The sequence below is a fragment of the Haliotis rufescens genome, unplaced genomic scaffold (assembly GCF_023055435.1).
Source record: "Haliotis rufescens isolate VD_foot unplaced genomic scaffold, xgHalRufe1.0.p SCAF_73, whole genome shotgun sequence".
Lineage (NCBI taxonomy): Eukaryota > Metazoa > Mollusca > Gastropoda > Lepetellida > Haliotidae > Haliotis > Haliotis rufescens.
Genome location: NW_025964365.1, coordinates 1,559,080 through 1,847,437, shown reverse-complemented (window position 1 = coordinate 1,847,437; position 288,358 = coordinate 1,559,080). Strand labels below are relative to the sequence as shown.

General features: G+C 41.3%; 15 protein-coding genes, 1 long non-coding RNA gene and 11 other non-coding genes across 32 annotated transcripts; 17 read left to right on the top strand and 10 right to left on the bottom strand.

Annotated features, from left to right (window-relative positions):
* The first annotated feature begins 8,821 nt into the window (after window positions 1-8,821).
* LOC124140966 (transmembrane protein 179B-like) lies at window positions 8,822-24,153 on the top strand. The gene is made up of 6 exons (XM_048388570.1): window positions 8,822-8,853; window positions 9,676-9,899; window positions 13,429-13,622; window positions 16,502-16,648; window positions 21,003-21,093; window positions 22,323-24,153. Exons 2-6 carry the CDS (start codon window positions 9,795-9,797, stop codon window positions 22,461-22,463), a joined length of 678 nt encoding a protein of 225 aa, XP_048244527.1. The 5' UTR covers window positions 8,822-8,853; window positions 9,676-9,794; the 3' UTR covers window positions 22,464-24,153.
* Window positions 24,154-30,852: 6,699 nt separating this feature from the next.
* On the top strand, window positions 30,853-84,784 carry LOC124140967. 3 transcript variants are annotated; one of them, XM_046508815.2, is made up of 7 exons: window positions 30,853-30,906; window positions 65,656-66,828; window positions 68,223-68,472; window positions 69,122-69,363; window positions 72,741-72,933; window positions 78,205-81,264; window positions 82,153-84,784. In XM_046508815.2, the coding sequence occupies exons 2-7, from the start codon at window positions 66,128-66,130 to the stop codon at window positions 82,252-82,254; spliced, it is 4,548 nt and encodes a 1,515-aa protein (XP_046364771.2). In that variant the 5' UTR covers window positions 30,853-30,906; window positions 65,656-66,127; the 3' UTR covers window positions 82,255-84,784. The 3 variants fall into 3 exon arrangements, with proteins under 3 accessions (XP_046364771.2, XP_046364769.2, XP_046364770.2); XM_046508813.2 differs by lacking the exon at window positions 30,853-30,906 and adding an exon at window positions 31,041-31,223; XM_046508814.2 differs by lacking the exon at window positions 30,853-30,906 and adding an exon at window positions 56,619-56,703.
* An 8,521-nt stretch (window positions 84,785-93,305) lies between these two features.
* Window positions 93,306-103,595, bottom strand: LOC124140968 (BTB/POZ domain-containing protein 9-like). The gene is made up of 11 exons (XM_046508816.2): window positions 103,539-103,595; window positions 102,103-102,346; window positions 100,876-101,011; window positions 99,457-99,687; window positions 97,850-98,114; window positions 97,237-97,456; window positions 96,808-96,927; window positions 95,989-96,098; window positions 94,982-95,171; window positions 94,013-94,120; window positions 93,306-93,722 (listed from the first exon to the last, which is right to left on the bottom strand). Exons 2-11 carry the CDS (start codon window positions 102,285-102,287, stop codon window positions 93,332-93,334), a joined length of 1,956 nt encoding a protein of 651 aa, XP_046364772.1. The 5' UTR covers window positions 102,288-102,346; window positions 103,539-103,595; the 3' UTR covers window positions 93,306-93,331.
* Window positions 103,596-104,664: 1,069 nt separating this feature from the next.
* LOC124141002 lies at window positions 104,665-106,266 on the bottom strand. Its single transcript, XM_046508853.2, has 3 exons — window positions 106,134-106,266; window positions 105,560-105,657; window positions 104,665-105,349 (listed from the first exon to the last, which is right to left on the bottom strand). The coding sequence occupies exons 1-3, from the start codon at window positions 106,180-106,182 to the stop codon at window positions 104,909-104,911; spliced, it is 588 nt and encodes a 195-aa protein (XP_046364809.2). The 5' UTR covers window positions 106,183-106,266; the 3' UTR covers window positions 104,665-104,908.
* A 1,084-nt stretch (window positions 106,267-107,350) lies between these two features.
* LOC124141003 lies at window positions 107,351-108,945 on the bottom strand. Its single transcript, XM_046508854.2, has 3 exons — window positions 108,826-108,945; window positions 108,252-108,349; window positions 107,351-108,041 (listed from the first exon to the last, which is right to left on the bottom strand). The coding sequence occupies exons 1-3, from the start codon at window positions 108,872-108,874 to the stop codon at window positions 107,601-107,603; spliced, it is 588 nt and encodes a 195-aa protein (XP_046364810.2). The 5' UTR covers window positions 108,875-108,945; the 3' UTR covers window positions 107,351-107,600.
* A 1,108-nt stretch (window positions 108,946-110,053) lies between these two features.
* LOC124141004 lies at window positions 110,054-111,582 on the bottom strand. The gene is made up of 3 exons (XM_046508855.2): window positions 111,532-111,582; window positions 110,958-111,055; window positions 110,054-110,747 (listed from the first exon to the last, which is right to left on the bottom strand). The coding sequence occupies exons 1-3, from the start codon at window positions 111,578-111,580 to the stop codon at window positions 110,307-110,309; spliced, it is 588 nt and encodes a 195-aa protein (XP_046364811.2). The 5' UTR covers window positions 111,581-111,582; the 3' UTR covers window positions 110,054-110,306.
* A 1,169-nt stretch (window positions 111,583-112,751) lies between these two features.
* Window positions 112,752-114,356, bottom strand: LOC124141007. The gene is made up of 3 exons (XM_046508857.2): window positions 114,224-114,356; window positions 113,647-113,744; window positions 112,752-113,436 (listed from the first exon to the last, which is right to left on the bottom strand). Exons 1-3 carry the CDS (start codon window positions 114,270-114,272, stop codon window positions 112,996-112,998), a joined length of 588 nt encoding a protein of 195 aa, XP_046364813.2. The 5' UTR covers window positions 114,273-114,356; the 3' UTR covers window positions 112,752-112,995.
* Window positions 114,357-115,424: 1,068 nt separating this feature from the next.
* Window positions 115,425-117,032, bottom strand: LOC124141006. The gene is made up of 3 exons (XM_046508856.2): window positions 116,900-117,032; window positions 116,343-116,440; window positions 115,425-116,132 (listed from the first exon to the last, which is right to left on the bottom strand). The coding sequence occupies exons 1-3, from the start codon at window positions 116,946-116,948 to the stop codon at window positions 115,692-115,694; spliced, it is 588 nt and encodes a 195-aa protein (XP_046364812.2). The 5' UTR covers window positions 116,949-117,032; the 3' UTR covers window positions 115,425-115,691.
* Window positions 117,033-117,616: 584 nt separating this feature from the next.
* Window positions 117,617-130,330, top strand: LOC124140969 (adipocyte plasma membrane-associated protein-like). The gene is made up of 9 exons (XM_046508817.2): window positions 117,617-117,734; window positions 119,133-119,231; window positions 120,513-120,628; window positions 121,632-121,724; window positions 122,459-122,575; window positions 124,200-124,371; window positions 127,025-127,159; window positions 127,967-128,159; window positions 128,790-130,330. The coding sequence occupies exons 1-9, from the start codon at window positions 117,634-117,636 to the stop codon at window positions 129,003-129,005; spliced, it is 1,242 nt and encodes a 413-aa protein (XP_046364773.2). The 5' UTR covers window positions 117,617-117,633; the 3' UTR covers window positions 129,006-130,330.
* Window positions 130,331-145,682: 15,352 nt separating this feature from the next.
* On the bottom strand, window positions 145,683-199,985 carry LOC124140970 (serine/threonine-protein kinase MRCK alpha-like). 3 transcript variants are annotated; one of them, XM_046508819.2, is made up of 42 exons: window positions 199,365-199,985; window positions 190,205-190,296; window positions 185,433-185,516; window positions 181,502-181,597; window positions 179,469-179,768; window positions 177,838-177,981; window positions 177,109-177,274; window positions 175,994-176,076; window positions 174,799-174,878; window positions 174,428-174,567; window positions 172,968-173,102; window positions 172,482-172,597; window positions 172,210-172,316; window positions 171,348-171,483; window positions 170,720-170,892; window positions 169,856-170,147; window positions 168,855-168,979; window positions 167,950-168,055; window positions 167,303-167,457; window positions 166,738-166,838; window positions 165,380-165,444; window positions 164,770-165,091; window positions 164,045-164,119; window positions 163,777-163,841; window positions 163,162-163,298; window positions 162,253-162,334; window positions 161,620-161,766; window positions 161,085-161,157; window positions 160,601-160,663; window positions 160,069-160,155; window positions 159,158-159,481; window positions 156,192-156,299; window positions 155,849-155,929; window positions 154,980-155,077; window positions 154,385-154,472; window positions 153,727-153,835; window positions 153,076-153,177; window positions 151,152-151,257; window positions 150,727-150,868; window positions 149,753-149,853; window positions 147,988-148,072; window positions 145,683-146,452 (listed from the first exon to the last, which is right to left on the bottom strand). In XM_046508819.2, the coding sequence occupies exons 1-41, from the start codon at window positions 199,540-199,542 to the stop codon at window positions 147,992-147,994; spliced, it is 5,265 nt and encodes a 1,754-aa protein (XP_046364775.1). In that variant the 5' UTR covers window positions 199,543-199,985; the 3' UTR covers window positions 145,683-146,452; window positions 147,988-147,991. The 3 variants fall into 3 exon arrangements, with proteins under 3 accessions (XP_046364775.1, XP_046364774.1, XP_046364776.1); XM_046508818.2 differs by lacking the exon at window positions 147,988-148,072; XM_046508820.2 differs by lacking the exons at window positions 147,988-148,072; window positions 153,076-153,177.
* A 3,340-nt stretch (window positions 199,986-203,325) lies between these two features.
* Window positions 203,326-208,077, top strand: LOC124140973 (F-box only protein 48-like). Its single transcript, XM_046508824.2, has 3 exons — window positions 203,326-203,477; window positions 204,467-204,706; window positions 206,008-208,077. The coding sequence occupies exons 1-3, from the start codon at window positions 203,475-203,477 to the stop codon at window positions 206,167-206,169; spliced, it is 405 nt and encodes a 134-aa protein (XP_046364780.2). The 5' UTR covers window positions 203,326-203,474; the 3' UTR covers window positions 206,170-208,077.
* Window positions 208,073-219,776, bottom strand: LOC124140972 (acidic fibroblast growth factor intracellular-binding protein-like). Its single transcript, XM_048388540.1, has 10 exons — window positions 219,611-219,776; window positions 217,513-217,711; window positions 216,589-216,715; window positions 215,245-215,345; window positions 214,552-214,685; window positions 214,140-214,248; window positions 213,405-213,474; window positions 210,538-210,624; window positions 210,100-210,197; window positions 208,073-209,642 (listed from the first exon to the last, which is right to left on the bottom strand). The coding sequence occupies exons 1-10, from the start codon at window positions 219,696-219,698 to the stop codon at window positions 209,561-209,563; spliced, it is 1,095 nt and encodes a 364-aa protein (XP_048244497.1). The 5' UTR covers window positions 219,699-219,776; the 3' UTR covers window positions 208,073-209,560.
* A 237-nt stretch (window positions 219,777-220,013) lies between these two features.
* Window positions 220,014-232,556, top strand: LOC124129237 (eukaryotic initiation factor 4A-III). The gene is made up of 11 exons (XM_046492758.2): window positions 220,014-220,162; window positions 220,440-220,512; window positions 220,822-220,951; window positions 221,329-221,461; window positions 221,934-222,014; window positions 227,905-228,046; window positions 228,924-229,062; window positions 229,279-229,394; window positions 230,203-230,310; window positions 231,320-231,447; window positions 232,049-232,556. The coding sequence occupies exons 1-11, from the start codon at window positions 220,030-220,032 to the stop codon at window positions 232,063-232,065; spliced, it is 1,200 nt and encodes a 399-aa protein (XP_046348714.1). The 5' UTR covers window positions 220,014-220,029; the 3' UTR covers window positions 232,066-232,556.
* Window positions 222,186-222,251, top strand: LOC124141009. Its single transcript, XR_006861982.2, has one exon. It is a non-coding gene; the product is annotated as a small nucleolar RNA U54 (small nucleolar RNA).
* LOC124129238 lies at window positions 223,054-227,106 on the top strand. Its single transcript, XR_006860354.2, has 2 exons — window positions 223,054-224,804; window positions 226,002-227,106. It is a non-coding gene; the product is annotated as an uncharacterized LOC124129238 (long non-coding RNA).
* LOC124129248 lies at window positions 223,308-223,375 on the top strand. Its single transcript, XR_006860419.1, has one exon. It is a non-coding gene; the product is annotated as a small nucleolar RNA U54 (small nucleolar RNA).
* On the top strand, window positions 223,813-223,878 carry LOC124129683. The gene has a single exon (XR_006860415.1). It is a non-coding gene; the product is annotated as a small nucleolar RNA U54 (small nucleolar RNA).
* Window positions 224,211-224,278, top strand: LOC124129680. Its single transcript, XR_006860412.1, has one exon. It is a non-coding gene; the product is annotated as a small nucleolar RNA U54 (small nucleolar RNA).
* Window positions 224,716-224,781, top strand: LOC124129686. The gene has a single exon (XR_006860418.1). It is a non-coding gene; the product is annotated as a small nucleolar RNA U54 (small nucleolar RNA).
* Window positions 224,942-225,009, top strand: LOC124129690. Its single transcript, XR_006860422.1, has one exon. It is a non-coding gene; the product is annotated as a small nucleolar RNA U54 (small nucleolar RNA).
* Window positions 225,585-225,652, top strand: LOC124129685. Its single transcript, XR_006860417.1, has one exon. It is a non-coding gene; the product is annotated as a small nucleolar RNA U54 (small nucleolar RNA).
* Window positions 225,913-225,978, top strand: LOC124129684. The gene has a single exon (XR_006860416.1). It is a non-coding gene; the product is annotated as a small nucleolar RNA U54 (small nucleolar RNA).
* LOC124129681 lies at window positions 226,313-226,380 on the top strand. The gene has a single exon (XR_006860413.1). It is a non-coding gene; the product is annotated as a small nucleolar RNA U54 (small nucleolar RNA).
* Window positions 226,638-226,703, top strand: LOC124129688. The gene has a single exon (XR_006860420.1). It is a non-coding gene; the product is annotated as a small nucleolar RNA U54 (small nucleolar RNA).
* LOC124129689 lies at window positions 227,035-227,102 on the top strand. The gene has a single exon (XR_006860421.1). It is a non-coding gene; the product is annotated as a small nucleolar RNA U54 (small nucleolar RNA).
* Window positions 232,557-248,311: 15,755 nt separating the features above from the next.
* Window positions 248,312-256,511, bottom strand: LOC124140975 (transmembrane protein 179B-like). Of its 2 annotated transcripts, none has more exons than XM_046508826.2 (6): window positions 256,374-256,511; window positions 255,611-255,774; window positions 254,555-254,695; window positions 253,538-253,604; window positions 251,598-251,643; window positions 248,312-249,067 (listed from the first exon to the last, which is right to left on the bottom strand). In XM_046508826.2, exons 1-6 carry the CDS (start codon window positions 256,473-256,475, stop codon window positions 248,922-248,924), a joined length of 666 nt encoding a protein of 221 aa, XP_046364782.2. In that variant the 5' UTR covers window positions 256,476-256,511; the 3' UTR covers window positions 248,312-248,921. The 2 variants fall into 2 exon arrangements, with proteins under 2 accessions (XP_046364782.2, XP_048244532.1); XM_048388575.1 differs by lacking the exon at window positions 251,598-251,643 and adding an exon at window positions 249,478-249,568.
* Window positions 256,512-260,303: 3,792 nt separating this feature from the next.
* LOC124140976 (transmembrane protein 179B-like) lies at window positions 260,304-280,740 on the bottom strand. The gene is made up of 5 exons (XM_048388564.1): window positions 280,598-280,740; window positions 275,200-275,369; window positions 274,827-274,967; window positions 270,693-270,771; window positions 260,304-262,291 (listed from the first exon to the last, which is right to left on the bottom strand). The coding sequence occupies exons 1-5, from the start codon at window positions 280,694-280,696 to the stop codon at window positions 262,136-262,138; spliced, it is 645 nt and encodes a 214-aa protein (XP_048244521.1). The 5' UTR covers window positions 280,697-280,740; the 3' UTR covers window positions 260,304-262,135.
* Window positions 280,741-288,358: the final 7,618 nt, after the last annotated feature.

Below are 288,358 nucleotides of genomic sequence, written 5' to 3'. Positions count from 1 at the left end.
AATGCCGTAAAAGTGAAAGAACAATATTTTACGAGGGCGATACTTGCCTGTAAATGTTTTGTGGTTTGAATTTCAACATGAAATGAGAATTCGAGCTTTTCATCTTCAAATCTGAGTTGTTAAACATAAATCCTAAAACGACTTTAAGCTTTTGAGCTCTTCGCCTTTCTAAAAGAGCTACATAGCAGGAAATGTTCTCTATGAGAGGAGAAACAGATGACCTGACAATGCATTGGTCTTATTATCCTACATTTCAACAACAGGAAATAACGGTGGTTTGAGCTTTTCGTTCCTCATACAGAATACGACAACGATTTTGAACTATTCAGCTTTTCTTCTTCGAAAAAACAGTTCAGGTGCTAGATTATGAGAGGATTGTTCAACTTTCGAGCTTTATATGTTTTTGTCTGATAGTAAGATGGAAAGTTGAATTGTCTACAGGACGCCGACCAATATGCTACAGGATCGCACCATTGACATGATCTCAGTGTACACCATGCGATGTCTGATTGTAGCATATCTCATGAATGTTCTCCAGTCTACTTTTCCACTGTAGTTAGGTTGACATATTTGTTCTCGAAGGAAATATTGACTTTGACAGCGAACGTTGTTTGTTTTGTCTTATTTAAACTCGTCACGATATGGCTGAAATATTGCCGATGTGACGTTAAATTTCACTCACTCACTCACTCTTATTTAAACATTCCTACTTCCTGCTTGACCGAGACTGATGTTTCACCTAGGTAAGATTGTCCACACAACCAAACCCCAAGGTGTAGTTTACGAAATTGACTGCAGCTGTGGACAATCTTACGTAGGTGAAACATCCCGCCCCATCAACACCAGAATCAAAGAGCACAAAACATCAACCATCAAATCTGACAGTAAATCAGCCATCTCGGACCATGTCAGCAACTGTCCTAATCACAACATCAACTGGGACAACGTCCATCTTCCTGAGGCAAGAGAGTTAACTGACTATGAAAGTTCAGTTTCCACCCTTGCCGAACTGGCTGGTATTATGGAGTTACATTTTGGCTGGACTAACGAGTCTTTGCTTAGTCCAATCAAAATCGCGCAACGAAATCGAAATCCGGTAAGTAAACTTTCGTGCAGATTTCGGTCGATTGCACGATTTGTAAAGCATGTGCACCGCCAACTCGTTGTCAACAGAAATTTTACAAGTCTTTTCATGTTTTTGATCAAGGTGCTCATGTGATTTGATGTACTTCGTGACGAAAGACCCATTTTATCACAATATAGATCTTGATTATTGATCAGATCGTCTTGACTTGGCGCCGCCATTTTGTTTGAAACAAATGTAAGTAATACGAGAGGTGGAATCTGATTGGTCAGTAGGAGAGGCTTAGAAGGGACATGACTCGTAATAACCACTGGTGGCGCTACGATCGAGCCGAGAAATTCCAGCCTAGTTCGACAAGGATGGAAACTGGACTTTTAAAGTCTGTTAACTCCCTTGCCTCGGGAAGATGGACAACGTCCAAATCCTCTCCAACAATCCCAATGATTTGACTTAAAGAAAACTATCAGGAGCAGTCCACATTTGTCACAGTCCTCATGCATGCAATTGTTGTTACTGTTAATCATCTACTGTTAATGTCCCTCATTCAGTCTTGCTTGACAACGGTATAAGGAGCTATACCGAAATGTCGCTTTTTACAGTATTAAAGAAGTTGTTATCCATAAATTCTGTCTACTTGAAAATAAGATTTTTCAAAATTACAAACGTTATCAAAACGTTACTAGTCCGAAAACAGTCGCCGAAATACTGCAAACTTAAGGTCCAAAACACAACCATGATACCTCATTAAATACATCACCATCGAATAACCATTTCTTGTTTGTTTCATTTTAGCAACCATCCAACATGGGTGTATGCTTTTTCTGCCCGGCAGTTTACATGTACTGTTCATATTGGCGTTAAGCACAACCCACTCACCCACTCTCTAACGTTTCAAAGGCTATGGTGACATGGATTGTGGTTCCATTTGATCGTATCCGCTGAAATGGTCTGTATTAGCCGAACTACAATCGTTACTCTGCCAGCACCAATCACCTGACTTTAAATCTAATTGGTATTCTGCGCCTTCACGTTGTAACATTCTCTATTCTATCAATCTTATTTTAGGCATACTTTGGTGGACAATGTATTATTTCTGGAGACATCATTTGGACCTGGGTCGTGTGGAAAGGTACACCTCAACATACCGAGTCAACTGCAGCTTTACAGAGTACTTCAGTGTGGCCTTTGGCCTGTACAGTCTCAGCATGACCGTCTACATTGGATGCCTGATCACGAGGAGGGCTCCACGGACTGGGTGAGTTGTATTAAACTGGATAAAGTTTTACCTATTATCATGGGTGAAATTAACGAAGAATGAAACCTCGTTAACCCGAACTGTGTATCTCAATGTATCATTGAAGGCGAATTAACTTTGTTTTTGTTTGCTTCCCGATTAACTTACATTCCGAGCACACATAACCCCTTTCCTTGTGATGCTAAAGGCTGCATCTTTGATTATTGCAGATAGCTATTCTGGTTTTTTCTGCAACTCAAAGATTAAGCTCGCCTGTAAACCTATTACCTAAGCTCTCCATTTTACAAATGTAGATGATGCCTCTGCTATTTTTATTGCTTACAGCAGGAAATGTTATACCATGCCTCGGCTCAGTCGAACAGCTATTTTCAATTTGTTTTGATTCTTTTACAATGTCATATTAAGACGTGTCGGTAAGATAGATTCGGTAGCTATAATGTCTCTTGTTATTGTAAGATCATAAATGTAAATGTCTCTTGTTATTACAAGGCCATTTATTGTTAGTCTCACACATGTAAATGATTTCTCTCGTTATTGTAAAGGTCATAAATGTAAATGCTGCCTCTTGTTATTGTAAAGCTCACGGGTGTAAATGCTGCCTCTTGATATTGTAAAGCTCACTGGTGTAAATGCTGCCTCTTGATATTGTAAACCTCACTGGTGTAAATGCTGTCTCATGATATTGTAAAGCTCACGGGTGTAAATGCTGCCTCTTGATATTGTAAAGCTCACGGGTGTAAATGCTGCCTCTTGATATTGTAAAGCTCACTGGTGTAAATGCTGCCTCTTGATATTGTAAAGCTCACGGGAGTAAATACTGCCTCTTGTTATTGTAAAGCTCACGGGTGTAAATGCTGTCTCTTGATATTGTAAAGCTCACGGGTGTAAATGCTGCCTCTTGTTATTGACAACTGTAATCGATGCCCACTGGTGTTATGTTCACTGCCAAGCCATGTTTTCCTCTTTCCTCGCCAATGTTTACACTGTAACTCAATAGGAGGAAGACTGCTCCAATATAACCTAAATAAAGTCTTCCCGTTTCGATGGGCGGTCGGGTAGCCTAGTGGTTAAAGCGTTCGCTCGTCACGCCGAAGACCCGGGTTCGATTCCCGACATGGGTACAATGTTGTAAGCCCATCTCTGGTGTCCCCCCGCGGTAATATTACTGGAATATTGCTAAAAGCGGCGTAAAACCATACTCACTCACTCACTACTGTTTCGACTCCTGGTGTTATTTCAGATGCAGGATGTGGATGTTCACCCTGATTGATGCTGTGATCGCCTTTTGTGACACTCATCTCCTGCTGTGTGATCAGTGTCGGCTTCCTGGTGTTCTGTGATCGCCGGTACATATATTCTTAGGTGCGGTAATACATGTTTGCTTGCTTGCTTGCTTGCTTGTTGTTTGACGCCACACTCTGCAATATTGCAGCTATACGACGGCGGTCTGTAAGTTATCGAGTCAGACCATCCAGTTATTGTCATCATGAGCATCGATCTACGCAATTGGGATACGATGACATGCATAGTCAGCGAGCCTGACCACCCCATCCCGTCAGTCACCTCTTGTGAGTTGAGGTGAAATTGGGTTTAACGTCGCGTCCAAGTTTATTGCATTTATATAGCGACGTGCATGCACGTGTGTGTCTGTGGCTGCTTGTACTAGTCCGGACTGATGCCGATTTATAGTGCTAGCTCACTGAGATACCATGCCGCAGTTTAACATGAATACCTCACTCAGACACAGTCGACTCCGAGCCGACCAGTCCTTGTTTTAGCCCCTTAATGTCGAGCGCCAGACAGGGTAACAACAAGTACCATCTTTTAACGTCTTTTGGTATGACGCGGCCGGGGATCGAACCCCGGACCTTCCGCTCTCCGGGCGGACGCTCTACCACAAGACCACGGAGGCGGCGTCACCTCTTGTGACAAGCATGGGTTGCTGAAGACCATTTCTAACTCAGATCTTCACGGGTGGCAGGGTATGTTTAGTGCCGTGTTTACAGGAAACACATCATCACATCCTTTTCGGACGTTTTGGTCGTGTCACTGAAACAGCTATCCAGAAAAATTCTGCTCATACACTTACTGGTCCGTACTGTATTTCATGCCATGATCGGAATATATTTTCTTTTTGCTTACATATCTTGTAGAAAAATATAAACCACTAGGAATATCAGTATTTACCAGTGGGGTTTTATTTTAAAATGTTCATTTACATGTATTTTGAATTTTGATTCCTCCACATTTTTGTTTGCACGACAATGTTTTGTTTCTTTTGGTGACAAATATGAAAACCCCTAGGTCAGACGTACTTAATAGACTTGAAAGGGTGTTAAATTCAGAACTGACTTTTACTTTATGTGAGTTTATTTAAGTATGAACCTTCATACAGCACACGGGGGCACGGGTGGCCCAGTCGTCTAAGGCGCCGCGATTCGCTGTGCAGAGTTGCGTCCCTTGGGCACGCCAGAAACCTATGATTGTGGGTTCGAATCCCGGTTCGCCCCGATTATGTTTCTAGGTTTGTCAGCACCATACCCGTCCTCGTGGGTTTCACAGAAGTGGTAAACGTCTGAGACCTGCATCACCTTGGGCTTTCCTCCCACATTTAGCTGACACGCCGCGATATAACTGGAATACTGTTAAAAGCGGCGTTAAACCCAACTCACTCACTCATACAGCACACCACTACGTTCATACAACTCGCACATAGTTAAAGTCAATTCTTATATCTTTCTAAATCACTATTTATACCTTGAATCATGTAAACATACTTTCATGTAGTACATGTTTACTGTGACGGCCACACATTAACCAGGTGCATCGCGCAATAAAAAAGTTCCTGTAAAGGACAGAGGTGACGTGAGCGTATTTATGCTCAAATATGTTCCAGTTTGGTTAGAACAAAACGATTCAAATAATATTATCATGAGATGAGAAAGGTCTGTTAATAACCACCTCAGGAAATCAATCACAGAGACAGTGCGTCGTCATAATCTACATCAAAGTACAGGACGTCAAAATGGCCGACACGATCAATGTTGGTAATAAACCTGTGGCGATTAAGTGGAAGTGGAAGGTGATCATATAGACGTGTCATATAGATACTGAGGTAAATTAAAATATTGCTGTAAACTGTCACTATCAGTCTAGGAACGGATTGATTCGATAGTGGAGATGTGCATTTATTTTATTTTTTGTTCATTGGAGTGGGTCGTGGTGAGGATATTCGTACACGGGCATGCACTCTAAGCCTCTGACTTTCCACAATATTCACGATTAAGAGGTCCAAATGATCAGGATCAACGCCTTTGTATTCATTCGTACCAGGAAATTCCCATGCGTTTCCATGCGAATGTGGAAATAGTCTGTCAGTGCTTTCGTCATTTCAAGAATACAGCCGCTTGATTAACGTATGAACGTCAAAATGTGTCGTTTAGGAACGTAGTTTAGCGGTCACGTGAACGGCATTTCGTACAGTGGAAAAGCGGTATAACGTGTAAACTTCACATTTACATGTTTAAACATGGATAACTGGCTTGTTCCTGAAGTTATACACCATCCACTTAACCCATTCGAGAGTTATATCACGGAACGTGCCTGTAAGATTTGGGTCTATGCTTAAGATGGATGACAAATGTCTCATTAAAACTTCAGACGATACATTGTAAACATAAAGTCTATAACATCAGCCGAAGACGCTGATATTTATTTTGAATTTATCAGAAATCATGTATCCTTTCAGTTGTATTGATGAAGAGAATCAGCGATGGTCCTGGAACTTGTCTGTATCGAGCTACCAGGAATATCTGACGGTTGCCCAGGTTTGTATTTACAGAGCTATCCGTCAATTTCAACATTGCTATCGACCCAGCTTACGAGCAAGGTAAAGCCTGCTTCAGTGATTGCCTTAGCAAAATCAGGCGTCCTTGAATATTTGAAATGGTTAAGTTGTTGTTTAACGACGCACTCAGAAATAGTCAAGCTATATGACGGCGGTCTGTAAAACATCGAGTCTCGGCCAGACATGATTGACATCATGAGCATCTATCTACGCAATTGGGATACGATGACATGCATCACGCAAGTCATTGAGCCTGACCACCCGATCCCGTTAGTTGCCTCTTACGACAAGCATGGGTTGCAGAAGACCTATTCTGCACCATAGCTTCGTTTCGGAAGTGACGTCATTACAACTATCGATCCTTTCTCTAGCTTAAGACAGGATGTCTTTCGTTCATGATGGTAACCTGATTTTTAGTGTCACACCTTTCATATCGGGCCATATAAAGCTTTTGTTGCAAATGGGTCCAGGGTATTTATCAATATACATGTAGAAGATATAACACACTGGATAATCGAGGAAACTTATAAGGTATTTTCAAGAACTGTAAAATGAACGTATAATATACTTGTCATATGTGTTTCACAATGTGTTTCAAGACATCCTCCTGGGCATCTTTCTTCATCTGGACGCTCCAGGTTGTCCTGGGGATCCTCCACAGTGACAGAAACCTACAGCCCGCAATCCCGAACGTCGGGTAACAGACCAGATTTGAAATTCCGAAAACTCTGGACTGGAAAGCCTGGACGCCGTGTTTCTTCATCCAATGATCATAACGTCATCTGAAAAATAGACTGCCTTCAGTGAATTTTATCTGTAGGGTTCACATTTCATACAGTTTTATTCACTTACTGTCTTAAAATTTCAATGAGTAAAACACAGGTTAACCTACTCGAAACTCGGAATTTCGGATTATCTGCCTGTCGGGATTGACTGATGTTCACCCTTTAATCACAGGGGGAAGATAATCCGTAATTCCTCGTAGCTTTTTGCTTATTCTCTAATCATTTCATACTGGTCAGCCTTTTCAAAGGGTACAATGCAGGGTATTTGTGTACCTACACCAAAATATTCGTCTGGCCTGTAATGGTCTACCTAGTTAAGGGACACGTCTAAGGAACCGAAGTTCACTGCCAAGGTGCGCCCCTGAGCCGTGCCAGAGTTAAATGATCTTGTGTTCGACCCCCGGATTCCTCCTGATTCCCCTTGACTGGTGCCGCCGGTGGGGCAGGGAACGCGCATCTTTTCGCGAACACCTGGTATCAACACAATTTTTATTTTTAAAGTGATTCAATGATTCAATTCCAAATATTGAAGATATAATGGTACAATTGTACTTTTGGAAGAGATTTCTTATGATTTTGATCAGACTACATGTATACACCAGTAGTCCAGTAGGGGGGATACCTACAGGAATACACCAGTACTCCAGTAGAGGGGAAATCTTCATGTATACACCAGTAGTCCAGCAGAGGGGAAACCTACATGTATACACCAGTCGTCAAGTATTAGGTCAGACTACATGTATACACCAGTCGTCAAGTTTTAGGTCAGACTACATGTATACACCAGTAGTCCAGTAGGGGGTCAGACTACATGTATACACCAGTCGTCCAGTAGGGGGTGAGACTACATGTATACACCATGTCGTCCAGTAGGGGGTCAGACTACATGTGTACACCAGTCGTCAAGTATTAGGTCAGATTACATGTATACACCAGTCGTCCAGTAGGGGGTCAGACTACATGTATACACCAGTCGTCAAGTATTAGGTCAGACTACATGTATACACCAGTCGTCCAGTAGGGGGTCAGACTACATGTATACACCAGTCGTCAAGTATAAGGTCTGACTACACGTATACACCAGTCGTCAAGTATTAGGTCAGACTACATGTATACACCAGTCGTCCAGTAGGGGGTCAGACTACATGTATACACCAGTCGTCAAGTATAAGGTCTGACTACATGTATACACCAGTCGTCAAGTATTAGGTCAGACTACATGTATACACCAGTAGTCCAGTAGAAGGTCAGACTACATGTATACACCAGTCGTCCAGTAGAGGGGAAACCTACATGTATACACCAGTAGTCCAGTAGGGGGTCAGACTACATGTATACACCAGTCGTCAAGTATTAGGTCAGACTACATGTGTACACCTGTCGTCAAGTATTAGGTCAGACTACATGTATACACCAGTCGTCCAGTAGGGGGTCAGACTACATGTATACACCAGTCGTCCAGTAGGGGGTCAGACTACATGTATACACCAGTCGTCCAGTAGGGGGTCAGACTACATGTATACACCAGTAGTCAAGTAGAGGGTCAGACTACATGTATACACCAGCAGTCTAGTATAAGGTCTGACTACATGTATACACCAGTAGTCCAGTAGAGGGTCAGACTACATTTATAAACCTACTTGCTGTTTGTGTAACTCGATATGGTTTTTACCGAAATTGTGGTAACACCTCGCAGGAGGGCTTACAATCATTGTAAACCCTTGATAGAACAAAAACTACGAACAGCTTACGAGACGCACGTGCAGATTTCGTGCCATTGCGAGACGCACGTGCAGATTTCGCACCGTTGCGAAACCCACGTGCTGAGGTCGCCGGTTTCATTGACCCGAGTTCACGACTGCAGGCGATTGCTCCGATACAGGTTATACATTTGAGAGTTTTTATTAGTTATTTAATTAAAAACGTTGTCTATGTGATTAGTCAGTTTATAAGTTGGAGAAACCATTTCTCCTCGGGATTACCAACGATTGTAAACCCTGACATTCGGTGACACACCTCGGGGGGCTACACCAGTAGTCTAATGAAGGGGATATCTACATGTATACACCAGTAGTCCAGTACAGGGGAAACATACATGTATACACCAGTAGTCCAGTAGAAGGTCTGACTACATGTATACACCAGTAGTCCAGTAGAGGGTCAGACTACATGTATACACCAGTAGTCCAGTAGAGGGTCACACTACATGTATACACCAGTAGTCCAGTAGAAGGTCTGACTACATGTATACACCAGTAGTCCAGTAGAGGGTCAGACTACATGTATACACCAGTAGTCCAGTAGAGGGTCAGACTACATGTATACACCAGTAGTCCAGTAGAAGGTCTGACTACATGTATACACCAGTTGTTCAGTAGAAGGTCTGACTACATGTATACACCAGTTGTCCAGTAGAAGGTCAGACTACATGTATACACCAGTAGTCCAGTAGAGGGTCACACTACATGTATACACCAGTAGTCCAGAAGAGGGTCAGACTACATGTATACACCTGTAGTCCAGTAGAAGGTCAGACTACATGTATACACCTGTAGTCCAGTAGAGGGTCAGACTACATGTATACACCAGTAGTCCAGAAGAGGGTCAGACTACATGTATACACCAGTAGTCCAGTAGAAGGTCAGACTACATGTATACACCAGTAATCCAGTGGTTGACAGCTTACATGTATGCACAATTGCAGTCATCTGGTATCAGCTGAGTTCAATTCAGAAATCCACCGGGCAGTAAGTCGTCCTTGACCTTGAGAGCTGCTAACTGCACCACTGCACACGGAAGAGCTCCGCCAGTCCACAACACAAGATGCCGTGTATAATAATGGACGTCCAGCTTCTCCTACAGACTTTCCTATACGCTGCTAACATTGTGCTGGGGTTTGCTGTCGCCATACCCCTCGGGATTACCACGGTAGGTATTGATATCCGTGTGCTCCTCTGTAACCTGCATTAGTATATTCCCATGTGTTACAACACTGCCATTGCGACAGCGCCATAGTATGTGTGATACATTCCGTGATTCTAAACAACTTACCTGCAACTTTCAATATCATGTTGTTAAATGAGTAACACGCGTAAATGTCCTTTTAATATACGGGTAGATGATTAAAATCCCCCTTTTTATTTCGAAAAAAATCTTTATTTCTGTATAAATTACCACCAAAGACAATAAATAGATCTTAGTTGTGCACCCCCCCTTTTCAAAAAAGCTGTATCCGCCTCTGCAAGCGTAGTGTCAGGCAGGCTGAACACAAAGCATACCACTTTTAGCCTCCCTCGAGGCGGATGTCTAACTGCTGTGTCCTGTCAAGACACTTGTCTCGTGAGTCTGGGTCTTCCCGGGCCTCATTCCCAAAGTCATGCTTCAGTGATCATAAGGTGATTCTGTAACTTTGATGACAGACACATGATCCGGACACGGGTCAGAGCTGCTGGCCACGATAACAGTAGTGCAGATGTTTTTCATGTGATTTGTATTAACTACACTGTGATTATTTAGAATTATTCAACTTATTTGACCCAGGAAATCTATAAATCTATAAACTCTCTGCTACAACCCAAATCTCATAAGATCAGATCAACCTTTCACCCGACCATGCAATCAAAGCGTCGCTTACCAGATCATGAAAGTGACAATCGGAATGTGTCATAATCATAATCATGCAACCTCGAAAACGTTAACACGGGTATTCCGAACGACATTTACGGCACGTACGATTGATTCGGTCACAATTATTGTTTATCTCTCGCTTCCGTGGGATAAACATTTGAACGGAGGAGGCGTTGCACAGTACGTGGGAAGCACTGCCATACAACCTCAACCATATATAAGACATTCCGGAATATTCGTTTGTTCATTTTTCAAAATTTTAATCGAGAGCTGTGTCAACATATTTTTCAAGCGTAGTCTGAAATGAGAGTCGCCAGGTTGAAACGAGGGTCGTAAAGCTCGAGAAAGCTGCTTTCTAATTGGTTGATGTCCACTACTTGTTAGACATTTCAGTGGTCGGTCAAAGTTCGCGAATGTCGTTCTGACGTGACCCGTAATGGGATGTCCTCAGATCTTTGTTGAGCGGCAGCGAGAACTTAGATCTGATTTTAATGAGATTGCTACAACCCATACCCCTTCAAAGTGAAGACTTATGCAACTCTGCGTGCCGAGCTAAACACCAGGAAGATGTCTATGGATTAACTGCACAGAGAATATTTTCAATCGGTATATTTGAATAATGTCGTAATCATGTGCAAGAAAATGTGTTATACAAACACACCTGGAGCCATATTATGTTTCTATTTTTTTCTCTTTCTCCCTGACCTATATTATTAATACATATTTGCCGGGACCGCCTCCGTGGTCTTGTGGGAGAGCGTCTGCCCGGTTGGTTGGTTGGTTGGTTGGTTGGTTGTTGTTTAACGCCGCACTCAGCAATATTCCAGCTATATGACGGCGGTCTGTAAATAATCGAGTCTGGACCAGACAATTCAGTGATTAATTTCATGAGCATCGATCCACGCAATTGGAATCGATGACATGCATCAACCATGTCAGCGAGCCTGACCACCAGATCCCGTTAGTCGCCTTTTACGACAAGCAGAGTCACCTTTTACGGCAAGCATGGGTTGCTGAAGACCTATTCTACCCCGGAATCTTCACGGGTCTAGGAAATGGTTATGAAATGGATGAAGCAGTCTCTTGCGGCCCCAATGCCATACAGTGTCTGTGTTAGTTGAGGCACTACAATTAGCTGCACAGAGTTGCCTCCCCATAAGCGTGCCAGAGACCTCTGTTCTTGGGTTCCAATCTTAGATTATGTTTCTAGATCTGCCAGCACCATACCCGTGACCAAATTTCACCAAAGCGATTGACTTCTTGGGTCTCCATAGCTTTATTCCACATCAAGCTGAGACGGCGTTATATAACTGAAATTGTCTAGTAATATTTAAAAGGTTGTACAAGCAAACGCCGTTGTATCGAAATTGAAGAGACCTACGTAAATCATTCGCGTTATCCAAGGCTCGACACAAGCGAAAATGATGAATAAAGAAGGAATACGCAGGGATCAAGCTTTAACTTCGAGACAACCGAAAGTGCAACACATGAAAGTTCGACACAACGGGGTTTGACTGTATTTCCGATGTCATCAGTGGAAACTACCGTCATCATCAACTTGTCATCATCAACTTGTCATCGTTTGTGTATGGCGGCGGTGTTGGTTGGACTTGACGGACCCTTGATCCATCAGGGTCAGCCTATGGAATTCAAAACGTCAACGTCTCCGTCTCGATTATCCGCCGAAACAGACTCCAATGGGCACAATAGGCAAAAAGTACACGAATGGATAACTGAAAACCAGTGATGTCCCAAGGTGTTGACGAGAAGGTCCAGCATGTCCTGCTCTATCGGTAGTACCAGTCACCCACGCAATATCAATGCGAAGTTTAATGTCTCGACTGACACATGCTTATTTCCATTGAAGTGAGCACTCTATCTGAACGCGTCCCTTGAACCGTTGATTACAGTGGGTATTTCCAGGAGTATTCGTTACATTTGGTTGTTTGTTGTTTAACGCTACACTCAGCAATATTCCAACTATTTGACGGCGGCCTGTAAGTAATCAGAGTCTTGACCAGACAATCCAGTGATTGAGATCATCAGCATCGATTTACGCTATTGTTATAACATGACACGCATCAACCAAGTCCGCTAGCTTAACCACCCGATCCCGTTAGTCGCCTCTCACGACAAGAAAGTTGCCTCTCACGACAAGAAAGTTGCCTTTTACGGCAAGCATGGGTTGCTGAAGACCTATTCTAAGGCGACAGTTCGATTCCATGCATCATAGTTGCTTTTAAAATTTAAAATTCAAGTTAAACACACCTCTTGAAAAAAGCTACATAAAATAGCGATTTGTATCAATCGTATCTTGTATTATTGTTTAGGTAAATCACATTACTTTCCAGTCTTTACAAATTAGGTTATATTTTTTTATATTGAATTGCAGAAACCAAAACGTTGATCTATTGACATATTTTGCGACTGTTCCGTGGCAAGATGTATATAATTCTCCGTTCAACTGCTTTCTTTGCATCATCATATGGTTCTGCCCAAATGAAGAAACTAAAGTCCGTGTACCCTTTCAGCAGATATCAGTGGTGTTGTAAATGAAAATATTTAAACTACCGGGCAAAAGTACACACCCATAAATGATAATGGCTTAAAATGAAACAAACAAGAAATGGTTATACGAGGGAGATGTGTTTGTCACGGGTATATTACATGCATCATATCAATCTCACGACAGGTGACGTGCACGGGACGTCTCAAGGAACATCGAGGTTGCTACACAGTACATTGTAATTAACAGAGAGAAGTGTGAATGTGTAAAGACATTTACTTGTTTTGTCTGGCAGTTTATTTATCAAGTTATTTATGTTTTCAGGGAGATTTTGATGGAGGCTGTATTCTCTATGCGGGCATGGATTGGACTAGAAAGCCTAGGCCTTCGATCTTGCTATCACATGGTATCAACTGCAAGTTTGGAATCTCCGTCAGTGTTTTTTTTTGTATAGTCTATGGCCTTGGTATGCTCAGCTATCACGTGTACGTCCTGACAAGGAAAGATCCACGTATTGGGTAAGTGAGGTTTATGACGATTGTCTCTTACATATTTCAACGTGGAACTTCAACCTGATGTTATTTTGAACTTTTGCTGTTTAAACATCTCCTCAGAAATGATATTTTTTGGTAAACTGAAAGTCAAGGCTCCGCTTGGTATCAAACATTCTACCATAACACCGAAGAATGCTTGAAAATATCAGACCGCCTCCGTGGTCTAATGGTAGAGCGTCCGCCCGAAGAGCGGGGGTCGATAACAAAAGACGTTAAAGATGGTACTTGTTGTGACCCGGTCTGGCGCTCGGCATTATGGGTCTAAAAGAAGGACCGGCCCGCTCGGAGTTAGTATACTGTGTCTGAGTGGAGTATGCATGTTAAACTGTGGCATGGTATCTCAGTGAGCTTGCACTATAAATCGGCATCAGTCCGGACTAGTACAAGCACACACACACACAGACACACACACAGACACACACACACACACACACACACACACACACACACACACACACACACACACACACACACACACACACACACACACACACACACACACAGTGATTGCCGATAGCCCATTAGATATGTATACGTTCGATATCCGAACACTATCAGATGTTTCACTTACCGGTACTCTCCTCAAGCTCTTGGTCACAACAGCTTACGGAACTTAGAGTATCACGTACAATTAAGTAGAACAAAAATTAGCAGTCTCTCACGTCGCGCAAGTACGGCTCGTCCTCAGCTCAAAACCGAAGACATTCAGACATACTTCAGACTGGTCCCGATGGTTGCGCGAGCAGGCGCATTTCCACCAGTAAATCCTCAGGGCAACCCCTGGCTCATGCAAATAGTACATACAACCCAGTGAACAACAAGTAAGTCAAGTTCAGCCAGATCGACGTTTTGGGTGGAGAGACAGTAATTCTGAATATGTATTACTGTTAGGGAGTTGGGAAAGAAAGCCAAATCCTTTTATTTATTTATTTTAGAAATAAATAACATATTTTGTCAGTTACCATTTCTACAACCAGTCACCCCTACAATGGAGATGTAATGTTGATTTCCAAGAAATGACTTGGTTGAGTCCAATCATTGCAACATGTTGCGATGAAACTCTACATCTATAGTGGGTTACTGTTTATTCAATTGTCATTATGCTTTCCAAATGAGTACTGAACTAAAACCTTCATGTTGTCATGGTAGAATAAAGATACACCTACTGTTTCGAAATTTGAGGTAGTCTAAATGTAGATTAGAGACCCCTTAACAGTTTTATTCCAAATTATAAAAGAGGTATCTAATCTACAGTTTGACTACCAATTTCAAAACTCGGTAAGCAGGTTTACCTTCTAATTGGGACTACCGTCCTTTGTGACTGATGTCATTATGGTCGTTATTTCAGGTCGAAAATGCTTTCAAGTCTAAGATGTGAGTGATACACTATGGCTGCAGTTTAAGGTAAAACATATGGGGTATAATCTTTTTTCTGTTTTTCGTCAGGTCAGAGTTGTGGAGGATACTCCTGTGGCTATTATTTCAGGTCAAAGCTGTGGGACCTACTCAAATGGATGTTGTTTCAGGTCAGAGATTTGAGTGATACACCTATAGCTGTTTCAGGTCAAATATGTGTGCCCAACTCCTATTGCTGTTTTTTTCAGGTCAGACATGTTGTTAATATTCCTATGGCTGCTGTTCCAGATCAAAGATATGAGTCATACACCTATGGCTGCGGTTCATGTAGAAAATGTGGACCCTACTCCTATGGCTGTTGTTTCAGGTCAAAGATGTGGAACCTACTCCTATGGCTCTTGTTTCAGGTCAAAGATGTGGACCCTACTCCTATGGCTGTTGTTTCAGGTCAAAGATGTGGACCCTACTCCTATGGCTGTTGTTTCAGGTCAAAGATGTGGAACCTACTCCTATGGCTCTTATTTCAGGTCAAAGATGTGGAACCTACTCCTATGGCTCTTGTTTCAGGTCAAAGATGTGGACCCTACTCCTATGGCTGTTGTTTCAGGTCAAAGATGTGGAACCTACTCCTATGGCTCTTTTTTCAGGTCAAAGATGTGGAACCTACTCCTATGGCTCTTATTTCAGGTCAAAGATGTGGAACCTACTCCTATGGCTCTTGTTTCAGGTCAAAGATGTGGACCCTACTCCTATGGCTGTTGTTTCAGGTCAAAGATGTGGACCCTACTCCTATGGCTCTTATTTCAGGTCAAAGATGTGGAACCTACTCCTATGGCTGTTGTTTCAGGTCAAAGATGTGGAACCTACTCCTATGGCTGTTGTTTCAGGTCAAAGATGTGGACCCTACTCCTATGGCTCTTGTTTCAGGTCAAAGATGTGGACCCTACTCCTATGGCTGTTGTTTCAGGTCAAAGATGTGGAACCTACTCCTATGGCTGTTGTTTCAGGTCAAAGATGTGGAACCTACTCCTATGGCTCTTGTTTCAGGTCAAAGATGTGGACCCTACTCCTATGGCTGTTGTTTCAGGTCAAAGATGTGGACCCTACTCCTATGGCTCTTGTTTCAGGTCAAAGATGTGGACCCTACTCCTATGGCTCTTATTTCAGGTCAAAGATGTGGAACCTACTCCTATGGCTGTTGTTTCAGGTCCAAGATGTGGAACCTACTCCTATGGCTCTTGTTTCAGGTCAAAGATGTGGACCCTACTCCTATGGCTGTTGTTTCAGGTCAAAGATGTGGACCCTACTCCTATGGCTGTTGTTTCAGGTCAAAGATGTGGAACCTACTCCTATGGCTCTTATTTCAGATCAAAGATGTGGAACCTATTCCTATGGCTCTTATTTCAGGTCAAAGATGTGGAACCTACTCCTATGGCTCTTGTTTCAGGTCAAAGATGTGGACCCTACTCCTATGGCTGTTGTTTCAGGTCAAAGATGTGGGTGATACCGTTCATCCTGCTGAATTCAGTCATCACTTTTGTGACGTTCATCGCCTCTTGTATGATCAGTGTTGGGTTAAAGATGTTCTGTGATGCTTTTCTCAAGGGTAGAAACTTTGGCCGAAATATTAACAGGTAAGCAATGAAATAAAGAGTGTTTTGAACAAATTGTTCATCCTCAACAATAAGCATCAACCAGAAAACAACAGTACACTGATCCCGACAACACCAGTCATCCACCTAACAACAGTTCACCCATCCCGACAACACCAGTTATCCACCTAACAACAGTTCACTCATCTCGACAACACCAGTCATCCACCTAACAACAGTACACTCATCCCGACAACACCAATCATCCACCTCACAACAGTACACTCATCCCGACAACAGCAGCCATCCACCTAACAACAGTACACTCATCCCGACAACAGCAGTCATCCACCTAACAACAGTTCACTCATCCCGACAACACCAATCATCCACCTCACAACAGTACACTCATCCCGACAACAGCAGTCATCCACCTAACAACAGTTCACTCATCCCGACAACAGCAGCCATCCACCTAACAACAGTACACTCATCCCGACAACAGCAGTCATCCACCTAACAACAGTTCACTCATCCCGACAACAGCAGCCATCCACCTAACAACAGTACACTCATCCCGACAACAGCAGTCATCCACCTAACAACAGTACACTCATCCCCACAACACCAGTCATCCACCTAACAACAGTTCACTCATCCCGACAACAACAATCATCCACCTCACAACAGTACACTCATCCCGACAACAGCAGCCATCCACCTAACAACAGTACACTCATCCCGACAACAGCAGCCATCCACCAAACAACAGTACACTCATCCCGACAACAGCAGTCATCCACCTAACAACAGTTCACTCATCCCGACAACAGCAGCCATCCACCTAAAAACAGTACACTCATCCCGACAACAGCAGTCATCCACCTAACAACAGTACACTCATCCCGACAACAGCAGTCATCCACCTAACAACAGTGCACTCATCCCGACAACAGCAGCCATCCACCTAAGAACAGTACACTCATCCCGACAACAGCAGTCATCCACCTAACAACAGTACACTCATCCCGACAACACCAGTCATCCACCTAACAACAGTACACTCATCCCGACAACAGCAGCCATCCACCTAACAACAGATCACCCATCTCGACAACACCAGTCATCCACCTAACAACAGTACACTCATCCCGACAACAGCAGTCATCCACCTAAGAACAGTTTACTCATCCTGACAACACCAATCATCCACCTAACAACAGTACACTCATCCCGACAACAGCAGCCATCCACCTAACAACAGTACACTCATCCCGACAACAGCAGTCATCCCGACAACAGTACACTCATCCCGACAACAGCAGTCATCCCGACAACAGTACACTCATCCCGACACGGCAGCCATCCACCTTACAACAGTACACTCATCCCGACAACAGCAGTCATCCACCTAACAACAGTACACTCATCCCGACAACAGCAGCCATCCACCTAACAACAGTTCACCCATCTCGACAACACCAGTCATCCACCTAACAGTACACTCATCCCGACAACAGCAGTCATCCACCTAACAACAGTACACTCATCCCGACAACAGCAGTCATCCACCTTACAATAGTACACTCATCCCGACAACAGCAGTCATCCACCTAAGAACAGTACACTCATCCCGACAACAGCAGTAATCCACCAAACAACAGTATACTTATCCCGGCAACACCAGTCATCCACCGAACAACAGTACACTCATCCCGACAACAGCAGTCATCCACCTAACAATAGTACACTCATCCCGACAACACCAGTCATCCACCTAACAACAGTTCACTCATCCCGACAACAACAATCATCCACCTCACAACAGTACACTCATCCCGACAACAGCAGCCATCCACCTAACAACAGTACACTCATCCCGACAACAGCAGCCATCCACCTAACAACAGTACACTCATCCCGACAACAGCAGTCATCCACCTAACAACAGTTCACTCATCCCGACAACAGCAGCCATCCACCTAACAACAGTACACTCATCCCGACAACAGCAGTCATCCACCTAACAACAGTACACTCATCCCGACAACAGCAGTCATCCACCTAACAACAGTGCACTCATCCCGACAACAGCAGCCATCCACCTAAGAACAGTACACTCATCCCGACAACAGCAGTCATCCACCTAACAACAGTACACTCATCCCGACAACACCAGTCATCCACCTAACAACAGTACACTCATCCCGACAACAGCAGCCATCCACCTAACAACAGTTCACCCATCTCCACAACACCAGTCATCCACCTAACAACAGTACACTCATCCCGACAACAGCAGTCATCCACCTAAGAACAGTTTACTCATCCTGACAACACCAATCATCCACCTAACAACAGTACACTCATCCCGACAACAGCAGCCATCCACCTAACAACAGTACACTCATCCCGACAACAGCAGTCATCCCGACAACAGTACACTCATCCCGACAACAGCAGTCATCCCGACAACAGTACACTCATCCCGACACGGCAGCCATCCACCTTACAACAGTACACTCATCCCGACAACAGCAGTCATCCACCTAACAACAGTACACTCATCCCGACAACAGCAGCCATCCACCTAACAACAGTTCACCCATCTCGACAACACCAGTCATCCACCTAACAGTACACTCATCCCGACAACAGCAGTCATCCACCTAACAACAGTACACTCATCCCGACAACAGCAGTCATCCACCTTACAATAGTACACTCATCCCGACAACAGCAGTCATCCACCTAAGAACAGTACACTCATCCCGACAACAGCAGTCATCCACCAAACAACAGTATACTTATCCCGGCAACACCAGTCATCCACCGAACAACAGTACACTCATCCCGACAACAGCAGTCATCCACCTAACAATAGTACACTCATCCCGACAACAGCAGTCATCCATCTAACAACAGTACACTCATCCCGACAACAGCAGTTGTCCACCTAACAACAGTTCACCCATCCCGACAACACCAGCCATCCACGTAACAACAGTACACTCATCCCGACAACAGCAGTCATCCATCTAACAACAGTACACTCATCCCGACAACACCAGTCATCCACGTAACAACAGTACACTCATCCCGACAACACCAGTCATCCATCTAACAACAGTACACTCATCCCGACAACAGCAGCCATCCACCAAACAACAGTTTACTTATCCCGACAACAGCAGCCACCCACCAAACAACAGTACACTCATCCCGACAACAGCAGTCATCCACCTAACAACAGTTCACTCATCCCGACAACAGCAGCCATCCACCTAACAACAGTTCACTCATCCAGACAACAGCAGCCATCCACCAAACAACAGCTCACTCATCCCGACAACAGCAGCCATCCACCTAACAACAGTTCACTCATCCCGACAACAGCAGCCATCCACCTAACAACAGTTCACTCATCCCGACAACAGCAGTCATCCACCTAACAATAGTTCACTCATCCCAACAACAGCAGCCATCCACCAAACAACAGTACACTCATCCCGACAACAGCAGCCATCCACCAAACAACAGTTTACTTATCCCGACAACAGCAGCCATCCACCAAACAACAGTACACTCATCCCGACAACAGCAGTCATCCCGACAACAGTACACTCGTCCCGACAACAGCAGTCATCCACCTAACAACAGTTCACTCATCCCGACAACAGCAGCCATCCACCAAACAACAGTACACTCATCCCGACAACAGCAGTCATCAACCAAACAACAGTTCACTCATCCCGACAACAGCAGCCATCCACCAAACAACAGTTTACTCATCCCGACAACACCAGTCATCCATCTAACAACAGTTCACTCATCCCGACAACAGCAGCCATCAACCAAACAACAGTTCACTCATCCCGACAACAGCAGCCATCAACCAAACAACAGTTCACTCATCCCGACAACAGCAGCCATCCACCAAACAACAGTACATTCATCCCGACAACAGCAGCCTTCCACCGAACAACAGTATACTGATGCAAAACGCATCACTCAACAATAAAACACATCACACAGTAGCAATGAACATCACATGACAATGGCAAATCGCTCCACTCAACAATAATACACATTACTCAACAATAATAGACATCAGCCAGCAACGATACACAACCTGTACAATTAATACACTTTTTTATAAAAACTTTCCATATTTATAAGAAATCTCTGAGTCTTTAAGCTGTTGAGTAAAACATTGAGTGAAGCATTGAGTAAACCTTTGAGAGAAGCATTGAGAAAAAACGATCATTTCATGTGACACAAGTCATATTCTGGCCTCCTCCTTCTACCTGCCCTGATGACAGATGTTATACGTTTATACATCCATAACAATACAAATAACTCTTTCATAAATCATTTTCATAATGTATTATTCTAGTTGTACCGACGCACAGAAATGGGGCTGGTTTGTACATGACACAGACTACAAGATTCAGGATAACTTCTACACTTACCTGACAGTGACACAGGTAGGCTTGCTCAGTAACATTAAACCGTGACATGACTCGAGGAGCATCATATGGTTACACAGATGACTTCACATGTGTTTGTGGCGGGTGACACCTGTGGGGCAGGATACGCTCATCTTTTCGTGAACAAACGGTGTCATCACTATTTGATAGTGATTCATAAACACATGGTCAGGATGTCGTCGGAATCGTACAATGGGCCTTTCTTAAAATTAAGGCAATGTTTTTGTCGCTTTTTTTCTCTGTGGTTGACAATAACCTCTATATCAGTTATTCAAATATGGCCAAAATATCAAGAACAGATTCCTACCAATTGGATCGAGACTTTAAAATCCTTATGGATTTAGTATAACAGACTTTAATCAAAATCACCCAACTTATGTATTCTTAATCCTAATTAATAGGCTTTCTGTCTTATTGGCTTCCTAGACCGCCTCCGTGGTCTAGTGGTAGAGCGTCTGCCCGGAATGTGGAAGGTCCGGGGTTCGATCCCCGGCCGCGTCATATCAAAAGACGTTAAAAGATGGTACTTGTTGTTACCCTGTCTGGCGCTCGGCATTAAGGGGCTAAAACAAGGACTGGTCGGCTCGGAGTCAGTATACTGTGTCTGAGTGGGGTTAAACTGCGGCATGGTATCTCAGTGAGCTAGCACTATAAATCGGCATCATTCCGGACTAGTACAAGCAGCCACACAAACACACACACGTACATGCACGTCGCTATATAAGTGCAATAATCTTGGACGCGACGTTAAACCCCATTTCACCTCACCTCACCTATATATATCTTGTACCATGTTCATTATTCCGCCTTGCTTGACAACGTTATACAGATCGATACCGAAACGTCGCCTTTACATTAAATAGACAAGTTGTTATCAACTACTAGGAATGGTTGTGTTGCTTTATTTACTACCGCTGTTGGTACTGGTCTTCATAGCTGGGCGAAAACTAAGATGAAGCTAAGTTTCTCCTTGTGGATCGGTTGATTTATTGGGAAGCAAAATATTGATCATTGGATCTGTAGTCATCTTGATCTAATATCTGTAAATCGTGGGTTTGTCTGGTCCAGGCGCCATTGTATTTGCAGGCGGGTATGGGATGAAGATTGACAGTTGCTTTGTGCATTGAACTGGTTGAGGACTGATATTGTGTGTGGTGGCGCCACCCCACCCTTTCCGTTCCAGGGCGGTAACCTGACAGTGTACTGGTACTGTTTTCTTGTTTCAGATTGCAACATGGGCCACCTTCCTGGTGTGGGTACTTCAAGTAGTGCTAGGAATCATCAGATTTGCAAGGAACCGACGCCTGGCCAGGGCGCAAGAGAACACGGACCTTGGGAACTTTGCATCGGCCTCCCCTTCAGCGTGATAATGTTTCACGTCAGTTTCTGTTTTCGTGGGTGCCTTAACGACTACGACAAACTGTGTATACCTTTCTTTGCACGATTGTTGAGGGGTTTTCAAAGGTGAAAAGTATGGCGACCTTGACCTCGACCTCAACCCAGCAGGGAATGACATCCTCATCCGTTTTACGAATATCTGGTAACGTCATTGTATTAGATTATTATTTTTAATGCGTTCGTTTCTTCGTTTTGTTTGCCTGACATAACAACATAATGTCCATGAAGTCACTTGTGTTTCTAATACCGGTTCTACACCCGCCTAAATCCCAGTGACATTAAATAAGATATTTTAGTCCGATACGATACCTCTGTGCGTGTACTACTGACACGCGGACTTTGTTTGTCCAATGTAGCCAATCAGATGTTACCTTTCTAAGCGATTCGGCTTCACTTTTTTACCTCCTTGATTCGGAAATTGCAATTTATAAAACTTATGAATTAACGTATTTAATGTCATGGGGCGGCTTTGTTTCTGTTTGCTCTGGGAACTGCCAACTGTATTCGTTTTCGAGGTACAAAAATCAGATATGATTGTATGAATGCTTCGTTCACTCTTACGGAGAATTTAAAAGCCTCGACACTGGCAATATCATTAAAATCAGATCTTAGTTCTCGCTATGCTAAACAAAGCTTTGTTTAGCGGTAGCGAAAACTAAGATCTGATTTTAATGAGATTGTGACACTGGCTGATTCGAAAGTTCATCTGACACAACCTCTACCCTCCGACCTTGATACAGTGTCGGTATCGTATCGGAGGTGTATATTCCTTATTCATTTCGCACATTGTACATTGAGATAGTCAGATCCACAATGGACATTAAAGAGCTTCTAATATTCAGGGAATGGAATATATACAATGAAAGGTTTTTCATGGTTTCAGAATGACATGACAGCAATATGTTAAATTTATGCAATGTAGGATGGACATGATATTTTCCCGGAATATATTTGTTTCTAAGATTGTTATATGTTTTACAAATAAACAGAAAATGGTATTCGTTTTCGATAAGACCAGTGTTACATAAATTTAGGTTACAAACTCTTTGGTCGCTTGGGACATTGTTATATCTGCCCACGTCAATACGGAGTGCATGAGAACTATGATGGTGGGAAAGCACTGTACGACATTTATCAATATTGCTATTTAGAAGATACGGTTCAACACAAAAATCTAATTTAAATAAAGAACAGGTATGCATTTTAGAACTACTAGCAATATCTGAATGCCATTCTTGTTCATGAATATATTTTAATCGTGATACAAATTCCAATACAAATAGTTTTGGATAAGAAACTGATCGGTTTTCCCAAATTTAGAAAAGATATTTTTAACCACGGATACTCAATTAATCTTGCCATTTACAGCTTCTTTAAACAACAGATGATAGCTCTTTCTTGGGTAACGACTATTAGGCATAGGTATAACCTTAACCGTATCGGAGGTACAGATATGATGTTAATGTGATGAAGTTTTTACACGCTTCCAGCGATGATCAGACCTCGTGGTAAATGGGTACTCCAAATGTCTGATCAGTGTATTGTAAATATATTTGAATTACCGTATTCGACGTAATAAGCGGCGATATTTGCTATTATATTGGCTAGTGAACAATCCCAATTAGCACCCCTTCCGATTGATCAATGTACAAAAGACTTATTTATTCGCGTAAAATACGCACTCGTGTGTTTATATGCACCCTTAATTACGGGAAAATAAACTCTGGAAAAATATATCTGTCGTATATAAACATTTCAGGCTGTCAGCATAAACCACGAACTTTATCTTTCAACTCTGTTTTTTTTTCAACAAAATAATATTCTAATAAGAGCCCCCTATTTCTAATTTGAGAGTGCCTTGGGCCCTTATTACGTCGAATACGGTGAAACAGTTGTGTTCACATCTACCATTTTGATGTATATTTTTTTAATGTTTAGTTTGTAATATATTGTCTTGTACCACCGTTGGTGTGGTTGCGAGAAATAAAATGAACCTGAATCCAAGAATTATCTTTGGAAAGACCTACGTATCGCCGGTCGTAGGGCTTTGAGTTTCGGTATCAGAATGGGGTTACTGGCTTGTATCAATTCGTATTACAGTCACAAGGAGACTCTAGTGAGTGAGTGAGAATGGTTAAACGCCGCTTTAAACAATATACTTGTTATAGCACGAGATGTAGGTTCGCCCCGATTATTTTTCTAGGTTTGTCAGCACCATACCCGTGTTCGTGGGTTTCACCGAAGTGGTAAACGTCTGAGACCTGCATCCCTTCGGGCCTTCCTCACAAGTTAAGCTGACACGCCGCGATATAACTGGAATACTGTTAAAAGCGGCGTAAAACTGAGCTCACTCACTCACTCGTTGTCGTTGGTGGCCTATAATCCCAAAGGCACATTATTGTTTTTTTCTAAATCATTACATCCACGTCTTAGTCTGATATAATCCTTTATCATATAATGGGTAGGTTTCTCGGCAGGATAAAGCCAACGGATAAAAACGATATCCGTTGGGGTCATATGTGGATAGAGATGCAAATATCAAAGGTCAAGTGGGACTACTTTCACTGTTTATAAACAAACATGGCGTCGCCCTCATCATTCGGCGATCGAGTCAGAATTAACCATCGGGAATCTGGATAAACTACAGGGATAATTGCTATCATTATCAAAAGAACAGTCTAATATACTGAAAATCAGTCTCTAACTGTGACGTAGCTAAGGCATTTTATGAGTTTGGGCTACTTTAGAGATATAAATTTCGAAACAATTTTGCGAGGGCACGAGGCCTAGCCAGGCGGGATCAGTAGCCATATCTGTGCTTGTAGACCTCTGCGGCTTGAAACCTTCTCCACAAATTACAATAGTTGGATTTGTCCGAAATGTGTTTGAATTGTTACCTTGTTTCGTTTTGTCGCTGTGTGTACATCTGACTACACTTCTTAACGTTATGACAGGACAGACCGACTGTCAACAACGACTGACCGTGGCCGTGACGTCTCATAGACTAGGGTTAGAGTAGCTTCCCTTTGACAAAGGGCAGTTACTCTAGCGGACAGACAGATGGATTGCCGCGAAAGGCAATTAAAAACAATTGTTGTTTTGCGTATATGTTGCTTCGCCACTGTATAAGAAACAGATTTCAGTTGGAACTATATTGGCTAGTGTCACTGTCCGACTGACACATCACTTACCCTGTGACGTAATAAATATTAATGCGCGCATTCCCGAAAAACTCGCAATGTTTCGGTTATGTATGTGAGAGAGGGAAAGCGATTTTGAAGCACAGAATTAAAGAATGACATTATATGATAAAGAGGTTATCACGCTTGTGTGTTAGGGGATGGTAAATATCCTGTATTAGGAATAAACACTATGTATTTAGCGAGCCTTGGCGACAATGTTTATTCCTAATGCAGGATATTTACCATCCCCAAACACACTCGCTTGATAACCTCTATGTATGCAAGGAAATGCACGTGTAATAGAGGTTATCATATGACATTATATACATGGACTGGAGAACTGTTTGTAGATTGTCGTTAAAATACAACAACAATGTCATTTACTTCGCGGATTGACGTTTACGGTAGGGCTGGGTGGGGTAGCTCGGGTACTCGGGTCGGGTGGGTCCTGAGTAGGAGCCGGGTACCTACAGGACTACCCGGACCCGTGGTTAGTCACATGATATGTTGTTCAATGCCAAAAACTCACTATAGCTCAGTGGTTACACTACAAGTCCCTAATGTTCGCATTTCTTTCTGACGATTCACACATTCCTTTTTACTTGTATATGTTTGCGTAAAGATTAATTTTCAGCCAACTTCTGTGTACGCATGATCTGATCGTTTGATATATGTATCTGAATCATTTTGGCCAGGGCTGCGGTAAAACAATTCCCAATCAGACATTTTGTTCCCAATTCTTAAGACCTGGTACCCGGGTAGGGTCGGGTAATAGGGAATCGTGTGCCGGGTAGTAAATTTGGACTCGTCCCAGCCCTAGTTGACGGTGCACGTGATTTCAGTGTATCGGAGGAACGTTCAGGGAAACTGTTCAGTGACTGTTTGTTATCCCCCGCCCAACAAAGTTGGCGGGGGATATAGAAACGGGCTCCGTCCGTCCGTCCGTCCGTCCGTCCGTCACGTTTCGTTTCCGGAGCATAACTTAGAAACCGTTCAATATTTTTTCATGAAACTTTGCAGGTCTGTCAAGTACATGCTGAACTGGTGCCTTTTGCTATTTAGAAATTTTAGAATTTTTTATTTTTTCTGTTTCCATGGCAACAAGATGGACTTAGGTTCTGTGAGAGTAGGGTCCGTTTCCGGAACATAACTCATAAACCGTTCAATATTTTTTCATCAAACTTTGCAGGTCTGTCAGGTACATGCTGAACTGGTGCCTTTTGCTATTTAGAAATTTTAGAATTTTTTATTTTTTCTGTTTCCATGGCAACAAGATGGACTTAGGTTCTGTGAGGGTAGGGTTCGTTTCCGGAGCATAACTCATAAACCGTTCAATATATTGTCATGAAACTTCCACCTCGGTTAAAAAAGATTAGGATTTGTTCAGATATAATTATGTCATAAATTCTGCAACAGGGGCTGGGGATATAGCCACGTTAGTGGCAAACTCTTGTTATATTTGTTTTCGGAAAATGAACTGTCGCAAACGCATTCAGCTTCACGAATGTTTGTTGATTAATCATTAAATGAGGCTAACATCAACCATTGTGGTGGCTAGGCGTTAGAACACATAGTTACACTGACGATGATCATCACAGCCGGAATGACATCGTTGGTAATAGTTAAACCTTCAGTCATATTGGGACTGATTTTGAACAGGAAATGCCACTATATTCGTGTAGTGTTCTGCCTACAATTGTTTCGTATGTACATACACGATTGTGGGATAATAGAAGGTGATTAGAAAACTTTAGATTTTATTTTTCATTCCACTGCGAAACAGTACATACTGTTACATATATATCCCCACCTCACGCGCGGTACCTTTTGACCACGTCATGTTTACATATTGTCTTACTCTTATACCCTGACACTTAGTGACACAAGTTCGACACAGTGCTGATAGAACCTGGGATTCGAAGCATGACCAGCAGATCCTGACATGACTAAGGGACACAACTCAACGCGTTGGACCACTGGGGCACGCGTTATGAATAAGTCTATGTCCTCTGTACAAATATATTTTACATACGCTTCAATCAGTTTTCCCGCAGTGATAACGCCTGTGGCTTGAGGTTATCATCCATATTCAGTGAAATACACAGATTCCTCTTTTCAGAGTGAGTAAATGAGTGAGTGATCGTGAAGATCGAGGCTAGCATTAATTGCTTAATAAACAACTCATTTTGTCCGGGTACGATGACACACTACATCACCCAGCCAGAGAGTAGCTTTCCCGTGTCGGACACCACAGAAAGACTACCCCAAGGTGAAGCAGTGACCAAAATCAAGTGTACACATAACTGAGTTAGATACTAAATGAGTGACCGAGGTAAGGGGATGGGGCCGGCCTCAGTGTGGCAGACAATTTGAGGTGAGGTGAAATGGGGTTTAACGTCGCGTCCAAGATTATTGCACTTATATAGCGACGTGCATGCACGTGTGTGTGTGACTGCTTGTGCGAGTCCGGACTGATGCCGATTTATAGTGCTAGCTCACTGAGATACCATGCCGCAGTTTAACATGAATACCCCACTCAGACACAATATACTGACTGCGAACCGACCAGTCCTTGTTTTAGCAAGGTTTTAGCCCCTTAATGCCTAGCGCCAGACATGGTAACAACAAGTACCATCTTTTAAAGTCTTTTGGTATGACGCGGCCGGGGATCGAACCCCGGACCTTCCGCTCTCCGGGCGGACGCTCTACCACTAGACCACGGAGGCGGTCGCAGACAGTTTGAAGCTTCATAGAACCATTACATATCATGCAGCAACAATGTGGCGTCGTGCACGATCACATAATCATTTATTCAGTAAACCACGGTTATAACGAACACAAAGGGGCCACTTATATCAGTTCGTTATAACCGTAGTTCGTTATAAGCATATGCACAGCATATATACATAAGTGGCCGGGACAAAAAATAAGTTCGAAATGTCACGACTCATTCAAGAATACGTATAGGAGAAACCACACCGATGAGAAGTGTTTTCTCTGACTTATTCACTGTCGAAACAACATGTATTAATATTTGTTTCATACAGTAAACTACGTTTATAACGAACACGCTTATAACGAACTGACCGATATAACGAACTTATGTTTTAGTCCCGGCCATTTGTTGCATATATGCTGTATATATGCTTATAACGAACTACGGTTATCACGAACCAAAATTAGTGGTCCCTTTGAGTTCGTTGTAACCGTAGTTTACTGTATTATGTATGAACGTGAGTTACAATAGTCTAAACAAGCGCTCGTAAAATATATATGGCCAGGAAATATACCCTGATGGTTCCTTCTAATGAGTGAGTGGGTGAGTGAGTGAGTTTGGTTTAACGCCGCTTTTAACAGTATTCCAGTTATATCACGGCGTGTCAGCTTAATGTGGGAGGAAAGCCCGAAGTGAGGTCTAAGACGTTTACCACTTCGGTGAAACCCACGAGCATGGGTATGGTGCTGACAAACCTAGAAACATAATCGGGGCGAACCGGGATTCGAACCCACAATCATATGTTTCTGGCGTACCCAAGGGACGCAACTCTGCACAGTGAATCGCGGCGCCCTAGACGACTGGGCCACCCGTGCCCCCTCCTTCTAATGAACATAACCACAACCCGTCATTACAACAACAATAAACTTCTGTCATTACAACAACCGACCCGTGAAGATCCGGGGTAGAATCAGTCTCATGAAATCAGATCTTAGTTTTCGCCTGCTAAACAGAGTTTAGCATTAAAATCAGATCTTAGTTCTCGCTCTCGAACTAAGATATGATTTAATAAGACTAATTTTAATGAGATTGGGGTAGAATAGGTCTTCAGCAAGCCATGCTTGCCGTAAAAGGCGACTATGCTTGTCGTAAGACATTGCTCATGATGTCAATCACTGGATTGCCTGGTCCAGGCTCGATTATTTACGGACCGCCGTCATATTGCTGACTGCGGGGTTAAACAACAAACAAACAATACAAACATTACAACTACCATTCTCCGGCGCTGTTTATTTGTGAGCATGCAGTGCTTGGACAGATGGCCGCCGGTAAAGATCGATTCCAGTTGGGATCTGGCTGTCTTAGTGTGTATTCACACACCGACTAGATGGGTCGGTACTCACACATTCGATCACTGGTTTGCCTGTCCAGGGACATTTATCACAGGCACCAAACACTCACCCTAACCCTAACACGATACATCTGAACATGAGGCTTCAAACCCAAATATAATTTGATATACCCTTTTTCCCGAGTCTGTCTCCAAGACCCTAGAAAATAAATTAAAACATTAATCCAACTGAAGTCTAGAATGTGGCAAGTCTAGATAGCCTGAAATTAAACATTGTTGTGGAATCAATTTGGATTCTATTTATTTTGTAGATATATATTTTGAATAAGACAACTTTATATCTGGGATTTAATGAATGTCTACCTATATCCATTGAAGCTGACATGACTATCATCACGTAGCCTAGTGGTTAAAGCGTTCGCTCTTCACAGAAAGTCCCGGTTCAATTCTCTACATGGTCAAGATTTGTGAAGTCCAAGGTATTGCATCAATATTGATAAGGACGGAGTAAAACATACATACTGATTGTGATCCTATCTTAAAGATCAACTGGTAGTATCTTATCAAGCACACCTTGTATTTCATTGCCTAGTCAAAGTCAAACTTGCCAGAATACGTAAACGGTTATTAAATATTAGTTTTAACTTATGAGACTTTCACGAGTCTAGTTTGCATACCACACAATCTAATGGGTTAGATAATCGGCGATTCTGTGTGATCAAAGAGGAATGATATTGAGTGTTTGTGTGAGGGCCATTAACGATTTATTGATTAAATACCCCATGCCTCCTGACAATTTGACTGAGTGTACCCACGTGCTGCGGAATACAAATACCCCCGAACAGGTAGCGACAGATACCACCCGGTATAACGCCCGACCAGTTCGCCATATCAACCAACTTAATGCTACCGCTGTCAAACCAGTATTCCCGATATAACGCTTTCGGAAATTGGGTACCATTACAAAGTTATGTTTTCATGAGTGAGCAAATCCTTATATATGTTTGAGTTATGGCTTAATATCATTCCAAGTCCTTTTTTCTGATTTGTACTTGTGGTCGCGTTATATCGAAGTACGTAGATCGATCACTATTATATATACAAGTGATCGGTGGAGTCGTGTATTCCAGACTCAGGCGACATAGCGGGGAGATACAGTAAATGTAAGTATAAACACTTTTGACATGTCCATTCTTTGCGGGTGTCGTTTTACAAGCCTTAATTACAAACCGTCCCACAAGCATGTTACGTTAAAAGTCTAAAGCCGGGAGTTTAATTTCCACCTCGCAGTTGAAGTCACGTTCGTTGAACGCTGTGCATGTCGATATCATGTGACGAAGTGGGTACGGTGTAGAATATATCGCTTGTGTCAACATAAAGTTGGGAGAGGGGCCAGCCTTACCCCATACAGGTAATAGCTTCGCCCCCAGACATCTGGCTGAAATTACCGTTACTACACAGAGTGTGTAAACCTCCTCAGGTAAGTGGCGAAATTATACTATTTTGTATAGTTTTGACATTTCAAGGATCAAGAATGTCTGGGGTGTTTTTTTATTTCATATGATAAATAAGATGTTTTTGATATCGATAAGTGAAGTTTAGAATCTACAGTATCAGTTAAGACAGCTGACAATTTCAACTTTTTATTCCGGCTTGATAACGGTACTGTAACCGGTACCGCAATGAATTAATAAGAAGATGAAATCTGTGTCAACGCTGTCTTCATCTTAGAACTTGGGTTGAATTAATCGCCGTGAAATAGTTGTAACATTGCTGGCTACCACGTATATACACTGCTGGGCAAAGACACTATACACCCAATGTAGGATGGTGGCTAAACATGACACAAACAAGAAATGGTTATTCGATGTCAATGTATTTGATACGGGTATAACAGCTGTGTTATGGCCCCAAAGTTTGCAGTGTTTTCAGTCTAGTAATGTTTTCATAACGTTTGTAATTTTTTGGTCAAATCTAATTTTCAAGTGAATAGTTTCTTTTGTCCGCTAGTTTACATTCACTTTGTAATCAAAATGTCAATATATGTTCAATCTACCAACCTAACAACAGTACTGTGATATATCTACCAATGTATCTCTCTACAGGACATACCAACATATCTACCTTCTTTGTCAAAAGCCAATCTACCTATCTATTCATAACCCATTCAAAGCAATTAATTATATCACTTATCTGTTTACCATCCCGAGATTCGTGATTTCAAAGATTTCATTCACATGCTTACAAATGGCCCGTTGTATATCCACCGCCCCAAGACACTTTAGACCTGACGATTTGACCTGGCCCTTGCCCTGGAGGCGTCTAGAGTCAACTCACTGGGAGAAGCTATAGTGACTGGGGCTGTACCCGATCCAATGGTTATTCACTGGGTTAATCATCCCCGGCACGGCTATCTGCATGCTACGGGTCACCTGCAGCCCTTTCCTCAGCAAATCTCCAAGGGCGTCGGTTTATTCCACACTATAACTGATCCATTTCCTGGTAGGTGATGTAGAAAATCGTCTATCTCACGCCAGCCTGACATTCCCCTGTTTGTCATATACCCTGGACATGCGATTGTTGAGGCCATGTGAATTACACCGTGTACTGAAACACTAAGTCTACATTATTGCAGGTTTGTAACGGGCCCCTTATATATGACGACGCTAGTACATTTCGCGTCATGTTCTGTTGTCAATAAGCTATTATTCGTCTTACATTAAACATCAAACTTATACAAGTAAATTGATAAAAGGTGAGGTGGGGTGAAATGGAGTTTAACGCCACCTTCAAGATTATGGCACTTATGTGTGTCTGCTTGTACTTGTCCAGGCTAAGGGCGGTCGGGTAGCCTAGTGGTTAAAGCGTTCGCTCGTCACGCCGAAGACCCGGGTTCGATTCCCGACATGGGTACAATGTGTGAAGCCCATTTCTGGTGTCCCCCGCCGTGATATTGCTGGAATATTGCTAAAAGCGGCGTAAAAACAAACTCACTCACTCACTCACTCGTCCAGGCTAATGCCGGTTTTATAGCTCTAGGTCCCTTGGATGCCAGCCGCAGTGTAACATTGATACCCAATTCAGTATACTAAATCCGAGCCGACCAATCCTTGTTTTAGCCCCTTAATGCCGAGCGCTAGGCAGAGTAACAAAAAGTACCATCTGGCGCGGCCGGGGATCGAACCCCCGACCTACCGCTCTCCGGGCGGACGCTCTATCTACTACACCACGGAGACGGTCAACTCATAAATCACTCTGGATCTGGTTGCTGCAATAACACTTTCTAGAAAACGACATTTAATTAGTTTGAGCAAGTTGGCCTCCAATACTAACACATGGATTGGCGAGGAAACTACGGAGACTTGAACCCAAATACCATTTGTTTGGATAGTACGCAGCCATTCCGAGTCTGCATTGGTTTAGTTACTATGTCCTAGAACCATTAGTCACGTCGGTCGAACCCCACACGTTTAGACAATGGTGTGCCTGCTCCAGATATAGATGCGAAGTTGTTACAATATCTTGAAAAATACCCAAACACACAAAGACACTCATATTAAAGTATTTACATAACACTTTTCATTAAATTAACTTTAAAACAGGAGAAGCGTATATAGCCTTGTTCAGGGCTCTATATTTCCCGCCATTAGCAGGTGCTAAAACCGATTGATTAAATGCTTGTTTAGGATTCCCTGAAATAGTAAAAGAGCCTTGTACCATGAATTGTAAAGATCAACTAAACGGAACTCGTGGAAATCCGGGGTAGAATAGGTCTTCAGCAACCCATGCTTGTCGTAAAAGGTGACTGTGCTTGTCGTAAGAGGCGACTAACGGGATCGGATGGTTGATGCATGTCATCGTATCTGAATTACGTGGGTCGATGATCATGATGTCAATCACTGGATTGTCTGGTCCAGACTCGATTATTCACAGACCGTCATAAAGCTGGAATACTGCTGAGTGCGGCGTTAAACAACAAACAAACAAACAAACAAACAAGCGACGGAAATTTGGGCACGTGCATCCTGATCATCATCACATTTCTCGTGCAAGGGCGCCTCACACAGTACAAATACACACTGCAAAGAGCTCTGGTATATTTTCAAATAATTTCCACAAACGGCTTCACAAAATCTTCCATGATATTAAAATGATATAAAAACAAATTATTTGGAAATAGTTTCAATAACAAAAAACACTGGGGACTGCAGATTCGTAAAAAAAGAATCCACAATTCACATCTGTATTTACACCTACTAGTTCTCCTGTCCATTGTACGATATTCAAGTGAAGGATATTATTGTAACGAGGAAACTCCAGACCTAACTTCACATTCGGGTCTCGTACTTTCTATTTTCGAGTGGTTTCTCCATTACAAAATCTCCTTCATTTAAATATCGTACAATGGACAGGAAAACTATAAGTAAATACTGAGCTGAATTATATATTAACAGTTTTTCAAATCTAACACATGTTGGAAGTTCCAAGTTTTCACAAGTACCAACTGCACTCCAGAGCACTATTCAGCGCAATGTTGAAATCCAGACATGGGTTAATTTTGACATCACTTCCACACAGCCAGACGCAAGCAGTGGTGATATATCACCAGAATACCCGCCCATAACACAATACCGCGCCATTCCCGAGCCCCACAATACCCGGAACGCGAGCCATTCACCCAGTCACAATAATACTTACTGAACTTGGGGAAACTTGATACAGTATACAAACTGCCTACTTTACATGCGCGCCAATTACAATATACCTGTCATACTGCCTCTCCGCGATAGACTGATTTGTTGTGGTCTATATAGCAGGCGTGTTGATACCATCTTGCTGGGTTAGATGGGCTAGGGGTTGTTTGTATTAACTCTGTGGTTTATGGTTTCATATAGACGCTTATACTTATACGGATTTGATATATTACGTTATATACCCGGCCTGACGAGATAAGAGACAAATATATTAGAACATCACCTTCAATACCGACGATTCGGTAACACCGTTCGGATAAACAGAGGTCCTGATTAACGAGATTAACAGATATGTTAATTTCTAGATTAATTTAAACGACGAAACCAGCAATGTGATTATTTAAAGAAGTCGATCCCACATGTAATCGCCCTGAATATAAAGTGTCCGGTACAACGAAGATATGTTGCGTATTGATTTGCTCAATATTTGGACAATATGTACAGTTGGATATGTCTTACCGATAAAACAAAGCTTTATCATATCATTTTTTGTCATGTTTATTATATATTCATGTCATCGTCGTGATCATAATCAACAACACCGGTTGTCGTCGATTCATGATTACTTCTTCTGGAACTTGCCAACCATGTATCAAACACAAGTTTTTTTTATCAAAAACCAATGTGTCATTACGAGGCTTGTTGGCATGCATCTGACGTAGAGAGCGGATTAGATTTATTCCACAGGTTCTAGCAGTCCATGGTATGAACCTCTTGCTATTATGTCTTTAACGACAGTGATGGTGGCACCGCCTTGTCCCTTGTCTTGCCGTCGTGTCTTTAACGACAGTGATGGTGGCACCGCCTTGTCTTGCCGTCATGTCCTTAACGACAGTGATGGTGACACCGCCTTGTCTTGGCGTCATGTCTTTAACGACAGTGATGGTGACACCGCCTTGTCTTGCCGTCATGTCTTTAACGACAGTGATGGTGGCACCGCCTTGTCTTGCCGTCATGTCCTTAACGACAGTGATGGTGACACCGCCTTGTCTTGGCGTCATGTCTTTAACGACAGTGATGGTGGCACCGCCTTGTCTTGCCGTCATGTCTTTAACGACAGTGATGGTGACTACGCCTTGTCTTGCCGTCATGTCTTTAACGACAGTGATGGTGGCACCGCCTTGTCTTGCCGTCATGTCTTTAACGACAGTGATGGTGACACCGGCTTGTCTTGCCGTCATGTCTTTAACGACAATGATGGTGACTACGCCTTGTCTTGCCGTCATGTCTTTAACGACAGTGATGGTGGCACCGCCTTGTCTTGGCGTCATGTCTTTAACGACAGTGATGGTGACTACGCCTTGTCTTGCCGTCATGTCTTTAACGACAGTGATGGTGACACCGGCTTGTCTTGCCGTCATGTCTTTAACGACAGTGATGGTGGCACCGCCTTGTCATGGCGTCATGTCTTTAACGACAGTGATGGTGACACCGCCTTGTCTTGCCGTCTTGTCTTTAACGACAGTGATGGTGACACCGCCTTGTCTTGCCGTCATGTCTTTAACGACAGTGATGGTGGCACCGCCTTGTCTTGGCGTCATGTCTTTAACGACAGTGATGGTGGCACCGCCTTGTCTTGCCGTCATGTCTTTAACGACAATGATGGTGGCACCGCCTTGTCTTGCCGTCATGTCTTTAACGACAGTGATGGTGGCACCGCCTTGTCCCTTGTCTTGCCGTCATGCCTTTAACGACAATGATGGTGACACCGCCTTGTCTAGCCATTATGTCTTTAACGACAGTGATGGTGACACCGCCTTGTCTAGCCATTATGTCTTTAACGACAGTGATGGAGGCACCGCCTTGTCTTGCCGTCATGTCTTTAACGACAGTGATGGTGACTACGCCTTGTCTTGCCGTCATGTCTTTAACGACAGTGATGGTGGCACCGCCTTGTCTTGCCGTCATGTCTTTAACGACAGTGATGGTGACACCGGCTTGTCTTGCCGTCATGTCTTTAACGACAATGATGGTGACTACGCCTTGTCTTGCCGTCATGTCTTTAACGACAGTGATGGTGGCACCGCCTTGTCTTGGTGTCATGTCTTTAACGACAGTGATGGTGACTACGCCTTGTCTTGCCGTCATGTCTTTAACGACAGTGATGGTGACACCGGCTTGTCTTGCCGTCATGTCTTTAACGACAGTGATGGTGGCACCGCCTTGTCATGGCGTCATGTCTTTAACGACAGTGATGGTGACACCGCCTTGTCTTGCCGTCATGTCTTTAACGACAGTGATGGTGACACCGCCTTGTCTTGCCGTCATGTCTTTAACGACAGTGATGGTGGCACCGCCTTGTCTTGGCGTCATGTCTTTAACGACAGTGATGGTGGCACCGCCTTGTCTTGCCGTCATGTCTTTAACGACAATGATGGTGGCACCGCCTTGTCTTGCCGTCATGTCTTTAACGACAGTGATGGTGGCACCGCCTTGTCCCTTGTCTTGCCGTCATGCCTTTAACGACAATGATGGTGACACCGCCTTGTCTAGCCATTATGTCTTTAACGACAGTGATGGTGACACCGCCTTGTCTAGCCATTATGTCTTTAACGACAGTGATGGAGGCACCGCCTTGTCTTGCCGTCATGTCTTTAACGACAGAGATGCTGGCACCGCCTTGTCCTGCCGCCATGTCTTTAACGACAGTGATGGTGACACCCCTTGTCTTGGCGTCATGTGATTAACGACAGTGATGTGACACAATCTCAAAAGTTGCGAACGTAGACACCAATTATAAAGGGAAAGTCCCATGAATCAAGGAATTAAGCTTTTCCTTCCGTTTGTCGTGTGGGATAGGGGTGTACAAAGTTAAGAAAAATCAAATGTTATGACATAATTGAACTTGATTATTTTCTCAGATTGCAAAATTCAAACAAATCCATATGGTATTAGTTTCTACTTGTCCACAGTATGTGAATATAAAGAAAGCCCTTTCCTGATTGTATTTAAGGTTATGCTTAACATTTGAGACAGGGATTTGGTGGTACCTCTGATGGACTCAGCAATATGTCTCTATTTGTACAGATTTTATGAAGTCTTTAAAATGCATTCAGAAGTGATACACATAAGGAAGAGAATTTATGGATGTCAACTATATTATGAGGAACACAAAGAAGTAAGCATATACTCCGACACGTTGTGTTCCTCATAATAAAGAACCTGACATTCTCTTCCTTAGATTTTATGGAGTTTTGAAATCCAGTATAAAAGAGGAATGTACATGTCTTCAGGTATTAAAATCAAGCCCAAAGTTGATAACACTGGTGCGGGGTTGTGGCAGATACGATCATGGATATGAACACTGAAGTACTCGGCTAACGCCTGGACTCTCCCTCTCTATGAACATCACAGCCTGCGATCAAAGCGAACTAGACACACGATCCAACAGGGCAAGGTGATTGTTGTGGTACCAGATACTCCACCTTTCATCTACCTGTAAATCTGGGTTAATCGCTTAATTACAGGTAACACTAGGAACACAGGCTATAACAAACTAAACATCACTAGTGACAGCTCTAATTACCATGGCCATTGTTGCACTTTATCAGTATATATCTGTTGTTGCTCGTTCTGAGAATGGTAAAGTCTCACAACGTTAAATAACTTTCAGGTAATGAATATACAATTGACAGGTTTAGAATTAACGCCTGGAAGTTGTCATCATGCAATGTGTTGGTATTGTAATATACAGAACGAGGGGTTGTTCCTTGTTGTGGTACTTCGCGATAATGATTGCCTGTATATATCTACGTGTAGACCATATCGGGATGGCGTGTCTTACCCATAATTACCGTGTCCTTTTCGCCATACAGCTGTCATCAGAACAATAACCCAGACTTGACATCGGTCTTTTACATCTGATAGACTTACTTAACCTCTGCTGAAACAGTAGCTGGTCTATTGGTAGCCTAGTGGCTAAGGTGTTTGCTCGCCACACCGAAGACCGAGTTCGATTCCCCGTATGAATACAGTTTGTGAGTCTTGGTATCCCAGTTGTCATATTCCTGTAATGTTGACAACTGAGGCCTAAGACCTCATTTACCGCATTAACAACAGCCATAGATGTCGAAAACTCGAAGTATTTCATCTCAGTAAGTGTCTATAAAGTAATACGCAAGTAAGCACGAAAATGTGCAGCATTAAAGACCCGAGACTGACGAACCAATCCAATAACCAGTTCAGTAAAGGTCAAGGACATAGTGTAGTTGACCCAGAAACAAATCTACGACTACAGGCCAACAAAACCAGATTTACTAACACACTATCTGTAGCTTCTTAATGGCTTCGACGAGTCTATTGCAACGTTTTGTTGGAGACAGTTGTGGGATAACTGCCCGTAAATGTTGTATGCAAACATTGCATTCGTTCACAAGTTTACAACAAATATATATACTGGATTAACACGTGTTACAGTATTGTCAGAAGATGGACCTGGTATCGTAGTGCACCAAACACAAAGCGATTCAGTTAGCATGTGTCCATACTGAACGTCAGTCAACAATAGTTCAACTTTGTACTTGGACATAATAGGTCTTATACATAAGCGTGAATTTAATTACGTTTGACGTCTCGTTACTGAACAATTGATAATCACTTACATGTAAATTCTTGGGAAACGGGTGGCCGAGTCGTCTGAAGCCCCGCAATTCGCTGTGCAGATTTGCATCCCTTGGACACACCAGAAACCTATGATTGTGGGTTCGAACCGATTATGTTTCTAGGTTTATAAGCACCATACATGTGCTCGTGGAAAAAGACCTGAATCACTTCAGGCTTTCCTCTCACATTAAGCTCACACGCGTTGATATAACTTGAATACTGTTCAAAGCGGCGTTAAACCCAACTCACTCACATATAAAATCTTCAGACCCCAAGTCAAACGAGAATAAATAACCCATCTCTGACTGACTGTATGTTACACGAAATCACGGCTTTTTTATCGTATACGGTAATCACATTTAATATCCACAAAAGGCCTTTTTATACGGCCAAAGGGATATTACACAGCAATACGTCAAGACATGAAATATCTTTATTTGTTTTCATAATTCGATTGCCATCAGTGGGCATCTCCAGATAACACGGATATAACGAAATAAGGATCAGTTAAAATCCCTGATTGGCGTTAAAAAGTGTATGGTTGTGTGAATAGCGAAATGTAGATATAACGAATTGATGTTTAGGAGTTTATTATATCCGCAATTGACTAGAGTGTGATTACTCGTTTGAAGTTCATAACAAATTCAAACGAATTTCGCGTCGCTAAGGCAACTGTTGTAACTGGGATAAGACTTGTGGTATCACCATCCACCATCCACCATCCACCATCCACGGTGGCAAAGACGACGCTGAACTGCATAGTTGTGTCGTCTCCAATTGAAAACACTCCAGGAACATTATTCTCTCTCACAGTCACATGCGTCTCCCATATCTCTGTTACCTCTAATCACGTGAAACCCCTTCTCTCTCACAGTCACATGCGTCTCCCATATCTGTGTTACCTCTTATCACGTGAAACCCCTTCTCTCTCACAGTCACATGCGTCTCCCATATCTATGTTACCTCTTATCATGTGAAACCCCTTCTCTCTCACATCACATGCGTCTGCCTTATCTCTGTTACCTCTAATCATGTGAAACCCCTTCTCTCTCACATCACATGCGTCTCCCATATCTCTGTTACCTCTAATCATGTGAAACCCCTTCTCTCTCACAGGCACATGCGTCTCCCATATCTCTGTTACCTCTAATCATGTGAAACCCCTTCTCTCTCATAGTCACATGCGTCTCCCATATCTCTGTTACCTCTAATCATGTGAAACCCCTTCTCTCTCACATCACATGCGTCTCCCATATCTATGCTACCTCTAATCATGTGAAACCCCTTCTCTCTCACAGGCACATGCGTCTCCCATATCTCTGTTACCTCTAATCATGTGAAACCCCTTCTCTCTCACATCACATGCGTCTCCCATATCTATGCTACCTCTAATCATGTGAAACCCCTTCTCTCTCACAGGCACATGCGCCTCCCATATCTATGTTACCTCTTATCATGTGAAACCCCTTCTCTCTCACATCACATGCGTCTCCCATATCTATGCTACCTCTAATCATGTGAAACCCCTTCTCTCTCACATCACATGCGTCTCCCATATCTATGCTACCTCTAATCATGTGAAACCCCTTCTCTCTCACATCACATGCGTCTCCCATATCTCTGTTACCTCTAATCATGTGAAACCCCTTCTCTCTCACAGGCACATGCGTCTCCCATATCTATGTTACCTCTAATCATGTGAAACCCCTTCTCTCTCACAGGCACATGCGTCTCCCAGATTTCAGTTACCTCTAATCACGATAAACCCCTTCTCTCACACAGTCACATGCGTCTCCCAGAATTCAGTTACCTCTAATCACGATAAACCCCTTCTCTCACACAGTCACATGCGTCTCCCAGAATTCAGTTACCTCTAATCACGATGGACCCCTTCTCTCACACAGTCACATAGTGTCCCAGAATTCAGTAACCCCTAATCACGATAGACCCCTTCGCTCACACAGTCACATGCGTCTCCCAGAATTCAGTTACCTCTAATCACGATAAACCCCTTCTCTCTCACAGGCACATGCGTCTCCCATATCTCTGTTACCTCTAATCACGTGAAACCCCTTCTCTCTCACATCACATGCGTCTGCCATATCTATGCTACCTCTAATCATGTGAAACCCCTTCTCTCTCACATCACATGCGTCTCCCATATCTATGTTACCTCTAATCATGTGAAACCCCTTCTCTCTCACAGGCACATGCGTCTCCCATATCTATGCTACCTCTAATCATGTGAAACCCCTTCTCTCTCACATCACATGCGTCTCCCATATCTATGTTACCTCTAATCATGTGAAACCCCTCCTCTCTCACAGGCACATGCGTCTCCCATATCTATGCTACCTCTAATCATGTGAAACCCCTTCTCTCTCACATCACATGCGTCTCCCATATCTATGTTACCTCTAATCATGTGAAACCCCTTCTCTCTCACATCACATGCGTCTCCCATATCTATGCTACCTCTAATCACGTGAAACCCCTTCTCTCTCACAGGCACATGCGTCTCCCATATCTATGCTACCTCTAATCACGTGAAACCCCTTCTCTCTCACATCACATGCGTCTGCCTTATCTCTGTTACCTCTTATCATGTGAAACCCCTTCTCTCTCACATCACGTGCGTCTCCCATATCTATGCTACCTCTAATCATGTGAAACCCCTTCTCTCTCACATCACATGCGTCTCCCATATCTATGTTACCTCTTATCATGTGAAACCCCTTCTCTCTCACAGGCACATGCGTCTCCCATATCTATGCTACCTCTAATCACGTGAAACCCCTTCTCTCTCACAGTCACGTGCGTCTCCCATATCTATGTTACCTCTAATCACGTGAAACCCCTTCTCTCTCACAGGCACATGCGTCTCCCATATCTATGCTACCTCTAATCATGTGAAACCCCTTCTCTCTCACATCACATGCGTCTCCCATATCTATGTTACCTCTAATCATGTGAAACCCCTTCTCTCTCACATCACATGCGTCTCCCATATCTATGCTACCTCTAATCACGTGAAACCCCTTCTCTCTCACAGGCACATGCGTCTCCCATATCTATGCTACCTCTAATCACGTGAAACCCCTTCTCTCTCACATCACATGCGTCTCCCATATCTATGCTACCTCTAATCATGTGAAACCCCTTCTCTCTCACATCACATGCGTCTCCCATATCTATGCTACCTCTAATCACGTGAAACCCCTTCTCTCTCACATCACGTGCGTCTCCCATATCTATGCTACCTCTAATCATGTGAAACCCCTTCTCTCTCACATCACATGCGTCTCCCATATCTATGTTACCTCTTATCATGTGAAACCCCTTCTCTCTCACAGGCACATGCGTCTCCCATATCTATGCTACCTCTAATCACGTGAAACCCCTTCTCTCTCACAGTCACGTGCGTCTCCCATATCTATGTTACCTCTAATCACGTGAAACCCCTTCTCTCTCACAGTCACATGCGTCTCCCATATCTATGCTACCTCTTATCATGTGAAACCCCTTCTCTCTCACAGTCACATGCGTCTCCCATATCTATGCTACCTCTTATCATGTGAAACCCCTTCTCTCTCACAGTCACATGCGTCTCCCATATCTCTGTTACCTCTTATCACGATAAACCCCTTCTCTCTCACATCACATGCGTCTGCCTTATCTCTGTTACCTCTAATCACGTGAAACCCCTTCTCTCTCACAGGCACATGCGTCTCCCATATCTATGTTACCTCTAATCATGTGAAACCCCTTCTCTCTCACATCACATGCGTCTGCCTTATCTCTGTTACCTCTAATCACGTGAAACCCCTTCTCTCTCACAGGCACATGCGTCTCCCATATCTATGTTACCTCTTATCATGTGAAACCCCTTCTCTCTCACAGTCACATGCGTCTCCCATATCTATGTTACCTCTAATCATGTGAAACCCCTTCTCTCTCACAGTCACATGCGTCTCCCATATCTATGTTACCTCTTATCATGTGAAACCCCTTCTCTCTCACAGGCACATGCGTCTCCCATATCTATGTTACCTCTTATCATGTGAAACCCCTTCTCTCTCACATCACATGCGTCTGCCTTATCTCTGTTACCTCTAATCACGTGAAACCCCTTCTCTCTCACATCACATGCGTCTGCCTTATCTCTGTTACCTCTAATCACGTGAAACCCCTTCTCTCTCACAGTCACGTGCATCTCCCATATCTATGCTACCTCTAATCATGTGAAACCCCTTCTCTCTCACATCACATGCGTCTCCCATATCTCTGTTACCTCTAATCATGTGAAACCCCTTCTCTCTCACAGGCACATGCGTCTGCCATATCTACGTTACCTCTAATCATGTGAACCCCTTCTCTCACACAGTTACATGCGTCTCCCAGAATTCAGTTACCTCTAATCACGATAAACCCCTTCTCTCACACAGTCACATCCGTCTCCTAGAATTCAGTTACCTCTAATCACGATAGACCCCTTCGCTCACACAGTCACGTGCGTCTCCCAGAATTCAGTTACCTCTAATCACGATGGACCCCTTCTCTCACACAGTCACATAGTGTCCCAGAATTCAGTTACCCCTAATCACGATAGACCCCTTCGCTCACACAGTCACATGCGTCTCCCAGAATTCAGTTACCTCTAATCACGATAAACCCCTTCTCTCACACAGTCACGTGCGTCTCCCAGAATTCAGTTACCTCTAATCTCGATAAACCCCTTCGCTCACACAGTCACATGCGTCTCCCAGAATTCAGTTACCTCTAATCACGATAAACCCCTTCTCTCACACAGTCACATGCGTCTCCCAGAATTCAGTTACCTCTTATCACGATAAACCCCTTCGCTCACAGAGTCACATGCGTCTCCCAGAATTCAGTTACCTCTAATCACGATAAACCCCTTCTCTCTCATAATCGCATGCTTCTCCCAGAATTCAGTTACCTCTAATCACGATAAACCCATTCTCTCTCATAATCGCATGCCTTCTCCCAGAATTCAGTTACCTCTAATCACGATAAACCCATTCTCTCTCATAATCGCATGCGTCTCCTAGAATTCAGTTACCTCAAATCACGATAAACCCCTTCTCTCTCATAATCGCATGCGTCTCCTAGAATTCAGTTACCTCTAATCATGTGAGACCCCTTCGCTCACGCAGTCAAGTGCGTCTCCCAGAATTCAGTTACCTCTAATCACGATAAACCCCTTCGCTCACACAGTCACATGCGTCTCACAGAATTCAGTTACCTCAAATCACGATAAACCCCCTCTCACAGTCACATGCGTCTCCCAGAATATAGTTACCTCAAATCACGATAAACCCCTTCGCTCACACAGTCACATGCGTCTCACAGAATTCAGTTACCTCAAATCACGATAAACCCCTTCGCTCACACAGTCACATGCGTCTCCCAGAATTTAGTTACCTCTAATCACGATAAACCCCTTCTCTCACACAGTCACATGCGTCTCCCAGAATTCAGTTACGTCTCATATTTCTTTCCGCCCGATTTTATTTCGCAATGTCGATTAAAAAAATTACGTTTGATTTCACAGAACAGATCTAATCCCGTTTTCTCAGACATTGTTTCACAGACAATCAATGGACTACATTAATAACAATAGTTACCAGTATTAACTCCAGCCGTGTTCTCGGAAATGTGTAAAAGATATACCTGTGGATAAAGAGTGCCGCCATCACTGTGACATTAACGCGCAGAGTACTAAACGCTGTTTGGTTCCGTGTAGAATGGGTTAATGAAGCGTTGACAATACTCGATGCCAAGAGAATGACTTAAAAGAGCAATAAAAAACAATACATAGGCCATAGAATAGCGATGCAGTTTTTAGAAGAAGGATTGTATAGTTTTTATGATGATTGTGTTTTATTCTGAGAAGATTATTGCGTTAAAATGGCCGTAAATAACATAAATTGTGACGAGGTGTATTGATGGTTTAGTTTTATGTGTTTGATTGATCTCAACGTGGAAGTGATATGGTGCTCTAGGCTTGAGTTGCTGACAGATTATCTCGGGGTTTGTTTTGTTCACAGGCATTCGGATCCTCTCGGCTTTTTCCGTTACCTCCATATGTCTAGGGCAACAATGGAGGAGTGATACTGCATGATTTCACTGCCTCCCTATCCATCCCACTCATAACGGTTTTTTAACATGACTGCCTTTATGAGAAAAGTGTTTTCATGGTTACATGTATACAGTTTTATATCAAACAGTCTTTATATAAGGATCAAGACTGTGTGATGTTGGGTAGGCTACCGGGAAACTATTTTAACCCCGAATATCAAACCTCGGGTTTTTGTATGTGTACATTACTTTAAGTTTCACGTACCTGTGTACCGTTCCCTCCGGAGGGGTTAACGAATATTCCACTTGCTTTTAAGTCCTTCCCATATAGCATGGTTTCTGGTTTTACGTGCGTTGCGTAACCTTTGTTATATGCAGGAGCATATTTTTATCTCATCTCTTTTCTAAATTCTGTTCTAAACTGTAATTTAATTCCAGATTTTTCATTTGTTTCCAAGAATTAAAAACATGCATGATTAGTTAACTAAACTAAACTAAACATCTGCAAATTTGTAATTAGTTTGACTAAACGGACCTATCCACCTAGTTCATGATTATTTAACTAAACAGGCATATACTGCAAGTTCGTGATTATCTTAACCAAACTGATCTTTCCTGCTAATTCATGATTATTTGAATTAAATTAACCTATCCTGCCAAGATCGTCATTATGTAAACTAAACAGACCTATCCTATTTAATTTAAACTGACCCTTCCTACTAATTCATGTTTAATGAAACTAAACTAGTCTATGCTGCTACTTCGTGATTATATTAACTGAACTGACCTGGCTAGTCATTATAATATTGACTAAACTGCTTGCTTGCCTGTATGGCTCAACGAACATTCACTGTGTAGGCTAGATGTGGAAACTATCATGGATCTGCGGTATTGGTTGGTTTCTTTGATCATGTGCAGAGTACGGCTCCACTTTTATGGTAAACGTTTGACCGCTCCAGGATATTATCTCAATGTGTAGTGAGGACATTGGTAAGCAAACACACTAACATTGACCCAGCCTTTAGAATGGGTAGGTCAACATTTCACCTTGTAGTGCCACTATCTGCCCTAGGTCAACTCAATACACCCTTATTCCATCAGTCTACCCCTAAACAATAACCAGCACCCTTATACCACCACCCCGTAGTCTACCTCTACACACCCCATCCCACTAGCTCCCTTATACCACCACCCCATAGTCCACCTCTACACACCCCACCAGCACCCTTATACCACCACCCCATAGTCTACCTCTACACACCCCACCCAACTAGCTCCCTTATACCACCACCCCATAGTCCACCTCTACACACCCCATCCCACCAGCTCCCTTATACCACCACCCTATAGTCTACCTCTACACACGCAAACCAGCCTTATACCACCACCCCATAGTCCACCTCTACACACCCCATCCCACCAGCTCCCTTATACCACCACCCCATAGTCCACCTCTACACACCCCACCAGCCTTATACCACCACCCCATAGTCCACCTCTACACACCCCATCCCACCAGCTCCCTTATACCACCACCCTATAGTCTACCTCTACACACCCCACCAGCTCCCTTATACCACCCCATAGTCCACCTCTACACACCCCACCAGCTCCCTTATACCACCACCCCATAGTCCACCTCTACACACCCCACCAGCTCCCTTATACCACCCCATAGTCCACCTCTACACACCCCACCAGCTCCCTTATACCACCACCCTATAGTCTACCTCTACACACCCTACCAGCTTCCTTATACCACCCCATAGTCCCCCTCTACACATCCCACCAGCTCCCTTATACCACCCCACAGTCCACCTCTACACACCCCACCAGCTCCCTTATACCACCCCATAGTCCACCTCTACACACCCCACCAGCTCCCTTATACCACCACCCTATAGTCTACCTCTACACACCCTACCAGCTTCCTTATACCACCCCATAGTCCCCCTCTACACATCCCACCAGCTCCCTTATACCACCCCATAGTCCACCTCTACACACCCCACCAGCTCCCTTATACCACCACCCTATAGTCTACCTCTACACACCCTACCAGCTTCCTTATACCACCCCATAGTCCCCCTCTACACATCCCACCAGCTCCCTTATACCACCCCATAGTCCACCTCTACACACCCCACCAGCTCCCTTATACCACCACCCTATAGTCTACCTCTACACACCCTACCAGCTTCCTTATACCACCCCATAGTCCCCCTCTACACATCCCACCAGCTCCCTTATACCACCCCATAGTCCACCTCTACACATCCCACCAGCTTCCTTATACCACCCCATAGTCCCCCTCTACACATCCCACCAGCTCCCTTATACCACCCCACAGTCCACCTCTTCACACCCCACCAGCTCCCTTATACCACCCCATAGTCCACCTCTACACACCCCATCCCACCAGCTCCCTTATACCACCACCCCATAGTCCACCTCTACACACCCCACCAGCTCCCTAATACCACCACCCTATAGTCTACCTCTACACACCCCATCCCACCAGCTCCCTTATACCACCACCCCATAGTCCACCTCTACACACCGCATCCCACCAGCACCCTTATACCACCACCCCATAGTCTACCTCTACACACCCAACCAGCTTCCTTATACCACCACCCTATAGTCTACCTCTACACACGCCACCAGCCTTATACCACCACCCCATAGTCCACCTCTACACACCCCATCCCACCAGCTCCCTTATACCACCACCCTATAGTCTACCTCTACACATCCCACCAGCTCCCTTATACCACCACCCTATAGTCTACCTCTACACACGCCACCAGCCTTATACCACCACCCCATAGTCCACCTCTACACACCCCATCCCACCAGCTCCCTTATACCACCACCCTATAGTCTACCTCTACACATCCCACCAGCTCCCTTATACCACCCCATAGTCCACCTCTACACATCCCATCCCACCAGCTCCCTTATACCACCACCCTATAGTCTACCTCTACACATCCCACCAGCTCCCTTATACCACCCCATAGTCCACCTCTACACACCCCATCCCACCAGCTCCCTTATACCACCACCCTATAGTCTACCTCTACACACCCCACCAGCTCCCTTATACCACCCCACAGTCCACCTCTTCACACCCCACCAGCTCCCTTATACCACCCCACAGTCCACCTCTTCACACCCCACCAGCTCCCTTATACCACCCCATAGTCCCCCTCTACACATCCCACCAGCTCCCTTATACCACCACCCCATAGTCCACCTCTACACACCCCACCAGCTCCCTTATACCACCACCCTATAGTCTACCTCTACACACCCCACCCAACTAGCTCCCTTATACCACCACCCCATAGTCCACCTCTACACACCCCATCCCACCAGCTCCCTAATACCACCACCCTATAGTCTACCTCTACACACCCCATCCCACCAGCTCCCTTATACCACCACCCCATAGTCCACCTCTACACACCCCACCAGCTCCCTTATACCACCCCATAGTCCACCTCTACACACCCCACCCAACTAGCTCCCTTATACCACCACCCCATAGTCTACCTCTACACACCCCACCCAACTAGCTCCCTTATACCACCACCCCATAGTCCACCTCTACACACCCCATCCCACTAGCTCCCTTATACCACCACCCCATAGTCCACCTCTACACACCCCACCCAACTAGCTCCATTATACCACCACCCCATAGTCCACCTCTACACACCCCATCCCACTAGCTCCCTTATACCACCCCATAGTCCACCTCTACACACCCCATCCCACCAGCTCCCTTATACCACCACCCTATAGTCTACCTCTACACACGCCACCAGCTCCCTTATACCACCACCCCATAGTCCCCCTCTACACACCCCATCCCACCAGCTCCCTTATACCACCACCCTATAGTCTACCTCTACACACGCAAACCAGCCTTATACCACCACCCCATAGTCCACCTCTACACACCCCATCCCACCAGCTCCCTTATACCACCACCCCATAGTCCACCTCTACACACCCCACCAGCCTTATACCACCACCCCATAGTCCACCTCTACACACCCCATCCCACCAGCTCCCTTATACCACCACCCTATAGTCTACCTCTACACACCCCACCAGCTCCCTTATACCACCCCATAGTCCACCTCTACACACCCCACCAGCTCCCTTATACCACCACCCCATAGTCCCCCTCTACACACCCCACCAGCTCCCTTATACCACCACCCCATAGTCCACCTCTACACACCCCACCAGCTCCCTTATACCACCACCCCATAGTCCACCTCTACACACCCCACCAGCTCCCTTATACCACCCCATAGTCCACCTCTACACACCCCATCCCACCAGCTCCCTTATACCACCCCATAGTCCACCTCTACACACCCCACCAGCTCCCTTATACCACCACCCCATAGTCCACCTCTACACACCCCACCAGCTCCCTTATACCACCACCCCATAGTCCACCTCTACACACCCCACCAGCTCCCTTATACCACCCCATAGTCCACCTCTACACACCCCATCCCACCAGCTCCCTTATACCACCACCCTATAGTCTACCTCTACACACCCCACCAGCTCCCTTATACCACCCCATAGTCCACCTCTACACACCCCACCAGCTCCCTTATACCACCACCCCATAGTCCCCCTCTACACACCCCACCAGCTCCCTTATACCACCACCCCATAGTCCACCTCTACACACCCCACCAGCTCCCTTATACCACCACCCTATAGTCTACCTCTACACACCCTACCAGCTTCCTTATACCACCCCATAGTCCCCCTCTACACATCCCACCAGCTCCCTTATACCACCCCATAGTCCACCTCTACACACCCCACCAGCTCCCTTATACCACCACCCTATAGTCTACCTCTACACACCCTACCAGCTTCCTTATACCACCCCATAGTCCCCCTCTACACATCCCACCAGCTCCCTTATACCACCCCATAGTCCACCTCTACACACCCCACCAGCTCCCTTATACCACCACCCTATAGTCTACCTCTACACACCCTACCAGCTTCCTTATACCACCCCATAGTCCCCCTCTACACATCCCACCAGCTCCCTTATACCACCCCACAGTCCACCTCTTCACACCCCACCAGCTCCCTTATACCACCCCATAGTCCACCTCTACACACCCCATCCCACCAGCTCCCTTATACCACCACCCCATAGTCCACCTCTACACACCCCACCAGCTCCCTAATACCACCACCCTATAGTCTACCTCTACACACCCCACCCCACCAGCTCCCTTATACCACCCCATAGTCCACCTCTACACATCCCACCAGCTTCCTTATACCACCCCATAGTCCCCCTCTACACATCCCACCAGCTCCCTTATACCACCCCACAGTCCACCTCTTCACACCCCACCAGCTCCCTTATACCACCCCATAGTCCACCTCTACACACCCCATCCCACCAGCTCCCTTATACCACCACCCCATAGTCCACCTCTACACACCCCACCAGCTCCCTAATACCACCACCCTATAGTCTACCTCTACACACCCCATCCCACCAGCTCCCTTATACCACCACCCCATAGTCCACCTCTACACACCCCATCCCACCAGCACCCTTATACCACCACCCCATAGTCTACCTCTACACACCCAACCAGCTTCCTTATACCACCACCCTATAGTCTACCTCTACACACGCCACCAGCCTTATACCACCACCCCATAGTCCACCTCTACACACCCCATCCCACCAGCTCCCTTATACCACCACCCTATAGTCTACCTCTACACATCCCACCAGCTCCCTTATACCACCACCCTATAGTCTACCTCTACACACGCCACCAGCCTTATACCACCACCCCATAGTCCACCTCTACACACCCCATCCCACCAGCTCCCTTATACCACCACCCTATAGTCTACCTCTACACATCCCACCAGCTCCCTTATACCACCCCATAGTCCACCTCTACACATCCCATCCCACCAGCTCCCTTATACCACCACCCTATAGTCTACCTCTACACATCCCACCAGCTCCCTTATACCACCCCATAGTCCACCTCTACACACCCCATCCCACCAGCTCCCTTATACCACCACCCTATAGTCTACCTCTACACACCCCACCAGCCTTATACCACCACCCCATAGTCCACCTCTACACGCCCCACCAGCTCCCTTATACCACCCCACAGTCCACCTCTACACACCCCACCAGCTCCCTTATACCACCCCATAGTCTACCTCTACACACCCCACCAGCTCCCTTATACCACCACCCCATAGTCCACCTCTACACACCCCACCAGCTCCCTTATACCACCACCCCATAGTCTACCTCTACACACCCCACCAGCTCCCTTATACCACCACCCTATGGTCTACCTCTACACACCCCACCAGCTCCCTTATACCACCACCCCACAGTCCACCTCTACACACCCCACCAGCTCCCTTATACCACCACCCTATGGTCTACCTCTACACACCCCACCAGCTCCCTTATACCACCACCCCACAGTCCACCTCTACACACCCCACCAGCTCCCTTATACCACCACCCTATGGTCTACCTCTACACACCCCACCAGCTCCCTTATACCACCACCCCATAGTCTACCTCTACACACCCCACCCAACTAGCTCCCTTATACCACCACCCTATAGTCCACCTCTACACACCCCATCCCACCAGCTCCCTTATACCACCACCCCATAGTCTACCTCTACACACCCCACCCAACTAGCTCCCTTATACCACCACCCCATAGTCCACCTCTACACACCCCATCCCACTAGCTCCCTTATACCACCACCCCATAGTCCACCTCTACACACCCCATCCCACTAGCTCCCTTATACCACCACCCTATAGTCTACCTCTACACACGCCACCAGCTCCCTTATACCACCACCCCATAGTCCCCCTCTACACACCCCATCCCACCAGCTCCCTTATACCACCACCCTATAGTCTACCTCTACACACGCAAACCAGCCTTATACCACCACCCTATAGTCTACCTCTACACACCCCATCCCACCAGCTCCCTTATACCACCACCCTATAGTCTACCTCTACACACGCAAACCAGCCTTATACCACCACCCCATAGTCCACCTCTACACACCCCATCCCACCAGCTCCCTTATACCACCACCCCATAGTCCACCTCTACACACCCCACCAGCCTTATACCACCACCCCATAGTCCACCTCTACACACCCCATCCCACCAGCTCCCTTATACCACCACCCTATAGTCTACCTCTACACACCCCACCAGCTCCCTTATACCACCCCATAGTCCACCTCTACACACCCCACCAGCTCCCTTATACCACCACCCCATAGTCCACCTCTACACACCCCACCAGCTCCCTTATACCACCACCCTATAGTCTACCTCTACACACCCCACCAGCTCCCTTATACCACCACCCCATAGTCCACCTCTACACACCCCACCAGCTCCCTTATACCACCACCCCATAGTCCCCCTCTACACACCCCACCAGCTCCCTTATACCACCACCCCATAGTCCACCTCTACACACCCCACCAGCTCCCTTATACCACCACCCCATAGTCCACCTCTACACACCCCACCAGCTCCCTTATACCACCCCATAGTCCACCTCTACACACCCCATCCCACCAGCTCCCTTATACCACCCCATAGTCCACCTCTACACACCCCACCAGCTCCCTTATACCACCACCCCATAGTCCACCTCTACACACCCCACCAGCTCCCTTATACCACCACCCCATAGTCCACCTCTACACACCCCATCCCACCAGCTCCCTTATACCACCACCCTATAGTCTACCTCTACACACCCCACCAGCTCCCTTATACCACCCCATAGTCCACCTCTACACACCCCACCAGCTCCCTTATACCACCACCCCATAGTCCCCCTCTACACACCCCACCAGCTCCCTTATACCACCACCCCATAGTCCACCTCTACACACCCCACCAGCTCCCTAATACCACCCCATAGTCCACCTCTACACACCCCACCAGCTCCCTTATACCACCACCCCATAGTCCACCTCTACACACCCCACCAGCTCCCTAATACCACCCCATAGTCCACCTCTACACACCCCACCAGCTCCCTTATACCACCACCCCATAGTCCACCTCTACACACCCCACCAGCTCCCTAATACCACCCCATAGTCCACCTCTACACACCCCACCAGCTCCCTTATACCACCACCCCATAGTCCACCTCTACACACCCCACCAGCTCCCTTATACCACCCCATAGTCCACCTCTACACACCCCACCAGCTCCCTTATACCACCACCCCATAGTCCCCCTCTACACACCCCACCAGCTCCCTTATACCACCACCCCATAGTCCCCCTCTACACACCCCACCAGCTCCCTTATACCACCACCCCATAGTCCCCCTCTACACACCCCATCCCACCAGCTCCCTTATACCACCACCCCATAGTCCACCTCTACACACCCCATCCCACCAGCTCCCTTATACCACCCCATAGTCCACCTCTACACACCCCATCCCACCAGCTCCCTTATACCACCACCCCATAGTCCACCTCTACACACCCCACCAGCCTTATACCACCACCCCATAGTCCACCTCTACACACCCCATCCCACCAGCTCCCTTATACCACCACCCTATAGTCTACCTCTACACATCCCACCAGCCTTATACCACCACCCCATAGTCCACCTCTACACACCCCATCCCACTAGCTCCCTTATACCACCACCCTATAGTCTACCTCTACACACGCCACCAGCCTTATACCACCACCCCATAGTCCACCTCTACACACCCCATCCCACTAGCTCCCTTATACCACCACCCTATAGTCCACCTCTACACACCCCATCCCACCAGCTCCCTTATACCACCCCATAGTCCCCCTCTACACATCCCACCAGCTCCCTTATACCACCCCATAGTCCACCTCTACACATCCCACCAGCTCCCTTATACCACCCCATAGTCCCCCTCTACACATCCCACCAGCTCCCTTATACCACCCCATAGTCCACCTCTACACATCCCACCAGCTCCCTTATACCACCCCATAGTCCCCCTCTACACATCCCACCAGCTCCCTTATACCACCACCCTATAGTCTACCTCTACACACCCCACCAGCTCCCTTATACCACCCCATAGTCCCCCTCTACACATCCCACCAGCTCCCTTATACCACCACCCTATAGTCTACCTCTACACACCCCACCAGCTCCCTTATACCACCACCCTATAGTCCACCTCTACACACCCCATCCCACCAGCTCCCTTATACCACCACCCTATAGTCTACCTCTACACACCCCACCAGCTCCCTTATACCACCCCATAGTCCCCCTCTACACATCCCACCAGCTCCCTTATACCACCACCCTATAGTCTACCTCTACACACGCCACCAGCTCCCTTATACCACCACCCTATAGTCTACCTCTACACACGCCACCAGCCTTATACCACCACCCCATAGTCCACCTCTACACACCCCATCCCACTAGCTCCCTTATACCACCACCCTATAGTCCACCTCTACACACCCCATCCCACCAGCTCCCTTATACCACCCCATAGTCCCCCTCTACACATCCCACCAGCTCCCTTATACCACCCCATAGTCTACCTCTACACACCCCACCAGCTCCCTTATACCACCCCATAGTCTACCTCTACACACCCCACCAGCTCCCTTATACCACCCCGCAGTCCACCTCTACACATCCCACCAGCTCCCTTATACCACCACCCTATAGTCTACCTCTACACATCCCACCAGCTCCCTTATACCACCACCCTATAGTCTACCTCTACACATCCCACCAGCCTTATACCACCACCCCATAGTCCACCTCTACACACCCCATCCCACTAGCTCCCTTATACCACCACCCTATAGTCTACCTCTACACACGCCACCAGCCTTATACCACCACCCCATAGTCCACCTCTACACACCCCATCCCACTAGCTCCCTTATACCACCACCCTATAGTCCACCTCTACACACCCCATCCCACCAGCTCCCTTATACCACGCCATAGTCTACCTCTACACACCCCACCAGCTCCCTTATACCACCACCCCATAGTCCACCTCTACACACCCCACCAGCTCCCTTATACCACCACCTCATAGTCCACCTCTACACACCCCACCAACTCCTTTATACCACCACCCCATAGTCCACCTCTACACACCCCACCAGCTCCCTTATACCACCACCCCATAGTCCACCTCTACACACCCCACCAGCTCCCTTATACCACCACCCCATAGTCCACCTCTACACACCCCACCAGCTCCCTTATACCACCACCCTATAGTCTACCTCTACACACCCCACGAGCTCCCTTATACCACCACCCTATAGTCCACCTCTACACACCCCACCAGCTCCCTTTTACCATCACCCCATAGTCCACCTCAACACACCCCACCAGCTCCCTTTTACCATCACCCTATAGTTTACCTCTACACACCCCACCAGCTCCCTTATACCATCCCATAGTCCACCTCAACACACCCCACCAGCTCCCTTATACCATCACCCTATAGTTTACCTCTACACGCCCCACCCCACCAGCTCCCTTATACCACCACCCCATAGTCCACCTCTACACACCCCACCAGCTCCCTTATACCATCACCCTATGGTTTACCTCTACACACCCCACCCCACCAGCTCCCTTATACCACCACCCCATAGTCCACCTCTACACACCCCACCAGCTCCCTAATACCACCACCCTATAGTCTACCTCTACACACCCTACCAGCTTCCTAAAAATATATCAGTGCCCCTACGCCACTATCCGCTATTATACAAATACCATTAAAGTCAACACAAATCAATGGCAGCTTGTCACCTTCAAACCAGGTAAAGCTTATGTTGCCGCTCAGCTTTTTGACCGAGGCAAACCCTATTCAGAGAAATACAGCGGTGCATAATTTGAAATAAAATTTAAGAATTAGAAAAAAGGACCAACATTTTTTAAAAGTGTTAATATATAACCATTCACATTCATACGTTGAATATATGTTCTAAATATTACAGGTTCCTGACAAACTTGAATGTCGTCCACCCGAGTTGGTTTGTTCATGCTCTATACTTCTAATCAGTCTAGAATGTGAATTATATTTTTTCCCGTGAAGATTATTCTGCTCATTCAAGTATTCAAGTGTGACTGTTACGTTTGAAGTGAGATACTGTTTCAGTGTGAGACCCCGCTGTACACTCCAACCTTTTACAACATAGCTGGCTACCGACACCCATAAGAGCACCTGCATCAAGTCTAGCCCCCTGTATTTTCCTGGGGCCTGCTATCTATTGATCTATCTATATCTATAGACCTACCGATCAGTCGACTCTCTCAAGCAGTGGTTGCCGGCTGACGACCGACGGAGTACCTTTTCGGAAAATTTCGCTCCCGTCAACAAGTTACATTTCAAATCAGGTAACTTTCAACAGTGATGTTAGTACAAATTGTTGTAGCAGACAACTTAATACCTTTGTGATACTAGGAGTGCAGAAATGAAAACCCGGTCCAAAGGAGTTTTAAACCTATGTAGCTTGGCGTATATTGGTCCTTGACAATATTTATTCATTTCAACCAATATCCTTTAGTCTGGATTGATATTATACTATCCTAGTCGAAGTTGAGTATTATTTACGTCTTTCTGTATCTACCAGTAAAACCTTCTACCTGAGAAAATACAGACATTATCAATACTCAGTTTCACATGTCACTGCCTTTGTCATGGTGTCAGTTGAAGAAACTATTATTTAGACTGGCACTGCTGAAGAAACTATTATTTATACTTACACTGCTGAAGAAACTATTATTTATACTTACACTGCTGAAGAAACTATTATTTAGACTGGCACTGCTGAAGAAAGTGATATTTATACCGACACTGTTGAAGAAATGGTCATTTATACTGACACTGTTGAAGAAACTGTTATTTATACTGACACTGTTAAAGAAACTATTATTTAGACTGACACTGCTGAAGAAACTGTTATTTATACTAACACTGTTGAAGAAATCGTTATTTAGACTGACACTGTTTAAACAACTGGATTTATACTGACACTGTCGAAGAAACTATTATTAATACTGACACTGTTGAAGCAACTGTTATTAATACTGACCCTGTTTAAGAAATTGTTATTTAGACTGACACTGTTGAAGCAACTGTTATTTATACTGACACTGTTGAAGAAACTATTATTTATACTGACACTATTGAAGCAACTGCTTTTTATACTGACACTGTTGAAGCAACTGGTATTTATACTGACACTGTTCACGAAAGTGGAAACGTTGTAACTCAGATGTCGTTAAAGTGGGATTAGTGGGGCTTGGATCTTCTAGTCAGGATGTGGGGAGTAGGGCGTCTGGTGGGGGGTTGGGGTAGGGACCTATGATGGACATGAAGGGTCTACGGACGAAGTTAATATCAATTGGCTTACGTGGTTTGTTCTTATGTATACTACCGGTTGTGTGTGTCGAGGTGTTAATCATATGTACGTATCCCAGTATTGGTGGCAGCCTTTATTAGCTGGAGAATTTATTCAGGATTTAGGTTCGTTATTGGACGTGTTTGTAGATTGGAGATTGTTGTGTATCCGAACACGGAGGGAAGAATAAAGCATAGAACTAAACCTTTAGCTAATCTTTAAAACGAATCTCACCTCGTGAACCCAAGTGGTATGTTGTTTTTAACATCAGAGCAAAGACAAATTACTACTGGTATAAATGCATGCAGTGGATTAAAATTCATGAATATTTCATAAGTAGGGTATTACAATACCTGGCTCCGTCTACCTCCAGTCGGTATACTATTGTGTAATGATGGCAGTTTGATGGCAGCATGTGGAGTCACTCGCAGCGGGATCATTAAAGGGATTATATTATTTGTAATGGTTCATAGATTTATTGGTAGCAATGTCACGGTTGAATTACGTGAATTGACATATTATAAACGTGTTTTGTGCGTGATCAGATGTAAATCCTACACCAGGGTGGTCCGTTATCATATGTTCATGAACAACTCCCTGTCGGGTGTGGGTGCAGTACATGACTCGGTGGGCATTGGCGTGTCGGGTGACTCAAAAGAGATTGCGTTGTCACAATGGCTCATCACTGTGGACAGTACAAGGTGACCACTTGAAAAGGCAAACTAGTCACTTACTTCGAGCGACCATTACATAATTAGATTAAGATTGGGCTTTCTGAAATATAATACAGGCACTATACAATTTCTTCTTCGGTTTGTTTTGCGAGACACTTTTATCAAGATGTAGTGCTACTGTTGTGAGAATTTCAGTGTGACGTGTTTAGACCACGTGTTACTGTCAGTCTTCCAACCTTATATTATGACTTGATGGCTATCATCAAAATGGGTCGTCAGACAGTTGAACTAATTGAAAACTTAGGCGTACGCAGAATGTGTGTGCACAAGAGATGTTATGAAAGGTTTTTCGCCGTCTTGTGTTTTATTGGTTAAGGAACCCACCGATTCTTAAGAAATCAGGATTGTGAAAATAAGAAAACAAACAATGACGCTAAAAATTATTATTATTTATTATTCTGTTTCAAGCACTGTTTAAATAGCTTAAGACAATATTCATAAACCCACTAGTTATCAAATAATGTCTCATAAGAAAACATTGTACTGCAAACAAGCCGGTCTTACATTTAGACACTGCCAATGTAGCTGATGAATGCACATGGCTGACAGGTAAATTTGAACGTGGAAACACACTTCAAAATAATTCAAGAAAACACAATTCAATACCGTCTTTAGTCTAGAACTCAATATTTTGAAATATTGACTTGAATGCATAGCACAACATGATTATCTTCATAAGCCCACCTTAACAATTAGGCCACATACCCTGAATGTGTATATGGTAATAATTTGTAATTAATGAATGGGCGATGGATATATTAAAAACAACGATTTGTTTAAAATTGGTTTGCCACTTGCGATATATTTACTGATATCATGATTTATTTGTATTTAGCAGGCAGTAAACACGAGAAGAACTATTGAGGGAACATCTCAAAAATACTGTCTACATTTTTTTAGCAGATTGATGAATTTCTTATCACTGACCTGGCTGACCGATTTCACCGTTTGAGCCTTCTTTCAAGAAATATACAACTGCCTGTTTGTTCTAAGCCTTGTTTATTGCAGGGTGTTCTAGATAACAAGGCCGGCTGATTGAGTGCCAATTGAACCACACTTACAGCAGTGACAGGGAGCTTTCTACAGACATTTGCCATAGAACAGTCCTCTTAAACACTCCAGTATGATTAGAAATTATGACTGCGGGTGTCGCCAGTTGCCGGGTGGCCTCACAGCGCTTAGGTCACTCTATCATCAAAGTGGGTATATTTTCAACTACGGGAATACGTATCGGGTTAATTCATCACACACAAAATACGTCCTCGAATGAATTTTTGTTATATGCACACACTATGATTATAGTGTTATATCTAATTACTGGATTTTTAAAAACACAGTGATAGTGTTTAGTTAACTATTATATACGTGACACACTATAAGACATAATTAAGTGATATAAAGTGTTATACGAAAATACCAGCTAAGTCTTGTGTTTGTTTAATTTGTTCGACTGCTGTTAACACCGCAATATTCCAGCTATATCATAGCGGCTTGTAAATATTCGATTATGGACCAGACAAACCAGTGATTGGTATTGGGATTATAGCCCTTCGCCGTCAAGGCACGATGACAGGCTATCAGTCACTGAGCCTGGCTACACGATCCATTAGTCGCCGCGTATGACAAGCATAGATTCCTGGAACCCGTATCTACCAAGGTACCCCCGCCCCCCTACCTTTTCACATTGAAGTAATCGCACCTTGGAATCCCCTAGTATCAGCCAAGTGTGACGACAAGAGAGTATATGCAAAGTACCGTGACGTAACCTTAACAATTCCTCCATGCGGATTACGAATGATAAATTCTCAACAAGACGGTTCGAATACCTTAATACCTTCACGAGGGCTTGATTCCATTATATACACCTATACACTGTCGTCAAACTACATATAAGTGTGCATGTTACCCGCACAGTATTTCGGCCCAAGTACATGTCCCTACACGGTTGTTTTAATACAACACACTCCACAGTTGGTATTGATACCGACAAGTAATTTCACCGGCAATATGAAAAGTAATAAGACCATTCATAAAGATAACGAAAGTCCACCTCGTCGGAGTAACTGTACAAGGCCGAGGACATCAGCGTCACGTACATGTCACACCTTTATTAACGCCAAGCCTGGGTCCGCGTGGGGTACCCACAAATTGTAGACAGTCCCTAAACCCATACCTTAATAATTGTCCATTATTGCTCGGTATTCATACAATACTCTCCAAAACGGCCATGTCCCTTTATCGCTGGAAAATGACCAAGTTTTGGACATTGCCTACAACGGTAGGAATCCCTCCTTGAAAGCAAGCACTGAACCGTCACTACGTTAATTGTGTAGGAAACCCGGCGCAATATATTCTTCTTGTGCTGTTCAGCTTGTTTCGGTCCAATGTCTAAGATTTCATTCCGCGTGTTATTACTGAGACTTATTTATTTGATGTCTGGAGTGTTTTCTTGCACCCATTGTCGTGTAAGTCTAGCTTATGAGATTTCTGTCGACCTGTAGGCTTTTGAAGAAAAACGACATGTTTACCGTTAGATGTTTCATGATGCGTGAAAGGCAAGCCGGCTTCCTGTAACGTATTGTCAACTTAACATGCTAAGACTGATATGAACATGTGCAATATACATTGTGAAATTGAAACTCATATTTCTCCTATTCTGTTCAGACAACTCCTGGTTGCCATGCTGATTAAACTACAGAAATATCAGCGTTGATATGACATTTGCCTGTACATGCTAATAATGATGATGCTAGAATGGCGTCGGTCCCATCAATCAGTTTTGATGTAGTAAACCATATATGTTCAGAAGTGAGTGTGTGAGTTTGGGTTAACGCCGCTTTTAACAGTATTCAAGTTATATCACGGCGTGTCAGCTTAATGTGGGAGGAAAGCCCGAAGTGATGCAGGTCTCAGACGTTTACCACTTCGGTGAAACCCACGAGCACGGGTATGGTACTGACAAATCTAGAAACATATTCGGGGCGAACCGGGTTTCAAACCCACAATCATAGGTTTCTGGCGTGCCAAAATGACGCAACTCTGCACAGCGAATCGCGGCGCCTCAGACGACTGGGCCACCCGTGCCCCCATAAATGTTCAGAAAGAAATGTATATCAACGTCTTGTCAGGCTCTAAATTGAGTTATTTTTTCTATAACCACAGAAGATATCATATATGTTTTCTGATAATGCAGTTACTTATACAGGTAAAATGCAACTGTTTACATTTAGTGAAATTTAGAAGTTGTAGAATCAAGGAAGACAAGGCTTATGGATTTGGAGTTCTTGAATTATTTTAATCGGAGGTTTTGGTACAGGTACCAGTAAAGTAGCATCTTTATCTAGCAAGTGGTACAATTTGACAATCATGTCTTCATTATGCTGAAAAGGCAGAATGATATTACTAATTTTTTTACTTTACTTACTTAAAGGTAACATATTTTATAACAGTACAGGGGGCACGGGTGGCCCAGTCGTCTGAGGCGCCGCGATTCGCTGTGCAGAGTTGCGTCCCCTGGGCACGCCAGAAACCTATGATTGTGGGTTCGAAACCCGTTTCGCCCCGATTATGTTTCTAGGTTTGACAGCACCATACCCGTGCTCGTGGGTTTCACCGAAGTGGTAAACGTCCGAGACCTGCATCACTTCGGGTTTTCCTCCCACATTAAGCTCGATATAACTGGAATACTGTTAAAAGCGGCGTTAAACCCAGCTCACTCAATATAACAGTACATGATAATACACTAACAGCTGAGCATATCTTGTTCCAACGAATTCATGTATTCTTCAACAGGATCGGTCGAATCCGTTATTCCGATCTTACAGGGAATATACAACTCTTTATTTGATTAACACTTAATTATTTTCTGATCTAAGTCGAAACAGATGTAGCAGAGTAATGAGTGAATGTGGGATGACACGGAAGAGGCACGACTAAACGAAACGAGCCTTTGTATTCTGTCACGTTCAGTCAAAACGTTCGCAGAACAAAGCATTTAAAACGACGTCAAACGAATAGTTTCAACAACACTTTCAATATAATCCCCCTTAACCGCAATGGTTTTGGCCCATTTATCCTGCAAGCTATTTATGCCAGAATTCCATCAATCACCCTTCAGTTGAGGCCTTCAGACTTTCAGCATCTTCAAACCGGGTACCACGATGGCAGGCTCTCAGATTCCGGACCAGATTAATCATTAGGGGCCAAGTATGGGCTGTAGGGTGAGTGGTTGAGTTGTTCGAAGCCACAATTGCGATGCCAGCTTGACCAACCCTCGACTTGTTCACTGGTGCATTGTCACGGAACAGAAATACTCCAGCTGTCAACAGTCCTCTCCCTCTAACTTTGGTTGCTTGCCTCAATTTTTGTCTTCAAATGAGCAAGATAGACACCTACGATTGTTGTTGGAGGCAGGTAGTCAACACTACACACGTCTTTTCCATCCCCCAACAAACAGTTGCCCAAACCTTGCCTGCTGATGGCCGAGTGTGGAACTTCTTTGGCAGTGGGATGTATGGTACTTACTGATGGGTCTCAGGGTTCCTGGTGTTGAATCTATGCCTCATCAGCCGTGCAAATGGCGGGTCCTGGCTGGTTCTTCTTTATACAGTTCAAGGAGCACGCGAGTTGACTCCATCTGTGGATCTTGCACACTGTGGTCGAGGTTCCCATCTGGCAGACACCTTACACACACCCACATGCTCGTGAAGTATTGTTGGGAGATTGGACACGTTTTGTTCATTTCATCTTGATACAATGATCCTGCATAATGAAGACCTCTACCCTAGCAATCATTTCATCGGTGATGAATTCAAGACCTTAGATCACTTTAAGACTTTCTCGTCCTTTCTTGAATTCAGAAGATCATTTTGCAATTGTTGAATAATTGGGGTCTCCGTCACAATAAACACCAATCATACCTGCTCAGGAACTTGATGATTACTATGTAATCTTATCTTATCATGTTCATGGTTTCAGATGAGTGGGGGCAGTCGGGTAGCCTAGTGGTTAAAGCGTTCGCTCGTCACGCCGAAGACCCGGGTTCGATTCCTGACATGGGTACAATGTGTGGAGCCCATTTCTGGTGTCCCCCGCCGTGATATTGCTTGAATATTGCTAAAAGCGGCGTAAAACCATACTCACTCATTCAGATGAGTAGGTCAGCTGTTACAGATATTATATAGATATATCAGCAAGAAGAAACTAGATTAGCTGGAAACAACAAGCCTTCCGATCAATCCAAACTATTGTTGATGTCGCACGTTTTCGAATCATGTTCTCTCGAATCACTGTTACTGAATTACAATCATCCGACATTTGGCAGTACACATATTCTCACATCGTCGCACGCTCACAGCGCTATTGAAGATCAATACCAAGAGAAATGCAAACCATAAATAATAACGATAATACCATGGTTTTCACTGGAGGCAATTCACCGAATACCTCATCGGAATCGATCAGAGCCATGCGTTGTATTACATTCACCACGGAATTCCCTCCATATTGGAACCAAATCCTTCTGACAAATACTGAGATCAGTTAGTTTTAGTATAGGTTGGAGTAAGTAACTAAAATGGTTTTATCGATGTCTTATGTGGAATGAATATGTGTGATATTTCTATCTGAATAGCATGCTTATTCGTTACAGGTAATTGTAAAGAAGGCTTAGGCCTCCGAACAAGTATACCTATGCTGTGAAATATATCCATCGCTCGGGCAGTATACCATTTGCCTGAATAGTGCATTTTTTTCTAAAACCGCGTTCTTAAATGTGATTGGATGTTGTATTATGGATACAACCAGTCATAATAACTTAACGTGTTTATCGACTCTGCTTTTAACAGATATTTCTTATGAATATGGAAAGGGTCTTCATATATTACAGTCAAGTGAGTTAAAATTTTAAGTCACATCGGCAATATGTCAGCCCTATCGTGACTATATTACAGTCAAACCCCGTTAATCCAAGCGGTACAGGTGGAAGATAAATTGTCCTGTTTAGGTATCATGTCACAAAGCGATACTTCTTATATCGTGTATAGAGGCCAGGTTCGCGTCCTGATTGCGGGGTTTCCAGACTAACAGGGGCCCCGGACTAGTAGGGTTTCACTATATAGGCTGAAAAGAGATCCCATGTAGCACCATCTCGCTATTAAGACCATATGATTCTCCACAAAATGCACGCATCTTCTCAAGCATTTTTCAAAGCATTTAAACAAACTGGGAGCATCTCATACATTGTTTGACTTCAAACATCCCTTTAAAGTTACGGTAACACTGGGTTAAGTCGAACACCATTCATCCAATATAAGGGTGGTCGGGTAGCCTAGTGGTTAAAGCGTTCGCTCGTCACGCCGAAGACCCGGGTTCGATTCCCGACATGGGTACAATGTGTGAAGCCCATTTCTGGTGTCCCCCGCCGTGATATTGCTGGAATATTGCAAAAAGCGGCGTAAAACCATACTCACTCACTCATCCAATATAATGGTTTAGAATGATCCCCAGGGTTGCACGGATTGCCCATTCGTCGGCATTCAAGAAAACTCTGATACAGATCAAAGCAGCGTTGAACCCAGCTCACTCACTCAATCACTCACTCGTATGTTCCTTTGACATCGAGTTACCGGAGTTTATGTGTCACATTTTAATTGAATCACTGTTGTTATAAAACACATTTGAACATATATTTGCTTATAATTCATTGTCAACAAATGTGATGATTTGGGCAAAATGCCAAACGTCGCGATGACATTGGAGCGAGTTTGCACAATCAGACCACTTAACAACGTTCTTCAGGTGGAGTATTTGTCATCGAAGGGAGATAATACAGCCTTGTAATTGCCTGCCTACCGCTAATCGCTGCCGAATCTACTGACTGGGCTTGTTCTATCACCCCTCTTGAAGACAAGTGTCTGTCTACTGCCGTTGACATAGACTTGACGCACCGCATAACACACCCGATCACTGTTGTCTCGCGATACAGACATGCCATTGTTGCTATACTGTGTGTCTTAAGGGATTTGATTTTACAATGAAGACATGCTCAGAATTTCACTTTATTAGTTACGTGCTGTGTTTCGTTTATATGGCATATATTAGGGTCGACGGACAATTAATATCAGGCTTTAAGACGAGGAGTATTACAGGTCTTCTTGCAAAAACTGACATTTGTATATGTCATCGCTCTAGTTTCGTGTGTATCATTTCAGGTAAGCTCCGAGACAGGACAGAGGACATGTGAGTCATTCATCATGGAGGGGCTTACCTTCGCCCCGGTCCTGGTTCGAACCCGGGTGTCTGACCAGATGTGGTTCAAGTCACACCACCCTCGGGATTGCGGGTAGCCGTTCTCAGATCCGGAGCCATTGGACAAGCAGCACCACTAGATGTGTTTTTTTGTGAACAAAACATTTAAAACTGGATTTATCTACATATAGATGTATTGTATGATTCCATATACAGTCGAACCCCCTGATTGGAACTCACATGTGTCGAATCCCCGGTTGTGTCGAGTTCACAGTCCGGTCCCGGCACACTCTCACTATATTTATCACTACGTTAATCTGGATGAGTCGAACTGGATGTGTCGAATTCCCGGTTGTCTCGAACTCAATTAAAAGAGTTAAAAGAAGATAAAACTTACATTGGATTTGGGGGCCAGTAAGCCTCCCAGAACTAAGCATGGCATTCAACACAACTGACATTCCAACCCTCCAAGGGGAGTACTCGTCCCCCCTCAACTCTGTCCTCATCATGTTCACAGTCGTGGGGGTAGTGTTGAACTTCGCGTCCGCCCTTGTGAAGCTTCTGCTGAAGTTCGCCATGCCCCACACGTGGAAGTTGTCCTGTCTTCTACTGGACGTGTCTCACTTCATTCTAGGACTAGGGCTAGCGTTGTTGCTCTGTTATATCAGGTTCCAGGCGGAGAGTTTATGTAAAGCAGCAGGGTTCTTTCTCATGGTCGGCGTCCTTGACAGCGTCAGCGTCTACCTCATATCCAACGTCATCATCCTATTTGTGCAATACCCAGAAAAGCTATCGGGGTATTCCCATTACCCAAAATGGACCATTCCAGCCATGTTGGTCCCGGAGAAGGCGTTCACTCTCCTCCTCGCCCTCTTCCCCTTCCTCCCCATCCACTACTTCAACGACAACGACGACCCCTACGTGATCACCTGTCTCCCCGTCCGGGAGACTAACGCCAAGGGAGCGGGATATGGCGCGGCGTTGATGTTCATCTCTTGGATAGTCCTCAGCATTGCCGTCATCGTCTGCATGGTGACCACGTTCAGACTGTGGAAGAGCTCCGGAGGGAGGATCCACGCCTCATCTCCGAACATCTGGCAGATGATGATGCTGAGTCAGGGCAAGACGTATCAGAGGTTTGTCTTTAATGTTTTCTTTTAAATTTGTGTTGGTGTGTATGTTTCTTGCCATTTTTCAACTCTCAATGCAATAACAGTTTTATCTCAAAGATTAGGTGGTGCGATAAAATTGGGTTTTACGTCGCGTTCGAGATTATTGCACTTACATAGCGACATCCTCGTGTATGTGTGCGGGGTACAATGTATGAAGTGCATTTCTGGTGTTCCCCGCCGTGTAATTGCTGGAATATTGCAAAAAGCAGCGTAAAACCATACTCACTCACTCACCCACTCACTCACTGACTCACTCACTGACTGACTCACTCACTCACTCACTCACTCACTCACTCACTCACTCACTCACTCACTCACTCACTCACTCACTCACTCACTCACTCACTCACTCGACTTCAGTTACACGCCAGACATGAGTTTATCCTAATAAACATATGCACATGTAATTACTGATATTTCCTCTACGATATACATACCTATATAATTACATTAAAACATCTCAGAATTATTTCTAGTCATCAAAACCTATCAAAATACATGAGATCCCTCATATCCTATATATCCTGTCATAACGCAGATATTCACGAGCGATGCCTGTCTTGTTAACATGAGTAACATTAATGCTACTTTGAAACTCCACAGCCGTGAAGGTCAGTTCCTATTGATGGCATGGTACTAAAACATTATGATCGTGATTAAGATACAGTCCCACATGAACATTTAACACCCTGACATATACACCCCAGTCTGATGTATCTAATCCAGACAACTTGGCTTATTACAGGGATTTGCAAAATAGCTGTAGCATTACTGACTGCATTTAGTCATTATGCCTGCTGAAAGGTTGTGTCCTATTGTTAAGATCTTATGTATGGCCTGTCGCTGCTACTGTGGAACAACGCCTTCATATTTGATAGACTTAGTGAAGAAGTACCAACATGTTCGAAGCTTCAAAACTGCTAACAACAATGGGCTTCAACTTTCAAATCTAAGTCTGTTGGATCCTATTCCTATTCTGCACAAAGTTTCTATTTCCCTCCAAGTGAGTGAGTGAGCATGGTTTTACGCCGCTTTTAGCAATATTCCAGCAATATCACGGCGGGGGACACCAGAAATGGGCTTCACACATTGTACCCATGTCGGGTATCGAACCCGGGTCTTCGGCGTGACGAGCGAACGCTTTAACCACAAGGCTACCCGATCTTCCCTCCAAGCCTTTAAGTTAAAGTTCAAAACCCATCTCGTCAGTAAGAAGTTGTTTCAGTTGCTGCACAGCTCCAAGGTAGCGCTATGATAAACTACAGAGTAGATGGGTGTTAGCGAGCGAACTATTTTATTTATATAACTGCAACATGATAAACATGAAATGATTAAGTCCCTCACCCTCTACCTCCAAGGTTCCTCCTTTTGGAGCAGCTGGTGTGGATGGTGGTGTTGTTCATGACGACGGTCATAATCTACACCAACACATCGCGGCTGCTGGTACCTCAGTGGATCGCCGTCGTCGCCCTCAGTGTCAGCACCTTCTTCCACGCCGTCCTCAGCAACATCGTTACCATCCTCTGGAGCACCCTGTGTTGCAGGACGAAGCAACAGACCAAAGAACCCTACCAGAAGCTGAAGAAGCTGGAACTGCTGAAAATAGAGGTAGGTTGGATCGCTTTCCTTGCAAAACCTTTTGTGAATAAAGATTGTTCGTGCACAGGCTGTGACTAGTACATAAACAATATATGTTCAAGAACTGAAACCAATCATGTAGCATTTGGGTTTGGTTTGGCAGTATGGCACCCATTGTCGGTACGACGGTTTTAGTCGTGCTGTCAGCGTGTGTGCAGTGTACACACAGAGATAGGGTGCTTATCTTTCAACAGGAATGTATATAAAACTTGTATTAAACTTGTGTGATTTCGACCAAAGTTGACACAGTTCTTTTGATCTAAAGCATTCAAAAAATTGATGTGAAGCCGATTAAGACATTAATTTACGAAATGTAATTTCTATATATTTGGGTATATGATTGGTGCATTAAGGTCAAGTAATGCCATGCTTCGGAACATTAAGGGACTCAATCAACTTTACAGCTTACACTGGCAAACCTTTTCAGCAGAAACTGTAGATGGACACAGAGGACAAATGCAAACGATGCACTCTGATTGTCTTATTTTAATGCGCACAGACGCTACACGGCGTTGGGTGGAGGTTCTCAATAAAACGTAATTTGAACCTGGCGCCATACTGTATGAAATAATAACACAGTGTACTCCATGATCCATATTTCGTTCAATATTCCACCCAGGCCCCCGGCAAGTTGCGCATGAAGGCCACGTGGTCTGTGGGTAAGGGCGTGTACAGGCGTGGTCTGCTGAAGGTGTACGGGGTGGACCACCTCAAGGCGTGGGCCCAGGAGATCGTCATCCTGGGGATGATGAGGAAGACGCAGAGCGCCAGTCTGCTACAGTGTCTGTGGACCAACAGCGGCAACCCGTACTTCGAGACGATGACGCTCATCACTGGGGAGATCATCCCTGGCGAGTCAAGGTAGACACATTCCCACTTTCCCATAACCCAATGTACCTTGCATTTCCTCACATCTCAGTGTATTAAATATTCCTCGATATGGTGCCTATTTTCTGTACATGTCTAGCTATTCAAATCTGTGTCAAACGGAGAAAGTGTCCGTCGTAAAGTGCTAGATTAATATTTCATCAATTAACATTTACAAACATGACATGAACAAATGTGGTATGACTGTCAGTTGACCCGAGTCTGCCCTTAACTAAGGTACTGAAGTAACACTAGACTACATGCTTTCTTCCTTCTGACAGTAACTGGTCTGTCTCTAATTTGCATAATGTGGGTTTCAGTGACGTGCAACAACTTTCAGTTATTCAAGGTTTGCTCGTGTGTGTGCCGTGTCAGTTTATGTTACTAGTTTGTTAATCCTTAAAGTCGCATCTAAAAACCAACAAATGACAGTTTTACATTGTTTCTTACGACGTTTGGTGTTTCCAATCATTACAATCTGTTCCTTTCAACACACATCGTTGTTTTAAATGAGAGGCGACTAACGGGATCTGGTGGTCAGGCTCACTGTCTTGGTTGATGCATGTCATCGTATCCCAATTGCGTTGATCGATGATCATGATATCAATCACTGGATTGTCTGGTCCAGACTCGATTGTTTACAGACCGCCGTCATATAGCTGGAATATTGCTGAGTGCGGCGTTAAACAACAAACAACATGTTGTTTTAACTTGTCTTTTCTACACGTATTGGCGTACGATGGTAGAGGAGTATTAGGAGACGCGAATGGGTGCATGACTATGAATAGCCAGGATGACTATCCTATAGCTCGCCAGGAATAAATGCCACATCTAATCTCAAACTGTCAACGAGAGCAGGCCTGTAAACAAAGATATTTCATACGCTTAGACTTCTTTAGTGCATGAACACTATACCAAGATCTACATGACATGGCATAGTTTGTCTACAGTCTTATTCACTCTGCTTCGCTGCTTCAGTAATTCTCTACATTCTGATCAGATCGGGCCGTCAGTGACGCCCGCCGCAGTGAAAGGGTTATTGTTGAGACAGTGATCTTTGTCGGATATATGATCAGTAATCACCAGCTCTGTGACTGTTTGGTGTATTTGTCTGATTAGCGATTGTATACTTGACACTAGAAACATATTGTCTTGAAGATAGGGTTTTCCATAATTATAAATAAAAATCCGTTGAGCTACTCGGTAAGTGCAATAGGTCGAGACAATGTATGTAGATAGACACCGTGACCCGCGTGTACTACACAGTGACACATGGTATATAGCAATGACAAACAGACAGTTTTCACACACTGTTACACACGGTGACTAACTGCATGTTATACGCTGAGTCATGGTATTATGCAAAAGAAGGTTCGGACCAAGATCAGAAAATGTTATGTTCGGTCATGAATTAATGTACAACTTTCATAAACAGTTTCAGTTAATACATGAAAAACCTACCCTTGACTTCCTCCGCCTGTATTTAACAGATTTCCTGAGAACCTTTCCATTGACCACTGTGAAACCTGTTTCACTGACCTTGCTAGACATTGGCGTCAACCATTTCAAATACCTTCTTGATAACCTTCATTAACAATCACTTAGATTGGACGTATACATCAGTGACTGCAATGATAATGATTCCATTGACTGCTTTCATTGACTACTGTGACAACTGTTACATTATGTACTATGACAATCATACCTTTGACTCGTAACAGAATCATTCCTTTGACTGCTAACAAAATCATTCCTTTGACTGCTAACAAAATCATTCCTTTGACTGCTAACACAATCATTCCTTTGACTGCTAGCACAATCATTCCTTTGACTGCTAACACAATCATGCCTTTGACTGCTAACACAATCATTCCTTTGACTGCTAACACAATCATTCCTTTGACTGCTAACACACTCATGCCTTTGACTGCTAACACAATCATTCCTTTGACTGCTAACACAATCATTCCTTTGACTGCTAACACAATCATGCCTTTGACTGCTAACACAATCATGCATTTGACTGCTAACACAATCATTCATTTGACTGCTAACACAATCATGCCTTTGACTGCTAACACAATCATTCCTTTGACTGCTAACACAATCATGCCTTTGACTGCTAACACAATCATTTCTTTGACTGCTAACACAATCATTCCTTTGACTGCTAACAAAATCATTCCTTTGACTGCTAACACAATCATTCCTTTGACTGCTAACACAATCATGCCTTTGACTGCTAACACAATCATGCCTTTTGACTGCTAACACAATCATTCCTTTGACTGCTAACACAATCATGCCTTTGACTGCTAACACAATCATTCCTTTGACTGCTAACACAATCATTCCTTTGACTGCTAACACACTCATTCCTTTGACTGCTAACACAATCATTCCTTTGACTGCTAACACAATCATGCCTTTGACTGCTAACACAATCATTCCTTTGACTGCTAACACAATCATTCCTTTGACTGCTAACACACTCATTCCTTTGACTGCTAACACAATCATTCCTTTGACTGCTAACACAATCATGCCTTTGACTGCTAACACAATCATTCCTTTGACTGCTAACACAATCATTCCTTTGACTGCTATGCCAATCTTTCATTGACTACTGTAACAACCATTCCATTGACTGCTATGACAAAGATCCCATTAAGTAGTATGACAATCATTCCTTTGACTGCTATGACAATTATTTCTATGGCGACCTTGACACCAATTCCATAGTTCCATGACAATAATTGCAATGCTGCTTTTTTTAAATACATTCTACTGACATCTTGAAACCCATCATCAAAATCTTTGTACTTTTGGGGCTTGCAGCCGATCAAATGGTTACACTTCTCGCCTTTGAAAAGTAATAGCTTAACTTATGACTCGACGTATGAAAAATATGTTCAAAGGTATTCACAAAAGAATAAATCTCTCTCAAGTCCTTTTGTTAAAAGGCACCTCCACTTGTGTTCTGACCAACAGCAAAAACCATGATATCGTTCATCGAAAGTACATGCTTAATTAAATGCAACCACTCTGCTACGGACAGCCAATTTCAAAATCAAAGGCAATCCTTCCAATGCCAGGTACCACGTAAGAAAAAATTCTCACGGCATTTTTCTACCACGGAACTAGCTAAAACTGTTTTCAGTCATACATGTGTAATATGCACACGTGAGCTAGGAAGGTGATAAAGGGACAAGAAATAGCCCTGAGACAATAAGGAAGTTGTCATCCGTAAAAGCCTCATGTGTTAATTAAAAGTTATCGTTAGTTTCATAGGCAAGTTGTGAAGGTATTTATCAAAAGGAAACCGTTGATCAGCGTGTATCTAACACAGGGTTTACACTGACTCTCTGTAGACTGATCTGCTTCGAGTTCACCAACAGCGGCACCCTGGACGACTTCCTGCACCATCTAGACATACCGCTGCCGGAGCCGTGTCAGAGAACCATCATCCACGACATCGCTGAGGGCCTCTCCTGCCTCCACAAACACAACATCCTCCACCACAAACTCACTTCCGCCTCCGTTTTCCTCAAGGGGTCCGTGCAGGTGTGTGTACAGCTATCAGTTACAATATACAGTAAAACCCCGTTAATCCGGACGGAAGGATTCCCACTGAAATCGTTCGGATTAGCAAATGTCTGGATTAACGATTGCTGCGTAAGAGGTAAAGCCACTAAATGTTCCGAGGATCCGCAGATCGTGGTATAGATTTGAGTTGCACCCCTTAGTTATGCCAGGATCCGCTGATTTTGATTTTGAATCCAAAATTCGCCTCAATTATGACCCTTGGTTTGTCAGTACCACATAGTGCTCTTGGTTTCCCAAAAGGCGAATATCTACAACCCATGTCTATTTTCAACCCAAACGTACCTGACACGCCGTGATATAATTGAACTACTGTTAAACACAACTAGCTCTCTTGGTTGTATTTTTTCTGACTTAGTTGCACGCGCATCATTATTTAATAGAACGAGGAAACAAGAATAAATATCTCTAGTTAAAGGAAATACTTTTCTCCAAAAGAGCAAAAAAAATCTGAAAACAAATCGTCACATACGGCTACAATATAACAATACAGATGGTGCCTTAAACTAACACAAGGACACACATCTCGTTAAACAACAACTTCTCGTGCTGCCTCTGGGCATGATATAGGATAACACTATTAAGATCGAGTTCTAGAAATACGAAATTCTAGATACATATAATTGTAATGTGTTCAGATCTCTTTTAAATTTCTCAAACATGATTTTATGTTTTTTATTTTCTTCAATTGACTGTTTTATTGCGAAACACCTAATCACAACTAATTACATGGAACCTGAGACAGATCCCCTCTAAACGGCACCAAGAGAACATCAATGCAGGGGAACCCGATAGCGCTAATGGTCCCCCACATATACAACGCCCGGTGGTGTATGTACCAAATTATGCCTCGCACACTACATTATTCCTGGGTCAATGGACAGGCTGAAAGCGTACAGTGTGGTCTTGTCAAAGGAGACGCTATACACAATGGCAGCACTGCTGACGTATAGTCACTAAATCGAACCGGGTAGATAGGCTTCTCTGGCATGTTTCCAGCACCAGCATGGGGGGTACCTGCATGTAGGGGATAGAGGAGAGGGGTGGGTGCCGAGGGGAGGGGTAGGTGCCGAGGGGAGGGGAGGGCCAAATGGATCTTTAAGGGACGGGCCGAAGTAAAAGGTAGGGTCATATTTAGCACACGGGATCGGCATCATTTAAGAAAAACTTAGGAAAGTTATCAGATTTGTTCATTTGTATTAATGACATCGTTAAATGGATAGATACGTAGAAAAGGATAAAATGTGTCAAACAGGCAGATTTTATAGGTCTAACATTTGAACATGAGGAAGTCTTTGAACCAAGCTCATTTTCATAGATGCACATAAAAGACGTCACAAAAATATGGTAGCACGTTCATGTTGGGTTCCGCGACTAGCTCATGACGTGAAGTCTGCCCTTTTTACTCATATCAGCAATATTTGCGTGTAACAAATAGGCCAGTTGCCTTTTGAATATGTCTAAGTTATATACTAATAGTTCAAAGTTTTCTGCAACTGTTAGATTAAGCATTTCCAGCTGGCCAAAAAGGGCTATTATCCCACATCTTCGGGGAGAGATGGGGGTGCCGATGGCCCGCTCGTCTAAGGCGTTGCAATTTGCTGTGCAGAGTTGCGTCCCTTGGGCACGCCAGAAACCTATGATTGTGATCTCGAATCCCAGTCCCCCCTTTATGTTTCTAGGATTGTCAGCACCATACCCGTGCTCGTGGGTTTCACCGAAGTGGTAAACGTCTGATACCTGCATCAGTTCGGGCTCTCCTCCCACACTATGCTGACACGCCGTGATATGACAGGAATACTGTTTAATCAATTAATCACTTTATTTCTCAAAAAGAACCCCCCACGGTGGTACAGGAGCAATAGTTTTGGAAGATGATGCAAATTTGTATTTAACAAGATGTCGGTTATACTGCACAAACATTTGGCGACATCTAAACATTTTGCTTGACACACTCAGACTCAAAGGTTTTTGTCTATTATGCATATGAATTTTTGCAGGTTTTTTATTTTTTTACAATTCTGGTACACAGCAATATTTTTGTATTTTATGATATTAGAAAACTGCGTATATTTATTTGAGAAAAATTTGGATATGAATTCATGGAAAGCTTCACATTTAAACAGGTAGTGGAATTCATCGGTGTTAGCTGCGACATACACAGTTTACCATATCCTTAATTCTCTATCCATACCAAGCCAACGGCCAACCTTGACAGGTAGATTATGCTTACACGTTCTAAATTTGTATAGATAGGAGAAGAAAGTTTTCGAATGACGGGATATCTTTTAAGTATTGATAATAATACCGTTTTGAATTTTTCTCGACGTCAGATCTCCAATTTTGATAAAACTGATCTTTTAAAGTCCTTCCACCTGAGCAATTAGCAACTGGCTAAAACGCTTAGTGGGTCATAAAATACATTGGATAGACCAATAAATTAAATATTTGCCTGGTATTTCTTATCCAGATATTTTATTGATTATCAGATAAAAGGTGCAAATGAGCCAACTTAGGGATAAGTTGCGATAAATTCGGTGCAGGTCCGGGTTTACTAAGTTTATGCCAGAAACAAACTACCAGTCTAGCTGCATAAATCGATAAGGGTACCTACCTAGTTTTCCAGACCCTTGAAGATCCGGGGTAGAATAGGTCTTCAGCAACCCATGCTTGCCGTAAAAGGCGACTATGCTTGTCATAAGAGACGACTAACCGGAAAGGGTGGTCAGGCTCGCTGACTTGGTTGATACATGTCATCAGTCCCAATTGCGTGGATCGGTGATCATGATGTCTGGTCCAGACTCGATTATTTACAGCCCGCCGTCATATAGCTGGAATATTGCGGAGTGCGGCGTTAAACAACAAACAAACAACCAAACCTAGTTCTCCATAAAGCCATAAAATTTGGGGCTGCATTCCTAAGACCACAGGGGGCACTGGTGGCCCAGTCGTGTAAAGCGCCGCGATTCGCTGTGCAGAGTTGCGTCCCTTGGGCACACCAGAAACCTATGATTGTGGGTACGAATCCCGGTTCGCCCCGTTTGTTTCTAGGTTTGTCAGCAACATACGCGTGCTCGTGGGTTTCACCGAAGTGGTAAACGTCTGAGACCTGCATCACCTCGGGCTTTCCTCCCACATTAAGCTGACACGCCGCAATATGACTAGAATACTGTTAAAAGCGGCGTTAAGCCCAACTCACCCTAAGACCACAATCTAGTTTAAGGAATGTTGAATGAATCTTTTCAATTATGGTCACATTTTCGTAAACCCATATTTCACAGCCATAAAAAAAATATTGGTGATATCATTACATCAAAGGCCCTATGTTCAAAGCGTCGTTAAACCAAATTCATTCCCTCACTTCTCATTTTTTGGAGATCGGAGGAAAACGGTAGAGTGTTTAGGAACGGAGGTAGAGGCAGAGGCCAAGACATTCGAACACTCCTTCTAAGGAAGTGATGTATGGATAATCTTTTGAATACGAGAAACCGCCAAAAAGAAACTGAAGTATTAAGTTCGAGAACCTACACTCTCGAATCTGTAAATTGTACCGTACGGACATCGGGTTTTCACAAACGGATCAAGCTATTACTATTTTTACTATTTTTACTTTGACTTTATTACTGTATGTGAATTTATTTCGGTCTATAATAGTGATATGTGCCAAACGAAACAAATTCATACGTTTAGTCTTTCAAGACCCAGCGCATATTATTCACGTCTTCGTGTATATGCGTAATCACAAGGCTCTGTCAGCTTTAGATTCAAATCCTTTTTCAAAGATTGCTATTTACACACAATTCGAGTTTGAAGATTAAATCCCTTTTTTTCTTGTAACTCTGTTATCATCCAAAAGTAAATCTTTCCTCGATTACCCCACAGTGGCGCAGCGCCACCTGCCGCCCCTGACCTGCTCCGCCCATGTATGTATTGTCTACGCCTACAGGTAATCTACACTGCTGAAATATCAGGAGGTCAATACATGACTGGGATTCCCAAGCAGTGATCTATCTGTCTAAGTTCAATATCAGTAACCTTATCTGATGTATTGCCAATATACTTTTCCGAATAGGCTCAAAACACAACCCTTTGTGTAAGTAGAGCTTTGAGAGTATTACGGGATAAAAGTGAAGTGCTGTTATCAAGAACTGATGATATATTTTTCCTACAGTTGTATTAACAAATCCCTGATAAATTGTTATCTTTATATTGTCAGGGTGGCATTAAGATTATTGCACAGTTATACCCCATGGGATTGCTGTTGTTAAACCTCGGATATATCGTGAACCCGTGGGAATTCTGGAGGTGGTATCCAGCATCCAGGCTTGTCATAAAAGCTGACTAAAGAGAATTTGATGGTTAGGTTCAGTGACCTTACTTGTCATTGCTTTGTTTGTTTGTTTCTTGTTCAACGCCGCACTCAGCAATTTTTCAGCTATATGACGGCGGTCTATAAAATAATCGAGTATGGACCAGACAATCCAGTGATTGACATCATGAGCATCGATCCACGCAATTGGGATCGATGACATGTATCAACCAAGTCAGCGAGCCTGACCACCCGATCCCGTTTGTCGCCTTTTACGACAAGCATAGTCACCTTTTACGGCAAGCATGGATTGCTGAAGACCAATTCTACCCCGGAATCTTCACGGGTCTACTTGTCATTGCAGCGATCGTTGCTCATGATGTCCCGGGCGGCTTAAACAGCATTCCCACACTCACATTAGGAGATCAACATCTTATTTTTATATACACAAAAAGGAAGATTACACACAGAGTGTCCCATCATTACGTAGCCTCAATCTTAAAAGTAATTCCACATAGTGCTTGTTATTGTTATTACAATATTCTGCTTGTATTAATTGATCTGTCGTCCAAGGAAAGTCATAAGTCACCACTTTTATCAAGAAAAAGACATTCATACATACTAATGGAAATGAATAAGAGAAAACTGTGTTCAGACACAGTAAAATTATATGCTATCATGGGTTCCACGCCTTGGAAACAATGCACACAAACACATCTCAACATTTGATTCTGACATGTGTTTAATTTGTATGCGCGCTATTTCAAATGTAATGAAAGAGAAGCTAATTTTCTTATATTTTTTATTGTTCCCTTATTCGTTTCCATCAATAAATGAAGAAAAGAAGGACAGAAAGGTGTTCATGATTACTTTCTTTATGGGATCAATGTAAACGTTGCAACATGATTGTGTGTATCTTGCAGTGCATGGTGTTGCGAGCGGCTCTTGGCGACTTCGAGGCTGCCCAGATCTATGGCTCACTACAAGGTGGCTCATCGTCCAGCTCACAGGTCAGCAAGAAACAGTTCTTCCTCCCGGACATACGGGCATTTGCTCTCGTTGCCTTGGAGATAATTGGATACGTGTGCAAAAAGAGAGAGGATGAAAAACAGCCATTCAGAAAAACCCGAAGTGAGATCGTGATAAGCTCCCAGAAAAGTGGCAATCCAAAATCCCGTGAATCTGTACAAGACCTGGCACATAAATCCCGTAGTTTAGACGAACGAGCTATTCTAGGAGAAACTGGATTAAATAATATTCCTCCATTTGGTTCTCTAGTAAATGTGAAAGAAGTCGATCCACACCCCAACGTTCCGGAGGAACAAGATGCATGGGCACAACCTGTGACGTCTGTAAGGATTACAGGTAAACTTAAGGATGCGGGGCAGTCTGAGCATGATCACCTTAGTCGACATGCCACTGATGATGGACGCTGGCTGAAGGGGAGTGTTCCTTGTAAGTCCCCTAAAGGGTATGCCCGGGAGACACCCACGCCAGTGTTCAGGGCGGAACCTCCACTATATGAACATGATTATGAGGAGATAGAAGAAATCACGGAACAAATCCAAAGAGATCAAATTGTCATTCAGCAAATCCGTTACCCACGAAAAGATGACAATAGGTCAGATGAAAGGTCCTGGCGAGATTATCCGAGCGGTGCGCATTATTCGGTACCTGCAGATGTAAGTAATCCTCGTTTCATTGACCAGACTCAGAAACCTAATTTACCCAATAGGAACGCAGTAGGAGGAGGAGGCGTGTTTTTCAGGTCAGACCCGCTCCGGTATTCAGCCTCCTCTGTCAGTACCTTGGAGGACATTGAGGAGCACCTCCCGGAGGTGACTGAGGGAGGCGAACATGTTGCTGCCACCTTGAAGGATCTATGGCTCAAAAAGGAAGCAGATAAGAAGGAACGGTTACTGACGTCCTACAATGAGAGAATGAAAAAGGAGTTGAAAGATGTGTTTTCCAGGAGGAACAGAAAGAGGAAAGACCAGGGCGTGTCCAGAGAGGCAGTGCAGGAAATCTCGCGACCTTTGTCAGCACGGAGTTACCACGACAATGGCACAACTGTTGTTCCATTCAGTGGAGGTGAAAAGGAGACACATTTTGGTGATAGTAGACAGAAAAGACCACAAACTGCTCGACCCGCTCAACGGCAGATGTCTGAAGGATCGGGTAAGCCTGTGCCTCGGCGTCCTGCACCTCCACCACCACCACGGCCTGTTACAGCAGCAGCCACGACTCGTCCTCAAACACCGAGTCACGGAATAAAGAAAGCACAGGCTAGAACAAAACTTAAAAGAGTATTGGGGCAGAAGCAAAGCTCTGTTTTAACCAATGCCAACTTAAACAATACTCGGGGTCAGGGTGCATCTATTGTTGAAATGAAGTACGCATCAGTGAAAAAGATTCCCCAAATAAAAGACTCCTTCAAAGGTTCAGAGGCTGATATGGATTGTGAACGCCTGCCACCTCCGCGTCCACAAACTGTTCATCCCAAACCTCCTAAAGTTGGGCATTTTTCCAGTTTCAGCAGCAATGATAGTTTAGGCAGCAGTTTCTATAAGCACTCTCCCAGGAAGGCAGACGTGTCCCTTACCAGCGGAGAGCTCACGTCCCTGTCCTCTCAGGCAGAGACAACTCTACCTGAGCACGACGTGGAGGACGTCATTGAACTTCCTCCAACGTACGAGACTAAAGGTGCACAAAAGGGGGGAAAGATTATTGATAGTGGCTTTGACAGTGCATCTATTGCAAGCGAGAATTCTTGCGATGTTTCCATGGTTGACGAAAGGTCCTGTTCCTGTCCATCTGGAAGCTACACGACTGATACGTGTAGCTGCCAGTGTTCCATCACACCAACATCAGGCATGCATACCAAACCACTGTATGACAGACGGACATCATGGAGTAAAACCGATTCGTTTTCATCTTATGACTCTACAGACCTGGATCAAAAGCTTGAGAGACTCCGTAATGGAGATGTGCGTCCTTCAAAGGATGTGATTGGTCCAGATGAACAGTACCCTATGATGGCTGCCAAGCCTAAGATTGCTCATCCAACACAGTGCAGTCCACACCAAAACAGGAAACATCTTGGTAAAGTTGTGACAAAGACCCAGCGCACGAGGAGACATGATTTCGGCTCGGCGAGCAAACGCTACAAGGAACTCCGAAAGAAGGGCATTCCTCTGAGAGTGTCTGTTGTATCCAGTGCATCATCCCAGGATGTGTCTGATGCCACAGATTGGGACTCATACATGGAATCTACAGCTGAGGTCATTGAAGAGGAGGACGACAGTGTTGTTGATGATAATGATGATGCAATTTTCAATGCTCTTGACTCGCAAGGGGTCTTTGAACCCTCAGACACTGATTCCTCAATGGGTGTGAGACCTCTGCACCACACGAGACCCGTGGCAGTGGTACATGGAACCAAAAGACCTCGCGATACAGACAATAGAACCAATGCAATGATCCTAGAAGATATTATCCGCGAACTACCTGATGAAATAACTGGGGCTTCTTCAATGGATGATGAAACACAGTCTTTCCTGCATCACTCTGAACCTAAAGCTGAATTCAAAGATGAGGAGGAGATTGTGGACATGGCTATAGAGATTCCGTATAAGCCATCGTCAGTAGTGGATGCGGAGTTAGTTATTGACAGACTCTTCACAAAGAGGAATACGCTGAAACACAAGGGAAGCCTTCAGGATGTGATGGACCCTATTCTAGGATTTGATGAGAATCTTATCAGAGAGTTAGCGAGCCCCACGTCTTCCTCTGGTAGGCAGACGGACCTCCCTGTACAGATGTTGAAGGGAGTGACTAAGACCCATGTGCAGGCGTGTAAGGAACTGTCCAGTAAGGTTCCACTGGTGCCCTTCTCGGAATTGTTTCCTGCTACTAATGGTCAGTTCAGGGTACTCAGGTCAAGACTAGAGCAGGTGGGAAACTTTGGGACAATTGGGAAGCAGGTGAGTCCACTCTACATACCTCAAACATGGCTTATCACATAGTGACAACTTACCAAGTTAAATACAGTTACAACTTTTATGTCAAGTTATTCTAATTCCACAGTCCCTTTGGTAGATATAGGGAGATCTGCGCTGGAGGCCAGACTTTGTGGTCCATAGAACAGGTTGTGTTCAATATTTGTTATGGTTTGTTTGTTGCTTAACGACGCACTCAGCAATATTCCAGCTATGTGATGGCGATCTGTAAATAATCGAGTCTGGACCAGGCAATCCAGTGATTGATATCATGAGCATCGATCCACGCAATTGGGATACGATGACATGCATCAACCAAGTGAACGATCCCGTTTGTCGCCCAATACGACAAGCACAGTCGCCTTTTACGGCAAAAATGGGTTATGGAGCGCAGATAGTCCGGATATACATAAGACGCATTTTTTCTGGTTGTGGTTTTGATGTTGGTATCCATGCCCCCACGTGCACGTTGCGCTCTACATCCCTGGTGAGCCTGAAGGGGTAGCCTAGTGGTTAACGTTTTCACTCGTCACGCCGGAGGTCCGGGTTCGCTTCCCCCCATTTACTCTCTGACTATTTAATACGAAATATGTCTTCTTTATTAACTGGTTATGTATCAGAAATATGTCTGTGTCAGGTGTATATGAATGAGTGGGTGAGTATGGTTTTATGCCGCTGTTAGCAATATTCTAGCAATATCATGGCGGGGGACACCACAAGTGGGCTTCACACATTGTATCCATGTCGGGAATCGATCCCGGGTCTTCGGCGTGACGAGCGAACGCTTTAACCACTAGGCTATCCGACCGCCCTCGGGTGTATATTAAGCATTATCCTTACAATACATATTTTACATGTAACTGTCTGTTTCAGCTGTTGGACTGTGTCCAGCTGTGTTGGGTGAGTGACAGTCCGCCCTCGGCGTCCGAGCTGGTCAGTAGACTACTGGACACAGTCACGGAGACTGAACTCTGAACTAACACGATGTCTTAGGCACCTGAGTTCAGCCCGCTTCTACAAGACCATCTTAGCGCCAGTACTGCCGCAACTATTGATGTCAAATATGGCTGACGATCGTCTTGGTGCCAACACCTCTGTGCACGGGTCCCTGGGCCCGGTTCCACAAAGCGATATAAGTTGATCGTAGCTCCCATACTTTAACGAAGGCTTACGATCATCTTAGCGCTAAGATGGCTTTGTGGAACGGGTCCCCCGTCAGTAGATTACAGGACAGCGAGACGAAGACTCTGAATCTCACACCGCAACAGTTCCCGTCATTATTACAAATGTGATCATGTCGACTGTATATTCATCATGGTAGTTCATTCACAGATGTACATAAACATGTATTTTGATTACACCATATGCTGTGAATGTTATTGTAATAAGGGGTTATGTTTGACTCTGTGTCGCCTAGCCTTGGACCAAAACCACTATAAGTATTATGTTCAAAACACCATTTAATGGTTACAGGATGAAGTCTTTGATGTGAAGTTTGACGTTGGTGTAACTAGAATGCGTGATACATCACAGTTTGAGAGCTGATTACCCTAGTGTGACAGATCCTTACTTACAATACCAAGTAGTTGTTAGATGAATGACTGTTCTCCACTTTTCATATATTCATGGAAAGTTTCACCAAACTGCGGATTTATATACCTCATCATATTCATTTCACATTTGTTATTAAGGCGCCCTGAAACTAAATATAGACAAATCGCAACATTCTCTTTGTGGCAAAACGTTTCTAAACATCAGTCTTTGCAAGTAAGATCGTATAGCATCATTGAAGTGTCCCTTACAAATTAAACCCTTGTGAATTTACAAATTAGCTGTTATATGTAGTTAAAACCAATAAAACCTGGCAATACGTGGATGGCCTACGACTGATCAAATTAGGTCCAAAGTTTATATTTTGTACTAGTTGCTGTAACTTGTTTCTAAACTTTACTACCAAAGCCTCTATAGGAGAAGCAATGATAGGCACATACATAGCAGGACTGGCTTGAATTTGTTTTTAAATACATACCATTCTTCCTCCAGAATGAAGAATGAGCACCAAGAAATGATGTTTTGTACTGACAGACATCCCCTTCAATACAGATCTGAACTTCGTTAATCGATGCCTAATAACTCTGCAGTCAAATTAAGAGGCGCGTGCGTGGCTGCTTAAACTAGTCCGGACATATGCCGGTTTCATAGTGCTACTCCACCGAGATTCCATGCTGGTAGTTTAACATGAATACCCCTCCCAGACACAGTATACTAGACTCCGAGCCGACCAATCCTTGTAATGCCTAGCGCCAGGCACGGTAACAACATGTACCATCTTTTAACGTGTTTTGATATGACGCTGCCAGGGGATCAAACCTCCGACCTGTGTATCATATTGTTTCCATCGTATTTTTGAAATTGAAACTGTCCCTGATGGGGCTGCTTGTATGTCTGAAACTTGTACCCTGAACCCAGAGAAGAACTGAACCCCGGTCTTCAGCCAGAGGAGCCAACGCTTTAGCCACTAAGCTACCCGATCCCATTCACGATTGAAAAGTGCAGAATCAGATTTCAACAGGTATGCGCCACTTCCACCATATAACCTTTATGGGCATTGTGTTGGTTATGATTGACTTGACTTCCACATTTACGTTTGTAGTACAGTTAATGATATATTTATCTTAAAACTAAACACATACAAAGCTTTAGGAGTTTCTATGGGATAATACATTTTGTCTGTATTTAAAGTTCAAACTACCCATTATGTTTAGCGCATCCATTACTCTCAACGTTTTTACTATATTCACATTGTATGTATAATCACAATATGCAATTGTACCTTTTTAGCAGCCTAAGAAATTCAGGTCTTTTAGGACTAGCACTAGTCCTCTCTGGACTAGCGGAAACTTACTTTCTCTAGTCCTCAGAATGTGTAGCTAGTCCTGCTTGAACCAGACAAAAATGTTTAATATGTTTACATTTTCTGTCACTTGTATTCAGTTTATTGCAAACTTGAAGCATTGAGAACTGGTTCAGAATTGTTGTCCTAGTTTATGAGGACCACCATCATTGGATTTATACTTGTCCTCATCACAATTTAGTTGTCATAGGCTAGCGGACTAGCTGGAATTTCGAAGGCTGCATGGATTATTTTGTTATATACTTTCTGTACCGTCCAGATCTACCCTGTGGTATTATTGTTAGATATGTGATTTTATACACATCTATGTACTTTATTTATGTATATACCCCTTATTAAAATAGCTATACATTCATTGGCCATTGATGTTTCAATAGTCTCAGGACAATCTTCCAGGATCAAGCGCGTTGACCCCTGCATCCATACAACACGTACCATAGAAAATCTTGTCTGTCAGATCTAAGTGATATTAGTCACAACTGAAATAGGAAAAAGTAAAATCTCAAAAGAAATGGCCATATGGGGTTACCTATTTAAGCATGTACAGCACCTTGGCTTAAAGACCAGGTGAATAAACATAGACTCATGGTGTGTTGTGACTTTGCGGTTCTTCTTCAGCAGTTGAAAGGTATAAGGAATGGATGAGTTGGATTTAACTTCACATCCAGTAGTATTTCATTTATATTTGTCTGCTTAATGTGGGAGGAGAGCCAAAAGTGATGCAGGTCCTGGACCGTTACCACTTTGGTGACACCCACAACCATGTTGTTGTTGGTGGTTTGTTGTTTAACGCCCCACTCAGCAATATTCCAGCTATATGAAGGCAGTCTGTAAAGTATCTATCTGGACCAGACAATCCAGTGACTGACAACATGAGCATCGATCCACACAATTGGGATCAATCACATGCATCAACCAAGTCAGCGAGCCTGACCACCCAATCCCATTAGTCGCCTCTTACGACAAGCATAATCGCCTTTTACGGCTAGCATGGGTTGCTGAAGACCTGTTCTACCCCGGATCTTCAGGGGCCCCCACAACCATGACCCAAATGAGTAACCAAGGCTAATCTGGGATACAAACCTTGATAAATGTTCCTTGCAGTTGTGTGTTTGTGGTTGAAATCCACACTGTCACTATTCCAGCTATATGACAGCAGCCTGTAAAGTATCAAGCCTGGATAACACAAACCAGTGATTGACATTATGAGCAGCGTCCAAAATCGTCAGGATATCATGAAGAGCCATCAACCAAGTTGACGATACCGACCTGTCCAATGTGTTCACTTCGAATGACAACCAATGAAGTAGGCAGGACCTGACCTGGGTTCCCTAGGGTTTGTTTGTTATTGAACACCAACAAATGAATTAGTGGAAACTTGTTCCTTCAAAATTCATTAACATAAATAAAACAAACAAAATAACAAATGAGTCATGATTTGTTTGTTTGTTTGTTGTTTAATACCGCACTCAGCAATATTCCAGCTATATGACGGCGGTCTGTAAATAATCCAGTCTGGACCATACAATCCAGTGATTGACATCATGAGCATCTATTCACGTAATTGTGATACGATGACATGCATCACCAAAGCCACCGAGCCTGACCATCCAATCCCGTTAGACCCCTCTTACGACAAGCATGGGTTCCTGAAGACCTATTCTACGCCGGACCTTCACAGGTCAAATGAGTTGTGAAAGAAATACAGAAACTGTGAACTGATTGAAGATAGTTTACTGTCCACTCTCACACTCCACTCTGAACTATGTACAATCCACACACAGTGCACAGCTACTATGTCGGTACTTCAGATGGTTAGGATCAACACAATAGACAAACCTACATAACAAGATATCAACCAGCTAGCCAGACACAGACCACAGCAATTAATTGCAGACAGCATGGATTATTGCTTTTATGTACAAAAACAGAAAATCACGTTCTGTCTACAACAATGGAAATTAACACAAGGACCCATGACAAGTGGATTTAACAAAGGGCAAATGAAATAAAGTAAGCCACTAGCACCATTTGCTAACAGTTCATAAATTATTGACTAATCAATTTTGAGCAAAATACTTCATCAAATACATAGCAAATAGAAAGTCATAGATGTTGTCACAGTTTCACCCAAAAGTAAAGGCTAGTACAAGTTCTTTACAAGGAGTCCCCATGATTTGTGATGGCATAGTGTTAATTCCCACTGCTTGACTGCAAGGCCTGGTCCTGAATATCATCATCACCTCCAACACAGTGGCAGCACTATTCAGCATTACAATAAACAAATAACTGACAGAGACATCATAGACAAACAATCTCATGATGCCGTAAGGATTTTATGTGACATGTTCAAATGAAAAATCTGATACTGATACTGGAGCTAGTCTTATTAAACACCTTCACAGGTTCAGAAGGTACAAACAAGGTTGATTAATAAAAACATGAGGGAATTAGTCATTCTTTTCCGTCCTGCAGTTGTGTTAAGACTGGAGATACTGAAATACAGGATCACAATGGGATAGTGCTAAGAGGGCTTTACCTCTACCCACTGATTCCATTTTCACCGATTCCATAGACACTCAATGTTAGAAATGGTAAGAAATAGCATGCAGCATGATACCATACCTAGGTTCTGGTGATTGCAAGCGCTTGGGACATAATTCAAGACATAATACCATATCACCAATTCAGATCCATGATCTAGGTCCAGTAAGATAATACACAGATCAGTACATACATTCTTAAAAGTATTAAGTCACACTTCTTAATAAAACATTTAGTCAAATAATGTATAAAAAATTCTCAATAATTGAAAGGTATATCCTAAAAGCATTTATGTAATTTAATGTTAAAATAAATAGACACAAGAAAACATGATCAAAATTGTTACAAACCAAATGGGCATGTTCTCTGAGATCACATGACAAGTTGGCCCAAATATTCATGACCAGAGAAACACCTCTAGTCGAGAAAAATATTGACAGGCTTCTCTAGAATTCATTTGTCACTTGTGCTAAGTATCAAACTCCTGTACAGAATATTGAATAAAACAAAGACTCTTGCAATCAGTCATGAATACACATAATCCTGGTGTTGGTATCTCCTGACCCTATTACTGTCCAGTCATTTGCCAGAAGTAATACACAGCCCTATGGAGAATATCACTGTATTCAATGAGTAGAATGTATAACGCTTTCAGCACTATTCCAGTGAGTGAGGTTTTACACCGCTTTTAGCAATATTCCAGCAATTCCAGCGGGGGACACCACAAATGGGCTTCACACATTGTACCCATGTCGGGAATCGGACCCGGGTCTTCGACGTGACAAGCGAGCGCCTTAACCACTAGGGTAACCGCCCGCCCGCACTATTCCAGCCATATCACGGCATGGTGACAACAGAAATAAGTTTCCCATTTTGCACCCACATGGGAAATCAAATCCACATCTTCAGTGCAACATACCAACATTTAACCAATAGGTTACCCCACCAACCCTATATATTTAGTAGGTATACCCAGTTAGTAAAATAGTCTGGTCTGTCTGGTTGAACTTGGATATGTGGATAAGCTAGCTAAACAGGCCATAAGAATTTTGACAAGTTATCACATCTAGCTGTTGCTATTATGAAGCTCTTGTTTCACACTGTATATAACCCCATCAGTGTGGGGACCCATCCCTCAAACTTGACCAGGATAAGTCAGATATCAAAATGACCACCCCAATATCACAAGGAAATATCACTCAATATAAACATGGTAAAGAAGTTGGCTGGCTAAGGTGCTTACACTTAACAGATCAGGCTAATTCTGTATGTCCTTGTTTTACAATGAGTCTGTCCTAGATTGAAGCAGATCATTGGAAATAACATATCAACAAATGTCTGATCATGTTGACTGATCTCTTTGCTACCCCTTGAAGACAAATAGCAACAACAATATACTGAATTGTTAGTCATCAACTTAACAGAGAATGAGTGTCATCTTATTTTCCTCTAGGATCTTTGCTTTAAAGGCAAGAATCGGTAAACAAGAATTAGAACTGGTCTCAGTACCACTGACAAATGTTTCCACTCATAGTTTGTTTTCAAAGATGGGGATGAATGTTGATCAAACGCGACCAGGAAGAACACAGAGTTCAAGCACTTTTGTGTATAAGTCACCTACAACCTAGAGGCCGACACCCACAAGATAAGAATACCATATTATGAAGCAAATCACAGCAATCTCCTCAAAACAGATTTTTTACTCTGATTTGATACCTCTCTTTGAGGGAGGTATCAAATCAGAGCAACAAATCAGATTTAAATATGATTGTAAATCACAGGGAAACACAACACTACTGCATGGTTCTGCCTCAGTATCTATAGAAGATCATATTGTCATCATCTGATATGTACAAAGTCAATGAATACATAGTATAAAATATGTAAAACTACAAACTGAACAACATCAGTATCACATAGCATATCCCAGTATAGCAAGTCTTGGACAGCTGGTCACTGTCTGCGATAGAAGTAATGGCCAACATTTGCATACAAATTGATGTATAAAACCTTCTGAATTAGCCTAGCAACAAAGTAAGGGACTTGGCCCTGTTCCTCAAAGCGATCTTAGCACTAAGGTGATCGTAAGTCCCATACTTAAACATAGGGTTACGATCATAATAGCTAAGATCGCTTTGAGGAATGGGGCTCTGGTCATTTATTATGGAGAAGGTACGGGAGTCAGTGAGATTAAGGAGGTTTGGGGGGTCATGAAACAATGACACAGCGAAAGAGGGGGAGGGGGGTCGCCAAAATTTATCACAACTATGGGGTGCATGAAAAAAATGACATAGTTCTATTTTTTCAAATAAAAAATTTATAAATTTGAACATAAGTTAGGGACTTGTCATTTATTATAGGGATGGGGGGAGGGGGAATGAACAAAAATGTCACACATATTTTGAGGTTCATGAAAGATGTTACCTAAAACAGGCGACCTGCAAGATATCATACAGTCCTCTAAGTAGTATCACCCACCACTACCCTACCCCACCCCAACCCCAACCCCACCCCACCCAACACCACAAAAAATAACCTGTCTCAATACCATGTGGTTTATCAGCAGCTGAGCACTGACCTGTGAGAATTATTACCGTAAGAGTTTGTGATGTCAGAGGAGCAAGGAACTATACTGACACACAAAAAAACATCATCAACTTTAACTCAAAATCAGAAAAGATGTGGTTTTGTACTCAAGTCAATCTCCAAACAAATCGAATGAGATTCAAACCCAAAGGAAAACATTGTTGTGTTTGATTATCTCATGCGTAAATACCCAGAAGAAGTTGATTTGATTTAGGGAGCTATTTTGCCAAATATTTTCAAAGTGTGATTTCTGACATTATTGCCAAATTGTTTACTCTTCCGCTTGATAGAGCAGCAAATATCAGCAAAACTGCTGTTGTGGTGTTAAGTAATAATCACTTAGTCAATAATCACTCTCAGTCACAGGGCCCTGGACACAGATGACAAAAGCTTGTCATGACAACTGTTCAATTGATACACATTATTATTAACACCTCTCCATCAATGTTAAAAATATTTTGTTTATCAATCTGCTAAATAAACATGCATGATACTAGCTGGCATAACCTAGCTATGGTTTCTAGCATAAAAACAAGTAAACGGCAGTCATGCACTCATTTGGTTCATTTGTATGGGGCTAAAATAACATTTCCTTATGTCCATCAAGAATTGAGCAGTTTACAGGTTTCATTGGGTGCAATGATTGGAGTGTTTTGTAGATGTTTCATAATTCTGTGTTTAATTTGAATGTGCCTTAATAATATTTAGAACTCTTGAAACAATGCAATCCCAGCACTATACGATTTTTATGAACTCGGTTATTTCTAACCCTATGGGTAATAAAAAACAATACTTCAAAAATATATAAAAACTAGTGCTATAAAAACTAAAATCTATGAGCCATGCATGCAAGCAAAACCTTATTATTTTCATGCTCCAACTTGCCCCATTATAACACAAGCTGCACCTGAACTTCACAGCACCACTTGCCCCATTATAACACAAGCTGCACCTGAGCTTCACAGCACCACTTGCCCCATTATAACACAAGCTGCACCTGAACTTCACAGCACCACTTGCCCCATCATAACACAAGCTGCACCTGAACTTCACAGCACCACTTGCCCCATTATAACACAAGCTGTACCTGAACTTCACAGCACCACTTGCCCCATCATAACACAAGCTGCACCTGAACTTCACAGCACCACTTGCCCCATTATAACACAAGCTGCACCTGAACTTCACAGCACCACTTGCCCCATCATAACACAAGCTGCACCTGAACTTCACAGGACCACTTGCCCCATTATAACACAAGCTGCACCTGAAGCTCACAGCACCATTTCCCCCCCTTTATAACAAGCTGCACCTGCACCTGAACCTAAAAGGGCCACTGCCTCGCCATAACACAACCTGCCCCTGAACCTCACAGCACTGCTGCCCCCCCTTCACAATCTGTCCCTGAAACTCTGCCCTGCTACCACTGCCCTGCTTTAACACAATCTTCCCCTGAAGCTCACAGCACATCTTGCCCTGTTATAACACAATCTGCTCCTGAACCTCACTGCACCACTGCCCCCAATAACACAATCTGCCCCTGAAGCTCACAGCACATCTTGCCCTGTTATAACACAATCTGCTCCTGAACCTCACAGCACATCTTGCCCCGTTATAACACAAGCTGCCCCTGAACCTCATGGCACCACTGCCCCCAATAACACAATCTGCCCCTGAAGCTCACAGCACATCTTGCCCTGTTATAACACAATCTGCTCCTGAACCTCACAGCACATCTTGCCCCGTTATAACACAAGCTGCCCCTGAACCTCATGGCACCACTGCCCCCAATAACACAATCTGCCCCTGAAGCTTACAGCACATCTTGCCCCGCTATAACACAAGGATCACATGCCCTTAAACTTCAGAGAATACATAAATAACACACATGATTCAACATCATTTGTTGCTGAAGCCGGTATTATCACCTTGGGTTGGTTAGTTAAAGCTCATCTGATACCAACATCTAACTACAGGCAACATGTCCTGCACTACAAACATCATACAATCAATACTGGCTTATCTACAGCTCACATAGTATGGCATGGCACAACGAATCTTTATGATTGAAATGAGAGAAATAAATAGTGTTTTGACATCATGTTAACCACAGGGACTATGTACAAGAAACTAGAAACAATTAATACACTTCAAAAACAAATAAAGTACAAAACCTCAGACCACTTAAATATACACCTTCACACAGCGAATACATGTTGTGACACTTAAGTCAATAGGATAAAATTCTTGGCTGTGCTTTGCTATATTGTATATGAGTACAGATATTTCAAATATCAAAGAAGGGTGCATAATACTTCAATTAATGGACCTCTAATCTAGAGATTTAAGAAAGGATTGTGGCAGTATTCAATACAATATATTATAAGGAACTTGTAGTCATGCTTTCAAAATCTGCACCAGTTTGAAACCACACTGGGAACTCACCCTCGTCTTCTACAGGATCACTGCAAGGAACACCACAATTTTAAGTTTTTCAACTTAAGTCAGCCCAGAAACTCATTTACCTTGCATCAATTTAACAAGGTGTACCTGAAGTACATGCCCTTCAACTTCACAATGCAGATGGTATTGGAACAAGGGGCATAACTCTGTTGTGCCATACCAAGGTATAAAAAAATGTAGTTTGACAAGCAATGTCGCCACCCATACAAGGTCAGAGTTAAGTAAAGATTCATTTCACAGAATTGGCTGATTTGTTTAGTGACATACCTTCAAGGCAGGCTACAATGTAATGGATGACTGGCTGCAGTGTTTCAAATGACAACAGAAACTGTATGAATGTTATTCGTAATCAGTATGACCTAACATATCACAGCGTCCATCACTCACAATGTGTGGACCCCAGTCCCATCAGACGATCCTTGTGACAAAACATTAAAAGCATGGCACAAACATAAAAATATGCATCGGGTGTTGTGAGAATAGAACACACTTCTTCATACAATAGACTCTTCTTATACCAGCCTAACTGAATTCTAACACCTTCCATAAACCAACCTCCCTGTTATCCAACACTCTTCTCCAACAAGCCTCCTGTCATCTGAAGCTACTTTAAAATCATATTTGAAAATCATTTGGATCCATCCATGATTCAGCAATATCACGAAAAGAAATCTGATTATCTTGGCTTGAAGCTCTATCAACAACTACCTTCCCCACGAGAGGCTGGTTTCATGTGAGTCCTCTGTATCTTCTACAATCCAGAATGCTGGGAGAAATCTTCCTTTTCTTCTCAATCAGTCTGGGAAGTTTTCTTCACCACTCACTTGGCACTCTCATATCACAGTCTCTCCCTACACAGCAATCACTGATACAACAGGTATTACCTCACTGACTGACAACTATATATACAAAGCTCTGCAACTATGTAAGACATGTCAGTGATACTTTGTTATAACACACTACAGCCAATATGATTGTCACAACCTACAAAATGGTTGATAACTGATAATAACTGAGCTTATATTTTTAATAATGGTGTATTTGTTCCATGTCTTCTTATCCAACACAAAAGCACCATTCATTGCCCTCCTTTCCACCTTATTTCCTTCCCTCCCCACCTCCCACACAGCCCTCACCCCCAAAACACCCTGTTCACCCCTAGTCCATTGAATCTGTCACCTTTACAGTCAGCAAGCCTAACCTCCCCACCAAAACAAACCATACACCCAGCACCTCACCCGTGTTCACCCCTAGTCACTGAATCTACCTCCCATCCCCTTGACACCCATACTGTCAGCAAGGTTATCCTGCTACCCCCCAAAAAATCCCACCCCACCTGTGTTCATCCCTCATAATTGAATCTGCCACCCTCCTCCCTGTCACCCTTACAGATCACGTCCCCCCCAAAAAAAACCCATAACACCACCCACCTTAACCGTGTTCATCCCTCGTCATTGAATCTGCCTCTCTCCTCCCTGTCACCCTTACAGTCAGCAAGATTATCTCCACCCCTCCCCCCCCCCCCCCCCCCCCCCCAACCTACAGTCAGTGTTCCACATCCATCCGATCAGCTTCGGGTGCGTCTTGCTGTGAGTAGTCTGGTCCAGCGTAAATGTCATGTACAGGGTGCTGTGGACTGCGGCGAGGGCTCCTCTGGGATCTGTTTGGGCTGATGCCCTGCCCCCCCTCTGCTCCCTGGAGCCGCTGGGGGCTGGGCTGACTGGAGGGAGCATTAGACACACTGGGGCTCGGGGGGCTGTTCGGGGGACCCACAGTGAGCGAGACATTGGCTACAGAGTTGCTGAGAGCGCTGAGAGAAGTATCGGCTGGACATTCAAAGTGCACACAGTGGAACACTTCATTTGCGGTGTTGTGAGTGCCAACAATCCTGACAAAGGCAATTGGTTCAGCTTCAAAGGTGATGGTCTGCCAGGATCTGAAGTGAAAGGGAAAACATGATACAGTGGCATGAGAAAGTCTGAGTGTTGAAAGTTCAACAGCAACTGTGTGTTGAGAACTATGGGAATATAATCTGTACACTTTAAATCTCTTCACCTACATTTCAACTTTTCTTTCAATATATTTTTTAAGTAGTCAAAAATAAATTTCAAGGGCACTTAGAATGAATGTGACACATTCAGATAACAGTCAATTTAAGTTTAAGCTCAAGTTAGTCTGTTACTTCCAACTGGAGCAAGTATGCCCGCATGTCGACCTGGAACGTACTTGCATGCTTCTCTCCGTTTGTCAGACACCATGTGCCACTTCTGCTGGTCTGTAGACACTTCCACGTAGTAGCTGTAGCTGCGGTCGTCACAGTCCCACAGCAGCAGCCTGACACACAACACACGTCTTACAAGCAGAGTAGGGGATTACATTTCAACGTTCTTCGTTTGAAAAAGCAATCAATGATCAATTAAAGATCAACCTTGCCAATGTGAATAGAAAAATCATACAGTTAGAGCATTCTTTTCAGTATCCTTCATGTAAATAACATTAAACTAAACAGCAAATCTCTCAAAGCATTACTTTTCTGTACTCAACACAAACACATGTACTCAGAATCACTGCAACAGAAGTAGACTTTTTGTTTTACAGCAGCCTGTAACAATCAAGTCTGGGCCAGAAAAACCAATGGTTGACAGCATGAACAACTTCTACAACATCAGGTTACAACACACAATCAGCAGTGACAAGGCCTGACCACCCAATCACCATCTTCCCCATAGCTATCCTCTCGGGGTAGCAGTAGTAGAACCAGAATTGTGAAAAAGGGGGTGCACATAATACCTAAGTCATGAAGTGACTTGTCCGAGGACCCAGTTAACATGACTGGTTTGTTAAATCTTTATTAGAAATTATGACTTTTTCAATATAATTATGTGTTTCATCTTATATCAATGAATATCTGCAAGTACCGGTACAATCATGCAGTCCAACGTCTTGGTGTGTCCTTACCTTTCACTTCCTGGTTCAGCTTATTTACGGGTCATATCATGTTCTATCATATTTCACGGGTCAAGTTAATACCTCAGCTTATCTACGGGGTCGGCTTATCTGCGGTCATATAGAGTAAGGTGCCTGAAAAAGGAGTGGTGCGCATCCCTGTACCCTTGATCCACCAGCAGTTAATACATCAGTGTGTCAACCTTCCAACTGCCCGGTGACAGCAGGGGTTCAGCCTTATTAGCTCACCTCATAGACTGGATGATGTATGGCTGAGCAAGCTGTACGACGATAGCGCCGCTCCCCAGTTGGTGACAGGTGTAGCCCGAGTCCCAGTCATAGTGCCGGGTGTCGCCATTGATCAGTGCATTCCGACTCCGACTCACTCCCTCGATCACACACGCACTGTGTTTTATGGTGGCCACATTCTCTGAGGGAACTGAAACAGCACAAACACACACACATGGACAACTAGAGTCAATAAGACATACATAATCACTCAATTTGTCAAAGACCACCATTTACAATAATTGGTGAGTGAGTTGGGTTTAACGCCGCTTTTAAGAGTATTCCAGTTATATCACGGCGTGTCAGCTTAATGTGGGAGGAAAGCCCGAAGTGATGCAGGTCTCAGACGTTTCCAACTTCCGTGAAACCCATGAGCACGGGTATGGTGCTGACAAACCTAGAAACATAATCAGGGCGAACCGGGATTCGGACCCACAATCATAGGTTTCTGGCGTGTCTAAGGGATGCAACTCTGCACAGCGCCTTAGACGACTGGGCCACCCATGCCCCCCATTTACAATAAATGTTTTGAGGTATCTTCACACAAGCAGGAAAGATTTCTCCCTATGTAAGATGTGTATCGAGGGCCAGTAGACATTCCATACTGTTCAAAGTGACGTTAAACCCTACTCACTCACTCATTCACTTATTACATATATCTACACAGTTAGCACTAACCCTATGTTATTCTGACACATTCAGACTTTTACATTTTAAGGGATAATATTTCCTCAACAGAGTGAAACATGAACAATCTGCAAAAGTCTTATCATGGCCAACACAAATTATTTTGGTCAAATTGGCAGTGAAATTGAAACTAGATTCAAATTTAGTTGTATTTTTAATTTTCAGTTTGGTAACACTTCTTAAGTCTTATCTTCATTTTGTTCAGCGATATCGATGTATTCAGCCAACCAATGAAAAATCATAATGATGCAATGATGCATAGGCTGCATGCGCCAACTTACCCACAAGTCCTCTGCTGAGTTGGAAGGGCTTGCTGGTGTACAGACACTCAAAAGACACTATATGAAAGACACGGTTTACTGTATTGTGGGTCCCAACAATGCGGATGTACCTGAAGGAAGAACACAGGCAAGTTTGATAACCATCATATCCGTCGATACAAAAAGGAGTGTTAAGAAAATGTCTTACTAAAAGCGATCACAATCATTAGAAACCAATAAATAAAGAATGTTGCTCTGTGACATTGCTTATCAATGAATATTGTGACATTGCTTATCGCATGAATACTCTGTGACATTGCTTATCGTATGAATACTGTGACATTGCTTATCGTATGAATACTGTGACATTGCTTATCGCATGAATACTCTGTGACATTGCTTATCGTATGAATACTGTGACATTGCTTATCAATGAATACTCTGTGACATTGCTTATCGCATGATTACTCTGCGACATTGCTTATCGTATGTATACTGTGACATTGCTTATCGCATGAATACTCTGACATTGCTTAACGTATGAATGCTCTGTGACATTGCTTATCGTATGTATACTGTGACATTGCTTATTGTATGAATACTGTGACATTGCTTATCGTATGAATACTGTGACATTGCTTATCGTATGAATACTGTGACATTGTATATTGTGACAACGACAGTGCTTCTCACTGTATATGTACGTGTACATGTATATGGAAAAAATATGGACCTATTTTTAATTTTTTTTAAATTAAGAATGAAAACATTGAAAACACATTAACCACTTCTGAATGAGACAGACACCTTTGTTGACATAGAACCCTGTAAGGCAAGTACCTGACAGCTCTGGATGGGAAGTGCATGATCTGCCAGGAACGACACAGGAAGCCGGTGTGATCGATGATTCTCTCGTAGTCCTTGTCATCCATCGACACCTCGATGTAGTAGGAGTACGACCTGCAACACACAACATGCTCTCAATCAGGTGAGACTTTATTGCGAAAACGGTTTACCTTTTTGCAAAGCTCAGCTTTCATCACTGATTTTAATGATCCATACATATAATTTTCACCATTGCCTTTTACACCCAATGGAATCTGTTTCTGATAATCGGTTATTCTTGTTTTATACATACAGATACCAATATTACCAAAGACTCTGAAAAAAGGTTACCCATGTCAGCTTTGGCAGACTATTTCAAGCCACAGTTTGAAGCACACCAGGTTGATGCCAACACAGTGTGAAGCTTGTAACACAGGCACTCACCTCATGTCCTTGTCCCACAGGAGCAGCTTGGCAGTGTTGAGGATGAAGGCCTGGCCCAGCTTGATGACCACGCCCTGGCCATTATTCTCATCTATGGGGTGGCGTGAGAAACCCCGGTCCAGGTCGTAGTTCTGACTGTCCCCATCCAACAAGGCTGCCTTCATCTCCCCCCGCAACACTTGACTCCCAAACCTAGTGGCCGCCACATTCTCCTCATGGACTGAAAAAGTTAAAATGTCGGTTACCATGGTAACTCTTTAAAACAATCCATCATACACCAAGCCAAAACCAAATCACTAAAACATTAAAACAATGAATGTGATTGCCCATACCCGAATAATACACCATGCAAGAATCTGCAGTGCGATCATTATCCACAAAATCAATGGCTATATATCCGACTTCCACATGCCACCCAACATGCTAACTTCGGTTGAGTGAGTGAGTATGGTTTTACGCCCCTTTTAGCAATATTCCAGCAATATCATGGCGGGCTTCACACATTGTACCCATATGGGGAATCGAACCTGTGTCTTCGTGTGACGAGCGAACGCTTTAACCTCTAGACTACCCAACCACCCCTAACTTCATTTGAGACCGAGTTGGCACTTACTGAGACAGCCTCTGTACTTGAGTTCCATGTCCCTGGACTCCGTCTGTGTCTTGATGGCGTCCAGGATGGCATCCGCCGACACGAGACCAGTTGGCCGGACATCGTTCAGTAGTTCCTGCATGGTCATCAGAGAGAACCTGACAGAGTCCAGGATGGGGGTGGGATCCTGGCCCTGGTTCTGGTCCGCCCAGCTCTTGATGGCCTTGAAGATGTCGATCTCCAGAGCACAGAAGGAATCGGTGCAGATGAGCTGTTTCACTGACGACTGAAACAAACAATCAAACATGCCTTATAATCTGGACACGTGGGGATTCTGGGTAAGAATATATGTCCCCAGCAACCTATGCTTGTTGTAAGAGCCGACTTAATGGATCAGGTGGTCAGGCTCAGTGACTTGGTTGAACGCATATTATCCTATGCGAGTTGAATGGATGGATGCTCATGATGTCAATCACTGAATTGTCTGGTCCTGATTTTTTACAGACCACTGTTATATAGCTGGAATATTGCTGAGTGCGGCACTAAACAGACAATCCAGTGATTGATATTATGAGCAACTATCCATGCTTTTGGGGTACACTGACATGCCATCAACCAAGTCACTAAGCCTGACCACCAAATCCATTAAGTTGCCTTTAACAACCAGCTGCTTTAGGTTACTGGGGACCTTTTATCACATGGATTCCAAATGGGTTGCCAAAGAAGAAAGTTGATGTGGGTGGGACGAAGGTATCTGAATTAATGAGTGAGTGAGTTGGGTTTAAGGCTGCTTTTAACACTATTCCAGTTATATCACGGCGTGTCAGCTTAATGTGGGAGGAAAGCCCGAAGTGATGCAGGTCTCAGACGTTTACCACTTTAGTGAAACCCACGGGCATGGGTATGGTGCTGCCAAACCTAGGAACATAATCAGGGGAAACCGGGATTCGAACCCACAATCATAGGTTTCTGGCATGCCCAAGGGAGGCAACTCTGCACAGCGAATCACGGCGCCTTAGATGACTGGGCCACCCGTGCCCCCCCCCTTCTGAATTAATGAATAACAATAACCTAACAATTTCAACAAATGATTATGCAATTTTTTTGCAAGAACTAAACTGAAAATCTTTATCAATCTGAGTGAGGATAAAATGCCCTTGTAGTGTTAAAACAATGGGGAAGTTGGGAAATTTGAATGAGCCCACAGGAATTTGTACTAGCCCCGGGCCAGGAGGCTAGTGTTAATTTCTACCAATGTATTGTTTAATATGCAAATGTTTATCAGCATTACAGTTTTAGAGTTAAGCATGTCAAGACCAAATTGATACGATTGAAACTCACATGGCTCGGTTATGGTGCCAAGGATCATAATCAAGGTGGATCTGGGATTCAAACCCAAGACCTTGCATCCTGACACCGCTAACAGGTCTAAGGGGCATAACTCTGCACATAATTAAGCAGTGCCTTGCACGAATACTGGACCAGCCACGCCCACATTATCTGGTGACTCAACACACAGTAAGCATGGCAAGGTAATGACATATTCACAACGATCATTTTCCGTTTCACCGGTTGTCTCATCTTCATGTGGTGATATTTGCTGCAATAACACATCAGTTGATACATACCTGGGATAATGTTAGAAAGGGTTCACTGTGGAGAATCTCAAATGCATTTCTATCAATATACTCCTTGCATACTTGACAGAGGGACGCTAGGTTGTACATGTTGGCCAAGTCATAGATGAAGCACACGTTGCGGCTGTTGAGAATCGCCTTTAAATAGTCTGAGATGGCACCTTCAAGTTCAACAAATCCAAACCGGTGTGCCAGGCCAAGAATATCTAACAAATTTTCCTCCTGGAAAGAAAGTGAGGAACATAATCAAGTTAATCAACAATGATCAAATGATTTACTTAGCAAACAAATGTGTTTCTCCACACTGATGAATCTAAATCTGACAAGCATAAGTACTTTTAGCAGGGTAGTAAGTTCTCACAAATTCTCATGAAACTAAGTTTGTTTGTTTGTTTGTTGTCTAACACTGCACTCAGCAATATTCCAGCAATATGACAGCGGTCTGTAAATAATCAAGTATGGACCATACAATCCAGTGATTGACATCTTAAGCATCGATCCACACAATTAGGATACGATGACATGCATCAACCAAGTCGGCGAGCCTGAACACCTGATCCCGTTAGTCGCCTGGGTTGCTGAAGACAAATTCTAACCAGGATCTCCAAGGGTATCATGAAACATAACTACCATGACTACTGAACACACACAAAAGTTAATGACACAACATCAGCATTTGCCAAAAACACTGTCAGCTGAAACGAATTACCATGGTTACCAAATTGTGAATATATGTCCCCACATGTAGGAATTTATCTATGATTCTGAACTAAGTGACCTTGGCAGTAAAGTTTGGAAAATAATATACTTTTTTTCACAATTGTCATTTTTCTTCAAATTTATATTCCCCAAATTCAGAGGTATGTTAACATTACATTCAATGCAATAATGTAGGAGCAAGCATAACATCATCTTCCTCTTTATCAATGTATATCGGTCCTGTTACCACTGAAATACACGTCACCATGATCAAGTCATCACTTTAGTTATAGGAATTAACTATGATAGCAGGAAGAGTGAAATTTGTAACTTCAAATTTGGGAATATTGGCTGACATTTGCTGCAGATTTGGGGCTGAACATTATGTCCCTGAGCAACTCTAGAAAAATGCCAGATATGTAACATCTTGCTTTCCAGAAAATTCAGTCGTATGCAGTTCTACAGAATTTATGAACAAACAACTACATACTATAAGCAAATGATAAGGGGAGTAAGTATGGTCTGTGAAACTTAGGCGATATTCCCGCAATATCACGGCAGGGAATGCCAGAAATAGGCTTCACACATCATACCCATTTAGGGGATCTAACCCAGGTCTTTCTGTGTGACAAGCAAACACTTTGACCATTAGGCTACCACACCACACCTATATCTTATGACTCTCAGTAACAGCTTGTCCAGCTTCTGTACCTTGATTTCGATGAGATTCATGCGTCCTGTGTACATGTACTTGAGCAGTGCTGAAAAGGCTATGTTTGGTGTATCCTGCAGCTCTATCTCCGTCGTCCCTGGCTGCGACTCCTTCATCCCACCAAACAACAGTGCTCTGATCAAAATAAACATCCTTATTACACATCAGGCAAAGAATAGGTCATTTCATTAAAAGGTCAAATACAATCTTTCAACATTCCCTATCACATTCATCCGTCATGTTACTCATGTATGCATGGTATGTTTGCCCATAGAAAAGAATTCCAAACTGGAAACATCACATTATCAGTGAGTTTGCTGGAGACAATTGGCAAACGGAAATTTTCATGAATTTATCAACATTTGACAAGACATTCTTCGATATAATGACAAAGAACCAGTTTAGAAAATAAACTGATCTGAAACTCAGCCATATATCTGACACAAGCGGTAAAAGTAGCATCAACAAATAAGACTGTCAAACGAATCCACTTAAAACATATGGAATCAGAATTAACTTGATGTACATGGTGTATGCCAGTGTTAGAACTAAACTCAAAAGATTCAAAAGATAAAATGCCCTTGTAATGTTAAAACAATGGGAAAATTTTGAAATTTGTACCATCCCGCAGGAAGTTGTACTAGCCCCGAGCTAGCAGGTTAGTGTTCATTTCTAACCCTGTATGCTATGTAATCATAATAGTTCTCAAACTATTGACAAAATGTTCTTTAATAAATGATGTTGCAGACTGAGATGAAAGAACTAGTAAACTGCAACTATTCTTACTAGATGATGTACTTTTACTAGTCCCTCTGAGATGTTTCTCTGGTTTATCATGTTTATGCCCAACATTTGACACAGCCACCAATCTGCCTAGTGGAAGAATTGGCTGTTTAAGTAGAACTGGACTTATTCCCCATGTTCACTGGGTGATGTTGAAATATACTACACAAAATAGTAATGGGTCATGAATATTTTGTGGGATATTTTAATGAAAGTGTGTGATCACTCTTTACAACAAAATATATTCCCAAACATCATGAACATATTCATGATGGTTCAGAATACTTGAATTCGACCTCATGCTAAAGTTATTCCAACCCATCACACACAATTGCCAGCAAATGTCACATTCCTGGTCCCAACAATTTCCTGCTACAACTAGCATTACACCTACAAAAAGATAGCAAACCAACTGAAGACAACAGATTAGCTGCATGGCATACCTGAAGTATTCTGATCGAGCAGCCAGAATGACCTTGTGAGCATGGAAGCGCACACCTTCAACGAGCAGTGTAATGTCACTGTAGTCTTCATTTTCTACAAGTTCACCGAGGTTGTCAGACAGGTAGCCGACGTGGTCAACAATTCCTGCAGGAGTTGGTGAACGTAGATGACGATGGTCACACATTTTGATTTTCCTCTAATATGTCACACTGACCTTACATCATAGCATTGGTAGGAGTTGATCTGTGGGGGGAAAAAACGCCATTGTCAGTTTTAAAAGTTATACACCTGGCATTGCCTTATCGGCAGGGATGGAAATTTGCACAAGCATGTTAGTCCATACCAGTCTTGTCAATGTTATCCAAAGCATGCTTAGGGCTAGAAGAATTTCAAACATTTTTGGGTGTACTGACATGATTGCTCTATGTTATCAGTAACTGGGCAGATAGAGTGAGTGAGTGAGTATGGTTTTACGCCGCTTTTAGCAATATTCCAGCAATATCACGGCGGGGGACACCAGAAATGGGCTTCACACATTGTACCCATGTCGGGAATCGAACCCGGGTCTTCAGCGTGACGAGCGAACGCTTTAACCACTAGGCTACCCGACCGCCCCTGGGCAGATAAACATTTTTGGTTAAGTTCCATCCCTGATTAGAGAGTATCCCTCCTATCTCTGTTCACACCTGTATCAAAATCCACTTATTCTCGCTCCCTATAGTAATTTGTTTCCTCCTCTGCTTAACAGTTGACATACTTATCCAGTGTCTACTCTGCCTATGTACAAATGACACAAATCTATTTTCAAATTTAATTCTAATTTCTATATGTTGAATGGGCAAAGGTTTATATTCTCAGAAGCTTCTAGTAAGAGACCTGCGAGTGAAGTTAAATGTTGATTCACACTAAAGTAATATCACCGGAACCTCTAAAACACTACGAGCCCTTATACCACCCGACCCCAAGAACCCTTTCAGGACTGCAGACTGTATGTCATAACCACAATCAGTCTAAACATACACACATCTTCTTTTGATAGATCTAGTGAAGAAAAAAATGGGGCTACATTATTTGGCCTAATTTTATATTTGTTAATGTTGAACTGCTGAAAAACATTTTAGCGCAACAAAACAATTAATACAAAAGATTTGTTTGATAAGTCATTGGAAAATCAAGTGCGATAACAAGTACACTTTGTAATTACCTACACCAAGTACATAGTGTTACCTAAACTGTCCATTCAGCAACAGAAACATGCAAGTTGACAATCTCTTCCTAATTTCTCACGAGTGAAACTACCATATTTTTACAAACTGTAGTGTATCAACATGCATATCTACCACCTGGATGTCATGTTAAAGCGTTTGCCAGTACAATCACCATGGGAACATTAATAGAGTTGTATGCAGTGATTATCGTGATGCTCTTCTCTTACCGAAAGCCGATCAAAACAACGGCCATGTTGCTTTTAGCCTTATCACATATGACGTAATTGCTGCTCCGTAAGAAAGATAGTGCATCGGTGTGTACCCATATCCTTAGCCCGTAAGCTCTCAATTAGTAATTAAAAACACGCGCTGATAATAGATATGCTTATGTGCCGTGCATACATGTAATACTGAATTAATCTCACACAATGTACATGAAAATGATATCACTCCGCAAGGGACCATTCATTACTTCACACAGCGGGATCCTTCGTTAATTCAAACAACAGTTGACGATCGAGTGGACGCACTGCTCTGTTTACAAGGAAATGTGGTGCTAACAAACACACGCACGCACGCACGCACGCACGCACGCACGCACGCACGCACACCAAACAAAAACACCTTAAGACTTTACTTTGTATTTTAACACAAACAATTGTTTCTAAATCGTAAGAAAGTTTTGGTTTATATGTGCTAACTAGAAACTCACACATGTTGCATCTCAAGTACATATGTATATACCATGTATTATTGATGTATATTGACGCAGGGATTGAACAATTTTAAAGAAACAAAAACTTGTATTCGTCATGTTTCCCATATTAACACAGACCGGGATAATTTATTTTAAGGTCTCTGGTCTGATGCAGTATATATGGGTATTATATCCTTTTTTAACCGGAGAAAAACAGATAGCGGTCCTCGGTTAAAATGTGTCCCTGAAAATGACATGGACTTGTAGGATCTTGAACACATAGTGAAAATGTTGACATCCACAGATTCTCTTCCTTATGTGTAAAAGCCTTTCATAAACTTGATTCCGTATATCATTTACTGTTTTTTCCTTGTTTGTTTCTATGATAACTGTATTATTTTATGATTGAGTATGGTACCTGAAAAGTGCGTTTTTCTTTGATTGGATGTTTCCATGACAACCACTCAGTGCAGTGCTCCTGGACGCTGTGAGGATTTTACAGTGATCACTACATGTACCAAACGCAGATAAGACGCCAGTCTCTGAACAAGACATAGTTTAATAGTGGACGGAATCTCCATACACGGCTATCTGACTCTGTGCATGCCAAGGAAGACAGAAAACAAACCACTTCACGTTTCATTCATTCCATTTAATGTCTGCATATACCAAACTGGCAATATAAGACTTCGGTTATAAGAATGGTGAAGTAATGCTTTAGAGAAATTTCAAATTACAATTAAAACAGGATTTACAGAAGTTGTATAATGTTTTCCATGTAATGAATTACAACATCATGATTTACAGGGATGTATAACGTCAGACAATATGTACAATTTCAAACAAATCAAATTAAATATACAGAAATTCCAATAGGTTTTACAATACATGTGGATGTTTTCACACAGGGAGAACCTGGTTCTTGCTGCTGGCGATGTTCCTGATACACTGCACAACACGACCAAAGACAGAGTTGTGGCCAGGTGTGTCTTTGACATGTGATTTGGCAGCAGAAACGTCTGTGGGTTTCACCTTGTTTTTGAATGCGACAGATGCCAGTCTAGTACGGACACTGGTGATGAAACGCCTGAGCTTCCCGGCTTTAGGGAGCAGTGTCGGGGGCACAAGTTCTCCCTGGACGAAGATGGGTGGTGGGAGAAGTCGCGAAAGCCTGTAATGAGCGGCGGCCGATGTGACGGCGTTGTGGATTTCGATGAGTGAGTTGCGCACGCTTGGGTGGCGATCATTGCTGAGGAAAAGTTTGGACATCTGTGTCCAGCCACAATCAACCTCTCTCTGTAACATCCACAGATGTCGCTTGCCTCTCTTGTTCTCAGTCACCTGTTATAAAGAAATAAACACACAAATTGCACATATCCATACAGTAAACCGTCTTCGATGACAAGAATTAACTTAAACTAATATGAGGACGAATGACGTTCTAAAAACATATTTGGTAAATTAAGTTTACTCCCCAGGTCCGTTTAGGGGCAAAGGAAATACCGGAATATGATGCTAAACCATTCTAATCATGCAGGCCGTAGTGCTTACCTCATTTTCGTGGAGAATGGCAGTCCGGATCAGATGGAGCCAAAGGCGGATGGCGTCAAACTCATCCAGAAGTTCACTGGTGAACAGATGCTGCAGGTCTGGAAAATGAAATAAGTCTACAGTCTTAAATTACATCTCTTCACATTCAAACCCGCTGTTATACAGTCATACAGGAAGTTAACACAAATCACAATAAAATTCAAATGTATTACATTAATTTGGAGTCAGTTTGAAAATAAGATGCTCGTTATATTTGAGTTTGCCATCAAGCTTGTCACATTCCTTTTTAACCTGTTCATTATGGAATCTGTTTCGGCAGATAATCCAGACTGATTATTCTTTGGGGTGGACGTTTTATACTTGTCAAAATTGTATCCACTGAGACAAACTTCAAGCTAAACTCTTCTCCTTGAGACATCAATTATATATCTTCATGAGCGCTCACATGACTTATCTGATTAATTATTGCCAGCGAAACGTTTGGAGAAGGGAGACGATAAATAACATTCCTTTTTCAAACATGAAATCATTTTCTCGTTTTTAAAAATCACATTAACTGTAAAATGAAACTAACCTGGAGCTGTTCGTGCTCCTCGGAGCCAGTCGCGGCCACAAAACGTCATTTTCAACACTTGCTTCAAGGAAAGATTCGCAAATATTCACTGAGCAAAACTGGAGCGTGTTGACATTACCGAATCAATGTCGGAGTGATTGTCGATGACGTCATGTCATTGTGACGTCACGTTATTGTGACGTCATAGTACCACGGGAGGTAATTGGATTCATTAAAGACACCCGTACTGCTAAATCAAACCATGTATAAGGTCAAACCCTAGCAGTTCCTTCATACTATGGGCAGTGTTTTTTAGGATTACTGAATACATGTTCCTGTGTTAAAGACATGGAAACTGTTTCACTTTAAATGAGAACAACTACATGACAGAACATGAGATATCGCCTGTATCTTGGACATAATGATGCAGGTGGCATTGTGGAGTTACTAGCGACCGCTGTTGTTCTCTTCTGTCTGGCACACCTACTTCTCATGCCAGTTATATGGTCATTAAAATCTTCAGTGTCAGTGGGATATTGTGTATATGCCATAGTTTATTCAACACGACATGTCCAAATGGCGAGAGGATTTTATGACCGCAACGCCAGGTGTCATCGGTTTCAATTTACAATGATTACCGAGTGACGCTTTTTTGTGAATTCATGCTTCCAATTTGATCGGAATAGGCCTTTTTCCTGTGGTGGGTTGACAAGCATTGACAAGCATTGACACGTCAAGTCAAAGTCTCCTCTTCGATATCCCACATGTGTACAATGTGTGGAACCCATTCTGGGTTTTCTCTGTCGTTATTTCAGTTGGAATATTGCCGAAAGCGGCGTAAAACCCTACTCATATACTGTTTCGTTCATGTGACATGGACGAAATGAACAGTTTACGTATAGTGTTCGTCTTCGTGTAGCAACTATCAAGTTTATGTTATTTGTCTTCGTCCGATTCCGCATCTTCTACAAAGACACTCAGGTACTTACTATATATGGCACCATCCCACCTACAGTATATCTTTCCTCTTTTAGAAGCAGCTATACGACCACACTAACAATCGTTTATGTAACACACATAGGAACAGAAATATTTTTTTCTATTGCATGCAGATAAGACGCCAGTCTCTGAACAAGACATAGTTTAATAGTGGACGGAATCTCCATACACGGCTATCTGACTGTGTGTATGCCAAGGAAGACAGAAAACAAACCACTTCACGTTTCATTCATTCCATTTAATGTCTGCATATACCAAACTGGCAATATGAGACTTCGGTTATTAGAATGATGAAAAAGTAATGCTTTAGAGAAATTTCAAATTACAAATAAAACAGGATTTACAGAAGTTGTATAATGTTTTCCATGTAATGAATTACAACATCATGATTTACAGGGATGTATAACGTCAGACAATATGTACAATTTCAAACAAATCAAATTAAATATACAGAAATTCCAATAGGTTTTACAATACATGTGGATGTTTTCACACAGGGAGAACCTGGTTCCTGCTACTGGCGATGTTCCTGATACACTGCACAACACGACCAAAGACAGAGCTGTGGCCAGGTGTGTCTTTGACATGTGATTTGGCAGCAGAAACGTCTGTGGGTTTCACTTTGTTTTTGAATGCGATAGATGCCAGTCTAGTACGGACACTGGTGATGAAACGCCTGAGCTTCCCGGCTTTAGGGGGCAGGGTCGGGGGGACAAGTTCTCCCTGGACGAATATGGGTGGCGGGAGAAGTCGCGAAAGCCTGTAGTGAGCGGCGGCCGATGTGACGGTGTTGTGGATTTCGATGAGTGAGTTGCGCACGCTTGGGTGGCGATCATTGCTGAGGAAAAGTTTGGACATCTGTGTCCAGCCACAATCAACCTCTCTCTGTAACATCCACAGATGTCGCTTGCCTCTCTTGTTCTCAGTCACCTGTTATAAAGAAATAAACACACAAATTGCACATATCCATACAGTAAACCGTCTTCGATGACAAGAATTAACTTAAACTAATATGAGGACGAATGACGTTCTAAAAACATATTTGGTAAATTAAGTTTACTCCCCAGGTCCGTTTAAGCGCAAAGGAAATATCGGAATATGATGCTACACCATCCTAATCATGCAGGCCGTAGTGCTTACCTCATTTTCTTGGAGAATGGCAGTCCGGATCAGATGGAGCCAAAGGCGGATGGCGTCAAACTCATCCAGAAGTTCACTGGTGAACAGATGCTTCAGGTCTGGAAAATGAAATAAGTCTACAGTCTTAAATTACATCTCTTCACATTCAAACCCGCTGTTATACAGTCATACAGGAAGTTAACACAAATCACAATAAAATTCAAATGCATTATATTAATTTGGAGTCAGTTTGAAAATAAGATGCTCGTTATATTTGAGTTTGCCATCAAGCTTGTCACATTCCTTTTTAACCTGTTCATTATGGAATCTGTTTCGGCAGATAATCCAGACTGATTATTCTTTGGGGTGGACGTTTTATACTTGTCAAAATTGTATCCACTGAGACAAACTTCAAGCTAAACTCTTCTCCTTGAGACATCAATTATATATCTTCATGAGCGCTCACATGACTTATCTGATTAATTATTGCCAGCGAAACGTTTGGAGAAGGGAGACGATAAATAACATTCCTTTTTCAAACATGAAATCATTTTCTCGTTTTTAAAAATCACATTAACTGTAAAATGAAACTAACCTGGAGCTGTTCGTGCTCCTCGGAGCCAGTCGCGGCCACAAAACGTCATTTTCAACACTTGCTTCAAGGAAAGATTCGCAAATATTCATTGAGCAAAACTGGAGCGTGTTGACATTACCGAATCAATGTCGGAGTGATTGTCGATGACGTCATGTCATTGTGACGTCACGTTATTGTGACGTCACGTTATTGTGACGTCATAGTACCACGGGAGGTAATTGGATTCATTAAAGACACCCGTACCGCTAAATCAAACCATGTATAAGGTCAAACCCTAGCAGTTCCTTCATACTATGGGCAGTGTTTTTTAGGATTACTGAATACATGTTCCTGTGTTAAAGACATGGAAACTGTTTCACTTTAAATGAGAACAACTACATGACAGAACATGAGATATCGCCTGTATCTTGGACATAATGATGCAGGTGGCATTGTGGAGTTACTAGCGAATGCTGTTGTTCTCTTCTGTCTGGCACACCTACTTCTCATGCATGTTATATGGTCATTAAAATCTTCAGTGTCAGTGGGATATTGTGTATATGCCATAGTTTATTCAACACGACATGTCCAAATAGCGGGAGGATTTAATGACCGCAACGCCAGGTGTCATCGGTTTCAATTTACAATGATTACCGAGTGACGCTTTTTTGTGAATTCATGCTTCCAATTTGATCGGAATAGGCCTTTTTCCTGTGGTGTGTTGACAAGCATTGACAAGCATTGACACGTCAAGTCAAAGTCTCCTCTTCGATATCCCACATGTGTACAATGTGTGGAACCCATTCTGGGTTTTCTCTGTCGTTATTTCAGTTGGAATATTGCCGAAAGCGGCGTAAAACCCACTCATATACTGTTTCGTTCATGTGACATGGACGAAATGAACTGTTTACGTATAGTGTTCGTCTTCGTGTAGCAACTATCAAGTTTATGTTATTTGTCTTCGTCCGATTCCGCATCTTCTACAAAGACATTCAGGTACTTACTATATATGGCACCATCCCACCTACAGCATATCTTTCCTCTTTTAGAAGCAGCTATACGACCACACTAACAATCGTTTATGTAACACACATAGGTACAGAAATACTTTTTCTATTGCATGCAGATAAGACGCCAGTCTCTGAACAAGACACAGTTTAATAGTGGACGGAATCTCCATACACGGCTATCTGACTGTGTGTATGCCAAGGAAGACAGAAAACAAACCACTTCACGTTTCATTCATTCCATTTAATGTCTGCATATACCAAACTGGCAATATGAGACTTCGGTTATTAGAATGATGAAATAGTAATGCTTTAGAGAAATTTCAAATCACAAATAAAACAGGATTTACAGAAGTTGTATAATGTTTTCCATGTAATGAATTACAACATCATGATTTACAGAGATGTATAACGTCAGACAATATGTACAATTTCAAACAAATCAAATTAAATTTAAAGAAATTCCAATAGATTTTACAATACATGTGGATGTTTTCACACAGGGAGAACCTGGTTCTTGCTACGGGCGATGTTCCTGATACACTGCACAACACGACCAAAGACAGAGTTGTGGCCAGGTGTGTCTTTGACATGTGATTTGGCAGCAGAAACGTCTGTGGGTTTCACTTTGTTTTTGAATGCGATAGATGCCAGTCTAGTACGGACACTGGTGATGAAACGCCTGAGCTTCCCGGCTTTAGGGAGCAGGGTCGGGGGCACAAGTTCTCCCTGGACGAAGATGGGTGGCGGGAGAAGTCGCGAAAGCCTGTAGTGAGCGGCGGCCGATGTGACGGCGTTGTGGATTTCGATGAGTGAGTTGCGCACGCTTGGGTGGCGATCATTGCTGAGGAAAAGTTTGGACATCTGTGTCCAGCCACAGTCAACCTCTCTCTGTAACATCCACAGATGTCGCTTGCCTCTCTTGTTCTCAGTCACCTGTTAAAAAGAAATATACACACACATTGCACAGATCCATACAGTAAACCGTGTTCGATGACAAGAATTAACTTTAACTAATATGAGGACGAATGACGTTCTGAAAACATATTTGGTAAATAAAGTTTACTCCCCAGGTCCGTTTAGGGGCAAAGGAAATATCGGAATATGATGCTACACCATGCTAATCATGCAGGCCGTAGTGCTTACCTCATTTTCGTGGAGAATGGCAGTCCGGATCAGATGGAGCCAAAGGCGGATGGCGTCAAACTCATCCAGAAGTTCACTGGTGAACAGATGCTGCAGGTCTGTAAGATGAAATAAGTCTACAGTCTTAAATTACATCTCTTCACATTCAAACCCGCTGTTATACAGTCATACAGGAAGTTAACACAAATCACAATAAAATTCAAATGCATTACATTAATTTGGAGTAAGTTTGAAAATAAGATGCTCGTTATATTTGAGTTTGCCATCAAGCTTGTCACATTCCTTTTTAACCTGTTCATTATGGAATCTGTTTCGGCAGATAATCCAGACTGATTATTCTTTGGGGTGGACGTTTTATACTTGTCAAAATTGTATCCACTGAGACAAACTTCAAGCTAAACTCTTCTCCATGAGACATCAATTATATATCTTCATGAGAGCTCACATGACTTATCTGATTAATTATTGCCAGCGAAACGTTTGGAGAAGGGAGACGTTAAATAACATTCCTTTTTCAAACATGAAATCATTTTCTTGTTTTTAAAAATCACATTAACTGTAAAATGAAACTAACCTGGAGCTGTTCGTGCTCCTCGGAGCCAGTCGCGGCCACAAAACGTCATTTTCAACACTTGTTTCAAGGAAAGATTCGCAAATATTCACTGAGCAAAACTGGAGCGTGTTGACATTACCGAATCAATGTCGGAGTGATTTCGATGACGTCATGTCATCGTGACGTCACGTTATTGTGACGTCATAGTACCACGGGAGGTAATTGGATTCATTAAAGACACCCGCACCGCTTAATCAAACCATGTAAAAGGTCAAACCCTAGCAGTTCCTTCATACTATGGGCAGTGTTTTTTAGGATTACTGAATACATGTTCCTGTGTTAAAGACATGGAAACTGTTTCACTTTAAATGAGAACAACTACATGACAGAACATGAGATATCGCCTGTATCTTGGACATAATGATGCAGGTGGCATTGTGGAGTTACTAGCGACCGCTGTTGTTCTCTTCTGTCTGGCACACCTACTTCTCATGCATGTTATATGGTCATTAAAATCTTCAGTGTCAGTGGGATATTGTGTATATGTCATAGTTTATTCAACACGACATGTCCAAATAGCGGGAGGATTTAATGACCGCAACGCCAGGTGTCATCGGTTTCAATTTACAATGATTGTCGAGTGACGCTTTTTTGTGAATTCATGCTTCCAATTTGATCGGAATAGGCCTTTATCCTGTGGTGGGTTGACAAGCATTGACAAGCATTGAGACGTCAAGTCAAAGTCTCCTCTTCGATATCCCACATGTGTACAATGTGTGGAACCCATTCTGGGTTTTCTCTGTCGTTATTTCAGTTGGAATATTGCCGAAAGCGGCGTAAAACCCTACTCATATACTGTTTCGTTCATGTGACATGGACGAAATGAACTGTTTACGTATAGTGTTCGTCTTCGTGTAGCAACTATCAAGTTTATGTTATTTGTCTTCTTCCGATTCCGCATCTTCTACAAAGACATTCAGGTACTTACTATATATGGCACCATCCCACCTACAGCATATCTTTCCTCTTTTAGAAGCAGCTATACGACCACACTAACAATCGTTTATGTAACACACATAGGTACAGAAATACTTTTTCTATTGCATGCAGATAAGACGCCAGTCTCTGAACAAGACACAGTTTAATAGTGGACGGAATCTCCACACACGGCTATCTGACTGTGTGTATGCCAAGGAAGACAGAAAACAAACCACTTCACGTTTCATTCATTCCATTTAATGTCTGCATATACCAAACTGGCAATATGAGACTTCGGTTATTAGAATGATGAAATAGTAATGCTTTAGAGGAATTTCAAATTACAAATAAAACAGGATTAACAGAAGTTGTATAATGTTTTCCATGTAATGAATTACAACATCATGATTTACAGAGATGTATAACGTCAGACAATATGTACAACTTCAAACAAATCAAATTAAATATACAGAAATTCCAATAGGTTTTACAATACATGTGTATGTTTCACACAGGGAGAACCTGGTTCTTGCTGCTGGCGATGTTCCTGATACACTGCACAACACGACCAAAGACAGAGTTGTGGCAAAGTGTGTCTTTGACATGTGATTTGGCAGCAGGAACGTCCGTGGGTTTCACTTTGTTTTTGAATGCGACAGATGCCAGTCTAGTACGGACAGTGGTGATGAAACGCTTGAGCTTCCCGGCTTTAGGGGGCAGGGTCGGGGGGACAAGTTCTCCCTGGACGAAGATGGGTGGCGGGAGAAGTCGCGAAAGCCTGTAGTGAGCGGCGGCCGATGTGACGGCGTTGTGGATTTTGATGAGTGAGTTGCGCACGCTTGGGTGGCGATCATTGCTGAGGAAAGGTTTGGACATCTGTGTCCAGCCACAGTCAACCTCTCTCTGTAACATCCACAGATGTCGCTTGCCTCTCTTGTTCTCAGTCACCTGTTAAAAAGAAATAAACACACACATTGCACAGATCCATACAGTAAACCGTGTTCGATGACAAGAATTAACTTAAACTAATATTAGGACGAATGACGTTCTGAAAACATATTTGCTAAATTAAGTTTACTCCCCAGGTCCGTTTAGGGGCAAAGGAACTACCGGAATATGATGCTAAACCATTCTAATCATGCAGGCCGTAGTGCTTACCTCATTTTCTTGGAGAATGGCAGTCCGGATCAGATGGAGCCAAAGGCGGATGGCGTCAAACTCATCCAGAAGTTCACTGGTGAACAGATGCTGCAGGTCTGGAAGATGAAATAAGTCTACAGTCTTAAATTACATCTCTTCACATTCAAACCCGCTGTTATACAGTCATACAGGAAGTTAACACAAATCACAATAAAATTCAAATGCATTACATTAATTTGGAGTAAGTTTGAAAATAAGATGCTCGTTATATTTGAGTTTGCCATCAAGCTTGTCACATTCCTTTTTAACCTGTTCATTATGGAATCCGTTTCGGCAGATAATCCAGACTGATTATTCTTTGGGGTGGACCTTTTTTTATACTTGTCAAAATTGTATCCACTGAGACAAACTTCAAGCTAAACTCCTCTCCATGAGACATCAATTAAATATCTTCATGAGAGCTCACATGACTAATCTGATTAATTATTGCCAGCGAAACGTTTGGAGAAGGGAGACGTTAAATAACATTCCTTTTTCAAACATGAAATCATTTTCTCGTTTTTAAAAATCACATTAACTGTAAAATGAAACTAACCTGGAGCTGTTCGTGCTCCTCGGAGCCAGTCGCGGCCACAAAACGTCATTTTCAACACTTGCTTCAAGGAAAGATTCGCAAATATTCACTGAGCAAAACTGGAGCGTGTTGACATTACCGAATCAATGTCGGAGTGATTGTCGATGACGTCATGTTATTGTGAAGTCACGTTATTGTGACGTCATAGTACCACGGGAGGTAATTGGATTCATTAAAGACACCCGTACCGCTTAATCAAACCATGTATAAGGTCAAACCCTAGCAGTTCCTTCATACTATGGGCAGTGTTTTTTAGGATTACTGAATACATGTTCCTGTGTTAAAGACATGGAAACTGTTTCACTTAAAATGAGAACAATTACATGGCAGAACATGAGATATCGCCTGTATCTTGGACATAATGATGCAGGTGGCATGGTGGAGTTATTAGCGACCGCTGTTGTTCTCTTCTGTCTGGCACACCTACTTCTCATGCATGTTATATGGTCATTAAAATCTTCAGTGTCAGTGGGATATTGTGTATATGCCATAGTTTATTCAACACGACATGTCCAAATAGCGGGAGGATTTTATGACCGCAACGACAGGTGTCATCGGTTTCAATTTACAATGAGTGTCGAGTGACGCTTTTTTGTGAATTCATGCTTCCAATTTGATCGGAATAGGCCTTTTTCCTGTGGTGGGTTGACAAGCATTGACAAGCATTGAGACGTCAAGTCAAAGTCTCCTCTTCGATATCCCACATGTGTACAATGTGTGGAACCCATTCTGGGTTTTCTCTGTGGTTAATTCAGTTGGAATATTGCCGAAAGCGGCGTAAAACCCTACTCATATACTGTTTCGTTCATGTGACATGGACGAAATGAACAGTTTACGTATAGTGTAGCAACTATCAAGTTTATGTTATTTGTCTTCTTCCGATTCCGCATCTTCTACAAAGACATTCAGGTACTTACTATATATGGCACCATCCCACCTACAGCATATCTTTCCTCTTTTTAGAAGCAGCTATACGACCACACTAACAATCGTTTATGTAACACACATAGGTACAGAAATACTTTTTCTATTGCATGCAGATAAGACGCCAGTCTCTGAACAAGACACAGTTTAATAGTGGACGGAATCTCCACACACGGCTATCTGACTGTGTATGCCAAGGAAGACAGAAAACAAACCACTTCACGTTTCATTCATTCCATTTAATGTCTGCATATACCAAACTGGCAATATGAGACTTCGGTTATTAGAATGATGAAATAGTAATGCTTTAGAGAAATTTCAAATCACAAATAAAACAGGATTTACAGAAGTTGTATAATGTTTTCCATGTAATGAATTACAACATCATGATTTACAGGGATGTATAACGTCAGACAATATGTACAATTTCAAACAAATCAAATTAAATATACAGAAATTCAAAAAGGTTTTACAATACATGTGTATGTTTTCACACTGCATATTTTCACACAGGGAGAACCTGGTTCTTGCTACTGGCGATGTTCCTGATACACTGCACAACACGACCAAAGACAGAGTTGTGGCCAGGTGTGTCTTTGACATGTGATTTGGCAGCAGAAACGTCTGTGGGTTTCACTTTGTTTTTGAATGCGATAGATGCCAGTCTAGTACGGACAGTGGTGATGAAACGCCTGAGCTTCCCGGCTTTAGGGGGCAGGGTCGGGGGGACAAGTTCTCCCTGGACGAAGATGGGTGGCGGGAGAAGTCGCGAAAGCCTGTAGTGAGCGGCGGCCGGTGTGACGGTGTTGTGGATTTCGATGAGTGAGTTGCGCACGCTTGGGTGGCGATCATTGCTGAGGAAAAGTTTGGACATCTGTGTCCAGCCACAATCAACCTCTCTCTGTAACATCCACATATGTCGCTTGCCTCTCTTGTTCTCAGTCACCTGTTAAAAAGAAATAAACACACAAATTGCACAGATCCATACAGTAAACCGTGTTCGATGACAAGAATTAACTTAAACTAAAATGAGGACGAATGACGTTCTAAAAACATATTTGGTAAATTAAGTTTACTCCCCAGGTCCGTTTAGGGGCAAAGGAAATATCGGAATATGATGCTAAACCATTCTAATCATGCAGGCCGTAGTGCTTACCTCATTTTCTTGGAGAATGGCAGTCCGGATCAGATGGAGCCAAAGGCGGATGGCGTCAAACTCATCCAGAAGTTCACTGGTGAACAGATGCTGCAGGTCTGGAAGATGAAGTAAGTCTACGGTCTTAAATTACATCTCTTCACATTCAAACCCGCTGTCATAAAGCCATACAGGAAGTTAACACAAAACACAATAAAATTCAAATGTATTACATTAATTTGGAGTCAGTTTGAAAAATAAGATGCTCGTTATATTGGAGTTTGCCTTCAAGCTTGTCACATTCCTTTTTAACCTGTTCATTATGGAATCTGTTTCGGCAGATCCAGACTGATTATTCTTTGGGGTGGACGTTTTATACTTGTACGTTAAATAGTATCCATTGAGACAAACTTTACGCTAAAATCTTCTCCACGAGGCATCAATTAAATATCTTCATGAGCGCTCACATGACTTTGGAGAAACGTTTGGAGAAGGGAGACGAAAAATAACATTCCTTTTTCAAACATGAAATCATTTTCTCCTTCTTAAAAATCACATTAACTTTAAATTAAATTTACCTGGAGCTGTACGTGCTCCTCGGAGCCAGTCGCGGCCACAATACGTCATTTTCAACACTTGCTTCAAGGTAAGATTCGCAAAGAATCATTGAGCAAAACTGGAGCGTGTTAACATTACCGAATCAATGTCGGAGTGATTGTCGATGACGTCATGTCATTGTGACGTCATAGTACCACGGGAGGTAATTGGATTCATTAAACACGCGCGTATAGCTTTGACTAATATAATGTCATAGAAATAAACCAGTTCCATCAAAATACAATCGCTCTTTTCCTTCCTTCTTTTAGCCGCCGTGATATTGCCGGAATATTGCTAAAAGCAGCGTAAAATCATACTCACACACTCTTTTTTTATGCTAAATATATTTTGAAGCAGATAAAGCGCACCGATTTAATGAGCTGAGTTGCAGAAGTGGATCCTATTGTTCTAACCATTAGATAAGATGTGTTGATTTTAGTAAAGTACAGATACAGAAGAAAATACTGATGGAATTCAACTCTTTAATAAAGAACCTTTACAATAGGGCTTTGGAGGTCTCTTGTTGGTTGTCAAACGTTTAATTATGCAGAATGTATGGCATTTTAAGCTTGATAATACAATGCATTTCGTACATTTATTACAAATATAGATAATAACCATATGGGTCAATGTCACACACGCAATACAAATATAACGTTTAGCGGTATCTTTCATATACGTTGAGTTGTGTCCCTTTGAACGTTTGCCGAGCAGCATGGAATCCAACGTAAGACAGAGAAAGTTCGACTCTCACACAGATAAAGCAAGAGAATCACCAGATGACGATGCGAAGCAAAATACAGTGGCGTCTCAAGGGTATTCTGATATTATTTTCCTCCAATCAGCCGGTAATGACAAAGCATGATAATACGAACAAATGTATAACAACCAACGGAATCTTTACGGGTGTTAAACCATTTTATGATTTGTCTGATCTGTTATTGTTATATACTATATTATAGTTATTAGGGCTGGAACGAGTCCAAATTTACTACCCGTGTACCCATCCCCCTATTACCCGACCCTACCTGGGTACCCACTGTAGGTCTCAGAGGTGTCTCAAAATGTCCGATTGGGAGCATTTTTAGCATAGCCCTGGCAAAACGTATTTAGATACATGTATTAAACAATCTGGTCATTCATACACTGAAGTTGAATTAAGTTATATCTTAAATCAACCATATGAACAATCAGAGCGAATTAATGGGTGCATATTCAGAAAGAAATGCGAACATTAGTGACTTGTAGTGTAATTATAGAGTTCTCGATAATTTGTTTCATTAAACAATATATCACGTGACTAACCACTGGTCCAGGTAGTCCTGTTGGTCCCCAGGTCCTACTCAGTACCCACCCGACCCGGGGACCCGAGTTACACGTCCCAGCCCTAATCGTTATGATCGTTTAGAATATAATACTGACTTTTATCAAGCTTGTCTACCCTTGTCATGGCAGATGTATTTGAGGGAAATAGCTTTTCCTGGATAAGTTGTGACTGTATGAAGCTCATGCTTTCATTGGTGGTTCGTGTAGTTGTACAGATTTTGTTCTTACATTGATGTAACCATTTTGTTCTGTATTGAATCTCATAGTTTCACTGTCAATGTTCTTTTTATGAATGTATTTTAATTGTTCTCTTTGCTCTGTTGCTAAGAAATTTGTCACATTATGTCAACAACATTACAGTTGAACTCATTGCTCACATTTGTGTCGCTATGGACCTAATGACTGAATTTTGGTTGGACAAATAATTTCAACAATTGTCTTTTGATAAGGTGCATGTCTTCCACCACAGGGCCATATTTAACTTATATATCAGACCCCATATGCCGATATATGGTCTATGCTTATATTCTATACCAACAAGTTTGTTAGTGTAGAATGTTTGTTCCATGTACCTAAATTCAGACACAACTACCATTTTTATGTACACACTTGTTTCATGTAATTACTCATTCATATTTTTCTGAGTGTAATTGAACTTATTGTCAACAATAATAATACCCCAGACCACTACTGATGAGTAAGTTGGATGCATGACTCCAACAACAGAGCCATATTTTCTTTCACTTTAAGTTAAGAAAGATTGTTAGAAAATATCCCCAGGTCTCACCCTTAAGACGTCGTACAATAAACTCAAACTTAGAGTTGATATAATGATCATAAGCATGTTTTCTGGAAGATGTGTGATGTCGGTGTTTGTATCTCACAAAGATGGGGGGCTTTTGGTGCTGCATTCATCCTGGCAAGTGTTACATGTGCCGTGCTCATCCTGGTGATCCTGCCATCACCGATACAACCGCTGTCATACAGGTAAACAGTTCATATCTACTGCAAGATGTAGAAGATAGCTGGTGTCACATGATACATACTATGTACCAGAATAGGAATAGATTCCTTGGGTCAGAATAGGTCCCCGCTACCTCATGCTTGTCATAAAAAAATGGGGATCGGTGGTCAGGTTCTGTGCCTCTGTTGAATGTGTGCTTGTTGGGTTTTTTTTGTTTAACGTCGCACTCAGCAATATTCCAGCTATATGACGTCAGTCTGTAAACAATCGAATCTGGATCAGACAATCCAGCGATTGACACCATGAGTATCGATCTACGCATACGGATACAATGACATGCATCAACCAAGTCAGCAAGCTTGACCAATCGATCCCGTTAATCACTTCTGAAGACAAGCATAGTCACCTTTTACGGCAAACATGGGTTGTTGAAGACCTATTCTACCCCGAATCTTCTCGGGTCGGTACCCGTTTGATGTTTGATGATGAAAATGCTATCAACCTATGGTGTGACTGGCCCAGATTCAACTGCATACAATAGACCCATGAAGATCCGGGGTAGGATAGGTCTTCAGCAACCCATGCTTGCCGTAAAAGGCGACTATGCTTGTCGTAAAAGGCGACTAACGGGTTTGGGTGGTCAGGCTCGCTGACTCTGTTGATGCATGTCATCGATGTTCATGATGTAAATCACTGGATTGTCTGGTCCAGGCTCGATTATTTACAGACCGCCGTCATATAGCTGGAATATTACTGAGTGCGGCGTAAAAAAACAAACCAAACCAAAACCAAAAAAGCATGCAATATAAATGAATGTGACAACAGGTGACCATCCAGATGGACAAACATGAGTAGTGGACTGATGGGCTGAATCAATCAATCAATCAATCAATCAATCAATCAATCAATCAGTTTATTCGGTAATAAGGCCTCAGGCCCACGTACATATATATACAAATTAGTTTCACATCAAGTGCTGCATGAAATAATATTTACAGGTAAGAAGAACGAAGACAGATAGCATTTTTAACATAATTGGCTAAGTTCTCAAGGCGGTTTACATCAGAAGAGTTTAACATTCTAACCAGTGTGTCTTTACGATTATTACCAGTAATGAAGTCTAAATATGGGAAATATTTTGAGCGAATATCTTCATAAATTGGGCAAACAAGAATGAAATGAATTTCATTTTCAACTGCCCTTAACTTGCACAATGGACAAAACCGGAGTGTCTTATCGATGCCATCCCCTGGGCTGAATGTCAGTAACCGACCCAGTAACTCTCACTCCTTGTTTGCCCCCAGTCTTCCACCTCGCCCCACCCTCACAGGTGCCCTGACCCCCAACGACAGGCTGACCGAGGCGGAGCATCTGTTTGAGGACAACATTGAGGGACCCGAGTCACTGGTGTTTGATGGAGGTAATGGCCCAGCAAGGACAATTGTTGTCAAGATATATGATGTCAGGCCTCATAGGTGCGACTAAAATGGTTGCCAGTTCGACCTAAATTTCAATTTGTCTACTGTCTAAAATTCAGAGCTAGCCATATGACTACCTTGAAAAATATCTTGTGGCGACTAAATTCTATTGCTTCACACTTGAATACACAAAAATTAATAACAGCTGATTGTGGAAAACATGTCTGCTAATAATAGTACTTACGTATAATACCTCCTATAGTCGACAATGAACAGAAATACATAAATATTAATGTAAGTAGTATTTTATTTCAGTTGATAGTGCTTATTGAATAAGCAAAGTATACCTAAATAATCAAGTAACATAAATTGCATCATTGTTTGAGTCACAAATAACAAGAATCAAGTACAGTTTCCACTAATATACAATTCCAACACTAGTGCTATTATAATAGTTATTTGATAAAAGATAATTTCAAATGCTTTTGGCTATCTACAATAATTCTTCTTGATTTTACCACTGGCTACCTGGAAAAAAAATACTTGTAGCCATACAGCTACTTGGTGAAAATTTATACTTTGAGGCCTGGACACTTTATATTATTACTAACCAGAAGGGAGTTAATTCATACATGAAGTTTGGAAAGAGGTCAACTACAATTAGAAAACAATAACATAAGAATTTTGGGGCGGTCGGAGAGCCTAGTCGTTAAAGCATTCGCTCATAATGCCGAAGACCCGGGTTCGATTCCCGACATGGGTACAATATATGAAGCCCCTTTCTGGTGTCCCCAACCATGAAATTGCTCGAATATTGCTAAAAGTGGCGTAAAACCATACTCTAACATGAGAATCTAGAATATGAATATTGGACGAATTAGACACTTTTGTTGATACATATCTTCCCTAGGTAGCTAAAGATCTGGGTTCTACCATAGGTACATGTACACACCATGAGGACAGAGGAAGGATTGTGATATATGTATGTTATGTTCTACCCCGTAGATCACCTGTATACTGGGACCATGGATGGAACGATCCTTGACATATACAAAGGGCAAAAGAGGGTGCTGGCCAGACTGGGCAGGGAGCCCTGTGGTAAGTCTAGATGGACGTGTACAAAGGGCAAAAGAGGGTGCTTGCCAGACTGGGCAGGGAGCCCTGTGGTAAGTCTAGATGGACGTGTACAAGGGGCAGGAGAGGGTGCTTGCCAGACTGGGCAGGGAGCCCTGTTGTAAGTCTAGATGGAAGTGTACAAGGGGCAGGAGAGGGTGCAAGCCAGACTGGGCAGGGAGCCGTGTGGTAAGTCTAGATGGACGTGTACAAGGGGCAGGAGAGGGTGCTTACCAGACTGGGCAGGGAGCCCTGTGGTAAGTCTAGATGGATGTGTACAAGGGGCAGGAGAGGGTGCTTACCAGACTGGGCAGGGAGCCCTGTGGTAAGTCTAGATGGATGTGTACAAGGGGCAGGAGAAGGTGCTTGCCAGACTGGGCAGGGAGCCCTGTGGTAGGTCTAGATGGACGTGTACAAGGGGCAGGAGAGGGTGCTAGCCAGACTGGGCAGGGAGCCGTGTGGTAAGTCTAGATGGATGTGTACAAGGGGCAGGAGAAGGTGCTTGCCAGACTGGGCAGGGAGCCCTGTGGTAGGTCTAGATGGACGTGTACAAGGGGCAGGAGAGGGTGCTAGCCAGACTGGGCAGGGAGCCCTGTGGTAAGTCCAGATGGACGTGTACAAGGGTCAGGAGAGAGTGCTTGCCAGACAGGATTGTATTTTTTGCCAAACCTATAAAACAAAATACAAACTGTCTGATGGATGTGTGGATTTGATTGCAGGAGGTTATGTGAACGAGCCAACGTGTGGACGACCTCTTGGCATGAGATTGAACAAAGATGGCTACCTTATTGTAGCAGATGCCTACCTTGGCCTTTTCCAGGTCAATGTAGCAACAGGTGAGAGAGTCCGTTATCAAGAAGGAGACAATGCATTATAAGGGTAACGCTGTTTTTCAGGGCATTATCATTTGCAGAAGTCTGAGGTCTTCCACTGAAAAGACCGAGGGCTTCTGCAAATGATAATGCCCTGAAAAATAGCGATACCGTTATTGTAGCTAAAATGGATGGAATTTGTTATCAAATAAAAAGAAACAACAATATCGGATTTGAAACATTTACTGCAATCAACACGAATGTCACTGACCAACTTTTACAAACATGAAAAGGTCACAGAACAAACCAGATGACGTCACTATTGAACGTGAAGTCACCTATCCCTATCCTATGACGTCACCTAACAATGGGCTTGATAATGGCCCATCGTCAAGCAATGTGAGGGCATTATCAAGATACAGTGGCCCGCTCATTTTTGATAACATGCGGGCGGTTTGATGATAATTCTATCCATTTTAGCTATAATATAAGATAAACCTCAACAAGATTCCATGTTAGAGCAGGTCCCTGTCACCTACGCTGGTTGTAATAGCCGACTAAATGGATTGGTATTCTCCCATTAGTTACACGTCCAAATTTGTCACACACCTCAAAACAACAAGGGTCCTGGCTGAAGGCACTGGTCTCAGCTAATAGCACTGGTAGCAGCACTGATTAATTAATTGAATTGAATGTCTCTGAGGAGTCTTTGTTTACTCCAACCCTGCAGCATCCAGGAACTGGAGTGGAGGCTTGAGTTCCTGGCAAAGCTGATCTTTCAATCTCTCAAGACTTTTGATATTGATAATCACATATGTCTGTAAATATACACTTGACATGTTATGAGAATAAGTTTTGTGTATCATGGAAAGATAAAGATATCCTTATCAAAAGTGGAGTAATATACATATACACATCCATTAGTATGGATTTCTGGCATTTACGCAAGGAGCATGTGTGTCTGTTAGGTTTTAGACTCTCACGGGGCGGTCGGGTAGCCTAGTGGTTAAAGCGTTCGCTCGTTACGCCGAAGACCGGGGTTCGATTCCCGACATGGGTACAATGTGTGAAGCCCATTTCTGGTGTCCCCCGCCGTGATATTGCTGGAATATTGCTAAAAGCGGCGTAAAACCATACTCACTAGACTCTCACATCTGGTCCTCCCCTTCACTATCGGCCCTACTCTACTCTCTCTAGGTGAAATCATGCTACAATTAATAGCTTCTAATAGTTTATGTCTTTGTCACATTCTCAATCTGAACAACATATTTTTCCATGGTCAGATAGAAAAGACCAGAATTTAATGCCCCACCTATTTTATGACTCATGTCAACACAACAACAGTTTTGCCGTTGACCCCAACAGACAAATTTACCCCTGAAGTAAACATGGTGTATATATGGCAGTAAACACAGCTGCTGTATTTATTGCCCACAAGCTGGGGTATGGTGCTGACAGACCGAAAATCATTATCCAAATGAATCTTAGATTTGAACCAACGATCATAGGATTCTGGAATGCCTAAGGGAGGTAACACTACACAGTGAATTGTTGCCCCACCCATGCCCCCTTTGACACAAGGGACTAAATACCGTGCAGTGACCTTGTCTGGAGAAGGTAAACAATTAACGCACTTACCATACTTCAGGTGATGTTCATCAGATCTACTCTTCACAAGACCCTATCAATGGTCAGAAGCCGCAGTTTCTGAATGACCTTGACATTGCAAGTGATGGAACTATTTACTTCAGTGACTCCAGCACAAGGTGGGGGAGAAGAGAGAACAGATACTGTGTCATGGAGGCTGAGGAAACAGGAAGGTTGGTCCGAGTGGGATACGACCAGAGTTGTTGTTTGTTTGTTTGTTTGTTTGTTTGTTTGTTGTTAAACACCGCACTCAGCAATATTCCAGCTATATGACGGCGGTCTGTAAAAAATCGAGTCTGGAATAGACAATCCAGTGATTGATATCATGAGCATCGATCTACGTAATTGGGATATGATGACATGCATCAACCAAGTCAGCGAACCTGACCACCTGATCCCGTTAGTCTCCTCTTATGACAAGCATAGTCAGTCGACTGTTACGGCATTTATGGGTTTCTGAAGACCTATTCTAACCCGGATCATCACAGGTCCAGTGTTATTGTACAGGCCCCCATTCCACAAAGGCATCTTAGCGAAAAGATGTTTGTAACTCTATATACTACAACATAGACTTATGACAGTGTTATCGCTAAAATCACTTTGTGGAATGGGGCCCAGAAATATTAACTTTCCATTATTGTACAATTATCTGTGAAGGCACTTCGTAGAATATTCTAATGTGAGACTATTCTAATGTTGTAGTGGGCTGAAATTATGCCAATGCGACGCTAAATTTTAACTCACCTCACCTCTAATGTTGTATTTTTTGTCTTTAATACAGCTGAGTGAGTGAGTGATTTAACACTGCTATGAACTATTTCAGTTATATCATGGCACTTGATGTGGGAGGGAAATCATGCAGGCCTTATACATTTTCCATTTGTTGAAACTCATCAGCTTGAGTATGGTGCTGACAAACCAAGAAACACAAGGAGGGCAAACCTGGAGTCGAACACATCATCCATCATGGGTGTCTTGCATGACTAAGGGGTGGTCAGGTAGCCTAGTGGTTAAAGCGTTCGCTCATCACGCCGAAGACCTGGGTTCGATTCCCGACATGGGTACAATGTGTGAAGCCCATTTCTGGGTCCCCCGCCATGATATTGCTGGAATATTGCTAAAAGCGGCGTAAAACCATACTCACTTACTCACTCTTGCATGACTAAGGGACGAAACTCCACTCGAATTATGGTGCCTCAGAAGTTTTCTACTTGATGTGACATTTATATGTATGAGTGTTAGCCACTCACTCACTCACTCACTCACTCACTCACTCACTCACTCACTCACTCAACTGTTGTTTTGTTCAGAATTTGTACATAGCCCATGGCTTTACACAGAAATAAAATTGATTGATTGATCAAGTTGTATAGAAAACAAATTTTCATTGATAAGGATAGAAAGATACTCATTCTCATGTCTTTTGATAGCAAGTATTTCAACACAAGTCGATAAAAGTTAAAACCTCCATGGCTTGCAGATAATTGTTTAACATTTATCTCACAAGTGTTGATATGTTTCATACAAAAAGACATGAGGGCGGAAGTCTATATATCATCCAAAATCATTCTTCCCAATTTTTTCATTTGTAAAATGTAACAACCGGTGCCTTGAGTGTAAGAAGTAGACCTAACCAGCTTCAGTGGCAGAGAGATAAGTGATGTCATTTGGTTTAGACATCGAGGTAACCGATGACGTCTGCAGAACATTGTAATGCGATTTATTGTAGCAAAATATCTTCAAGGGATGAATACACAATGCCATTTAGAAAGTGGTCAAATGTAACAAATGTTAAATTTGGGATAACACTTTCTTAGTAAAGTACAGATTCTAGTACTCAAAGTACGTTATCTAGACTACCAGTTGTCGGACTTTCATTTTTGTGGAAGCCTCGGTGGCTGAGTGGGTTAGATCGCTGACTTTGTGTGCTGGCGATTAGGTGCCTCACTCTGGCAAGTGTGGGTTCGAATCCCGCACGGGACTCAACCCAAAAGAATTACTAGAATCTGTACTTTACTAAGAAAGTGTTATCCAAAATTTAACATTTGTTACATTTGACCACTTTCTAAATGGCATTGTGTATTCATAGCTTTCGGCCATGGGAGCCGTGCCAATTTACACTTGTCAGAGGGGTACTCAAAGTATGTTATCTAGACTACCAGTCGTCAGACTTTCATTTTTGTGGAAGCCTCGGTGGCTGAGTGGGTTAGATCGCTGACTTTGTGTGCTGGCGATTAGGTGCCTCACTCTGGCAAGTGTGGGTTCGAATCCCGCACGGGACTCAACCCAAAAGAATTACTAGAATCTGTACTTTACTAAGAAAGTGTTATCCAAAATTTAACATTTGTTACATTTGACCACTTTCTAAATGGCATTGTGTATTCATAGCTTTCGGCCATGGGAGCCGTGCCAATTTACACTTGTCAGAGGGGTACTCAAAGTATGTTATCTAGACTACCAGTCGTCAGACTTTCATTTTTGTGGAAGCCTCGGTGGGTGAGTGGGTTAGATCGCTGACTTTGTGTGCTGGCGATTAGGTGCCTCACTCTGGCAAGTGTGGGTTCGAATCCCGCACGGGACTCAACCCAAAAGAAGTACTAGAATCTGTACTTTACTAAGAAAGTGTTATCCCAAATTTAGCATATGTTACATCTTCAAGGGAGTATGAAACATTTTTATTACCGACCCATGTTATCAGACCTGTCAACCTTCCCGCATTTTGCGGGAGACTCCCGCAATTTGATGAAATCTCCCAGTCTCCCGCATTAGAGACGAGTTATGGCCATATTGCTTTTAATATTATTGACACAAGCATGTTTCTTTCAGAGTGATGTCGTTCGACCCAACAACCCATGCAATGTCACTTTTGATGGAAGGCCTTGCATTCGCTAATGGTGTCCAGCTTTCCTCAGACGAGGACTTCCTGCTGGTCTGCGAAACTACAAAGGCGAGGATTTGGAGGTACACTGTGAAACATCACATGACAGCAGGTTACATATGGATGATATTGTTAGAACTCTAGAGTTTCTCATGTTTTACAACCAGGGGTGTGGCCCAGTCGTCTAAGGCGCCGCAATTCGCTGTGCAGAGTTGCGTCCTTTGGGCACCCCAGAAACCTATGATTGTTGGTTCGAATCCCGGTTCCCCCCGATTATGTTTCTAGGTTTGTCAGCACCATACCCGTGCTCGTGGGTTTCACCGAAGGGGTAAACGTCTGAGACCTGCATCACTTTGGGCTTTCCTCCCACATTAAGCTGACACGCCGTGATAAAACTGGAATACTGTTAAAAGCGGCGTTAAACCCAACTCACTCACTCACTCACAACCAGGGGTATCTAACTGACCAATATATAGTGTTTAGAGTAATGAAAATTGTCCTGGTACACTGGTACTACCCATTTCTGTAAAACTCTCTTGCTAGTCCTAAATTTACTGCCAACTCAGGAAGTAAAAAGGTTTTATATCCACTGCTTTGAAAACAAAAGTAATGAATTTCCCGTTTCATAAAACAATCCTTGCTGTAAGGAATGATAAGGGAGTAACTCTGATTTTTACTTTTTTTCTTTTTTTTTCCCGTTATGCTCTCGATGCTGATACAGAAACTGTTGCATTGCGAAGTACACTAAGACGTTGTGTTTATGAGCACATACACATGTGGACAATATTAATTTGTTTTACCTGTTTTGACTCTTATAGCAGTGCATTGCCAGAGTTATGTCCGCCTTAGTTCAGAGCCCCACAGTCCATCTTCGTTTTCCTTCCACTCAGATACTGGTTGAAGGGATCCAAGGCAGGCCAAAAGGAAGTGTTCATGGAAAACCTGCCTGGACTGCCTGACAACATCCGGCGAAACCGCCGGGGAACATTCTGGGTGGGTTTTGCAACGGTGCGCAGGGCGGAAAAGTTCTCCATGCTGGACTTCACATCCGACAAACCCTGGCTGAGAAGCCTCATCACAAAGGTACAGTGACACAGTTATCTCCCCTTTGAGGTAGCAGACGGCATACAAATAGTCAAATGTAATCTTCTCCTGATTTGTTGAATTCTGAAATGCACATATACATGCATTCTGCAGATGGATGAGTAAGGGAATCATGTTCTGGTCATGCTCTCCCCACCCCAACCCACCCCAACCCACCCCACCCCCACCCCCACCCCCCACCTCTTGATTAATGACCAGTCCCTTTAAGGAGTTTGTGGCAGGTCTTGAAGAAAAGTAGACTGTATATAGTTATTGAAGCTTTTAAAGAAGCAGTGTTGCTCTTTATTCTGCATTACACACTAATATTAACCATCATTGTACAACTTTAGGCAAGTCACTGCAGCAATGGTATTACTGAGTTGAGCTTTATGTCAGATCCATTTAATCTTAAATATTTTGAGATTAGGATGTCTATCAGTCCATCTGTTATTGGATTTCCAGGGCATAACTCAAAATCTGTCTTATAGAAAGCACTATCTACAATTAAGGTAGTGGACAGCTGCGATGTTTTGATCGATTCAAAATATAACTTCCAGACATCACCTTGTATCAGAATAAGGCATACCTGTTTACATAGTTGTCATCTGAATTGTTTGGTTTTGTTATTAGATTGTTTCTCAAGAGACCATTGTCCGACTTGTCCCCAAGTACGGCCTGTTGTTGGAGGTGGACAAGGCAGGACAGATTGTACAAAGTCTACATGACCCGATGGGAACTGTTGTGCCCTCAGTCAGTGAAGTCGAGGAGAAGGATGGAGTTCTCTACCTTGGATCTTACAATCTTCCATTCCTGAGCAGACTGCGCTTGAAGAAAACTGGAAACTGATATAGTTTTCTGGAGTTGTTTGCTATAGGGTGTATCTTGTGCCAGTGATGCTGATATGCCCTCTGTAGACTTTAATGACCTTTTGGATTCCAATGAATCTTTTCAGCTTATATTTCTACCTTTATCATTGATTGAGTCAGTGAGTTGGGTTTAACGCTGTTTTGAACAGTTGTCCAGTATTCACCACTTTATTGAAATCCAAAGGAGCGAACCGGGATTCAAACCCACAATCATAGATCCCTGGCATGCCCAAGGGACACAACTTCCTTAGACGACTGGGCCACCCATGCCTGCTCAACCCCTAAGAAACACCTTGATATGTTTATGATGGTTTTGTGATGGTTTCATTTTGTGCCAGTTCATAGATCATAACAGCAAAAATTGTTTTAAACAAAGACCAACTGTACATATATATATCTATACCAGTATAGATACATGACAAGTATGGCCCTTACTAAGCCTAATTACAATAATGCAAAATATAATGAAATTTGGTACATGTGTAGTTACAAGTGGGACTCGCATACATGCTGCACTTTTTGTGACAGTTAAAGTTTTTACTTTGATTTGACCCTTGTACTTCAACCATGCTTTGTACTGATCACTCGTCTAAAGTTACAAGACTGAGGAAAACTGAACATTAGCATGTATATGTTTTCATTTCAGGCTATCATATTTATTCAAATCTGTAGAATTTACTGTTTAGTTGTTAATCCTCAATCTTTATGTGGAAAATGTTTGAATGTCTTTGTTTAGTGGTTGCCTTTACTTTTTAAAGTCAGTTTAGACTGATGACACATATACAGGTGAGCTACAGTGCCGTGGCACTATTTTTGTTATCAAACATTATGGATTTACCCCATCACCTCAACCACACATGTAATATTTCTGTTGAGATCGAACACAGACTTTCAATCAGACAAGAAATGTTCCCTCTGAGTATTTAATTACCTTAACATGCAATGTCTGTGACTAGTACATCCGGGTGTCTTGTTCTAGTATGAGGCACATGATACATATCATATGATTTAACAAAATGCCAAAATAATTCTATTTTCTTAATTGCCCACAAAGTAGTTCCACAGAGACCTCCTGTATGTAATGGAGTATTGCCACACATGTTGTGAGGTGATTCTCAGTGAGCAGACGTCATCATTAGATTGTATGAACATAAACTGTTCAATAGTTCCACAGAGACTTCCTGTATGAAATGGAGTATTGCCACACATGTTGTGAGGTGATTCTCAGTGAGCAGACTTAATCATTAGATTGTATGATCTTAGACCATTCAGTAGTTCCGCAGAGACTTCCTGTATGAAATGGAGTATTGCCACACATGTTGTAAGGTGATTCTCAGTGATTCTCAATCATTAGATTGTATGAACTTCCACTGTTTCCTTTTAGTCAGTACGAAATACCATCCTGGTATGTTTCCTGTTATATATTGACCATCTGCATGTTTCTTCATGTTCTGTTTGTTTGTCAGAAAATAGATCTAGAATAATAAGGTGCTTTTGAATTTTGTTGAGTGTAATAATGTTGGGCAATGCCATGTAATGATGTCAGATTTGTGAAGGAGCCCTGTTGAGTGAGTGAGTGAATAGTGTTCTATATCATGGCCTCAAGTACTACAGCAATGTCTAGTAACATGGCCCTAGATGTGAATTACAGTGCGCCAGACAATCCTAGTGGTCGACAATATGAAGTCATACTGGTAAGATTGTCAGGATTTATGTGACATTCCACAACTCTGGCACCCCAACCCTGTAATTCTGGTTCAATTGGCTTCTTGACACACCCTTATTTACAGGGGGACAGTGGGGTAGTCCGATGGTTAAATTGTTGGTTTGTCATGCCGAAGGTATGAGTTTCCATCCCCATGGGTGCTGTGTTTGATACTTTTTTCTGGTGTCTCCTGCCATGAAATTGCTCAAATAGTTCTAAATCCAGCATAAAACCCTACTCCCTCACTCATTGTACTTCGCGACTCAGCTGTTAGTATGTACAGGCTGCTGTGATGTACCATGGCATCTGTTTGCATTATCCAGGTACTTTTGTTATATCAGCATATCAGATAATTATTACAGGGCACATAAATGTGGTCATATTTGTTGATATGATTTCAATGTTGCAAGGAAGTCATTTTTGTTTCATATTCATTGTCTTGGTGCTAAGAAATTTAAAATAATTAAAATTATAACCATATCATTCCTGTACTAGTTAGATTCAGTGTTTTACAAGCTATAGTTTATGTAGGTTTTGAAACCAGTATTAACCTGAATGCTTCTTATAGCCCAGTAGATGCAGTGTAGTCGTATACATGGACCAGTTGAGAAAAAAAGATGTGTTATATCATGGTGTATGGAAACAAGCATGATGCATTCAGTTGATGCAGCTATTGTGATTTCAGTTAAGATCTATGGTAACTGTGAGTTTGATACTTCTGGTTACATTTGGAACAGTGGCTCCTCATGAGGTTTCAAATGTTGAAATAAGCGCTATTTATAGCTGTACCAGCTGTAGATTCCCTATACTTTTGTTTGACAGTAATATCTAATCAGCTTGTATGTTTTACATGGAGAATTTAGCACTCTGTAGAGCAAAGCAGACTGTAGACGTTATAGTGCTTAGTTATCATTAAAATAATGCATTAAAAGTTCCAAATCTTGGATTTATAAGTGTTTACAGCTATGCTAACTGTAGATTTGATAGTGCTACTCATCAGATATCACTTTTGTTTGTTTGTTTGTTTGTTGTTTAATGCCGCACTCAGCAATATTACAGCTATGTGACGGTGGTCTGAAAATAATCGAGTCTGGTCCAGACAATCCAGTGATTGACATCATGAGCATCGATCTACGCAATCGGGATACGGTGACATGCATCAACTGAGTCAGCGAGCCTGACCCCGTTAGTCACCTCTTATGACAAGCATAGTCGCCTATTACCGCAAGAATGGGTTGATGAAAGACCTATTCTACCCCGGATCTTCACAGATGTCAAAGTCATCCGAAGCACAGTTGAGGAATGACTGACTGGTGAATACTGTGTTTGTTGGACTGGACTAACAGGAAGAGTGTAGTTGGTACGTGTAGACTGTCGGTACATGTACATCATCTCCAGCTTACTTGTTGTATTGGCAGTATTCCAGCAATACAGTGACAGTCAACTCCAGAGAAGAGATGACTAAGCATATAGATATTACTATTTGAGTACATCATATCTTCTGATGAACAGTCATGGTAGAATAAAGTATTGTTTGTTATCAAATATTTATATAGTTGTGTCATACTAATGCCACTTGATTTCATTCCAGTGTTATAAAAGAGTCAGTATTTTTGTTGTTGTTTTTATGTACATGTATATGTTATTTTGAGATAATTTGCTTAAAAAGATTCGATATCAGAGTTGGTAGTTATCTAAAGGTTCCTGTAAAATTATTACATTGTAAGTGCTGTTGCGCATTGATATATTAGGGTGGTCCATTATATGAACCGTTCTCACATAAATACACTTTAAAAATATTTACTGTGTGAACATAATATTTATCAGAATGTGTAACAGGATAAAAAAAAACATAAAACAAAATTTTATTCATAGGCAAATCTAATCAGGCACCTTTTAATATTTGTATGGAACATAATTAATGTACATTTAAGCGAGTTTCAGTTATTAAAAATAATTTTTTTTAATGATGGTGTAGTTTTTTGTATGCAAATAACATTTGTTTAACATTGCATTCAGCAATATTCCAACTAGATTACAGCTGGACCAGGAAAACTAGGACTGTAAAACATGAGCACCATCAATGCCATGGGTGCACAAAGACACACAGTCAGCCTAGTCAGAGTCAGACCCTCTTATCTAGTGTATCCACCTATTGTGACAAGGAATAGCGCTGGGGACTATGGTTACTTGTGTCATTAGACCGCTTCCGTGGTCCAGTGGTAGAGCGGAAGGTCCGGGGTTCGATCCCCGGCCGCCTCATACCTAAAAACGTTAAAAGATGGTACTTGTTGTTACCCTGTCTGGCCCTTGGCAGTAAGGGGCTAAAATAAGGACTGGTTGGCTGGGAGTATACTGTGTCTAAGTGGGGTATTCATGTTAAACTGCGGCATGGTATCTCAGTAGGCTAGCACTATTAATTGGCATCAGTCGGGACTAGTACAAGCAGCCACACAGACACATGTGCATGCATGTCGCTATATAAGTGCAATAATCTTGAACTCGATGTTAAACCCCACCCCACCTCACCTCACCTCACCTCACCTCACTTCACCTCACCTCACCTCATGTGTCATAAGTGAGGTGTCCTGGATGTAACAAGCTGAAAGGGCTTGTAAACCAAGAGACCCAAGGTCAAGGGCTTGTACATGAACATTAAGCCAAAAATTTCTGTACACCCCCACGAGCCAGACATGTAAGGAATTTATCATAAAGTGTTCACAAGTATGGAGATCTATTTTCAGTGACAAATGTTATTGTGATTATATCGCATCTGACGATTGACCGCCAGTGGGAGCGGTATGATAACTGTGAACATTGTGACCTGACAGGCTGATGAGGTAATACAAAACGCCTTGACATGATTATTTGAAACTCAAAACGTGTTGGAAAGAAAATGCAGAAGCATGCAGCCCTTTCACTGACACTGCCATGAGTGAGTGAGTGAGTTGGGTTTAACGCCGCTTTTAACATTATTCCAGTTATATCACAGCGTGTCAGCTTAATGTGGGAGGAAAGCCCGAAGTGATGCAGGTCTCAGACGTTTACCACTTCGGTGAAACCCACGAGCACGGGTATGGTGCTGACAAACCTAGAAACATAATCGGGGTGAACCGGGATTCGAACCCACAATCATAGGTTTCTGGCGTGTCTAAGGGACGCAACTCAGCACAGCGAATCGCGGCGCCTTAGACGACAGGGCCACCCGTGCCCCCGACACTGTCATGAAAGGGGGCTAACGGGGTTCGGGTGGTCATGCTGGCTGACTTGGTTAATGCATGTCATCGTATTCCAATTGCGTGGATTTATGCTCATGATGCCAATGACTAGATTGTCTGGTAGTTATCGACCACGGTCATATGGCTGTAATATTGCTGAGCGAGGCATTAAACAACAAACAAACAAACATTCCTAGAATGCCCCAGAAATCAGTGCTTGCATTTCCTGTCTGATACCATCACCATTTGTTTGGTGGTAACAGGCGACAAACGGGATCGAGCGGTCAGCCTTGCCGACTTCGTTGATGCTTGTCATTATATCCCAATTGCGTAGATGGATGCTCATGATGTCATTCACTGGATTGTCTGGTCCGAGACTTGATAACTTACACATTTACGCCGTGATATAGCTGGAATATTGCTGAGTGCGGCCTTAAACAACAAACGAACAATCACCACAAACCAGATTTAAGTTCAATGCCTCTACCTTAATAAGAAAATTGTGTGCACTGCTGGATAAATGACCTTGACCCTCAATTCATCCAGTACATGCAGAAGCAGAATTACATTTACAAATGACCACACTAGTGACCTTGGCATTCAATGAAGAACACTCAGACCTTACCGCTTCAATGCCAACAATCACTACATTAAACACTTTTTGACATATATATTTTCTCTATAAAACCTTGAGAGTGAATTTGAAGTAGCTGTTACAAGTATTTCAAGAACATTCCCGAAGGTTAAACGCACATACGCCATGTCCCTTTGGGAAAATCCATGTATCGAGGAAAATATAGCAAATGAAAGTAGGTCACAGTGACCTACTACTGTTCTAAGATTGTCGTCACCAGTTGTCATATATACTCTTCAAAAAGGCAAGGGGCTACTCGAAAATAACTTAGAATTTCCAAAAATGTAAGAGGTATTAGTTTCTAGTAATAGTTGTGTGATAATGATGAACGAATTGGGAACATATTACACCCGGTTATGAAGCATGACAGAAGATGTTATGGTCGCTAGTGATCTTGAGTGAGTGAGTTGGGTTTAACGCCGCTTTTAACAGTATTCCAGTCATATCACGGCGTGTCAGCTTTAGGTGGAAGGAAAGCCCGAAGTGATGCAGGTCTCAGACGTTTATCACTTCGGTGAAACCCACGAGCACGGATATGGTGCTGACAAACCTAGAAACATAATCGGGGCGAACCGGAATTCGAACCCACAATCATAGGTTTCTGGCGTGCCTAAAGGACGCAACTCGCGGCGTCTTAGACGACTGGGCCACCCGTGCCCCCCTAGTGATCTTGAAGGACGGTAGGAGTAAGATGGGAAATTAAGCCTAATTCACTCCACAAGTCAAACTGCGTATGAGTCTCCCAATCTCTTCCCCTGTCCTCATGCAGCGCCTGGTCAAGTACAACAAACGTGGTCGACGGCCTATGACGTTGACCCACATGTCTCCTTATCATGTCCCAGACGTGTTCAATGGGGGAGTGGTAAGGGTTCATTGCTGGCCATTGCATTCTACGGGTGTTGTGCTGCTTGAGGTGAGCATATGACGATTTCACCCCACACCATAACCGATCCACCGCCAAATCTGTCATGAGATCTCCGGTTGACATTGGCTTGACGTTCATTTCGACGTCGCCAGACACGACCACGTCTATCAAAGAAGTGCAAAGCGAATTGGGGCTCGACACGTCGCCATCGACGATTACCCCAGTTTCGACGTCGACGCTTATTCAACGGTTGGCCTTGTTGGGGAATAAAGGTGTTCATAGTTTGGTGAATACCTTATCATAAACTATCAAGTTATTGAAGCTATAAGCATTGGCATTCTAATTTCATAAGTATTGACCTTGACCTTCAAAGTCAACCAATCATATGCAAGAATAAACACTTTATACTATATACGGGTGCTTAAGAAATGTACAGTACGCTTAGTAGACCAACATTGAATATTCAAAAGATTGCAAAGACCTTATTTCTAATAAGAGCTGTTTCGACAGTTTTTTCTTCCAAAATGATAAAAACAACTTCATTGTAAAGAAGGATCATAAGAACAACCTCTCAAATTCTAAAACTTTACGTCAGAGGGTTTCTGAGATTAGATTGAAGCGAAGGTTGTTTTTTCATTAAACCGCTGCGTTTGTCACTTTGAATGTTTCAATTGATAAGTTTACTTTGTTGTAGGGACCGCCTCCGTGGTCTAGTGGTAGAGCGTCCGCCCGGAGAGCGGAAGGTCCGGGGTTCGATCCCCGGCCGCGTCATACCAAAAGACGTTAAAAGATGGTACTTGTTGTTACCCTGTCTGGCGCTCGGCATTAAGGAGCTAAAACAAGGACTGGTCGGCTCGGAGTCAGTATAGTGTCTGAGTGAGGTATTCACGTTAAACTGCGGCATGGTATCTCAGTGAGCTAGCACTATAAATCGGCATCAGTCCGGACTAGTACAAGCAGCCACACACACACGTGCATGTACGTCGCTATATAAGTGCAATAATCTTGGAAGCGACGTTCAACCCCATTTAACCTCACCTCACCTCACACACGTACATGCACGTGGCTATATAAGTGCAATAATCTTGGACGCGACGTTAAACCCCATTTCACCTCACCTCGGAAAATGTGAAAATTAGATTGATATGTTCAATAGAGTTGGAGATGATTTTGTAAGTTTCAGTGGTAACGGGCAGATGGACTGACGGTCAGGTTGATGGACGAAGACCCAAACACCCTGACATTTTCAATGTGAGCTAAAACCTCAGGGACTACAGTGAAACCTCATTAACATTTGCGTTCCCGTTTACCATCCAGTTAACACAGTTCGGGATCAACGCATCATGGAGTAATATCACTTTGTATACATGGAAGCACTTCCAGCAGCAATCGTCCGAATTACGGAGATTCCAGATTAAAGGGGTCCGAACTAACGAGGGTTCAGTTTTACCGGGGCTTCTAGATTGTTGGGCAAACATGTTTGCTTACCATTCTGTTATCATTGCAATATAGCATAGACATATTTTGACATTTATTTTTTTCCCTATAATCTTACCTTTGACATTTACCTTCATCTAAGCATCCTTTGATGTCACAGTACCAAAAAACATGTTAAACTAATGGGGTTTGGAAACTTTACTTTTGTGTATCTGATATCCGTAATTAAGTGTGTTAAGTTGTTCACAGAATCAAGAACGGCAGCTATATTGAAAATGTCATTTGAGCCCAACGGGACTGCATGAAGGTTTAGTCAAAGAATTTTCTAACGACTATTGCACAAATATATTGGCATTAGAGATTATTCGTCCATGGACTTCCGAATGACCCTTGTGATTCTTTTCAGCAAGTGTTATGAAAAGGTAAAAGGTCAAGTACAGAGATTTTAAAAAAATGTTTGTAGTTACACTTTCGTAAAAGAATATTGATGCAAGTATCATTAAGCTTGGTATATATACCTTTTCTAGGACGAGGGCCTGCTTTGAAAAGGTTTGGATCAAAATTGGTCATCGGTCAAGGACATTGTCTTGTTATCCCCTTGTCAGTTTCTGAGGCATGGAAGTTTTAATATTTACATGTTTCTTTAGAATTCTGACATGAAATTTCGATTGCATTTATATAAAAGGTCTCCTTTGAGGAAATGTTCAACAGTTGTCATATCATATGTTCTCGTGAATGTGACACAAAGGTTATTTGCCTGGACTAAGAGGATTAGAGGATATCCCACCGAGTGCTTATTCCACATGGTCAAAGCTGAAGGCTAAGGTAACGAAGTTGAAAAATCACGAAAAAGCTTGTGGTTAGTCTATATTAATATATGTATCATTAAACTTATATATCTTCTTTAGGTTTAGGTCGGCATTCATATTTTTGTAAATATGTATTGTCAATGCAAGAGAATATTTTTGTTGTTGCTTGTTGTTTAACGCCGAACTCAGCAATATTACAGCTATATTTGCTAAATAATCGAGTCTGGACAAGACGATCCAGTGATTGACATCATGAGCATCGATCCACGCAATTTGGATACGATGACGCCAACCAAGTCGGCGAGCTTTACCACCCGATCCCGTTAGTCGCCTCTTAAGCATCCCAGACAAAATATGGTTCTATCAGTCATTTTCTGAAGGCAGGACGTTTTGTTTACCATGTATCTTTACAAATCCAAGGGGCGGTCGGGTAGCCTAGTGGTTAAAGCGTTCGCTCGTCACGCTGAAGACCCGGGTTCGATTCCCGACATGGGTACAATGTGTGAAGCCCATTTCTGGTGTCCCCCCGCCGTGATATTGCTGGAATATTGCTAAAAGCGGCGTAAAACCATACTCACTCACTACAAATCCAAAATCAAATGGTCAATTACTTTCAAAGGTCAAGGTCAGCTTTGAGGTTATAGTTAAACATAGTTGTATCATGTATTGACAATCTTTATGGCACTTTCACAAATCTGAGACTTGGGTAATTGCTGGATCTTGTCAGACAGTAATGTCTTCCGACTGGAATTACATGGTGATACATTTTGATTTTTTACACAACTCTGACCTTTCGTGTTCCCCTTGGAAGGTGTAATTAAGCCAGCTTCTCAATTAATGGATGATTAATGTGTAACTAATAAATACAAAGCAAAAAATGTCTTATGTGATGATACAAATTCACATAAGCATATTTCTCAACACAGGTGTGTATCCTTATTTCAGATAAGCATTTATTACAGTGAAACATTGATAAATCATTAATGCAGTTTTAATGCCACTACAGAGTACTGACAAATCAATGTTTTTTAGCTGGTCCAGAGGAATAAGTTAACAAGGTTTTACTGTAATTTCTGAAGGAATGCAGTGGTTTGTAAGCTGACAGAAGCATTGTGCAAATAATGTCTGCCTCAATTTGAATACTTTTCGAATACCATTAGGAGGGACCCGTGAAGATCCGGGGTAGAATATGTCTTCAGCAACCCATGCTTGCCGTAAAATGAGACTTTGGTCGTCGTGAGAAGCAACTCACGGGATCGGGTGGCCAGACTTGCTGACTTGGTTGATGCATGTCATCGGATCCCAATTGCGTGGATCGATGCTCATGTCAATCACTGGATTGTCTGATCCAGACTCGACTATTTACAGACCCCGGTCATATAGCTGGAATATTTCTCAGTGCGGCGTTAAAAACAAACAACCAACCATTAGGGGGAGTGAATGGTTTTGACAGCAATATTCAAGTAATACCACAACAGCAGAATGCTAAGGCTTCACACATACATCTTGGTAATCCGGTGAATTATATCTTTATTTTTTTATGAAAAATTATTCTCGACCAATTTGGAACCACAGCTTTGTTTTCAGTCTGGATCTAATGCAACTACACTAAAAATAGCAGCCCAACCACGAGCAAGAGAAATTCACTGTAAAGTTTACTGCTAATGGATGGAGATGGTAACATCACTTCTCAAAGGAAGCAATGGTAGCGAATGGGTCCATGGTATTTATCATAATAGAATGGGGGCTAGTGGTTAAAGCGTTCACTCGTCACGCCAAAGACCAGGTTGATTCCAGACATGGGTACAATGTGTGAAACCCATTTCTGCTGTCCCCCTCAGTGATATTGCGGGAATATTGCTAAACGCTGCATAAAACCAAACTCACTCACTCACTCATAATAGAATGACTGTATAATGCACTGCAAAACAGTGAGTGAGTGAGTGAGTGAGTGAGTGAGTGAGTATTGCTTGACGCTGCTTTTTAGCACCATTCCAGCAATATCACGGTGGGGACACCAGATATGGACTTGACACATTGTACCTATGTGGGGAATCGAACCCAGGTCTTTGGCAAGACGAGCGAAAGCTTGAACCACAAAGCTACCCCACCGTAAAACTGAGGGTGGTTGTACTTATGTGGGAACTGAACCCAGGTCTTCAATGCAGCAATCAAATGCTTTAACAATCCCGACACTTCTACCCAAGAAGAATGAAAACAAGTAGGTGTTTCCTGTTACCTCATCCACAGAATTCTGTAATACAAACTCTTGCTATACTTCTTTTGAAACAGAATAAAAAGAAAGACAACCATTTATGTAAATATACACATTTATTTTTTCTGTAAGAGACTTATACAATTTACTTGTACATTATTGATACAAAACATAGCTGGAAATATACAAGTTCATTTGTCTGCACAAAGCATTGCCTAGGAAAGCATAACAAGGGCTAATATTAAACGCTGTACAAGGCGGCATCATCATCATAATTCTGTATATGGGCACTCTACAAACTTGATAAGCAGCAATACTAGGCTATTATACAATTTGTACATAACTAAGTTTCTGGTTTAAGAACAGAATTACTGGTTCTATGTTACAAGAAAATTAAAAAAGGTTCTTACAATCATTGCACAGTTAGGTATATTTAATTCCCAAATAACATTTGATTTGACTCTCCAGCATATTTGTACAGGAAACAAGAGTACTCAAGTTCTCACAAAATTCACAAAACGCCATTCACTTACAATTTTACCAACAGTTCACATATCATTGGCCCTTTTTCTTTCATTACAAAGGCACATTTGAAGAGATCTTGAACTTAAGCATTGTCAGTGATCCACAAAACCAGTTACTAATTAGAACATTTCTTAACTATCGCAAGTATTTGGACATTTGGGGACATGATAACCCTGTCAATGCTATAAAAAACCCTCATGGAGTCATCCCCTTGAGCATCAGGAAACCATTGTTGAAAGGGTTAACACCAATGCCTACAATTGCACCTTGAACTTGTTCGACAGTACCATCATACACTGATATAATTGTAAAGATCTATACACTACAGATACACTGGTCTTGTTAGTTGTCACATATACATGTTCAGATAGGATAATATTCTACGAACTACAGACACACGTCTAGTATTGGTTTACGAACTGGTATAATTTGGTTCTGTATTCTACATGCATGTCCTCTAAAAGGAATTAGCCGACAAGTTGACTTATTTCAGATAGTTGACACAAGTCATTGCCTTGAGAACTGGGCTTTAATATTTACATGAACATATTATTTACTGAAGGTAGGCATTTACTTACAAAAGAACTCCAAACATGGTCAACCATTACCTTTCCTCTTTCGATTCAAGGTTGTCATTAATATATGTTTGCAAGATTTTCATTAAACGACAAGATTTGTGTAACGATTGATAGTAACTGGTTTTGTGGGCCTCTTTCAGTAACAATATCCCAGTCTTGTGGGCAGCATAAATACAGTTATACATATATCTGGTTAACATTTCTGAATGTTCCAATATTTTTTTGCAATTACATTGCTGTTGAGTTGTGACGTGAATATCAGAGAATACAGGGAGTCTAGCCAGCAGTTTGTACAGGCTGATCTACAGCAATGCAGCAGAGTGACAGGCAGTCACAGGCACTTGTAGCAGGAGGCAGAAATAACCTACACTACCCATGGACCTTACAGAACTTAAATAGGAAAGTTAGGATAAATTTCACTACTTTCAAAAAAACAAAAATCCCCCTTCAAATATCTTGACTTTTCTTGTTACAGCTTGGAGTGAGTGAGAGAGTATGTTTTTTTATGCCACTTTTCACACATTGTACCCACGTTGGGAATAGAACCCGGGGCTTCGACGTCACGAGCGAACACTTTAACCACTAGGCTACCTGACTGCCCCTTTACAGCTTGGAATGAAATATGTGAAAATTTGTCAGCAGCAGATACTATTAACTGGTTCTGTTGGTTTTCTAATGGTCCAGACCAAAAAGTGCTGATAATAATACTGAATATAGAAAGTCATTAATACAACCATGCTCACTTGTTTAGATTGCTGATTCTGCTAGTTTGCACCTGACAGCTCTTTCCAAACCTAGAAATGATCAAACTTGCCCAATGAACAACACTAGACCTTTTTGTTGTTGCAATTAACCCATTCTACTTGTCCTTCAAAGGATTTACAGGACTTGGAACACTGGATTGAATACTAAAAAATATCAGCTGCTGTTCATGACAGGTTTGGGTAAATAAATATTGCCTCATTAAGAAGATGGGTGTGTGTGTTAAAACATCCTGCTACAAGTGCTATGAGAGCCTGTGATCAAAGTCCAGTGAGTCCACAGGTAAAGAGATGCTGAAGAACAAGTGTAGAAAAGAAAGTCACAAAGTGTCAAGATGAAGAAGAAAAGACAAACAGTAAACAGCTTGAAATACTTTCACAGAAACACTGGCCCTGTCCGTATCCTGGACCCCGCGGGAGATATCAGAAAGCTGGGATCCAGGAAGAGACCAAGAGATAAGCCAGCATGCTTGGCCAAATTCTGTCTCAAACCTACGTCAGTTTTCCACATACTAATCCTGTTCATGTGAATTAATAGTGAAATAGTGGAACTCCTTACAGTGCTAAACCCAACCATCATCATACAGAATACTACATGAGAATGCAGTGTAAGGAGTCGAGTATGAGGAAATCTCTCAATAATTGCACACAGCACAGAAGTCCCTTTTGCCATACACATGACACCAATATCCAACAGCGTCTGCATAAGGCAACTGGAAGCAAGAGACTGTAGGTCTATATACAGGATATTATGATGATTGATTCCGAGCTCTGGAACACGGGATACCTGAGAAATATCAAGGTGCATATGGGAGTGCGAGAGGGGTGTCAGAGAAACGGCTCTCCTAAGTGAGCAAATCCTGGCTTCATTCATGGATAATATAGGTGAGTGTTGCCATAAATTAAACAAAATACACCATGCTCATATAGATGGTAACAACTCCAATCTAAAGTTGATGTAATTCAATTTTGAAGAAATAGCTCCCTTATTGGATATATCCAGTGCCTCAAATACACAAAAGTCACCAAACACTATGTCTTGGCATAATCTGGTACAACTGACCAGGAAAATGGGTCTATCTGTAAATAATATAGGTCCATCTTATCACACGACTTCCCTAACAATCAAATGGCTGGATGGACATAGGTTAGAATTAGCAAATCTCTGCCTTGTATAACTGGTGAGAGATGCAAAATATTTGGGGAGTGGCCATCAGCTCAATAACACCCCTCGCACCGGTGGGCCTAGAGAGATCATGTCACCTGATGTTGCCTTGATACCTAATGACCTTGCGAAACAAGTGGACGAAAATCTGCCTAAATGGGTTAAGCCACTGCACTAAGGAAGGATCTGCTCTAGTGGTTGAAATAAACAAAATTCAGGCATGGATTAATGGTCAACATGATTGGAAAAACTTAAGCATCAGCACCTTAAAATGGTATCAAGCACCATTTACAACATATTCCAAAATGGTTTTACCATATCTTATATAACCACCAAACAATATCCTCATACATATCCATGCAAGAATACATACTCCGCTTTCCAAACACACAATTTGTCATCAAAACAAATATTTTTGTCCAGACAGATGGGAATGTCTAAATATATCTTTCCTAAAATAAAAGTATATCAAGGGTCCCATTGAGATATGAATTTGAAGAAGTTACTTTCATCAAACAACATGTAATTCATAACTTTTAGTCAAACAACACACAAACCATTTTTTGTAAAACTTAAACAACACACAATGACGCAGATGACACCCCTGGGGGACTTGCCATTTAACACTAGGCAGAATATCCAAGGTCTACTACATGGGGATAAGGATATTACTTCAGTAAATTTGACATTAGTTCTTTCTATCAATGTTTTACATTTGAATGGAGAAATGTCTAAAAGTTTGCAACCACATATATGCCACAAATAAAAAATCGATAATATTTATCAGGAATTAAAAATACTTGGCTTGAATGTTCTGCTTCAATCCCCAGAAACGGAATGATTAATGCCCAGACATTAATACCTGATGCAGGATAACATTTGAAGTGAAATCTTGGTGACGACGTAATTCAAGGATGTTCATCTCAACAGCTGCTTACCATAAATAGTCAGTAGCAGTACATGATAGCTGTTAGTAGAGAAAGACAGATACGAATAAGCATCAAGAGTTACGATGAAGAAGAAGAAGAAATCTGTGTGGTCCATGTGAAAGTTGACACAGTTCATGAGAATCAGAAGTTCAGTACAGAGTAGACATGACAAACACACAACACATACTCTTATTATGCCAAAACATTCCTATCATTAGCTATAGGTTTCACTCAGAATGAATTTTTTTTAGCTGATTTATTCTGAAGGTGTTGGTGAGTTGGGTTTATCATTGCTCTGAACAGTATTTCAATTAGATCAAAGCATGTCAGTTTAATGTGGAAGAAAGCCTAAAGTGAAGCAGGTCTCAGACGTTTACCACTTTGAGAAATCCTACCAAGGGTAAGCGCTGACAAACCAATGATCATTATAAGGGTGAATCTATGATTCAATCCCACGATCATAGGATCCTGTAAGTTCCTAAGGGAAGCAACTCTGCACAGCAAATTGCGGCACCTTAGAAGACTGGACCTTCTGTGCACCCCTGAAAAATGTTAACTAAAATCAACTACTGGTACTATTTCATCGGAACCATTCCAGTTTAAACAGATACACTGTGCATACCATGTATACATCAAACTGCACCCTGTGTGTAGAAATAAGCCCATTGAGCCACTGTATGTATATACAAAGGGGACATCCTCACTTTCACACTAATACCCTGTGTCTAAGAAAATCACCTTTTTTTTCTGACCGATAAATAGTAAGATACTTTACCTAAATACCAGTTGTAGCTTAAGCTGATAAATGATCCAGTTTGAATCTCATTACATCCATCACAAGGTGAGAATTTCCTGGCAAGGATTATCTGCCCACCATCACAACCACACTGTTCCATAATGCCTGTCATTTACCCAAGCTCAGTGGAAGACATCAGACCTATGGAAGCCACTATCAGCTCGCTGTACAGGTAGATATCAAAGACATTAGGGAGTTATCAGGATTCCGATTCAGAAAACACTTTCTGCCATTAGTGTCATGCCAATTCTTTTTAATAGTAAATGTTGTTTTCTCAATGAACTTTCAGAGAATGTGTGTAAATAAAATTAATAAGGTTCAGAATTTACAGAATTAACAAAATTATAACCTTTAGAATCAATTTGACCTGTGCTAAAATTCTGATTCCAAATTAAGTACTATGCCCTTCGTTCAGTTGACTATGTATTGTATTGGTGTTGCAATAAAAATATAAATAGTATACTTTTCCAGAAACAATTAAAAATATGACAGTGATATGACATACATGACAAATTTTGATTATCACACACATGCAAAGTATGAGTAATGTGCTCTTAATATTTGATATGGTTCAAGTATAATCACTGCCCCTATGTCCTTAACAACTTTGTATACATGAACACAAACATGGGTGATTTAAGTCATACAGCTGTTTCTATTTCGGCTATAGACATCGCTCATAGGGCAACATGATGAAATCATTGGCACATGGGGACGTCATTTAACACAAAACAAGAAGTCATTCAGTTAACAACTGCGACAAACATAAGACTCACAAACAAATACAATTGTGCCATGATGACGTAACAAACACTAACAACCACTGCAAGTTTGGATGCAAAGGCCAAAACTAAACAACAAAAAGATTCTTTCCGTCTTTCTCGTAGATGAGAATTAGTCAGCATGAATGTTAGTTTCTCAGGGATGTAGCACTAGCAGTCATTCAACTGACCTGTATGTCTGCATGGGATCCAAGAACTACAAACTCCCTCCTTCCCCCCAGTCCCTCCCCTCCCCTCCCCCAGTTCCCTTCCCGACCCCCATCCCAGCCCCCGATTCATTATTGTGATGCACCTACACTATGGTGCAACATGCATAGTTAAGGTAACCTTATGCGTAACCCAATATACAAATGGCATACAAGGCCTGCCTACAGGCTGACTACAGAACCACATACCAGGTCACACATACAAACATACACCTCGCATACATGACCTACTGTAGTAGCTGTGGGATGGCCAGCTGTTAATAAGCTTAGTATAAGGTAGTAGTTGTCAGCATATGCTAAAGCCTGCCACAGTATTACATCTGGGCTGAGGCTTTGTTCACTAGAAGATCTAGCACGTGTTAAATTACTAGTTTTCATTACTATGTACATCTGTTTGTTCAGTGGCTCTTCAGTGGCTCAGCAGTGCACACCTCGTGGTGGCCGTCATGTGCCAGGAAAGTTTGAGACATGGTCTGATGGGGGCTCATGAAACATGCCTTGTAGTTCGGTCAACGCCAGCACTCCGCTGTCTGATCATCGTGCTCCATGCGGTGGGGGACAACGTCACAGATAGACAGGAAGTGAGGCACTGCCAGGAAACATCACAGTTGGGTGAGATATGACAGACTGGGCCGACATCGACAGGCTATAAGTTGGTGGAAGCATGCTCGGATTCGGACGTGTCTGTCCCATGGTCCCGTTCGTCTATAAAACTCTGTCTATTGGAGCCGGTGTCACTACTTGGATTGCTACTGTTGTTGGATGCGATGGAGTGTCGCCAACCGGGCTGGTCTGTACTGTCCTGAAAACACAAACACCCACAAATCTCAATACAAATAATTTCTATTGCTCTATATCTTGAAATTCACACTTTAATGACAATGAACGCCAGACATATATATTCTCATACTAAACCTAGCTGAGCAAACCTGTAAAACTGGATTTTTTAACTCTTACGAATATATCATAAATGCAAAATGAACTTAGTGATAAATCACATGTGAGAGTGTACATGGTGTACTATGAGCGATTTTTATTCTTCTTTTTCTAAATGGTAAATGACAAAGTAAACCAAACAACAAAGAATGGGTGCTGTGAGAGTGTGGCAAACCTTGGGATTGAAACAAAAGTCATCAAAATAAATCATGTGAGTGAAAGACAGAATGATGTGTGACGTCTAACGTAGTACACTTTGGTGATCATGCATTCGTCTTTCTAAAATGCAGAAACATGCCCAACGCACGGGATTGTAAGAAATTTGACAAAGCAGTGATTGTGCTGCAATCATTTCAATAATGAAATACAACCAAAGGAGGATCCTGTTTTTCACTCTATCACAAACACATCTCACACTATTAATAAACATAAACCACATGCAGTGACATGGGATGAAATGGCATTATAATAATAGGGATTGAAAATAACTAGTGGAATTGTTATGATTGAAAGATATGAATGAGGTTGTATCTATGAATTCCAAAAAGATAGTAGATTGTACCCTTACAATTGACAACAGGTAGTTTCCATTTCACAATGAAATCACAACAGCGAGAGCTAAATCAGAGACACCACATGTCAGCACAATGAATTGTTACTATTATGAAAACAAGGATAAACTGCAAATCAAAAGATAGTACACAATGTCAAATCAGTTACATCAATAAAAAACATGAAAAGAAACTGATCAGTAATGAAAAACGGAAATCGGCAGGTTCCATTCCCGTTGATTGTGGCAACAAATTGCTCATGCTAAAACACAACCGGGAGACAGGGTGAGACGACGAATTTCATTACAGATCTGGGTTCACAATAAATCGCAGGGATGTTTGCAGGTCTGTACAAATTCAAATAGAGAGAGACAATAATAAGGCAGCATCTAAACCTCGGAGAGAGAGAAAACCATTGCGTAGAATCAAAGTGTGAAATACACTGTACTTCATAGTATTCATGTGACTCATTCATCAGGAAAAATGTTCCTGTTTCATATTTCTTTACTTTCTTTGAACTTTGGTAGAAGCCAATTTAACTGCAAACGAGAATTCAACTGCAAACGAGATTTCAGTTGAAAGCGAAGCTCTCGGCCTCAGATTCATATGAAACAGAGACCCCTACCACAAAGCAATCTTAGCACAACAACTGTCGTAAGCCCATGTTATAGTATGAGAACTACAATCACCATAGAACTAAGATAGCTTTGTGGAAACCGGCCCTGGTATCGTCCAAATTCAATATCCACACAATATTCTTTCCAAGAATGTACAGTGTATTTGAAGGTGCTAACAGACAGACAGCTGGACGGATGTACGAACATGCGGTGGAGTAAGATAAGAACGCTACCCTGCTAACTCTTGGAGTTGTTGTATGTGGGTAGTGACCAGCAACTTCCGCTAGTATTCACTGATCCTTGAGATGTCCTAACCATCTGTCGAGGAATGCTACAGTTAGTATACTTCCCTATATATATCAGATACCGTCAGCATGCTTCTTTCTATCAGTACAAGTGAACCAGTCTTTGAATATAAGACACATGTCCAACTAATACCTATCAGGACTGTCGAGCCATTCACCCAAATGACTTGTATCCAATATTGGAAATTATTCCTACCGAGTCTAGTAAACCATTCTACCTCAAAGTAAATGAAACGTTTGTTGGTGACACTCCCTTGACTTGTCATAAATGAGAAATTCCTCTCCGTTCACCAATCATTTCAAGCAGAAAGTGTGAGCCTAATTCCTTTGAACATGAATTAATGCTTTTCAAATTTCTAAACTTTCTTTTTCTAAGGATGACGTACACAATTATCAACCATATAAGCAATAAATTTAGCACAGAAAATGGCATCACAAAAACTAGAATCCCAAAAATGTTAACATTTCCCACATAAAATTATTTTTCAATCTTTGTTCAAGGTAAGCTAATAAATAATTGCCTGTTCTCAACTACCACTTCTGTTATAAATAGAGTAAGTGTACATGAGGAATACTGGACAACTAATAAGCTAGCAAATCATCTCAGGATGTCACGAATACTAAGATTTCACTCTAATATGAAATGTATAGGAAGTATCTCTCGTGAGTGAAATAATGAACAAAAAACCAAGTGAATATCCCAGCTGGACGCAGTGAAGAGACTGCAGCGAGTCTGTGAAACACTGAATGGTGGTCGTGAAATCCCACTGGCTTCCTTCTCAAATACAAACAGTAGAAGGCTTAGCACTATAATGACCTGTTAAGCTCCTGAGTCTCATAAAGGACATGAACATGCTCCAGTGTCCGAAAACAAATTCCTACTGTCTTTAGTCACTCAAGTTACACAAACGCAAATGTCAACATACTGAACACTGGCTCATCAATCCTAATTAAATTGAATAAAAGTAATAGTTTTGAAGCATTATTCATTAAGCTATGACCATAAGAATTATAAAAGGGTCTTATTTTCCAAACAATTGATTTCAATGATCATGAAATGACTTGGAGGCTTAACACATGGAACAAAAATAAAGTAGAGGAACACAAGTGCCACAGTGCTGAACACACCTGAAGCTAGCAATACCACACCTAACAGGGTGACAACGCTACAAGTCTTCCCAATACACAGGTCATTACAGTGCTAATGCTAGATAGACTATGCACCACAATCAGGTCTGCCGTTTAAGGACAGAGCAACTGCAGGTCAAACTTTTATCTCGATTAATATTAAACAATAAAATGCAGAAAGATGGTCACTCAAACATAAATTAGTCAGTACCAAGTCGCATTTCATTTTAATCCACTGACATTTTCAAAATAATATTCTGATTTCAATTTCACATTAATTATGTTGTTTGTTTTTTTGCAATTGACGTCTAGTCATCTCTTACCTAAATATTATTGTTACCTGCAAGTTGACACATCTACCACCCAAATCCATAGAACAAGAAATCAGCTGTTTCAGTTCAGAACTCTTCCCTCATGGCTGAAGGTAGTTAAATAATGAAACTCTCCAGTCTTCCAAGTTTTAGAAAGACATTCAAATGATACATATTGTGGTTCATAATCTAAACATATACTACATAGATGTAAGATGACATGTCTATAGTCTATTACTCAAGTGTAAACCTACCTCAAATACATCTTTCTCCAGACTGTTTGGGTCCTGAGGGGCCCCTGGCATTGTCCTGACCCCACCTGGTCGACCACCCTCACTCCGACTACCAGCACTTCCTGTGAGGAGAGAACAAGACTTTAATTTGACATGTTCATCACAGGGAAGATCTGATACACTGAGAAAAGCTGTGGACCTTAAGACCCCTGAAGATTGATGTGAGGATAGGAACTATGAAGCTGTCAGGGAGGTGGTTTGATAGATCTTCATACCAGGAGAAACACTTCATTTGTTCAACTCGCAAAATGGAAAGACATCACTATCACTGTTGGGGTTGTAGACACAGGTACTACAGAAATGTACCCTAGCTTGGCAGTACGTATGTCACTGGGGCTTGGCAATATGTAGGGCACTGGAGTCTAATTTCACAATGCACAACATCTCAAACTCCAGTCATGTGTGCAATATGTCACAAGCCCACTGTTTATCTGAACCAGACAGAATTAAAGTATCACAATCAGGTCTGATCATGGATTTGATACAGCAAGATGTAAGTACTGTCATGAATGAATCTACCAGGTTTGGGCATACTGGAAGTCTTGACTACACAGGTATGCAAAGGAACTGGCTTGGTGCATTTTTAAAATATGACTACTCTTGACTTGTATGGCGTTAATATTGCCATAATAGGGCTAATTTCTGTACACTTATTTTGGTTGAGGTATGTTTATGTATACAGAAATGTACCTTGGGTAAATTTCTGTAGTGTGCGTACTGTCAATGACTTCCAACTGTTTAACTGTCCTAAGCCAGTCAGGGAATTAACTTTGACACGTCTCCAAACCAGCAATGAGAATCACTGTCTTCGTAAGCTCAAATCTAGAGATAGGAGGATATCACTATCACATCCAATCAAGGACGAGGACGTGACAGCAATTATACCACAGCCCCCCCCTAGCCCTCAGCCCTATCTGACCCAGACAGTTCCTCACCATTGAAGTGTGAGCTGACCGGCCTGGCCCCTCTCATCTGTGCTTCATGTATAGACGTGAGTTGTGGCTGGAACATGCTCTTCACCCTCTGCATCTCCGACTCTCCACTGCTGCTGCCAACATTGCTCTGACTCCCTCCAGACTGGAACACACAACCACATAATGCAACAGTAACACTCAAACAATCATCAACAGTGTACGTCCAAAGTTTGATCTGCAATGTTTACTGCATAAAATGAAAGTTCAAATTGAAAAATAAGTACTCAAATATTACAAATCTGTAACACACTGAAAAATACATTTGAGGCACAATGATGGATATGAATAACAATTCAGCATGGGAGTTATAACAGTCTCAATGCTATGATACCTCCATGTCACAAGATCATGGTGAATAACAAGAGCATCAGTAGCTTCTGTCCTACCTTGGGTAGGTCAATGAGGACCTGCATGCCCTGGTCGGGGCCCATGTGAGCTATGTGGCTGAAGTTGATGGGGGATGAGATAATTCGAGATCGGCGGTCTCCACCTCTGTAAGCACATAAACAATACAATGACACTTTCCTTTCCACCCACATAACGCTGGGGATCCTTGATGACAATTAACACAATGCTTGACTGCACACTTTCATTTTATTCATGTACACTGGAGTATGTATTGTTAATGTAAAAAACTGTACATTTAACAAGATCAAGTCATTCTCACACTTTAAATATGTTAGCATGTTCAAACAATATTAGATTAATTCACATAAATCTGATCGGTAGATGTCCAAACAAAAAATACAGAAGAATTATAATGTAGAAACTGGTAGTCGAATGTTCTGAGGAGTAAAAATAATAATAAAAATATCAACTATTCTTTAAAATCTAGTCACTTCTATATGTTTCTACAAAAGAAAATCTACAAAAGCTATAAATGTACAAGAAAGAATTTGAAATAATACTCCTGGAATATAATCAAAAGGAAAAAATGTCATTGACTAAGTCAAACCATGAGTGCTACACAGCACGCATAGGATCAAATTGTGTGAACAAGGTAAGCAAAGCAAAATATCATGGGTAAGCCTTGGGTGTTACTTGATAAAGAGGCACGCAAATAATAAAATTGCATCGGGATCTCAAAATCAAAATAGCTTTATGACTCTCAGGAAGCTAAATAAAACTAAAAATATTCATAATGATCATACATTGTGTAGATTGTAATCATTGTTGACTTGTACACACATACATTCATGCATCAACATCTCGGCAGCATGCACTAAACTTTTCAACCCACTTTCCATGTAGATCAAAACAATACACGTGATATTCATACCCTCTATTACTGTTACCAGTACCATGCAATATCATGAATCTTAACTATCATAATATCATATATCATAAATATTCCATGCCCAGTACACATGCACTCATACAATGTTTATATCACACGACCCATGCACATCCAGCTGCCTGCTGTCCTGAAATAGACTACACTTAAGTCCAAAGTGTATGAAGAAAACACCCGTCATCCCACGTGGAAACATTCTCTACATGTCATTGATTGAACTTGGAAGAACCACATCTAGAAAACCATAAGCTGAACCTCACCCAACAGTATCAGAAATAGCATTGAATAATTGCAACTGCTTCTTTAAGATGCCATTTCATAAGACTATGTAGTCTATTCTACAAGAATCAAAATTAGAATAGCTTCATCATCAAGCACCTGCCCAGTGTATATAAAAGCTGGTTGAGGGCCAATAGTTTTACAAATGGAAGTCATGGTAATGGTTTAGGGTTGAGCAACTTACCTGCAGTTGTCTTATCCCTAATCTTACAACAGAGTTTTCGCAATGCGTTCGTTTATTCCCATAATTTCTGGCACCATGATTCCACTATGGACTTGTAGCAGTAAGTAATAATCCTAAGGATGTACCCAGCATTTGCAACTCTAGGACTTCAGTAGATCAATTGTTGCTCATTTTAAAAAAGCATTCTTAAATATTTCTGTAATGCATCTGTACATCTTTCATTACCACAGTTAATCTAAAGAAATAAAATATAATTCAATATGTTACTAAAACATTTATCAATTATCAATTCTTCCTTTCTTGCTATTACTGTATTTCACAATTAATATTTGTCTGAAATTATCCTTCAAATACTCATTAAAAACAATACAACTTGTCAGTTAACTCTGTGAAATCAGACTTCACAATCAGTTGAGATATAGAGGAGTGCAGTGTAAAGACGCCAGTGTCGGACAACACAGTGAGACAAAGAGGGCAAGGCGGGTGCAGCACTACACAAGCATGCAGATGTAGCATCACTAATGACGGACAGACAGTACATAGTAGATCTTACTGTGGTGGAGGTGGAGGAGGGACCAATACTTGGTCCGGCCCCATGTGGGCCACATGGCTGAACGTTATTGGCCCAGAGATATCACGATTGCGTCTTTCTGACCTGAGCAAGCAACGATCACGCAAAGGGGAAGCCATTAATTGAGGGAATTTGTGATGAAATTCATTTACTCAGATGAAAACCTACCCTTTGATGAGATGATTATTTCGCGATGGAAATTAGAACATGATGTGGAAGTTAGGACATGAAGATGAAGATAGTTTGATATGTGCTGACAAAAATCTAAACTATGTATGTGAATCCCTGTTTCACCAGACATTTACCACCCAAGTTAGTTCACAGTCACTTTTCAAAATGCAATTAATATGTACATTGATTTGGGGTGCATTACCTATACAAGACTTTAACACCAGATTATAAATGAATCAACACAAGGTACTGAATGATGTTGGCAACATTTAATAAATTAGTTCACATTCGCATGGATAAACAGCCAAAGAATGATTCTGAAGCGAAAGGATGAATTTTCCATGCTAGAGATTGACAATGAGTTGGTCTACACAACTACATCTAGACTAGGACTGAGTAAAGTGACATTCATTGATGACAGAATGGAGAAGTACTGAGAGACATGCACAGTGGTCTGCCTACCCTTTACTGCTTCGGTGGTCTTCCTCGCGGCTCTTGAAGGAGAAGCGGCGCTTGTTCCTGCCACCACTCTTCATCTTGGCTAACTCCGCAACCAAAAGGCGGTCTTCCTCTACACACAGGAAAATACACAGTTCAGCAATAGCGCCTCACAGTGGCGTTCAGCAATAGCGTCTCACAGTGGCAACTCAGATTGTAGTCTGTGCCAAAGTGTACCAGTTAGGATCTCAGCATTATTTTCACAAGATATTTGTGTTATAATGTTCAAATCTAAAATAAACTATTTGAAAAAATATAACTGTGTCATTATTTCATGCCCCCGCCCCCAAATATCACCTCTGCCACACACACACCCCAATAATAATTGACCAGTCCCGTACAAGACAGAACAGATTATTACTAGACTCTGGTTTGGGACAAGAGAGAGGCCACCTGATCATTTGACTGTCTCTTGTGAACAGCTTACGTGTCTTTGGACCTATTCTAGCCTGGAATCCACACTGGGAACAGTTGCATTCGATGAGGACATCACAGTGAAATTGTTATTAGTTGTCTGTATACTGTGGACTAAGATCCAAAGTATGTGAATGTTCCGAGCTAGACCATGCCCAATAGAAGTCTCAGTGAGAGATGTGACAAATGATCATAGTGATGAACCTACCTGCATAGATGTCTTTGAGGTAAAATATGTGTTGAGAATCTACACCACTGAAAATACAGAGTGATCCATCCCTGCACAGAGGCTTGCACTGAAAGTCACAATTATGGCAGGTGAGAGCACATTAGTATGATTTAGTGATGATCGGGAGATCCAGGGGTCTCTTGGTCTCTCTGAAGTATTTGAATCTTAGGTCCTCCTGAATCTATCATCATAACATCATGTCTACATGACAAGCTGCTCCACAATTAGTCTATCAGGGAAAACTAAGGAACACAACTCTTTAGATTTAGTCATCAAGCCTTCTTATGGCTAAAGTTGTCAATAAGCTACACCACACCGGCTCAAACAACACGTTGAGGCTTCCATTACATGTTAATCAACAGTGGATACACAGAGATGAAAAATGTTCTCAAATGTAACTCAATAAATCTTTCAGAGCTCAAAGTATTTGTTGTTGTACTGGTATAGTTTCTCTCATAGCTATCAAATATTGACCGATTCAGATGATGTTACATACCAAACAACAATGGATGGGTGAGATTGTACTGGGAACATCATGATTTAGCTAATGGTCAAGAAACCACTTCCTGCTTACCTTTTTGACATTGACAGTTTGTACCCAATCCGAGGAGTGAACATCGTAGATAAAGACTGAATTCTCTGTGTAGCAGGCAAGGTACGGCTCTGAGTAACCTGAAACAGAATTACTGGTAGTGAGTCATTGAGAGCGTAAAAAGTATGGTTTTACACAGCTTTTAGCAATATCCTGGCAAGATTACAATAGGAGACACCACATGCGCTTCACACAATTTACCCATTTGGGATATCGAACCTGGGATGTCAACATGATGAGCATTAGGCTACCCCACTGCTCCACTGTATGTGTGAGTGAGTGAGTTGGGGTTAACGCCACTTTTAACAGTATTTCAGTTATATCGTGGCGTGTCAGATTAATGTGGGAGGAAGCCCGAAGTGATGCAGGTCTCAGACGTTTACAACTTTGGTGAAACCCACGAGCACGGGTATGGTGCTGACAAACCTAGAAACATAATCAGGGCAAACCGGGATTCGAACCCACAATTATAGGTTACTGGCGTGCCCAAGGGACGCAACTCTGCACATCGAATTGCGGCGCCTTAAACGACTGGGCCACCCATGCCCCCCCAACTGTATGTGTATTGGGACATGTCATATAACATGTCGATATAGCCAGTCGATTGTTACTCAAACACATTTGTTGGGTTGATTTGGAGAGAGAAATAGAAATAATGGCTGGCATGTCCATCATACTGAAGGTGCTAGTAGTGTTAACTGAAATCTTGGCCACAGAAACATAAGGTTATTGGGACAAACAGGAAGTAAAATACATCTACCATTCCCTGAATCAAGTGAATTGCAATCAAGAACAAGGCATATCCCTAGTTTCCCTCAGCAATGAACTGAATTATCCAGAGTTCTACTTACTGACGGCATCAGGCTGGGCAGGCCACAACAGCTCCTGAGCTCGACTCCTGGCACCTGTGCTGTCCACGTACACTCCCAGAACTGTACACAAACACAACACCTGAGTCAGGCATGTTCAAGTTAACACGTTCTAACATACTGTCATATTCTCTAATCTAGAACCATCCCATCAATTTTAAAGGGATATTAAATCAATATTACAACAGAGAGATTACTGTTCATTTTGGCTTCAAAACAAACATGGATCTTCAGCAGAGGAACCATAATTCTTGCTACTCCAGAACGAGACATAAGGTTGATGCAAGACAACTGCTAAAAAGGAATCTCAGCAAGTTATACTTACTGTTGAAGACAAGAAGGTATTCTTTTGAGGGGAGCTCAATGGCCATTAATGACTTGACTGGATTGCGCACCAGAAACTCCAAACTGTGGTCTTCAGTGTTAACTAGTGCTGTAGGAGGGGAAAGTAATTCATGTAGCACAAACAAAAGATACCAAAAAACAATATATTCCTACCAAGCTATATTTCCATTTGCACTATTGTTATCTTTACGTTGAAACACATACTTTACTACAACCCTTGTCTTGCAATACACATGTAACTTTGTATTGAGATATGCATTTTACAGCAACCCCTATTTTAAAATATGAACTTCACACCAAGTCCTGCATTGCAATACAATACTCAGAGACCATTGTTCTTGACATACACAACTGATTGCAACCCTTGTATGATATGCATCATATTAGAACCCTTGTGTTGCTCCACACATCCTACTGCAACCCTAGTACAATATGCATCATATTACAACCCTTGTGTTCCACACATCCTACTGCAACCCTAGTACAGTATGCATCATATTAGAACCCTTGTGTTGCTCCACACATCCTACTGCAACCCTAGTACAGTATGCATCATATTACAACCTTTGTGTTGCTCCACACATCCTACTGCAACCCTAGTACAATATGTATCATATTACAACCCTTGTGTTGCTCCACACATCCTACTGCAACCCTAGTACAATATGCATCATATTAGAACCCTTGTGTTGCTCCACACATCCTACTGCAACCCTAGTACAATATGCATCATATTACAACCTTTGTGTTGCTCCACACATCCTACTGCAACCCTTGTATAATATGCATCATATTACAACCCTTGTGTTGTTCCACACATCCTACTGCAACCCTATTACAGTATGCATCATATTACAACCCTTGTGTTGCTCCACACATCCTACTGCAACCCTAGTGCAGTATGCATCATATTACAACCCTTGTGTTGCTCCACACATCCTACTGCAACCCTAGTACAGTATACATCATATTACAACCCTTGTGTTGCTCCACACATCCTACTGCAACCCTTGTATAATATGCACCATATTACAACCCTTGTGTTGCTCCACACATCCTACTGCAACCCTAGTACAATATGCATCATATTACAACCTTTGTGTTGCTCCACACATCCTACTGCAACCCTTGTATAATATGCATCATATTACAACCCTTGTGTTGTTCCACACATCCTACTGCAACCCTATTACAGTATGCATCATATTACAACCCTTGTGTTGCTCCACACATCCTACTGCAACCCTAGTGCAGTATGCATCATATTACAACCCTTGTGTTGCTCCACACATCCTACTGCAACCCTAGTACAGTATACATCATATTACAACCCTTGTGTTGCTCCACACATCCTACTGCAACCCTTGTATAATATGCACCATATTACAACCCTTGTGTTGCTCCACACATCCTACTGCAACCCTAGTACAGTATGCATCATATTACAACCTTTGTGTTGCTCCACACATCCTACTGCAACCCTAGTACAATATGCATCATATTAGAACCCTTGTGTTGCTCCACACATCCTACTGCAACCCTAGTACAATATGCATCATATTACAACCTTTGTGTTGCTCCACACACCCTACTGCAACCCTTGTATAATATGCACCATATTCAGCCCTTGTGTTGTTCCACACATCCTACTGCAACCCTATTACAATATGCATCATATTACAACCTTTGTGTTGCTCCACACATCCTACTGCAACCCTAGTACAGTATGCATCATATTACAACCCTTGTGTTGCTCCACACATCCTACTGCAACCCTAGTGCAGTATGCATCATATTACAACCCTTGTGTTGCTCCACACATCCTACTGCAACCCTAGTACAGTATGCATCATATTACAACCCTTGTGTTGCTCCACACATCCTACTGCAACCCTAGTACAGTATGCATCATATTACAACCTTTGTGTTGCTCCACACATCCTACTGCAACCCTTGTATAATATGCATCATATTACAACCCTTGTGTTGCTCCACACATCCTACTGCAACCCTAGTACAGTATGCATCATATTACAACCCTTGTGTTGTTCCACACATCCTACTGCAACCCTAATACAGTATGCATCATATTACAACCTTTGTGTTGCTCCACACATCCTACTGCAACCCTAGTACAGTATGCATCATATTAGAACCCTTGTGTTGCTCCACACATCCTACTGCAACCCTAGTACAGTATGCATCATATTACAACCCTTGTGTTGCTCCACACATCCTACTGCAACCCTAGTACAGTATGCATCATATTACAACCTTTGTGTTGCTCCACACATCCTACTGCAACCCTTGTATAATATGCACCATATTACAACCCTTGTCTTGTTCCACACATCCTACTGCAACCCTAATACAGTATGCATCATATTACAACCTTTGTGTTGCTCCACACATCCTACTGCAACCCTTGTATAATATGCACCATATTACAACCCTTGTCTTGTTCCACACATCCTACTGCAACCCTAATACAGTATGCATCATATTACAACCTTTGTGTTGCTCCACACATCCTACTGCAACCCTTGTATAATATGCACCATATTACCTGTGTGCCGTAATACACATCCTACTGAAACCCATGTACGATAAGCATCATACAACAACCCTTGGATAATATATCATATTGCAATACACACTCAACTACACAGAGACTGCAGCTCTTGTATTAGAATACACTGCCTGCTGAAACCCTTGTATTACAATATATACTGCAAGTATCATTTCCTTCGCCCAGTGTGATAAGAAAACACCATGGAATATCATCAACATGATCAAGCAGCATCTAGGAGCTGTAGTGTCCATGGAGACAGTGTCACATGCTTGATAAAGGTACAAGAAACTGTACAGAAATATTGCGTTACATGTAAAATCCATAAGCCAAGACAGTCTTTATCAATATAAACATTCTACAGTTGAGCTACTTACTCATGGGTGCTCCATCTCCTTGAACAGTGTATATTGCAAATGTTGACGGGTATCCCACACACAGTCTCTCACTCATCATATCTACAAACTCCACATGGCCTGGCACTTGAATGTCTTTCAGTTTCCTGTATCTCACCCGTGTTTTGTTCACTTCGTACACCTGAATAGTCCGCTTAATAGCTACACACAAGCAGGTCACTGTACCCTGCCGAATAAGTCCTGTACAAAATGTTTGGCAGCCCTTTGTTTCGTTAATTTTAACAGAATCACAGTCTTTGCCCTCCAGAGCTGACACATGGAGGATCTTTATATGCTTCTGTCGGCCTGAAAACATCAAAGTACGTGGAATTATTGCAAATGTCCTCACAGAAATGAGAGCAAAATAAATCACACTTCAAACATATACTTCACGAGTTACCATGCCACAGTTTAACATGAATACCCCACTCAGACACAGTATACCGTCTCCAAGCCAACCAGTCCTTGTTTTAGCCCCTTAATGCCTAGCGCCACACAGGGTAACAAGAAGTACCATCTTTTAACATCTTTTGGTATATATATCAGCCGGGCATCGAACACCGGACCTTCTGCTCTCTGGGCAGACACTATACCACTAGACCACAGAGGCGGTCGGATTGGTTAGTACCCACATCTAGAACTGATACACAAGAGCATCTTTAGCTGAAAGTAATTTTCAATAACATTATTTATTTTACCCAGCAGTTTAACCACTGCTTTGAACTTGTATCCTGGCATGTTACTATAACTGGGAGAAAAGTCATAATCTGGGCAAACATGGTATTTGAATTTCTTATCGCGGATCCTGATATGGCTGCGGGAGGCAACTCACAGTTGGCCAGACTTGTTATACATTTCAGGATAAGGGCAGCACAACCTGGATGCATACTTACCACCGATATAGATGACAGAATGTTCTTGAGGTACAATCTCCAATTGGAAAATTTTCTTGTCACCCCGATCGCCCACTCGTGTCAAATCTGATGTACAAAATTGAATGTAATTAGGGAAATACACACTTCATTCATGTAAAATTCAAATTCTCCCCTTATGTATGAAAGATATCAAAACATGCATGTGAAGTCTTACCTCCAACACAGACAAGACAATTCACAGTTGAACCAAGCTGTACGTTCAAACCATACAGTTTAGTTACATTGTCGCATGGCATCGGTGCAACATAAAATACTCAAAAGAAGTGAAAAAACACCCAATGAAAGAATGAGGTGTTCTTTAACTTCTTTTGAGTAGTATTGGAAGTCTCCATAATCAGCCTTCTCAATAGGCGTTGACAGGTACTTCTGCAACAACAGATGCACCTTTACACTTGGCTGGATTTTTTCCATTCAATGTTTGAGGGCAGTAGAAATATCTGAAGGTGGAAAACACAGAAAAATCACAAGTAAAAGCAAAATTTGTACTTACGGTCTCTTTTCAGATCTAAAATATACAATCCCTCTTCTGTTCCTAGGACTATCCTGGAGGAATCTGGGGGGAAATAAAGTGGAAGATCAGAAAATGGATACATCTTTGTCCACAAAAGGGTTAATATTGTTTTAAGTCATGAACTCACTGACATTTCAATAAATCTTTAAATAAGAAGCAACAAATAGGAGACAGAGATGTTGAAATGAACATAACTGAAGTTGAATTAAAAACATTCATAGAAACACCTTCATGAGCATTCAAACATAGAGAATTCTGCTGATTTGAAGAAGGTTGGAGATTTTATGAACGTTTCCAGAAGAGCAGATTTCACACCCGGAAACAAAAGCAAATATCTCAATGTCAATGCGGGCACCCATCTCCATGTCAGTGACAATGTTGCAGTATGCTGTTTGTAGGCCTAGTTCAATTATCATGCCCCCCAAATTATCCCAGTTCAAGTAAAGATTTCAGATCAACTCACCCAAGATTGTTGAAGACAGAGTGTTTTTTACAAGGGACAAGGAATTATCACATACTTCTTGTGCTTGATAAACCTGAAAGAAAAACATAAAAACATCAATGTCTGCATAAGCCATACTGTTTTAAACTAGAATTCAGATAATTTACAAGACAGCAAAACACAAGAGAAAAGTAGCAACTGATGAAAGTCGTAGACGTTTTTACCATTTGGTGGAACCCATAAGTATAGTGCCGACATATAAATGATCATAATTGGGGAAATCTGGGATTCAAACCAATCATCTGCGACAGTTACCACTTGTTGGCCCAATAATGCCATGTATGAGTATGATGCATGAATAAATTTAAATGCGATACTGTTTACTTGGAACTTTCATAATTCTTACAAACTAGCCCAATGTTTTTCTGAATGCAAATTGCTTATTTTAACAGGTGTTGTCATGTACTTTAGTACTTCAATACCATAAACCCAGTATCTATTTTTAGTAGAGAGTAGTTTAGATACAGGGTAGTATCATATGAATGCTATTCCTCACCGCTGTTCTTGGCAGTTTATCGTTGTTTTTGAGAATGCCATGTAGTTGTGTGATGACAGTGAGCCACCTCTCCTTCTCACGTTCATCCTCTGCCAGTAGTAACACTATGTGCTCTGTAAACGGTGAGTTCAACTCCGTTGTTGTAACCTGAAGAAACAAAACATGTGGATGTAAAACAGGTTATCACTGATACCTCCAGTCTGTAGCCAAGGAGTAGTGAGCACCCCTGCTTTTTCAAACAAGCTCTTGGAGCTACTCCATAATAATCTACACAAGAAGAGGAGTTTCCATTTTTCTCTAAATTGAACCCAATACTGAAACACCAAAAGCTTGACATCTAAATCATTTCCAAGAATTTGCCAGATTGATTCGCAAGATAAGGCACACTTTGTGTTATGCAATTCAAAGTTTGTAGTGCACAATCAGTGTCAACACTGCTTCAAAACTGCCATCCTTCAGCCTCGGTACACAATCCTTATATTTACATTTACACAGATTTTAGTTTACTTTCAAATTGTCAGTGTTTCATCTCAGCTGAATAACTTTTCCCCTGCATCTTCTTGTTAGATTAAATTCATAGTCTCTAATCCCAAAATTGAGATCTGGAAAGTATATCAAAATGTTGAATCTTACCCTAAATATTTGTGGTATATCTTTTTTGTTGGCATGAATGACATCACTGGGATTGACAGAAGAAGCCGAGAACCTCTCATCTCTGGAAAGAAATATGTACCATCAGCATGAAAGAAAGAATATCATCACTATAAGCATCAATAGAACTATACCACTATGGGAAACAACAGGTAAACTGTATCCTTATTGTCAGAATCAGAGAAAGAATATCATTATCATCAGCATCAAGGGAAAATAAATCTTGTCTGAATCAAGGAATGTAAACAACCAATGTCACGATCAAGGGAATAACTAACACCATTGGGCAGCATCACTGCCGGGATTTATCTAGGAATCCTAACTCAGTGCCCCTGGAAGGCAAATTGGGAAAATATTGTGATATTATTCAGAACTGGATGTTTTTAGTGTTCTTATTTTTACTGACATTTGCTGCAGACTTGGGACTGAATATCTGCCTCTGAGCAGGTCTATAAAAAGCCCTGCATGCCACATGTTGAGTGAGTCAGCGAGTGAATGTTATTTTACACCACAACCAGTAATATTCTAGCTTTATTATGGCAACCTGTAAATAAGTGTCTGAGCAAGGCAATGAAGGAAATTGCAGAACAATGAATCAACTGTGTTTGTTTGTTTAGTGTGGCATTAAGCAATATTTCAGCTACATACCAGCAGCCTGTAAATAATTGAGTGTTGACCATACAATCCAGTGACTGATATGAGCAATGATCCACACTCTGGGTATGACAACACACAATCAACCAAGTCACAGAGCCTGACCACTCAATCCATTTGGTCCCCTCTCACAGCCCTCCCTTCCCCATCCTCTTTCTTCTTCCCCTCACCCCCAACCCCACCCCTACCCCCCCCACACACACACAATGCCCGCAGGGTGTTATTAAATATGCCTACCTCATGTCTAGCACTTCCTGCACCACCTCGTTGGGGATGTTCTTGTCAGATAGCATGTCATAGAAGAACAACTTGAAATCACAGACCACCATGTACTGGCGTTGCCACCCTTTCTTAATCCCACCAAGACGGGGTACCTGTAGCAACCAATCACATTTGCTATAGATAATGTAATTCAACATAGAACATATTAGGCTAGACTAGATAAAATATCAATTTACAATGTATTTGTATATTCTTTGTATACTTATACAGTAAACTATGTTTATAACGAACTCAAAGGAACCACTAATTTTAGTTCGTTATAAATGTAATTCATTATTAGAATACAGCATATGTACAGCAAATGGACGGGATCAAATTTTTTTTGGTTATATTCGTCAGTTCGTTATAAGCGTGTTCGTCATAAACATAGTTTACTGTATATTCATATTGCATATATCCTAGCCTCATCATAAATGTCATCATAAGGAATATCTGTCTAATTTCTATTATTTGAGTGAGCTCATTATGACAATGCCAAAGCATGAGCATCACATGGAATGTCGCCTTAGAAAGCTTTCACTTTACTGCCTTTAATTTGAAATAACAAAGTGAAATGATCTATTTACTTACTCTTACGAAACCTTCAAAGGCTGTGCCAAGACCTCTCTCAACATTCACTCCCGCTGGGCGTTTCGCTGCAAAGGTAATGTTTCAATAGATTTTTTTAACATAGACCAATACATAAGTTTGAAACCATTTCAGAGTAGAAGGAAAAGGACATCTTATTATCTAAATTATAATGCATTAATCATGCAGAACTTTCTTGCGTAATTGCGTCGACTTGTATGAAAAACAAGACATCACACCAAGTTTATGAATTCTTATCCTTAAGACTTACTCATGAGGTCCGAGGGAACAGGACACACATCTGGTGCTTTCTTCATACAGTGGACATGGCATGAATAGCCACACACTGGAACACAAAAATACAGGGGCATCAGCAAAGGCATAGTCTCAGGCAACGATTGTAATACTTCAAAAAGGAAATAGCTGATTCACCAACCTCTTGAAATCAGATCTTTTACTCCAATATAACGCATCTCTGCGCTTAAACGAATTGGTACTCCACTTCAATTTGGAAATGAAAACCCACGACAAACACAAATATTCCTTCCATGGTACTCCCTTTCAGTGGTAGATTCCAGAGCTCATTGTCAACAAGGTGTATATAATATCAACAACAACATAATGGCATGGCCCTCATATTGTATTGTACATTTGGGAAAGATTGTTAAGCTTGTTTTTCGAGATACAGAAAAGAAAGTTCACCTGATGCAACTTCCTGTGAAAAGGTCCTCAGAATCCTCATTCAGTTATCATATTGGAGTAAAAGATTTTATTTTAGAGATTGCTGTTCCCCTGATAGGATATTAAGAAGTGACATAGAATAATTCTTCTTTCCTTTCTGTCAATTCAAATAATGTTTTATTCATGTTATTTTTAATCAGTGCAGTTCATAAGTCTACAAGACTACTATTAATATTTTGTTGTTGTTGCTGTTTAGATGCAGTTCATAAGACTACTATTAATAAAAAAATGTTTTTGTTTAGATGCAAAACTTACCCTCGCATGTAATGCCCTGGCGCTGCAGGCCAACCAACAAGGAGGTGCAATGATTGCACTTGTAAGGGGTACTGAAAGACTTGACAATAAACTTGTGAGCTTTAGGGTGTGGCAGGGGCTTGCCCTGGGCGGGGCTGGTGTTGTTGGAGTAGGGCTTCTGAAACACTGGCTCATATGGTTGTGAGAACGGCACAGCATCACGGGTGAGGGATGAGTCCGGGGTGTCTCCTGCCTGCAGGTCCGACCGGGAATCTGTCCGCGAGTCTGTCCGTGATGCTGTGTCCTCGCTGTCATCACCTTGTTCACTGTCTATTGAAATCTGCTGTAAACAACAAGTGATCAGGTTAATTATCTATGCCCAAAACGGGTTCCTGTTTCAAACACAATGATGCAAAACACCAGCTAGTGTGTCTTATAATTAACAACCTCTGTAATTTGTATCAGAACAAAATGGCAACCACTAGAAACTACTGACTCGTGTAACAGACACGTTTTCCATCAGCAGGATTTCCATTAATTTGCAAAATTGTATCATGTTATTGTGTATTGTCAACAACCAAATAATAAAAAGGTATTATCCTGTTTGATATCACTGAAGTTGAGTACTTACATCCATGTTAAAGGTGAATCTGTCGTTGAAATACTTAAATAATCCAGGTTCTCTACTGTCATCCCCTGAAAAGAAATACCAAAGAAACATTATTACTTCAGAAAAAGGCAGTTTCTATCCATACATACTGTGACAATTAAGCAAAGTGTTAGAAGGTAAAAGGACACTGTCACCTTGGTATGCTTGAAGACTGAGTTAATCACACAGGTTAAGAAAAGATAAGGATTTACACCTGTCAATAATACAATGTTGTCCTGGGTTGATTTGAACAACCTTGTCTTTAAATCATGTTATGACAAACAACACATCTTAAAACTGTTATCACCAATAACACAAAACAATCCGCCATCACTAACACAAAACATCCTGCCATCACTAGTAACACCCAATTTTAAATTATTTTAATAAATGAATGTTATGACAGTTAAGTTCATTGAAGTATATATTATTTTTAGGTGGCTATGGCAGTCTAGTGTTGAAAGAGTTAATGCAGCACTAAGCAATATTCTAGCCAAATGATAATCTCATTAAAATCAGATCTTAGTTCTCGCTATCGCAAAATAAAGATCTGATGACATCCCATTACGGGTGACATCAGAACGACCTTTCATCCAACCAATCAAAGCATCGCTCCCAGATTATGAAAGTGACAGTTGGAATGTGTTTTCTAATCATGCAACCTCGAAAACGTTAACAGGGTGTATTCTGAACAGCGGTTACGGCCCGTATGACAGATTCCGTCAAAATTATCTTCTATCTCTCACTTCAGTGGGATAAACATTTCAAGGGAGGGGGCACAGTAGAAGGGAAGCACTGCCATACAATCGCAACCCTATATTAGACATTCTGGAATGTTCATTTGTTCAGTTTTCAAAATTTTAATCGAGAAGTGTATCAACTATTTTCAAGCATAGTCTGAAATGGAAGTCGCCAGGTTGAAACGAGTGTCATGAAGTTCGAGAAAGCTGCTTTCTAATTGGATGATGTCGACTTCTTGTTAGTCGTTTTAGTGGTCTGTCAAATTTCGCGTAAGGTCGTTCCGGCGTGACCCGTAATGGGATGTCCTCAGATCTTTGTTTAGTGGCAGTGAGAACTTAGATCTGATTTTAATGAGATTGGCCATGTAACGTAGACCTGTAAATAATGGTCTGGACAAGACAAACTGTTGATATTATGAACAATGACTGTCATGATACGATGAAACACAACCAACCTACCCTGACCACCCAATCCACCAAGTCACTGAGTACACCAGCATAGTTACTGGGGGCCCATTCTAACCCAGAATCCCTCCTCTAGTTATCTATGACAACACCTTTGTAAGGGGCATCTATGTGGCCTCTGTACACTGCACTCACATGCTTTCGGTTGATACTCCTGGTGCCTCTGAACTTGCTCCCTGAGCTCTTCATTCTCCCGCTTCAGCTCTGCAATCACACTGTCCTTCTCGTGGATCTTGCTGGAAACGTACAAATGTGTAACATTAGACTACCTTTTGAATGTCACATCATGAAAACAATGAGTCTATGTGCATAACATACAAAAAATAATATTCAGATGCCATGCAGAAAAAACTTTTTCTGCTTCCAAAAGGTATGATTCACTGATTTTTTACATCAATGTACACATGCTGTTTTAAATTTTGACACAGTTGAACCTTGTTAGTCTCGTTTATTGGGATGATTACTTTAAAAAAACAACAAAAAAATCATCTAAAAATCACCAGGATATTACTCCCCTACCCATGAATCATTAATCAGGATGAATTCTTCAACAGTTCTGTGTTAATGAAGTTTCACTGGGTAGGAATACTGCTCTCCTCAATGTAAATTCCATCTGTTTCCCAAACACTACCATTTAAACTGTAATCACTGATATTGAACCTGTAGATATGTTAAAGGACCAGGAAGGAACAAAGCCTACTTCTCATTGGACACATTCTCCTCCTTGATGCGAGTCAGTTGTTCACTGATCATTGTCTTGGCCTGGATCTCACTCTGGAGGCTGGACTGGAGGTTGAGAAGCTCCATCTTGTCCAGTCGTTGTGACCTTCGGTTCCTCCATCGCTGGCCTCGGGACTGAAAAACACAACAAATTGTGAACTTGCCAAGTGCAGTGCTCAAAATCAAGGGGTCTTGGGATCCCACAGATTTGCTCTGACAGCAGCAGGCACCATTTAATCTCTTACTTTCAACATTATGGATATGACAAGTAACCCTGGACTTTCATGCCAAATTACAAACACTGGACTGTGTTTGTTGCCTAATACAGTACTCAGAAATCTTCCAGCAATGGGACAGCAAAATATTCCAGCCTGTAAATGATCAAGTCTGGACCAGACAATACAGTAATTGACATCATGAGCATCCATCCCCAAACTTGGGATATGATGACATGCTATTAACCAAGACACCAAATCTGTTTGGGTTGCCCATATCTGTACATATTTGGAATGTTATTACCTACATTTGATCCATGTTTCATGCTTTTATCACAAAGTGCAAAACTGAACCTAAAAAATTCACGAAACGGCTCCACTACATAGAGTACAAGTGAGGAAGACAACTCACCGGGTCATCACCGGACACGCCCATCACCTTCAAGTTCTCCAGTTCTTCTGTCATCTTAGTGGCCAATGCTTGGAGATAGCCACGAGCATCCTTCTCATCACTCACCCTTTACAAAACAAAGTGAAATTCCAAAATTATGTTTCAATCTTCCGATCAACATAAACATCAGTCTACAATTCTTACACACTGATATCCTGTTATTTAATTTTTTCACAAAAAGAGTTCTCTTTTCAAAATCTTTAAAATACAAATTATCTGGTGTTTTCATAAATGTTTCATTAGATGTTCGTAATCTGTTTTAAATTAAATAAACCATGCAGCAGCACCTAAAATAAGGTATCACTCAAACGAATTCTGAGCTCAGAGCTTGAGCTACTGCACGGCAGACTACTCCCCTCTACCTCATCACAAGCAATAGTTGTTACTTCGTTTGTTATTTTAAACTGCAATCAGCAATATTCCAGCTGTCTCATAGCAGCATGTAAACAATCAAGCATAGGTAAAAAAAACAGTGGATAATATAATGAGCAAGATCAGGGTACAATGACACATTCAACCAAGTCAAAAAGCCTGACCATCTGATCACACCAAGTTGGTTGGTTTGTTGTTTAACGCCACACTCAGCAATATTCCAGCTATATGACGGCGGTCTGTAAATAATCGAGTCTGGACCAGACAATCCAGTGATTAATATCATGAGCATCGATCCACAAAATTGGGATCTATGACATGCATCAACCAAGTCAGCGAGCCTGACCACTCGATCTTGTTAGTCGCCTTTTACGACAAGCATAGTCACCTTTTACGGCAAGCATGGGTTGCTGAAGACCTATTCTACCCCGGTATCTTCACGGGTCAATCAAACCAAGTGCTAATGGACCTATGCTGACCACTAGGCCACTTACCACTTGATGATCTCCGAGATCTGTGCCTCCCACTGCGCAACGGACTCCCGCTTGTCATAGATGTCCCGAATCTCCTCCTCCAGCTGAGAACGTTCCCGGATGTGATTGTCAATACGATTTTGATACTGAAAGCAAGGGAATGTGTTGATCATTCATGTTGGACAGATAGAAAGAATCACAAACTCCATAAATAACATTGTCCTTTGCTTTTGTAAATAATCTCTTGTTATAACAAAAATAATCTACATTTATATTGTGCTTAATCCAGATGATAATGGCAGCTTGAAGAGCTACAAGGAAGAATAATGAAAATATTTGATGCAAAATTATACCTTGAAATTGGTATGATAAAATACAGAAGAGGAGAGAGAAAAATTTGCAACTTGCAAACAGGTAGGGTTTGAGATTAGCTGTAAAGTTTTCAAGACTGGGAAAGAGTTTCCACAGAACTGGAAGAATATGAGAGAGGACTACACAATGTAATGAAATAATGAATTAGATTACAGTCAGATTATAGTGTTGTCCCCTCCTAATATTCATGTTTAAACCCCATTGTGCAGTAGCATAGACCATCAAGTTCAAGAATCTCATGCCTCCAAATGAGGTGAGGTGAAATTAGGTTTAATGTCTCGTCCAAGATTATTGCACTTATATGGCGATGTGCATGCACGTCTGTGTGTGTCTGGACTGATGCTGATTTATAGTGCTAGCACACTGAGATACCATGCCGCAGTTTAACATGAATACCTCACTCAGACACAGTATACTGACTCCGAGCCGACCAGTCCTTGTTTTAGCCCTTTAATGCTGAGCGCCAGACAGGGTAACAACAAGCACCATCTTTTAACTTCTTTTGGTATGACGCTGCCGGGGATCGAACCCTGGACCTTCCGCTCTCCAGGCGGACGCTCTACCACTAGACCACGGAGGCGGTCCCTTCAAATGAAAACACAGCACAGAGAATGTTAACCTAATGAGACATACCAAACAACAAGTCTTACCGAGTGCACCTCATCCTTCAGTCTCTCCACCTCATTGCTGAAAGCCTTACTCCTCTGTTCATGCATCTCGGCCCGCTGCTTGGACTTATGGAGCTGTTCCTTCAAGTCGTCCACTAGTTGCGGTGACACCTTGGACTTCAGGCTAGTCATATCATGCTGGAGCTCACTCCGCTTAGCTTCCGATTCCTTCAAATGGTACTTTATGTCACTTAGTTCCGTAGAATATTTAGAGGAAGCTCTTGCCAGTTCTTCTTCCCGTTCAACATCCTTTCTTTCTACTTCAGCTTTCAACCTGAAACAATATGATACCACAATTATGAAAGACAAAAGAATATTCAATGCTTATTTCACTAACGCCTTAAACAAAATGAGTGAGTGAGTTGTGTTTAACACCGTTTTTTACAGTATTCCAGTTATATCGCGGCATGTCAGCTTAATGTGGGAGGAAAGCCCGAAGTGATGCAGGTTTCAGACGTTTACCACTTCGGTGAAACCCATGAGCACGGGTATGGTGCTGACAAACCTAGAAACATAACAGCGAATTGCGTCGCCTCAGACGACTGGGCCACCCGTGTCCCCGTTAAATAATAGGAAAGAAAAAGGGAGATGTATGCTGCTGGCCTTGGTGTGTTGGCCAGATATTGGCTCATTCAATGGTACAACACATGATAAATATCTAAGTGTGAATAGCCTGGACAATAGATCCAAGACAATGTCTTGAGTCATAAAATTGTCAAACCAAAAAACAGATTTGAGAGGGGATTCGGAGGATTGACTTGTCATAAGATATCGGAGTAAATCCGTCTGAAGTCAGAATGGTTGGCATCATGTCAGACCCTTCAGTGTTATCTCTGAGACAGTTACCTTGTGATCTCCTGTGTTAGTTCTAGGTTTGTGGAGCTGCTGGACCGACCCATCTGTCTGCGCTTGATTTTTTCCAGCTCTTGTTCCAAATCTGAAACGTACTGCTCTGCTCTTTCCTTCAACCGTTTTTCCTTGCCAGCTTCAGACTTAGCCTCATCGATCTGGTTCTGAGCCTAAATAGGACAGCAAATAAATAAAAGCTTTAAGGTTTAAAAAGCTGTTTCCATGTAACTTGATAACCAAACATATCATGAAAAATAATGTCACAAATATTCATGGAATATGATTCACAGATTTCTTTGTCTTTTTATTGTAATTTGGAAGTTGTTTACAGAGATGCAAGATCTATGGAGATCTTTTAAAAAGGTCCTGTGCTGGAAATAGTTTCATTGTTGAGATGCGTCCAAAATAGATGTCCACATACCCCATGGGATTTGAGGGTCAGAATTGTTCGCATCAACCTGTGCTTGTATCATGGTCAACTAAATGGTCAGACTCAGTGACAGCACTGGACACTGCACCCAACCACTGGTTTCTCTAGTCCAGATTCAATTATTTACAGGGCACCATCATACAGCTGGATATTGATGAATGCAGAGTTTAACAAAAAAGAAAAACACATCCATACCTCACTGATGAGTTTCTCCAGCCTCCTCTTCTCCAGTCGGATACCATCCAGCTTGGACTTGTAATCTTCTGTTTCCTCCTCCTTGTTCCGTGCCTCCCGCGTCAACTCCTTCACCTTCGACTGTGCCTTCAACAATCTGCAACAACATTCATATGTTAAAGGTTTTTTTAAAATTTAACTGTTCTTTTTTAAACAACCTTGGGCATGAAATAACAACAGCCTCAGGCCTTTGTCATGTAATAGTTACTGGTCCATGCAGTCTATAAATGTTTATCCATATAGTACTTACTTCAAAGCTATATACATATTACAAACTCATTAAGACAGTCCATGTCTCTAGGTGAATGTTTTGGTTACTCCCTTCATGACAAAAAGATGACACAACCATCATTTGTTCCTCAGGGACCAGTGTGATGTGGACATCATGAAACTAATGAAAAGTGGACCCTAGCCCCTGGTCCAGATAAACTCTCCTTAAATGACTTGATCCCTGGCAACCCCATTCAATATTATTATTGAAACTTTCAAAAAAAAATTAATGATACCATTTTCAAAACTTTGTTGAGTTTTCAGACAAACATAATTAGCTTCCCACCATGTAACCTTAATTTCAGGACTGTAATCATCTTTAACAATAAATCGTTTTTATCAACACAGGTTCTTCCAACTTCATAAAGCCTAAACAGGCTACTTCCTACATCTGACAAAGGAAAAGATGTCCTGTGTCTACTCTGACACAATTCAAATCCCTTGAAGCAGCCGAAAGCAGAATCAGTTATAATGTTCACCCTTTCAAAAGCTCTGATAACTGGTATAATTTTGAACCACTGCCCATAACAGTAAATCATTGAAAATCACTCACGAATCGTTGGTACTGGTGTACTGTTCCATGGCTAGTTTCTGTTTTGACAAGGCATCCTTGAGTTCTCTCCCTTGGGTCTTGTACTTGTCTCGCCAGTCTTGCAATTCCTGACATAACAAGGATGAAACAATCAATCATACGCAGCGATCAGTTTCCTAATCTCTCCCACCTACATGGAGAGATACTGACTTCACTAACAATGTGATATACACTGCATGAATTACTACTTCGGAGGCATGGTTATAGAGTGCTGCAATTGTTAATGTACAAACCTTTTCAAATGCAGCTTTTTCTTCATCCAGTAATTTTAATTTCCGATCAAGTTCTTGCTTTGAATCAAACATTTTCTTCAGATCTTGTTCCAAAAGGCTGACCTCGCCTTGGGATTCTGAAAAAAGTGATTCCATATTAAACCTGGCATATTTCTTTCACACATACACAATCATGTTCATTTTTGGACTGGGTAAAAAAATGTGTGACTTCTTTGTTTGTTGTTTAATGCCGCATACAGCAATATTTCAACTCTATGACAGCAGTCTGTAAATGATACTGGATCGGACAATCCAGTGATTGATATTGGATGTAACAATCCATGCCGTCAGGGTACGCTGACTCGCCATCAACCAAGTCACTAAGTCGAACCACCTATCCATTTGGTCAACTCACACAACCAGCATAGGTTGTTGGGGGCCTATTCTTATCCAGAATCAAAGGTTAAGAACATATGGTAAAAAAAGTATTGAACAAAGGTAACACACCTGCTACAACCCTGTGTAAAACCGCCACCTCTTCCTTCAGCTGCCGCACTTCATCGTCAGACCCTGAAGCTGCTGCTGCTGCTACACCATTGATGTCTTGTGTTGTCCGCAACTCATTTATTGTTGCAGTTGTTTCTGTGGGTAGAAAACAGTTTCAATGTGTGGTGGAACCCTATATTAGTGCTGTGATACACAAAGTCTTGTAAATAGATTCAGGAAAACTCTACTAAACATAATCAGTACCATTGAATGCTATCGAAACAATTCAAAAAGTGAGCAGAGCTCACTAACACCCCTACTAATAACTTGACTCAAACATCAGCTGAAGAACAATTTTGATCTTGACGCCGTAAGGTTTGAGCCAGTTTCTCTTAAAAAGCACAATAATATAACTTAGTAATGCATGATTCAAAGATGCACCGGAGCATCATCAGCAAGCTTTGCCCTTATAGGTCGGTGGTATAAAAATATTTCGAAGTTCCAAACATGAAAAAAAAGAAATATTTTCTCAGAAAATCCATGTATCAAAATCAAACTTTGCAGTGCACCTCTCCTATTGGTATATAAACTGTATCACCAATTGGAAAAGAATCCATGAAGTAGTTTTCAAGTTATAGGTCACATAAATGTTGAAGTAAAAAAATATTTTAAGTTCAAAACATGTCAACATTTTTTTCTCTCAGAAAATTCACATATCAAATTAAAACTCTTCTATTATTGTGAAAACTGTTCCCTAAATCTGAAAAGAATTCATGTGGTAGTTTTCAAGTTACAGGACGGACGAAAGTTGAAATAAATAAATTCTGAAATTAAGTCAAAACATGAAAAATAGCTGTAGGACAAAAAAATTGAAAAAAAGTGAGTTGAGTTTTAGGAGTCTTCTTGCATCAATATCCAGCCATATCAGGGGCGGTGGCACAGAACATTGTGGTCACTTATTTTATCGACATGAGGCATCAAACTCCAGCCTAAGACATGGTGAGCCAACAAGTTAACTACTAAGCTACCCTCCATTGTATGAAGAGGTGAGGTGAGGAGAAATGAGGTTTAACGTCACGTCCAAGATTATTGCACTTATATAGCGATGTGCATGTACGTGTATGTGTTTGTGTGGCTGCCTGTACTAGTCCGGACTGATGCCGATTTATAGTGCTAGCCCACTGAGATACCATGATGCAGTTTACCATGAATACCCCACTCAGACACAGTATACTGACTCCGAGCCGACCAGTCCTTGTTTTAGCCCCTTAATGCCGAGCGCCAGACAGGGTATCAACAAGTACCATCTTTTAACGTCTTTTGGTATGACGCGGCCGGAGATCGAACCCTGGACCTTTCGCTCTCTGGGCGGACGCTCTACCACTAGGCCACGGAGGCGTTGTCCATTGTACGAAGAAGAATAAAGTCATAGATGACAAATTACTATACCAAGTAGTTTCTAATGTGTGCAAATGACCTACCATGAATTTTCATCATTAAGTCTTTGTTTTCTTTTTCTAGGTTCCTGATCTTTCTCTCATAGGTTTCCACTAAAGATCCGTCCACAGTGTCTCCATTCTTCCCCTCAGGATCAAACAGACAGGCCACATCAGACAGTTTACTGCAAAAATAACACATAATTAATAAATTCTTCTGGCAGTTTTTAGATTCTTTTAACCTTCATACTTTCAACTCTGAGCTGATGTAATACACTAAATGGGACATTATCACATCTTCGAGAAAATTAAAGTCAACCTTTATCATAACAACTGTTAAGACAAACAATTATTGCAAGGAGGATTATATACAGAAACATGCAGGTAAAAGCAACATGACGAAGATCGGTACTTACGAATTGCGTGTAAATGAGAAACCAATAAAAGGCAGGTGGTGTCCTTTAAATGCAGTGTATGTGGCTGGTGGGACTGTGTCCTGCAAACAAAGGGGGGTTACATGTACTGGCATGATCTTCTCTCAGCTAATGTTTAACAGTAGGAATCTGACCTAACACATGACATTTACTGTGTTCTTCAGTGAATCTTCATGTTTATCGATGAGAGAGAGCAAATATGGTTCCATGCCCAAGTCTGCAATATTCTAGCTGTATCACAGAACCCTGTAATAATCAGGTTGGGCTTTGCAAACTAGTGACTCACAGAAGGAGTATTGATTCACATTTATGGTGCACTATGACATACAATCACCATATACACAATCACAATACACATATCCACCAGGGTGCGGTTCTACAAAGCGTTCTCAGCGTTAAGATGACTTCCATAATCTTAGATAGACTTACGACAGTCACAGCACTAAAATTCCTTTCATGGAAGAGGGCCCTGGAACCACTTGCACAAAGCGATCTTAGCGCTACGACTATCTTAAGTCTATGTTAAAGTACGGCAGTTACGATAATCGTAGCGCTAAGATCGCTTTGTGCAAGTGGGCCCTGAACCTTACTGGCCAGCTCTTACAATTGTAAGCATGGCATACTTATAGGGGTCGATTTAAGGAACTAGACAGATATACCTTGCACCTGGCAACTATCACATGATTGCCATTAATTGGACCGCATTTAAACAAACAAATGTCCTGTGTTCAGCGACACATGAAGCTACTTAATCCATCCAATGTGTAATGTGCCTTCTATGGTATTAGTCATCCACAAAACACTTCTGTCCTTCTTCCCCTGAATCTTCACTCAGGTAATGCCCTTCACACTGAATACAAAGTGTTGCTGATTTCAGCAGTTTGGGAAGCATGCACTATGCGATTACGTTTGGAGCAGTCAAACCAAAGGTTAAATAGTGTGAGTACCTATTGAAGTCTTCACACAAAACCAGCCACAATTGGAACCATTCAAACTTCAAGGGATGGACTTTGTGAGTGGTCCTGTGGACTGGGGCCATCAAAAATCATAAAGGCCTTGCTATCCTATGAACTAGGTGAGCTGATGAGCCAGCTGATACATGATCAACTTACAGTGGAATAACACATTAAATCCCTGTCATACAGATTGTCTACAGAAATGTGTAAACTGAACTTACTGTATGTCGAAAATCTGTGTCGTCTACATCAAAGTTGGAAGTGTCAGTAGGACTCGAGACTTCAGGCTTGTAAGGGGCCTCCACTGTGAACAGACATTGGACCTTAATATCCATACAAATGAGAAGGGTTCTTACAGAGTAATAATAGAAGTAGAATACTACTACTCAACTGAGCATTTGATAGGGAGCATCTGGGCAAGGTCTGAATGGGACTGATTGCTCAGATATGTTGTCATAATATTCGAACTTGCCATAAACCTGAAGCATGTGCAGCTACTAGGGCTGCAACGAATACAATCCAGCTTTAGAAATTGGCACTAGTCCTGTAGTCCTTACCAAACTGCCCAATACTAAAGGTATCCTAAGGACTAGTAGAAATTGGCCCATTTTAAGGGTTTTGCTATATGTTATCATTATAAGGACTAGTGGACAAAAACTGTTAGTTTCTAACCCTGATACACTATGAAGAGAATACGATAAGAATCATGAACATAGGGTATCGAATACAAACATTTATTCACGAATACAACAAGTCAGCAGTTGATGTATTATTTCTTATATTCAATGAAAGATACAATGATCGCTCGCTACAACGCTAGCTTTGCGGACCAAATAATTGATTAAATTATGGCCTTTCAGCCGTTAAACCAGGTACAGTTGTAGTAACCCACACGACAGATTACTGCATGGCTTGTGTATATTCCATTTAAATATCTTGCTTTGATAAATAACAGACAACTTCAAGTAAAAAAAACTCTTTTAAATTTTTTGTGGGTAAATATTCGATTCTAGTGACCATGAATAACCAATTCAATTCATGAAGGGATACGGTTTGATTCACCAAGTATGAGAGTGAATCAGCTCTAATAAATATACAGTTTGATAAGGTATTGTTGTCAGCATAAAGTATCTCAGTATCCTCATCAAATGTTGAGTATATAACATGAATAACTGTAGGAATATTTTCTAGTCTCTCACGAAATAAAAATAGTTTATCGACAATAATTATCAATGACAATTTCAAAAGCTCTGGTGCACTACTAAAAGGTACATCTTCATTAATGCAAGCATTGTTATTCACACATTGGATCTCAACAAATGGTCATGCTACTTACTGTCTCTAATGTTGTTCCAGTCAATGCCACTGAACCAGTTATGATTTCTGAAGTCATCAAGTCCTCCTTTGCCGAATCTCTTGTCAGCACCACAGATGAGCTGCCTGATGAGATCCTTGGCTTCTTGAGACACGTCGTCTACATCTGTCGGGAACTCAAACCTTGTCTGATGGGAACAGAAATGATTACACCATAAAGCCTTCGCACAGATAGGACTTGCATCTCTTGTCTCTCTACTTTTGATTTAACAAATGTGACACAGAAGCATGAATAAATTTTATTGTTACGATTAAAAGCAATAAAAAAAAGTAAATATACACTACAGCATTAAATATGTGGACTGCTAAACTACTATCCAGGGATCGATCTATCTATACAAAACATGCACCAGTGCAACCTATTAATGAAAAGTACAACCTTATATTTATGGCTATATACACAAAGTGCATGTCAGAATACATTCAAATTCGTCTGACCGACCCTTGCTTGGGCACCTGGTGCAAGTTAAATCAAGTTCCTTAAATCAAGCCCTGCCCTCCCCTTCACAAGCGAATATACTACTCAAAAGAAGTTCAAGAACACAAAATTCTTCCAAATTACTATCGTCAATCTGAAATATTCAGGTTGATCCTTAAGTTCTTTTTTGTAGTATATTTCCTGACAATAAATCAAATCATAAAGAGCGTTTGCATCCACAACCTTGTCTTCATATTGTAGATCTGCACTTACTTGATGGTTCATAATCTTGCCGTATGTTTCCACCAGGGATTCAGCATAGAACGGTGTCTCACCATACAACATCTCGTACATACACACACCGAGAGACCACCAGTCACACTCGGGGCCGTATTTACCATGACCGTCCTCCATAGCCTGGAAACAAACACACATACCATACAGATAATTTCATAATTTCCAAACGGAGTGAAAGAAAGTATGTTGTTTTCAAGAAAGCATAAATCCAGCTATGAAACTATCAACTCTGGACCAGGCAAACCAGTGTTTGAGAGACTAAACAATGATTCACACAGTATGGGTACTATGACCCCTACATGTATGAGCCATTTCTCACTCTGTAACCCACCCAATACACATTTCAGTCAGCTTTTAGAACATACAAAGGGTATTTGGACCTTACTCTTGAAATTCCCATGGGGATATTTTTTTCAACAGATTGATAATACCACATCGTTAATCTATACCTTCACCTCCACAATGTTTGGGCGAAGTAAAGATGATATACCTTTGGCATCCTTGGTGATCATGATTGAATTACCATCAGTGCATAAATTACCTAACTTGTCTGATACAAGCTATTAAGCAGCAAGTTTTATTTCAACAATTTGCCGAATACCTGTTTCACATGTGATCAAAATATTGGTGAATAATGGTCTATCCAATGCAGAAGTTAACTTCATATAGAGAGTACAGTCAAGTCCTGTTAATCTGACACTTGTTAATCCGACAATCGGCTTTATCCGACACTAATGATGAGAACCGATCAGTGCTATTTAGACCCTTTAAACCGACAGTCGTGCACTCCAACACCCAATTTCCAACGAAATACCGAAATCACTCATTAATCAGTCTCGTCAATCCGACACAGTGATTGGCGTACTCAGTGGTCATCTACCCGCGTCAGCCCCGTATTTTGATGCGAGACAAGTCGGCTGGTAGCTGCATTTTACAACGGCTGCAGTGATAAACTTGCTTAACAATAAACAATTAATGTTTTAAATAAATAAAACAGGATTAATCGCATGCTTCGATAACCTTAATCTCATCAAAATCAAAATCCCATTACAGGTCACGTCTGAACGACCTTGCGAACTTTGACCGACTTACTAACAGGAAGTTGAAATTAGCCACTGAGAAAGCAGCTGTCTAGAGTTTTGCGGCACTAGTTTTAAACTGGCGACTTCCATCCAAGACAACCCTTTATAAAGAATTTTAAATCAGTCATATAGGCCGTAACCGTAGTTTTGTGTTAAACTTTAGAGGTTGCATGAGTAGAAAACATATTCCGCTAACAATGTAATATAACAATATGAATATTTCATTTGTCATGTTTTTATTACGTGCTCATATCGTTATCTATCATGTAGTTGTCCGATATTTTATCATGAACATTGATACTAGTTAATTTCGTTTATCTGACATACTCTTTAATCTGGCATAATTATATGTAACCAACCATGTCGGATTAATGGGACTTGACTGTATACAGCAATGTTCATAATAAATCAGAATAGTCAAGGGGTCCTTGTCATAACGCTAATGATAAAGGTAAAGATTGTGGCGTACCTGCTTTAAATGCCCTAGGACCCCACTTGATACAAAGAAAAATACATGTGACTTACTCTTAGGATTTCAGGTGAGATGTAATCTGGTGTTCCCACAGCTACTGAGGACTGCACCGTTCCGTCAGCCATCAGTTTGAGACATGACCCAAAATCAGCTAGCACTATATGACCACTTCTATCAAGAAGCACATTGTCGGGTTTGATGTCTCTATGTACATAACGAAGTTTATGAAGAGAGTCTATAGCAAGGACCATCTCAGCAATGTAGAACTTGGACATGTCTTCTGGCAGGCGGTCCTCGAACTTGCTGAGCAGCGTGAGCAGATCTCCACCACAATAGTAATCCATAACAAGATACTGCAAGAGAGAAGCAGGTAGTGAGACAGTGGAGCAAGTCTTCATAGCAAGTGAATGTTGTTTTATGCAGCTGTCAGCAACATTTCAGACATATCATGGTGGTCTGTGAATAATGGTCTGGGCTAGGCAGGCCAGTGGTTACTAGAGCGAGCAATAATCTGAAAGTTAGTTAAATGACACACAATTAGGTTGGACATTCACTGTAATCACCATATCAGTGATAGAGACTAATATTCGTCGTTCACTAGTCTTTATAATATAAAAACAAACTAACAGTAAAACCCTTAAAAATGGCAAATTATACAAGTTCTTTTGAAACCTTAACTACTGGGCAGTTTGGGAAGGAATATAGGATTTGTGCCAATTTCTATGGCTGCCACATTGTTGTCAACTCTTGGAACAACCAATTCTGCCCTGGAATCTCGAGAGCATCAATAGGAGGAAAACCTTGGCTGGGTATTATCATTAGTTTGTGGAAGTTGAAGCAACCAATTCCCTTATAACGGTGTAGACAGATCTATGAATTACTGGACAACTACTTTGCCTTCTATTATATGTTCAGGCTGCCAAAAATGAATGAGTTAGTGAGTTGGCCTTAATGGCCCTTTGAATAATAATTCTGGTACGTAACAATAAGTCAGCCTAATGTGGGACATCTTCCCCGGTCAAGCGTGTCCACTAGCCTATATGAAAGATTAGTTTCTACTCTTGCCAAATCTAGGCAACATTTCTTGGCTCGACCCTGGCACCACCTCGCATAGATCGCGACCTTTCGCGAACTTTGACCGATCACTGAAACGACTAACAAGAAGCCGAAATCAGCAAATCCGAAAGCAGCTTTCACGAGCTTTACGGCACACATTCAACCTGGTGACTTCCATTTCAGACACACTTGAAAAATATCTTGACTCAGTTCTCGATTAATTTTTTTTTAAACTGAACAAACGAACATTCAGGAATGTCTAATATATGGTTGCGATTGCGATATATGGTATGGCAGTGCTTCCTTCGTACTGTGCAACGCCTCCTCCATTCAAATGTTTATCCCACGGAAGGGAGAGATAGACAATAATTTTGACGGAATCATAAACTGATTAGTGGGGCTTCACCAGTAGATAAGTAGCTATTTGAAGCAATAGTGATAGTTACTAGCCTGCGCGATTTGCGCTCATCAGTCGTACGGGCTGAAACCGTCGTTAGGAATACCCCGTTAAGGTTTTCAAGGTTGCATTATTAGAAAACACATTCCGACTGTCACTTTCATGATCTAGTAGGCGACACTCTGATTGGTCGGAGGAAAGGTCGTTCTGACGTGACCCGTAATGGGATTTCCTCAGATCTAGTGGATGCTCTTGCTTCGGGAAGATAAATGTGGGAGGAAATCCTGAAGGGATGCAGGTCACAGATGTTTAGTTTTGGTGGACACCACAAGCACATATATATATATATGGTGGTGACAATCCAAGAAACATCATTAGGGCGACTCTGTGATCAAAACTCACGGTCCCAGGATTCACCTTGGCATTTTCAATGACACTAAGACAGGGTTATCCATGACCCAACCGAAAGCTACTAGTCCTTGCACCTTCTCACTTGACTGGATCATGTAACTGTAATACTCGTACGCTTTAATATCCCCCAAAATAATTTTCAGAAACAATTATCATCAAATAAATAGATTTAATCATCAGTGTACGCTCTCCCTCACAAACTACGATGGTCACCCATCTTACCAGATAATGCTCATCCTGGAAGGCGTAGTGTAGGTTTGTTATCCATCTCCGATCTCCATACACCAACACATCCCTTTCCTCCTTGAAACAAGCAGTCTGAAATACAGAAACATGTAATTAAACATTGTTCTGTTGTTAGACCAACATATAGTCAAGGAAATGTTTTTTTATACATTACATTACTCTCTTCTAAAATTTCCCCCTTACAATTCTGATGCTGTTTTAATAATAATAGAGAGCTGGCCAGACTTGTTATTCTATAAATCTAGATTGGTTTTGTTTTCATAAAATTACATATATTCCAATCATGGCGCAGGACTATCCTGTTGTAGGTATTTGTATGGACATCACCAGTCAACATGGTCAATGGGTATACTGATTATGCCTGTTAGTTCATCACTGTATATTCCTATGTCACAACTGCTTCATCACAAAGTTTGACATTACTTATTTCAGATTTTTTTTGTTTCAAATGACTCATTGTGAACATGCATACATATCTAAAATTTAATGACACCTCATCCATGACACCCAGTATGTTATTTGACAACAAATCCAAGGAATGACTGGACAACAAATCTAAGGAATCAAAGCGAATGCGTTGTTAATTTTCATACATCCAGAGCAATTGTAAAAATATGTTTTATTATAGATGGTGATCTACATTAGTGTGAGTGAGTGAGTGAGTTAATGCTTTACGTCACATCAGCAATATTTCAGCTATATCGTGATGAGAAGTTAGACATTTTTAATAATTTGAACCAAATAAAACCTGTCATCGAGAGACAGTAAAATTACTAGAATATCACAGATTAATGTTTAAAACTAGCATACAACCATAAAAAGATATCACTAAAAGAAACAGTACAATAGGCTATAGATCGCCAGCAGCTGAAGGTAGATCACCATGCTAGGGTCCATGGGGACTTACAGTACCTTAACTACCTGCATGGGCCCCAGCCGGATTTACATCATCCCCTTAGCTGATGGCGATTATTGACAAGTTTAGCCAGATTAAACGCACACATATTCTACGATTAAAATTGTGGTAATCTACATTAAGTGATTTACAATATACCAGTAATACATTTGCCTGGTGGTTATGATTTATGAAGTAAAATAGCTGGGTAGATTAATGGACACACAAACTAACAATATTTAACGACATATAACTACGGATTCTGGAGCAATAAGTAAGAGTCCAGCAATACTACACAATGACACGCTGTACCATGTGTACAGGGAGGCAATGTAACCTAAAACATTTACCTGCCTGAATAGTGATAACATAAATCAACACCCACTTAAAAGCCTGACAAATACTACTCTACTGGCGCTAAGATTACGTTTAACATTGGACAAACTGACTTGGCTACTGAGGCAATAATAATGACCATAAACATAATGCATATTAAGAAAGTGTCACTTTTCAAACACAAATTAATTAATAAATTTCACGAAGAATGTTTGAATTTTTAGGCAAACCTCTGGACCTAAAAGCCTGTCTATATTTTTCACATCTTCATCAAGCTAAAATTGTCTTACTCGCTTTCTTTTCATCACTTTCTCTCTGCTAAGACACTGAACAACCATTCCTGTTAAACCAAGGTAATCAACAAGTGTTTGTTTTTTTAAAGCATAAGCTTGTCTAAAAGAAATATATATGTTCTCAGACGCTTAACTACACTTACTGGACCAAGTCAATATGTACTAGTTGCTAAGCCCATAATCAGCAACACACACGGCATAGGACAAGCTGACAATTCATCTCCAGATACTGATTAGTCTCATAAATGGAGAGACAATAACATCAGCTGAAAGGGACACTGGACACTCCACACATGCACACTGCACTCCAGCTCAGCCTCTACTTTGATCAAAGAAGACATTAACTTGAATATTAACTTGCTAATTAAGATCACTGATTAGAAATTTCAGAATCAATATAGACCTGTAAAGATCCGCGTTAGAATAGGTCTTCAGCAACCCATGTAAAAGGCGACTAACAGGATTGGGTGGTCAGACTTGCTGACTTGGTTGATGCATGTCACCGTATCCTAAATGCGTAGATCGATGCTCATGATATCAATCACTGGACTGTCTGGTCCAGACTCGATTATTTACAGACCACCATCATATCATGCATATAGCTGGAATATTGCGGAGTGTGGCGTTAAACAACAAACAAAGAAAATCACTATAAGTCATCTATCCATGACTGCTGTACTTAAGTGATACCTATAAGCTATCATTGATATAGTTTATGTTGTCAAAAGATGAAGGAACCTTAACATTTATCACAACATATCCAGATTGTTTATGTACATATTAAGCACATTTGAAAATTCTGTGATTATGTTGTAAATCGTAACCATTCTTGTCACATCAGAATTATGTTAATAGTACACTGTAATTTGATGTCTTGTACCACTGTGGGTCTTGAAATATAAAGATTGATTGATACTTTCATTATCATTATAATGTGTATTGATGTCTTCATTGTGTATCAATACACTATTGAGCAACACATTGTATCCAAACATCGACACTTCAATTTCCATGACAGGACTACTGTTAATACACACACCCAGAATAATTTCTGACAGTGTACGTGAAGCGAGACAGTGAGGCATACCTGGCAGGCATCTCTGCTACTGACCTACTATGTACCCAGTGACATTTACAGAAGCTCCTACATTGTGATGCAGACAGAATGTGTGCATTCCTTCAGTTTTTTCTGCCATGGAACTTCCATGTTCTACAGCTTATCCTTGCCAATGTCCCTTAGGCAGAACTTTCTGTATTTGACTAGTCATCTAGTTGCAATTTTGCTTCTTTTTTTGTGAAACATAGAATTGATAAACATCTATGATTTGAAAGCCTTTTGATTACCCACTTGGAAATCACTTGATTTAGATCACAACTCAAAAGTACTGTTTCAACTCTTAACAACTTAATAAATTAAATTTGTTCTTAAAACAAAATCAAGGATGTATGAGTGAGTGAGTGAGTGAGTGAGTGAGTGAGTGAGTGAGTGAGTGAGTATGGTTTTACGCCGCTTTTAGCAATATTCCAGCAATATCACGGCGGGGGACACCAGAAATGGGCTTCACACATTGTACCCATGTCGGGAATCGAACCCGGGTTCTTCGGCGTGACGAGCAAACGCTTTAACCACTAGGCTACCCGACCGCCCCAAGGATGTATGAAATGGACATGAACAATATAAGCACTGGAAATTCCAAAGCATTTGATTTATACTGTTGCCAATAGGTAAATCTGCTAAATGATAAGGGAGACTACATTGGTAGTTGTTTTCTTGCCAAACCTCCTTGGTTTTGTTTGTTTGTTTGTTTGTTATTTAATGACGCACTCAGCAATATTCCAGCTATATGACAGTGGCCTGTAAACAATTGAGTCTGGACAAGACAATCCAGAGATCAATATTGTGAGTGTTGGGTTGACACGCAATCAACGACATCACCGAGTTTGAACACCTGATCTATTTAGTCGCCACTTACGTCCAGAGCAAGTATCTGGGTAACCTTCCAACTCAGAATGCCCACGGGGATCAACTGATTGTTTGTTGTTTAATGCTGCACTCTGCAATATTCCAGCTATATGATAGCAGTCTGTAAATAATCGAGTCTTGACCAGGCAATCCAGTGATTGACATCATGAGCATCAATCCACGCAATTGGGATAAGATGACATGCATCAACTAAATAAGCAAGCCTGACCACCCAATCTCATTAGTTGCCACTTACGACAAGCATAGTCACCATTTACCGCAAGCATGGGTTGCTGAAGACCAATTCTACCCCGGATTTTCACGGGTCACTGCCCATGGGGATGTAGATGTACGAACGTTTGACAGTGCTGCATTAATATGAGGTGCTGTCAACATTGTGCCAGTGAACACTTTGCTTACCTCCGCTCTCTTCAGCATCTCCCACTTGTTGAGGATCTTCATTGCATAAACCTGCTCTGTCTGTTTCTCCTTCACCACTGCCACCTATGGAGAAGCAAAGAGATATTAATTGACATTGCTTCATCTTCAGTAAGATAAGCCTTGGAAACAGGACTAGAAACATAATTTCTAATAATTGGCCTCTTGTTTTTCAAGCGTGTCATTGGGCACTTTATATGTGCCCTTTGGAGTGAGTGAGTGAATTGGGTTTAACGCCGCTTTTAACAGTATTCCAGTCATATCGCGGCGTGTCAGCTTCATGTGGGAGGAAAGCCCGAAGTGATGCAGGTCTCAGACGTTTACCACTTCGGTGAAACCCACGAGCACGGGTATGGTGCTGACAAACCTAGAAACATAATTGGGGCGAACCGGGATTCGAACCCACAATCATAGGTTTCTGGCGTGTCCAAGGGACGCGACTCTGCACAGCGAATCGCGGCGCCTTAGACGACTGGGCCACCCGTGCCCCCTGTGCCCTTTGGAACAACTCTTTAGATCAATATGCCTTTGGCATATGTCGCAAAAATAAAAAAATCCCTCCTTTGATCGCATCAAATTGTGGAGTGGTAACCTTTGACAAACCCCATGTTGGGATGTTCAGAAATTAGTTTATCCCCCCTCTAATTACTTTTCTGAGGATCCTTTCAAATTATTCATAACATTGTCAGAAAAATAGTTGCCAACTTGTAATTCTATTGTCTTCCTTTGCTGGACTGTCATTCTTCACCTTGACAGTTAACGGAGAAGAAAAAAACGCAACGGTTGTCCGTCGGGACATATTGTTGTCTGCTTGAGTGCCACCTCCCTATACATGAAAGCCAGTAAATGTGTTGTGTGTTATGAGCAGAGAGAATAAAAATGGTGGTGTTTATGTTAAGAGAAAGAAATATGCTGGCACTTATACTTAATTGTATTTGCTTGGTTTTTTTCATGTATCACATATTAAATATTGTTGCAGATAGTATTTCAATAAAAAAAACTGATTCTTTAGAGTGCTCTCATGGCACCAGGAACCTATCTCAACTGTGCCATGGCCAAGTAAAGGACCCCTTGGTCAGACAGCATATTGAGTGAGTGAGTGAATTGGGTTTCATGCTACGATTGGTGTTATTCCAGCCATATCACAGCAGGGTTGGTTGGTTGGTTTGTTGTTTAACGCCACACTATATTCCAGCTATATGACGGCGGTCTGTAAATGATCAAGTCTGGACCAGACAATCAAGTGAATGATATCATGAGCATCGATCCACGTTAGTTGCCTTTTACGGCAAGCATAGTCGCCTTTACGGCAAGCATGGGTTGCTGAAGACCTCTTTTACCACGGAATCTTCATGGGTCCACAGCAGGGACACCAAACTATACCTATATGGGGAATCAAAGCCAGGTCATCAGCATGTCGAGCCAACACCACAAGTTTACTCCACTGGCCTGACACAATGACCCAAGAGTCAAAGCTCACCTTACAAACCTCATTGTTGATAAGCAGTCCAAACGATTCTCATTTACAGCGTTAGAAATTGGCACAAGTCCTATAGTCCTTACCAAGCTGCCCAATAGTAAAGGTATCCTAAGGACTAGTAGAAATTGGCCTTTTTAAGGGTTTTGCTATATGTTATCATTATGAGGACTAGTGGAAAAAAAATGGGAGTTTCTAACCCTGATTTATATTTATACTAATATGAGGATGAATACAGGGTTAAATACACTTGCTTCTTATATAATCTTATAAGAAACTGACCAACTGAAAATAAATTACCCCTTTTCCAAACACATGAATTTCTGTGTATTCTGTCTAGAAAAATGGAACCCTTCCCACTTCACACAAAAAGCTAGGTAACAGAAATTCCTCCTCACATAATCTGATTCATGTAGAAGATCTTGATGAAGAAATAATGGTTTAAGTAGTAAACCCCAGGACCAAAGATTGAATGAGCTGTCTTGGGGAGACAAATCTCAGGGTTAGAAATTGGCACTAGTCCTATAGTCCTTGCCAAACTGCCCAAAAGTAAAGGTATCCTAAGGACCAGTAGAAATTTGCCATTTTTTAAGGTTTTGCTATATGTTATCATTATAAGGACTAGTGGACTGAAACTGTTAGTTTCTACCGCTGAATCTGACTACAAGCTATTCTTACAATATGTTGTTATTCTGTGTTATTGAGCATGTTGAGGTTGACAATTACTTTTAAAATAACATTACCATCAAGATAATATAGTTCCTTTTGGTATTGGTACATGATTTTCGTTCATACTTCATGACATGTGTTGATTCTGTTGTTAGTACACTGTAAAAAACCCTGTCTTTTCAGAAAATTTAGTTGCCCTGACTTTCACTCTATTAGAAGCATGCATGAGGTGACCACCTTCATTGAAATCAATTTTTTAAGTTAGAAATCAAATACAGCAAAAATAACACATGTCAACAAGGTGGGGAATCCAACCTAGGCCTTTGGCCTAGCGAGTGAACACATCAACCACAAGGCTACCAATTTGGAAATTTGGTTACCTTTTATTACACTTCTGATTTTTATTCAGTATTCCAAATTGTACAACTACATATTCAATTTAGGTGTTTTTCACTGCGGTACACCATCTACATACAGTGTTCCTTACTATTGCGCCCATCAATACAGCGTTAACTCAGCTATAACATGCAGAAATGTATGGCTCCCAAAACTCAAGTTTACACTGACACAATATGTTTTTTCCCCATCGCAAAAACCATTACCAGCTTATCACTGCGAGCACGCAACACCGGGAATACCAATCAACATATCTGAACTGAACTTCGCAATTATTCCTATTCTTACACTATCTGGTTATAAAAAAACCCGTTCATTGTATATTTGGACTTAGGTTTGTCATATATTTTATTAATTTTATTCAAAATTTCTTTCAATATTGTTTACAATAATTTCAGTGAAACTGTGAAGGGATGGGTAGATCGCTTAACTCATTATTTACAGCAACCAGTCAGATTACCACTACTGACACCTTGAAATGAACTTTTGTTGACAGAAAATGGGCACACATATCATAAATGCCAAACTTTGACTCGTAAAAAGTATTATTGGTTGTAGTTTGACTGTTACGTGTCAACAAAGTTTTTGTGATCGATAATAATATTATTGGGTATCTTTTAACCTAATCACCAGCAGATTGGGAGAAAACATGTGCACAGCTGACTGCTGTTTCCGGCTTAGTTTACGAGACATAACACACAGTAATCCTAATCTCTGTATATAAAACAATGACTAGCAGAACAAGAAATACAATTTAAATGGTAAATCATCATGTCTGCTGATATTTTACCTCAGTCTTTTCAATTTTTTATTGACCAAGTTTTTTATACCTGTTCGTTCACCAGAATCCGCTGAAGGGATTCTGTGTGTTTTTCTGAGCTTAACACGCAATAGATCTTTTTTTTACATTATGAATCATAAACAACTACATTCTTCGAATCTTTTTCAAACTCTGAAACGTGCAGTGTAGATCATGTTCGGTAGGCAAAGCAAGCGTTGTTTGTCATCCACACCCTACGACTTCACCTCAGCTAAACCACTGATCATCTATAACGCTCATCAATTATTTGGACCCCCAATGTAATGTTGTAGCAAGGGATCACTGATGAAGTTAACAATTGAATCTGACACCTGACTTGACCTGTGTGTTTCAGTATCAGTATTAGTAATTTCCTGATCCACACACAGACAAGGAAGTGCATCTGTTTTCCTCCAGCATCTCACATATCATACCATACTTCCTTACAAATATCACAATATAACATCAAACATTTCATCTTGGTCATCACATCTAAAAGGAAGACTAACATATTTTTTAATTTCGTTCAGTGAAATGTTTGATAGAAGATATGTCTCTCACATACATGTAGTGTCGGTTAAGGTTTAAATATTCTTCTCAATAGTTAGATTTCACAAGGCCACAATTGACAGGTAATGGCAAGGCAAAACAGAGTAAATGAATCAACCTGCCGGACAACAGTAACTTTTCAGCAAAGGAGCTATATTATCTGAACTTATAACCATTATTCAATGACTGGTCAGATATATTTTGTTTTACAATTTGTTAATCCTAAAGTGACCTTGACCTCCAGACATATAGAGAGCATCATGACATGAATATCAAGTTTGGTCAAACTGCATAAAAAATACTCCAGGTGTTAAACAAAGTGATCAGCTTTATTTGTCAAATCACTGACCTTGACTTTAGCACAGAACAAATTCCAAAGGGTCATGCATGAGTAACGGGTGTATGAAGAATAAGCTAACTAACAAGTACTGAGCGAGTGAGCGGTTTTACGCTGCTTTTAGCAATATTCCAGCAATATCATGGCGGGGGACACCAGAAATGGCTTCACGCATTGTACCCATATTGGGAATCGAACACAGGTCTTCGGCGTGATGAGCGAACATTTAACCACTAGGCTACAAGTACTGAGTGACAGTACTGGGCTAATAGGAAACAAGTAATGCTGTTGCAGTCAAAAAGGGGCTGCTTAATTATCAAGCTGAGGACGTTTCTGGTGATTTAATGGGCGACATCCTCAGGTCATCACTCGTGCTCATCCCTTTCACAACTAAAGCCTCCACAGTTTTAAGCTAGATTGCACATCTTTCATTCTGAAAGTGAAGATAACTATGATAACATCTAGTGCCTAAAGAAACACTGATGTTAAAAATACGTGGAAGTGTATGTTGAAGGTAACATCCTTACCTCTCCAAAAGCACCCCTCCCGATGATCTTCAGGGTTTCGAAGTCGTCTCGGTGGAGTCGACATGTCTTGATTTTGCTGACTATTGGTTTTGCTAAAATAAAAAAAGAAACATTTGACTTTCAACAAATTATAAGTTTCAAACCATTTTTTTATCCAAATTGCCACAGTGCAGATAGTAAATATTGGAACCTGGACCAGCCAAACCAGTGGTGGTGGATAGTGTGTGTATTAACTCAATGTATGGGGCAGGATGACACACAAACAGACAAGTCCAACATGACAAGAATGGGATACTTAGGACCTTCACCTGAAAATTCCTTTTTGGGGGGGGGGGGGGGGGGAAGAAGAGAGAGAGAGAGGGGAAAGAAGATTTATGAAGCAGTTCAAACTGAAGTTTGTACAAAACACATGAGGGGATTCCAATTGATCTACCAACCATGCTTGTCTTGCTCGTTAACAATTTTGATATCAAACACATGCCCACTATAGACCTTTAGTTTAAACATATTACTATTAGTTCAGCTTATAATGGTTATATTTTTGCTGGGATATATTTTTAAAATGGATCATCATGGAGCTGCACCATGAGCATAATTTGACTAGACCACAGCTCAATCTAAGTATTGGTTCATTGACCCGTTAGAATAGGTCTTCAGTAACCCATGCTTGCCGTAAAAGGCGACTTCTTGTCATAAGAGGCTATGAATATCATTGTATCCCCATTGCGAAGCTTGATGATCATGTTGTCAATCACTGGATTGTCTGGAAATAGGAGGGTCCGGTAAAGAAATGAAGTGGTCTAGTGTACTGTCCAGTAAAATGTGATAATTACTATAATTTCAGGGCCTGCGTTATATTCTTGTCATGAATTGGGTACAATGACTATAATTGTGCGTCCCTAGGGATTCTATATATTATTGTTCTGCCTCCATTCAATACATTTGTGCATTCTGGACACACCCTTCTGTGTCATGTAAAACACTGCAAGTGCAAGGGGTCCTTGTCATAACCCTTATGTTAAAAGTTAAAGCTTAAGGGGTTAACTAGATTCAAATACCATACAGGACCTCAAGGACCTTTGGACCACCCTCAATTTCTAACACTGGATACAAAACTTCCCAATCAATTACACCCCTTGTTGTGATGATGATGATGATGATGATGATGATCAAATTTGACTGAACAGAATTTAACTAGAATTGGGCTTCAGACAAGTGCCTAAGTTCCAGACTGCTTAACTATAACTTTAAATACAATCAAAATAAAGGTGTAAACAAAGTACAATGAATTAGTAGCACTCTCATTACAGTAATAAGATATTCAGCATCCTGGTAATCTTGATATATGCCCTAACAAAAAAAGACCAGGAAAAAAATAGACAATGACAGAGATAGAATTACCCAAAATGCATCTGTATGTGATCTACAACCAGTAATTGATACTGTGAGGGAAAGATGAGTATCTGAACCACCCAATCACACACATGCACAGATGCCTAATTTACCTGTCAACAAAAGGGTTCATCACTCAAATGAAACCAATCTAATTGCATATCTTGGTTTTGTATTTAACAGTTTTAATGGACCTACTGGGGTGTTAAAACTGATATAACTGACATGAACAGAAGTGAAGGACTGTGTCAACTCTTCAACACAACAGAAAGACGAACATTTCCCCATCATTAAAACAAATTGTACACAAACACATTTTATCGATGCACCGGCACGTAAAAATACATCCTCCATGACAACCCTGACTTACTCATCAGCAATTTGATCCATCCTTCAATAAATTTAAACACAACTTCAGTTTTTTCAATGACTCAGTATTAAAAAATTCTTCCAGCGAGAACTTCCTAATTATCTTAGGTTTTTTTACAACCTGTAACCTTACTAATGGGGGAGACATCAGTAGAGGGTCTAATGAAAATCAGTGAAATTACCATTGATCAAGAATCTACCGTATTCCACTTGTTTTAAATGTTTCACCTTTATCCCCAAACAAGAAGAACATACTCCACAACCAACACAGGCCTGAAAGACAAAGGCTGTGCTTGTTTTATCTCCTTGCCTTTCTAAACCTACATTCTTGTTATAAGAAGTCCACCTGTCCAGGCTATTTTCAGCCTTATTTCCTGGCTCTTTAAAAGGCTAATTAGCATGCTTCTACCAGTTGTTCACATGTGGGACAAAAAACATTTGCTGACTTCCTGAGGATCCCAGCCTCTTCCTTGCTAGACATTATTAACAATACCCTTGAAAAGAAACGTACATATCAATTTTTTACAAACCTAATGAAAATTTAATTGGAGACAGCCATCCACAATCTTCTGAAGGGTGTCATAATACAATAGACTTTGTGAGTGATAAGATAGGCCTAAACATTAAACACAATCGATATAACCCTTCTACTCTCATTAAAGAACATAATACTTTAATGCTGAACATCATATCACTGGTTGGATGTTTTGTGGCTATTGGGAATGTCAGCAATATCTGTTACGAATATCAAAACATGATTGTCTAACAAGGATCAATTGTACAAATCATGCTTAAAAAAAAATATCCTGCATTTCCTTGTCCGGTTGAACACTAGTTAGCATGGTAAGCAATACTGTTCAGAAATGCTAAATAATTTATCAATCATTATGATGCACAGGACTCAAGTTTGAAGAATGATTGATCATAGCTAATAGTTTGTTGTCATCACCAAAACATAAGATGTAATATATGGAAAAATCGTAACAAAAATAAATTTTAGAATCTTTCCAACTAAGCTATCATGATTCGAGATGGTGAGGTGAGGTGAAATGTGGTTTAATGTTGTGTTCACGGTTATTGCACTTGTATCGTGACATGCATGCATGCTTGTGTGTGGCTGCTTCTACTAGTCCTGACTAATGCCGATTTAATAGTGCTAGCCCACAGAAATACTATGCCACAGCTTAACATGAATACCCTACTCAGACAGAGTATACCAACTCCGAGCCAACCAGTCCTAGTTTCTTATGCCGAGCGCCAGACAGGGCAACAAGTACCATCTTTTAAAATCTTTTGGTATGACTGGGGATCGAACCCCGACCTTCTGCTCTCCGGCCTTATGCTCTACCACTATACCAAGGAGGCGGTCTGTTTCATTATGATAAATTTAGAATACGAATGAATTCATCCATATCCAGTTTCCAAATGGCTATTAACAACCTGTCATTACTTGAAAAACATCAAATAAAGAATATTTAACAGTCTACTAATAGAAGAGCTATAATCTATCTGCCTGCGACCAAAACCATTTTTGAAATTGATTTGAAACTGATTCAACAAGCTCTTAAGTTTCAAGTGATTTCAGAGATTAACAAGACGTATCTAATCTCTAAATCTTGACTAAATGCTATTGAGCAGTCATTTAATGACCATATATTGTTGCTAAGTTCTAGTTGCAATTCGAGTATACTATTATTCACACCTGTTTTCCATGTAGGTTTCAAAACTTCAGCAATTATACAGGGACAGAAAACGGTGAAAACTAGTTAATGCAGACGCCTAATCGCATAACTTATAGAGATCAGCACATGTCTAGTGAGTGAGTATGGTTTTACGCCGCTTTTAGCAATATTCCAGCAATATCACGGCGGGGGACACCAGAAATGGGCTTCACACATTGTACCCATGTCGGGAATCGAACCCGGGTTTTGGCGAGACGTGCGAACGCTTTAACCACTAGGCTACCCGACCGCCCCCAGCACATGTCTTGATTAACAAATCACAGATAGGAAGTAATGTCTCCAAGATTTATCTAGGAATGTAATCCAAGTTTGTGTGTGGCAAGCTAATTGGGAAAAATACCTTCTTTCCAAAACTGAGAATAGCGATAGGGGTCTTTTTTTTCTTACATTCAAGGTTTAATCAACACACTAATCGATGTCTAGCTGTAACATATTCAGTGCAAGTAATGGAAATGTTTACCAACATTTGCTGACAACTTGTCAAATCCATATGTAGTTATTATTTCATCAGGGGTTGGTTTAACTGTTGGCCCATAGGCCTGTGGCCAGATAAAATTACAAAAGGCTTGCTGAAAAGTATAGTAGATGGCCTGTCTGGCTAGTCAAAATTTCACCCCTTCTCTGTGTACATCTCATTTTTTCAACTGCTCGTGAACCATGCCATATCTAATATATGTCATATGGAAATATTTAAGGGAGGGATCAGGTGGTGTGAATGGTTAACTCAAAGAAAGATACATGTCAATCATCTAGGTAGAATGACACAAATGGCGGCCCTTCTGCAATGTTGTGTACAACAACATCTTTATTTGTTCAAAAATCGCCACGAAATGAGGCAATGGAAGCCAAGATTTAATCTCAGAGTGCAGGAAAAGACTTTTTAGGGATGAGGAGTTCTAAAATTTTCATAGTCCCCCTGGTAACTCAGTCGCTATGTGACCTCGGATCCGGCCACTTCGGAGCCTCCATCACTTAGTTGTGGGCATGTTAGTTTGGAAAATGGCCAGTAACGCTTGGAAGGAGCAAGCCAGGCTGGCTATATACAAATTTGTTGTTAAATCTACCCATCATTACATATGCAGTATTCAATGAGCAGTCCCTGAAGTTTGCTGCTATATTATTTGAATCTAGAGACACTCTAAATGATAACCTATTGAATTCATAATTAACGTCATGAAAAAAGGAGACCCCAACTTTAAGGGGTATAATGCAATACAGCCATCAGCACACATATCGCAACACAACCCTTGCATATTGATATTTTCCAATAAAGTCACAGAAAAATTCATATATAATTATATAAATTATATCTACTATCTTGAGCCGAGTTGAGGCATTTAGATGGACTGGGTTCCAATCAGAACTATGTAATCAGCATTGCTTCACGCTGCTTACACGACATTCCAAATGGATGATATGATCAGTAGTGTTGTTTATCCATACTACCAAATACCCACCTTGCACTCAGAGTCTGGATTTTTCAATGAAGAAGCACCATAAGAACACTAAAAGTATTTATCTTTTGTGTCCCTATACGTATTGCAATATGTATCACAATACAGCTCTCCACATTGCGATACATTCATTGCTATATGATTTATGTGCCAATATGCCAACCCTACCGACTTTCAACCTTAATTTCAAACATACATTACTAGACAATCACTAAGTAATCACCACATACATGCAGAAAACAGGATTTCCTGGTGAACAGGATTTCTTCAGATAACAATCATAACATGTACCAATGTGAGAGTGATAACAGTTTTTACCATGAAATGTCTTCACACATCAAACCATGGTCCACTGTGTGCCTAGCAAATACTTTTAACCTCATTTGGTTAGCCATCTTTTAGCCAAGTATAATTTACCAGTACTCAAAACATAAGGATTAAATAATCCAATGTTTTTTTCTGTACAGTCAATAAACAACCACTACTAACTTTGAGGACTGGCAACTCTAAATATTACCAGTCCCCACCCACCCAATTTTTGTCAGTCCCAACTTTGAACAAATAAGAAAGGCATGTAAACTACCTGGTTTTAATTCTTTCAACATCATGTTCAATGCAGTGTATGCTGATGGCTGACATATTCAATGATGTCATCCCTGAAGTAATTCAGTTCAATCTACATGTCATTCACACAAAGTTCAGTCACAATTTTCTCCTTCCTTTTCCAGAATATTTAACTTTGGTTTGAAGTTCAGTCACAATTTTCTCCTTCCTTTTCCAGAATATTTAACTTTGGTTTGATACCAAATCACTACAAATAGATATTTAACCTCAAAGAAATGCGAAAAGTTATTTCCTTGCACTTAAAAAAACGTGACTTTATTTGCCTGTCCACAGGGGGACTGACAGTGCCATGAATTACCGGTCCAAGCCTAATTAAACCGGTGAATAACTGGTAATTACCGGTAAACAGGAAAACTGAACTATAACAACCATCCATCCTATCGTCTACTGCTGCTGTGTTCATCTGTGGTGGTCAAATGAGCATGTGGAACGCAACACTTGCAGTTGTAGTTCGATGTCATACCATGTCATATGTCTATTTCAAAACTAGCAATATAGTATTGTTGGCAATATTGTCTATCTACACATGGCTAACACTGTGTTGCACTTGCAGATAAAAGGACCTCATAATCATGTTTGTAAAATATATCTTTTGACTTGAAAATGCATGACTGTAGGTATCTTACATTGATGAAACCCTGTTAGTCTGAACTGTGACTTTGGTGGGATTAGCAGGGATTTATCTAAGATTCCAAACTACAAGCCCTTGGCAGGCAAATTGGAAAAAAATGTCTTTTTGTTCAAAACTAGAATTTTTTAAAGCTCTTATTTTCTTAAATTCGGAGGTATTTTAGCACTGAATTCAATGCAATCATGGATTAGAAGGGATGTATCTTGGATTCCAAACTAAATGCCCTTGGCAGGCAAATTGGACAAAAATGTTTTTTCTTCAAAACTAGGATTTTTCTTAATTCCTTAAATTCAGAGGTATTTTAACACTGAATTCAATGCAATCAGGTAAAACTTAGCTTCTTCCTCTTTACTGGTCCAGTTATAGGAATGAAATACAAGTTACCTCTACAGTCATACCATTAGTTGTAACTATAACAACACGAATCGGGAAATCATAGATTCCAATTTCGGAATTTGTACCTGCATATGCTGCAGACTTGGGACCAACAATCAGCTATAAAACCCCTGATTATTCTTGGGACTGTTAATATATGATCCTACTTATAGTGACAAAACTATGTACCTATCACTGTTCAAAAAGAAGCTTGAAAGTCACGGGCACTTGCCATTACCAATATAAATGTATTAAGAATGTAGGGGGGTCCCTACATTCAGATGCTACAGCAGGAAATCTGCTATAGCACCTCTTTAGTTTCAAACACTGCATATGATTAGTAATTCCAGAAAATTGTAAATTTGGATGATTTCAATAGGAACAAAAAAAGAAAACACAATTTCACTTTACCACCTTAGTGCATGTGGGTTTTCACGCCTCAAGATATCAGCAGTCAACATTGTCTCAAGAGCAGTCTAACATGATATTCACAAGAAGTTCCACTTTGACTCAAAAGTTTTTCAAAACTGATTGGTGCCGGATTTAAGCAACCTCGAGTTCGTTTGGTAAATATATTGTTATATATAAACTATAATACATCTATTTCAATATCGTGTATGTATCTATACATCCCTAGTAATAATCTTTGAGTATAGTACCTTTGACATTCGTACCTGATTGAAGGTATGCCAAAGGTCACCTTTCCTAATAAACATTACATTATTTATAAATATCAAATTTTCCAAATATTGATTTAGCCAATACCACCAGTTTTCATGCTTCTAGTATTACAGATATCTATATGATCTATCTATATGATCATTATGATTGAGCTGGGAAACTTGCATGAGTTTTACATGACAGCATGGTGTCAGTGTTTGAAACAACAAATTGCCAGGCTGCCACTAGGACCCACAGACTTTAGAAGCTGCAGGCCCTAACTCGACTCTTCAGGCCCTCATTAAAAAACTCAGCTCATTGTGACAAAAAAAAGATTGATACATGAATTTACTGCAGGCCACGGATATGGATCTTACCTTGACATAGAAAACTAGGGGTCCAGGGGATCCCCAATAATTAATTATAAGGGTCTTTACAGGAAATATATGGGTCCTGCAAAGTAATGAAATGGTGTAGCATACTGTACTCTAAAATATTTTATGATTACTATATTTACAGGACCATGATATTTCTTGCCAAAATTTGGGTGCAATGAATATTATTGTGCATCCGTAGGGATGCAATATATTTGTTTATTTGTGTCCATTCCATATATATGTGTATACTGAAGGCATATTTCTGCACCATGCAAAACCCTGAAGGACCCATACAAATTTTAAACTTCAGGCCTGACACAAGATCTACCTGCTATGGGAATATGGGCAGGTGCCTATTTCAAACACTGCATGGTGTGCTGGGGACCTAGTCAGACCTAGAATACACACACTGGTATAATCATAAACGGAGACACATTGAATCATTGAACTTGAAATCATCTTTTGTGTAGGGGCACAATAGTTATGTTAAGAATTTCTCAAGTTTTATGACACCAATACAGGTGAAAGCAAGGGGTCTGTTGTAACGATAGGACATGTCTCACAATACAAGTCGTGATACGATATGTTGTGATATAAATAGTACTGTTGTTAGAGTATGTTAAGTACTTGAGGTTTACACAATATATTATGCTTGGGGTATTCTTAGCACGGATTACAGTTTCATTCCTTAAATTAAATAAAAACAAGCATTTTGGCTTGGTGGTTCAAAATTCATATGACTGGAGTGTTTCATCTGTGATTGTACTCATGACACTGATTCCCAGTTAGATTTACATGGAAAATATGCAGAGAGAATCTGACACCTGACAACTATCCCTGAAAGGCAACAGGGTCAAAGTTTCTAAAAGGCATTTCCATAGCAGACAAATCCAATGCTTTCACACATATGTCCCTTATTGTCTGTCATGTCTCTGTCAAAGCACTTCCGCTGCATCTCATGAATGAGCTAATGCATGATCTCAAGTAGCACTTCCTGATTTTGCTTTTCAGTTTCCGACACACTTACCCTTGCCACATTAAAACTCTACATATCCAGCTTCATATATCGAGGCAGTAACATTAAAAGGTCACGCTAAGATTGTGCCCATAGCTGGGTCAGCATCGTGTTTGACAGGTCAGGTAGCAAGAAGCTCGACAGCATTCACTCAGCTTATTGTATCTGACATATCTGATGACAATCGCTTATTGTTTTTCAACATTGCTGATTGTACAAGGCACATAAACCAAGTGAATTATTACTGCTGTCTTGAAAAACATAATCATTGTTATCTATTTGTATCATTCAGATTTGTGTATATAGCTGGAGCAACTATTTTTTTCATATCCCTTTTTTCCAATTCATGCTCATTCAAATTACAAACAATAATTTTTACAATACATTTCTTCATGCACAAATATGTAGACGTACCAAGTTATATTTTTAACGACAGAAGGTACAACATTCCACTTTTATCTGGGGGATCTGAGGAATAAATTATCATAAATGCCTTATTTGAAGAGTCACGTGAAACTTACCAAACTCAACAAAATCTGATATATTTTTCTCTTTACGCAGAGTAGAATTTGTGCACTCATCGTAGAGGGTGACAAGCACGTCGAGAAGGGTCTCGACGCTGACAGTGTAGCCATCACTAGCTGAAGCGCCTTGCAGGTACAGCTGTTCCAATGCTTTCAACCTCTCTTCCGCAGACATCGCTGGTCTTCGCACGAGATCGTGTAGACCTGCGTAATCCCCGGGCACGATGTCTACACCTGTCTAGGGAGGCACTTCATCTCCCAAAGTCGTCACTGACAGTTCCAAATAATGCAATACTTTACTGCAATAATCCAACTTTCCTTACTTTAGATCAACGAAGGCATCATTCCTATCGAGAGACTTGACACCTTGAAAAGATAGACCACTTCCTCTACAAAATACCATTGCTTTCTTCGTTCATAAGCGTCTCAGCGGTGATCAAACCTGTTCATTTGAATTATCCGTTATTCTCCTTAATGCTTCCGCACATCGTGTGTCCCTCCTGGTTACAATTTTCGGCCAGGAAGCCTTTAATATTGTCTCTTGTCAGTGACTAAAATCTAAGAAACCATGCAAACATGGCTGACAAGGTGCCCCACTGAATCATGGGTACTGCTACGCAGAAGTTAGTATGACGTCATTTCTACATTATGTTAATATAAAGAGAGTGGTCTTCAGAGCGTACACTATTTTTCAATGGGATAACAAAATTTAGGTCAACACACAATGTTTTGATGTGGATGTTTTAGATAATTACAGTAGAGAATGCTTTTCAGGACAGATTATGGGATGTGCAGTGAAAGAAAACCCCAGTGATAACTCAACCTAGTTTCAAGCCACTGCCTGACTAATCCCGTCGCTGAGTTGAGTCACGCTAGTCGAGACGCATGTAGTAGATTCGGAAACTACCGAGCCCTTGTCGGTGTCGCTGTGCTTCGAATGTACTTAGATTTATACTCAAACATTTTTATTTTAGAGAGGAAGAATAAACTTAAATTCAGGAAGTGGAGTTTAGTGTCCAGTTTCCCTGGGGCTAGAGAATTCGCGGACTATTGATTTTTTTGTTGTGTGTGTGTGCGCTGTCAAAGTGACAACCTGGAAACTGCCCAAGTCATTCATCTCTTGAAAGTGAATGAAATTCGGAATACTCTGGAGGTTTTTAAACGCCGGGTCAGTTGAATTACCCCCCTGTCGCTTGTAGAAGTTTAATTTACTATATCCCCGTGGTATATCTATATACACTATAGTGAGCATTCTTCACAATGTTAATAACAAGTAGGCTTTAAGAAAATAATCTAACAAAACATATTCCATCTCATTAAATTTAAAAATTAAATGCGCATTTACCAGCATTGACACTTTTATATTTACACGCGCACGTGTCGATTCCGGAGCTGAAAAGGCCATATAACGTAACATTATATCTATGCATCCCTGCAGCTGTGTGTCATCGTGACACGGCTCGATGTAGTGGATCATTGCTCATGTTATCAACCACTTGTTTGCCTATAGTAGAGTCACACTGATACAGTCTCATATTGTTTATCGCCATACACATATCAAGGCCGTAGTTATTTTTTTTTGACAGGGGGTCAAATATTTGTACAAGTATCACTTGTCCCCAACTTGTATTTTCATGATTCAAATAAAACAGTTTTCTATATACAAATCCAGGGGGGCAACTATTTATCGAGGATAAAAGCGATGCTGGAAAAGCGAGCTAATCCTCATAGAGATAGGCTTCGCTTTGACCACATGCTTGACTCTTGAGTGGAGTCTTGCGCGATATACTCAGGGGGAATATTTTAATAATTTGCCTATTTGTAAATTAATTATGTGTAAGACATACATGTATTTTTTTTTGTGTTATTGGGTTGAAGGGGGAGGGGGCGGCTGGGTTCACTTTTTTCATTTGTAACCTCGGGCGGGGGAAGGTGGGGGATATTTCTTTTTTAAATTGTTACACCTTCTGTGTGAGTGGGGTGTTCACTTGCTAATATGCTCGTGTATTTCCATCATATATATTGTGGGGTGGGGCTGGAGTTGTGTGTGTCATTTGAATCTACATTTCTGTTATTTCAACTAGGAGGGATGAGTGTTGCTGGTAGGGTTGGGAACAGAAATACAAAGGTATGCATGAAATAATCAGTGTCATGAAAAGTATAAGGGTTTTGTGGTTATAAAAGGAGGGTCCTTTGCTGGCCGACAAACATGGGGTATGGCATGGTATACTAGGGGTCTAATTAGACCCGGACCCCAGAACTGCATGATGAAACACCTATAGCAATTCTTTATGTCATTTGTAAATCGACTAACACGGATGTTATAGCGTCACGGATGATGAAGCCTGGCTCGTGAAATTACAAAAATAAGCAATTTATAATAAAAACATGCATGTACTGTTTCTGTTATATAATATCAAGCGCGTTAACCTACACATGTTTGTCGTTCTGCAATGTATATACATGCACATGGACGATGTAGGTATCCCTATATCCAATAGATGACGGCACTGAGTGTCATGAAAGTTACTCATGGGGATTTCCGGTTAGAATTGGTACCTATCAACCAATAAGAATGGCCGTCAGAGGCAATTGAATGGATCGGGTGGTAAAGATCGGTGACTTGGTTGATTGTGTGGCATCACACCCCGACGTCGTTGGACGTTGCTGACAACACCCGGATTGTGTGGTCAAGACTCAAATATACAGGAATATCGAGAAAGTGTCATTAAACAACAAGCAAACAAACAACAAATACTCCACTCTTCATTTATTCGCGCTTATGCATGTGCCAGACTTAATTAACCATTTTGTTTTCATAATATTGTTTTTGCAAAAAAGAGGGTGTGTGCATTTTCATATCGAGCGTATACTGTATATTTATTTCTGCATCTAGCACCCTTTAGGTTTATATAAAGACGTTACATTTTTGTCATTGTATTAAGTCGTAGTTCGTATTGGCCAGTGAAAGCTTTTACAACCACCCTATACAATCCTGACCAACCCATACATTATAAGGATATACACACTAAAAACCAGAGCACTACGAACAAGTCGTATCAAGCTCTTTATACTACAAACAACGATACAAAACGAACAGCGTCTTCTACGACATGAACGTCTCGACCCCACTCCCACCCTCACTCCCTCGCCCTGGCTGAACCTCACCCTGCCCGGACCTCATTCTGCCCAAACCTCACTACCTTACCACGCCCGAGCCAAAAAGAGCAGGTGGTGTATGTATAAGTAAATAGTTCTCTGGCCATAACCTTGTAATTTATAATTGTAAATAATAGTCACTTGTTATATCTCATATTTTAACGACGATATTGTTGCAACAACGCGTTCTTAGTCTACATTTGTTTCACTGGGGTTGCTCCCTAGATGAAAAGAAACATCTCTCTTGCCTCGGGAAGATGGAAATGAAAATGCTTAATTTTTATTGCTCGACATAAACAAAACAAGCACATGACTATATTTCTGAAGAAAATTAAACGTTGGGTTGTACACTTGTTTCTATATAATATCGCACTTGGTGACGAAACCATAGACACTGTCACAGTAATCAGTATAGTGAAAATTGGAGTGTGAACACGGAATTGAAAATGTAAGAATCGTTTGTTTGCGTGTGTTATTAATATTCTTTTGACATTTACTCTGCATCACCAATTTATATACAGTATAACAGTGTTTCACTTTCTGACAATACGTATCATTCGAAGTATAATCTGTAGACAACAATTTTGTTGGATCAGAACATCGTGACCATGCAGCGAGTCGAGATATGACTTATGCTCCATAACAACGGTGAAGGCGAAAATAGTACAGTTGTGTCAGAGTTATCTCCCTGGTGATGCAGTGTCGATAGGCGGCGCGCGAAAGAATTTAACTCAAGCTCCACCTCAACGCGCTCCAACTGTATCTGCGATATCAAATAGGGAGCGCGAGAGCGTGATATCGCTGTGACGAGTTTAAGCATTTGTTCCATTGGCCGTTATAAATAGTATCATGTATTTTCCACATAAACACGGTCACAGCTGAAGCGTCGGTGTCATATGTCAATTTCATCATCAAAATATTATACGTAACACAATTCTCTCTGCTGTTATGGTATGTATTGATGTATTTTTAATAGCCTTTATGTACAAATCGTGATCTTGAAATGTTTGAGGTGAATGTCTCAATATGCACTAGGTTAGATCGATCGAGTCTTTAGTCATAAAGTCGGTATATGGTCTCTGTAAAGACCAATGAAGGTAACATTTGTCAAATTTTGCATCCATTTAACAAATGCTCGATTCAAGACAACACACACCGTTCATTCATTCTACCCTTCGCACGAATAATTATAATACAAACAGAGTTGTTAATTTTGCATAATACGCGAACTCTGTGAAAGTCAACAAGCGCACACAAAATGGGCGTGTCTCAACATGCCCGATCAAGAAGGCTTTCAAGCAGATGTACCGCATTCAACTGAAGTCCAAATTAATCTAATTAGTTTTGTTTGTTTCCCAAATTATGTTTTAGTTAATCAGTCATGCTGTTTCACATTTATATGTACAGATGTGTACAACAGTTTGTTTGCCGTAAAAGGCGACTATGCTTGTCGTAAGGGGCGACTAACGGGATCAGGTGGTCAGGATCGCTGACTTGGTTGATGCATGTCATCGTATCCCAGTTGCGTGGATTGATGCTAATGATGTCAATCACTGGATTGTCTGGTCCACACTTGATTATTTACAGACCGCCGTCATATATAGCTGGAATATTGCTGAGTGCATCTTTAAACAACAAACAACAACTAAAATTGTGAATTGTATTCACATTGTCTTTAATTTAACCCTTTTTGTAGAATCCAGTGTGGAATGCTTGGTCAATCTTCTCATAATGAAATTCACATTAGGGCCTAGTGGAGACAATCTCCAGTCCGTAACACATTCGCAGAAAAGGTCTAAACGTTGCAATTACTGGAACTTCATAACTATGTCATTGTCATGAATTCATATATTGCTCCATGTTATTCTAGTATTACAGACAATTTGTGGCAAAGTGCTGCTCCATCTGTTCAACATACTTGTAAATATTTTCTTCCATAGGAAATTGATGCAGAAACAATAGATGAAGGACCAATCAACTGGCTGCCTGGAGATCTCATATTGGAGATATTCTCGTATCTGGATGCAGCATCCCTGAGTGCTGCAGGTTTGGCATGCAAAACATGGGCGTCCCTCATTGGTCAGTCAGAAACACTATGGAAAACTAAGACTCAGCAGATCCTTGACAGAGATGCTCAACGATATATCATCCAATCAAAATCAGAAGGGAACTCGTGGAAGGTTGGTTTTAAACAGATGCATGTATGTTTATTTTATTTAGTACTTTAACTTAAACTTGAGCTGAGAATGTCTGCTTGTTTAGGTTTGTGTTTGTGACACTCTTAACTGTCCTATGTCAGGGATCCTGTCATGACTTCTTTAGTCAGTCTATCTGAAGTGATGCAACTGAGAGTCAAAAACTGTTTTTCAAATCATCAAAGATACAGATACAAGATTTTTCGATAAACTGAAAAAGAAATTTGGTCATGCCTACTTCTGGACAACTGAAAATAGAGTGAACAAGGCTTGCGTTGCATTATTGCACTGAACAATGTAACTGATTCCATATTGCTGTGTTCATCTTTTGTGTTCATGCTGAAATAAGCAGGCTGTGAAGGTAGTAGTTTACTCATTGGAAATGACAAATAATTTTTGCGTTTATAGAGGCATATACATCAAATTCAGCAGAAAAAGGGGATAGTTTTTGTTCTTATTTACGGACACAAAAATGACACTTAATACCTCATATGATTTACAGAATAATCTTTGTCAGTAAATGAAGTATATTCTTATCCAGAAAATCACAAATTCAACAGCATTGTAAATGTTGTATTGACTTACAATACTGTTAAAGCAGATTGGGAAATTTCAACCTTGGGTTAATCAATCTAGTGCAAGTTTCAAGAGGTGAGTTGTTATGTTCAATGTTACATTCAAGGCCTGACTTCATGTTCTTATTTAAGTTTAGGACTTAAATATAGCAACGTGCATGCATGTTTGTGCTGCTGCTTGTACTCGTCCAGACATATGCCCATTTTATTGGGCTAGCCCACTGAGATGCAATGCCACAGTTTAAAATGAATACACTACTCATATACATTTCCAAGGGCCAGGTAGGGTATGAGTGAGTGAGTGAGTATGGTTTTATGCCGCTTTTAGCAATATTCCAGCAATATCACAGCGGAGGACACCAGAAATGTTTCAGACATTGTACCCATGTCGGGAATCGAACCTGGGTCTTCGGCGTGAAGAGCGAACGCTTTAACCACTAGGCTACCCGACCACCCCCCAGGCAGGGTATGAACAAGTACCATCTTTTATCATCTTTGGTATGACGCAACTGTGAATTGAACCATGAACCTTCCGCTCTCCTGGCAGAGTCTCACTCACTAGATCACGGAGATGGTCCACAAGGTTTAAGCAAAGGTAGACTGAGGTACCCGTAGACATGAGCAGCTTTCATTTTGACATGTACAGATAGCATTCAACTCTAAAACATTTGAACAACTCAATTACATACTACTTCCAACTGACTGTTCCAGGAATCCTTCCAGATGAATTATGGGAGCAACCTTATCAGAAGTAAATGGAAGCGGGGTATGTTCAGTCAACCCAAAGCCATGTTGGATCTCCCCCCAAAGGTCCTGTGTCCCATGACCGCCGACACCTGGGGGGAAATATTCCAAATGGAGCTGGAAAGATGAGGAAACCACAACAAACATGTCGGACGTCTGGAAGGACAATGCTGACACCAACCAGGAAGAATGTCAGCTTGGTCGTGGCACTTTCTCCTCATGACGACATATCAACAAAGAGAAAAAATCAAGGAGTTTGTATCCAGACATTATGTGTCAAATGCACTTTTCACTCTGATGACAACTCGGTGAAAGATGATTTAGTTTGGATGCTCATCAAGGACGAGGATGGATGGAACAAAGATGATGTATCTTGGTAGCTGGCTACTGACATGGCCGACTTGACCATGTGAGCTTTACTCTGTATTTATTTATGTTTACAAACACAAACAGATGAGGTAGCAGTCAGGGATTTACATCTGCATGCTGAATGTCTTACCATTTTAACTGAGAATATTTCAAGTTGAGTAGGTATGTTAAGATGTTTACCTTGTTCTGTATTTGTAAGAGTAATTTTTGACCTACTCAAATTGCTCAAGGTCCTTATTTTGTGCTCGTCTGATCATCATTTTAACTATAAAATGACTTTCCAGTTTTATCATAACCAGACCCACAATGTGCATTTTTCGTTTAGCCCTGGGGGTTTTGTGATCTTGGATGATGAGATGTGGAGAACATGTATTGTTACAGTATGATCTTTAAGTATATGCAAGTTTTTATCTACCCAAGTGGTACCAATGGATGATGTGAATATGCTATGATATACATAAAAGTAATACACATAAGATTGTTACTATCTATTTTATCAAGTTCTTTGTACATACCGATGTATTTATTTATTTTCATTTAACTTATTTATGGATTGAAAAATTTGTTGTAGATCAACATATTTTTGTTGTTTGGTTCTCATATTAATTTTAGTCATAAAAAATAGAATTGTTATCATTGAAGGCTATGGTCATCAAGGAACAAGGTTCCATGTGTCCAAGAGATATTACCATTATCCAATATGAGATACCGGGTACAGGATTTGTCCTTCCTTATAATATTACATGTTTATAACATCATGTGACCTGACCATAAGTGATGCATTCATGAATGGTGCAGAGAGACAGATCTTAGTCTGAACACCGTACTGCCATTGATGCACACTTAAAGCCTGGTCAGGTGATATTTCACTGGAGTATCAGTACTGGTTACCGACCAGTTATTGCCATTTATCGGGTATTCATGTATTTGTTATTTCTGACATATTCCATGTACAAAGTTGGATGCACCATTGAGCAAATGGGCTTATTTCTGTCCGTGGAAAAAGATTCAGTTTTCAGTATCTAGCGTATAACACTCAATGTTTGTATTCATCAATTTGAATAAGAAATGCTGCTGTCGTCTGCAACTGACAAAAAACAATATTCCCTGAATTCGATCTTCACATGCTTGTCCCTAACACTATGTACTATGGATTTCGCGATATATACAGGTTATGCATTTTTGGAAAAATAGCTCAAATAGGTTTCAGAATTGGATTTTGGGGAAGAAATGACAGACAGATAGAAAGCAATGACAGAACTGAAACTGCATCATCGTGTTGTTTGATTTATATTTTTGTGTGAATTAATCACATGACACCGCCCGCATGTCTTTTCTAAAACTGAATATGAGGTGATTATAGTGGGTTTCTTTTTTAAATTTCCTCACAAGAGAACGTTTTGTTCGTAAATTTTCTCTCTTCTAATGAAAAGAAGCAAAAGTAACATGAGATGTGATCATGTGCACGCTATAATGGGGAGTTAGCGATAACTGGTTGCTAGCCAGTATAGTATTTTTAGTTTATATTTTCAGACAAAATAGTATTTCTTTCACAACAAATGACCTCTATTAATGAACTCTATTGTTTGAGATGGTCTTAAAGAAAATTTGTTGATCATAAGGTTTTACACATTCTGTTACATGAATAAATATGAAATGTGAAGAGTTTGTGACTGTTTATTGATTTTTCATCATGTTATTCACATGTGTATCATATCACACACAATACAACTGCTGGTCTTTGTGACAGTGTGATGCCATGTCCATCTCCACTGTGAATGACGAGAGACCACAGCTTGTCTGCAGTATCCTGGGTTAGACAACCAGTGGTGGATAGTGTGAGCATGTTTCTCAGTCATGGAACAGCCTTTCTTCACGAGGCAAGAGCGTCCACTAGCCTTTTTATCTAAGTCTTTTAGAAATTAGGCTTTGATACAGGCTAGTGGATACCCTTGCCTCGGGAAGATGGGAACAACCCTTCTCACACCCGCTCAAACTTCAGAACAATCAATGGCAGATAGTTTAACATGTACTATTTTGTTCGTATACTTCACAATACGCATGATATGATGTGTATATCACAGACTGTTGTTTAACATCACACTCAGCAATGTCCAGCAGGCCGTAATGAATTGAGTTTGGACTAGAAAAAGCAGTGGTTGATATTATGAACTATGTCCACGCCGCCGGGGTACGATGGCACGCAATCAACCAAATCATTGAGCCTGACCACCTGAGCCATCAAGTCACCTCTTATGAGTGAGTGAGTGAGTATGGTTTAACGCCGCTTTTAGCATTATTCCAGCAATATCACGGCGGGGGACACCCGAAATGGGCTTCACACATTGTACCCATGTCGGGAATCGAACCCGAGTCTTCAGCGTGACGAGTGAACGCTTTAATCTCTAGGCTACAAGACCGCCCCCCGCCTCTTATGGCCAGCATTGGTTGCTTGGGACCAATCCTTATCTGGAATCCCTACAGAATATATTGCAAACACAACCTAAATGTTTTCATGCTTTGGGGAACCATTCCGACACTGATTTAAGATGATCCTTTACCATCATCTTTACAATGAATCCTTGTTTATCTGGATGATTAAAATCATTTGGATTAAAGAATCATGGATGGGAGAAATGTTCCTTTGACATACCAGTAGTACAAAATTCTCATCAATATTGCCAGGAAGATGGAGTTACTGGGCTAATGAAGTTCCGGGACAATGATGTTTGACTGTGTTTCAGTATTTCTGTCTCAACAAAACACTCGAGTTGGATGTCAACAGCTGTCAGCCCTGTATTCAATACATACAGATATCTCTTGAATTAATATCTATTTACACTAACTCCTCAGAATAAATACAGATGTCCACAGCGGATAGATGGTGCTAGGAGTTATCACATATCACACAGTCCTCTTCAATCTAAGGGCAGGTAACTGGTGCCAGGTAGCCACACAGGGATGTGAGTAGAAAGTCCTGGCGATATCAGTCTCAGGTACATCTGCCACATCAGGTTCTAGGCCTGAACCTAGACAACACATTGTGAAGCTCCATCCTGCTGTTGTCACTGTCTCAGGTACATCTGCTATTGTCACTCTAGGCCTGGACTCTGACCAAACACATCATGAAAGATCGGTCTTGCTTTTTTCGTTATCTTGGGTACATCTGCACCACACATTGCCTGAGGGTGCTCATATACCTCTCCCACACTGGCTGAAGATGAGGGGACCCCCTGTAACACCAACATCATACATTCAACATATTATACAACATTCAAACTTAGATACCAAGTACAAGCCTGACATAGTGATGATAGTGTTTGTTTGTTGTTTAACGCTGCACTCAGCAATATTCCAGCTTTATGATGGCGGTCTGTAAATAATTGAGTCTAGACCAGACAATCCAGTGATTTATATCATGAGCATCGATCAAAGCAATTGGGATACAAAGACATGCATCAACCAAGTCAGCGAGTCTCACCATCCAATCCTGTTAGTTGCCTCTTACGACAAGCATAGTCGCCTTTTAAGGCAAGCATGGGTTGCTGAAGACCTATTCTGATGATACTTTGTCATCCTTATCATCAACCAGGCTTCAACCAAGAGACTACCCATTGCCCTGCACCCGGAGAAATCTCCAACTGCAACCCACATGGTCACCTGTTACATATAGTTTGACATAGATCTTACCGTATAAATTCCATGGATGCAGCTGCCACCTTGTAGGCTGTGAGGGATGCCTCCACATCAGACCGAGACCAGTTGTTCTGAAGACATGGCTCTATCAACTAGAACAGAGAAATATGGTCCGAACGAGTGAGTGAGTGAGGTACAACACTGTTTAGAACATTATTTCGGCTATATAAGGGCGTGTCAGGTGAATGTGGGAGGAAAACCCGAAGTGGAAAAGGTATGACACTTTTGTCATAATAAGAAAACATACATTTTTTTGTATATGTCAAAAAGCAGACTATTCATAAATGCTACACATCACATCATACATACAGGCAGATGTCTATGACATCAGAATAAATAGTAAAATTTCACTTACATTAAATTTCAAACAAGGTTCGCTATCAAAGTAATTACCAAACATCAATGTCCATTGCGGAAGAGATAAATGCTTACCTTTTCATAGAAGTCAAGGAAAATATCTTTGGATTCTCGGCTGTGGTTGAGACCGTATGCAATATTCAGGATATTTTTGGAATAATTCTGAAATATAAATATCAGTTAGGAATACTTGTTAGATTGATATCATTTGTCCACAATTATTTAATTACTTGTTTTTCTGGTGTGGTCTCTGTGTATGCTGGGTGCAAGTGGCTACACCTTACACCTTGTCTTTATGTAGTTTTAGCTGAGAGAAAATACCATCACAAAAATGGCATCTCGCCTTCTTCTATGACTTCTGACATCTGTATTCTGACTAGCTCTTTCTTTTCTTTTCCTTCCCATTGGAATTTAATGAGTAATTGGAGTGACAAACAAACACAATAAAAAAAACTACAATAGGGTATCAGTATCTTCCAACATTTATAATTGGCAAGCCATAACACGCTCAAACGTAAGAGGTGAGCTGAAATGGGGTTAAACGTCGTGTCCAAGATTATTGCACTTATATAGCAATGTGCATGCACATGTGTGAGTGTGGCTGCTTGTACTAGTCCAGACAAATGCCATGATATAGTGCTTGCCCACTGAGATACCATGCCTCAGTTCAACATGGATACCCTACTCAGACACAGAATACTGACAAGATTTGTTTTAGCCCCTTAATGCCAAGCGCCAGGCAGTGTAACAACAAGTACCATCCTTAAAGGGGCACTGATCTAACGGACTGGTTGTTGCCTTTGTTATTGTTTTTCCCCCGTGAGTACCCGGATGATACGCAACGCAACTGAGCGTGACCAGAGACTGGGCTACCGTCTGCAAGGACAGCTAAATAAACTTGGAGGCTGGAGGCAATATTTGTTTTACGCATTTTTGAACACTGATTGGTTAACTGTGATCTATAAAGATTTCGACAAGGGGCGCATGTTAATTCATTTCTTCAGCCTAAACAAACAGACAAAAAGAACAAGGGAGCTCATCGGACGTCGTCATTTGGAAATACCCCAGATGGTTATAGTTTAATACTAAAAACAGTATCCATGCAGTGAAAGCATTTTCGGATTTCGGCTTGTGTCGATAATACGATTACTACTCCCTTGTTGTCATCCACGTTTTCTCGTATAACCCTACACTTGTGTATTTGTCGTCATTCACTTGATGCTCAGTTAATGAATTTATTACAGGTACAATTAGTGGTAGCACCACTTATATTACCTGACAAAGGTTCCCATTTGGCATTTATTGTGTCTGGGGTAATTATTCAATCTAAATCCAGGTTTGAAGTGAGGTGAAATGTGTGTTATGTAATATGCACGTGGCAGCCCAGCAAGAGATGAATGATCAGTTGATTTACTTTTTTTTGTAAATCAACGGATCGTTCCTAGTCATCAAAGGATTAACAGAAAATACGTTGATTGATTAATCACTGTTATCTTGCACAGTGGATATGTCAAGAGTGAGTGTTTACATGTCTAGGTTTACTAAAACAAAGGGAATACACTCATATCATGGCGCGAAGTGCCGATGTAAAAACAACATACTTTGTTCAAAGGGTTAACTGATAATACGTTGATTGATTGATCATTGTTATCTATCACTCAATGGAATTTTTAGGAACCGTGGACGCTATGAAAATAGTTGTCACGTGGGCTTTCTCAGCCGACCATTGAGACTTGACACCTATGTAAAACACCTGAAACAATCCAAGCGATCAGTTGAGAAACGAACACGGGTTATAATATCCCAAACGATATATATCTTTTAAAATATTTGATTGTTACTGAGACACGTGACATCGAATAAGTTTCTTTGTTCAGCTGCAGACAAGTGGGATATTGTTCCTTTGTGTGGATATTCACGGATACATTCCTCGAACAAGGAAGCTGCCTAAAACTTATACACATAAATTTGGTAGGTTGTAATTATGATATCTGCATTTTGTTTTCCTTCATTTGAACCGATTCGTTCTTGTTTCTCTACGTCTTGGTTGGGAAATTCTTCAATGTGCGATAGACGTTGTTGTCACAGGTCTTTTCCTTTGTAAGCGTGTATATATTACCGTCAATTTGTAAAATGTGATTCTCTCAGGCATTTCATAAAATGTGTAAATATTTCAGTCATTTTGACTAAAAAATCTGTCCAGATTGATCAAGACGATCAAAAGGGCCTACAAACATCACAACAGGTTATTATGTAGGATTAAAAGCCAAACAACTTAGAAATGTACTTTTCAACGTTACATTTTCAGTCTCTTGGTGATGACATTAAACATCAAAATGTTTGGAATTCGTTGTCATAATAATACAGATGGAAATGTTTTTCAGTCACTTTGTAAAATAACTGAATATTTAGACGTTTAATAAATTTGTTACACATTTGACAGTAAAAAAATATACACACTATAAAAAAAGCATATGCTCAGGTGAAATATATACTTTGTGTTGCAAGTCAAAATAGTGTAAACTAAAATCGCAAAATTACCAAGCAAGTGACTTATCAAAACTTCGTCACCATTACCGATGCTACTCACAAAGATACCTACATTTCCTTATTATCTCGAAAACTGTATTTCATTTTGTTGATCAATGTGACCATACGCCCTTATTACTACCCATAAAAGTGACTAATGCGCTTACGAATGGCGCAGCAGAGGTCGCGAACTAGTCTAGATTTCTGCTATACATCCGGGTATTCACTGGGAAAAAACAATAACAAAGGCAACAACCAGTCCCGGGGAATTGCGTTAGATCAGTGCCCCTTTAAACATCTTTTGGTATGACATGGCCAGGGTCTGAACCACCGATCTTCCAATTTCCGGATGAATGCTCTAACACTAGACCACCGAGGCGGTATAAAATGAGAGAAATCCTACTGACACTTACTTTGAAATTGGCCTCCATGTCGCTGTATGCTCTGTCAGAGACTTTACCTTTCATCGATCGGAGCAGCAACCTGAGGACAGATTGTAACTGTATAGACAGCATAAAATACTGTAGTGTTTCAGGCCAGTCAGTAATACATGTCCCAACCTTGCAGTGTTTGAAATTAGATATAAAGACCAAGGATCCTTCATCAGATGTTATAAGATGGTACAGATTTACAGGGTCCCCAGATTACACAGTAGTGCAGTAGACCTGCCGGATCACCAGCCCTGACACCACCCCGCCATGTGTTCCTCACAGCACCCCTTCAACCCCTACACCATCACCCCTTGTGTTCCTCACAGCACCCCTCAGCCCCTACACCCCCACCCCTTGTGTTCCTCACAGCACCCCTCAGCCCCTACACCCTCACCCCTTGTGTTATTCACAGCACCCCTCAGCCCTTACCCCTTGTGTTCCTCACAGCACCCCTCAGCCCCTACACCCTCACCCCTTGTGTTCCTCACGGCACCCACACCCCCACCCCTTGTGTTCCTCACAGCAACCCCTCAGCCCCTACACCCCCACCCCTTGTGTTCCTCACAGCACCCCCTCAGCCCCTACACCCTCACCCCTTGTGTTCCTCACAGCACCCCCTCAGCCCCCACCCCTTGTGTTCCTCACAGCACCCCCTCAGCCCCTATACCCTCACCCCTTGTGTTCCTCACAGCACCCCCTCAGCCCCTACACCCTCACCCCTTGTGTTCCTCACAGTACTCCCTCTCCATCAGCCCCTTCAGTTCCCTCAGCTGTAGGAGGAAGTCCCTGTCCAGGTCCACATCCATGTCCTCGTGTTCCGTACATTCTGCAACAGACAGCATGATGTACAGTGGTTAGTGGGAGCTTTATGACCACTTAGCAGTAAGTCCTTATTTATCACCCACCTGTAGAACTATAGAAGCAGTTAGCACACAGACTGAAGTCCATATATATCACCCACCTATAGAGCTATAGAACCAGTTAGCACACAGACTGAAGTCCATATATATCACCCACCTATAGAGTTATAGAACCAGTTAGCACACAGACTGAAGTCCATATATATCACCCACCTATAGAGCTGTAGGACCAGTTAGCACATAGACTGAAGTCCAAATATATCACCCACCTATAGAGCTATAGGACCAGTTGGCTATCATGTAGTTAGCACACAGGGTGAAGTCCTTAAACTCCAGATACATCAGCTTTTTCTTCCCCGTTTCGAATCTGTTGTTAGTGATGAACACTATTGCTGCATAGCTCCTGGAGAGAGATTCAGAACATTTCACTAACATTCAACCATGATACTGTATATCTATCAGACAGGTGTTAGAAGGTTGTCACATTGACCAAAGTAATAAGACAATCTGTAAATCAACTCCTCCCAAAAACAAGCACTTCCCAATCTCATAACCGCTATGCAAAGATCTGAGGACATCCCACTAAAGGTCACTTTGAAGGACCTCTTGCAAACAATTGAATCAGAATCAGTCACACAGCCTGTCACTGCTGTTCAGAATGCCCTGTGTTAACCATTTCAAGGTTAAACGATTAGGAAACAAATTTGGACATTCACTTTCGCGATCTTGTAGGCGACACTCTGGTTGGATGAATGGTCTTTCTGTGAGCGGATGTCCTCGGATTTTTGAGCTGCGGTAGTGAGCACTAAGATCTGATGTTGATGAGATTAAAGCAATTCCAGAAAAAATAATCCCTTGTTTAAAATTCATCAATTATCTATACAGTTATTACCATCCGTCTTTCATCCTATTTTCCCATCCAATAAGCCAGTTGGAGCTGAAAGCAGTGAAGACAATATTACCTTGCCAGTTCCCCAGACAGTAGGTAGTGGGTCTGGATGTTCTCCACAAGGGAGCCTTTCATCTCCTCCACTGTCTTGAACACACGCTTCACGTTGTCAAACTGAAACACAGATGCACAGATAGAATACATCTCTTCCAAGTGAGTGAGTGAGTGAGTGAGTGGTGAGTGGGTGAGTGAGTGAGTGAGTGAGTGAGTGAGTGAGTGAGTGAGTGAGTGAGTGAGTGAGTGAGTGGGTGGGTGGGTGGGTGGGTGGGTGAGTGAGTGAGTGAGTGAGTGAGTGAGTGAGTGAGTGAGTGAGTGAGTGAGTGAGTGAGTGAGTGGCTTTATTCAGCAGCTACTTTACAGCTGTACCATGAAGTGAGTTTGATTACCCAATCTGGACCAGATAAACTGGCTGACAGCATGAGCACCAAGTCATGACAATGTGGTCTGATGACGCATGATCCCCAAGGGGAATCAACACTAGTCTGTTCTCCACAGGGTTGCTGCACAGTGACTGCATGTAATGTAACCATTTTCCAACAACTCCCAACACAGCTACGATACTATATTTGCTGTAATGAGCACCTTGGATACTTTGAAAATTCACAAAGGGAGTGAGTACCAAATTATACACAGCAAATTAAAATACGTTGGCAGAGATCGAACTGTAGGGAATTGTATTTAGCTCTAATGTTGATCAAACTAAAACAAATTTGATAATAGTTACTAGACAGTTATGTACCCCGTTTACACTGCTGTTTTCTGTAAACGATCTGTAATGTGCACAATCAAATATGGACTGTATTGCAAATTTTCAGGCATGTTTAAAAGTTACTTACAGAAAAGTCTAGATATTGGTCAGGGGGTGCTTATTGCAGCAGAGAACTTAATGCGGCAAATACAGTAACTCCCAAATGGGTAACAAAACAGTGAACACTATACATTGCCATCCTATCTTGAGGGGTATATGGTGTGATGTACCCTGTGTGTGTGTCTATGTACACAGAGCCATCAGTTGACAGTGAATTTATCTTACTGACTTTCATTCATTCTTACAGGTCCGCAATTTGTGTCCACAGTTTCACTGAGTTAGCAAAATTCATAGCAGACAATGCAAACAAACCGAGTTACTTCCCTTTACCCAATTAATTCGGATAAACATCAGTTCATTTCAGCTCAACGATACTTAATCGATATATGCAAATTACCTACGATGTGTTCCGACTGATTTCTCAGCAGGGGACATGAGCGGGATACCTGAAAAGTAATTGCCCACTCCTTAACCAATCAGAAGCTGGTATTTAAATGTAAGGTGAGATAATGTGTTACTATACACTGAGCACTGTGTGATGTAACCTACCTGTCTCCGACAACTCCGCAGCATCACTCCCGTCTTCTCACTCACATCGTCAAGATCCTTGCGGTGTCTGGAGTTCAGTTTCTTTCCCAGTATCTCTCGAATCACAGGTGCGTCAATCTGGTAGTATCTGCCAATGGGTTTAGCATGTACAATGTTATTGCGGAAACAAACACATACAAAAAAACACAATTTACACATACAAGTGCATATCTTCCAGAAACTACTGCATTTCTCTCAACTTTCATGATTAGAAGTAATAAACGATCAATGATGTCATTTTTTATTGTTGTTTGGTGTTTTGTGTTGCAGTCAGCAATAGTTTCAAATTATAATTCACTCCCCCACCATCAAGTTATAAGAGTTAGGTTGCACAAACTTTCACTGTAGTTTACTCAGAAGTGCAAAGACCCCTTAATTTTAAAGGGGGCTTGGGTGGCCCAGTCGTCTAACAGCCACAATTCGCTGTGCAGAGTTGCATCCCTTGGGCATGTATCTCTTGGAGCTTTCCTTACACATTAAAAAGCTGACATGCTGTGATATAACTGCAATACTGTTCAAAGCAGTGTTAAACCAAACTCACTCACTTAATTTCGAACATTAAGGTTACACAAGGACCCCTTGCATTGCATTAATTTTCAATACTGGGTTTTACCAGTACCTCTTGCATTTTATTAATTTTGAACACTGCCTAGTGACTACTGAAACGGAAAACAGCACAAACTTAACAAGTGAGTTAGTACGCCACTTTCAGCAATATTCCAGCAATGTCTTGGCTGGGGCCACCAGAAATGGGCTTCACACGTTGTACCCTTGTGGGGAATCAAACCAAGGCCTTCGGCGTGACGAGTGAACACTTTAACAACTAGGCTACCCCATCACCACACCCTTATAAAATGTGACAGTGATGAATATGTTGAACAGTACTTTTCAATGAGCATTGTCTGTGTATCAGCATTGATCTGGTATATGTGTTGATCCCGCAGTTTATCAGGGCTCTTCACCAGTTTCTCCAGACTAGTAAAGAGGCGATAATTATCTTGTGTATCACTCAACAAATCCTCAAAGGTGGCGCTGTACTTCTTCAAGACTCCCTGTTTTTGCAGAACATTGGCAGCTTCAGAAACTGAAACATGTGTAATCACAAGCTCATATGAAAATGGCAATGCATTCAAATGAAATAAACTTGTTGAAAAATGGGACCCCGCCCCAGGGCAAACAATACTATGCACTCAGGACTATGTAGTTTGGCATTAATAAAATTAAACATTAGTCATTATGTTCATATTCAAGTGAATTTTCGAAAAACAAAACAATGTACAGTAACTGACTTATTAATACCCATAATAATAGTGAGTGAGTGAGTATGGTTTTACCCTGCTTTTAGCAATATTCCAGCAATATCACGGCGGGGGACACCAGAAATGGGCTTCACACATTGTACCCATGTCGGGAATCAAACCCGGGTCTTCGGCGTGATGAGCAAACACTTTAATCACTAAGCTACCCGACCGCCCCACCTATAATAATAACATATCTGTTAAGGACATAAGTGGGTAGACAGGTTAACATGCAGCTATCATTTGCCATGCAGTCTCACTGTATACTGGTGGGAACACAAAACAAACAGAATCTGCTATTTGTCATCAATGATTATAAGAAACTTTTTAACAATTGGTTTAGGGATTTGATGAGTGTTAAAATAAAGGAAAAATTAGTTCCAAAGCACTGTAGCTCACCTTGAGTCACATGTAGTTAACGGTTAAAAATGTCAACAAAGACAGCTACAAATAAAAGTTGCTGTCAGTAATGATCTTCAAATACTTTCTACATAAATACTGGGTACTGACAAAATATTACAATGTAATGATTTGGACAAAATATGATATCATCACAAGGAGACACACACATGTAAAAGTTCAGTCTGGCAAGTTGCAAGAAAATGCATTTGGAGAATATAAGAGAACAGTCAAAGCAACATCAAAATTTAATATATTGAATTAAATGGAACATAAGTGATGAATCCAACAACTCACCAAACAAATATCAAGTTTATTTTCAGTTTGAACAAAAAAGGATTAATGGCCATAAACAACATTTTCAACAATATGGTTGCAGCATGTGTATTCACAGCCATATTAAGAATCTTATTCGAACCTCTTCAACAACTTCAGGTATCATCATTGGCAACAACAAGACCTGGTTATTTGTGTGTCATCATACCCCAATGGCTTGGGATGTTGCTCTTGATATCAATCACTGGCTGATGTCATATTATAGCTGGAATATTTGCCGAGTGTGGTGTAAAACAACAAACAATCTAATAACTACATTTTGGAAACAATGGCTGAGTAATTGGCACAAGAAGTTCAGCTTTTACTATGATCAAAGTGCATCAGGTCCAAAGGTTTCTGAGGGGGAGATGTTTATGCCAGACAACGCACTCGACGAAAGAGGCCACACCAACTGCTCACTTGACTTTGTGTCAGGTGAGCTAAAACATGTTCCTCTCCTGGAAATTTTGACTTTGCAATAAAACTAATGTTTTGTACTGAAAATATTTCCATAATTAAAGTACTTTGTTTACATAAGTAGTTGATCTAAACTGCAAGTAAATTGTTTACTTTACAAAAAGTACACAGCTAAACTGAAAGTAGTTTCTTTATTTAATGATAAACAGGCTGGCCGATTACCAAACCTGATTGAGTTTTGTATTGAATGAATGAATCATTATGATGAATATAGAGAGCACAGAGAGCTACATAGATCATGTAGATCTCATAATGAATTTATAGTAATGTGCTAAAGTGAGAATAAAATTAAATAAAAAAAGAAGATCATGGTTACATGTGAGACTGAGAATGTGGAAATACATAAATTAGATTCTGACAGCACTCTTCGAAAGTTGTGTTAGAAAAGAAAACCATGGTGAATGAGGAAATCATTGTTGGTTTTCCTTAGATTTCCATCTACATGTACTTCTACTAGTTCTAGTTGACCAGATCTCACGTTTGTTGGTATTTACCTGAGCAGCCCCTCAGCCACATATCATAGACGTCTGGGTCTATGTATGTATTGTTGCCCACAAAAATATCAAATTCCGCCATGACCATGAACAATCAATTTTATGTTTTTCAGACAAATGTGTCTAGATTTCCTCTCAGATTGTGACCGTCGCTGACATTAGTCAAAGGGAGGTAATACAAATTACAAACCTTCTTATCTGCCCTGTAAAGTGCTAGTGCATATAACACTCGCTAGGGTGCGTCTCTTATATTTACGTGCCTATTTTATTTCTAACAGTGTTAAAGGTTTCAATTCCACTATAAAACTAACTTGATTACCAAAATATTCATTAGTTGAGGATCATAAACAAATAACGATGTCCCCACAAAGTATCAAATAAAACTGAACACGATCCCAGAATTCCATAGTCTTGAGAAAATGGCGTCGCGGCGTGTGCTCCCAGACGATTTAAGAAATGTTGAATTTGAAACAAGTGAAGATGTCGACGTTACACCTACATTTGATAATATGGGTCTTAGAGAAGAGTTGTTGAGGGGTGTATATGCTTATGGTTAGTTGCCTGTATGATTTTATTCTCACGGTTTTATCAGCAATCCCGATGCACACGATAAAACGTTTTCCTGACGATCAAAAAGAAGGTTAACACGAGAGCATCATTTGTTATCCTGAGACATACATGACAGTGACTAATATTCCACTTCGTGGCACGGAATAATAAACCGTGATTCGTTCAAGACCATATTATTGTGTTGTGGGGAATGCATGATGTCATATAAAAGGCGAATTGTAGAAAACATCAATATATAAGTTTTGATTATTTCTTGCAGGTTTTGAAAAACCGTCAGCTATTCAACAGAGAGCTGTAAAGCCAATAGTGAAAGGTCGAGATGTTATTGCACAGTAAGTGGATTGTCGTGTCCAGACTCATTGATACCACAGTTTATAAACATGATTAATGTAACTTGTAAACACGGCCTACAAATAGATTGATCATATTAACATGGCCTACAAATACATATTAACATCAGTCAAAATCATTAGCCAACTCAAATTTTCAATATCAAGGAATCAAAGATCACCTAATTATGATTTCCACAACACATGCATCATGTGTGAGGTTTTGTTGAAAACATTTTTCGGATGTTTATAATTAAGGATGATGAAGATTATTTGTCAGCTCAAATTTTGAATGCTTATTTTTTTGTTCAGGGCACAGTCTGGAACTGGTAAAACGGCCACATTTTCCATCAGTATCCTTCAGTGCCTTGACACACAGGTGCGGGAGACACAAGCCCTTATTCTCTCACCCACGAGGGAGCTTGCAACTCAAATCCAGAAGGTACATATTGTTCTCTATCACCAGAGAAAAGATACAGGATTTTGTGTACTTAAGTCAATGTTAGTTTGAACATATTGAAGCTAATTCTTAATCATGAATTGATTTTTAATAAAATGCCATTTTATTTATTTCTAAGTATTAAGTACTTTCCAAGTCATAATTTCCAATTGTACACTGTTTGTGATGAACATGTAATGTGGAGAACTTGAATTGATATGAATACTAATACAGTTGACATATTACCTTAAAAAAAACATGGGCATGGTTTCAGGACTATTTATAGTATATATCAATAAATTATGTTTGATCAATTGAATAAGAGGAGTTGCTTCCCCTACAAGAAACGACATCCTGATACATGTACATATCTGTTGCAGGTTATCCTTGCCCTTGGAGATTACATGAATGTGCAGTGTCATTCATGTATCGGAGGTACAAATATCGGTGAAGACATTCGTAAACTGGACTACGGACAGCATGTGGTTTCTGGAACACCAGGCAGAGTCTTTGGTTAGTCATGAATCTTTTTGGGAGTCACAGATTTGGAAAAAGGGAAACATCTTGAGTGGTGTACTTTGTACTACTGGTCTATAACATGTAAAGAATAACATTGGGATAATCTGTATCAGCATGGTTGCAGATTCTGAACCATTTGTGATTTTAAGACACTTGTAGTAACTCCATTTGTGGAGATCTATAGGGCTTATGCAATGTGTATGTGTTGCTTTGACCAAATTTGGTTTATGGATATTTTCAAGCTGTCACAATCAACCAAGTCACAGAGCCTGATGTAATTAACAAAATGGTGTGGACCCAAGATGATTGATAACCACTGCATGTTGGATAGCCATACATTTGAATGATAAGTGACCAAATATGGAAATCAAAGTCAGGGCAGACAAAAACAGTCAGATTGTTTAATGTATTGCCCCTAGTACCATCCCTTGAGTGAAGTGCTTGTAACATCCTGTATATGTTTCAGATATGATCAGGAGGAGGAATCTTCGCACAAGATCTATAAAAATGTTGATTCTTGATGAAGCTGATGAAATGTTAAACAAGGGTAAGTGATTTTGTTTCACTGACAACAAAGGTAAATAGTGAGGATTTGTAAGGTGTCTACAGTGGCTGAAAATGTGTATGCTATTCAATTTCTAAGTTCTAAATATACATTCCTTTCCTGTGGGTGCTGATGATACTCTTGAGAGTGATTTATTGTACATGTGGTGGACATGGGCAATGAGGATACTATTTCCAGGAATTAACTGTCTGTAAATATATACGCTATTCTGAGCCCTTTGCCACTGTACAACAATAGTCCTCTGATCTCAAAGATGGCTGCAGAAACAACCTGTATGATTGGCATAAGCTTTCAGAAATCTGTTACTAGTATTAGGGGGGTATTTTTGTATGTTGTTTAATGCTGCACTCAGCAGTGTCCCAGTGGTCTGTAAATAATAGAGCCTGAACCACAATCTAGTAATTGACATCATGAGCATCAATCTTCGCAATTGGGGATAAAATGATATGCATTAACCAAATCAGCAAGCCTGAATACCCGATCATGGTAGTCACCTCTTACGTTAAACATGGGTTGCTGAAGACCAATTCTAAGGGGATATGATACCCAGGGAGTTACTCGACCCACAGATATAGATAATGGACGCAGAAAAAGAATGCAGTGTCCCGATTGACTTATATTCATTTTACCTATAGCTCATCAAGAGCAGTTATGGGCGTCTGTCATTTCATCCATCAATCATGGCCACTGTCTACATGGTCATTGATTAATGCCAGGCTCTAAAGTACCGTATTCGACGTAATAAGTGCCCGGGGCGCTCTCAATATTAGAAATAGAGGGCTCTTATTAGAATATTAGTTTGGTGGGAAAAAAACATAGTTGAAAGATAAATTTTGTTGGTTATGCTGACAGCCGGAAATGTTTATGTACGACAGATATATTTCTCCAGATTTTAATTTCCCATAAATAAGGGTGCATGTAACACACGTGTGCGTATTATACCGAATAAATAGGTCTTGTGTACATTGATCAATCGGAAGGGATGCAAAGTGGGCTTGTTCACTAGCCAATATATCAGCAAATATCGCCGGGGGCGCTTATTATGTCGAATATGGTAATTATCAAACCATACAGTACACTACACAATTTCTTATCTTTACAAGACCCTCATATTGCCTGCAAGGACCCTTAGAATATTATAATTATTTGAGGGTCCCCAGGACCCTTTATTTTTTAAGCCAAATAAAACCCTGGATACCATTATGCCCATTGACTGTGTTATTCAGTTCAATCAGGCTGCGAATGTATTTGATATTGAAGTTTGCATAAAGGGATGGGCAATGAGGATACTATTATCAGGAATGAACAATGTCTGTAAATATATACGCTATTCTGAGCCCTTTGCCACTATGCAACAATAATTATTCTCTTATTTCATTGATCACTGCAAAAACAACCTGTATGAAAATGTATATGAACAATGAAGAAGTGATTATTTTGTTTCTGGAAAAGCAATAACTCAGTGCTACACCATCATAACCCAAACCTTTGTATGTGCCTCGTATTAAACTAAAACAAGTGCAATTTGCTCTAAATACAGTATTGATCATGGATACTGTATTAACCCCTTTTAATCATTGTCAATCATGTAGGAATAACAAGGATTGTCAAATGACGTCCATGTTGATCTTTGTGCTTCTATGACATTAGTTGTGTAACTGAAGCAAGTTGGTAGGCTCACTGTCAATTTGAAGAATCTACAGAATTAGATGTTGTGCAACTGTTATGAAGAACATAAAGCTGGCTGTCATGATGTTTGGATTTTTTATGTGGTGAATAAGGGCAATGAGGATACTATTTTCAGGAATTAACTGTCTGTAAATATATACGCTATTCTGAGCCCTGTCTGTGACCATTCAGCAATAATAGGTCATCTAATTACATGGTCATTGTCAAATAGAACCCCCTTTTTAAGCATATGATAATGTTATATTTTACTGGTATATGTCAAGGTCACTGGATAGCAAAAGCTAATGAAACTTTCTGAAAAAGAGTATGCTTTTATCACCAAACTATGTTCTCAACAGGAATCAATGTGTCAAACTTATCTCATCGATGTAATAATATTAATCCCTTTTAATCAGTGGTAATCACTGTTGAAATATGAGGATTTTGTCCGGATTTTATACATCCTGATGAAGGCTAGTTGTCATTTTGTTTGTAATTTACATGTGGCAAGGGCAATGAGGATACTATTTTCAGGAATGAACAATGTCTGTAAATATATACGCTATTCTGAGCCCTTTGCCACTATGCAACAATAATTATTCTCTTATTTCATTGATCACTGCAAAAACAACCTGTATGAAAATGTATATGAACAATGAAGAAGTGATTATTTTGTTTCTGGAAAAGCAATAACTCAGTGCTACACCATCATAACCCAAACCTTTGTATGTGCCTCTTATTAAACTAAAACGAGTGCAATTTGCTCTAAATACAGTATTGATCATGGATACTGTATTAACCCCTTTTAATCAATGTCAATCATGTAGGAATAACAAGGATTGTCACATGACGTCCATGTTGATCTTTGTGCTTCTATGACATTAGTTGTGTAACTGAAGCAAGCTGGTAGGCTCACTGTCAATTTGAAGAATCTACAGAATTAGATGTTGTGCAACTGTTATGAAGAACGTAAAGCTGGCTGTCATGATGTTTGGATTTTTTATGTGGTGTGCAAGGGCAATGAGGATACTATTTTCAGGAATTAACTGTCTGTAAATATATACGCTATTCTGAGCCCCGTCTGTCACTATTCAGCAATAATAGGTAATCTAATTTACATGTAATAATATTAATCCCTTTTAATCAGTGGTAATCACTGTTGAAATATGAGGATTTTGTCTGGATTTTATACATCCTGATGAAGGCTAGTTGTCATTTTGTTTGTAATTTACATGTGGCAAGGGCAATGAGGATACTATTTTCAGGAATTAACAATGTCTGTAAATATATACGCTATTCTGAGCCTTTGGCCAACATGTTTTAATAACAAATCACATTTTTCATCTGGAAATTGCAGAAACAGCTCCTATCATTTGTATTTGTCAACTATTTTCACATCAACTTTATCAACATAATCAATGAAATATATCTCACCTACTGTTTTCTTTAGTTCAATGATGCAGAGGATTTTATTCATTTTAAAGTTTGACAATGTGAAGTGATGGATTAATTCTTCAGTGTCGCATCTCAAGAAAATGATTTGAATTTGATCATGTAATGTACTGTATACAAGATTTGACATTTCAATTATGGAATTATAGAGTTGTCAATGTAGAGTGTGACACCTGTACATTTGACAGTGTTAAATGTTGACCTGACATGCTTCTGGATATTGTCGCATTCCCATAAGTAATGATGGAATCAGTGTTTTATTATCATGACCATATGGCATGAAACTTGAGCATGTTGAGATGTGTTTCATATTATGTAAGTTGATCTATGTGTGTTTCAATGTGAGGAGTCTTCATAATAACCCATTACAAAACTGTTGCATGAGGATAAACATGATAAAAAGTAAGATATGTTTTTGTATTCTGCATGTATGGGCAATGAGGATACTATTTTCAGGAATTAACAATGTCTGCAAATATATACGCTATTCTGAGCCCCTTGCCACTATTTGCCAATAATTCTCTAATTTCATAGATCACTGCAGAAACAACCAGTATGACTGACATTAACTTTCAGAGATCTATCAAGGGGATATGGTGCTATCATGTTTATTGACTGAAGCAAACTGGTAGATTCACCATCATTTTGAAAAATCTACTTAATTACATTTTTTGAAACCGTTAATCTTCATCATGATGATGATGAAGAAGAACAAGATTGCTGTCATAATGTTTGGAAAATAATGTTTGGTGGTGGACAAGGGCAATGAGGATACTATTTTCAGGAATTAACTGTCTGTAAATATATACGCTATTCTGAGCCCTGTCTGTCACTATTCAGCAATAATAGGTCATCTAATTTACATGGTCATTGTCAAATAGAACCCCCTTTTTAAGCATATGATAATGTTATATTTTACTGGTTATATGTCAAGGTCACTGGATAGCAAAAGCTGATGAAACTTTCTGAAAAAGAGTATGCTTTTATCACCAAACTATGTTCTCAACAGGAATCAATGTGTCAAACTTATCTCATCGATGTAATATTATTAATCCCTTTTACTCAATGGTAATCACACTTGAAATATGAGGTTTTTGTCTGGATTATGTACATCCTGATGAAGGCTAGTTGTCATTTTGTTTGTAATTTACATGTGGCAAGGGCAATGAGGATACTATTTTCAGGAATTAACAATGTCTGTAAATATATACGCTATTCTGAGCCCCTTGCCACTTTTTGCCAATAATTCTCTAATTTCATAGATCACTGCAGAAACAACCAGTATGACTGACATTAACTTTCAGAGATCTATCAAGGGGATTTGGTGCTATGATGCTTATTGACTGAAGCAAACTGGTAGATTCACCATCATTTTGAAAAATCTACTTAATTACATTTTTTGAAACCGTTAATCTTCCTCATGATGATGATGAAGAACAAGATTGCTGTCATAATGTTTGGAAAATAATGTTTGGTGGTGGACAAGGGCAATGAGGATACTATTTTCAGGAATTAACTGTCTGTAAATATATACGCTATTCTGAGCCCTCTGTCACTATTCGGCAATAATAGGTCATCTAATTTACATGGTCATTGTCAAATAGAACCCCCTTTTTAAGCATATGATAATGTTATATTTTACTGGTATATGTCAAGGTCACTGGATAGCAAAAGCTGATGAAACTTTCTGAAAAAGAGTATGCTTTTATCACCAAACTATGTTTTCAACAGGAATCAATGTGTCAAACTTATCTCATCGATGTAATATTATTAATCCCTTTTAATCAATGGTAATCACTGTTGAAATATGAGGATTTTGTCTGGATTATGTACATCCTGATGAAGGCTAGTTGTCATTTTGTTTGTAATTTACATGTGGCAAGGGCAATGAGGATACTATTTTCAGGAATTAACAATGTCTGTAAATATATACGCTATTCTGAGCCCTTTGCCACTATGCAGCTATAATAGTTTTGTAGGTTTAATTTCGATCACAGTGCAACACAAGAACAGATTGTCAATATTTAAAGAATATTGAATGATATTTTAAAATATTTCCCATACAATAAATTGAGTAATAGCATCTACTACTCTCAAAACAGTAATACCACAACCAAGAGACAGATCTAAACTTAAAAAATATCTTTGTAAAAGTCTTCTGAAGAGGCTTCTGGCAGACAAGTTTGGATAGCTTAGTTGACTGAAAATGTTTGATATAGGTTGTCAGGTCTATCTTCGGAAATAAGCTGCCCAGTTGCTGAGGACAATGAGGATACCATCCTACAGGAATTCCAACTGTCTGGAAATATATACGCTATTCTGAGTCCTTGTTTAATGCAACACTGTTACACAATTTTGTAGGGGGGGGGCACAGTTGGCAGAGTTGCGTCCCTTGGGCACGCCAGAAACCTATGATTGTGTGTTTGAATCCCGGTTTGCCCCGATTATGTTTCTAGGTTTGTCAGCACCATACCCGTGCTCAAGGGTTTCACTGAAGTGGTAAACGTCTGAGACCCACATTAAGCTGACACACCGCGATATAACTGGAATACTGTTAAAAGCAGTATTACACCCAACTCACTCACTCACAATTTTGTACAACTTTAGCAGTGAAAACATGATTATTACATGTTATATCTCAGTTTCTTACAATTACCATGAATCCTTGGTCTTTAATGTGCTTAGAAAACAATAGGAACATGAAGTGTTCTTCTGAAGGGATGCACTGTATTCAACTTGATTGTGTTTATAGGATTCAAAGAGCAAATCTATGATGTGTATCGGTACCTGCCACCAGCAACCCAAGTACTTCTCATCTCTGCTACACTTCCTCACGAGATCCTGGAGATGACCAGCAAGTTCATGACAGACCCAATCAGAATCCTGGTCAAACGGTAACATCTCAACCCTTCTGATCATTTAAGCTTCACATGTGCAATAGTATGTGTGAGAATACACAACTAGATTGAGAACCTTTGGGGATTGTGGACCAGATTATATCCCCAGTATCTCAGGCACATGTATGGCCTGGAAAGGCATTGTATGGCCCCAGTGACTGATTGGTTTGGATGGTGACCACCAGGGAAGACCAAATTGTCTTATGTAATTATCCAAGTCTGCATGGAATGATCATGCTTGCTGCTGTTGTCATGTAGCTTTTAGTGGCATCATTCACCAGCTCACTTGCCATACTGATCAGTGAAGGTGAATGCTGACATATTGAATACATTATGGACTAGCTGATGGCAGGTTCGCAGTGAGGAGACATTGCAGCAGGACCCTTAAGTGTTTGCATATTAACTGCATTCTGAACCTAACAAACTTCAGGTGGCTTCAGCCTTCAGCAACCCATGCTCGCCGTAAGAGGCAACTAACTGGATCGAGTGGTCAGACTCACTGACTTGGTTGATGCATGTCATTGTATCCCAATTGCATAGATTGATGCTCATGATGTCAATCACTGGATTGTCTTGTCCAAACTCGATTATTTACAGATTGCTGTCATATAGCTGGAATATTGCTGAGTGCGGCGTTAAAAAGGAAACAAAATAAGGTGTCTTCACTTTATAAGATTAAATTTGCTGTTTTATGTTTACAGACATACATTTCTGTGTGATATCCCTTCCACTGGCATATTGTCATTTTTCCTTGCATGACAACAAACAAAAAATGAAGCTATAATGTCATTATGTTACTCTTTCTTCTCTTAGTTATGTCAGTGTGTATGATTTGTGTCCATGTTTCATACATGATGTTTGTATCTGAATCCAGTGATGAGTTGACCTTGGAAGGCATCAAGCAGTTCTTCGTGGCAGTAGAGAGAGAGGAGTGGAAGTTTGACACCCTGTGTGATCTGTACGACACCCTCACCATCACACAGGCAGTCATCTTCTGTAACACCAAGAGAAAGGTACAAGACTCATTCCACACAAATATCTTTCTGAATAGCACCAGTAACAGACCAATTAAGCATATTGATTCAAAGTTAAGGTCAATCACTTCATTTGACACAAACTTTTTATGTACTTTTCAAGTTATGCAATGTGGCAATTGTTTTTACACTTTTATTATGTCAATGACAGCCCTACATGAACGCTTGATGGAATATACTGTTTTAATGTTGCAGGTAGACTGGCTGACTGAGAAGATGAGGGAGGCCAACTTCACTGTGTCATCCATGCATGGTGACATGCCACAGAAAGAGAGAGATTCCATCATGAAGGAGTTCAGATCAGGATCCAGGTAGGACTGTTGTTTCTGCATAGTCACATTATAGAGGTAATCATTGGTAGCGTCCGTGTTGCCATGATACAAAGTAGCATACAGAAGGTTGAGGTTTGTTTTCAATATTGATGCCAGTTTTCGTTTTCTCATCATACGTTACAATGCTTCCGTATTTCATGCTTAGTCAGTCCATGAATCAGATTCATGAGTACCCATGAAGATCCGGGTTAGAATTAAGTTTCCAGCAACCCATCTGGTGGTGAGGCTGCTTGATGCATGTCATCTTATCCCAATTGCATAGATCGATGCTCATGATGTCAATCACTGGATTGTATGGTCTAGACTTGATTATTTAGAGACTTCTGCCATACAGCTGGAATATTGCTGAGTATGACGTTCCTCAAGAAACAAATAAACAGAATCATGAGTTCCAGCATGACCCCTGTTGTCAGACCCATGTTAGTACGTACAACGACTGCAGTCACTGAAGGCTGACACACCTGGCATATCTAAAAAGCAACAGTTTGTTTCAATGTCTGTATTTCTCCCTCCCTGCCACCAGCAATTTGAGCTTTCAGTTCTACTAAGAATAGTTTGCAGGTGCCAAAAGCCAGATTAATATTTTCCTGAAAAGTATTTCGTAAAAGGAGACAAATTAAATTTTTCTAAGGTCTCTTAATAATGGAAATTGTTTGCAAGAATGAGCAAAAGTTCGTAACTGTTGTGTTATTTTTTGTAATGGTAATGTTGGGTTGCACTTTTGTTTTCAGAAGAACTGTTTTCTTAAGTTCAGCAGAATGAGTTCATGTTGTTTTGTACATTTCAGTCGCGTCCTCATCACAACTGATGTTTGGGCTCGAGGTATTGATGTTCAGCAGGTGTCTCTCGTCATCAACTATGATCTGCCAAACAACAGAGAATTGTACATTCACAGGTATGTAACTGGAGACTTTCAGTACCAGACACTCGTAAGCAGTGTAATCTTTGTAAACTGCAACAAATCCTGCTGTGTATGCAATCTGGGCCAAGAACATGTCGACAAATTCTTTCTAAGAACTTGACATGTTTTTGTCCCCCGCCGCGCGAAAGCGCGAAGCGGGGGATATAGTATTCACGACCGTCCGTACGTCCGTCTGTACGTCCCACCTGTTTGTTGCCGCGATATCTCAAGAACTAAACACTGGATTGTCTTCATATTTGGAACTATGGTGTATATACAGACTCCGCAGACACCAGTCGGTTTTGGTGACCTTGACCCCATTTTCAAGGTCACTGCCGGTAAATCTGCTTTTGGAGTTGGAAAACGGTGTTGCCGCGATATCTCAAGAACTAATCGCAGGATTGTCTTAATATTTGGAACTATGGTGTATATACAGACACCGCAGACACCAGTCGGTTTTGGTGACCTTGACCCTATTTTCAAGGTCACAGCAGGCAAATCTGCTTTTGGAGTTTGAAAACGGTGTTGCCGCGATATCTCAAGAACTAATCGCTGGATTGTCTTCATATTTGGTATTTTGGTGTATATACAGGCGGGGGACATTTCGTCACTTCTGTGACAAATACTTGTTCTCAGAAACTTCACCACCTGTGAAGATTTGGGTTAGAATTGGTCTTCTGCAACCCATGCTTGTGGTATGAGGCGTCGAACAGGATCATGTGGTCAGGCTCGCTGACTTGGTTGATATGGCTGGAATATTTGCTGAGTACTGTGTAAAATAACAAACAAACAAACTCAGAAAGTTTAGCCAACACTGTTAAGTTTTGATTCCATCCATGCCAGTGTTGGAGTACCATATTGGGTTAAATTGTATGTTGAAATTGACATCAGTATTGTAAAACAGTTGATGTCAAAGGTTTTACAGGGCTTTGAAAATGTGTTTTCATATCTACCATTTTACCTGTGAGTCTTTGTATTTGACACTGAGATAATTTTTTTGTAGAATCGGCCGATCAGGTAGATTTGGAAGGAAAGGTGTGGCCATCAACTTTGTAAAGAATGACGACATCAGAATTCTGAGAGATATTGAACAGTACTACTCAACACAAATTGATGAAATGCCCATGAATGGTAAGTTTGTGAATGGTTAACATGAGACTATTTTGTCATGCCCGTGGAGGGGTAGCATGTCAGAATAGGTCCCCAGTGTCAATCCTCATGAGGCAGCTTACATGTAAGGCTTTGTATGATGTTCTAACTCTTGACCACAATCACAATTTACATTCCACCATGGTAAAGATGCAATATTGCTTACCACCATGAAAAGTTTCTTTTTCTCCCTCATGCTGCTGGGTGGTCAGATAGCATGGTGGTTAAAGCTTTCCCTTGTCACGCTGAAGTCCCTGGCTCGTTCCCCAAATGGGTACAATGTGTGAAGCTCATTTCCTATGTGCCCCGGCTGTGATATTGCTGGCATATTCCTAAAAGTGGCGTAGAAAACTCGCTCGCTCATGCTGACAGTGGGCTGTATCGAATATAGAATTCTTTCAACTTTCTTTTGTCAAACTTGAAATAACTATTTAATGTCTGTGAAATAAAAACACATATTTTCTCATATATTATTGCATTTATTAGGCTGTTGAATCTAACAGAGTAAATTAGCGCAGCCAATATTAATCTTTTCTTTCCGGATTATTTCCTGCTCACAAATGTGATTTTCTTTCTTTTACAGTTGCTGATCTGATCTAAGAAAGAGGGTGTGGAGAGAGAAAAAACTATTGTGAAGTGACAATAATAGACACTGTGTTCAGACAAACCAAACATCTGTGAAAGACAGATAGCTGTACTTAGCTGCAAACCACCAGTCATCTTTGTCAGTGAATCAACAGTGCTCACCTGAAGACTGCAGTGGAAGTGGTACACAACAGACAGACACTTCAGCTGTGGAGCTATCACCGCAGGAAAGCCATGCTTTGTTTTAGTGGGATAACTGCAGTTTGAGAAATAATTTGTTTATCATTGAAAGGGTTTTGTGACATTTACTGATGCAGCTGTAACCTGTGGGTCATCTGTATATCTTATTTAGGTGTAAGTTACTAGTTATTTTAACAACCTTCATTCTGTAAGATCATGCTCATTGTAAATACATGCTTCCTTATTATTAAATAATTATTTTTTTCATTGATCATGTCTTTAAAAAGTCCATTTTGTCTTAAATGTGAATAAAATTCAGACTTGTACAGGTTGTCACTTAATTTTGTTTCCTTTGTGGATGATACACTGTAACTGCTGTGTAAATAAGAATGATATATAATGCACATTTATAATACATATTAAGGATACAATACGTATTGCGATACTTTGTTCCTGATATGATACACGTCACAATACTTAATTTGCATGGATTTCATAAGGCATAAACACTATTAAAAAGCAACTTGAATATTGGGTCTAATATATGAAAAAAAGATGTCTCATACAATCAGTACTGTATTTCAGATAAAACTGGAAAGTCATTTATATATGTTATATTATTTATTAAATTCCCTGTTTGCAAAATTGAAATTGAAAAAATTGTATATGAAAGATTGTGTCCTTGTGTGAAACGATACAGGATTAAAATAAGAATCAATACAGGTAAGTGTGTATCGAGGATCCTATTGTCTGATAATTATTATCCAAGTATTGATGAAAAGTGACATACATGTACCACTCAAAAGAATCCACCAAACAAATATTACTTCTATTTTAATTGTACTATATACAAAAACATTTGACTGTCGATGTCCAAATTGGTTCATGTGGTACTTGACAGACTTCATTCATCATTGACTGTTCATTGTCTTGTGGTTTGAATCCAAAAAGGACTGGGAACTGTGGCATGAATTCAGGAAGGCATCAGTTTGCCTGAAGTGGCACCTTGTCTAAATGTGTCCCCGTCTGACATTCACAGACTATGGGTACACTGAAAGAAAACAGGAAAAGTGCAGGAACCACGTCTCCCTTGTCGTCCACAAATAAAGAGCACAGGATTGACTCGTCCTGACAGGACTACTCCAACTCACCATTACTGGTAATGCTCTATGAATACAGCTGAGGAAAGCTACTAATGCCAACGTTTGTGAAGATAAGATTCGCAATAGGCTTCGGGAGGCAAACTTGAGATTAATATGTCAAAGCTGTCCTTTTTCCATTCAAAACTCACCATAGAGCTGCACGTTTGACGTGGTGTCAGCAGCATCATCGGTGGAATAGGCACCAGTGGAATCTTGTTCATAGATGAATCCAGGTTTAGTTTGCAATTCTGTGATGGCCGTATCCGAGTGTACCGACGTCCTTGTTAGCGTTTTGTTGACACTAACGTCAGAGAAAGGCAGGGTTTGGAGATGGATCAGGAATGATATTGGACAGATTCAGTTTCAACTACAGAACTCCCCTTTACCATGTTCGGGGTAATTTGAGAGCTCTGTGCTACAGAGACGAGATTTTACAGCCTCTGATGCTTCCAGCACTTTGAGCTATTGGTCCACAGGTAAGACTCCAGGGCGACAATGCACGTCCACGTTGTGCTTTTGTTGTCAGGAACTTTCTGCAGCAGAATCAGATCGACAAAATGGACTGGCCATCATATTCTCCCGATTTTGGCACCTATTGAACATTTGTGGGACGTGTTGGGACGAAACGGTCGGTATTCAAACGATGATTGGTGCAACAAGAATGGCTAGCCATTCCACAGATTACCCTCCGAAATTTGGTTGGGTCGATACATCAACGTTGTCATCAAATACAGACGTGGTCACACTCACCAGTAAACCAGTGTGTCTGCCCTTTATGACTTTGACAAATGACACAAGTCTTCAGTGCAGCATTTTTACTTAACCGCTATTGTCCTTTCATTGTTCTGACATGTCTTTGTCATGTAATGGCATGTCTAACAATTACTTAAAGATTATAACACATATGCCAGCTGTTAAAACTTTACAATTTCCAGTGTTCCTTGGATTCTTTTGAGTAGTATACGTCACAACAAAATTAAGGGGATTGATTTGACTGTGGATCATTTCACTTGCCTTCGTAAATCGCAAGGAAGATTTGAATACACGAGGCATCCTTGAAACTACCTTTCAGCTGAAGAATCTCAATGTCCGCTAATATCTTCTAATATCGTCTGTCATCCAACACACAAACTTCAGGCATACCAGTTTCCCTGATATGAAACTCCAACCTTACTGTGCAGTTTTACGAGTATTCATCAGAAGTCTCATGACGTCTAACACCACTGTAGATGTGTACCTACAATTCGCAAGTAACTCATGCATAACCTATAACAGCTGATTATTGTCAGAATCGGATATTCAAGATTTCGCGAAATTTGCAAACCCTATTTATATGATGGCAGCCTTACGACATACTTGCGACGTCCCGCAACAACCAGGGTCGTGGTTTATTCAACGCACCTGCAGAGCAAGTCGATGGGATGTGTCGCAAGTTCGCAATATATGCAACGGACACATGTGGAAAATCACTTACACACCGGGTGATGTCTAATAGTCGAAGACAGAAAAAAATCAAAGCAGAATGACGGCATAAAAAAGCAATAACTGAATAGTTGTAAGTGTAGACTAAACTCTAGTCATATCTAATGAATATATCTTACAGAAGAAAAAAAACAGTTGTTAAATTATCTTAAAATATAATAAAAAGGAGGCCAGAGACTTCATTTTCAGATACTGCAGTAATCTAGAATTTTTAACTTGCCAACTAAGCAATATTCCAGCTATATGATGGCGGTCTGTAAATAATCGAGTCTGGACCAGACAATCCAGTGATTGACATCATGATAATCGGTCCACGCAATCGGGTTCGATGACATGCATCAACCAAGTCAGCGAGCCTGACCACCCCTCCCGTTTAGTCGCCTCTTACGACAAGCATAGTCGCCTTTTACGGCAAGCATGGGTTGCTGAAGTCCTATTCTTCCCGGGATCTTCACGGGTCGCCAAACGTTACAGACTTGCTTGGGCTGTATTGGATATATTTGTATTCATGCAGGGTCTGTATGACAGACAATAGTAAGTGGTGCTTTATTTAGGACAAACCTACTGTTTTAAAATTTGATGTTGTCCCACTGTAGAGTAGATATTGATTTTTTAGTTTTGAAACGAGTGCCGCGATGTCATGGTAGAATTTCATGTATGGGCACCTATTCCATGAGAGACCGACGTCGACTAGGTCTTCCTTGGAACGAGTGAGTGAGTGAGTTGGGTTTAACGTCGCTTTTAACAATAATTGCAGTTATATCACGGCGTGTCAGCTTAATGTGGGAGGAAAGCCCGAAGTGATGCAGGTCTCAGACGTTTACCACTTCGGTGAAACCCACGAGCACGGGTATGGTGCTGACAAACCTAGAAACATAATCGGGGCGAACCGGGATTCGAACCCACAATCATAGGTTTCTGGCATGCCCAAGGGACGCAACTCTGCACAGCGAATCGCCTTAGACGACTTGGCCACCCGTGCCTCCTTGTGTTAAAACCAAACTGACGTCTTGAACATTTAAACAAAATGATTGGATTTTGACAAATTATTTTGTTCTTGATTTTATCTCAAATGTATTTTGTGACTTATTAACGCGATTTTGCGAACCATTTAAATATTTGATATTCTATTTATATATTCTATTAATAATGGAATAAGAAAACTATTTATTGGAAAAAATTTCTTCCACCACAGTTCATTGTTTTGCCTTGTTTCAGTTGGACCAAATGGCCTACAAGAAGATTGAATTCATTCAGGATGCGTGCAAATAAGATACATTTTATATGTAGCTAAGAGAAGAAACAAAAAGAACCTTCCTCTGATGTCCTCATATGTCTTCTGTATGAATGTGGTTCCTATACTGTGAGTGAGTGATTGATTGTGGTTTTACGCCGCTTTCAGCTATAACAGTGGGCTTCACATATTGTACCCTATGTGAGGAATCGAAGCCGGGTCTTCGGCGTGACGAGCGAACGTTTTTACGAATCTGCTACACTACCGCCCCAGTCGTATACTGTGACGAGAGGAAATGAGAACTCAGCACGCCCAAAGCTATAATCGGTTGTTCGTATTTACATTTCATGCTTGTTGAAGGGATAACATTTACTTGAAAATCTACAGTCAATGTACTTGTGAAAGGGCAGCCATTTTGAACGAAAGACGGAACGTTCGTAACACGTTGGTGATAACGAGGTCTGTTGTGATCCGAGTGAATGTCAGTCAAGGGCGAGGAACAAAGTCAGTTTTGTAGGGGTATGACATTCTGGGGGAGGGGTAAGGGCTATACCGAAAAAAACCCGGTTCACTGGACATGCTTGGTGCGTTCTAAAAAAATATAAAAAAAGTATTGTTTCAGAGAAAGACTATCGTTCAACATGTCTGTGTTTGCCAGTGTAAAAAGTCCCCGATACTTATTGTTTGCCCTACTGCAGGGTATGAAACTCCCAAAAATTTCAGCCAGACCACAGGACTGGCTAGCTGAAATACTTGCCAGCCCTGACCAAAACCTGCCTGCCCACTATAATCATATGTTTCTCAGGATAAGCTAACGGGATTTCTTTTTGGTTACATTTTATCATTCATCTTTACATGTGAATTAATGATTATCATCGGGAAATATTTAGAATATTTTCACATATGAAATATAACCTGACCGTCGGGCAGGGGGATTTGAAAATCTGGCAGCCCGAGTTGAAATCAACCCGTCTCGGACGGTCGGGCAGGCAGGTATTTCGAACACTGCCTACTGAGAGTAACCTTGTACTGAAGTTTCATTCAACAGCTTCGTCCGTGTATAGTTGATGTCACGCTCCCTGTGGAATTGTTGATTTAAGAATTGACCTTCACTTTGTGTGAGTTCATTGGGGTATGAACCTTCATAGAATGAGGGCCAAACTGTATGAACGTCGGAGCTTGCAAAAATTGTGTCGTTCAAACACTTATAATTAAATTTTCTTTGGGTTCATTGAAATTCCTGCATTCTAATTAGCTGAATTGGTCACGTGTTTTTTGCATTTTATTCTTTATTTCACAATGAATGTAAAAAATTAAGCCACGCCCACCGAAGCGGACTACTTTATGTACTACTGAATGTCGGGGAATCCAATATTAGTCGAGGGATTTCACTCTCTGTTCACGTGTATCGTCATGCACAGGCCATTTAGCGAAATTCATGAACATTCATTGTCCATACAACCCTTTGGGACCGAAGGTTGAGAAGGAATGAAACAGCAAACGTGCAGGCTCGCTCGACTGTCTTTGGGTTTCATTACATTTTCTAACTAGCATTTTTCCAACTGTGTCTTCCCGTTCTCAGGAAACTGTTCGAATCTGACAGCATCTGGCCATGTTTTTTTAATGCAACGGCTAGCCATGAGTCCTGACCTTTCCCTCAAATAGCCATACAATCTCCCCAGTTTGTCAATTTGAGACTGATTCGGACCCTGACACGCTGTATGAACGAATGTTTGACCAATCATGGACGTATGGCCCATTACTAAACAAGTCATCTCAAACATTTCTTTTTTTACAACACACCCATCCTTTCAGTACACCGACAACATGTTCTGTTGATTGTCAGGTTACACTATTCCTTGTTCTTATCCATTCGATATATCTTTGTATTTTTGTACTCATCTGTTATTATTGTATATCCCCAATTCTTTTTGAGAATACATAACATTTATCCTTTGTCCCTTACTCAGATGTATTATCATTTGTCTACATCGTTTATCATAGAGGTGGCGATTCGCTGTGCAGAGTTGCGTCCCTTGGGCATGCCAGAAACCTATGATTGTGGGTTCGAATCCCGGTTCGCCCCGATTATGTTTCTAGGTTTGTCAGCACCATACCCGTGCTCGTGGGTTTCACCGAAGTGGTAAACGTCTAAGACCTGCATCACTTCGGGCTTTCCTCCCACATTAAGCTGACACGCTGCGATATAACTGGAATAATTTTAAAAGCGGCGTTAAACCCAACCCACTCACTATCATAGAGGTGGAAATCAGTTGCTTCTCCGGCAACAGTGTCTTAGACATGAGCTTTGAAACCAAAGTGAGCAGAAGCAATGATTCAGCGCCTGATTATCCTGTTTATCTTGGACACGGATCTCTTCTCTTACAGTCTTTTGCAACTATGATAGTTATTTGGGGGTTCTTTTCGCTTCATTGTCTTGGTATGATCAACAGTGATGTTGTTAATTACCATCTAAACTAATGTATTTTAAGACAACGGGGGATATGGTCCTTGTACTGTTATGAGTGTTTGAACCATTTATTGATAATGTCAAACTTACTGATATATCGTTGAACCTCAGACTACAGAAGATTATAAAGCCTTACTTTTTGTTTAAGTGTGATGCAACAGTTTTGGTATACTTTGACCTTGACATCTGAATTGACCCTCACTGGTAACATCACCAATGCTGCCTCCTTGTAAATTCCTCAAAACCATTTTTTTCTTCATCTGTACAAATAATGTGTCTAGAGCTGTATATTGCACATGGAATGTAGATGTAATTCCGAACTCGGTATAGATGCTGGTCAGCAGAAATAGAAGAAGTGCAATAGACAGGCAAAGACACTAATTTATTTACGATGGTTTTATTACAGACAAGAATTACTGTTGTACTTCAATTTACATTTACAAAGTTTCTTTTCTTTTCCAAATTTCTATTATTATCCCGATCACTAAATGACTACTCTGTCTAACGATGTTGCCTATCCTCATCCTAATGCCAAACTGAATTACAATGACATGGTTGTCGACACGTGGCACACATGCATGCTTTTTTCATGCTTTTTAGATCTATTTCCGCGAAGTAAAGCAGTGTGTGCGCGAACTGCTTACACACAGGAACGACCTGTTCGGAAACATGGCATACTCACATCTGTGATGACAATTTCCTTATGTCCATATTTCCCCTCCTTGATAGAACGGAGTCTATCAACACAAAATAGTAACCAACTTTCCAGAATCGAAATAATATCCTCGATCACATCCACAAACGTATCGAAAAGTTCAACAAATAATGCACTGAATACATCCAATGTCACAATATATCCATTTTTATGAAACAGTATTCACATTTTGAGTTCACAGTACACCACCACAATATGTGCAGATTACACACTCTTTTGGTCAAGGTTGTGTCACAAAATTGATTATCTCACATTGGATAGTTTCTCATGTTAAATCCATCAATTTCACACATTTTCATCTTTCGAATGTCACAATAGAATCCATAGAATCCTGTATTGTCTTGTTCAGTGACATCTGGTACTTTAGCAGCTAATGCTGTCCGTTTCAAGAGGGCACACTTTCGTCACTGGTCTAGTAAGTACAGATTGACCAATCTGTATGTCAACCACTCTGGTGTAACCATCTTTCCCTGGATGAGTCTTGATAACTTTTCCCATGGGCCAATGTCCACGTGGAGTGTTTGGCGATATTACCAAAACGATGTCATTCACGTTGATGTCCGGTTGGTGAGTGAGCCACTTCCTTCTTCGGTTGAGGCTGGGTATCCACTCCTTCATCCATCGGCTCCAGAAGTGTCGTATTAGATCCTGTATCCGTCTCCAGCGTTTCCTTGGGTTAAAGGGTGTTGTATCCACTGATTCTGGAGCAAAAGAACCTCCAACCTGTCCATGGAGGAAGTGGTTCGGTGTCAGGGGTACATCATCCTGAGGATGTGACGTCTGATAGGTGAGTGGACGTGAATTGATCAAGGCTTCTGCTCCAATAAACGCTGTCATGAGCTCTTCATCATTTACGTCACTTTGACCTAATATAGCAGAGATAGCTTTCTTGGCTGCCTTGATCATGGTCTCGAACACACCTCCGAAATGGGGCGCACAGGGAGGATTAAACTTCCACTTGGTACCACGATTCGCTAATGTTCGTTTAACAGCATCATTGTCCAGACATGAGACCAGTTCTTTGAGCTCCTTTTTTGCTCCAACAAAGTTTGTCCCATTATCACACACAATGTCCTCTGGAAGTCCTCTGCGACTGGCCATGCGATAAAAGGCATTAAGAAATGAATTTGTGTCCATTCCATGTGTGATTTCAAGATGCACAGCTCTTGAAGCTAGACACGTGAAGAGGCAAAGATAGCGCTTCTGCCTTGCTTTTCCTCTCCCCTGTACTGTAAAGAAGGGTCCAGCAAAGTCAAGTCCAGCCTGTGTGAAAGCACGTAGAGAAGGTGTTAGTCTCATTTCTGGGAGAGGAGCCATGATCTGGTGCGCCACTTTTGCTTTCTGTTTTGGACATTGTGAACATACCCGCTCCCATTCTCGAATTTCCTCTCTACCAGAGAGGATCCAAAACTTCGCTGAGAGTGCCGCTAATGTCTGATTAGTTCTGGTAACATGCTGTCCTTCCTCATGATAAGATTTCACAATCAATCTTGTGATCCAGTTTCTGCGTGGCAAGATGATTGGAAACCTTGACTCTGGAGATAGATGCTCAGCATAAGCCAATCGTCCATCAGATATCATCACTCCACATTCATCCAACTTCGGTTGTAATCCCAAGAGTTTACTGTTGGTTGGCAATGGTTTTCTCTTCTCAAGGCAGGAGTATTCAGCTGGAAATTCTTCTCTCTGCATTTGTGCTATGATTTTGAACTGTGCAGTTTCAATTTCTTCTGCTGTTAGTTCCCCGGAGATCCTTTGATGATTTTGTGCAACACAGTTGTTCAAGAATCTGTATACCCAAGCTTGGATTCTTGCCAGTCTTTTCCAATCTGAGTATCTTGTAGCTTTTAGTCTCCATTCATCACACGATGATTTGTTCACTACCATTGTAATGATCTTGTTTTCTTTCAGAGTTTCATTTTCTAGCTTACATGTCTTTTTACTTTCTATTTCAGATAGTCTTTAGGGCCATTCACCTTCATCTCTAGTCAAGAAAGGGGGTCCTGACCACCAACTTTGATTATCAATCAACTTTGATGCAGCTATTCCTCTGGTCAACATATCTGCTGGATTTTTAGCAGTTGGTACATACCGCCATTGATATGGATTCGTAATCTCTTGAATTTCACTGACTCTGTTTGCAACAAAGGGTTTGAATGTTCGGCTATGGTTCTTTATCCATGACAACACATTTGAACTGTCTGTCCAAAATGTTACGATATCTATTGACACTTCCAATGCCTTTGTTATTGCAACAGATAATCTGAGTCCAGTAACAGCTGCCATTAATTCCATGCGTGGAATGCTAATGGCTTTCAGTGGTGCTACTCGTCCTTTTGCAGCAATTATGACACTGGAGATTTCATCATTCTGGTAAGTATTCACAGCATACACTACAGCACCATATGCATCCTCAGATGCATCTACAAAGCTGTGGAGTGTAGTTTCTTTGACCTCGTGACCACAGCGCAAACATCTTGGTACCTGGATAAGTGCAAGATCTTCCAGTTCCATGAACCACTGACATGCTTTCCTTTTCAGATTATTGTCTAGTTCTTCATCCCAATCTAACCCTGCTGTCCACATTTCTTGCAAAATGATCTTTGCCCTCACAGTAAAGGGTGCAAGAAATCCTAAAAGAAAGATTCTTTTAGATATCGTGGAGTTCATTTCAGGTATGTGGGAAGTGAAAGTAAAGACATCTCTTTCAGCTATCCACATGAGACCGAGCGTCTTTGCTGAAGGTAAGTAGCTACTGTTCAACTGAACTTCTGACAATCTGTCTTCAACAGGTATCTGATTGAGTACTTGGTGGGAATTTGAAAGCCACTTTCTAGGGCGCATCCCAGCTCTACTCCAAAGATCTACCAACTGTCTATACAACTCAATAGCTGTATTGTCATCCTCCACAGAGTCCATGCTATCGTCCATATATGTTGCTTTTTGCACAGTTTCTGCTGCTAATGGGAGATCACCCTGATGCTTCTTGGCATTTTCCTGACTTACAAACTGTGCTAAGAAAGGAGATGCATTCACCCCAAATACCACTCGACTAAACTCATACTCTGTGGGTTGCTCATCTCGTTTCATGGACCTCCATAAGAATCTGTGATAGGGCCGATCATCGTGAGAGATTTTGACCTGTAGGTACATCTCGGCAATATCACTCATCAGTGCTACTGGGTTGCGTCTAAATCGTAACAATACATCAAAAAGTTCCCTCTGCAGTTTGGGACCTTGGTGAATAACTTCATTCAAAGAAATACCCTTGTATTTGGCTGAGGCATCAAATACAATTCTCACTTTTGTTGTGAGACGATCCAAACGTACAACCGGGAAATGAGGCAAATACCACTTTCCTGTATTTGTCATTTCTTCAGTAGGTACTTTCCTGATATATCCGTTTGTGTGATACTGTGAAATGACAGTATCATATGCAGCAGCTATAGTCTCATCCTTTTCTAATTTCTTCTCTGTACTCTCAAGACGACTTAGAGCCATCTGATAGTTATCTGATGGTAAGGCATGTACCTCTTCCTTCCATGGTATGCCTATTTGATAGTGACCATCCTCATACGTCAAGGCATCTTTCACCCTGTTGTATACATTCTTGTCTTCAGGGCTTATGTTTTCAGTCTCTTTAGACTGGAATTTCTCAACTTCCCAAAACCTATGCAACAACATATTCAAATCTTGATCATCAGCATTTGAATGAGAGAAGAATGTACTAGAAAAGTGAGTCTGATTATCAGAGCCTGTCCCTGCAATGTTCCCTATACAAGTCCAGCCAAGGGGCGTTAACCGTGCAAGAGGTTCACCTGGATTCCCACGTACCTCTGAGTAGGAATAGTGAAGTTCTGAATTATCCATGCCTATCAGGACATCGACAATAGGAGGGGATGCAATTTTAGGAAAGTCTATATCTTGCAGATGTGTCCATAGTTTGCCATATTTCTGCCAGTCAACAACCTGCAAATCACCTGTAACCTTAGTTGTTGTGAAAGCAGAAATATTAACATCAACCTCACCACCTTTACTTTCCAGTCCAAATTCTACTGGCATTGTTTCAAATGTGGCTTTCTCATCATTCAACACATTCACAGTGACTTGTTTAGTTTTACCTTGCAGTCCTAGCTCTGCAGCAACGTCTGCATTAATATAGGACCTTGTGCTGGCGTCATCTAGCAAAGCATTAACAGTAACTCTGCGATTCCCATGTTTGAGGATTACTGGCACTGTTCTAAGCCCAATGAATGAAGATTTTGAAGCAACGTTCGATGCCATGTTAGTTGCATGTGATCGTTCTGCTTGTTCTTTTGAACTATTGTCTGTATGTTCTATTTTGTTTAATGGAACTGAAGCTTTTTCAACATCAGCAGTTGAATCAACCCTGTCCCTATCCACATGTAGCAGCCTGTTATGGTTGCTTCTGCATCCATTCATGCCACATAATCTTGTTCGCCAACAGTGTTTACCACGATGGTTGCTTCCTAAGCAACGGAAGCAAAGATTTAACTCCTTTGCTTTGTTCCATCTGTCCTGCACTTTTAAAGCTGTGAACTTTCTACAATTCCAAACATCATGTGGCTCTTTGCATACTATGCACAAACTCTTTACTCCAGCATAATGCCCACCAGGTTTCTGGTTACTGCCATGCCCAAGGAATGTACGAGGAGTTCTTTTATGTTCAGATTTTAATGACTTATCACAGACACCATGAATGGTTTCAGCTGCAATTGTTTGAAATTCTGCTTCTTGGAGCACCCATTCTCTCAGAGTTTCAACTGACTCTTGTCTTTGTCTATCAAATACCCAACGTTGATACTCTGTAACCATGGCTTCAGTCATCTTTTTTAGCAACTTCATATAAAGAAGACCATTTCCTAATTCTTCTACTCTGTCAGATTCACGGATGTTAACTACAGCAACATCCAGCATGTCAGCAAATCTATCTAAATCTTTTGCATGACCTGGGCGAATGGGTTTGAAATTGTCTAACTCTTCAAGATGTAAAGCAATCTGGCGCCTCATGCCACCAAACTTCCTCTCTAATCTCTCAAGAGCTACTTGATAAGCAACTGCATTATGCCCCAAATCCCTAATCACTCTAAGAGCTTCACCTGCTAAATACTGCCGCAATTGCAATAGCTTGTATTCTGGTGTTGCTGGTGAGTTATCAATACATGCAATGAATGCTGCCTTCCAGCTCTGATAAGACCTGACATCACCTGCAAACACTGGAATAGAAACTCTCTGCAGCTGCTTCCACATGTCATGTCCAATCGCGCTTTTGTCTGGTTTATTCGAAAGAGAACTGGGTTCAACATGTGACCTACCAACCGTGAACATGTCCTTTGGTTGACCTAATTCATGTTCACTTCTTACAAAAGTCTTTATGGACTCATTCTGAGCCTGTTCAACGTCCTTCCCTTTTTCTCCGGGACATTCTTGTTTCTGACTTTTACCGTGTTCTTGTTTCTGGTTGAACAACATTGACATCCCTGTTCGTAAACTTAGTACAGAGCTAGCATCTGATCTACAGTCTAAGTACTGTTGAGCATGTTGCTGTGCACTTTCAGTCTCATCTTCAAGTCTAGTTATTTCAATGCTAAGTTTTTTAGAATTTGCTACATCATTGTTTTTGGAGTATTCTTCAGACAACATCAGCATTACTTCCATTGCTTGTTCTTGGACAATACACAACTGATCCATCTGATCTCGAACAGACCTTCGAGTTGGGACATCCTTACCTTCTGTCATATTGTAGAGTTTATTTTTCGCCTTCGTAAATGCAGTCTTTGCACTGGCTTTTTGTTTTTTGAGTTTTAACAAAACCTCTTCCACAGCTGGCTTTGACTCATTACTTTTACCAAAGTCCGACATTATAGTTTCAGATTTTAACATAAGCACAGTGTCTGAGGTTGCTTTTTGAGGTTCAGCCATTTTCTTCCTTACACTATTCCTGTTTGGTAGTATGAACCTAAGTCTTATAAACACATTTGTTTCTAACAACTAACTCACCTGTCTCGCACTGGAACTATTCCTGCATCCAAACTAATCTAACTTGCACCAATAACACCATGATCCACTATCAGGCAGTAACCATGAGTAAAAACGAATTAACCACGCTCTGCTACCATTTTTGGTCAGCAGAAATAGAAGAAGTGCAATAGACAGGCAAAGACACTAATTTATTTACGATGGTTTTATTACAGACAAGAATTACTGTTGTACTTCAATTTACATTTACAAAGTTTCTTTTCTTTTCCAAATTTCTATTATTATCCCGATCACTAAATGACTACTCTGTCTAACGATGTTGCCTATCCTAATCCTAATGCCAAACTGAATTACAATGACATGGTTGTCAACACGTGGCACACATGCATGCTTTTTTCATGCTTTTTAGATCTATTTCCGCGAAGTAAAGCAGTGTGTGCGCGAACTGCTTACACACAGGAACGACCTGTTCGGAAACATGGCATACTCACATCTGTGATGACAATTTCCTTATGTCCAGATGCTTTCCAGTATCCAGAGAAAGTCTGTTTTCTGTTGTAACATGGGGCGGTCGGGTAGCCTAGTGGTTAAAGCGTTCGCTCGTCACGCCGAATACCCGGGTTCGATTCCCGACATGGGTACAATGTGTGAAGCCCATTTCTGGTGTCCCCCGCCGTGATATTGCTGGAATATTGCTAAAAGCGGCGTAAAACCTCACTCACTCACTCAATCAATTACTGTTGTAACATGATAATGTCAAATGTCAGTGTATATTCTGCTAAATGGTACCGGTACCATGACCTTTAAATGAAACAGACTTGACAGATATCGTTATAGTGTAAGGTATTTATTTTAAGTCATGTGCAAGAAATAGTAAACATTACATACCCGTGGACCTAATTGTGTTTATTTGACCTGCATGTGTGTCATGCAAATTGCCGCCATTTTGTTGTAATCCGTTCAAAATGGAGGGTGCAATTTAACCGTTCAGCGTTTCCATACCGTGGAAAGGCCTTGAGGGACACTCGCTACTTGTCATTATGTGACGTGGTAAGTCCTTATTAAAATCAATGGAATTGTCTTTTGGATTTAATGAGAAAAGAGACATACAGTAAACTACGGTTATAATGAACACGCTTATAACGAACTGACCGATATAACGAACTTACTTGTTAGCCCCGGCCATGTGTTGCATATATGCTGTATATATGCTTATAACGAACTACGGTTATTACGAACTAAAATGGGTGGTCCCTTTGAGTTCGTTATAACCGTAGTTTACTGTATACTAATCTGACACTTGAAATACTTGATATACGTTTGACATTAATAATCCTCGCAAAGGTATACTGAACCAAATTCAAAACTTCACAATCCTAAAATTTTAACATTTTGACCAGTTATCATTGTGGGCCCTTATTGTGTATTTAAACAGTAATGGCCACGTATTGTCTTCAGATAACACCCGTTTTTGTGCAGGTGAATCGATCATAATCATGTGCACAGCACTATAGTGGCAAAAGTGTTTTTACACGTGCAACTGGTCTCGTGGCCATAATACCGCACGTGTTTTCAGCCATACTTCTTAGCAGTCATTAACAAAAAAAGAAAAACACAAGAAAACAAAAGTCTTTACGGCCATTTGTCATGCCACGCCTTTCAAATGTTCAACGTGAACGTCCCATCGGCATGTTGCAGACGGGAACGTCCGTAGCTGAAGTCGCAAGTACGATGGGTTGTAGTCGACGGACTGTTTATGATTTACAGACGCGTCTACAGCAAACGGGTACCACCGCTGATCGCCCTCGGCCAGGTCGACCACGTGTGACGTCACATGCAGAGGATCGTCAGATTGTCTTACGTCACCTCCGTAACCGATTTTTGACGGCTACATCAACCAGAAATGAACTGTTTAGGGATAGACTGAGCGCGCAAACTGTTCGAAACCGTCTGAGAACTGCTCACCTTTAAGCACGACGGCCATACTGCGGGCCGATTCTGACTCAATTACACAGACGTCAACGTCAATTGTGGGCACAGCGACACTTGCGATGGACTCAGAGGAATTGGAATAAAATCGTCTTCAGTGATGAATCCCGATTTAATCTTCGATTTGCTGATGGTAGGGCGAGGGTGTGGAGGCGCCGTCATGAACGTTACGCCCAGTGTTGTGTACAGGAAGTTGACAGATTTCGAGGCGGAAGTGTCATGGTTTGGGGTGCTTTCTGTGGCAATGCACGTTCCAGGCTTCTTGTCATCCGTGGCAACCTCAACGCTGCTGCTTACCGCGACCAGGTACTGGCACCAGAACTTCTGCCTTTTATGGCAGCACATGGACCCGGATTGATCTTCCAACACGACAATGCCAGACCCCACACAGCAATTTTGACAAGGAATTTCCTTCAGAATGCGGGAGTCAACGTCATGGACTGGGATGCTCTTGGCAGAAGTCTGCGCACTCTCCAGAACCAACCACAGAATTTCCAAGGTTTGGCACCATTTTGCAGCAACAATGGCGTCGTCTTCCCAATCATGTGTTCACAAGCATCAGAAGGTCCACGCGGAGGCGTTGTGTGGCAGTTGTCAACGCACATGGTGGCCATACACGCTACTGAACTTGTGTGCCATCAGATTCTCGTGCTTGGGACTTATGATTTAAACTGTTGATGTTATTACCGAATACCGTAGGTGCTTTGAACAAATTATGGTTACCAGCGTTAATTAAAATCCTTCTTTGGACATTAATGATTAAAAATTACCTTCTCTGATTCATTTTTCCGTTGTATCATATATGGGATTACTTTTAAAAATGTGAAGTTTTTAATTTGACTCAGTATACATTGCCACTGTGTATCAATACACATCATGAAATTAAGTAATAGTTCCTGAATTATGGACTCCAATAGTCCTTGCAATTGTTTCCACGTACATAGATAGTCAGGAATGTCTTAACATTGTCTACTTGACAAGGCTCGCTAAATACATCTTTATTTCTAATACATTTTACCATCTCAAAACAAAACGCGTGAGAACCTCAATATTAATGAAATTTCATTCCTTAAAAAGTCAAGTCGAAATCATGCAGGGGATTTGAGTATATTCAATTCCTTTACAAATAGTTTTCATTCCTTAAAAAGCGTAAACAAACGCTCGATAAGTATTCAACACATTTGAAGCCTGTCAAATCACGAAGACCACGATCGAAATCAGGAGATTTGAGTATATTCACTTCATTCACAAATATTTCAAGAGTCCTTCCTTCATGAATAAGGGCATACTCAGGCGTGGACGTTTTATATTAAAGTTTGCTCAACTCAATGTGTAGTCTAATAAAGCATAGTTTGGCTCTGACCGAACTATTATAGTCAAAGCACGAGGTCGTTTGCTCATATACGCAGGAAAAACTACAGTCGTCGCCTTTGATCTTTTGGCGAAGTAGATTAGAAACCGTCTTAATAAGTTTCTGTCAAGTATGGGATCGGAAGTCATAAATAGGCTTCACATATGAAGATGTGGACCCCAGACCTTCTGCGTGATGAGAGACGAACTATGTGCTGTTGCAAAGGGAATGACTGGTGTGTTATCTACAGACGGTAATTGCTTAGTGCTACCAGCATATACAACTCGAAAGCGATCATCTAGAATTTCTCAGGAACTTCTTCGGAAGGCGAAGGGGTTGACTTTGAAGGGGACGGTCGACAAGGCAGACAGGTCAGTCGGCCATTCCACCACAGCACGAGCAGTCCCCCAATCAGCTGGCCGAACCACACGGTGACCGCTGCCCATGCTCCTGCCTGGGTCATCAGAAAGACATACAACAGTATTGAGTTCATCATCAATTGACTAATACACAAATACCGTTTAACCTAAACGTTTCAGCAACATTTTAAATGGTCAACCACATGAATTATACATTTATTTATTATTTATACATACAGTCGTATACATAATATGTTTATTTCACAGAATCGACCCCCCGACCTGCGTGATCCGCCGTGGTACCCACACTTTTGACTGATGTGTTTGACACAAGCACTTTCGATATCTGAGCACTTGAAAGACCGACGTTTAGGTCACTATAAATCAATTATTCGAGTTTAATCCACAATTAAAAACACTATTACAGGTACCTTTGAACATGAAGTTTATTATGAAGTAATAATTAATTTGATATTTGATTTGACATATTTTGATAATATATCACCATGCAATTCGTGGGTCGAGGTCTTGTTTGTTAATTTGAAAAACATCTTCGCAGTCTGCAATATTTTAACTGTGCGCTGTTTAACGGCGGTCTGTAATTAATAGACAAACCACGTATTGATATTATGAGAAACGCCCCAGACAAATAACCAAGTCTCCGAGTCAGTCGCTTCTTAAGACAAGCTTAATGGATTTAACAAAGTGTTATAAGAGAAAGCCAATTGTACAGACTGCCTATTCATAAAACTGTCTTAGCTGAGACAAATCTTAGCGACTTACGATAAAAATAACGACAGACGTACGAGCTATTTTTGATGGTGACTTTCGCACCTATCGCAACGTTATTTCACTTACGACACAGATCTTAGCTAAGACAGTGAGCTCTTTTGTGACAGAGGTAAAATAATCTTCACCAGATTTGTAATTATATTATTATTCATTATTAAATTCATATACATTTTAAAGATAAACAATTAAACCGCAATTGAAGATTTGATTGGTTGGTTTGTTGGTTAACGCCGCACTCAGCAATATTCCAGCTATATGACGGCGGTCTGTAAATAATCGAGTCAGGACCAGACAATCCGGTGATTGACATCATGAGCATCGATCCACGCAACTGGGATCGATGGCACGCATCAACCAAGTCAGCGAGCTTGACCACCCGATCTCGTTAGTCACCTCTTACGACAAGCATAGTCGCCTTTTGCGGCAAGCATAGTCGCCTTTTACGACAAGCATAGTCCCCTTTTACGGCAAGCATAGTCGCCTTTTACGACAAGCAAAGTCGCCTTTTACGGCCATTTAAGATGCATGTTGATGTTATTTATGATGAATTGTTTACGTACAGTTGGTCAGTGAAGGATAGTATCGTCAAGCTGTTGTCCTCTGTAGATACATACAGCACGTACTGAAGACTATGTATAGAATTCCAAAGGATGATGCCAAAGGAAAACGAAATTGTGCTAAACATGCGTAGATATGCGCAAACTTGCGACACGTCGTAAAACCGTCTTTGCTTTCTGGGAGTACTGCATAATAGTCCATAAGCAACGTCGCAAATATGTCGTTTTGTTGCAACCGAAGTAATGTATAAACAAAGCTTGGGCGATAGCCGTGTACTACATAACCTTAGAAACAGCAATGTTCAACTCGGATAACAGTCCGAACACTACGCAGTGAAATGATTCAACTGATATTGTTTACGATATCATTTCAGACTGCAGCGAGAGATAACTATGCTATACCGGGATAATGATGATCACACGGACAAGTAAAAGCCTTTGGACACTGTGCCAGTTGATTACATATTCGTATCGGTACTGATTTTATTTCACATAAAGTAAATTTATTTGTGCATGTTCTCTGAGCATCTTACTTAAAACAACTCTCCCAGAAGGCTAGCGAGTTGAAAGTATTGTGAACACAAACAACAATAAACTTGAATCGTTTTCTCATATGATCCGTAATAGAATATTCATTCAAACATCATGCCACCTAGCTACACATTATTGACATTTTTAGACATTTTTTGTGCTTTATATATTTATATTGTGCTTTTATATATATACACACACACACACACACACACACACACACACACACACACATATATATATATATATATATATACATATATATATATACACACACACAAATGAGGTAAATGTTCACTCGGTGTACATGTAATATATAATAAAATAATAAAGTCCACGTTAGTCCATCATCTTCTTTATATCAGTATCATACATATATATATATATATATATATATATAAAGCACAAAAAAGCACAAAAAATATTGATAATTAAATAAGTGGAGTAAGATTGAACTCAGTTATGGCCTGATGAGGCTCGTACGTGGTACGAGTTGAAAGCGCTAACCTATTAAAACTGTGTTCAATCTTACTCCACTTATTTCATTATTACTATATATATATATACCGTAAGCTCCTAAGACAGTCCTGACCGTGTCTTAATATTTTTCGTAAACCTGAGGTAAATTAGCGTTACGACAGCTTCGAGAATAGATTTAGCAAAGTTATTTTTCGCTGAGACACCTTTACATCAATCCTAGAGCTAAGACAGCTTCGTGAATAGGCCACCAGCTTTTGGAAGTTACCTGAGATTGATGACGTGGTCCAAGGGCCTCTACGGGAAATTATGTCCTGAGTGAACGAATGTCAACAGAGTTGCATAAGAAAAAGGTCAAAAAAGGGGGAAAGGAAACACGAGCCTTAATTATCATAATTACCATAATTATTTAGTTACCGTAACTTCAAAACGTCACGTTACGAAGAATGGATGACTTTATATGGTATTCTCATCCACACAGAAGTATGACATCTTTTTATTCGGGGGCACGGGTTGCCCAGTCGTCTTAGGCGCCGCGATTCGCTGCGCAGAGTTGCGTCCCTTGGGCCAGAAACCTTCGAACCGGTTCGTCCCGATTACGTTTCTAGGTTTGTCAGCACCATATCCGTGCTAGTGGGTTTCACCGAAGTGGTAAACATACATCACTTCGGGCTTTCCTCCCACATTAAATGAATGAGTGAGTATGGTTTTACGCCGCTTTTAGCAATATTCCAGCAATATCACGACGGGGGACACCAGAAATGGGCTTCACACATTGTACCCATGTCGGGATTCGAACCCGAGCGAACGGTTTAACCGCTAGGCTACCAGACCGCCCCCACATTAAGCTGACACGCCGTAATATACCTGAAATAAGTTAAAAGCGGCGTAAACCCAACGCCCTCACACTCTCTCTTGTTGTATTCGAAATTGCAATAAGACGTCATTTTGCATTGTCATTTATACGGCAATATGACGTCATATATCCCAAGTAATACACCAATATGACATCATATTGTATGCTCATTGATACCGCAGTTTGACATCGTATTGTATTGTTCTCAAAATACAGCAGTATGATGTCATAATCTACCATGAATTTGGAATTTACTCGATTCTGATTAGTGCTATAAAATCAGAATAAACCCCCTCTGATTGAAACAGCCGGTTTGACGGCCGCATCACCGCGGAAGCTAATATTCATAGAATATTTCTATTTTCAGTCATTGTCGGTAGGCATATTTAAATAATTATATCTACAATTACAGGTTACAAAATGCACAGATGCGGTTACAACAATATTCAAACGATGTGTGGCAATACATTTCGTGCAGAAAAACGCTATGCGTTCGGTTCCAAATTCAATTTAGCGGGGTGTAATCTACAGGCAACCGAGCTACATTGAAAACACAGTATGTTTATCTCCTAATTGTATAGTTCTCATTAAACAGCACAAAGATGGCATATTGGTTCAGGTCATAAATCATCTTTCAGCAGAAATTCAAATGCACATGCGCAAATATAGGAATTCTTACACTCGACGTTTTTTTTACAGTTATCGGTTGCATATAGAGGAGCATATATTTCATTTGAATGTGTGTCATGTTCTGTCCTAAGGCATGTTTATCAGATTAACGTCGCATCGCCAATGTTAGAAACCTAAGAGCAAAATATGTTTGTATTACGTTAACAATGGACCCTATGGATAAAGATAAACTACGGTTATAACGAACTAAAAGGGACCAAAAGTTTTAGTTTTTTATAACCGCAGTTCGTTATAGGCACATATACACCCTATATACAGCAAATCCACGGGACCCCAAAACGGTTCGTTATATCCATCAGTTCGGTATAAGCGTGTTCGTCATACATTGAAGAAGTATTGGAGTAATGTTTATCCCAGGTTTGAGCATTTACTGTAAGAGGCGACTTACGGGATTGGGTGGTCTGGTTAGATCGCTTGGTTGATGCGTGTCATCTTATCCCAAATTGCGTGGATCTATGCTTATGATGTAAATCACTGGATTGTCTGGTCCAGACTCGATTATTTACAGACCGCCGTCATATATAGCTGGAATATTGCCGAGTGCGACGTTAAACAACAAACAAACAATCTTGTACTTGAGTGTACTGGAGTGTATTAGAGTGTACTGGAGTGCTCCCTGAACGATGGGGTAACATGGATAATCAACCCCCTTGAAGACTTACCTCTGCTGCAGATAGATTCTGATAGTCTTCTTTTGTTTCGTCAGTGCCTTCCGCCATAGATGAGCACCTATGGAAGCGTGAGTGAGTGAGTGAGTGATGTTGTACTCCGCATGGAAGGGTATTTCACTATGAAACATGAGGGCTTAATATGACACATGTGGTGGAATGTTTTGCCACCTACCAAGGCGAAATCCACATGTATGGATGTGGTGCTGACCAAACTTCCTAATCAGTGGGAATCTGGGACTCGAACCCAAGTTAAGCGGATCCTGGTGCGAAAATGACTATGTGTAGAAGGAAACCAACGTGGATGCTAATTAATACATGGCAAAGGAACGCAGTATCTCAATTTCAATAGTTTATTCAAAATGTATTTACGTTATTGTGACTACTATTCGAATCTTTTACTTTTGACAATATAATCCTTGACTAATTTCCACGTTGATTGCATCAGTAAATAAAGATCTGCCGTATAAAACCGTTTTCAGGTTATATCTGTGGGTATAAAATACAGAGTATTTCGAATATTTATGTAGATTCTGCATGTAAATAGAAAATAATTGAAATGTATTTTTTTGATACATGGTTTTCCTGTGGTGGAACATTTGATATGGGTATCATATTTTTCATGTTTTCAGCCAAGAGTGAGTGAGTTGGGTTTAACGCCGCTTTTAACAGTATTCCAGTTATATCGCGGCGTGTCAGCTTAATGTGGGAGGAAAGCCCGAAGTGATGCAGGTCTCGGACGTTTACCACTTCGGTGAAACCAAGGAGCACGGGTATGGTGCTGACAAACCTAGAAACATAATCGGGGAGAACCGGGATTCGAACACACCATCATAGGTTTCTGGCGTGCCCAAGGGACGCAACTCTGCACAGCGAATCGCGGCGCCTTAGACGACTGGGCCACCCGTGCCCCCTTTTCAGACAAGTAACGTGACAGGGGCTTCATGGGGAGATATTGTAAGAGCAGAGTTTGTACGCGATGTTAAAATAGACAAGATAGTATGTACTCACGAAAAACCTGAGTCGCCGACGAAGCTATCGCACAACATTTTGAAGCCAACACTGATGGTGCAGGCAGCGACGAGGACGAAGAAAAATGCAACACCGTCGGCGACGACATGGATTAGGAACGGTAACTCTTGGTACGGCATTCTGTGAAAAGACATTTCTGGTGCGTCATTCTAGCAATACCAAGCACAGGGGGCACCCTATATAGCCATTTGGCACCCCCACCGTCCTTTTATACGATTTGTCATACCGCTGTGATAGATACATGGCAATGGGATTTCATCATAAACTGGAAGCATACCAACTCATCTACTCACAAGTATCAAGACAATTACTTTCAATTTCCAATCTTTCACCATGAAAAGCCTCGACATATTTTCTGTCATTCTTTTTGGGTCTGATTCTAATGATGTGGCGCTAAATCGAATTAATTCATGTGCAATACAAACTCTGAGTACGGCGTGTTATTCCAGCGAATGGAATTTATCATATGAAAATGGCACTGACTAATTGAAGCGGAATTAAAATACTGCCGGCCAAAAGAAAGCATACACCCATGTTTGATGGCATCTTCCCGAGGTAAGGAATTTAACTGACTGTGAAAGTCCAGTTTCCACCCTTGCCGAACTAGTCTGGAATTTTGATCCTCGTTGTAGCGCCACCAGTGGCTATTACGTCCCTTCTTTGTACCTGCTACTGACCAATCAGATTCCACCTTTCATATAACTGGCCTTTGCTTCAAACAAAATGACCGCGCCCAGTTAAGCGGATCTGATCGATTATCAAGATCTTTATTGTAAGAAAACGGGTCTTACCTCGCGAAGAGCATCAAATCACTTGACCACATTGAATAAAGTTAAGTAAAGTCGAAATTTTACTCCATCATTCCAACGTGGACTTTTATAGTCAGTTAACTCCTTTGCCTCGGGAAGATTGTTTGATGGTGGCTAATAATGAAGTCAAATCTAATTTTCTTTTGCCCTGCGGTTTATATAAAACTGTTGCGGCTTAATCTTGTATCCACAAAAACTGTTGTTTTGCCAAGAATCGCCATCTTACATTATATTCTTTCCTATGCAGATGACGTTGATGATGATGACGGTGATTGGATACAGCAGGCAGAATACGGTGGCGATGGCGATGTTGTAGTTACACGTCGACTCCGACCCGAACGACAAGTTTGTTAAGTCCGCGTACAGCAAACAGTTGTTGTCGTATTTAGACTAGTAAAGGTTGAACTTGGTTAATTGTGACGTAACAAGCAAGTGACGTCACATGAAACAAAAAATGAAGTCAGTATCGGAAAGGCAGTTTATGTGTGTAAGCTGAGTTGGTTACAGATTTATTACGAGTAATGACAAATAGAGATTAAGAGTATGTTTCTGTATCATAAATTATGTTCTATATTAGTAAGACCCGTGAAGATCCGGGGTAGAATAGGTCTTCAACAACCCATGCTTGCTTTAAAAGGAGACTATGCCTGTCGTAAGAGGCGACTAACGGGATCGGGTGGTCAGGCTCGCTGACTTGGTTGATGCATGTCATCGTATCCCAACTGCGTAGGTCGATGCTCATGAAGTCAATCACTGGACTGTCTCCAGACTCGATTATTTACAGACCGCCGTCATATAGCTGAAGTATTGCTGAGTACGGCGTTAAACAACAAAGAAACAAACAAACATGTTTATTAGTAACATAAATTGTATTTGTGCGAGCCTTGACGACTCACAAAGGCAAGGAGGATCGCCGCACATGTTGATCATCAGGGCTCGTCACTTGAATACATGTCAGGGGAATGAATAGGCGTATTGACTACACTTACCATGCTTACTGCTATTGCCACTGTAAAGCCACATATGACGAGCATAGCATAGAGTACCGTCCTGACAATGGGGATCAGGAGGGGCGACACCGTGACAGCCATTGCAGAAAATATATGTTGCTGCAGGGACTGGCAGTCATACAGAGTTACCGCCCTTGAGGAGACATGGCTTCTTTCATCTTTCATACAACATACCAAAATGAATGGAAAAAATTGGCGAAACAATTGCGTTTGGCAGTCCTGATATGTTTTTTTTAAAACAAAACACCAGTTTGTTAAAACCTTTGTATGTTTATTGTATGTTTAGGGGGCGTTTTTGAAAGGCAGCTGATACTGGTATCAAGATCAAACTCTCAGTGTTATCGTGACCTTGTTAGGTTACAAAGGTAGGGATTATGCATGCTTTTTATACACCTTTCGTCATACTCTTGTTCAGTACATCCTAGCTGCGTCATAGGGGCCGTAACAGAGATTGCAAGGAGCAGTTCACAGCTGTAATTTCGCAGTCAGGTCCATCTAGTAACATCTAGCAACAGGTTCGCCTACATTATGTCTCTAGGTTTGTCGGCACCATACCCGTGCTCGTGGGTTTCACCGAAGTGGTAAACGTCCGAGACCTGCATCAGTTCGGGCTTTCCTCCCACATTAAGCTGACACGCCGCGATATAACTGGAATACTGTTAAAAGCGGCGTTAAACCCAACTCACTCACTCACTCTGGGTGAGACTGACGTAAAGTCATGCAAGCCTGTACGACCATTACTATGCACGTGTTACAACCCAATAGTCCAACAATAGGTTGCCAAAGTGATCGCTTGTTTCGTCAATGATGTCTGTGATGTATATCATCTACGCCCTCTGCAGTGTCTGAATTTAAACCACATCGAGCATTAAAACAAGTCAATTATAACATTCCTAAATTCTGATAGAGCTGAAAGTCGCGTGAAGTAACTTTTAGGGTCATGTGACTTTGTCGGCTTTTCATGAGGTATGTACGTTACACACAAGGGGGGCGTTTTGCATGATTTACCGGTCAGTTTCAAACCAATTTAATTAAAATCACATCCCATTACGGTCACGTCAGAACGACCTTTCGCGATCTTTGACCCACCACTGAAATGACTTACAAGAAGTAGACATCAGCCAATTAGAAAGCAGCTTTCTCGAGCTTTACGACCCTCGTTTCAACCTGGCGACTTCCATTTTAGACTAACTTGAAAAATATGTTGACACAGTTCTCGATGACAATTTTGAAAACTGAACAAACAAACATTCCGGAATGTCTAATATATGGTTGAGATTGTATAGCTCAGTGCTTCCAGGTACTGTGCAACGCCTCTTCCGTTCAAATGTTTATCCCATGGAACCTAGAGTTAGACAATGATTTTGACTGAATCAGCCGTAAGGGCCGTAAGTGTCGTTCGGAATACCCCGTGTTAACGTTTTCGAGGTTGCATGATTACAAAACACATTCCGACTGTCACTTTCATGATCAGGTAAGCGACGCTTTGATTGGTCGGAAAACACCTACAGCTCCGGATCCACGTCCAGCACAGCACCTTTATGGATGTTTCCCTATTAATACCAAACCATTTGTAATTATCTCAATCTAAAACTGCGTTGTCGCGCATGAACGTTTCACATATGCATACAATATCAAAATCATAGTATTTGGCCGGACATCACTATTCTCAGGACCTATGAGGGACCAACCGCAAACGTTCCATGTACCAGCCCGTGTAACCTATACTGTATTTCGTTCAGGAACATTCTTGCTGGTATATCCCCCTTATTTTACTTGTAAGGTGTGTCTAATAATAGTTCTTATGTTTGCATTTTCCTTCAACTCTGTTGCAGTTTTACAGTTCTCAACATTTTGTATTTTATATCAGTAAACATTTTTGTATCTGTTGATATGTTTAGTGGTAAAATCCAACTCACTCACTCACTCATGACAAGAACCCCGTCCCGGTATTACAGCCACATATTATTCAGAGATTCGTGAAGCTGGCAACTGAGAGTGAGAATATGACTGGTTCAGACATTCTTTTGACACGCCGCGGGCGGGAGCTTTACCACTCGACCAGGGAGGCGGTCCCCGGGTTGTCAGCCATATGTGAACGTAGATGGAGAGGTAGACAAACACTTTTTCCTTTCTTCGATAGAGCCTTTCCTCTTCAGCTGTTTTCATGTGGAATCAAGGAAACTAGACTTGGTTTAGTGTGATCTGGACTTGCCAAGGCTTTTACTATATATAAATATCCCGGTCACGGTGCAGGACAAATGGAAGGCTAGAGAGAAACCATGTTACAGTCTGTTTCGAATGTTGTCATTTGTAATTAAAATCTTTACAAACTCGTGTATTTTCTATGTCACAACCTACACAAATATCACCATTTTTTAAAAAAATATTAATTTTAAATGATAAATCTACAACTCTAAAAATATAATTTATGTACTTTGTTTCCGTGACTGCTTTAGCTGACAACGGATAGTCAGGGTATGACTGGTTAATTGGTCTGTCTTGTCGCATCCTTATGCATTAGGGGCGGTCGGGTAGCTTAGTGGTTAAAGCGTTCGCTCATCACGCCGAAGACCCGGGCTCGATTCCCGACCTGGGTACAATGTGTGAAGCCCATTTCTGGTGTCCCCCGCCGTGATATTGCTAAAAGCGGCGTAAAACCATACTCACTCACTCCTTATTAACCTTACAAAGTTTGGATTTTGTTTGGCATGCGTCCTTTCTTCATCCTGCTTTCTGAACAGTGGCATATATATCTTCTGGGTCAGCATCTTATAAATCCATACTTGTAAGAGACGACTAACGGGACCGGGTGGTCAGGCTCACGAACTTGGTTGATGCATGTCATCGTGTCGCAATTGCGTAAATCAATGCTCATGATGTCAATCATTGGATTACCCGAAACTGACTCGATTAGTTTACACACCTCCGTCATAAAACTGGATATATGAGAGCGGCGTTAAACAACTAACAAACATAATTTGGTTCGGCATCTTATAATTAGATGGATACAAGCGTGACTGTTGCCGACAGAGGTGAAGGTTATACTAGTTAACTGTCTATAGGCGTCATAGTAACATGTAGTGCTCGTATCGCGCATACCACATGCGCCGTCAGTTCAAGGTTGGACCGTCCGGGTCAGCGCACCTAGCGGGTTAGTGAAGGGAAGATAAATTGAAAAAGATCGCCAATTATCCACAGTGAGACGTTAAACTGTTAAACTAAGCAAGCGGCTGTAAAATCCTCTTTACACAGACATGTCAACAGTATTTCATTAATATCATGGCGTGCCAGCTTAATGTGGGGGGAACGCCCCGATGTAGGTCAACTGATTTTGAACGCTCTTATTAATTACTCACAAATATACATATATTTGGGAAATGAGGGTGACAGGGTATTTATGACTTCAATTTCATATTGATCATGTGTCTCTCTAATTACAGTTATACAAAGTTTTAACAAAAAGTAGACAAATCCTTATGTGCTGAGAATAACATCCTGTCACGTGACCGGATACAACTAATCTATTTTTAACCTTCGTCGCGCCAGGCATGGTAGAAACAAAATATATCCGTGTATAATGTACACGTGTGGTGTATGCAAACTCAACATAAAACAATTCAGAAAAAACAACTTTAATGAGCGTTATCATCAACAAACAAGATCCAACATACAAACAACAGTTCATGTGTAACAATCAGTTGGTCACATACCACTGTGAAATTGTTCCCGCGTTAATATCTTAATCCTCTAATCTTACAATTTTTTAGATTAATACGTGTTTGTTTGTTCTTTAAAGCCGCACTCAGCAATATTCCTGCTATAAGACGGCGGTCTGTAAATAATCGAGTCTGGACCTGACAATCCTGTGATTGACATCATGAGCATCAATCCACGTACTTGGGATACGATGACATGCATCAACCAAGTCAACGTGCCTGACCGTTACCCGCCTCTTACGACAAGCATTGTCACCTTTTAAAACAAGCATGGGTTGCTGAAGACCTATATTTTACCTCGGATCTTCACGAGTGACATGTCTTTCAGAAAGTGTACGATGGACAATGAGGACTCCCCCAAATCATTTATTTTTATAAGTGGTTGTCAGTGAACAGGGTAATCAAGACACGTCAAAAGTGAGTGAGTGAGTGACTGCCGCCACTTCGAGCAGTAATTCATAAGGCACTATCTATTACATGAAATACTGATGGAAAGAATTAAGGGAACATGCAATGACAAATGCTACACTTCAATGTGACCTTCCGGTTGTCCCGTGGGCGCCGGATGTTGCAAGGCAAGGTGACCCCCTACATTTCTCTCGTGGTCTTGTGTTGTTGACAGGAAGCAGGTTTCTGTTGTATGTTGTTTCCTTGTGTATTTCACCTCACCAGTATATGCTTCACGAGCTAGGGATATACAGCTTGATGTGCCTCCTATTGCCTGTCGACACCAAGTTATCTATCTGCGATAATTATAATCACTTACCAACCCAAACTGGCGGCCTATTCACGTAGCTGTCTTTTTTTCTGGAGATTCGAATACTTGCTGACGCCATATATTTTTAGAGGGAAGTGTCCAGTGACTTGTTCCCCATAGAGGAAGCTGGGCTACATCACAGTGGCCGAAAGATCGCATCCAAATGTGGGAGAGATATAACAATCGGTATCAGGGGAAAAGGTACAGAAAGGAGAATATGCGGGAAATACAAAACGTCACCCACCTGTTCGTAAAATGGACTTGTCCGACATTTCCGAGGTCGGATTCTATTCAGGGAATCATCATTAAAATTTGGGGAAATATTTCAAAAGCTTGAATGTTGATATCTCATATAAGAAAAAAAACCGACTTGCGGTCGTTGTTTATCGCACAATAAAATACTCCAGGGAGAATAGATAGATAGATAGATAGATAGATAGATAGATAGATAGATCATGGAATTGGTTTCGGCTCATTATTACTGTACATTACGGGACGCCGTTTAGTTGCAAGGAGTTTGAATTGATAACAGAGCTCGGCAAAATATATTGACAATTTGGCAGGGTATATTTTTTCCAGTTGCACAAACGCTGTAGCTGGGTGTAAGGAAATTTATCAAAACATGATTGACCAATCAAATGTAAGGTAGGATAAATAAATATATATCCACATACACATCTCTTTTTATAATACGATTGAAGTTGATTTATACCCGTGATATACACCAAAGGCACAATGGTTATTCAGATTGAAAGATAAGGTTATGCACTCCATACCCTAAATGACAACAAAGCAGTAATGGTAAAAACCAATCCGCCATCAAGAATCAGCAGAAAAAAAGAAGTGAAACACGAATGCATTTCCACACTTTGAATATGATTCGTAACAGTGTAAAGCTAAATTATCAAAATCACAATAATATACTAAAATAATAAAATAAAAATAGAAAAACAATAATGTAAACTCACTCCTTTGAGGTCTACCAAATAAGTAGATTTAAGTGATTTTCCATTTACAAATCTGTGGAGATTTCTCTTAGGTAGCAGGGGTCGTGTACTCTCTCTTATCCGACGTTGCCATATTGGCGAGGAGGTCATGATTAGACTTCACAAATTGTAAATGATGTGGAGATCCGAACCCCGACATTCTGTGTGATGAGTAATGAATTACCCGCCATGCTACATCAACGCCATAACGGGTGTTCGATTATAGAGACCGCGGTTGCTTCGTGCTGCAAGAATACACAACTTGAATGTCCCATTCATCTAGAATTTCGGAGGGACTTGCTGGGAAGGCGATGAGGGTGAATTTTTAGGGGATGTTAAACAGGGCAGACAGGTCAGTCGGCCATTCCTCCACAGCACAAACAGTCCCCCTATCAGCTGGACCAACCACACGATGACCGCTGTCCAAGCCCCTCCCTGAGTTATTAGAAAAACAACAACATAAATTGCGTGCATATATATATATATATATATATATATCCAGACGAATTCTGCGATTCTGCGTTCGCGGAAAGACATGCAGAAAATGTAACTTACCGCAGAATTGCAGAAAATCGCGGAATTGTCTTTTGTAATAAATCAATACACTATTTTGTCATTATTATCAAGCGTTTCTATCGCATTTTGCACTCGAATGATGCCCAAACAGTTTACATGCGATTATTATTTTTTTTAATCAGTTTCTATTTATTTCATAGGGGGAATTGGTTATGTGTAAAAATATAACCAAAATATTTGCAGAATTTTGGTAATTTGACCGCTGAATTCGTCTGGAACTGATAAAACACATGTTCCTAATACTACCCATGAACTTGAACATTTTAAGACATATAAAGTATGCGTTACCATGCACTCAATCTTTAACTCCTTTAGGTAATCTGTGGAATATTCTAAATAACCACATGATGGGATGAATTCATAATGTCAAGTTTCGAGTAGGTCATCCTTTATGTTATCATGTGTCATTCAGACGAAGAAAATCTATATGTGGAATCCACAAGGAAACCTCTCTCCATTCAGCCATAGTTCAGATAACATAATCTGGCCTGTCACCTAGGGCGCGTTGCAAGCCACAAATCGCTTAGAGAAAAGAAATTCATCGCTCAACCCGTGGTCTGCAACAGTTCGAAGCGCTTGCGGCGCGTCTACCGCTTGGTTGCCTTGACGTTTGTTTGTTTGTTGTTTAACGCCGCACTCAGCAATCTTCCAGCTATATGACGGCGGTTTGTAAATAATCGAGTATGGACCAGACAATCCAGTGATTGACATCATGAGCATCTATCCACGTTATTGGGATACGATGACATGCATCAACCATGTCAGCGAGCCTGACCATCCGCGTAATGAAGAACGTAATAAAAGAGGCTCGATGACGAGCTGATGAAATTTATGACTACTTTGAAGATGTGGAGCAGACTGAGGATGATGGGGTGTTAGCGACCTTTGCTCATTTTCTCGTTGATCCAGTCAAGAATTCCTTGTTCCGCTGTCAAAGTAAGCCGCCATTTTGGTTTGAGAACGAAGCGACCTCAGTCAGCGATTGTTTCGCTTGCAAGGGGCTGAAAGTTAGCGCACTGTTGTAAGGTGAATCGCAGTACATCGCTTACAAGCGATTGGCGCTTTGCAACGCACTCCACGCTCTGCAATACCGCTCAGTGCCGCGCTGTGTTTACGTATATACATTGCTTCAAAAGGGTTACAACGTTATTCTTCCCCGCCCTTAAGGCGGGGAAGTATACGGGAGAGGTTAATTTTATGGCATGTAAGTCGACATGTTGGTTTCTTTGAAATTTCAAGCCACACAGTTACCGAAACGAAACATACAAATCATGTGAAATGTGCGTGAAATGTTGATGTTTATCTTTTCCAGCAATAAGAGATACTTCAAAATCGTCTTGCTATTCAGAGACTCAGTCACTTTTCGTAATGCTGATAACCCATGAAATTTGTTCATTTTGTTTTTAAAAGAGCTAAAAATGATCCCATTTCGCTAAAGTTAACCGGTCTTTATTTTGTAAGAATAAACTATTGCGCATTGAGCGATTATCTCCTTTAGCTACAGGCGTAGTATACAAGTGATAAATCACGCACTGACCATGCATTGCTGTACATCGTATCTTATTCAAGCTGTATCACTGAGAGTGAGTGATTATCTCCCTTACCCGAACAGCTCAATTGCGCACTACCTTTGCAATGTATCGTATGTTATTCAGGCAGCCATCGAGAAACGTTCCAGGAAGGAATTTAGGCCAAGCCTGTCACGCGCACTCAATTTTCACACTGCTATTGCAACATATTGTTCAACACGATTAAATAGCAGGCTTCTATAAAGTATGACTTTGTTCAATAAACAACACATGTAAAACAACGGGTTTGATATCAGAATTTTTTTATTAGTTGTCTTCATAATCACATGTATGGCGCTTGCTGTGCATAGTTTTAAATACTTCACTGTATGTAATGTATGGTACATACCGTACCGCGGCGCTTTACGTTTCTGCATGGTTTATTGCTTTGACCAAAAAAAATTAACTTCCAGCAGAGATCATACACCCGTATATGTTCTTTGCTTCTGGATACATAGGAAATCAACAGGTTGGTCTGTAGTTTGCAATTTTTTTCCAAAAAGATAATACGGTTGCATGATATCTTCACGATGTTTAGGTTGAACATAGTAACATTCTTCTATACAAATTTCAAATCTAAGCCAGAAGCAATCACAACACAAACCGAGTTAACCAAACGGAACCATACACAAGAGTGAGTGAGGTAGTTGGGTTTAACGCCGTCTTGTATAGTATTCCGTGTCAGCTTGATGTGGGAGGAAAGTCTGAAGTGATGCAGGTCTTAGACGTTCACAACTTTGGTGAAACCAACGAGCAAGGGTTTTGTGATGACAACAAAATCGGGGCGAACCGAGATTCAAACACATGTCATAGGTTTCTCACAAACTACAAAATACATGCACAATAAACGACAATTAAAAAACACAGGAACATTCAACATTCAAAGGAGGTACATTATAACAATTTTATTTCAAAAACAAGTGTTTTATAATGATATGGAAACAATATGAGAATTGAGCAAAACTATGTAATTGTTGATATGTTAGCAGATCTTGGAAGTTGTTTCTGGATAACTGTTGGTAAACTTATTAAGAATCTGTTAAAAACAGAGTGTACCAAATTCTTTATCATAATTGGGGATTATTTGTGATTCTCTTTCTTGGTTGTATTATGTAAGACAGTGCGTAATGTTGTTCATCTTCTGAGACATCACATGTTTCACAGAGACGTTGTTCAAATGGGGTTGGTGTTTTTTTATATCTACAATTTTTAGTTTGTGATTACTTAAACGAAGTTTTGAGAAAAGTGACCTATGGCCTTTGTTTTTACAATATGTAAGATAATTCTCAATATTTATAGATAACGTGACCAAACTGTATGTTCCTAACTTGCTGCTAGATAAATGGGAATCCATTAATGATTGCGTGAATTTTTACATTTGAACTGAAGTATATTTAGAGTGGATTCATTACATTTTTTGTGTTAACTATTTTAAAAGTTTGCTTTATTTAACCCAGCCAACATTTTGACCAGAAATATTGATATTTGCTGCAAAAGCATGCTTTAGAATGACATTTGTTGTGTTATCTATATAGGATTTTTTTTATTGGTACAAATAGTGGGTATATATCAAGTTTTGCCTGACAGGCCCAGTTTTCTTGCCTGGGGTTTCTTTGTGCTGACCAATTAAAGACACTGTTTCTTTTATTGTGCTTTCCAAAGATAAGTACATTAATAACAACCAATTTGTACTTTACACCAATTCTCTCCTCCCATAGCTTACACTTCCTTCATCTGCACATAACATTATATCGCGGGGAGCTATTGATGCTCTGCAGCAATCTCTACTTGTTATTTCTTCACACAATGTAACCAAATTGTACGCAACTCGAGTTGATTGTCTTTCTATCAGCAAATCTAAAAGATCTATGCACTGCCTAGCCATCGGCGAAAGTGCCGGTATTGTAAGTTTGCTACTTTTCTAAATTTATCGTAATATGGAAGCACCCGAATGAAAACTAGCAAAATCGATAATAAAAATGGTTTTCGGTAATTATGACTTGCTTTTTCATATCATAAAACATATTTTGGCCAAGCTAAACAAAAGCATGGATGAAACATATATGGTTTAAGATTGTGAAGAAAACCTATCTAAATAAACACAAGAATGCATTCGCCTTGATCTTAGACAAGATGTATTTTTTTACAAATTCTATTTTAGAATAGATGACACAAAATAAATGACTAAATGTGAATCACATGGCCTTGGTCGAAATATTTGATAATTTATATAATGCAGGGTACAAAAACAAATAATGAATACTATTCATGTATTCACGATGTATTTCAAACATCAAAACGAAATCACTTTACACTGAAAACATTTTGTCATTCAGAAAGTGTGAAGTGTCTATTACTTTGTTATTAATGAGACAATTCGAGATTAATATATGTGTATAAAATATTTTAACGAGTGTTTAATCTTGGACCTATTCTAATTAACAACTGCATTCACTGCATTCCATCATTCCCATCAGCAACTAAGTGTCTTAACATATGTCAGTATACCATAAATATAGAAAAAAAACTGCGCCAAATTCTAACGGTGTTAGTAGAGCGAAACGGTCTCATGTACTCGTCAGTGATACTTGTACAAACATTTGCCCCCACCCCACCCCACCCCCCCACACACCCAAACGTCAAAAAAAAGTTAACTACGGCCTTGTATTTAGAAGCTAAAACTACGTTTGTCCATTATACGACCAAAACATATCAGCTGTTTGACGAGACGTCATCCACGTCACAACACGTGAGGACAAACCACGCGCACCGGTCCACGACAAACGACAAATTCACAGCGGCGGGAAATCACAGACCGTGTGTCAGTTAGCCTTTACGATACAAGTTCCCCTAAGTTCCGCGTGCCGCGTCCCCGCGTCCCACATTCCCCAGTGTCAGCCTCTGAAAACAAGTGCTTCTGTACTCCACTCCCACGCACTGTCCCCAGCTTCACCATCCAGCAAGCTTTACCCAGGGGCCATTAATAAAACCTTGTCCCCTGACGTAGTCTCCATCAAATATCATTTTTGATGGAAGAGGGTTACTATATTCAACAATGAAAACAAGCCACAACGACATAAAAAAAACATCTACATTGGGTCACACCAGTCATCATTAATATAACAGTCTGCAAGATCCTAACACCATAACGTAAAGGTTTAAATGACAGGCATGGTGTCGGAACAGTGCTTGCCTCTGTCAACACCTCAACTGCCGAGCGCTTAAGCTGTGAAAAACCTTGTCTTATTTTTGTTTGGCGCTATTGAATACATAACAGTTACGGTTGGAGTGAAGGGGAACTAATTGGAACTATTTTAGGTAATAACTTCTTTACAGGCTTGTGCAGGTCTTTCATAAGGCCATGAAACGCCGTCCCTTTACTAGACTAACATCTAGTCTCTGAAATGAACACATCTTACATAAAAAAACAGTTGTTCAGTTATCTTAATAAAAATATAATGAAAAGGAGCCCAGTGACTCTCTTCATTTTCAGATACTGCAGTGATCTAGACTTGCCAAACATTATAGACTTGAATGGGCTGTATTTGATATATATTTGTATCAGGGTCTGTAAGACAGACTATCCCTTTACTAGATAAGCCAGTGACAAGCACGTGGCGGCGAGTTTATTCTGTAAAGCCTTGGAGAAAGGCTATCCAACTGTGCCCACAGTGAGGATAGGGGAACGGCCTGGGAGAGAAATGGGGGAAAGGCGGTCAAGGGGTGAAGGTTGGGGGTAATTGGGGTGACAGGGGCCTGATTTCACTGGAATGTGAAGAGGCGGCAACGAAGCACGCGGAACAAAGGGAACTTGTCGTCCAGACCGTCCCATAAAATTGTACACATTGTAAGGACATGGAACGAAAAATACAAAGCGCCATGCTCATTGCTGATAACACAAAAGTTGCGATAGATTTTCATATCGAGAGTAAATCTACATCAATAATTTGTAAATCTAATTGTAATTAGATCAAATAGTAATATCCATTGCAGAATGTTGGAGAGAAAAAACCCTGTCATGTTACGATAATATATTCCATTTTCTGAGATTTACAATGTGTATCTAATAAGATATACACACATAAGTGTTAATTCATTATCTTGTACAATCACAGCATGTAACATGTACATTAGACCACAGGGCCACGGATAGCCATACTATACTGACTGTACTGATTACATTAAAACATTTTTTTTAATGTAATCAGTACAGTCAGTATAGTATGGCTATCCGTGGCCCTGTGCATTAGACACACGGTGGAATATTATTTAAGCAAACCAATCCTAGCGCCAATATCACAGTTTCAGTGAAACGAAAACAAATCGAAACCGATCTTTCCAGCACCTCGTATCATTTTAGCATTTAAGTTGGTGTTTTGAGGAGTTGTATTATTTTTGTATCGCGTGTATCATCGACAGAAACTGCGGCCGAGGTCCCACATATGAGTAGTTGCTAACAGCGCTACAGAACCGGAAGTGGTTCTGCGAATGCGCGAAGAGGGCATTGTTGGTAATGCGTGCGCATCCAAGATGGCGACAGTTCCGGTTCCGGTGGCGTGCGCATCCAAGATGGCGACACGTCCGTTTCCTGGAGGCGTGCGCCTCCAAGATGGCGGCACGTTCGGTTCCAAGCTCCTTCCCAGCGCGTGACACCTTCGTTACACTCTCGGTAACATCGCTGCCACCAGTGTGGGCGCGGCCATTACAAGAATTTTGAAATTTGCCCTCTAACCCCAAACGTAGTAATGTTGATATTTTTGTTTATGTCTTTGGGAATGCCATCATATTTCATTTTGAAAAGGTTTACGACTGACCATGTTTTCCAGATGAATTTACTTCGTTGTTTTAATAATCAGATTGGTTCGAGATTGCAAACTATCGGAAGATCAAACAACTTCTCCCTTGCATTCTTACTATATCAATAACACGATAGTTTAAATGAAACAGAAATTTCAATTGACAAACGAAGAAAGTAATTTAGCAGCGATAAGTGTATTCGGCGTCACGACAGTCGTCACTTGTTTGTAAACATAACGATCATTCGGTTGCGACTTCAACTCCAAGCATGGTTGTGGCCACCTATTCAATGTGGGGAGTTTTGACTGGTGGCAGCTTGGTTCGGTTCCGAGGGGCTATCCAAGATGGCGGCGGCGGAAGGGGGGGGGAGGAGGGTTCTTTGTTTTTGGCTTGGTGGGTGAGTGTTCTTTGTTTTTGGTTTGGTGGGTGAGTGGTTGGGTGGTGATGGTGAAGAGGGTAGTCAAAGCAAGGATGAAAGCGTTCTTTCGGGATAGATGGGTGGTCCTGAAAAGGGCCGTTGGAAAACGAACTGGAAACTGTAAGAACTGGAAACGATTAGAAACTGAAAAAATACAGTGAAGCAGCATGTGCCATGCGTTAGTCACTTTGCTCAGATGATCTATCTTCTTCATCCACCACCAACACCGCCGCTGCCGTGTGTCAGACAGAAAAGATTGACTGTACAACCCTGCAAGACTGACTGTACACCCCTGTAAGACTGAGTGTACACCACTTTAAGACTAACTGTATGAGACTTATTATATGACTCTTTGCCAGGCAAATCTGCATATCACGTGGCCGGACTTGTTTGTAAACCAACGTGCTTATTCTAAAATTGGAACAGACTGGTCTAATGCAAGTACATATTGTGTTGAGCTTTACATATTGTTTTGCATAATTATATAGATATGCTACTACAACTACGACAGTGAGGTGAACAACAATATATATTTTTACATCGAAGTGACCCGGACCCGTGAAGATCCGGGGTAGAACAGATCTTCAGCAACCCATGCTTGCCGAAAAAAGCAATTATGCTTGCTGTAAGAGGCGACTATGGGGATCGGTTGGTCAGGCTCGCTGACGTTATTGATGCATGTCATCGAACCCAATTGTGTGGATCGATGTTCATGATGTCAATCACTGGATTCTTTGGTCCAGACTTGATTATTTAAAGACCGCCTTCATATAGCTGGACTATTGCTGAGTGCGTCCTTAAACAACAAAGAAACAAACAAACGAGGTGACCCTATCCCTAGCTGTCCCTGGGGCTTCTATGACAGCAGGCGGAGCTGTACAACCAATGTAAACAAACGATAACTATGCAAATGGAAATTGTTTTCCACGTTTGAGGATATTTTCTTAATGAAATGTTACCTTTCTATGACACATGATTATCTAAATGTGTATGCTCGTTAAAAATGAAACAGATGAAAAACATATGCAATATCTTGTATGGACTGTGTAAGACGTGACCTACTATCCCATGGCACTGGCCTGTGGTAGAAGTACTATGCTGTAGGTAGAAAGTCTGGGTAGGAGAGTGCAAATTAGACATATCGGAAAGTTGGTACCCTTGACCTTTTTACCGTAAAAAAGACAAATATTTCACATGAATGTGCCTCACAGTGTTATATAGAACCGACACCATATATCAATTTGAATGTTTCAACCATATAGACCAACATAACGCGAACGAAGATACCGGTGACCAACTTTACTTAACAATGGCGTCTGCAACACCACACTAGGATTTTTATTAAGGAACCAAATGGATAATGGCATATTATTAATCCACGAAATAGTTTACTTCTACCTGAGTGAAACTGCATGCACAATGCACCCTGGTAGATTGTTTTCATGTGATATTTACTTTGATACTCAACAAGACTTACCTCTGCCGCCGACAGATTACCATGGAAGTAGTCTTTTTCTGTTTTGTCGTGAATAGGTATCACTGCTGCTTCTGAGCACCTGCGGAGAAGGAGTGAGTGAGTGAGTTTTATGTTTAAGATGGTATAGTCTGTCAGCCAATGGAGCCGCAATGCACGATGGTATAGTCAGTCAGCCAATAAAGCCACAATGCACGATGGTATAGTCAGTCAGTCAATAGAGCGGCAGGACACCATGGTATAGTCAGTCAGTCAATAGAGCGGCCGGACACCATGGTATAGTCTGTCAGTCAATAGAACGGCAGGACACCATGGTATAGTCAGTCAGTCAATAGAGCGGCAGGACGCCATGGTAAAGTCAGTCAGTCAATAGAACGGCAGGACACCATGGTATAGTCAGTCAGTCAATAGAACGGCAGGACACCATGGTATAGTCAGTCAGTCAATAGAGCCGCAATGCACCATGGTATAGTCCTTCAGTCAATAGAGCGGCAGGACACCATGGTATAGTCAGTCAGTCAATAGAGCGGCAGGACGCCATGGTATAGTCAGTCAGTCAATAGAACGGCAGGACACCATGGTATAATCAGTCAGTCAATAGAGCCGCATTGCACCATGGTATAGTCCTTCAGTCAATAGAGCGGCAGGACACCATGGTATAGTCAGTCAGTCAATAGAGCGGCAGGACGCCATGGTATAGTCAGTCAGTCAATAGAACGGCAGGACACCATGGTATAATCAGTCAGTCAATAGAGCCGCATTGCACCATGGTATAGTCCTTCAGTCAATAGAGCGGCAGGACACCATGGTATAGTCAGTCAGTTAGTCAATAGAGCGGCCAGACACCATGGTATAGTCAGTCAGCCAATAGAGCGGCAGGACACCATGGTATAGTCAGTCAGTCAGTCAATAGAGCGGCAGGACACCATGGTATAGTCAGTCAGTCAGTCAATAGAGCGGCAGGACACCATGGTATAGTCAGTCAGTCAGTCAATAGAGCGGCAGGACACCATGGTATGGTCAGTCAGTCAATAGAGCAGCAAGACATCATGGCATAGTCAGTCAGTCAATAGAGCAGCAGGACACCATGGTTTAGTCAGTCAGTCAGTAGAGCGGCCGGACACCATGGTATAGTCAGTCAGTCAGTCAGTCAATAGAGCGGCAGGACACCATGGTATAGTCGGTCAGCCAATAGAGCGGCCGGACACCATGGTATAGTCAGTCAGTCAATAGAGCGGCCGGACACCATGGTATAGTCAGTCAGTCAGTCAACAGAGCGGCAGGACGCCATGGTATAGTCAGTCAGTCAGTCAATAGAGCGGCAGGACACCATGGTATAGTCAGTCAGTCAGTCAATAGAGCGGCAGGACACCATGGCATAGTCAGTCAGTCAATAGAGCGGCAGGACACCATGGTATGGTCAGTCAGTCAATAGAGCAGCAAGACATCATGGCATAGTCAGTCAGTCAATAGAGTAGCAGGACACCATGGTTTAGTCAGTCAGTCAGTAGAGCGGCCAGACACCATGGTATAGTCAGTCAGTCAGTCAGTCAATAGAGCGGCAGGACACCATGGTATAGTCGGTCAGTCAATAGAGCGGCCGGACACCATGGTATAGTCAGTCAGTCAATAGAGCGGCCGGACACCATGGTATAGTCAGTCAGTCAGTCAACAGAGCGGCAGGACGCCATGGTATAGTCAGTCAGTCAATAGAGCGGCAGGACGCCATGGTATTGTCAGTCAGTCAATAGAGCGGCCGGACACCATGGTATAGTCAGTCAGTCAGTCAACAGAGCGGCAGGACGCCATGGTATAGTCAGTCAGTCAGTCAATAGAGCGGCAGGACACCATGGTATAGTCAGTCAGTCAGTCAATAGAGCGGCAAGACACCATGGCATAGTCAGTCAGTCAATAGAGCGGCAGGACACCATGGTATGGTCAGTCAGTCAAAAGAGCAGCAAGACATCATGGCATAGTCAGTCAGTCAATAGAGCAGCAGGACACCATGGTTTGGTCAGTCAGTCAGTAGAGCGGCCGGACACCATGGTATAGTCAGTCAGTCAGTCAGTCAATAGAGCGGCAGGACACCATGGTATAGTCGGTCAGCCAATAGAGCGGCCGGACACCATGGTATAGTCAGTCAGTCAGTCAACAGAGCGGCAGGACGCCATGGTATAGTCAGTCAGTCAATAGAGCGGCAGGACGCCATGGTATAGTCAGTCAGTCAATAGAGCGGCAGGACGCCATGGTATAGTCAGTCAGCCAATAGAGCCACAGGATACCATGGTATAGTCAGTCAGCCAGTAGAGCGGCAGGACACGAGGGTATAGTCAGTCAGTCAATAGAGCGGCAGGGCACGAGGTTATAGTCAGTCAGTCAGTCAATAGAGCGGCAGGACACGAGGTTATAGTCAGTCAGTCAGTCAATAGAGCGGCAGGACACGAGGTTATAGTCAGTCAGTCAGTCAATAGAGCGGCAGGACACGAGGTTATAGTCAGTCAGTCAGTCAATAGAGCGGCAGGACACGAGGGTATAGTCAGTCAGTCAGTCAATAGAGCGGCAGGACACGAGGTTATAGTCAGTCAGCCAAAACAGCCGCAGGACACGAGGGTATAGTCAGTCAGTCAATAGAGCAGCAAGACATCATGGCATAGTCAGTCAGTCAATAGAGCAGCAGGACACCATGGTTTAGTCAGTCAGTCAGTAGAGCGGCCGGACACCATGGTATAGTCAGTCAGTCAGTCAGTCAATAGAGCGGCAGGACACCATGGTATAGTCGGTCAGCCAATAGAGCGGCCGGACACCATGGTATAGTCAGTCAGTCAATAGAGCGGCCGGACACCATGGTATAGTCAGTCAGTCAGTCAATAGAGCAGCAAGACATCATGGCATAGTCAGTCAGTCAATAGAGCGGCAGGACACCATGGTTTAGTCAGTCAGTCAGTAGAGCGGCCAGACACCATGGTATAGTCAGTCAGTCAGTCAGTCAATAGAGCGGCAGGACACCATGGTATAGTCGGTCAGTCAATAGAGTGGCCGGACACCATGGTATAGTCAGTCAGTCAATAGAGCGGCCGGACACCATGGTATAGTCAGTCAGTCAGTCAACAGAGCGGCAGGACGCCATGGTATAGTCAGTCAGTCAGTCAGTCAATAGAGCGGCAGGACACCATGGTATAGTCAGTCAGTCAGTCAATAGAGCAGCAAGACATCATGGCATAGTCAGTCAGTCAATAGAGCGGCAGGACACCATGGTTTAGTCAGTCAGTCAGTAGAGCGGCCAGACACCATGGTATAGTCAGTCAGTCAGTCAGTCAATAGAGCGGCAGGACACCATGGTATAGTCGGTCAGTCAATAGAGTGGCCGGACACCATGGTATAGTCAGTCAGTCAATAGAGCGGCCGGACACCATGGTATAGTCAGTCAGTCAGTCAACAGAGCGGCAGGACGCCATGGTATAGTCAGTCAGTCAGTCAATAGAGCGGCAGGACACCATGGTATAGTCAGTCAGTCAGTCAATAGAGCGGCAAGACACCATGGCATAGTCAGTCAGTCAATAGAGCGGCAGGACACCATGGTATGGTCAGTCAGTCAATAGAGCAGCAAGACATCATGGCATAGTCAGTCAGTCAATAGAGCAGCAGGACACCATGGTTTGGTCAGTCAGTCAGTAGAGCGGCCGGACACCATGGTATAGTCAGTCAGTCAGTCAGTCAATGGAGCGGCAGGACACCATGGTATAGTCGGTCAGCCAATAGAGCGGCCGGACACCATGGTATAGTCAGTCAGTCAGTCAACAGAGCGGCAGGACGCCATGGTATAGTCAGTCAGTCAATAGAGCGGCAGGACGCCATGGTATAGTCAGTCAGTCAATAGAGCAGCAGGACGCCATGGTATAGTCAGTCAGCCAATAGAGCCGCAGGATACCATGGTATAGTCAGTCAGCCAGTAGAGCGGCAGGACACGAGGGTATAGTCAGTCAGTCAATAGAGCGGCAGGACACGAGGTTATAGTCAGTCAGCCAAAACAGCCGCAGGACACCATGGTATAGCCCGTCAGCCAATAGACTGGCAGGACACGAGGGTATAGTCAGTCTACCAATAGAGAGGCAGGTCACGAGGATAGGATGTACTCACGACACATCTGTGCCGCCAACGAGGCTGTCGCACAACGTTTTGAAGCCAACACTGATGGTGCAAGCAGAAATGAGGACCAAGAAGAATGCAACACCGTCAGCGATGACCTGGATCAGGAACGGTAACTCTGCGAACTGTATTCTGAAAAAAGAAGAAGAGTTTCTTGTGTTACATTAATTTAGAATGAAAACAGCGTAATTTACCAATACCATGCATGGTTGACAACAAACATGAGCGGTATGCCCTATTGTGAAATAATTCACGGTTACCAAGTCTATCAAATCCCTATATTTTGCAATGAATACCCTGAACCTATTTGCTGCCTTTGCTTCCTTCAGAGTCTGATTCATATGACACAGCGCTCAAAACTTACATTTTATCCTTTAGAATGCCGATGAAGGTGAGGACGGTGAGGACAATGACGGCGATAGGACACAGCAAGCAGAATATGACGGCGATGGCGATGCTGTAGTTACATATGGACACCGATCCATACGACTTCTTTATCTCCGCGTACAACAAACAGTTTTGTTCGTGTTTAGACTGGAACAGAGATCACAGAGACTGAACAAACAAGTGACGTCACGTAACACACTATGACGTCATGACATCTGTACTCATAATAGGGCAAATCTTGGATCCATCTTCCTCACCTCACTGATATTACACTAGAGTGAGTGAGTGAGTGAGTGAGTGAGTTGAGTTTAATGCTGCTTTTAACATTATTTTAGTCATATCGCGGCGTGTCAGCTTAATGTGGAAGGAAAGCCCGAAGTGATGCAGGTCTCAGACGATTACCACTTTGGTGAAACCCGCGAGCACGGGTATGGTGCTGACAAACCTAGAAACATAATCGGGGCGAACCGGGATTTGAACCCACAATCATAGGTTTCTGGCGTGCCCAAGGGACATGCCCAACGAACGCAACTCTGCACAGCGAATCGCTGCGCCTTAGACAACTGGGCCACCCGTGCCCCCGATAATATGTCGAGACCTTGTGAGAATAATCTTACTGCCATATCTTAAACACAGAAATTATAATTCTTATTGCAGATTTCTATGCTAGGACAAACACTTTGTCTGGCGTTGGCACACCTGATACACATATATTGACAAGAGAAAGAATTGGATTCTGAATGTAATTTAGGAGACCATGGGACATCTAAACTTAGAGGGTCCCCAGGCAATGATAAAATAATTATGGATTTAGAGTGATTGAACTATGCCACCGCTACTACAGAGGTGGCCCAGGAAGGTTTTCTGGTCATAATACTTGCAAGGCTGTAAGCACAATACATTACGCCATTTCTTCAGCAATAGCCTGTCCTTTGATTTCGAACTTTGCCATATATGTTATAGGTGCACACAGACCAGTGAGTGAGGTATGGTCTTACGCCGATTGTAGCGGCATTCCTGAAACATCATGGCGGAGGACGCCAGAAATGGGCTTCACACATTGTACCCTCACAGACCAGTGAGTGAGGTATGGTCTTATGCCGATTGTCGAATCATTCCTGCAACATCATGGCGGAGGACGCCAGAAATGGGCTTCACACATTGTACCCTCACAGACCAGTGAATTGTAACTTGCATGTAGTAAATAACAAGTTATAATTACTGAACCAGATAACAATCTTACAAACATTTTAAAGCATGCAAGTTTGATAACTCCAAGGCTGCTAAGTGTGCTTGAGATTTAGCAGAGCAAGATGGAAACATTCTCTTTACAAAATCGGGGTCACTGCGAGAAGGTCAAGGTAATCAAAGCGAGGTTACGAATGAACTGGCCCGGGGGATCACGTGCTGATAGAATCAGAACGAAACACATTCGGGAATGCTCCTGATAAGGTAAAGACTACCACGCGTCGTAATATGCCTTGTCGGAGATACCTTGGTTTGTCCCCGAATGTAAGCACAAACGTAAACACTTGAAGGTAAAACACTAAAAAGTAACATATATATCTTACGTAAAGCTAGTAAAGAGCCCAAGCTTTATCGGAGATATCAACAAAGCAGTTTAGTTGCTAAATCTAATATAATCTTTGTAAATACAATCTACCCGAGGTATTTGATAACCCTGTGTTATAAATAAAACTTGAACCAACGCCAAATACCATTAATTGTGTGTGTGGCTGCTTGAACGAGTCGGGACCAATGCCGGTTTCGGAGTGTTGGCCTACTGAGATACCATGCCACAGTTTAAAATGGATACCCCACTCAGGCACAATATACGGACTCCGAGCCAACAACTCTCTGTTTTATCCCTTCAATGCCGAGTACCAGACTGGATAACAAGTGCTATCTTTTAACGTCTTTTGTTATGACGCGGCCGGGGATCGAACCACCGACCTTCCGCTCTCCGGACAGACGCTGTACCCACTCGCCTACCCAGAGTGTCTTGAGGCCAGCCTGATACCTCTGCCACAGTCCAGCGACGTGTCACGATACTTCGCATCTTACATGTCAATTAAAAATATGGCATATGTTTTTCACCTGTTTCATTTTTTACGAGTCTTCACATATAGATCAACACATGTCATAGAATGGTTAAGTTTTGTTGAGAAAATATCCTAAAACGTTAAAGACTATTTCGATTTGCACATTTTATCATTTGTTTACATTTGTTGTAGGGCTTCACGTGCTGTGCATATGGAGAACGATACGGCCCCTTTGATGTACATAATGATCTCATGATCCTCGCTTTTGCAGGTGTAGTGGCGTATCGATAATATTATGGAAGCCAATATGCCAAAGGCTTCTTTTAGGCCAGTTTGATCTGACTTTTACAACAAGAGAAAAGTCCGGTCACGTTATAGGCAAACTAGCCTGTGAAAATGGTGTAATGCTTCAGGTTATCCAGGACAGGTTGAACCAACCCACAAAACGCGTTTGAGACGAGAAGGCGGTGCACAGAATTTTGGTAAACACATTTGGTTTGTTGCAGGTAGAGCGTGTACTCATAACTCCCGCCAATATGAAGTGTCCGGATGTTTTATAACGTGTGCAAGGCAAGAAATATTTACAGTTTTCAAGATCTGTTCCGGAAACGAGCGCTACCGCCATTTTCAGTCAAAGTTAAAGTCGTTGCTATGGAAACTCGAAAATTAATTTTTCAAAAATCCCAAACTAGCAAAGGCACCAGTTTACTACTAGACCTATCTATGTGCCAAGTTTGATGAAGAAATACTGTACGGTTTTCAAGATCTGCTCCGGAAACGAGCACAACCGCCATTTTCAGTCAAAGTCAAAGTCGTTGCTATGGAAACTCGAAAAATAAAGTTTTAAAAATCCCAAACTATCAAAAAGCACCAGTTTACCACTAGACATATCTATGTGTCAAGTCTGGCCTAGATATTTCTCATGGATTTTTAGTTCTGCTCCGGAAACGAAGCGTGACGGACAGACAACACTTATTCCTATATCCCCTTTCCACCTCGTGGTGGGGATAATAAACACGTGAAAGCTAGGTAAAGCATGGACAAATCACACATTCTCAGGCTCGAGAGTTGGCATTTCATGTCATAAGTTACATCGGTGAAAAGCGATGGTTTAGATCATATAACTGTCAGTCAAATTATTATTTCAGTTGACAGTTTCAGTGACAATGAAAATATTTAAGCATAAAAGTTTTGAGACATTCCCCGTGTTCCACGATGCCCTTCAGCTGTTATGTTTATTGCACAGGGCCCCTTGTAACAACTGGCATTACATCCCCAACAATTACATGATAGTTTGTTAAACAACATTTTTCTACACTTCATGACAGTGTCTGAAATTGTGGTAACGAGTTGGTACGGACAAATAAATAACTTTCATGCCATATAAGACGAATTGCTTCTTTCGGATTTATACATATATTGCGTTTCATCGGGACGTTGTTGCAGCAAACGGACTGTAAATGTCGCGGACCACCCGCTACCCCTTTCTTCACAATGGTACGCGCCAGTTGCCGGGCCTCATGCATAGTCCAACGGGTGTTAATTGTCTCGTCACAACTCAACTTATCCAGGCTTACTAGTACTTATCAAAGTATCTGAGGTATTTTAGACAATTGACATGATACAATGTCATCTTGCTCTACATTACTATATAATGTACTATGTAATGTGTAATCATGTACCACCGATGGAGGTTTATTTTGAGAATAGCAGTATTAATAGTGGTAACGAAACACAAGACGACTTTTAAAAGATGTAATTCTATAAGTGGGTTATACCGACATCACCGCCCTGCAGGCCTTCCGTTAGATTGTTTGTAGCTTGAGTGCATGTGTAAACGCCAGTTAATAGTTGAACGTGAGGTCACTCCAGAATGAACGCACAATAGACCTAATCGACCGTTGTATCAAACTCGTATGTTTCTGTGAAACGAACTTGACTCACTGGGCTGACTTCGTCAAGGTCGCGTGAAACACGATAAGGAAGAACACTCACCAATACGTGTTTCACGCACTCAACTCATTGATCCTATTGTGTCCGCGGTTGTAAGACTACATGAGAGAGAAATACCGTGGGGGTCAAACAACACGTCACAACTTGGAGTCTGGATGCAGTCTCTGCTTTCAAAATATATTTTGTAATACGAGTCATATTTCATTTCCCGTAATTTGTGTATCCCAAGGGAACCAGGCTGCCAGACGAGCATGCGAGTTCATAGACTTGCACAAGACTATAGGGAAATGATTATTAGTTTCAATAATAATTCCAAGATGATATAAAATATCTCCAAGGAAATGATTATTAGTATAAATCATAATCCTTGGATTATACTAATAGTAAGCACAAGTTGTCCCTATAGAAGACTTGCGAACTTAGAATTTACTGTCCACTTATTTAGGCTTTCATATTATTAGGATAAAATTACTATACATCCATGAACTTGTCATTCAGTACAGCCTTAGAGCAAGGCTAGCCACTTCAAGCACCACTACACATGTGTCATTCAGTCGTCAGGCGTATAGCAGGAAACGGAAAGTGTGCCGATGTACAAACTATCACGGGAATGGGCTAATTTACGGGCATGTCCCAACCCCTACCCCTACACCACTGCCCAACGATGTTATACAAGACAATACGTTACGAAGTACGTACAATTGGGAAGCTTTCGTCTAAGAATACATTATGTAAGACTAGAAACTAGAAAGATTACTCGTCCCTCTTAAACAGTGCTGGCAACAGGGCGAAGGACAGGTCCATTTCGAACGCAGCCCTCACAACAAAGCATAAGTACGTTACCAAGGCAATCGATGCCTTGAAATAGGATCTCGAGACATTTATAATAAATAAATGTAAGCATCGCTATGGGCCGATATCTCTTCCCGAAAGGCCGTTGTCATATTTATCCATCGTTTGATGCATGCTAATTACTTAATTACGTACTTAGATGAAAGATTGCTTGTAATATATTCTAAACCACGGATGTGTAATATCATCGGTGGAGCCGCATGTAAACGATCTGTCGTCTGATGTCCGCTTTAAATAATTAAAGAACGCAGTACAAGATTCTACTGTGACAAATATTGATCCATTTAAACCTATGAACGTCACACAAATATATTCAAGTCCTAACTTGTTCAAGACGGACGAATCTTTTGAACGTATATATTATCGGTCTGGTACAGACAGCGACCCACATAGACGAGGCATACCATGATGTTTATTCCGCCCTTCAGTCATGCATGGCGGGCCTTCTACACACGACCTGCCTTCATGGTGATCACGGCATGTGGAATACTTGTCATGGAAAGGAATACACGTATTAAATACACTTACCATGCTTACTCCCAGTGCTGAAAATATTATAAGGCTACATATTATAATCACAGCATAGAGAGCTGTCCTGACAATGAGGATAAGACGGGCCGACATCATGAAAGCCACTGCTGAACTGAGATTCCGTTTTGCCGCCAGGATTGGCAGTGTTGACCAGAGTTACCTCCCTTTGGAAAACAGTTGAACAGGATACAAGCTGATACTGTAAAACACGAAATTAATGCGAGCAGAATATTAATGCGAAAAATGCGAGTGACGGAAGGTCGTATTAATTTTATGCGCATTAATTTTGTACCATCAAAATAAGGAAACAATCAACAAACGAAATAAATCACTTCAGTATTATTTACTAGTATTACATCAAAACCAATGATATCAAACCATTACAAGTTGATAGCAGCCACTGACAACAATCAGTCACAAAGGTAATAGATAAATACATTACTAGACAAAATAACAAAGTCACCTACACAAAGTGAAGTTGAGTAGTTGTCAGTTCACATCCTGTCAAGCAGCCCAGATTGGCGCCAGCCACGAATTATCCCATCAGTCTCCTTTACAAGCTTGTCGCAAGGAGCAGTTCATAGCTGTAATTTCACAGTCAGGTCACCAGTAACATATTGTCATATTGCAAGGAGAAGTTCATAGCTGTAGTTTCGCAGTCGGGTCCATCTAGTAACATATTGTGATGTTGCAAGGAGAAATTCATAGCTGTAATTTCGCAGTCAGGTCCATCTAGTAACATATTGTCATATTGCAAGGAGAAGTTCATAGCTGTAAATTTGCAGTCAGGAAAATCCAGTAACATATTGTGATGATGCAAGGAGAAGTTCATAGCTGTAATTTCGCAGTCAGGTCCATCTGGTAACATATTGTCATATTACAAGGAGCAGTTCATAGCTGTAATTTCACAGTCAGGTCACCAGTAACATATTGTCATATTGCAAGGAGAAGTTCATAGCTGTAGTTTCGCAGTCGGGTCCATCTAGTAACATATTGTGATGATGCAAGGAGAAGTTAATAGCTGTAATTCCGCAGTCAGGTCCATCTAGTAACATATTGTCATATTGCAAGGAGAAGTTCATAGCTGTAGTTTCGCAGTCGGGTCCATCTAGTAACATATTGTGATGTTGCAAGGAGAAGTTCATAGCTGTAATTTCGCAGTCAGGTCCATCTAGTAACATATTGTCATATTGCAAGGAGAAGTTCATAGCTGTAAATTTGCAGTCAGGAAAATCCAGTAACATATTGTGATGATGCAAGGAGAAGTTCATAGCTGTAATTTCGCAGTCAGGTCCATCTAGTAACATATTGTGACTTTGCAAGGATCAGTTCATAACTGGAATTTAACAGTCAAGCCCATCTAATAACATGTTGTGATGTTGCAAGGTGAAGTTCATAGCTGTAATTTCGCAGTAAGTTCCACCTAGTAACATATTGTCATATTGCAAGGAGAAGTTCATAGCTGTAAATTTGCAGTCAGGAAAATCCAGTAACATATTGTGATGATGCAAGGAGAAGTTCATAGCTGTAATTTCGCAGTCAGGTCCATCTAGTAACATATTGTGATGTTGCAAGGAGAAGTTCATAGCTGTAATTTCGCAGTCAGGCCCATCAAGTAACATATTGTCATATTGCAAGGAGAAGTTCATAGCTGTAATTTCGCAGTCAGGTCCATCTAGTAACATATTGTGATGTTGCAAGGAGAAATTCATAGCTGTAATTTCGCAGTCAGGTCCATCTAGTAACATATTGTCATATTGCAAGGAGAAGTTCATAGCTGTAATTTCGCAGTCGGGTCCATCTAGTAACATATTGTCATATTGCAAGGAGAAGTTCATAGCTGTAATTTCGCAGTCAGGTCCACCTAGTAACATATTGTGATGTTGCAAGGAGAAGTTCATAGCTGTAATTTCGCAGTCAGGTCCATCTAGTAACATATTGTCATATTGCAAGGAGAAGTTCATAGCTGTAATTTCGCAGTCAGGTCCATCTAGTATCATATTGTCATATTGCAAGGAGAAGTTCATAGCTGTAATTTCGCAGTCAGGTCCGTCTAGTAACATATTGTGATGTTGCAAGGAGAAGTTCATAGCTGTAATTTCGCAGTCAGGTCCATCTAGTAACATATTGTCATATTGCAAGGAGAAGTTCATAGCTGTAATTTCGCAGTCGGGTCCATCTAGTAACATATTGTCATATTCCAAGGAGAAGTTCATAGCTGTAATTTCGCAGTCAGGTCCACCTAGTAACATATTGAGATGTTGCAAGGAGAAGTTCATAGTTGTAATTTCGCAGTCAGGTCCATCTAGTAACATATTGTCATATTGCAAGGAGAAGTTCATAGCTGTAATTTCGCAGTCAGGTCCGTCTAGTAACATATTGTGATGTTGCAAGGAGAAGTTCATAGCTGTAATTTCGCAGTCAGGTCCATCCAGTAACATATCGTGATATTGCAAGAAGTTCATAGCTGTAATTTTCTTTTTCTCTACTTCATGGCAATGTCTGAACTTATGGTGACGAGTTAGTATTGACAAATAAAGGACTTTCATGCCATTTAAGACGAATTGTTGCTTTCGGATTTATATCTACTTTGCGTTTTATCTGTACGATTTTGCAGCAAACGGACTGTAGACCGGGGGTATATCAAAACGGACTAATGATCATGGGAAATTGTTTGTCAAAATCAACTTGGCTTTATTCCGAGAGAGAGAAAAGGGTAACGCAAATCCTTTGAGTTTTTGAGAATCGACATCGTATTAATTCCACTTGTCTCAAATATTTTCTGTAAATAAAATGAATTTCCTTCCAAACAAGTATGGCGGCGGTAGGGTAGCCTTGAGCGTTCGCTCGTCACGCCAAAGACTCGGGTTCGATTCCCCACATGGGTACAATGTGCGAAGACATTTCTGGTGTTCCCCGCCGTGATGTTGCTGGAATATTGCTAAATGCGACGTAAAACCATACTCGCTCACTCACTCATGGATGGCATTTGGTGGGTTTTTTTCTGAGAGTACTTGATAACTGCACGTTTGTCCATTCTCCTACCTCTGCATATTTTATTTACTTGTCACAACGAAACAATTTGACTCGAGTTTTTGTGGAAATACCTCTATGACATCATGCAAATGTCCACAACAAAAGATTTCACCATTACCAAATTCATTCTATATGAGGCTCCGAGCTTATCAACCAGCCCTATGTACGGGTATCCGATATGAAGCTGATCGTCACGGCAGATAGGCTGAACTCTTCCTTGAGGCAAGGAAGTTGGAACAGGCGCTTCTTCCCCGTCGGAATTGTTTGTTTCTTGTTCGACGCCGCATTCCAGCTATGTTCCAGCTTTACGACGGCGGTCTGTAAATAATCGAGTCTGTACCAGACAATCCAGTGATTGACATCATGAGCATCGATCCACGCAATGGGGATAGGATGACATGCATCAACCATGTCACCGAGCCTGAACACCTGATCCCGTTAGTCGCCTCGTTCGAAAAGCATAGCAGCCTTTTACCGCAAGCATGGGTTGCTGAAGACCTATTCTACCCCGGATTTTCACGGGCCCCATATTGATGGGATTGTTCCGTTTTCAAAGCAATATTTTATTATTCTGTCAAGTAAATCAACAGAGCTGGAGTTATTTAATACCTCTGCTGGTATATCATCTATTCCAGTAAATTTACCATTCTTTAACCGGAACACTGCTCTCTCAATTTCAATTCCAGAAATAGGTTCATTTAAAAGATAAGTATCCAAACTATTTGCTGGTAAAACTCGTTAAAATCACTTGGACAGTCAGTGAGTGTGCTCCTATCAAAAAGTGCTTCATTTGTATGTTTCAATTTTGATAACACGTAATCATGGTCATAACAAACGTCACCGTCGTCATCAACAGCCACTTGTGGATGTGACGCTGCTTCTCATTTGCTAGTACAATTTTCAAATTTTCTTCCAACATGTTTTCCTTTATGCTCAAAATGTAGGTTAGTCAGTTTATCTTGCTGTTTCAATGCATAGCTGAAATATTGCTGAGCGCGGCGTTTAACGACAAAAAAACCCAAATAAGTTATGCATAGTTACGTTTTGTGTGACGATTTAATCGATCAAACCTTTTCCTAGATTCACTATGTAATCCCCTCAGTCTCCCTCTATGTCACTCTAACGTTTCCTTTATGCTTTAACCACTGTTTTTCACATTGGCAAACAACATTCCATAATGTTTGTAGGTTACAGGTCCAGTAAGGTTCGTATTTTGATTTATTGTTGTCATTTGGATTTTTGTAAAAACGTTTCTGGGGTATTTTTTTAGTCATTTCGGTGTGGATTAAATCCACAAAGGTTTGGTAAGCAAGATTTGCATAAGGTTTCATCATGCAAGTCATTATCCAATGTATCTCTAGTTTCTAAAAGCAACTGCAACGATAGCCGGTTTTAAGAAACAAACCTGGGATATGTTAGAGGTCATATTTAAAACAACGATTGTTGTTGTTTTGTACATTTATAGGTTTAAACTCTACACTTAAGGTGGCAGTAGTATCTAAATTGGAGTTATGGGGGGTTTTGTTACATCCTTGTGAAGTTTGCTTTATCAGATAAATGTTCATGGGGACCAAACGTGTGGTCAACAATAGCTCTGCCTCTGGGTGAGGGGGGCACGGTTGGCCCAGTCGTCTAAGGCGCCGCGATTCGCAGATGTGCAGAGTTGCATCTCTTGGTTTGAATCACGGTTCGCCCCGATTATGTTTCTAGGTTTGTCAGCACCATAACCGTGCTCGTGGGTTTCACCGAAGTGGTAAACGTCTGGGACCTGCATCACTTGGGGCTTTCCTCCCACATTAAGCTGACACGCCGCGATATAACTGGAATACTGTTAAAAGCGGCGTTAAACCAAACTCACTCACTCAATGAAAACACTTTTTCCTTTCTTCGATAGAACCTTTCCTCTTCAGCTGTTTTTATGTGGAATCAAGGAAACTAGACTTGGTTTAGTGTGATCTAGACTTGCCAAGGCTTTTACTATATATAAATATCCCAGTCATGGTGCAGGACGAATGGAAAGGCTAGAGAGAAACCATGTTACAGTCTGTTTCGCAAGTGTTGTCATTTGTAATTAAAATCTTTACAAATTCGTGTATTTTCTATGTCATAACCTACACAAATATCACCAAAATTTAAAACAAAAAAATTAAATGATAAATCTACAACTCTAAAAATATAATTAATGCACTTTGTTTCCGTGACTGCTTTAGCTGACAACGGATAGTCAGGGTATGACTGGTTAATTGGTCTGCCTTGTCGCATCCTTATGCATTAGGGGGCGGTCGGGTAGCCCAGTGGTTAAAGCGTTCGCTCGTCACGCCGAAGACCCGGGTTCGATTCCCGACCTGGGTACAATGTGTGAAGCCCATTTCTGGTGTCCCCCGCCGTGATATTGCTGGAATATTGCTAAAAGCAGCGTAAAACCATACTCACTCACTCCTTATGCATTAACGTTACAAAGTTTGGATTTTGTTTGGCATGCGTCCTTTCTTTTTCATCCTGCTTTCTGAACAGTAGCATATATATCTTCTGGGTCCGCATCTTATAAACCCATACTTGTAAGAGACGACTAAAGGGACCGGGTGGTCAGGCTCACGGACTTGGCTGATGCATGTCATTGTATCGCAATTGCGTAAATCAATGCTCATGATGTCAATCACTGGATTACCCGAAACTGACTCGATTAGTTTACACACCTCCGTCATAAAACTGGATATATGAGAGCGGCGTTTAACAACTAACAAACATAATTTGGTTCGGCATCTTATAATTAGATGGATATTGGAACTATCCGGAGGGAGACGTTAAACTGTTAAACTAACAAGAGCAAGCGTCTGTAAAATCCTCCTTACACAGACATGTCAACAGTATTTCATTAATATCATGGCGTGCCAGCTTAATGTGGGGGGAACGCACCGATGTAGGTCAACTGATTTTGAACGCTCTTATTAATTACTCACAAATATACATATATTTGTAAATTGAAGGTGACAGGGTATTTTTGACTTCAATCTCATATTGATCACGTGTCTCTCTTATTACAGTTATACAAAGTTTTAACAAAAAGTAGAAAAATCCTTATGTGCTGAGAATAACATCCTGTCACGTGACCGGATACAACTAATCTATTTTTAACCTTCGTTGCGCCAGGCATGATGAAATAAAATAAATCAGTGTATAATGTACACGTGTGGTGTATGCAAACTCAATGCGATGCGATGATTCAACCAAATTTCATTAAAATCACATCCCATTACGGTCACGTCAGAACGACCTTTCGCGATCTTTGACCCACCACTGAAATGACTTACAAGAAGTAGACATCAGCCAATTAGAAAGCAGCTTTCTCGAGCTTTACGACCCTCGTTTCAACCTGGCGACTTCCATTTTAGACTAGCTTGAAAAATATGTTGACACAGTTCTCGATTAAAATTTTGAAAACTGAACAAACAAACATTCCGGAATGTTTAATATATAGTTGAGATTGTATGGCAATGCTTCCCACGTACTGTGCAACGCCTCTTCCGTTCAAATGTTTATCCCACGGAAGCGAGAGATAGACAATGATTTTGACGGAAAGGACCGTAAGTGTCGTTCGGAATACCCCGTGTTAACGTTTTCGAGGTTGCATGATTAGAAAACATATTCCGACTGTCACTTTCATGATCAGGTAAGCGACGCTTTGATTGGTCGGAAAACACCTATACAGCTCCGGATCCACGTCCAGAACCTTTATGGATGTTTCCCTATTAATACCAAACCATTTGTAATTATCTCAATCTAAAACTGCGTTGTCGCGCATGAACGTGTCACATGTGCATATATCAAAATCATAGTATTTGACCGGACATCACTATTCTCGGGACCTATGAGGGACCAACCGCAAACGTTCCATGTACCAGCCTGTGTAACCTACACTGTATTTCGTTCAGGAACATTCTTGCTGGTATATCCCCCTTATTTTACTTGTAAGGTGTGTCTAATAATAGTTCTTGTTTGCATTTTCCTTAAACTCTGTTGCAGTTTTACAGTTCTCAACATTTTGTATTTTGTATCAGTTAACATTTTTGTATCTGTTGATATGTTTAGTGGTAAAATCCAACTCACTCACTCACTCATGACAAGAACCCCGTCCCGGTATTACAGCCACATATTATTCAGAGATTCGTGAAGCTGGCAACTGAGAGTGAGAATATGACTGGTTCAGACATTCTTTCGACACGCCGCGGGCGGAAGCTTCACCACTCGACCACGGAGGCGGTCCCCGGGTTGTCAGCCATATGTGAACGTAGATGGAGAGGTAGACAAACACTTAGTCAATGAAAACACTTTTTCCTTTCTTCGAAAGAACCTTTCCTCTTCAGCTGTTTTCATGTGGAATCAAGGAAACTAGACTTGGTTTAGTGTGATCTAGACTTGCCAAGGCTTTTACTATATATAAATATCCCAGTCATGGTGCAGGACAAATGGAAGGCTAGAGAGAAACCATGTTACAGTCTGTTTCGCAAGTGTTGTCATTTGTAATGAACATCTTTACAAACTCGTGTATTTTCTATGTCATAACCTACACAAATATCACCAAAATTTAAAACAAAAAAATTAAATGATAAATCTACAACTCTAAAAATATATTTAATGTACTTTGTTTCCGTGACTGCTTTAGCTGACAACGGATAGTCAGGGTATGACTGGTTAATTGGTCTGCCTTGTCGCATCCTTATG

Coding starts and splice junctions, on each gene's coding strand:
- LOC124140966 (XM_048388570.1), top strand. CDS start 9,795: ATGCCGTGTATAATAATGGACGTCCAGCTTCTCCTACAGACTTTCCTA. Junction 16,649..21,002: donor TTTGGCCGAAATATTAACAG/GTAAGCAATGAA, acceptor GTATTATTCTAG/TTGTACCGACGCACAGAAAT. Junction 21,094..22,322: donor CTTACCTGACAGTGACACAG/GTAGGCTTGCTC, acceptor TTCTTGTTTCAG/ATTGCAACATGGGCCACCTT.
- LOC124140967 (XM_046508815.2), top strand. CDS start 66,128: ATGGCATTCAACACAACTGACATTCCAACCCTCCAAGGGGAGTACTCG. Junction 66,829..68,222: donor CAGGGCAAGACGTATCAGAG/GTTTGTCTTTAA, acceptor TCTACCTCCAAG/GTTCCTCCTTTTGGAGCAGC. Junction 68,473..69,121: donor TGGAACTGCTGAAAATAGAG/GTAGGTTGGATC, acceptor TATTCCACCCAG/GCCCCCGGCAAGTTGCGCAT.
- LOC124140968 (XM_046508816.2), bottom strand. CDS start 102,287: ATGTGTGACCATCGTCATCTACGTTCACCAACTCCTGCAGGAATTGTT. Junction 95,172..95,988: donor ACTCAGCAGAGGACTTGTGG/GTAAGTTGGCGC, acceptor GTGCTGTTTCAG/TTCCCTCAGAGAATGTGGCC. Junction 93,723..94,012: donor AAACGGAGAGAAGCATGCAA/GTACGTTCCAGG, acceptor CTTTCACTTCAG/ATCCTGGCAGACCATCACCT.
- LOC124141002 (XM_046508853.2), bottom strand. CDS start 106,182: ATGACGTTTTGTGGCCGCGACTGGCTCCGAGGAGCACGAACAGCTCCA. Junction 105,658..106,133: donor AGGAGCACGAACAGCTCCAG/GTTAGTTTCATT, acceptor TTCATTTTCCAG/ACCTGCAGCATCTGTTCACC. Junction 105,350..105,559: donor CCATTCTCCACGAAAATGAG/GTAAGCACTACG, acceptor TCTTTATAACAG/GTGACTGAGAACAAGAGAGG.
- LOC124141003 (XM_046508854.2), bottom strand. CDS start 108,874: ATGACGTTTTGTGGCCGCGACTGGCTCCGAGGAGCACGAACAGCTCCA. Junction 108,350..108,825: donor AGGAGCACGAACAGCTCCAG/GTTAGTTTCATT, acceptor TTCATTTTCCAG/ACCTGAAGCATCTGTTCACC. Junction 108,042..108,251: donor CCATTCTCCAAGAAAATGAG/GTAAGCACTACG, acceptor TCTTTATAACAG/GTGACTGAGAACAAGAGAGG.
- LOC124141004 (XM_046508855.2), bottom strand. CDS start 111,580: ATGACGTTTTGTGGCCGCGACTGGCTCCGAGGAGCACGAACAGCTCCA. Junction 111,056..111,531: donor AGGAGCACGAACAGCTCCAG/GTTAGTTTCATT, acceptor TTCATCTTACAG/ACCTGCAGCATCTGTTCACC. Junction 110,748..110,957: donor CCATTCTCCACGAAAATGAG/GTAAGCACTACG, acceptor TCTTTTTAACAG/GTGACTGAGAACAAGAGAGG.
- LOC124141007 (XM_046508857.2), bottom strand. CDS start 114,272: ATGACGTTTTGTGGCCGCGACTGGCTCCGAGGAGCACGAACAGCTCCA. Junction 113,745..114,223: donor AGGAGCACGAACAGCTCCAG/GTTAGTTTCATT, acceptor TTCATCTTCCAG/ACCTGCAGCATCTGTTCACC. Junction 113,437..113,646: donor CCATTCTCCAAGAAAATGAG/GTAAGCACTACG, acceptor TCTTTTTAACAG/GTGACTGAGAACAAGAGAGG.
- LOC124141006 (XM_046508856.2), bottom strand. CDS start 116,948: ATGACGTATTGTGGCCGCGACTGGCTCCGAGGAGCACGTACAGCTCCA. Junction 116,441..116,899: donor AGGAGCACGTACAGCTCCAG/GTAAATTTAATT, acceptor TTCATCTTCCAG/ACCTGCAGCATCTGTTCACC. Junction 116,133..116,342: donor CCATTCTCCAAGAAAATGAG/GTAAGCACTACG, acceptor TCTTTTTAACAG/GTGACTGAGAACAAGAGAGG.
- LOC124140969 (XM_046508817.2), top strand. CDS start 117,634: ATGGAATCCAACGTAAGACAGAGAAAGTTCGACTCTCACACAGATAAA. Junction 117,735..119,132: donor AATACAGTGGCGTCTCAAGG/GTATTCTGATAT, acceptor TATCTCACAAAG/ATGGGGGGCTTTTGGTGCTG. Junction 127,160..127,966: donor ACAAAGGCGAGGATTTGGAG/GTACACTGTGAA, acceptor CCTTCCACTCAG/ATACTGGTTGAAGGGATCCA.
- LOC124140970 (XM_046508818.2), bottom strand. CDS start 199,542: ATGTCTGCGGAAGAGAGGTTGAAAGCATTGGAACAGCTGTACCTGCAA. Junction 172,598..172,967: donor TTTACACAGGGTTGTAGCAG/GTGTGTTACCTT, acceptor CACTTTTTTCAG/AATCCCAAGGCGAGGTCAGC. Junction 168,056..168,854: donor ATCTCGGAGATCATCAAGTG/GTAAGTGGCCTA, acceptor TGTTTTGTAAAG/GGTGAGTGATGAGAAGGATG.
- LOC124140973 (XM_046508824.2), top strand. Junction 204,707..206,007: donor CAGAAGGGAACTCGTGGAAG/GTTGGTTTTAAA, acceptor TGACTGTTCCAG/GAATCCTTCCAGATGAATTA.
- LOC124140972 (XM_048388540.1), bottom strand. CDS start 219,698: ATGGTCATGGCGGAATTTGATATTTTTGTGGGCAACAATACATACATA. Junction 210,625..213,404: donor ACATGGAGGCCAATTTCAAA/GTAAGTGTCAGT, acceptor TTTATATTTCAG/AATTATTCCAAAAATATCCT. Junction 209,643..210,099: donor GCATCCATGGAATTTATACG/GTAAGATCTATG, acceptor TTGGTGTTACAG/GGGGTCCCCTCATCTTCAGC.
- LOC124129237 (XM_046492758.2), top strand. CDS start 220,030: ATGGCGTCGCGGCGTGTGCTCCCAGACGATTTAAGAAATGTTGAATTT. Junction 229,063..229,278: donor TCTGTAACACCAAGAGAAAG/GTACAAGACTCA, acceptor TTAATGTTGCAG/GTAGACTGGCTGACTGAGAA. Junction 229,395..230,202: donor GAGTTCAGATCAGGATCCAG/GTAGGACTGTTG, acceptor TGTACATTTCAG/TCGCGTCCTCATCACAACTG.
- LOC124140975 (XM_048388575.1), bottom strand. CDS start 256,475: ATGGCTGTCACGGTGTCGCCCCTCCTGATCCCCATTGTCAGGACGGTA. Junction 254,696..255,610: donor TGCATAGGAAAGAATATAAT/GTAAGATGGCGA, acceptor GTCTTTTCACAG/AATGCCGTACCAAGAGTTAC. Junction 253,605..254,554: donor GTCGGCGACTCAGGTTTTTC/GTGAGTACATAC, acceptor ACGCTTCCATAG/GTGCTCATCTATGGCGGAAG.
- LOC124140976 (XM_048388564.1), bottom strand. CDS start 280,696: ATGATGTCGGCCCGTCTTATCCTCATTGTCAGGACAGCTCTCTATGCT. Junction 275,370..280,597: donor CAGCACTGGGAGTAAGCATG/GTAAGTGTATTT, acceptor TCTCTGTTCCAG/TCTAAACACGAACAAAACTG. Junction 274,968..275,199: donor GGCATTCTAAAGGATAAAAT/GTAAGTTTTGAG, acceptor TTCTTTTTTCAG/AATACAGTTCGCAGAGTTAC.